Source organism: Neopsephotus bourkii, unplaced genomic scaffold (assembly GCF_033783945.1).
Source record: "Neopsephotus bourkii isolate Nb327-2 ecotype Australia unplaced genomic scaffold, CSIRO-AGI_Nbou_v1 NB_463, whole genome shotgun sequence".
Lineage (NCBI taxonomy): Eukaryota > Metazoa > Chordata > Aves > Psittaciformes > Psittacidae > Neopsephotus > Neopsephotus bourkii.
This window is the reverse complement of record NW_026900965.1, coordinates 1,845,788-2,098,048: the sequence shown is the minus strand read 5'-3', so window position 1 is coordinate 2,098,048 and position 252,261 is coordinate 1,845,788. Positions and strand designations below refer to the sequence as shown.

The following is a 252,261-nucleotide window of genomic DNA, read 5'->3' as shown; positions in this document are numbered from 1 at the left end:
TCTGTGGGGCTGCTTGGGTCAGCTCCATCCTGGTAACCCCTTATTCAATGAGGGTTTAATCAAACTTGCTGGAAGCTGGTTTGGGGAGAGGAATGGAGCTTTGCTGGTGGAGGAAGGGAGCACGACTTGAGGGATTTTCCTAGGCCACAGGCAGGAATTCCAGTCCCTGCCCCAAGGACTGTTTACACATAGTTCTATGTAAGAAGCCTTGGCTGACATGGATAAACAGTCCTTGGGGCAGGGGCTGGAATTCCTGCCCGCTTCCCCCCCCACACTCCAGAAAGGAGATTTCTGACATGCCTCAGTCGTGTTTGCTTTGCTTATTCCTTCTCCTGTGGAATGTGGGCTCTTTGCCTAGCACAGGAGCTGTAATGGCCAAGATGTTCGTACCTCAACCCCAAGACCTGGGTTTAGGCTTTAGGCATCAGTGGGAACTGGCCCAGCTGAGCAGCTGGAGCTGTGGGGTTTGCTGCTGGAGCAAATCCAGGTGGCTGGATTCAGGGAAAACTGAGCCCTGTGAGGAGCTGGGGCTGGCTCACAGCACGGCTGCTCCTTGAGCTCGTTTGCAAGGGCAGGAATCATAGAATCAGGACTTGTGCCACCTCTTCGCCTGCTCATGGGGAGGTTGGGCAGCTCTTTTGGTCACGGATCACAGAGGAAAGTGGTATCCTGTGCAAGCTGGTGTCTTCGGGTCTCATCCAGCACCCTTGGAGCCCCTCAGCTGGATGCTCTTTGCTGGATGTCACTTTGTACTGGGATCTCTTTGGTACAAGATGGATGTGAGCCTTTGGGTCACCTAAACCGTGTCCCATCCCTTCCCTGGGTGTTGGCTTGGTTGCTCACAGTTCTAAAAGCAAATTAGCCCTCCCTTAACATGACAAAAGTAGTTCTGGGCTGGATCAGGGAGCTGCAGGGATTTGGAGCGGGGATTAGCCATGGCCTCATCCCTCATCCTGTGTTGGGATGTCTTGCAGTGAGATAGGAGCTTTTAGAGGCAAGTCTTCACCATCCTCTGAGAGCTGTGAGAGCAGAAGGGAGAGGAGGAGAACAGAGCATGGACACAGGGGTAGAAGTGATCCAAGTCCAACACTGGCTGTATCAGGCTGGCACTTCCTCACCCAACCTGAACCTTGCAGTCCATGTTGAACAGAATCATAGGATCAGCTAGGTTGGAAAAGACCTTTAAGATCAAGTCCAACCATTACCCCCAGACTGACAAGTTCACCTCTAAACCCTGTCACTGAGGACATCACCATGTCCTTTGAACACTTCCAGAGTCTGTGATTCCACCTCTTCCCTGGGAAGCCTGTTCCAAGGCCTGAGCATCCTTACAGTGAAGAAGTTGTTCCTGAAACTCAAAAGTTATGAAAAAGCATCTTAAGGAGCACAAAGTCAATAAATGGCTCCTCCAAAACCTTACACTTGGTTACATGCAACACAGCAAACACATGCAATAAAAAGCTTAGTAAGATGTAAATGAGAAGGTGCCATATTAAACCAAAAACCAGTAACTGGCATTTAGGAAATACAGCTACTAAAATGGATTTACTCATCAGCAACTGTTTGGATTATTATCCTAAATTAAAGTAATGAGAAGATGATTTTAACAGAATTAGGAGGCTTTCTTAAATAGAAATCTACTGTTTCCATCACAGGATAGTTATCAGTGTTTCATAGTAAAATTCATTTGGAGACAAAAAGGATAGGAACAACTTTTAATCTTCATGTAACTGATTCCTTATTGCTCAGCATCTTCCTGCCCATCCCAATCACTCAAATTACCACAGCTGCCTCCAGGAAAGAAGACAAATATCAGCCAAATCTGGTCTACAAGGAACTTTGGGATGTGGAAATGCTTTCTGCCTTCCTGGGCAGCGTCACTGGCTCCGGTAATGCTCTACAGCAGCACTGACCTCAAGTTTTGACTTAAAACTTTGTTATGAGCAAAACTGAGCTCTTTTAATGTCTCCTTTATACAACTGGGGGAAAGCACTGGGGTTTCTGCTTGCCCAGTGCCCTGGGACCCTGTGGTCTCCATCAAAGACCTGAGCTCATGCTCTTTCCCAGCGGTGCCGGACCATGGCCAGTGTCATCTTGTGCTTGGAATACAGGGCAGCTGCTCCTTGCTAATCAGGGGGCAGAAATCCCCTTCTTCATACATAAACACCTCCTCTGCCCTGGGTCTGGGCATGTTTCTGCACCTGGGCATCACCTTTGCTAATGTGAGAGCTATAGCCACAAGGTGACCCATCAGAGGGATTTATTCTCCTGCTGGGATCAAATCCTGGTACCCAAAGGCTCACAGCCTAAGCTGGCCCCTGAGCTGTGGCTCTCTGGGATGCAATGGAGTGAGGCCAGGCATCTCGCATGGTCCTTGCAATCAAGGACCCAGCTGAGGAGCGATGCTCTCCTGCTGGCTGTGGGGCAGCAGCTTATTTACTGATACAGCATCACCCGCTGCCGTTATCTCTGTGACGCATGGGCTCAGGAATCCCTGGCATTCCTACGCCAGTGCCAAGCTCAAGGTACTTTAAACATGAAGGAGAAGGCCTGGACCACTGACAACAGCAGGGCTGGGGCATTGGCTCCTAAGGGAAAGGCAGAAGGTTTTATACTTGCATATGGGTGGTTTTGGGGACGCTGAGCCAGATGCAAACTCCAAAGCTGGTGGGATTCCTACTAGGAGCAAGCTGGGCCATGTCTGCCCCAAAAGCTTTCCATTTCTTTTCATTTTCTCCAAAATGGCTCAACTCAGACATCCAAATCAGAGGCTTTCCACTGTCACTGAGGCCTGCCAGGGACATCTCAAAGGACAGAGAGGGATTTAGGGTATGAAACAGAGCATCCCTCATAGGGAGCCAATGGGATGCTTGCATTCCCTGGCAGGGAAAAAGAGTTAAAAGACACTCAAAAGAAGGGCCAAAGAACTCAATTACGAGTCTTGAAAACACAGATGGTGCCTTTTTAAGCAGCTTTCCCTGTTCTCCAACCGTGAGGAGCTCGCAGGGGGTGGGATACAGGCTGGGATGCTGTGCATGGGGAAGGGAGCGATGAGAAGAGGGCCTCGCCTCCAGCTTCTGCTGTTCCAAGTTCATTTCCTTGAGGGCAACCAAACAAACACAAGCAAAAGAGCTGGGGAAGGGCAGCAGAGAGAAAAAATGAGAGGTTTTGTCCCTGCAGCCGATGACCTCAGTGCTGAAATGGGGTTTGTTCAGCCCTGGCTGAGAACAGCCGTGCTCATGTCAGTGATGAGGGCTCTCCGTCAGCTGCTCCTGACCGAGCATCGCGGTCCCACAGGGGATGCGGGGGGATGTGTAAAGCCCCAGTTTGCGCTGGAGCTGTGAGCACATCAGCATCCAAGCGGAAAACCGAAGTCCCAGGGGGGCCAATGGCGCCGGGAAGGAACAGTCCCTGCGTAAGGGATGGGAAACACCCGGATCGGGATCACGGACCCTGCTCCTGCTCTGCCAGTTCCCCAGCAGCCTTGAAACCCCCCTTATCACCTTCTAACCTAAACAAGTCCCTTTGTACCAGTCTCCCCGTCTCCAGCCTCTGCTGAGTTTTATAAACAACTGCCCAAAGAGGCTGACAAAGACGTTTTCTCTCGCCTTGGGCAGCCCAGGAACGGGGGGTCCCAGCACCCCGGAAATGACGGGGTCATGCGTCCCCTCTCCCTGCACCCACGAGGGCTGGCCTTTGGGTACCATTGGTCCCCAAGCGGGAGCCCAGGGGCGGACAGCTCATGCTGCTGGGGGGATATAAGGCTGGAGGAGCAGCCTGGGCTCTCTGTGCTGGGGTTTGCTGGAAGAGGGAAGGATGGGACCCAGAAACGCCTTGATCCTCGCTCTTCTGTGCTGGGCAGCGGGCGAGGCGGCTGCCTACACTCCCTGGGACTTCTCCTGGGCTGACCTGGCGAGCCGGGGGGTGCAGGCAGACCCCCATGCATGGCCCTGGCTGGAAGACCCCCATTCCCGATCCATCTCCAGCAGCCAGCCGGTGGTGGTGCAGTGCCAGGAGGCTCAGCTGGTGGTGACGGTGAACAGGGACCTGTTCGGCACCGGCCGCCTGGTCAACGCGGCCGACCTGACGCTGGGGCCAGCAGCGTGCAAGCATTCCTCACTGAACCAGAACTCCGTCGTCTTCACCGCCGGCCTCCACGAGTGCGGCAGCGTTGTGCAGGTAAGACCTTCACCCCCTCCAGCTCCAGGATCCTGCCCCTCCGGGATCCTCCTCCAGGAGCAGCTCCAGGCTATGGGACCAGGTACAGTGATGCTGGGGGATGCTCTGGGTTCGGGATGCAGAGCACCATCAAAGACCATCCCCAGGGGAAGGGTACATGGGTATTTCCCCCAAACCAAAGCATTTTCCCCAGTGCTGGAGATATGCTGATGGTGGAAAGCCTCCCCATCAGACCCACTTTGCTCGTAGTTTTGCCCATTGGGAAGTTCAGCTCACTGAGAAAGGAGCAGCGTTCCTTCTCCATCCCTTTTTCTTCCCTTTCTTTGGCTTTCCCTGGCATTTCCCAGTTGGGGGTTGTTTTCTCTGACATCTTCCCAATGCTTTTCTGCCCAGATCACGCCAGATTCCCTCATCTACCGCACGCTCCTCAACTACGACCCCAGCCCTGCCAGCAACCCCGTCATCATCCGCAGCAACCCCGCCGTCATCCCCATCGAGTGCCACTACCCCAGGTGAGGTCTCCATGCCCCTGGTACCCAAGAGGATCCATGGGGACCAGCATGGGGCTGTACAATGATGCCCATTATCCTTGCCCAGGAGGGAGAACGTGAGCAGCAGCGCCATCCGGCCAACCTGGGCTCCCTTCAGCTCCACGCTGTCGGCGGAGGAGAAGCTGGTGTTCTCCCTGCGCCTCATGAATGGTAGGTGGGAAGCTGGGGAGGGGGGGTTCCACCCTTGTCCCAGTGTGGGGAAGCTCAGGGGTGCAGCACCCCACTGGGGTGAACACCAGCGCTCCTGCTTTTGGGATGGGCCTTGGCTCTGGTCCCACGGGGCCTCCCCTGTCACCCTTTGCCTTGCAGAGGACTGGAGCGCGGAGAGACCCTTCACTGGTTTCCAGCTGGGTGATGTCCTCAACATCCAGGCGGAGGTGGGCACCGAGAGCCATGTGCCGCTGCGGCTGTTCGTGGACAGCTGTGTGGCTGCCCTGAGCCCCGGCACCGACTCCTCACCCCATTACTCCATCATCGACTTCAACGGGTGAGCCCCAGGGACCCAGCCTGCAGCAACGCTGCGGGGGCACCCAGCAGGATGCTGACCCCCACCTCCCATCCCTCCCCAGGTGCCTGGTTGATGGGAGGTCGGATGACACCAGCTCTGCCTTCATCACCCCCCGGCCCCGCGAGGACATGCTGCGCTTCAGGATCGACGTGTTCAGGTTCGCGGGGGACACCAGGAACCTGGTAAGGCCGCGAGTGTCCCCCATGGGCCCCAAGCCGGTGTGCCCCAAGCAGCCGGTCCCCACCTCCCTCCTTTGCCCTCCTGCAGATCTACATCACCTGCCACCTGAAGGTGACCCCAGCGGATCAAGCCCCGGACCCCCTGAACAAAGCCTGCTCCTTCAACAAAGCCAGAAACACGTGAGTAGGCACCACACCGGGATGAGGGCACGAACGGGCAGGTCCCCTCCAGCACCCCACAGCCCCAGCGCAGCATCACGGACCTGGGGGGCAAGAATGCTCCGTGGGTGCTGGTGGGGGCTCTGGTGATGATGCTCACCCCCTGCTCCAGCTGGGCCCCCGTGGAAGGCACCCGGGACATCTGCAGCTGCTGCGAGACCGGGAACTGCGATTCCCCCGCGCAGTCCCGCAGGCTCAACCCCCTGGAGCGATGGCCGGGCCGCCGCTTCCGCCGCCACGATGCCAAGGGTGAGGTCCCTATGGGGACAGAGGGGACACCCCGGGCTGTGGGACAAACCCGCCTCATCGCTGCTTCCTCCGCAGGGAAAGAGGCTGAAGCCGACGTGGTCATCGGCCCCGTTCTCCTCTCGAGGGTCCCGGATGCCGTGGGGGAGCAGCAGGAGGGGGGTCACGGTGAGTGCCCTCTGGCTCCAGCCCCATGGCATGGCCCCAGCCCCATGGCATAGTCCCAGCCCTATGGCATAGCCCCGGTGACAAGACCTAACAGCCCCCTTTGGTTTTGCAGGTGAAGCGACAGCGATGCCCGGCATAGAGATGTGGCTGATAGGCGTGGTGGCCGGCGTGGGGCTGGCCGCCGCTGTGGGGCTGGCCGCTGTGGGGCTGGCCGTCGCTGTGGGGCGCAGGAGGTGCGCCCGTGCCTCGGCGTGAGCGTAGAGCGAGAGCCAAATAAAGCCATGGAACAACGAACGCGTCCGCGCTGCTCCCTCTGCCATCGCACCCCGGGGCCGTGCCAGGACCCCCACATCCCCCCCCCTGGAGGACGTCGCTGGCGGCTGTGAGCGGGGCCGCCCGGTGCGCTCGGCTCTGGGGCTGCAGCTCAAACCCCGCCTCCCTCCCTGGCACGGAGGCGGAGCGAGGAGCAGGCAGCGGCCGCCCCGAGTCAGGGTGAGGGGCGCGGGGACCCCGCGGGGTTGGACCGGAACCCCCGGGACCCTCAGCCGGCCCCAGCGCCACGGCGGGGTCTCGGCCCCTGCCGCCGGCGGTTGTTCTGTACACACCGTACGTGTAATCATGGAACACCGCCGCAGCAGCGGCCTCGTTACCGCCCGCAGCCCCAGCCCGGCCCCGCAGCACCATCGCCTCCCCTGCGGCTCCGGCTCCGGCACCGCTTGGGACCCACCCCCGGGCCCCGCTCGGCCCTGCCCCGCATCCGCGCCCCGCGACACCGCCGCTCCCGGCCCGCGGGGCGGCAGCACCGGCACCGGCAACTCCGCCAATCAGGGCCCGCCCCTTGCGCGCCCTGTACATCGCCGCCCAATCCGGGCTCGTCCTTTCGATCCAGCCCCGCCCCTCCCGGAGGCGCGGATGCTCCGTCCCCGCACTCCATTGCGGCCCCGGCTCTGTGGGGACCTGAATGGGCACCGGGAGCAGCCCCGCTACAGAGCGCCCGCTCGCCCTCCCCGGGGCCCAACACGCGCCCCAAGGGCCTACGGCAGCGGGACCGCTACCCCTGAGGCTCCGCGGAGCGGCGGGATCGGGGCCTATGGGGAATAGGAGCGGCGCGGCTGGACTGGACCGAGCGGAGAAGGGCGGGCTCGGCCGGGCCGGGAACTGGGTTAAGCGCTGACAGAAGGGGCGGGACCGGATTGAAGAGGCAGGGCGCGATTGGGTGCAGTGCAGAAGGCGGGCCTGGGATTGGCTGGGCGCGGTGAGGGCTGTCCCAGACCAGAGTGGCGGCCGCGGGGCCTGGCAGTGGTGGTGGTGCTGCCGCCTCGCGGACCGGGAGCGGGCGCTCTGCAGCGGGGCCGGTCCCGGTGCCCGTTCAAGCCCCCAGGGCCCGGAAGTGCCTCAGGAGGCGGCGACCCCGTGCGGCCGGGGCCCCTCCGGCCCGGAGCTCTCCTGGAGAGGGGCACCCGCGCTTCCAGGAGCGGCGGCGCTGCCACCGGGGCCTGCGCGCCACCGGGGCGGGGCTGGATCGAAAGGACGGGCCCGGATTGGGCGGCGATGTACAGGGCGCGCAAGGGGCGGGCCCTGATTGGCGGAGTTGCCGGTGCCGGTGCTGCCGCCCCGCGGGCCGGGAGCGGCGGTGTCGCGGGGCGCGGATGCGGGGCAGAGCCGAGCGGGGCCCGGGGGTGGGTCCCAAGCGGTGCCGGAGCCGCAGGGGAGGCGATGGTGCTGCGGGGCCGGGCCGGGGCTGCGGCGGTGTTCCATGAGCACACGTACGGTGTGTACAGAGCAACCGCCGGGGCCGAGATCCCGCCGTGGCGCTGGGGCCGTCTGAGGGTCCCGGGGGTTCCGGTCCAACCCCTCGGGCTCCCCGCGCCCCTCACCCTGCCTCGGGGCGGCGGCTGCCGGCTCCTCGCTCCGCCTCCGTGCCAGGGAGGCTGAAATCCCCAGAGCCAGGGTCCGCCAACGAAGTCCTCCAGGCTGGGCCTTCCGGGGTACAGCAGTCACCGGTCTCGCTGCTGCGAATGGGGGCGATGGGGGGAGCAGAAGATGGAGAGACAGGGGTTGGAGGGACAGGAGGAAGGGGGGGGTTAAGGGGGGATGTGTGCAGGATCTTATGTCAAGGCTGTGGCTCCCAAAGCATAACGGATGTCACCAAGAAGGTGACCGTGTCTCCGACCCCAGCCAGGGCAGCGAGGAGCGCTCAGGGTGTCTTGAGCACATCCTTCCCACCCCCCCATCCGATGTGCCCTGTGCTCCCCAGCACCCAGGGTTAAATAAAGGCCCCTGTGAAGAAGGCAACAGCTTTCCCTTGGGAGGGCTCCCCATCCGCTTTGTGTTGGGGACATCCATCAGTGAGCCACTGTGCCCTCAGTTAAACGCCAAGCTCTTAAAAGCAACGTGTTTTAATGAGTTCTGGTTTTAAAGCTCGTGAAAATAATAAAAATATCAATAATAATCATAAAAAGAACACCCCATGGTTTCCAGTCATCTCAAGGACTCCATCCCTGGTTCCAGACAGACTGAGCGAGCCCCCCATTAAGGTAACGCGATTCCCAGCACCTTTGGTCCCAGAAGCAACCAGAGCATCCCTGCCCGGGCAGCACCTCCAAATCCAGGCTTGTCTCCTCCCCTCCCAAGGAGGTGGCATCACCGGAGACACCCCCCCCCCATAAAAAGATGCCAAAGGGGTTAAAGACTACAGAGCTTTCTATTGCTAATATGCGATTTACGTCCTTTATACAGTATTTATGGGCCCCTGCCTTTATTCCAGCATTGGTTTCCCTTAGGAAACGGGATAAAACCCAAAAGATTAAGGAAAAGTTAAGTATAAAAACCTATTTCAAATACTCGTTCTTGCTTCCCCTCCTTTTAACATGAAGGGGGGGGGGGGGGATTTCTCTCTTTCTGGAGGGGTCTCGAGGAGCTGCTGATGGTCTCTGGTGGGACAGAGGAGCCAGCTCAGGCACTGTGTCGAGAGGGGGACAGAGGTGGGGGCAGCTGAGGTCCCTCCGGCCCTGCTCCCATCAAGATCTGGAAGGAGACAGAAGGGAAAGAAGAAAAATAATCCAGGATTTGGGGAATGCATTTAGGAAAAGATTTTAAAATGCTATTTTAAAGGCAGAAGGGGGGGGGGGGGGGAGTCTCTTAAAAGTTATCTTCCTAAAAGTTATCTTCCTTCTTCCCTGGAATAACCAGGAAATGCAATGTATAGGGAGTGAGACACCAACCCCCAGCTCCTCCACTCGCCAAATGCGGTTTCTTTTTGCTGCTGAAGGAGAAAAACTGGATGAAAGGGAGGAAAAAGGGATCTGAGCCCTATACCTGGGGGTGGGTTGAAGGCTAAGAGAGCAGAGAAGGACAGATGGAGAGAGGACAAACGGGCACGGCCTTACTGGGAAATCTTGCAGTTTGTCGTGGAGACGTAGCGCCCGGTGTAGTGGATGTTGCACCTCACCACGTTGTTGGTGAAGTCCGACTCCAGGACGATGTATTTGGGGTTCACTTGAACCTAAAAGCGGGGGAAAGGGAAAGCAAAACACTGTAAAACGTAGTGAGAGTGGGGGTGAGAAGCACCTAAACCCATGTGAAGGGGACGGCACCAAAATAGGTGCGCGGTCCCAAACCTGACTGCAGAATCATAGTCAACCAGGTTGGAAAAGCCCTTTAAGCTCATCCAGGACAACCATTCCCAGCGCAGCCAACCTATGGCACTGAGGGCCTCATCTACATGGACACTTGCAGGGAGGGTATCTCCATCATTGCACTGGGAGCCTGTTCCAATGCCTGAGCAACCCTTGGTTGAGGAGATCCCAAAGTGACCCCAAATGGGTATTGTTTGCCCCTAAAAGTCTCCCCCCCACAACCCCATCCACCTTTAGGACGTAATTCCCCGGCTGCACATCGGTGATATCGATCCACTGGCAGTCGATGTCAGCGTTGTAGGTGTCGTAGCACCCCGGGCTCAAGCCCTGCAGGGACAAAAGGGGGGTTCAGGGTGTGCTGGGGAGGGGGAATGACACCCCAAGGTGCTCCTTGAGCATCCCCGCAATGAACCTGGGTGTGGGCTGTGCAGGCGTAACGCTTCAGGTTGCCGAAGTCACAGGTCGTGTCCTCCAGGCAGAAGCTGGCCTTGTGGCCCTCAGCCACCTTCCTGCCCGTGGTGGCATCCAGCAGGTCGTAGTGGCTGAACTCATCCATGCTGTGGTAGTGCCTGGGGAGGGAGAAGGAGGGACAGACAGAGTGACACCACTCCCCAAATGGCATCATCCCCTCCCTCCCCACATGTGATTTTGAGGGGGTCACCATCAATCCTGGCTCCACACCAGCTTTCAATGGGAACAGCAGTGCCCAGAGAAGCTGTGGCTGCCCCATCCCTGGCAGTGTTCAAGGCCAGGTTGGACACAGGGGCTTGGAGCAAGCTGCTCCAGTGGAAGGGGTTGGATCTGGATCAGCTTTAAGATCCCTTCAACCCACACCATTTGATGATTCCATCATTCTTATTAATTGCAGGACCCCGGCGACTTTAGGGCTAAAGAAGTGAATTAGGTGACACCCCCCTCACCCCAGAGACCTCAAGGCAAAGCCACACAAGGGGCAAAATGCCCTTTGGGCATCCTCCCAACCGGGATGGGCAGAGGGGCCTGGGGACACTCACTGGTGGCAGCTGTGCCATTCCCAGCTGTGCCGGGGCCGGCTGGGCAGGAAGTCGGCCGTGCCCTGGTTCTTCACGCGCTGGGGAAACCTCAGCAGCACCCGCACGTCGTAGTCGGTGGTTTCCGGGGTGTAGGCAGTGCTGGGGACACAGCGGGGTCAGTGCCTCTGTCCCCCCCCTGCCCTGGGGAGCAGGAGAGCCCCAGTGCCCCTGAGCAGGAAAACCCTCCATGGGAAAGGGAATTAGGGATGAAGAAGGAGGGGAGAGAAGGTCCTGGCCCTGCAGCACCCCCCGGACACCTCCCTTTGGCCTCCTTTGCTCTGTGCTTTGCATCAGGCTTCCCTTAGCTCTTCGCTTTCCCCTTCCCTCTTTCCTTCTCTCCTTCATCCTTCGTCCCCTTCCCTTCTCCTTTCTTCTTTCCTCTTCTTTCCCCTTTCCTTCTCCGTCTTCCTCCCCATTCCTCTTCCCTCTCCTTTTCCCTGTTCTTCTCTCCCCTTTCCCACTCCTTCTTTTCTATCCTTCCCTTTCCATTCCCTTTCCGTTTCCCTTCTCTTTCCCTTTCCTTTCCTCTTCTCTTTCCCCTTCCCTCCTTTCTATCCTTCCCTTCCCTTTTCCTTTCCCCTTTCCTCTTCCCTATTTTTTTCCTTTTCTGCTCCATCCTTCCCCTTTCCCCTCCTTCTTCTTCCCTTCCCTCTTCCCTATTTTTTTCCTTCTCTCCTCCATCCTTCCCCTTCCTGCTCCTTCCCCTCCCTTCCCCCTTTCCTGTTCCCCATCCTTCCCTTTCCCCATCCCTTCTCTCCTCCATCCTTTTCCTTCATCCTTCTTCTCTTTCCCCTTCCTTTTCCCTATCTCCCTTCCCCTCTCCTCCATCCTCCATCCTCCTCCCCATCAACACATCCCTCAGGCACCCTCACATCTTTCCTCTTCAGCTCCCCCCTTACCCCAACTCCCTGCTCTGTCCCCCCCTGTCCCGGCTCTGTCCCCCCATGTCCCGTCTCTGTCCCCCCCCATGTCCCTGCTCTGTCCCCCCCTGTCCCGGCTCTGTCCCCCCCTGTCCCCCTGGCCCCATGGCTGCTCCTACCTGGCCAGACACTTCTCCTCGGCAGCGCAGCGCAGTGAGTACAGGTGAGCTCTCTGCACGTAGGTGGATGCTTGCACGTAGTTGGGATCTGGCACCAAGTCGGGGAGACCTGCAGGAAGATGGGAACAGCCCTTGGGGATGCAGCAGCCCCCTCTGGAAGCAGCCGGCCCCGGCCCATGGCCACCCCCATGCTGTTTCAATTCCAAGCTACGGATCCTCCCTTCCCCTCCTCTCCCCCCTGGCTCCCGCTGGCAAATCCCAATCCTCCATTTTCCTGCAGCGGGATTGCTCAACCCAGCCTCCTGGAAGGGATTCCACCCGGCCCTGGCTGCCTGCAAAGGGTTATTGGGGTCCCCCCGAGCCCCCCAGCTCCCACCCTTATGGCAGCAGGGACAGGGGATGACATGATCCCCACCCCTCCCCCCGGAAATGTGGGTCCCTATTTCCTGCCCTGTTTCTTGGGTTTCACCCCAAAATAAGGATGAAAGTGAGGGCTCTGCTAACTCCAGCCACCCCTCTCTTCCCCTCCCACACCATTGTCCTTCCTCTCCTGTAATTCCCAAAGGAACCTCCCCAAATGACCTGCGGACACACAGCCACATCCACAGGGACAGGCCGGGGCTGCCTCACTTTCCAAAAGCATTACAGAGCCCAACAACCCCCTTTCGCACCCCAAAGGCTCCTTCACAGCCTCCAACCTGGAAAGCAGCTGGAATCAGCCCCTCAAGAGGGACCAGGATGGAGGAAAAGGGTGGGGATGCTCCCAGGTGCTCCGAGCCTCAGTTTCTCTCCTCACAGACCTCTGCAAAGCCAAGCCCTGCTCCATAGCAACCTCTGCTTAGCATGAGCATCCCTCCTTCCTGCAAGCCTGACAGCCTGTCCCATCCTCATCCCTGCTCTAATCTCCATTCCCATTCTTGTCCTCATTCTCATCCCTTTCTGCATCACCGTGTTCACCCTAATCCCCATTCTCACCCCTCATCCCCTTCTCCATCCCCACCCTCATCGCTATCCACATCCTCACCGCTCATGCCCTTCTCCATCCCCACCCCATCCTCACCCTCAGCCCTCATCCCCTTCTCTATCCCCATCCTCATCCCCATCCCCATCTTCATCCCTATCATCATGCTCATCCCCATCCTGGCCCTTATCCTCATCCTCTTCTGCATCCCCATCCTCAACCCTTCACCATCCTTATCTCTATCTTCATCCCTATTCCCAACATCATCCTCACTCCTCCAGCCATCCCCATTCTCATCCTCACCCCTGTTCCTCATCACCTTCTGCATCCCCATCTCCATCCTCACCCCTCATCATACTTATCCATGTCCCCATCCCCTTGCAAGGGACTGGGGGGCTCTAGTCACACCAGCTTCTCTGTTTACACCCAGACAACTTCCCTTTTCCCCTTTCTTTCCCCTTTTCCTCCCCTTTTCTCCCTCTTTTTCCACGGGCTAAAAGAACAATGCCTCCTTGTTTCTTGGCCTGCCTTCCCTCGAGGGATCACGTCACTCCATTGGAGCTCGTTTCCTGCCCCGCTTGCTTGGTCATCGCTGCTGATGTAATACTCGGGGGGGGCTGCACACACCAGGGGGAAACCGGGAGAGCTTGGAAAAGCTTCCCCCCCTATCCTTAAAACCATGAATCCTAACAAAAGTGATGGGAAAGAGCCCTGGCCCCGTCCTGCTTGCGGGAGGAACATTTGCCATCGTTTATAAACCAGCTTTTCCTCCCCGCTGGTGTTTAGAATAAGTCCTTGGACGCTCCAGAGAGAAACCCGACTCCTTTCCCAATGGGAAGCTGGAGTTTCCCCCGCCGTGGAGCTCGCCCTGCACGGCCCCGTTGTTATTGTAGGGTCTCAGGCCTGGTTTTCGCCTCAGAGAAGGGTCAAACCACTTAGGCAGGACCCGGCCTCAACTCCCTGCAAACGTCCCCTTGTCACAACACGGGCACCAAAGCGTCCCCATCCTGAGGCTTTTTGCTGAGCCAGCACTTTGGCATCTCCTGCCCGCCGTGGTTGCCTCCGCAATGGGACAACCACAGCAAGGAGGTGTTTGGTTTTCCTCCTCCGGCCCTCAGCTGCCCCCGGGAGCTGCCAGAGGAGATTTCCTTCCCATTCCCCACGGAAAGTGCAATAATAAAGCGAGGCAGGCCCGCTCCCCGATGCTGTTTGTGCAGGTGTGCCCGGCTCAGCCCGGAAATCCCAGCTCCAGCAGTTTTCCGAGAGGGAGGCTGCTTCCCTCCCTGTGCCTGGCAGGGCTGGCTCCCTGCCCTGGGAATGGAGGGAACACCAAAGGGAGAGCTGTGAGCAGTAGGGATGGGGATGTGGGGACACACCGAGTGACTGAGGTGCACCCCTTCATCCCATCCCCACAGCATCCCTCCTCCAGCACTTCCTGACACCCTCTTCATTCCATCTCATCCCATCCCATCCCACCCCATCACATCCCATCCCATTCCATCCCATCACCATAGCATCCCTCCTCCAGCACTTCCTGACACCCCTCTTCATTCCATCTCATCCCATCCCATCCCACCCCATCACATCCCATCCCATTCCATCCCATCACCATAGCATCCCTCCTCCAGCACTTCCTGACACCCCTCTTCATTCCATCTCATCCCATCCCATCCCACCCCATCCCATCCCATCCCATCCCATTCCATCCCATCCCCACAGCATCCCTCCTCCAGCACTTCCTAACACTCCTCTTCATCCCATCCCACCCCATCCCATCACATCCCATCCCATTCCATCCCATCACCATAGCATCCCTCCTCCAGCACTTCCTGACACCTCTCTTCATTCCATCTCATTTCATCGCATCCCATCCCATCCCATTCTATCCCATCCCATCTCATCCCATCCCTACAGCATCCCTCTTTCAGCACCTCCTGACACTGCTCTTCATTCGATCCCATCCCATCCCCACTGAATCTTCTCAGGATCCACAGTGGTTGCTAAATGCCTGAAGACAGCAAGAAACCCCAACCCAAACCCATTCCCAAGCTCACAAAAGGGAGACTTTCCCAGCCAGATTGCCACCTCCTGGCCCAGGTGCCTCATCCATGGGCGGCAGCATCTTCAGGCGCCACCACGACTCAAGCTTAGTGGGTACCAAAATCCCCCTCACCCCATGGGGTTTCCCAAAACCTTCCCATTCAAGAACCAACCCCAGGTGACCTATTTGCATGAGGGCAAGGTGGGAAACCTGCTGGAGACAGAGGAAAGCAGAGGACAGGGGTCCAGGGTGGGGTGAGGAAGCCCCTGGAGATGCCTCCTGGGGGTCGGTTGAGAATGGGGAGCACCAGTGGGAACCAGCACCGTGGCTGAACAACACAAGGAGGGGTGGGCTACCTGCCCCCATGGCTTAGATGCCACGTGGACTTCGCCTTCACCACCCAAGGCCTCCTTTGTATGAGATGATTCTGCCCCTGAGCAAGACCTGGGTGACCTTGGGGTTCCTCTGCAGCGGCCATGAGCAGGACACGTGAAGACTTTTGGTGTCCCCATCTCCTTGCAAAAGCCTGGTCTGATGCATTTATCCCCCTCCGTTGATGGAGCCATGGGAGATGCTCCTCTCCCACCTCCACCATGACCTGGCCATCTATAGGTTTAGGGTTGGAAGTTATATCCTTCATCCTTCTCCATCCTTTTTCCCTTCCCCCTTCCCTTTTCCCTATACTTCCTCCCCTTTCCTTCCCTCTCCTCTTCCAAGAAGTCTTCATGGGCTGGGTTGGATGGAGGGACCCACCATGCTCCCACCAGCCCAAATAAAAGCCTCATAAAAGCCGGTGGGATCTAATTGCTTAATTAACCCCCCAGGTGCCCCAGCGAGAGGCCAGGAATGCCGCACATTCCTGGCGGAGCCGGCTGGGATTAGGAGGCTCTTAAACATCTTAAGGCGCATAATTACCATCTGATTCGGCTTTATAAAGTGTTTAGCCCAATTAAGGAGCCTGCCTGCAGGGTGGCCCTGCGGCGGAGGGGTTCTGATGGCCCCCAAGGAGGTGACAGTGTTTGGCTGCACAGAGCAGCAGGTGACCCCGAGGAGAGGCCAGGCAGTGGGGTGGTCCCAGGGACTCGTCTCCCTGGGTTGCTTGGATGCTCTGTATTCCCTTCTTTATTCCTTTAGGAAGAAGGAGGTGGGGGGGTCCTGCACTGAGAGGTCAGTGTCCCATTGATGGCCAACAATGAGGGTTGTCCACCCTGAAACCCTGGGCAGAGCCCCAGCACCATCACCTCCTCTCCCAGCTTCCAAGGATCCTTGAAGGACACAGCCTTTGCCAAGAGGAAGATGCTAAGCTTGGCAGGCATCTTCCCATTTCCCTCTGTCGCCTCGGGTCATCTGCAGGGCAGCCATCCCTAGAGACATGGGACTGCCAGCATCCCTCATCCCTGCGTCCATTGCCCCTGCATCCATCATCCTCCCATCCCTCACCCCCATGTTCCTCACCCTGCAGGAGCAGCTGCTCCCAGCGGTGCAGGCAGAGATTCAGAGATCCAGAGGAAGATCCCCTCCTCACAAACCCTGATCCCAAGCTCTTTTCCCACACGGCTGCGGCGGGGCCGGCCGGACCTCGCACTGACCCGGCTGCTCTCACTGTGTTTGCTCACTCGCATGCAACGGGGCAGGGCTGGGACAAACGCTTCCCCTCGGGAATGGGGTTTTCTCAGAAAGCAGGGATGGGGCTGGCTGGGTCATGGGGTCAGACGGGTCAGAGGCTCCAGCTGAGATGGGTTTCCCAAGGGACAGCCAGGAACAGATTCCCCAGGCTGCTGCTCCTCATCCCCTCCAGCTTTGCTTCCAGTTCCACCATGGAGCAAAAACCGCTCTGGGCAAGGCTCAGCCAAAAGCCACAGGATTTCATCAGGGTCAGTAGGACATGAAATGATGGTGTCCCTGCTGTGACCCTGGTCCCTTGCTGCAGCCCGATGCATCCATAGGGACAATCGGCTCCAGGCAAGGCAGCACAGACTCACCTGGGAAGTGAGCATGCACAGCATGACCCAGGACACACTGTCCTACTCCAGGAACATGGGGTTCCTCCAATACATGTCACCCAGCCACCCCACAGATACAGGATGACCCGGGACATGGCATATAGCCCCCCAGGAGGCAGGATGGCCTGGGACACAGGGCGGCCCGGACACAGCACAAACCCACACCACAACCAGTGTCTCCCCCATCCCACAGCACAGACCCACCCCATGAAGATGGGACGACCTGGAACATGGCATAGACCCACCCCAAGCCCCACCAGGACTTGCTCCTTCGCACCCCTTCCCCTTCCTCCCTGGTTTTTGACCACCTCAAACGTCATTCCCAAAATATGTAGAATCCCCAACAGTCCCACGGTGGGCCCTGGGCCACATTTGCCCCCATAGAGAGCATCCTTGTGGAGCAGCTGGCACCAGCTGTAGATGCAGAAGGCTCTGCCCTCAGGGATACCTTCTCCCTTAGGTGCCCCAGAGCATCATCCCACCCCGGGGAGCTGCCACCCACCCCAGGGCCCCCCTAAACTCACCCCGTCCACCATGGCTGGGCCTGTAGACGCTTCCCACGCTGACCCGGGCTTGGCTGTCGGGGACGGCTTGTGGAATCTCGGGGTTCCTGGCAGGCAGGTAGGGCTCGGGCCGAGGAACCCCATAAGGCTCCAGCGCCCGGAACGGTGGCTGCGGCTCATAGGGTGGGTACTGCACCCCGTACCCGGCCCCGGGGGGGGGCTGGAGGTTATCCACCGACGCGATGCCGTGCCCACCGGGTTGCTGGTTGCCGTACGAGTCCGGGCTGCCCTGCTCCGGCGAGCCGCCCGCATCGTGGTACAGGCTATGGGAATAGCGGCGGTCCAGCCCATCGACCGGCTGCGGGGCGGCGGGCACGTAGGGGCGTTCGGCCGCCGGGTAGTACCCCTGGGCTCTATAGGGGCTCTGCTCCTCCCCGTAGTCCTCGTAGCGTTGCCGGGGTTGGAAGGGGTACACCACGCTGGCGCCGGCCGCCGCCGAAGCCACGGCCGCCCCGCCGGTGCCGGTGCTGCGGTAATAGGTGTACGCCTCGTCGTACACCCGGGGGGCCTCGTAGGGCTCGTACTGAGGGGCGAAGGGGAACTGGGGGTACGCGGGCTGCCCGGCGGAGGCGAAGGCGAAGGATGAGGATGAGGATGAGGAGGAAGGCTGGCGGGAGCGGCCAGCAGGCCGGGCCCGCTGCGAAGCGGTGCTGTCGCCCACCGGTCCCTCACGCCAATTGTCGGGCACCTGCCCGAAGCCGAACGGGTGCCGCGTCTGCCCCCGAACCGTCTCGGAGCCCGGGCGCGGCGGTGCGGCCGGTGCCTGCCTCCGGACGCTGCCCGCTCCGCCGGTCACCGCTCCCGCCAGCAGCAACCGGTTCCCCCCGGGTCTCTCCTGCCCCGCCGGTACGTACTCGGCGCCGCTGTTCAGCAGGCTGTAAACGCGGCCGTTGTTCTCCCACTGGATCAGCTGCCTCCACGGCTGCCCGCCGCCCGCCTGCTGCTGCCCGGCCGCCAGCAGGCACAGCCCGCAGCCCAGCGCTGCCCACAGCCCCCACGCTCCCCGCCGGGCCATCCCGGGAGCGCCGCCGCCAGCCCCGGCCCAGCGGCTCCGGGCCCGGCGCAGCGGCCGCGCTACCGGCGGGGACCGGGGACGGGGAAAGCGGCGCTGCCGGCTCCTAGGAACCGCCTCCGGCACCGATCCTGCCCCTCGGGAGCCGGGAGGAAGCGCTGCAGGGTGCCGGCACCCGAGGTACGAGGCTTCCGCTCCGGATCAAACCCCGGAATTTGGGGTTGTTTTACAGGGTTTTTTTTAAAACCCTGGAATGATACACGCCTTCAAACATTTGGGGGGAAAACGGCGGGTTTTGGTGCTAGGAACCGCCTCCGGCACGGATCCTGCCCTCCAGGGGCCGGGAGGAAGGGCGGCGAGGTGCTGGCTGCACGCAAAACGCATCCATTCGGGACAAACCCCCGACTTGTTCGGCTTTTTCACTTCGTTTCAGCCTGGCACGGCGCACACCTTCAGGATTTGGGTCGAATTCGGCTGGTTTCGGTCTTATACAACGGGCTCGAAATAGGGGTCGGGCTTGTGGAAAGCCCTGATGGGGCAACGCGACGCAATCCTCACCGCTCGCAAGGACCCCATTTCCCCCTAAAGGGACCCAATTCGCGCTGGTGACTGTCCCACACAAAGGCCTGATACCAGGGTGAGGGCCTGGGTGAGCACCTTCACTCCCTCACAAAAGCTTTCAATAGGTTTCAAAGGGGAAACTGCCCCCCCCCCCAAAAAAAAAGGAGTTTCCCCCCAGAACTTGTCTCTTTGTGACAATTTGTTGTTTGGGTTTGTTTCCCCTTGGTATTGTCTCCTAAATGAGGCCGGATCCTGCACAAGAGGGTTTTAACAAGGAATACAACCAGAGACTGGTTGGCAGCTCAGGGCTGGGAATCCTAAACAGAAAGGGGGGATGTGAGGATTGAATCCGGGGGGTCCCCAAGCCTGCTGCCAGCTGGATGCATGCAAACCATCAGCACACTGGGGCCATCGCTCCTCAGCATCACGGAATGAAGGGCCTGTGCAAACACAACAGCGGGGCTACGACACCTCACCCCCCCGGGGCCCCCTGCATCCCCCCACACCTTTCTACAGCCCCACACCGCAGAGGGACACCTCCACAGAGGGGTATTTCAGGGCAGAAATGAAGCTGGGACAAAGCATCCCTCCATCCTTCCCTCCACCTTCCGCCACGGCAGCCCTCAGAAGCTGGAGCGGACACCCCAACCCAGGCACCCCCCTGCCGCTGGAGCTGCCCTTGTTCTACCCTGCACTTCCCTGTTGCTTTAAATCCTGGCCGTAGGGACGTGTGTTTTCCACGTGTAGATTTTTCCTTTTCCCCTTTCCCCCCCCTTCTGCCGCTTCCATTCCCAGCCCCGAACCTGGGGATGGAGCCAGGGGCCAATGCCAGCTTGGGAGCGGGGGATCCCAGCACCAATCCTTACCAGAGGGCCTGAGATTCCCCCCCCCCCCTCCCCGGGGGACCCCCCAGTTCCCTGCATCCCCCAATACTTTGCTTTCCCGTGCTCCCGCCCGCGCTCCTCCCTTCTCCCCGCAGGGACTGGAAATACCAGAGTTGATGTAATAGCAGCACAGAGCGCTGGCCAGGAAGGAAAGCCTGGCCTAACCTCCTCCTCCCACACCCCCACAGCCCCACGGCCGCCCATCCTCAATGGGGACAGGGACATGGGGGGGCTGGCAGCGGGTCGCTCCCCTCTGCATCACCCCAGCCCTTTATGCAGACAGGATCTGGGGATGGAGAGGGTTTGGTGTGATGTAAAGGGGGGACATGGTGCAGAGATGGGGTTACCCCACACTGACGGGGGGCAAGGAGGGGTGATGGGGGGGCCCTATAGGTTTGGGTATAGGGTGAGGGGCCCGTGTGGCTCCGCACCCCACCCTGTTCCCCATGCGGCCACAAGATGCCACAGGGATGCTGTGGCCGGGGGGACAGGCTGCCAGCCCCATAACCCTTAATGGGGAGGTTCGAGGACACGCAGGGTCCCACAGGGGGTTCAGCATCCCCAAAGGGGATGCAGGAAGGGGGCGGCCAAAAGCGGGACCCTTGGGCCACCAAAACGTGACACGAGTGTACGGGGGGGGGTCCGGGTCCCACTCCCACTAGATGGTGCCAGCAGCCCACGCTGCGGTGCCACCGCTCCCGAGGTGACAGCGGCGGGGACAGCAGTAGCGTCTCCATCGCAGCCCCACAGAAACCCCTTCAGAGGTGGGGTGCGAGAAGGGGGCACGGGGCTGCACCCCCTGAACCATTCCCACCCCGTCTTCTGTTTACATGGGGGGGGGGAATGCGGATGCCCGCTCCCAAAAAGGAGCCCCAGTACTGGGAGAACGGGGATAGGCAGCCCCATCCATCCCTTCCTGCGCTTCAAGCTGACCCCTCAGCCTGCCCATTCTGCTCTCCCTTTGCAGTACTTCCCCTCGCGTTGAATTCACTTCATTCCTAAGTAAATTAATTACTCGGTAACTTAATTACCTGCAGAGTAATGTTCTAGTACTGTTCTTTGGGATAACCACTCATGGGAGTAACCGGGTGTCACCTCACTGAATTAATGGGGACCCATCGTCACTGTGGGGCACAGTGGCACAAAAGCTCCTCTGCCTCCATCCATGTCCGACGCACCCAAAAAGCTCATTGCCAGCATTTTCCTGCCTCCTTTTAAACGTGGATTTGCCAGGAATCTGGATTTTGGAATTTTGCCAGGAATTTGGATTTTGGAATTTGCCAGGAATTTGGAGTTTGGGATTTGCCAGGAATTTGGATTTAATATGGATTTGCCAGGATTTGACTTCATTTTCCAAGACACCCAGGTAAGGAGAAAAAGGGGAATTTAACCTGACTTAAATCTCTGCTTTCTTGCCCTAAAACGGCTTGGTTTGGGGAATGTTAGGCTTCCCACAAGCAATTTTTAACAGTTTAGGGCAGAAATCCCCCTCTTTTCTCCAGTTCTCAGCATCCTAAAGACAGCCAAGCCCCAGGAGCAAACCAGCATCCCCCATCTCTTTGACCCTGGTGCTATGGGGACAGGCAGATGGGATCAAGCTGGTGACAGAGGACAAGGAGAGCCACATCTCCCAGCCAGAGCCAGTCTCCTGCTATTCCTTTCCCCCCCCGAATCAGCCAAACTTAGAGATGCAACAGCCTCACAGGAGCAATTCCATGGGGAAGCCTCTGGGATGGAGCAGGGAGGTCCCATCCTTGACTGGAAACCATCTTACAGCACTGGTGCAGAGGAATCACCTCCTTTCACCAGGATCCAATGGCTCTGCTCTCCCCAGACCCCAAAACAAAGGAAAAAGGGGGAAAACACGAAGGCTCATCAAGATTGAAAGGAAATCATCAAAACGGCTCTTTGCCACATCCCTCTGTGTAAGCTACGTCATGCTCTGAGTGTGCCAGGTCCTTTGGGATGGACTGCGGTGGAGCTGGGATGTCTCCTGCTCCATCCCTTCACTCTGGGTGGGAAACGGAGGTACGGGGGATGCTCATGCTGGGACCTGAGCAAATCCCACCTAGGAGTTAGGCCTCTGCAGAGGAGGAGGAGGAGGCAGGCATGGGAGCATCCTCCTCCTCCACACAACTCATCCCAGCCAGACCCAGTAAGCGCTTTCAGCAGGGAATGTGTTTGAAACCCCATTTATCCACCAGCCTCAATGGAAGGTTCTTCATTACTTCCCTCTCTGCATCTCCATCAAACACTCAGCAGCCGGGAGGACACAAGCCCTGAACTCTGCCAACAGCTACAGGGGTCAGCCCCTATGAGTGATGCCTTCAAAACCCCCTGGTCAAGCATCCGCTGCTTGATGTTAAGCATGGGGTGATTCCCAAGCCAGGAAAGGGGCATTTGTCTTCCCAGCCAGCAAACCTGCCACAAAGTCCCCCCAAGCTTTGTATTCCCAGTATCCCAATAGGAGAAGGAAGAGCATGAAGTGATGTTATATATACAGCAGTGTGTAGCAAAGGGATTTTTGGGATCATTTCTTCCCTAAAAAGTCTTTTTTCCCCCAGGAATTTGCCTGGTACCCTATGGGAAGGGGTATAAAAATATTATCTGGGGTAATAAAACTTAACCTCAAGCTTGGAGTGAGATGGTTCCTCTCCTCCTTCCTCCCCAAACTGGGCAACACCACAAATAGCACAGAATTCCAGAGCACTTCCATGGAAAACCCTCTGGGATGGAGCAAGGAGGTTCCTACCCCACATTTGACCCATAGATGACTGGGGAGGGTCTGCGGGGGATGCTGGTCCTTCAAACATGATGCTCCCCATCTTGCTTTATGGTGGTGCTCCTCCAATATGGTGCTCCCCTAACTTGTTTTAAGGCTTCCTGGTTCACTTCTGAACCCTCACAGTGCTCCTTGCTCTCCATGCTGACATTCCTTTACCACATTGAGCAATCAAAGGTGATTTTCTTCTCCCTCCATGTTCTTGATTGGGGCTTATAATGAACCTGCTTCCGATCGGCATCCCCGTCTGCATCTCCCTCATCAGAGATGGCAGCAGAGTTCTTCAGGAAGCTCACCTCTGTGGTTGGCTTTTAGAGCCAAGCACAGCCTGGGATGCCAATCCAAGGGGTTTCTTCTCCCCAAGGATGTCCCCAGCGGATGCTGTCCCTCAGCATCCACAGGCAAGATGAAGCTTCCCCCACATTCCAGCCTCCTGGTCCCAATCCATGCTGAGCATCCCATCCGGATTGGCAGGGCTGTATCCAAAGGACAAATGCAGCTTCTTAGGTCAGTTTTGGTGGTTGAAATTAGCCTTCAGGGTAGGACCAGGCATCGGGGAGGACACTGAAGGTGACATGGGGAAGCATCCCTTCAATCCGCGTGGCTGCCCGCTCCCAGCACACGTGCGGAAGCAGCAGTGGTTTCTCTTAGCTCTTGTCAATGGAATGAAGTTGTCATCACGCTAATCTCAGCTGTTGTGCATGAGGAATGTTCCCTCCCTTATCTCCCCAAAACTCCTGCCTCCGGTTTCCAGCCCCTTTGAATTGCTTTAGTGCTTTGCAGCCCAACCTGCCTCTCTGCTAAGATGGGAAAATCCATCACATCCCTCAGGGGGAGAGCAAGGTCCATGGAGCTTTTCACCTTCCCAAAGAGCATCATCCTCTGCTCTCCTGAGCCTGGTCACTGTGACGGTCCCCAGGGGCAAGGCAGCCCTTGCTGGGGGACAAGACTCACCCCAGACAGGGAAGATGGGGTGGACATCACCAGGGACATCGCTGGGCTCCTTCCCTTCCAGCCCTTGGAGGAAGGTAGATACAGGGCAGGGGAGATCTTCACCCATCAGCCCCAGGGAGAGATGTGCTCCTCACAGGGTGTGAAGAGGCTCAGCAGCATTCACCTGCTTCCTTCAGGAAGCCAGGGGAGATGCTTTCCATCATCTTCCCACCTGGAGGCATCCAAGCACCCATGGGTGCTGCACCACTGGGTCTGGCAGCTCTGCCATGCAGGAGGAGCACTCCAGTTACCAGCCAGCAGAGCCCATGGGGAGGTTTCCTGCCTTTACAACATCACTTACTGGTGAAACCAAACAGTTCCCATCAATCCCCATTCCCTACCACCAAAGCTTCCAACGTGGCAGCACCCAGGGACCAAACAACCCCAGCATCATCCAGCTGAGGGCCAGGCAACACCCTAAAATAACACAAACCCACTATTCCTATGGGAAAGTTAATGTTTACTGGGTATTATTAGGTCTTAATGTAAGCATCAAGGGTTTCCCTGCGCAGAGAGGGTGACCCAAGGTGGCTCTGTTGTCCCAGCATCAGCAGATGGCAGCCTCAGCAGCCTGAAAACCACCCACCGCTGTCTCACCCATCGCTGCAGCATCAGTCAGGGGGCTCAGCATCCCCTTGGGAGGGCTCAGCCCCCTTCCATGGGGTCCCAGCACCCCCCTGGAGGTCCCACCCCAGCACAGATGCCGGGTACCCTGCGGGCTTTGCTCATGGATGGCAGGAGATGGAATTAATTAGGGAGGCAGAGTGGATAATAACATGTTTTTTAAAGCATGTTGTTTGCAGCAGACTTCTCTGGAGTGGGTTATTTATAGGCTGTGTCTATAACCTAAATAAAGCAGCTGAACTGCACCGTGCTGCTCCAGGGGATGATGCTGGCTGGGGCCCCAGGGGCTCCAGATCCCCCAGTGATGCTCCGCAGGCACCCCCCAACCCCTCCATAGGTGCAGCAGCATGTGTCAAAGCAAGTCAAAGCTTGAGGACCCTGAGAACCTCCCTCTCAGCAGTAGCACCACGTAAATGGGTGGTTTGAGGAGCAGACCCTCGCTAGGACCCCTGTACCTCATCCCTCCCAGGGGACCCCGAGGAGGAGGAGGAGGATGCGATGCTCACCATGAGCTGGACCAGCTGCTTCCCCATGGCTTCATCCCAGCGCTGGGCAGCTGCAAACAGGGAGCAGGAGCCAGGGCCACACACACTGAGTGGGGCAGAGATGGGGCAAAGCTGTTTCCAGACCCTGGGAGGGGGGGCTCAGATACCCCAACTCCAGCTCACCCCAATGGGAGCCTCACCGGCAGGGATGCTGCAGTCACCTCCCTACACCACGAGCAATGAACCTTATCTTCTTTGTGGTCTTCATCCTCCTCCTCCTCACCCTTTATCCCCTCTGACTGCTCTCAGGTGTTAATGCCTCCCCTGGGTTTAACCCACTGCTGCCCTCCTGCCCATGTTCTGGGTGGGTTGGGATAGTGGTGGCACTTGTCTCCATCAGAGGGTTATCCCCAAACCTCGCCAAGATGCTGTGTGCTAGCAATGGGATCCCCCCAAACCCTCATGTAATCCCCACTGGTGGGGTCCTGAGCATCCTCCCCCGTGCCTCAGTTTCCCCACTCACCTCCAAGCCACCAGTGGGAAGCTGAGCTGAGGGAAGGGGGGATAAATAACCCCCACCACATCCCCTGTCTTTCCTAGAGCTGCTTTCCAAGGGAAACACCACCCACATCAGTGACAAATGTCTTTGTCTGGCTCACAAGGGGAATCGCTGACACCCAGAGCACAGTGCCTGTTTGCACTCTGGAGTGGTAGGTGTATAAATATGTAGTGAATAAAATGAATAGTTTTGTTTGTTCTGCTCTTATCTAATTTAATAGCTTCTGGGTGAGCAATTACTCCCTTTAACAAGAGCAAATAAGCAGCATTAGTGTAATTGGTAGGGTATTACTCTGCTTTATGCTATATAATGCAGCATTAGCACTTACTCTTAAAAGAAAGGTTTCTGCTCCTCTCGAGGCTGGAGGGATGCTCGGTGTGGGTTAACCCTGGTTTTACCCACAAAACCCCAAGCCCAGCTCCTTTTTGCCATTCCCAGCAAGGAAAAGCTGGTTTTATTCCCCCCTTAATGTTTGCTGCAGGATGAAATCTCTTCTGGATGAAGGGGTCAGAGGCCTCGCTATGGGTCTGGCTGCATCTCACAGTGATGCTCATCCTCTCTCCCAGCCAAACCAAGGCTGAAACCTGCCTGAGCAGCCCCAAAACCTCATCTCTGCACATGGATTTTAAAGAGAAGGGGGGGAAAAAATGACCTGTCAAGAGAGCAAGAGAAATCAGCCCATCATCTCCGGCCAGCCCGGCTGTGTACACAGGTTTAAATAGGCATTAATGCATCCCTTCCTGCTTGACATCGTATCTGGGTTAATGTCTCCGCCTGCACACTCCATGATGGACATCTCCATTAGGAGCAATAGAAAAAGTGAGAAGAACAGGGAAAGGGAAAAGCCAGAGAGAAAGTGGCTTTTGGGATGGGGCGAGGTGGAAATTCCATCTCAATCTCTTCATGTGCTCTGCTGCACAGGAGGAAATGGAAGCGGCAGCTCCAGATCCCTGTGTGCGGAGAAGGAAGTGGGAAATGGGAGATAAAACCCCTCAGTCACAGCAGTCTGGGGGGTCTTCCTGCCCCTTTTCTTCTCCATTAACCCCAAATCCTTCTCCCCACATCCCTTGGGGCTGCTGCATCTTTGCCCTATGGAGGAGGTGTTTCCTCCAGCCGTCCATCCCTGGGAAACAGAAGTAAAGGTCCAGCTCTTCCCGGTGCCTCCTGTTCCCATTTGAAACAGCTCCCAGTCTTTCCAGTTGACCTCACTGGTCCTGGGGAAAGGACCTGGGAAGCTGGAGGCCACTTGGCCCAGCTGTGCCTCAGTTTCCCTCCCTGTGGAGAAGAGAAGGGGGAGGAAAATGGGACATGTGGACAACTTGAGTTGGTTCAGAGGGGAAGGGATGTAGCATTCATCCTGTTCCTTCACCCAAACTTCCTCTCTGGCTGCTGAGCACCTTTAGCCACTCCATCCCATCTCATCCTCCCATTCTATCATCCCATCCCAGGGACCCACTTTGGTGCACAGGGATGGGCTGAGCCCCTGGAAAGAAGGAGACAATCCCTCTATTTGATGTCCCCCATGGCAGCCCTGCCCCTCACTAAGGAGGGAGGCAATTGATGGGGGAACAAAAAGAAGGATGAGGAAGAGCCGGGAAGGGTGGTTTGATCCCATCATAATGTCTGCCTACAGGAAGAATGGCCCATCCCAGCTTCTGTGTCGAGAGGGATGGCTGGTAAGCAGATGGATTGGTCTGCAAAGGGCAGCATGGAGTGAACTGGTGCAAACTCATCCCTGGCAGCACCCACTGCAGCCCTGAAGATGCAGAGATCAAGCAGGAGCAGTGCCTGAACCGGGATGTTTTGTCACTGCAGGGAAGGATACGTCTCAGATGCAAAGCAACACGATGCTGTGGCTCCTGTTACCTGCAGTGGAGACCCAAAGGGAACCATCACACCCCCTCAAAACCAACAGCACCCCATGAAAGGGCCTCTTCCGGTCCAAACCACTTGTCCCCTTTAAACCACTTCCCAGGGTTAGCTCCCAGCTGGTGCAAGGCTGATTATCAACGTGCTCTCATTTATCCTGCAAAGCCACCTCACATCCACCCACGCCAGGGCATCTAAACCCAGCCCAGAATAGCATCAACCCCAATTGACTAACCTGTTAATCCTCCAGAGACAAAGAGAAACCAACCTTGGGGGTCAGGGAGTTTCTGCTACAAGACCAAAGATGCCTTCATTTCAATAAGAGCCATTTATACTCTGCTAAATACACGGAGCATCCGATGGAGCTGGCTGAACGAGGCTTGGAACACCCAGGAAGTGGCTGCTGGGGTTTGGAGGGCAGCATGTTATGGGCCATGCAGGTCCATCATGGAGCACATGGATGCAGAAATCACCTTAGTCAAGTTAAGAAAGGCAAACTTTGCAGAGAAAGGGGGATAGCTGTGAAACAGGTAAAATAGGTGATCCAGAGCAAGGAAATGAGGTTTTAGGGATGGAGCCTGTGTTTCAGCAGCAAACATCTGGCAAAGAGATGGGGTGTGAACGTTTCAGACCTGGGATAATGCTTCTACAAGTGGAGAGCTCCCGCTTTGGTGCTATGGATGCTGACATGCACAATGTGGATGCTGGTGGTGATCACCCCAAAACGTGGCCAACACCTCATTACCCGTGCTGCAGAGCCTGATGGGTCCTAGGGCTTTCCCAGAGCAACCTGTCTGCCCCTTCTCACCCTCCTGGTGGAACCAGAGGCAGCCCATGGAAAAGCAACCTCAGGAGCTGAAGCATCACCCAGGGAAGGGCAATTCCCCAGGGACTCATTCCTCCACGCTCCAGCTCGGGATGACGTTCCCATGATGGGGCTGCTGCCTGTTCCTCCTCACCAGCATCCCAGGGGGAAAATCCCAACCCCAAAACCAAATCCCTCTGCACTCAATGTGCTTTGAGACAGGGAGGGAAGAGGAGGAGGAGGAAGCGAAGCAGCGAGGCTCGGGAGGCACGATCTTGTTAAACAGCTCAGCAGGGACACAGTGTAATCAATCCTAACGAATTCATCATGGAACAACCCCTTGGTTGGTGTGGGATAAATGAGGAGCTGGCACCTAATGGCATCACCATGAGGAGGTAGCAGGTCCCTCCTTATGGCAAGTGGGCTCCTGGGTATCCAAATCCCCCCCAAAGCTAAGACAGGGAGTAGGATGGCGATGCCCAGGAAGGCATGGCCAGCTCTCATGTTCCACAACCTCATCTAGGAAAACAAGGCTGAGATCTTCCCAGACTTCAGCCAGGGGGTGAAATCACTTGAATAAATGAACACGGGTCCATTTGCCCTGAATTCTTGCAGGGATCAGCTTTTGTCCCTCTTCTTGAAGAAGCATCATCACAAACTAAGCCAGCACTGATGTAACTGCATTGCTCAGCCTTCCCCGTCTCCTCTCGCCCTCAGCACAAGCAATGAGTTCCCTCTACCAGACAATTCTTGCCCTAAGGAATGCCCCGTCCATCTGAAATAGGAAGCATTAAAAATCTCTCCTGCTGCAGCTGGAGAACAATGCTTGGCTTAAAATACATGGGGATAAACATGCTTGGATGTCTCGTGAAGATGAAGAGCGATGTCTATGATTCATCATCATGCTCTGCCTTGTCAGATGTCCCAGGCCAACAAAAGAATAACAAAACATCTGCAGCGTTGCCAGCTCTTCCTTGCCGGAGCCTGGGAACCACTGCTTTCAGCATTCCGAACAGCCCTTGACTGGGATACTGGGCTTTGGGTACCTCTGGCATCCCAGTGCATTCGGTGCGGGAAGGCTTTCCTCCCCGGAGGCTTTCCCAGCTTTCCTCTCCTCCTCGTCTTATCTCCTAAAGAAAGCATGTCAGGCAGCATTAGCTCATCCTTCCCCTGATCCCTGCCCAGAGAGCATCCCTTGCAAAACAGACCGCTCCGTGTCAGCACAAGTGTCTGGACTGATAAAAGCCGTTCCGCAGCAACGGCTCTGTATGACCAGCCACTGGATGCTCCCAAACTGATGAGAACCTTGAGCACATCATCAGATGTTCTGCTCCGCCCGCCAGCCTGCCTGAGGATGGAGGAATTCCTCAAGCTCTCTGGAGCCTCCTGCTTCTCCTTCTTTAACCCTTGTGGAGATTTATGGCCCTTCAGTGGCTTTCGTCCTTCTGGGGACCTGACAAAGTGCAACCGTTCTTAGCAGTTTGGGGTCTAGTTATCCATTCCCCACATGCTCGGTGCTGGCCTGACTACATGAAGATAGAAAAAGCAAGAGGATTCTGGATGCTGCTGCCCGGCATCACTTAGGACAGGGTGGGCACAACCAGGGGGGTGAGACATGGAGCATCTCTCCGAGACAAGCAGCTGCCCCTCTGAAGCAGCAATCACAGCTCAGCTCATCACCATGCTCTGCTTCAGGAGCAATTTTCCTCCTTGTGCTTGTTTGTTTTGTCATGAACTCGACTGGTGCAGGGGAAGATCAGCGCATCCTGCTCTTTGCAATGCTTTTTCCCCTCTTTATCTCCCACTGCATTTACCACATCCTGCTCTTTGCAATGTTTTTTTCCCTCTTTATCTCCCACTGCATTTCCTCGCCCCACCTTTTTTTTCCCTATTTTCCCCCTTATTCCCTTTTCCCCTTTTTTCCTTTCCCCACTCCTGCCACTCACCATCAGGATACTGCTCCTGTTCTCCTGCAGAACCTGCTCCCACACCACCACAAGCACTTCGGAACCCTGGCAGGGCTTCCCCTCAGGAAAATCTGGGGGAGCAGATGGAAGGAGGGAATTAACATCAGGGGAAGCCTGCAGGCAGACTCTCCAGATGCAGACAACCAGACCCTCAAATGCAAGGACTTAAACTCCTGATAAGCTACAGAATAAACAAAGCAGCAACTCAGATTCCTTGATCCACTGGGTTATGGGCAAGGGCCTCACAGACATGGGACGAAGCACAACATGGGTACATCTGGGGGGCCCTACAGTGGTTTTTTGGATGTTTTCCTCCAAGAGAAAAGCAATGGCTCAGTGACCTCCTGATCCACACACACCTCTGAAGCAACGATCTCTCATCAGCCAGAGGATAATGAGAACAAACACTTGCCTCACGGGCTTCACTGAGACAGGCGAGAGAAGAGGAAGAGTCTGTGCAAATAATGATTAAGATAATCAAAGCTACCACAGTGTGGGGCTGAGGGGTGAGCTGCACAGAGAGAGCTTCCTGTAGTCCAGAAGCTGCAGATGGATGAGCTTGGCTGGAGAGATGCAGTATGCTCAGGGTGCCTGAGCAGAGGGATGCAGGATGCTTGGGTTGCCTGGGCAGGGGGATGCAGGATGCTCAGGGTGCCTGAGCAGAGGGATGCAGGATGCTCAGGGTGCCTGAGCAGAGGGATACAGGATGCTCAGGGTACCAGGGCAGAGGGATGCAGAATGCTTGGTGTACTTGGGCAGAGGGATGTGGGATGCTCAGGGTGCCTAGGCAGAGGGATGCAGGATGCTCGGTGTGTTTGAGCAGAAGCATGCAGGATGCTCAGGGTGCTTAGCAGAGGGATGCAGGATGCTCGGTGTGTTTGAGCAGAAGCATGCAGGATGCTCAGGGTGCTTAGCAGAGGGATGCAGGATACCTGCACAGATGCAGGGCAGGTAGGGGAGAGCAAGGATGGGATTTTAACACAAACTCCCACAGCCTCCAGACATTGTCAAAAGACTTGAACACTCACTAGAAGGAGAAGCAAAAGCAGGGGACCAGCAAGTGAATAACTTGCTGGTCTTCTTCTGAAAGGTGAGAAAAGCACACCCCAGGGCAAAGACAAAGCTGTATGGCAAGGGCAAACAGGAGCAAGACATTGGGATGGGAGGGGAGCTAAAGGCCAACATGGACAGAGAAAATCAGGCAGTTAAACCTGGAAGAGAGGGAATGTATTCCACCCAAGCAGCATGAGCAGGACACGAGAAGGGCTGGCCTGTGTCAGGACAGCTCAGGAGAGCTCAAGAGCTGCAGCTTCAGCTCCTTCTTCATACAACTCATAGAGTAAAGGAGATAAATTCAGAAGAGTGGGAGCAAAGGGCTAAGGGCTCACCACGGAGGCTTCTCTGGAGAGCTGAGATGTGTAACCCCTGCTCGGTGGCCCTGGCCCGTGTCCTCAGTGTATTTAGAAGGTTCAGGTGACAATCACTGTGCCAGTATTTACCCCCCTTCCCTGGCATCCTCCCTAGATGATGCTGCTGGATCCAGGGGGATGTTTTCTGCCAGATCCATGGAGGTGCCCAGGAAGCTTGGGACTTACCCAAGTGTTGTGCAAAGATGGGATCCATAAACGCAACCGAGGTCCCCAGCATGATGAAGCTCTTCCCCACAGCCATGTCCATCACAGAGCTGCGCCCCTTGGGGACTCAGAAAGCAGGAAGCAAGGGCAGGGAAAGATCCTACGGCCCAGCTTGTCTGTAGCCACAAAGCCCAAAGCCCCAGTAACAGAGGATTCAACCCCTTTACCGCAGGGATCAGCACTGCCTGGTAAGCTGGATGAGGGCTATCCCAAAAGGATGCTCATGGAGAGGTGTGCCTGGTTCTGGATGGAGGGGAGCTGGAGGCTGTAGCTGGCTGTAGGACACCAAGCCAGGAGCAATTATGGACTTTCACCACCTGGACTCTGATCCAAGGAAGAAGCACCCAGTAATTTACTGGTTTCTGGAGCAAGACCAGAAGAGCCAATGGACCTCATGTTCCCTCTTGCCCAGGAGATGGGAGAGTAGGAGCAGCTCACAAAAGCTTTGCTGGTAAGAGAGAGATCATCCAGACATGCTCGCTATAGCAGAGGTGTGATCGGCACTGCTGGATGCCAATGGGAAAGGCTCTTCCATGGGGACCACACAGGACCTGCTGCCTGCTCTCCAGCCTCTGCTTTGCACAGGTAGCTCAGCAGAAGGATCTTCTCCAGCTGCTTCTTGCCCACCGTGCATGGGCCTCATCTCATCTACAGTCTATGAAGGTCCAAGCCTGGAGGGAGAGACATCCACCTGTATTGGACACTTGGTGGCTGCTCACACCGTTGCATCCTGCACACGTAAAGGCCTTTGGGATAAAAGTGAATAGGCAGAACAAGCTTAAGACAGGGCAAAGCTGATTCCCTTACCTGCAGCACTCAAGGGGACTCCAAGGCAGCTCTCCTACCCTGATTTTGACACAGATTTCCTGCTGGCACAAGAGTCCCATCATCCCTGCTGCCACAAGTCATGCCTACATGCTTGCCTATGCCTACGAGAAGTTTCAGCATCTTTCATTTCCAAAGCAGTGATTTTGGAACAGCAAGGCACTTGTGGGGGGAAAAAACCCACCCAAACCTTACCTTCTTGCTTCATCTGGGTTGATTTATGCAGGTTACATTGATTTGTAACATCAGTTTTGCAAGATCATTTAATATTCCTTTTGTTGTACAACTTGGAGAAGCCTAAATGGGAACCTGAATATAATAACACTCTTCACTGAAGAAAGCTCCTTTCATCCACAGCAAAAAGGGCCCAGAGGTTCTTTCCCAGCTCCCAGCTTCTCTCTAATGACATCTCTATCTCCTGGCTTTCTATATATAATCCCCTCTCTCTGGGTCACTTGCCCCATCGCTGTAAAGCTGATGGCTCCAGGCGATGCTGTAGCAGATGCCGGATCAAGCAGTCAAACGCTGCAGCTCACAGGGAGAACAGAGGGAGAAAAATGCCATCAAGTGGAGCTGTTGTGGGGGTTTTAAGGTGTTCAAAACCATGAGGACATGAGCTGGGGCTGGGCCAGCCAAGGGGGTAGCACCAATGGCTGCGATCCCTCACCCTGTCACTGCTATGGGGCAAGGACACCCATCCCAGTATCTCAGCCAGGTAAATCTCCAGCACTAATAGTCCTGGTCCCGCTGCAGCTGATGAAGGAGGGAGGATTTCATCATACCTCTCTCTTCATCCCAGCGCATGGTTTTGGAAGCAGCTGGAGGTGATGCAGGACCTCCACATGGTCTTTGGTGGCATTGACCCCATCCCTCCTTCAAGGACCGGGTTAGGGACCTGATGAGGCTTGCAGCTAGCCCCATGCATAGCTACAGGGTTAATTACCTTTCAAGACAGCTGGACACTGAAACTCAGGTCACTGTAACCCTGCTGGGGACCCCACACTGCCATCAGGGAGCTGCAGGTATAGGAGAAGCCCCTGTGCTGTGGACAGGCTCCAGACAGACCCAGCATCAAGTTCTGTGGGCCACAAGAACCTCACACTGGGAACTACTCCGTGAGATATTTCCATACCTTTGACTGCACAGAGGATGCCAGGCCCTGGGGATGACAATCTGGCACCTCAGGTACCTCATCTGTACCCCCACTGGGGTCTTCACCTGCTCTTGTGGCCCAACAGACCCTTGTGAAAGTGGCAACATCCCAACCCATCCTACTTGGATAAGCAGCTTCAGGGATTCCTGCTAACACAGCCCCTATTTACAAGATCATTGAAATCCAAACAACTCAGCAGAAATGCTTACAGCTTGGATTTGCCCATTCCCAGATGCCCTGCAGATGCCTGGTGTCAGGAGAAGGAAAGAAGGGCCCATGGGATGCTGCAGGGACACAGACAGTGGCTGCACCTCCTTGCACAGGGAGTGATCCTTAGCACTTCTACAGGTCCAACCCCATGCCCTGTCCCCTCTTGGATGACACAACTCCATCTCCAAGGAGACAGGAGCATCCTCTCCCCAGCCTCCCCATACCCTGAGTCCCATACACCAGCTAAGGGCCTAAGAGGTCACCCTGTCAAGAAAGCACTGCCCAAAGCAACCACAAGCCAGCCCTGACCTCCCAGATGCTTTCCGGACACTGCCTTTGAGCCCAGACAGGAAAAGTTCTTGCTACCAGCCCAGCAAGGGGGAAGCAGACTGTTTTCACAGCTCTCTGCAAGCGTGACAAGGTGTCTGGGTTTGTCTCCGAGCTCTCCCGCCTGCTTCCAGGGGGATGAAAAGCTGTTTTTAGAGGCTGAGAAAAGGAGGGAATAATAAACCAACACAAGTGTTTCAGTGTAAGAATCAATTCCCCCTCGCTGGGCAGAGCTGACTAATCCTGCACTGTAAGAAAAGCAGAAAAAGAAGCCAGCGAGTGAGAAATGCCAGCTGAGGATAAGTGCAGAGCATCACCAGGCAAAGGGATGCTGCTTCCTCAAAGGCTCATCCATTCTCCTAGGAAAACAGGGAGCAAAAAGTCAACTCCCTGGGGGTGGTTCCAAGGCCAGCTTGGAGCAAGCTGCTCCAGTGGAAGGTGTCCCTCCCCATGGCATGGGCTTGGAACTGGGTGAGCTTTAAGGTCCTTTCCAACCCAAACCAGGCTGGGTTCTATGTGGTTTCCCCCTCAGATGGCACCCAAGTGGACCTGGTGAGGCTGGGGTCTCCCTGAAGCCATCCTCTCCACCACTGAGCCTGCTCACCCTGTTGATGAGCATCCTCTGAGCTCTCTACAAGCAAAGGCAGAGTGGGTCTGACCGGGCCAGGGTGATGAAGCCTCCCTGGGGTTCCAACCATCCTGAAGCTCATGAGCCACATCAGCAGCCTGCTTGGCTTCTATTGACCACGTACCCTGACTCCTTCAGTGGAAAACATAGCCCCGAGCCCACCTGGCTCTCTTTAATTCCAGTCCAAGCCTGCCTTTAGTGGACGATAGCAGGGAAGTGCAGTATGGGTTAGCATCACTCATTAGAAATGACCAGAGAGGAGGAATTAAGGGGGTGAAAACCAGGAGAGGAAATGGGATTGGAATCTGAAATGTCTGTGTCCATCAGAAGGAACACTTCATAATGTGACTCCTGGGACCCAAAGGCAGGTCCTGGAGGAAAGGTTATGCAAGCACCAGTGCTGCCACCCAGCTCCTGTGGTGTTCCCAGCTCCTCTTTGAAAGAAGGGGGAGCAGGGAAATTCACTTCTTTGAACCCAGCACCAAAGAGAAGGGACACAAGAGTGAATCTGTGCTGGTTTCAAACACCCAGTGTATGTACAGTCGGGCTTTTGTCTCCCAAGGAAATCCACTGGGCTGGAAACAGCATTTGGGGGAGTATTATGGAGAGGTATGGTGCAGTCTTGACCAGTTTTACTCCTTTCCAATTGGAGTAAACACAGGGACCAGGAGCACTGCCCAGACCCAGGGAACCCCATGTACCAGCCAGGAGAAGGAGGGTCTGAGATGAGAGATGATGTGGGATGAGGCACTGGGTTAAAACTTCTGGGTTCAAACTGAAACAGGGGAAGTTTAGATTGGATATAAGGAGGAAATTCTTTCCTGTGAGGGTGGTGAGGCACTGGAATGGGTTGTCCAGGGAGGCTGTGAATGATCCATCCCTGGCAGTGTTCAAGGCCAGGTTGGACGAGGCCTTGGGTGATATGATTTAGAGGGAGGTGTCCCTGCCCATGGCAGGGGGGTTGGAACTTGATGATCTTCAGGTCCCTTCCAACCCTAACTATTCTATGATTCTATTCTATGATTCTATGAGGCACTCGCTGTCTCCCAGCTCTGCAGTGGTGCTGATGCATCACCCACTCACAAGAGCAGAAGAAGTGGGGGGACCGCACGCCTGTGAGGCAGAGATGGGCCAACGGATGCTGAGAGGCAGCAGGGACAGGAGTTCACCAAGATATGAGGTCCCACAGTGTTCCCAGCCCACATCTCCTCTCCAACCCAAACCCCAGCCCTTTGGCAAGGAGCTAAAGGTGCCCAAGTCGTTTAGCATCTCTTTGGGTTTGACGATGACCCATTTACAATGGCTTGGGTAGATCTCAGTCTACATCCCATGTATAATGTGATTACAAGGCTGTGTAATTGCTGCATAATTGTCCTTCTTCCTGAGGCTGGTGCACCCTGGGGTTCCAGGCTCTCAATCTTAATTAAAAAGAATAAATCTTAATCAATCTCAATCATAATTGCAGAGCTGGGGGGGGGAGGGGGGGGGAAGGCACAGAACCAACCTTTGGGGTGTAAGGGGAACATAAATCCACATGGGGAAATCAGCCTAAGGAGTTGCCATACCCCATCATTAGGGGTCTAATTGAGGACTCTCTTACACAGTGCTTTAACTCCTCAGTGGCTGATTGTCTGGCAGAGCAATGCCTCAGGAAGATCCACCTGCTGCACAGCATTTCCAAGCATCCACGCATCCCCTGCATTTTACACAGAGCAGAGCTATTTGCCATCCTCCAGCTGCTGGGAGGCAGGAGCACATCAGCCTTTTCTTGCCCCTGAATCAAAGGGAGTGATGCCACGTGTTGTTTGTCTCAGTAAAGGGGAGCCATGGGAGATTGAGACCCCCAGCTCTCCCTTTATCCATCCACTCACAGCCCTTTTGCTTGCAGAAGTGCACTGACTCATAGCGCCAGGGCAGTGGGATGCGAACCAGCTCCTGCCTGGAAGGCAAGAAGCCAAGTTAATGATGGGGCAGAGCTAATAAAGCCGTGCCAGGATCCAGCTGCCAAGCTGCTGCAACCCAGGGAGCACAAGGATGAGGAGAAGGAGCTTTCCAAGAGAAGGGCTTTCCAAGGCAGAGATCTGGAAAGAATTGCTGAAGGGATGCTAGGAGTGAAGGCAGGGCTGTGAAGGAGGGGAAGCCACCCAAGGGCTGTGCAGATGCCTGCTGAACACGAGATGCCTCATGTGGAGAGCCTGCTCCTGGGCATGAAGCCTGTGCCTTGGCCTCATATGTGCTGAAGTGATGGATCAGACACACATATGATGGAGGGGTGCTCAAATGGAAAAAACAAAGAGAAAACAAAGAGGAACTGTGGTAAAGAGGGGTAAATATAGAAGAAAAACATCCAAAAAGGCAGATAGATGCAGTTATAATCATAGAATCATTGAGTGGTGTGGGCTGGAAATCCAGTCCCAACCCCTGCCACGGGCAGGGACCCCTTCCACTAGAGCAGCTTGCTCCAAGCCCCTGTGTCCAACCTGGCCTTGAGCACTGCCAGGGATGGGGCAGCCACAGCTTCTCTGGGCACCCTGTCCCAGTGCCTCAGCACCCTCACAGGGAAGAGCTTCTGACTTACATCCAACCTGAACTTCCCCTGTTTCAGTTTGAACCCATCACCCCTTGTCCTATCACTACAGCCCCTGATGAAGAGCCCCTCTCCAGCATCCCTGTAGCCCTCTTCAGACACTGGAAGGCTGCTCTGAGTTAGGAAGAGCTTGTGCACAGTGGGAGCTTGCAGATCCTGCCTGGTTTGGCTGCAGGCACCTCTAAGTCCATCCATCTGCCCTCGTTATTCCAAAGGAACCACCAGCCATCTGGGTACACAGCTGCTAACAGCCAGGATGCACGAGAGAGATGCTCAGGTGAGAAACACTCCAGGGGAGGTTTGCCCGCAGTCCCCTCCTGCATCCTTCTATCTACAGCCCCATCAGCCCTGATACATTAGGTGAAAAGCCACCCAGAGAGCAGGGGTTGCACCTGGACAGCTGAAATGGTGTTAGGTGGTGGGGCACGTGAAAGAAGAGAGGTTTAGGTACAACAAAAAGCTCTTTCAGAGTTGTTTTGTTGAGGAGAAACTGGGCCAGATCTCACCTCCTGCATTAACTACTTGGTCTTCACTTCTGTCTGAGACAGGCAAGGATCTGCCCTGCTCAGTGGCCAGGGAAACCTAAGCAAGTTGCAGAAGGGCTAAGAAAGAGTGAAATGAGGAGGAAAAGAGAAAAGAGTGCTCCCAAGAAGCTTTGGAGAGAGCTGACAGAGGAGGAGCACTCGGCTAATTACATCCTCAGAAGCCTCACCACTTCCAAGATGATTTAATGACAAAAATAACACTTTTTCCCATTAATTAACTTAGAAAGGAGAAGCTCTGGAGATTGCCACAGCATCCCCCAGTATTACTGCATCTGGGCATCTCCAGACTACACAGAGAGGTGAACTAGAGCCTTTCCCAGACAGGTCCTGACCTCGGGAGGTGGGACCAGAAGTTAGTTCAGTCTCACATAGACTAAGAAAATGCTCTTTAAAGCAGAGGGAGGGAGATAGGAGCCCACAGGAGTCCGGTGGTGATGACACCCCCGGGAGGAGACTCACTCGAGGCCCCACTCGGTAGAGTTTTGTGTTTAACATAGAATACCTCAGCTCCCCAGGGCTCTGGAAGCTATGAGCAAGCCTTGCATAGCACAGGGCTGTAGGGAGGCAGATGGTGCCACAGACTGAGAGCAGCCAGTGGCCCCAAACACCTCCTCCACCATGCAGCCCCCAGGATGGACTGCATCTCTACACCTACGTCATCTGGCAAGGCGTGGGGATGGGCATTTAGCACCATGGAACACGACTTCTACCTCCCTCCAGCCTGCCCTCGTGGTCTAACCTCCCTCTCCGAACCACTGCTTTACCCAGAGGACAGGGTACCACAGCTGGGGTCTCAGCACTGCAATTCAGCTCCTTTCCAAGCCCTCGGAGCAAGGTCTGCCTGGAGCCAGAGGAGGAGGTAATCCGTCATGAGCCATATGCCATGAAAAGCTTCACTCATCCCTGGAGATAAAGCAAGAAGCGAGTGTAGGTATAAAGTCCAAAAAGGAGAGAAATTCTAAAGCTCCAGCTTCAAGATGAGAGGGAATCAACCCACACTGTTTCCAAGCAGTTGGACCCATCACCACAAGGTCCTGCCTGGGGTGCTGCAGCTCTGTGCAAACTCAACGAAGCCAAATAATGGATTGTGCAAACCCGTATTTGTTTTTGTGCAAAACCAGATCTTTCGTGCAAAACCCCATCTTTGTTTGTGCAAACCCTGTCTTTGTTTTAAAGCTCCTTTCATCTGATGTCTTCTGGTGCTCTCCTTGTGAAGAAGAGCAATTGTTGTCTGCTGCTCAGGTTTCTATAGACCTCTGCCACCAACCCCATCCATCATCCCTTCCCTATGATGAGGAAGGATGGTCTGTTTAAGCTTTTCTTGTACGCGCGCCTTGCACCCCCCTGATCTCCCTCAACCCTCCTCTCTGTTGTTGCCTGGGTAGCTCCAAGCACAGCAGTTAGGCACTACAAGACACACATGAGGAAGGTGCAAGCACCCTGCCATGGCTGTCTGAAACCTCTAAGAGTGGAAATGCAGCTATTTCCACCTTTAACTATCTCAAATCCTTCTGATCTGGAGGCCTGACATCCCACAACTGTGTGTCTGCCATCAGTGGGCAGCTCTTGACTGCTCTGCCTGGCAAGTTCAGCTCAGCTGTTGTGCAATCCCATCTTCTGGTTCACCATGGAAGATTAAGGTGGGGGGAAGGAACATAAATGGGAGTTTCCAAGGAATTCCCAAGGAACTTTTGTCTCCTGCTTGAGAGGGTCAAAGTTGGACCCCAGAAAGGAGCAGCGAAAGGAGGGGAGTTCTTTGACACAGCCAAGACCTCACTCAGCGAGATGGCTTTAAGAGAAATTGAAGGCAGAAAAAGGTGTTGGGATGGAGGAGCCCCTTTGGGCACCAAACCCATCACCATCCAAGTAGCTGTTTAGCTTCTCTGACAGCATCTTCCAGTGACACATTCATCTTTAATGGATTGAGGGCTGCAAACTCTCCCTCCCTGTCCCCAGTTTTGTTCTTAAAAACTGTTCCATCAAAGAGATCTATGGAAGGCTCTGTTCCCAACTGACAAGCCATCTATTTAAAGTTTATATGCCCAGGAACATTCACAAAGACTTATTAATGTGAAACTGCTGAAGGGAGCAAGTCCGTACGCAGCAGCTACACAAACATGTCTCCATTATCATTTAATGCTCTCTTGCTTGGCAAAGCAGCACATTCTTCCTCCTCATCCCATCCTCTCCCTACCTCAGTGCTCAGGACTGACTTATTCCCCAACAGCAAGAGCAGGTAGGTCTGGCAGAGAAGGATAACACAGCACATGGAGGGCCACCTCCCTGAGAGGGTGAAGCTGGATGCACAACCCACTCCAGTGCTCTGGTTGCAACAAGGAGCAGCATCTAGGAGCTGCCCCTCCGGTATGGACCCCGGGTGCTTTAGGCTGCATGGAAGGAGAGCGACTCTCACCACAGTGAGGTGGATATGGGAATGGCAGAGTCACATCTCCTGGGCATCAAGGGAGCAAGCAAGTTTGAGGTGGAGCAAGGTGGAACTATCCCCAGCGCATGCTGACAGCTTGGTCTCTGCACAGACCCCAGAAGACATATGGATGGGCTGGGTAGAACAGGAGGGTTGGGGGCATGCAGAGCCAGAAGTTCCCCCTACACACAGAGGCTGCTGCAAGGCATCCTGCAACTCAAGGACAAGGCTATGGGGTAAGTCCATAGGGTAAGCATGCTGAGCTAGACACAAGGAGCTCCCTTGCTCTGGCAGTTCCACAAACCTGGAGAGGGTCCTTCCACCCTTCCCAAGCACTTGCTACCAGGAAAAAGCCACCTTCTCCAATCTTGGTTTCGTTCAAGCTGGAAAAAACAGAGAAATGAACCAAAAGTGTCTTTCCCAACCCATATCAGCTAAGAAATGTAAGTGATTGCATTCATGTATGCGAGCCCTGGGTGATGTTTTACTCCTGGCATGCTGAGAAGCAAAGCATGACCTTGGCTCCTTGAAATCCAAGATTTATCAGCAAACGCCCACAAAGCTCATCAAACCAGGCAAGGAGCAGAGCCGAGATGAATGGACAATAAATGCATCACTCTTTCCTCTTCCCAATGCACATGTAAATAAGTGCAGTGTTCCCAGCCAGGCAATGACATATCAAATATGGCCCATCCAAGGTAATTGCTTGTGCTTTTTCTGGCTTAAGCTTTACAACCTTGGGGTTTTCCGCCTGGAAGAAAAGCCCTACTCTTCTGATAAATCCCTCTGGCAGTGCAGCTTGTGTTTAGCTTGACAAGAGGACAAAACAATAAAAGTCTTGAAATGGAAGACTACAGACATTAAGCATGAGAGGACTTTCTTTCTGCTGAGGGATGGAAAAACCTGGGGCTCTGAAGTCAGAATGGCTGAGACCATGGAGATAGGTAAAGCAACACACACTGGAGAGGGTCAGCAGGGAGCTGCTGGTGCTTCCAGCTCTGACCATGACCTTATGCTGAGCTCCCTCTGCAGACCAGTGTCCCCAGGGAAACGTCATCCTGACGCCTCAATCAGTGCCACTTGCTGCAGGCTCTGGGTTTCTGCATCATCCATGACCATTTACTACCTGGTCCGAATGCCCCTATGCCCACCTCCGAGTTTTGGAGTGATGAAGCAGCAGGGATCGAGTTCTGCTCTTAGCCTTGCACTGCTGCTGGCACTGAGTATCTCCATCTCCAAGGATGGAGCCACAAACCTCTCCTGCCATCAAGAGAGATGCTCTTATAGGCAGGTGAGAGCTCTGCTGTAGGCAGACAGTGCCCAAGGTGGTGCTCAAATCCATTTCTAAGCCTGCAGAGAGGTTATACACACTGACAGCAACGCCAAGCCTCGTTCTTCCCCTGCAGCCAGGAGGGAAAGGCCATCAGCGCTAGCCAAAGGCATTCCCCAAATACCCACAAATCCATCTCATGTAACAGCCTCAGGTATCGATTACCTGATGTGGCCAAATGAAGCAGCTGCTGGGAATTCCCACCGAGATTTACGGACACCACCTTGCGGCACATGGATTTTTGCGAGCACACAAAGGATGTCATTTTTGGTATCGTTCCATTTGTTCGTAACATTCCTGCCTTTTATAGGGTCAATAAATTTTTTAGAAAGCACTTTTATTGAGCCATTTCCTAATGAACAACCCCTGAGATTGGCTTCTTGAAAGGAGTCAAGGTAATACTGGAACTTTATGTCAATGCAGTAAAAAGCAAACTAATGTTGTTAACTCCTCAAAGTTCACAGGTCCTCACCGACATGGAAACGCTTTGGGATAAAGGCATCATAAACGTGTTAACTTGAATCACTTAACACTGCACCTTCTACAGGGCCTAGGTGTGGGTTTCAGTGGGAAACATCCCTCTATATAAGCTCAGCTCAGTGTTTGCTGTGAGGTTCCCCATCTATTGTGAAAGGTTTCCTTTGGACAGGTTGGATGTTGTGTTGGGGCATCCCAACCTGGAGGTCACTACAGGGAGATGTGACCAATGCTGGATCTCACCTAGAAGAAGCAAGAGGACGTGGAGAAGGAGGGCCAGATTTCACAAGGACCAAAAGAAGGCATGCAAAATACGGTCAGACATAGCAATCACAGACCAAAACCAGCAGGAGGGAATGGAAAAGGGGACTCAGAGATCCAGACAGCCTTCCAATTGCATTGCCTCACCTTGCAGCATCTCGGATAGACAGCCCATCTGGCTCAGTCCCTGGCAGCAGGGATGGGAGAAGATGTTTCAGTCCAGAAGAGCAGCCAGGGACTGGGAATAGACAAGAACAAGCCCTCAGCTTGGTTTATGAGCTCAAAAATAGCCACCCCCCACAATTAAATCATTGGCAGGTTATTCACCGACGTTGTCAGCCCTGCACAAGCTCCTCATTTGGAGGCTTCAGTCATTGGAAATCAGGTTTATTCGGGGTGAGTTGGAAAATTACAGGGGGCAAGGAAACAGATCACACTGAGATCACCTATCCTGTTGTGTGCTCCGAGTGAATTATATTGGTTTAAATTCAGACATGAGGTTATACCCAGGATGTATTTCCTAGATAAATAAGCCACTAGCCTTTTCTGCTTGTAACCAAGCAACATGCAGACATGTGGGTGTAGGACGCCAATGAATGTTTATATTGGGTATTATAACCTTTGTTTACTGTTGGACCAGCCCTATTCCCTCATTCTGAAGAAGAAAGGGAGGGATATTGCCAAGCTGAGTGGATATGGACTCCTGCCTTATAGCCGAGCCCCACATGAATAAAAACCAGAGGCATTAAATCTCCATTCTCCCCAAGCATCGGATCAAGGGACCCTGCAGCAGCTCCGGGTGCGGGGAGCAGCTCTTGAAACATTTAACACGCTAAAATCAGCAGCAAGTGAGATGGAAAACTAAAGAAAACCACCCGGAGCAGCTTGATTTTCAGCCTTTCGGGACACAGAGCCATTAAACTTTCATGTCCACCCTTCACCTCCTCCTTGCCCGGCTCTGATCCGATTTAGCAAACACTCAGTCCCAAGGACCGGAACCTGCTGTAGGCGAGGCAGGGAAGATAAATAAGGCACCAGCACTTTATGGGATGCTAAAACATAAGATCCTAGCAAAAAGGTGGTTTACTTGGGGTTGGTCTTTTCAGAGTGACTGCCTTTCTGTGCCAGATCTCCCTTCCACCAGCCCTACAAGACTGCTAGGGATGAAGGGGACATCAGTGATGCTATTAGAAAGCTAACTACTGTGGGCATATATACATATATATAACATATAAATCCAAATTAAAATATATAGAGAAACAAAAAATTATAAAATTTGTAAATATATATATAACATATTCCTATTTTAAAGAAGTTTTCTCAAAAGGATCTCATGGAAATGATTAAAAATATATTTCTTGGGAAGCTATACTTCAATAATACAAAACACACCAAGGAAAACAAAACAGAAATGCCCAGAATGGTTCAAATTAAAATCCTGTACTTTTTGTCTCCCCCAGCCTTTGCATTCTTCAGAAGCTGCCCCAGATTCTCCATTTCACCCAGGTTTCCAACACAGGGCAGCAGATTTGGGCTTTCCCTTTGGTGGAGGAAAAGCCAAACAGGATGAGCAGATGGGTTTTCTGGAGGTTTCCATCAACCAGCAGTGTGAGCAAATCACCCACATTAAAAAACAACCCCCCCCATCCAAAGCCATGTTTTCTGGCTGTCCTCCCTGCTACACACCCCATTGATGCATGGGAGCCACGGGCAAGGCTGCAGGTGAACCTTAGCAGGTTGAAGGTGTGCATTTCCCTTTGGGCACCATCCTGCGCTTTGCAGGTTTCCTGCCATGGGTGCTGGGTACAGGAGACCCCCCCACACACACCTTGTTAAGGGCTTTAATGACCTTGGTTTTGCTGCACATGCCTCTTTTGGGTTGTCTTTCTCCACCCCAGCAAAAAACATATCCCAAACAAGCAGCTCCACAGCCAAACCATCCACCAGAACGTGTTCCCAGATGCAGTGGTGGCTTTATGGCAAGCAAGGTGCCCTCAGCCTCTGGCAGAGCCTGATCCCCAGGTCCCAGCACCCAGCAGGATGCTCTCCCAATCACTGCAGGGGTAACACCCACATTCTATGGCAGGTATCAGCTCCTCCATCCCCGTACAGCATCGCTGCAAAGCCTATATCCTGGCCCATAAGGAGGTATGCCCGTACACCAAAGTAGATGCCATGGCCAGACAGTGCCACCTCCACTGCTCCTTCTGACTCAGATGAGCCACCAAGGAGCGTTCACCAGCAGCCTCCAGCTGCTGACACCCCACTATTGCATCCATGCAATAAATCCATAGGTAGGGCTCTATACTGAAGCACTACAATGAAGTCCCTGGGCTGCCCAGCTAGCGGGGACCGCAGGTACCAGCTCACTCATTCTTCTCTGTCCTGCTCTATGCCCTGGTGACACCACGCTGGGATGGTCACAGCATTGGGCTCCACACTGCACACTGCTGTCACACATGGCCCTTGGTTGCTCTGTGCAGCGTAGCAAGCCCATAAACAGAGCAAAAAACCAGGAGATGCTGATGGCACCAAAGATCAAAATGGGAGGTTTCAGCATCTCAAGGTTAGATGGGTATGGCTGTGAGATGCCCTCTAACGATGATACCCTTAAACCAGAAGATCCTCATGAGCACCAATAAAGCATCTTTGCCTGTTGATGGGGCAAACTTACAACCCAGCTACCCAGGGGCGACATTTGGAGGATGGATGGGGAGAGACCCATGCTTAGAGTCTCTCCTGCAGCCTGCCTTCAGGCTGGGGTCAGTTAGGGTGCAGATCATGTACCTGATGCATCTGTACCAGCTTTAAAGGGTTTAATTTCATACCACCTTGACTTAAAATTTTACTGCAATTCTTTGCCTGCTGTTTATCCACTTTCACTGCGTTTGGCCTGCTTCTGCAGAGACCTTTCTGGGACACTTTCCAACCTTCTGTCTCTGTTTATCTTGCACCCTTGATAGGGAAAGGGAAAAGAAACCACATCCCAACCTCCAGGCAGGCAATCTGGCCTCTTTGCTGCACGCTGCATCTTCATTCCCATTCCTGCTGACCTGTTCTTGTCTCTATTCCACCACTACCCCCCTTCTCCCTTTGGCTGCTCTAATAAAAACTGGCTTTAGGAGACTGAGGGAAGAGATGGATCTGTTTGGATGGAGCCCTGAAAGGCACTCTACCTCTCTTTGGTCCATATAAGAGAAGGGTTCCATTTCTGCAACCCCCAAACCCAATTAATATCAGGCTAGAAACTGCCTCATGTGCATGTTTGGAAAACAATCAGTCACATTCCTTATAGGATGGCTTTGCTCTCAGCCAAGGATGCAAATCAGGGTGGTGATGCAGGGAGAGAAACTCCTTTCTGTTAGGACCGTTTTCCTCCCCCTCTGTTGTTTCTGACAGTCCAGAGATCAAACTTCTTCCAGTTCTTTCAAATTCCAAGCATTTTTTTGGACGCCAAAATGGGTTTGTTGAAAGAAGTTGATGTTTCCTTTCAAAGTGCTCGAGAAAGAGCAAAGAAAAGCTTTTTTCTTGGTTTTGCTGCAAAAGGAAATACCAAAATAATGGACTTTGATGAGCACAATCTGCTCTGCTCCGCTCCTGCCTGTTTCCATCCCAGGATGCAGATCCCCAGCCTAAGGACTTTTAGGACCACCCAAAACCCTGGGTGGGGAGTGGGGCAGCAGACCCCAACCCACAGTGAGGGTCCCAGGTTGTTTGCCTGCCTTCAAAGGCTGTTTTCCACCCAATACCACTGCAGAGAGTTGCAGAACCAGAGGTCTGAGGCTGGCTGGGAAGGGATGGAGCCCTGGACCAGGCAACAAGGGTCTTGTTGGGGACCTGCTCCTTAAGGGGAGAGCCTGTTTTGGGGCTGGGGGTTATAAACAGACCCTCAAAATAAGAAGAACCAATGGATTTAGTGCTTGAATAGAAGCCTTCAAAAGCACAGCTCACAGGGTGGGTGCCCCCCACCCTGGGGGCTGCAGTAATGCCTAAGGGGTCATATAGTGTAGGGTGCAACTCTCAACACCAGCAGCTCCTAATTGCCCCATACTGGGCATTGGGAGCCCAGTTCCCACCATACACCAGTGCTTTACTGGGCACAGAGCTAAACCCTCGGGCTGGCGTAGCAGAGAGGAGCAGAAGGGAAAGAGCAACTCAAAGAGGACAGAGAGGGATAAATAGCATCAAAGGAGCACAGATAACATCACCCAGGCTGACAGCTATGGGGGACAGGGAGAGTTTCCACCCTCAGTGTGTCCCTTGGGAATACCGGAGGCACAGGGAGAAGGAGCAGCTCCACCTGGAGTAACTCACAGCATCACCCCAGTGAAGCAGCAGCTCATGGTGAAGCCTCCATTGGCCAAGCAAGCTCCCAGCAACCTGCCACCATAGAGACCAGCAGCTCCTCACCACCTGCAGCTTATCACCCCCTCCTGCATAAGCACCTCCCTCGCTCCATCCCTTGTTATCTCGTGTATTAAAGTAATTGAGCTGAGCTTGAAGCAATTGGAGGTGGCAAAACAGGCCCAGAGATAGGAAGTGTCCATGCTCAGAGCTATATTGTAGGGTTCAGAATGAACAATTTGTGGCTGTCACTAAAGAACTCTCTGGAAAAGGGGTGCAGATCCCAGAATCAGGCCTGTCTCTTCCTTTAGGACAGCTGGAAGGGATCTTACATCCTGTAGGAAATTCCTGAAGTGCATTTCATTTTGGTAAGTAACAAGGTTCCGGTGTGCTAACATTTGAGCAGTGTAATGCAACGTCTAATGCGAAGCCTCCCCATAGTGAGACAGCAGGAAAGTCCAGATGAAGTGAAAGCAATAGCATCTCGAGGAAACGTTTTCACTATCAGAATGAAAAGAGATTGAAAAGATCCATTGCAACCATTCTACAATAATGGGATTTTTTTACTATTATTAATACGCTCCAAGGAATTTTTTCCAGTTCAATAAAACTGCACATTCTGCAAGAAAACTCCTGCAGCAGCAACATCACAAAGTTCCCCTTCGGAAGCTTCCCTCAATATCCCAGAGGCTCAGGGATGGTTTTTCCTGCAGGGAGCTCTGGTATGTCCAGCTTGGCACAGCCCTTGCAATGATGAGGGATTCATTGACTTGTCCCCTTCCTAGCTCCAGGGCTCCTCATCCATGCCAGGCACAACACTGGGGAAGGAAAAGCAAGCAAGGGACTGTATGTCCCAAGAGGCCTCCCGAAAATAGAGAGGAAAGGGGCATTTTTGAGAAGGAACCAGCAATTTTCCAGGTGTGAAGGTGGGCAGAGGGGACCCCAGGCTGTGCTGAGGCTCCATGACTCCCTTTTGTCCATCTCTCCATCTTCAGCCTCATCAGGACCATTGTAGCAGTGGGAAGCCCTCCCCAGGGGCAAACAGACAGGAAAGAAGCACATCCATCCAAATGCATCCGGCCATGGGTGACGTGGTACCAGCTCACCAAGATGCCCCCCAGCTGGTGATGCTCCAAGCAGTCCCCATTGCTCCAGCGTGCCACAGGCTCCAAGGGCACAGGGAGAAGGGAGGTGTGGAAGACGAAGAAATCCCTGATGTATGCATTAAAGATCGTTTTGGCCACAGCAGAAAATTGCTGGCAGCTCCAGCTCTAGCATCTGAGCAGCTGCCATGTGGCCTCCAACCCTTCCCTGCTGGAAGCCAGCCTGGAAATGAGCTGGCCCCAGTACCAAAGTCCTACCCGAAGGATGGGGGAGATTTGTTCCTTGAAATCAGAGCCAGTGAGTATCCCACCTGATTTTGCACAGGGAAATCAATGCAAAGAGGATGTCCCCAGAGGGGAGCAGAACCCTGCAGAGCCTGCCTGACCCCCAAGGAGATGAGAGTCCTCTGGCAGGGTGAGGAGATGCTGGAGGAGCAGAGTTAAAAACAGGATGTCTAATGCTGTACGAGCCTGGGAACAGAGGAAGCATCATCTGGTGCACAGCCCCTGCAAATGAGCATGGCAACAAGAGCCAAGGTGGGAGAGGACCATCTCTCCCATCCCCACCATCTGTCCTGTCCGTCCTCCTCCTGTGCACCACCAGAGTGTACAGCCAGAGCCCAAGTGATGCCTGAACACTTCCTGATGCTTGAAGGCGTCGCACTCAAAGCCAAGTGTCCTGGATGGCTGCAGAGATGCTGTGCAAAGGGTAAAGCTGATGTCCCGTTTGCGCCCAGGACAGGGAAGGGTTGGGATACACGTGCCTGGGTCGAGCTTCTGGTCCCATGGGCATCAGGTACAACCACACAGCTGGCAATGTCACCCTCCTGCTCCATCCCCAGCACATGCCAACACCAGCAGCAGCAACGTGGCAAGATGCCATCACCTGGCCAGTGCTGTGTCCCTTTGGCCACCAAGCTCACCCTCTGCTCCCTGGCCAAGTGTGGCCATCAGGAGGGGGCACCTTGTAGACCCATCCTGCACTCCAGCATCCCCAGAGTCCCAGCCAGGCTGGGTCTGAGCTGATGTCCCAGCCATGGGACATGCTGGCCAGTGTGCAATGGGTGCATGTCCTGAGCCCATGGCACCGGCGCTGGCAAGGCAAGTCTCATGCAGATGGGCAGCGAACCATCTCACAGCAGCACCTTCACCTTTCATCTTTCAACTCCTAGGGATGACTTGCAAAGGAGAAGCTAGTCTATGCCAGAGAATTCGAGCTCTGCCTCTCATGGTAAGACATGATCAGTCTCCCTCCCTCCACCCGGCTAAAATCAAGTGTAGAAGGCACAGTCTGCCAGCCTATCCCCAAGGGGGGTGAGGAGCAATTTCCTCTCCTCTGCATGCTTCAAAGGTGCTCATGATCTGAGAGCATCTCCCTCTGGTTCCCTTCCCCTGCAGTTTGTTTCCTCCTCTGGCAGGCTCTGTACTTCCCATTCCTCCTGCTCTCTCCCTTATCCACGTAGCTGGAATTGCTGCATGCAGATGCAGCTCGGCTCAGCTCCCAGAGGTTAGGGACCCTCAAGGACTTTAGTTTCCCTCCCCATTTTTGAGCTTCTTCCCTACCTATTAACTCATTCCAGCTCCACCAAGCTGGATGTGCGCTCAAAGGGGGATCCCTGTCAGGCACCATATAAATGGAGGATCCTTTATAATTTCTCATATGAGCATGTGGGTTCAAGCTACAGTCTCTACCCATCTGTGCTAGGAGACCACATTCCATTCCTCAAGGTCTAGATAAGCCCCAGCACCAAGCAGGTACATCCCACCCCAAGAAGATGCATTGAAGCTGGCGATGAAACTGAATGTCTCACGAGGGCCCTTCCTACCACATCACAGGAGAGCCATTTCAGATCCACCCTGCAGAGAGAATCCAATAAAGAGACAAACTTGGGTGTCCCAAACCCAGAAGAAAATGTGGAACAGATGCTCCCTGGGGGGAAGTTTGGGCTGAGAACAAGCGATAGCTTCTCAAACTGCTCTCATGCCCTGGAGCACATATTTGCTTCAATGTTTGTGCTCCTTTTTGAGTTCAAATCAGATGGAAATGGTAAAAAATGCTAGTATTCAGTCTGACAGAACTAATTCCCCTTCTGCTGGCAGGGGGTAATTGGTACAGGCCAAAGAGGGGACCATCTTGAACCCCAGAATGGGCAGCCCATGGTTTTCTAAGTAGAATGGCCCCCTTGCAGGCTCAGGTTTCTGGTAGAGGGATGAAATAGTTGGTGAAAGATGCATTCCAGCATCAATGGGGCTATTAATAAGCTTGAAGGAAACCAAATCCTTTCCTGGTGGCAGCAGGGAGGCACGTTGGTGTCCTACCACATTGGAGAAGGAAACCATGCAAAGTAGGACCAGAACAAGGTTGATTCCCCAGCTCTTCCCAGGATGTTACAACCAAACAGCTTGTCCCACCATTGTCTTTCATAGGTCCAGACTGTATCAACCCACAGACTAGGTTAAACCTTGTGTGTTTAACTGAAAAGAGCAGGAATTAAAAAGCCAAATAAATCATAGATGCAGATTGATTTGTATGGTTTAAATAAAGCCTTTCAAATGGAGGCATTATCCACTGGAAACTGTTAATGAAAAGCTAGCAATGTTCTTAGAAGCAGAAATATCCTCAGCATGGAGGCAGGACGTCTATTAAAGCCAGTAAAATCAGATGAATGGGGCTCAAAGCTAGTGTTTTTTAATACACCAGTGCAACACTGCAGATTTCAGCTAACACCATTTGGAATTAGTTCTGTTCCCAAGGTGTTTCAAAGAGTCATCTAGCAGATATTTGAGGGACTGGGAGGTGCTGGAGTTACAGCAGATGGTTGCTGTAACAGCTTGGCTTGTGGAACCCCAAGAAACATCATGAAAGGCAGAGGTGGGCTCTGCAAGCGAGAGGCAGAAAGTCCTGTCTGCATATCTGGGAAGTTCAAATGCCATGGGTATAATTGGCCTCATGTTAGCAGCGGTGTTCGCCAGAATAAACACCAACCAGTTGATGAAATGACCTTCAAAACCTATTTGGACACCGAGGCCAAGATGCTTTAAGTCAGCAATCAGCAAGTTGGGCACTGAAGGGTTCTGGAAAGGTGCCCTCTCTTTGCTGCCCAAGTAGGGTTTGGAGATTCAACCGCAGGAAACTCTCTGCCAAGGATGTGTCAGCCTCTCTTCCCAAGATCCCCTCAACCCTGATGGACACATTGAGCTGTGCTGTGGTTGCTGAATCCAAATAGGTGCCTTTAGAAGCATTAGGACTAAGAAATGAGTGAGAAATTGAGACAGTCAATGAGAAGATGCCGGAGAAACCACGTACAATGAGATATGTGTCCATGCTAGGGTCCGCATAGAGTAGCCTTCTAAGCGGAAGGTCACCGGAGGGCTCTCAGCTGCTTTGAAAGGACTCCATGCCATAATAGGTGAGTTTCCCATTTAAGAAGAGCTCTGAAAGCCTAAACTTTAAACACGCCAAGACCCATTAACCCTCTGTGGAGCCACCAGGCCATGTCACTTACCCAAGGGCCCAGGGCTGGAGACAACCACCTCTAACCCACCCAGGCTAGACGGATGGAGAGGGCACCTCAGCCCCTGCAGGAGGACTGAAAAACTCTCCCTGAGCACTGACACTAAAAGCTGCCCTTTTGCTTCTGCCACTTACCAAGAAGAGAAGAGAAAAAAGGGAGAAAAAAGAAGTATTTACCCTGTTTACAATATCACTGTAGATCAACATATTAATTATTGATACAACCAGAGATAATGGTAGTCTCCAAACACCTCCCACTGCATCAAACCCATGTGAGGGGTTTCCATCCATCAAAACCCCTGGAAGGGAACAGCCTAAGAGCAAGTCTCCATGTGGAAGAGAAAGCAAAGGGAGAAGGAAGACCACTACCAGGAGAGAATTCCCACATCCACATCATCTCCAGGAGCAGCAGAGCAAGGAGCTGGTTGGAGGACACAACCCCTGGACATGGCTTTGAGTGAGGGGTGAAATGACCCCCCCATGGGCACATACAAAACAATCTGGTGGGGTGAAGATGGCAATGTGAACTCTTTGCTGCAATGAATCTGCTGTGCAGCGGGTGCTCCAGAATGAGGCAGGGAAAGGCTGGCAATGGATTAATAATTCATGCTAAAAAGCTGAACCAAAGCCCTTGATGTGAGTTTGCAGCCTCCCTCCCTGAGTCAGGTGGGAGGGACAAGCCAGTGACAGTCCTTGAAGAGATGCCTGGGCTGGAAAAGGAGGAAAACCTCCCATGGCAACCGGGAAAACCTCCCCATTTTTCAGCTAGGCAGGCGCTGTGGTGGGGATTTGGGGTTGTCCCACTCCAAGAGCAGCTCGGACAAGGGGTACAAGCAGGAAATAGCAGTCCTGACTGAAACAACAGGGGAGGACCATGGAGACATTGGTCCACAGCAGAATTACCTGCCCTGGAGCTGATATTGGGCCTGGGTCCTGATGTGCAGCTTCATTTTGGTTGAAACATGGCTGTGGAATTCAGCTTGTTCCTCCCTTTGGGGACAAGGAAAGGCCAGTTTGAGCACCTGGAGCAATTCTCATGCTTGAGGACAGCTATGACATGGTGGTCACAGGGGAAGAGCCCACATCACTGGAGCTCCCTGGTCACCACTGTGACATGGGGCTGCCTTTGCACCCTGCTCACACATCCCCAGTGCATCACGTAACAGTGGTGACAAGAGTCAACCCAAATCAGCTTTGCAGTGATGGGAGACCACATCATCCCAGCATGGCTTTGCAAGGGGCACAGGAACGCCTCATCCCTCTGTCAAGCTTAAGGTCACCCCTGCAAGGGACAAGGAAGGCAGAAGATGTGCTGGTTTATCTTGTCTATTTGGAGGCAGCAGTCCAGGTCCTGCTCTGATACCTGGCCAACCTCTGCTCCTGCACAAGCTGCTTCAGTTTCCCTTCATTACCAGTGGCAGGGAGGCAGATGGAGCACACTGCAGTTAGGTGCTGCCCTCCTTCCACACACTCCTGGGGAGCTGGCTCCCAATATTCCACCTCTTATGAAACCTTTACCGCATCCTTGGTGCATCCAGATCTAGATACTCCAACCCCACGAGTCCAAGCCTGCCTTTATTACCTGCAAACAAAACAACTAACACTCAGTTAATGCACACAAAGAAATTATTATAATAGGTAGACACATACAAGGCACCAAATCAATTTTAGTGGTTACTTCCCATGGTTTAAGAGAGGCATTTTCCAGTGCTGGACGTGGCCTTTTCACTTGCCTCCAGATGCAGGACTTTGGCCAAAAACCATCCCAACTTTTCTGATGGACATCGGTGAAGTACTTTTAACCACTGAAGCAAACAAGGGTTTCTTGTGGTCACCCAAGAGACCCCATGAATGTGCTCTCTCCAGAGGGGGATTGGCTCTGCAACTGCATGGGCCTGGCCAGGAGGTTTCACCACTTCCTTGGGGAGGAGGTGGCATCTGCCATCACCATGTGCCAGATTGGTGGGCCCATCAGCCTTGAAGGAATCTGTCATCACCAGACCAACCCAGTGCCAATAGGAGAGGGGGGAACCTAAGGGAATAAAGACAAAGGTGTCTTCCCTATGGTGGGAGCCTTTTCAGTTGACATTTTCATATAGAAACGTCTCCTGCACCCTGAGCACCTCCAAGCAGAGGTCCCATGCAGAGAGGATCTCCATGAGATTGAGAGGAGGCCTCCTCCTGCAAACAACTGCCCTATGTACAAGCAAAGAGCCTCACAGGGAGTTGCTGTATGATGGTAGGGGAAGCTCCTGGGGAAGGACATACCATGAGGAGACACGTGCTGTGAGGGTCCCCTCTCGCTGCAAGCAAAGCTGCAGTCACAACCCTTCACGTCGCAGGAGCAACCAGCTTGGCTGGCTGCTCCCAGGTTGTAGCCTGGATTGTGGGGAGCCTCCTTCTCCTTCCAACCAATTGTGTATTCCGTGAAAGACACAATGAGCCCTCCCCAAGAAACCCCACAAGACCAGGACTCACCCAGACATCCAGGTTTGCCCTGAGACCTCACCTGGTGGCCATGGTCAAAGAGGCATGGGCAGGTTTCAATGGAAGGCACTTGGGTATGGACTGGTTTTACCTGCTGATGTTGAGGGTGGCTCCAGGAAATCTCCAGTGACAGAAAAAGGGTTTAACCAGCCCCATTCCAGGTCCTATGTTAATTCATGGGGGACTCGCTACCTTCAGGGCTGTACAGCCACTGAATCTCTAATAGCTTGTCCTCACACAACCCAACTCCTTTATTTTCTGAGCCTGGAAGCTTCCTCTTCCTGCTCATCAGCAAAACAGATTTCTTAATAGCAAAGTGAAATAACCTGAGAAGTAATGGGAAAGAAAAAAGGGAGGATTCAGTTTTCCCAGGGACCTTGATCCCTTTTATCATCTCATTGTCTTCAGAGGGGTGGTTTTCTTTCAATCTAATTATGGAGTGGATATGTGTTGCCAGCTCTCTTATGCATCCCGGCTTCCATCAAAACAAAAAGGAAGATAAATCCCCTGTTATTGTTTTTTGATGAGAAATTCAGGCTAATAATTTACATCTGGGAAATACTTTCAGAAACTTTACCTTGTTTTCCTGAGAGGTGTCCCACAGGACATCTGCGATGGAAGAAATGGCCATAGGAAGAGGCAGCTGTTGCCAAGAAGAAGAAAGGGATATGCACACCCAATATACTTCTTGAAGGCCTTGACCCAAGCGTTCATAAGCTGTAATCCATGTGAGGCTTTCCATGGCTGGTGGCCACTTCTCAGGAGGGCTTCCAGCAGGCAGGGCCTGGCCAAGCTTCCTCTGCATGAAATGGAGAGGAGACAACTGTAAAATGGAAAAGGGAGGGTTACTGGAGGCATTGAGGGATGAATTAGGGATGAGCTGACTGGCACCATGGAGGGAGTAAGAGTGCAATATGAAGACCAGGATGGAAGGGCTTGGAGCAACCTGCTCTAGTGGAAGGTGTCCCTGCTTGTAGCAGGGGGGTGGAGCTGGATGAGCTCTAAGGTCCCTTCCAACCCAAAGCAGTCTGGGATTCTATGAAGACCCTGCAGCAAGACATGGTGGGAGCAAGGCAGGAGGTGTGTGCCCTTGAGAAAGGAGGTGGAAACAGCAATATAAGAGATGAGGGTGTGCATGAGGAGGGACAGGCAGGCCAAGATAGGCCTAGGAGAGAAGGTGGACTAAGGTGGAAAGCAATGGGAAGGGGCAGCCATGGTGACCAGAACAACAGGCATGTGGCATCCAGTGCTGCCTGGTGATTCAAAGGCAACAGCATCTGGTAATGCATGTAACTACACGGCCAAGGTTCCCTCTCCAGAAACAGCCCAACATCTTACTCTCCTCAAGCCTGACAAGGTCAGGGTCATGCATGCAAACTAAGGGTGCATTTGGTTGTCTGTACGATACACTGAGCTTCTCTCTCAGGCAGAAGCACGCTACTGGCAACATACCCAAGAGGCACTCCATCACTGTATTTGCTACAGGAGAAAGGGGTGTCTGCTCTTCTTGATGGCTAATTGTGGCTAATTTAATACAATAACCAGATATTAGTGTATTAAAGCAAACATATGAGTGCATCTGGACAATACTTGTGTCTTTTTTGCCTCTTGCTGGGGTCACTTGAGCCCTCTTTCCTTGTCATGAGAAAGGAGAACAGGGTTTAGACAGTGTCACCTGCAAAGGTGGAGTGTCTGTGTCAAAGAAAGCATGTGGGGCTTGCAATGGGTCGATTCACCCTTCACAAGAGGAAGGAGCACCAAGCTGGGCTAGCAGAAGAGACAATGTCCTGCTCTGGTCTGACCACGTTAAGGTTAAACATCAGCAGGATGATGGGTACAAGACCTCAGCACAAAATCACTGAGAATAAAATTAATCAGGAGCACCACGGGATGTGGCATGGGAAAATGCAGTTAACTGCCTGCCCCCCCAGCCCTGCAACACAAACAGCACCGAGCTGCTCATCTCTAAATGAGCATTTGACCTGGTTGGTGCTGCTGAGAACTGGTGAGATGCTGTACCTGCCAGGAATGCCAAGACGCCTCTGAGTCACGCTGGTGGGAGCGGGAGGTGGAGCAGGGACATGGTTTGAAAGCAGCCCAACTTGAGGCTTGTGAGCCCTGTGGAAGCTCAGAGAGGAGGGCTTATTCCTTCCCTGAGACATGAAGACTTCACACATCTCCTTGTCACCGATGGTCCTGCATTGTGGTCCATCGCAGGGATGCGCCTCCGCTCCACATCACATCCCCAAATGCGCAGCATACATAACTGATCAGATTCCTCCCTTATGCCACATTTCCTTAAACTAGTCTGTTCCAGAGGAGTGGTGGTCGTGGTTAGGAAATGCTGCAGCATACAAAAGGTAGAATGACAGAGAGAAACAGCCCAAAAGCTGAGACTTCTTATAAGGAGATGAAGAGAAAGGGAGAGATTTGATGGTGATACATAACAGCCAGAGAGATAATGCAGAAAGGAACAGGCATAGATTTATATTAAAAGATATTCCAGATAAACAGGAGAGAGATGAATAGATATAAATGGATTAGATAAATAGACTGTAGGAAGGGAAAGGGGAAAAAATAAAGAATGAATATATGGAGAGAATTTATTTCCCAAATAAATCCTGATCTCCCATTTCAGCCTTTGTTTTGCAGACATAAAACACACCTCCTATGACAGATGGACCAGAGACACAATAAAACTCTTCCTCACCTTTTTGGAGCCTCACAGTGCCAAGGCAGGGCTCAGTCCTGACCCACAGGGAGCTCACAGCACCACTGGAACTCCAATACCTCCCAAAACCACAGTCAAATGCTGCTGCTTTGCCCATGTGTGCGTATGGATGCTCAGCATCCATAATGCCATCAATGGGGGGCTTCCCAGCCACTCCTGCTTTATTTCTAGGCTGTAGGAAAGAGAAGAAATGGAAGGTGCTTTCCTTGTAAAAGGTGAAAACTTACATGAAGATGAACCTCCTATTTGCTGTCATGGTTTACCCCATTTTTCTGCTGGTGCACCCTGTCCATCACGTTCATGGGGACCAGCAGACCTGTGAGATGCCTTCAACCTTTGCTGGCACCAGTTCTGTGCTCTCCAAGAGTGGAAATCCTGGCAAGCTCTCAAACCACTCAAATTGTGGCTCAGGCCTGCCTGAAGCTGAGGGTAACAGCTTGTTGTGTGCAGGGCTGGATGCAGCCCAGCCTCCCCACAGAGCCTGGCAAGAGCCATGGATGATGGGGAGAGTGAGGAAAGGCTGTAACGGCATCAGAGACCTGCTCAGTGCATGGGTAAGAGGCAACATTCACAAAGGAGAAAACACTTCCTTGCTTAAACAGATGGAGAGATACAAACCCCAGAAGAGACGGATGGATAGAGAGCAGGGCTTAGGGACCATGGCCTGGTGGGAGCCATCACCCTTCCACGAGCCAGGTTTGCAGTGTACAAGCATGCATCTTTTGGAATCAGCTCAAGCAAAACCCTCCTCGAGTCATGTTGCATTTGCTAGAGGGTTTGAGCACACACATGTATCTCGAGGGGGGAAAAAAATCCCTTTTCTCCTAGCACAAGCCTTCAGGGATAAAAAGCGAGCCCAGGCTGCCTTGCATGGAGCACAACCAGACACGGCCATGAAACATCACTGAGATCAAGGGGTCTGCAAAGGAGGAGTTATTGAGAGATACCCTGCAATAACATCCGTCGGGAGTGATGGATGGACAGTGTGGGGAGGGTTTGGATGCGTGCTGCAGGGTTTCTGATCTGCACATGAGATGTGAGTTTTGATGGCGGGTCTGGTCCTCAAAAGCACTCACTACCTTGGGGGGTTTGCTGGTGCTGCTGGCGCTAAGAGCAGAGCTTCTAAAGGAGACCCGAAGGCTAAACCATGGCAGCAAAAAAATCAAACCCTGTTTTCCCCCCACAGGAGTCACCTGCAAGGGATTTAGTCTAAATATATCTCCTCCATCACAGCTTGCGTTTCGAGCAGTGCATTAATACGAACAGCGGGATGCTGCTGAAGGCGGGCGGTGAGGGAGACATCGGCTGGAGCACTGCGGGCAGGCACAGGCTGTCCCCAGTGTCCCCATGGGACCCCTCTCTCACCTGGCCCATAGTTTCTCTTTGCCAGGGCATGCAAGGAGCAGTGCAGGGGCTGGAGCATCTGTGGTCCATGCTTCTCAGACAGCCATCCCCATTTATTCCCTCCCACAGAGATGCAAGGTTGCCTCTGCAAAGCCTGGGACCAATGCAGTGCTGTCACTGCTGCCAAGGTACAGCAGCCAGGCTCCAACCCCTGGTGCAGAATAACCTCCTGCACCATCAAAAGCTCATGGACATGCCCAGAGTGGTCTTTGGTGTTCACCTTCCATTCACCTTGGAGAAATATTTTAGAGGGGCTCAGGTGTCCCCATTGAAAGGGAAGGGCACTCAGCATCTGTCCTTATCGTCTGGCCAAAGACAGGCACCTGCACATAGGATCATAGAATGGTTTGGGGTGGGAAGGACCTCAAAGCTCACCCAGTCCCAACCCCTACCATGGGCAGGGACCCCTTCCACTAGAGCAGCTTGCTCCAAGCCCCTGTGTCCAACCTGGCCTTGAGCACTGCCAGGGATGGGGCAGCCACAGCTTCTCTGGGCACCCTGTGCCAGCGCCTCAGCACCCTCACAGTAAAGAACTTCTTCCTTATCTCCAACCTGAACTTCCCCTGTTTCAGTCTGAACCCGTCACCTATCAATCCTATCACTCCGTTCCCTAATGAAGAGTCCCTCTCCAGCATCCCTGCAGCCCCCTTCAGGTGCTGAAGGCTGCTGTGGAAGGCTGCATCACTCCATCTAGGACAGAAGAACTACCTGAGCATTTTTACAGCAGATTTTTGCTATTTGGCATGAAATATTTTCCAGAGCTGCCCAAGAGACTTGGGCACCCCAGAGAGTTGCACATGGGCAAGTGCCAGCCGGGCCTTCCTCCTAATGAATACAAAGCTGGCCACAGAGCCTGCCAAAATCCAGAGTGGAAAAAGACAGAAGGCAGCCAGGAGAACATGCACCAATAAATAAGTTTTATGAAAATCCCCAGCTTTTATACAGTTGCTGAGTTTTGGTGTATCTCAACCGCTACTGAAGGATGCTTGGGGCTGGGTGGGACCAACCCACCTCCTGCATTTCCTCATGGTGTTTCTGGCACAACTTCAAAGAATTAAGGGGTTTGTGTTTTCTTTCATTCCAAAGGGTAGCAGGACACAACCACTGACACAACCACTTCTTTGTCCGGCTTTGTTAGAGTCAAAAATCACCCGGAGCAGGATTTCAGCAGATGTTTCTGCACTCGCATGGTGTTGGTGCTGCAGCATCTTGTGTGGGTGTCGCTCCCAGCTTCAGCTGCCTGGGTATCACAGAATGGTTTGGGTTGGGAAGGACCTTAAGATCATCCAGTTCCAACCCCCTTGCCGTGGGCAGGGACACCTCACAACAGACCATGTCACCCAAGGCTCTGTCACGCAGCACTACTCCATCAGGCTAGGAAGGTCAGCATCTCCTTTGCCCAAACCAATGGCCTCCAAATCAACCCTCTACAGGGAGGATCTCCCCACCACCATCACCAAGCACACAGCTCCTCCAGCCCAGCATTCAGCTAATACCCAAAATGTGTTTTCTGGGGATGCTGTAGCCGCCTTGCAAGGCAAAACCCTCCTGACACTGGAGTCCTTCCATTGCCAGCTCTGACACACGACCAAGCTCCTACCAGGTTAATCTGGAGTTGTTCTCAGGGGGGAGCCCACAAAGAGCACCAGCAGGGGAGGGCTTTCCGCTCCCCAGAATAACAAGCAGTGAGATGCTCCAGGGTGCCAACCCACCCTCCGAGCTCAACCCAGCCTTGGGAAGGAGCTCCACAGCCACCCATGGGAAAACACCTACTTCCAGCCCACTCCTCTTCATGCCTGAGCCCTTTTCCCAAGGTCCTGCGACACTGGAATACATCAGCCACTATAAATGATGCTTGGAGTAGCTCAGAAACCTTCCCCCTGGCTCCACCATCCCTTGGCCAGCCACATTTCCACATCTCGCACCAGAAGCTTTGAGCAGGGTAATAACACTGCATCGTTCAAAAGGAGACTTATAAATGTTTGAAGAGCCTGTGTTGGTGGCAGCAGAGATCAAGGGCTGCGAGCAGCATGGATCCACTGCAGACAAAGCCCACGTTGTCAGCAATTTGCAAGCCTCAGTTTGATGTTGTCGCACTCTCAATGATGCCAAATACTCCCTGATCCCATATTCCCCCTGGTCCTGCCACCCGGCCTGCCCGTGGGAATCGCCTGCAGGGATCCACCTGCATCCTTTATCCATGTAGATTAAGAAGAGAAGGTCCTGTACTGCTGGTGGGTATGCAGGGGTAATGTATTGGCTTGTACTAGCTCATTTTGATCCCAGCCATGCGTACATTGCGGGATGAGGTGCCTGCAGGCATGCACACAGTGGGGTTTCCTTCTGCAAGAAAATGAAAACTCATGGAAAATTTGGATCAAGTTCATGAAAAATGTGGGAAAAGGCATTGGTGTGGTCCCACCACATGTCTGGTGAGGAGGGTACATGGACACAGCCCTGCTTGGAGCAGGGAGATCCAGAGGGTTAATGGGAGCAGCAGCATCTCATGGCTCAGCCTTCTTGTGGTATAAATACTTACATCCCTCCTGGGCTAGAAATGTATATAAACTTATCTATGAAATTATATAACTTTATATAATCTTCATATACATTTATAACCCTCTGGGGAGATGAGTATGTTATTATGAGTATGTTGCTCTTCTTTACATCCAACCTGACCTTCCCCTGTTTCAGTGTGAACCCATCACCCCTTGTCCTGTCACTACAGTCCCTGATGAAGAGTCCCTCTCCAGCATCCTTGCAGTCCCCTTCAGACACTGGAAGCTGCTCTGAGATCTCCACGCAGCTTCTCTTCCCCAGGCTGAACAGCCCCAGTGTTCTCAGCCTGGCTCCATACAGGAGCTGCTCCAGCCTCTGATCATCCTCGTGACTCCATGTCCTTCTTATGTTGAGGACACCAGAACTGCACACACTGCTGCAAATGAGGTCTCACCAGAGCAGAGTAGAGGGGCAGGATCACCTCCTTCGACCTGCTGGTCACGCTCCTTTTGATGCAGCCCAGGATACGGTTGGCTTTCCGGGCTGTGAGCTCACACTGAAGCCGGCTCATGTTGAGGCTGAAGCCACCATGCCCCAGCACCTGCAAGCAAATACATCACATAATCCCACTCCTAACTGGATTAAATTCCTTCTTAAAACCAGATGGCCCCTGGCTGTCCTCAGATTCCCTCCTGAAACTCTCCTGACAGCTGAAAACCTTCCGCTGATTTTCTAAGTGCCTCCCTCCTGATTGTCTGTACCGCTCACTGCTGCAACTGTGCATCTTGTTCCATCTGCAGGAACAGCAAATGCACACCTATTCCAACTCAAAAGCTGTTTTATAGCCCATCGAGGAAGAGATTGCCACTTACATTGCAAACACGCAACACAGAAGCCTCACATTTGGTACTTTTGATGGTGCTTGTGTATTTTAAACCCCACTTCCTCCCCTGTTTTAAATCAGAGTTAAAGTTTGCCTGTGCATATTGGCTACACTTTGGTGTCACTAAAAATACAGCGTTTGGGATTGTACTTACTTCCATAGCCGCTTCAACAAAAAAAGGCTGGAAACGCCATGTGCCTGGCAAGAAATTCAGCTTCAGGTGGCAGGGAAGGATGGATGATGGCAGCACATTGATGAGCATCCTCTTCCCTTCTTCATCTGCCTTTCTATTTCTACGCCTATCAGGGAAGAGTGTAATTATTAATCATTAGGAGAATTCCGAGGGTAATCAGAGTAGGGCAATTGCTGGGTACTGAGTGCCCTGGAGCTGTGGCTACATGCATAGATCAGGGCCCTTACCTAAATGTTCAGTGCTCGCACCCTGTTTCCATGATAACTAAGGAGAAGCAAGCAAAAATTAAGCAGAGTTCAAGAGCTGTGTGGTTTCTGGCTTTTTATGCACATTAAAACATTATGCCTGGGGCCATAGGGCATGAATGGGGACTCCAAACCCATCCCAAGCTCTACAGACACAGGACATGAATGGAGACCCTAAACCCATCCTAAACACAGAGCCACCGGGCATGAATGGGGACTCCAAACCCATCCCAAGCTCCACAGCCACAGGACATGAATGGGGACTCCAAACCCATCCCAAGCTCCACAGCCACAGGACATGGACGGGGACCTTAAACCCATCCCAAACACAGAGCCACCGGACATGGATGGGGACCCTAAACCCATCCCAAACACAGAGCCACAGGGTACAGATGGGGACCCCAAACTCATCCCAAGCTCCACAGCCACAGGACATGGATGGGGACCTCAAACCCATCCCAAACGCAGAGCCATGGGCCATAGCCAGGAGCAACATCAACTGTTGGGGAGTTCCCTCTTCTGACCTGAACCTCCTGTTCTCTGCACCAGGCAGGACAGCCAGCATCGTACTTCTCCTCCTCCTCCTTCTCCCCTCCACTGTTTCAGCTCCACCAGGCTGCTGTGTTCCATGTGCAACACAAAACACCCGTGTAAAGCTCTGGCAGCCTGCAGTCAGGTCAGGCAGCAGCATCCTCCTCAACAAGCCCAGCCAGCAGACATGGATGGAGCGTTTTGGTATGTGTGGTGACCTTATAACCTGCTTCAGTGCCTTGCCAGCTCCTCTCCCCACCCAAGGCAACAGCTCCATGAAGCCTGGAGGACATGCCAGCCCACCATGCAGCCAAGTGCCTCTTGTTTTCAATGAGACACTTGTTATCCTTGCTCTCTGCCCCAGGGAGCAGCTCTGGTCCCACCACATGCACTGAGATCCCCCATGCAGCAAAGCCATGGGAGCCCACTTGAGACCATCAGGGTCTCAGAGCAGTCCGTGGGGTACCTCCACTCCCCACAGCCAGGCCACCTTGTCAACCATGTCATTCCCCCTCAGTTTCTTTTTCCTTTCATGAAATCAGTGTTTTCCAGCAATGAAAGAAGAGAAGCCAAGGCTTTCCTCCTGAGAAGCTTTTTCCCACTCCACAAGTCTCTGGGAGCTGCAGTTTCTCTCCTCCAGCCCCAGGACCCCCTCAAACCATCACCACTATTAAAACACAGGGCCTTCTCTATGAGCCCTCTTCACCCTGTGCAATACCCATCCATCGAGCTGCACTTGCCTCAAAACCAAAGGAAATTCAACTAATTTGATCCCCAAACTCTTGAGGTGTGATTCTGCAACAGCTGGAGACGAGGATTTTTCCCTTGCCAAAATCAAGGTACAACCCCTTGTAGCAGCACTGGCCAGCAGCAAGGGGGTTTTCTGAATGGGAAGGAAATAAAACCAAGCTTAAGTTATTCCTGCAAGGCGGGAGGCTGGGGAAATAATGCCTTTTCCTGCTGTTGGCACGCTGCTTTGATCTTTACTTTGTAGTTACCATAGTGACAAATAAAAAAGGCATAGGTGGAATAAAACGCTGGCAGTTGATGATGTCCTATGCGTGTTTCTCCAGTGCAGGCTGCAAACATCCCCCAGCTGCTGCAGCATGTATGGCTCATGGGGAGGAAGCACACTCTGCTCATGTTAAGTGATATATAAGCATGTGCCAGACACAGAAAGCTCCATCACTTGGTGTGTCATGGTCTGGAGAAAGGAGGAAGAGGGTTTGTCTTGTCTGCAAAAGGAAGTGGTAATATTGCAGCTTGGGAATGGACCATCATCATTCTCATCTAGGACTAGAGGGGGCTTGGGTGCTGAGGATGGGGAAGCAGCATAAAGGATATAAACCGGTCTGCAGGGGATGGTCAAAGCAAGAATATCTCCATCATCCAGAAAACCCTTTCTCCAGCTGCTCTGAGGTCTGCACTCACATAGCACCAGCCTAAAGAATAAAATACAAATGTGCAAAGGCAAAAACTTACACCCCCCATTGCTTTGCTTTCCCCTGGACCATTCACCCCAAGGACTGAGCTTTAGGACAGAAAGTTGCTGCCACTTCCAAAAAAGCCAGGAACTTCAGGGTTTACCATTTCTCCTAGAAACCACCCCAAAATCACTGTCCAAGCCAGCTCCTACTGGTTGGGTAAGATTTAACAGTGCAGACAATCTTCATCCCAGTCACTTGCAGTTTTTAACTGGGGCAGCCTAACCTGGAAGTACCAACCAACCTCCACCAATGCCTTAATACTTCTTTTCATACTAAGGAGCAAAACCCTATCAGCATCAATTCCTCTCCTATGGAGAGGTTCATTGCAGATTTGGATAGACTGCAGCATTCCCAGTGAGAAACTGGGATGCGCTCCTGCAGCACCTCAGACTGACCCATGGAGCTGGCTGCAAGAAGCAATGAGATGATGCTACAGGCTCCAATCATCCTGATTCCCCCATGTACAGGCAATTGGAAATTGCTAATTCCTATGTTCGAATTGATGAAGCAGCCCAAATATTTGCAGGGCTCTGAGCCCAAGTGGCTGCATAAAGGAGCAGAGCAAACAGTGGTGATGCCAGCCCCCCATCACACACACATGGAATTAAATATAATAAACCCAGAGGAGCAGGGCCAGTATCAGCACAGCGGGGGAGCTTTGAGGGCTGAAAAAGAGCCAGGGCAAAAAGGGTTCATCAAATCACAGAATGGTTTGGGTTGGAAAAGACCTTAAGATCATCCAGTTCCAATCCCCTGCCATGGGCAGGGACACCTCACACTAAACCATGTCGCCCAAAACTGTCCATCGTGGCCTTGAAGACTGAAGTTACTTAAGTTACCCCCTGGATGACAAGACAAAGGCACCATGGGTTATTGCACCCATCTGGCAAGCAGGGAGGTGGGGAAAAACCCTCGATACCTCTTTCCAAAGTCCCACAGAAAGAACATAGGAGACACCAATCGCTCCTGAGAGCCCATCAACTCCTTCAAAGAAGCCACAAGGATGGAGCCATGCTCGAGGGATGCAATCAGCCTCAGGTCCTGCCAACCCCTGCCTGGCTTCGCTGCTGTTGACACGCAGCTCTTAAGTCAATCCGTGCACTACTAATACGCTGCATCTGCTGTGTGTTTTGCTCGGCATTTGTTTGCTTTAGTTCTGTTGAATCTCTTCCCGTGCTCCCTGGTAAGCTCTAATGATGTGCGGCGGCTGCTGTTGTTGCACCATTACGCCGCGATAATCTTTGGACAATTATTTGCTGGATTCGCCCTGTTGCTGGATGAAATGGTGCTTTTGCCAGCTGTCAGTTACATATTGCTCTGAGCCCAAGCCAGACCGCGGGGAGCCATCCTGGCACTCAATTAACAGTTGCCAATGCCAGGAGCATCCTAGAGAAGCAGCTCTGGCTTCAGATGCTCCTTAGTGATTAAGCATGAGTTGGGTCCTAGGGCAATAGGTGATGCTTACAGGTGATGCACCCAAAGTAGAGGCAGGGTTCATCCCAGGTGCTTGTACACCTAGAAACATACAATCCCAGCCTGGTTTGGTTTGGAATGGACCTTAAGCTCATCCAGTTCCAACCCCTGCCACAGGCAGGGACCCCTTCCACTGGAGCAGCTTGCTCCAAGCCCCTGTGTCCAACCTGGCCTTGAGCACTGCCAGGGATGGGGCAGCCACAGCTTCTCTGGGCACCCTGTGCCAGCGCCTCAGCACCCTCACAGGGAAGAGCTTCTGCCTAAGAGCTCATCTCTGTCTCCCCTGTTTCAGTTTGAACCCATCACCCCTTGTCCTATCACTGCAGTCCCTGATGAAGAGTCCCTCTCCAGCATCCTTGTAGCCCCCTTCAGACACTGGAAGCTGCTCTGAGGTCTCCAGGCAGCTTCTCTTCTCCAGGCTGAACAGCCCCCATGTTCTCAGCCTGTGTCCATATGGGAGGTGTTCCAGCCCCTGAGCATCCTTGGTCCTTAACAACATCATTTCTTCTTCAAATATTCCAGTTCTTATTTTCCCATAACTCCTAGAAAAGGTAAGGTTTTCCTAAGCCATACTCATGCAAGAAGAGGCAGCAAGAGGTCACAGGTTGATTCTTCACTATGATGTCTGATGTAAACATCCTTGGCCCCCCCAAGCCAAACTTGTGGGACTCCCCAGATGGAGGAGATAACCCATAAATCCCTTGTCACAGCACGGGACAAAACCCATGCATCTGCTGGGTTGGAGCCTATGGGGTGAGTTCGTGGGGGAAAGCATTGCCCAACAAAGCTGCAAGTGGAGCATTGCAGGAGAGGAAGGGATGCTTCTGTCCTGGGGAGGCGGCTCAGACCCTGGCTTTTAAAGCTTTTGGTCTCAAAAACACACACAAAAAAGGAGGCTTTTTCATGGTTATGATTTCAAAACCAACCCTCCGAAGCTGATGTGACTTGGGGGGATCCTCCTGGAACATCTCGCAGGTAACTGAGCTGCACATCCAAACACCTGGTACTTTACATGACGCTCTCATCTTCCCTGCCGCCCCTGCTGTTCCTGTAATTAGAGGGAAAGGCCCTTTGTCTCCAAGTAAACCTCCCCTTTCCCTCTCCCTTCCAGAAGATATCAACTCCATTTGATTTTTGATGGCCAGCTTTTGGGGTATTTTTATGACAAGCTTGCTCCTGCACGCCCCATTAGCCTGGGTTTGAGCCGTTAAAGGCTTTTTGCGGCATCCTCTTCCCTGCATCATTAATGCTGTTGCACATTAGGTCTTAAATACGCTGCTCCAACCCCTCTGCAGGTGTTCTCAGGGCTCAGTGGGTTTCTAACTGGCTGCTCCTGTTTAAGTGATGGCCACCCACCCTGAGAACAAGCACAAGCAGCTTTAGGACCCGAGGGGTTTTTCCTCCCCATCTCCTCTTTTAAACCTTCCACTCCTCATCTCGAGGTCAGAAAGGAGAGAGCGGGCACTTCGCATGCAGCCCTGGAGCTATTTTGCCCTAGGACACGTATTAATGGGTTACAGAGATAACCAGCTGCTTACACCTGTTCTCCCATTACCTCTCCATCAATGATGCATGAACCTGTCTCCATGGGCTCAAATGCAGATAGGGATGAGCAGCCCCACCTGGGCAGACATTACACTGTTTGCTTTCATTAGTGGTGGTTAAATGCATCATTCCAGTCGTTCCAATAACCATCTCCAAATGGGAATTTGAGGGTGTTGAGCATAGGCCATGATGCTTTCAAAGCCTGTCAGCAAGGGCAGCCGGGAGAAAGGAAACCAAGACAGGGCATCATGCAGAAATATCCAATGGGATAATAAAATGGAGGTCCTAAGGGAAAAAGCCAAGCTTGCTTTCAACAGTGGACATTTGCCTTCAGATGGCCGAACTTGATCAGAGCCCCAGGACTCTGCGGTGATAGATGAGGGGTGTACATGGTACCCAAGCTTGGTGCTTGGTGTTTTCCTTGGATGGAGCTCATGGGATTTCCAGACAGATGCTGCCACATCCATTTTGTGTTCCACAGCTGTCAGTGAGCCTTCCTGCCCCTGGTAGCTGCCTTCCCATTGACACTCCTTAGACTGAGAGAGAAAATCAAATAACACAAGGTCTGGGTATCCTATGGCAGCATCAGGACCTGGGGAACAAACCCTGCACACAGCATCCACTCTTTAAATGAAGGTTGAGCTGAAGCATCACCTTTATGAGCCTGAAAATAAGATCCTGCTTGGAACAGTGCTGCCATGACCCCAAACACAGGGATGCTGGGAGCTCCCTTTTCCCCTTCTTGATCCATGATGTGGATCAGACTCCCGAAGTACCCAAAAGCTCAGGAGCTGCTGGAGCATCCTTCGCGTGCCCTGCAAGCACAAGTCTTATTTATACATTAAGAAAGGGTAATAGAAGAATTAGCTGGGAGAAAAGCAACCAGAGAGCAGCAGAAAACACCTGATGTATCAGAACCACTTAGAAGACTCATCACTCTCAGAGGAGTCTGCAACCCCGTTTTGTAACTCACTACCCCAAATCCTGCACTGAGACACTCCTACAATTCTTATGAGCAGGGGAAACAGAGGTAAATGCATCCTCCCCAGTCTGGTATAGCACAGGGGCCATGCACAAGCTGCTTTCTGGGTGTAAACACTACTGTTTCTGTACAATAGACATTTGCTCTTGTCTGGTCTCCAGCAGGATGAGCCAAAGCCTGTAAAAACCAGGGAGCAAAGGACCTTTTGGCCATTGGCACGGCTGCCTTTCAAGGAAAGGAGAAAACACAGAGGGGAGGTTTTGGAGCAGCAAGAGTTAAAGAGTTGTCTTCATCTATTAGCACCACCCAGTCTCACATGGAGTTCAGGAAGAAAAAGAAACGAAGGCAAAATAAGCCTGACAACATCACATTAAACCAGCAGCCATCCTCTTCTCCCATTACTTTAAACCATGAGCATCCTGCTTTCGGGGAGAATTGAAGTGATTTTATTCCCCTGCAAAACAGATGCTTGAGTGCTCAGCACAGTGGTGGGGAAAATGGCCATGGTGCTACCCTGCGGCCAAGGCACCCTCACACAACGTATTGAACGAGCATCACCATCGGCTGCCTCCAACCGTGGTTAAATCAAGCCCAATTATGACAGGTGCAGTTTTATATCACCGTTTGGCTTTTATTGCCATCATAAACGGTCCAGCTGGCATCAGGCTGGCAGCAGTTCATAGCGAGAGAGGCACTGAGATAAATACAAGAAGGAGAAGGGTTTTTTCTTCCATGCTGTGCCTGAAAAGCCATCCCCGCGTCATTCACACCAACCCCAGGTCCAAGGCTGGCGAAGGGAGAAGCCAAAGCATCGTAGCGGAAGATGCTCACCCATGTTTGCTGTTTGACTTCCATCAGCAACATCAGGGAGCTCACAGCATCCCCTGCTGCTGGGGTGGGAGAACAGGGATGAGAGAATTTGCCTACTAAAGCTGATGGGCTTTGCAGTTCACCCATCAGACCAGAGAGGTGAGATGGAAAGTGGTCCAGAACTCCTCAGCAGGAGATGGCTTGTGCCACCCAAGCAGGTATAATGCATGGAAATGAGCATCCTCAAAGGCAATATTTTGGGTAAATACTTCACCACAGATCCCAAAGGATAAATTCTGCCTGGGGTTGAGGCTACTTTAGCATCTCCAGCTCCCCATAGCTTGATCCACAGGCCCCAGAGCTTGAATCCAGGGACCAGATTCTGCTTGTTGCTCATCACCTGGGACAGAGTCAAGAGCCAGTGCCTGAGCCAAGGCTCCCCCATTCCAAGGTTACTAAAGAGCCTTTCAAATATATCAGATTAATTCACCCTGGAGACAGATGGGGATCATGGAATCATTTAGGCTGGAAAAGGCATGGAAAAGATCCCCAAATCCAACCATTAACCCAACACTGTCAAGCCCATGTGCACCAGAGCTACACGTCTCAAACCCCTGCTGGGATGGTGACTCCACCACTTCCCTGGGCAGTCTGCTCCAGTGCTTGAAACCCTTTCAGGGAGCTGGGCACCCAAGGAACAACTGATACTGCTATTAAAGGCTGAGGCACAGAAGGCATTAAGTACCTCAGCCTTCTCTTCATCGTTTCCCATTGTTTCCCCTGCATCCAATAAAGGATGGAGATTCTCCTTAGCATTCCTTTTGTTGCTAACATATTTATAGAAACATTGTCTATTGTTTTTTATGGCAGTAACCAAATGAAGTTCTAGCTGGGTTTTGGCCCTTCTCATTGCATAGGCTCCTAACACCCCTGTAATCCTCCTGAGCTGCCTGTCTCGTCTTCCAAAGGTCATAAACTCTCTTATTCCCCCCCAGAGTTCCAGCCAAAGTTCAGCCAGGACTATCTTCTTCCCCATGTCTTTCTGCACATGGACTCCTTTGCCCTTCAGGACTGCCTCCCAAGTCAACCAGGCTTCCCTAACTCTTAAACAGGCCAAAGTCTGCCCTGTAAGAGTCCAAGGTAGTCGTTCTGCTGACCTCCTCCTTTACCTCTCCAAGAACTGAACACTGTCATTTCATGATCACTATAGCTCCATCCCATCACCCACAAACAACAGGTCCAGAGGGGATCCAGCAAGCCACAAACCCACTTGCCCCACCAGCCTTGAGGAGAACACCTTCAGAACATCAGCCCAGCGTTAAATTAACATGGGAGCTTTGAAGTTAGCAGGGAAAAGCCAGTCTGCCCCTTCCCCAGCTCTTTAGAACCAGCTGATGGAAGAAATGAACAAACAAGAAGCAAACGTAGCAGGGATCTCCCTGTTTACCCAAGCGATTGCACAGCTCCAAGTAAGCTCCCGGAGGAGGATGAGGTGTCTTGGCCACTGCAGTAGAGCATCGCGGCAGCTGCTGTGCAGAAAGGAGGGAGAGATTTACTATCTCTGGTGCTTGTTTCTCCTTCCCCACCCCCTCTTTTTGGTAATAATAACTGTGAAAGAGGGTGAAAAGGGAGGGGGGGAAATCTCCTGCACCTCCCCATGGTGCTGCCTTATTAAAACCACTGACAATTAGTCATTTGACGAAGCAACAAAGAGCCAGCATCGGAGAGGCACGATTGGAATGTCAATGTGCTAGGGGAGGGATGCGGAGCAGAGGCTCTGGGAGGAGAGCTGCCAATCTCCCTGCAAACCCCACGGTCACCCTTTCCCACCCCACCTTCCTCAGCCTTGGGGTCCAAATAGACATCTCCCCCCAGATCCACCCTGAGCTGTACCCCTGCCTCAGCTTGCTGCCAGATTTTGGCACATGCATGGGACACTGGGCAAGGAGGGGCTCAGGTCCCCCGAAAAGCTGCTTTGCTGTTAGCAGTCATGTGCATAAGGGATGGGGGGAACCTGAAAACCCCACCCCAAGGCAGCTGGACTGCAATGAGCCAGACTCAGGGGTCTTGAGCAGCTTTAGGGGTCTTGTGTCCAGGGATGCAGGCTGGGTGGGATGGATGGATGGATGGATGGATGCTGGGTGAGAAGGACGTAGGGATCAGCCCAGGACTCTCCTTCTCCACACCTCTCCATTCTTCCCCGTGTAATCCCTCTGGAAAGACTGGAAGGACAATGAGGTGGAAGGGGGCTGGAGATTTAATATAAGAGCTGCATCGCACCAATGCGTTCACAGTCTCACCCTATTTCACACACCCCCAGAGCCCTTGGCTCAGGAAAAGCCCCAAAACATAACCCATGATCACCCTAAGGACTCAGAACCAACCCTATAATAACAGAAGCCAAACACGTTTCTGACCACAGCAGAATGAGCCCAACGGGGTACAAGGGGCTATAAACCCCCCCACCTTAGCCACAGATAAGCCCCCAGACTCCATCTACCCCAAGGAGGATGGAGGGGGTTCCCAGCTGCCAGCCCTTCCCTTATAGCACTTCGTACCCAGGACACGACTCTGAATTCAGAGGCAGAGAGCTGCCAGACGGAGACAATATAAATGCAGCCCCACAGCCCAACAAATGAACACTATCTTTATTAGCATCTTCCTTTTATTATAGCTTATAAGGTTTTTTTCCTCCCTTCACTGCCTTTCTCCTCCTTCTTCTATTCCCATGAACAGTGACATTTATTATTGGACTAGGCAAGCAGGGTGCCTTTGCCCAGCATCCCCCAGGGGATATAAGGCCACCCTGGGGACGCTGGTCACCCTTTAAGGAGGGCAGCAAAATATGGCAAAGGAATTGCAATGGACAAGAAGTGGCTGGAGCGTTTCCCCCATTACCAGCAAAGAGAAGGGGGAAAGTACAGATTCCCAAGGCTTTGGCTTCCTGAGGAAAGCTGAGGGCCCACCACCCTGACGAGCCAGACATTGCAGATGGAGGGATGACAGGCAGAGCTAGACACTCTCCCCAGCACCACATATAGGAGACCCATCAACTCCTTCCCTTGGAACCAGCTCATTTACACCGCAAATAAAAACTGCCTGAGTTGGAGCATCCCTTCATCCCAGCATTCCCAACCCCGCATCCCCCTGGGGACCTCCCATGTCCTCCAGCATCTTCAGCCACCACAGTGAAGGCTCCTTCCCATCCCCACGGGCTCCTCTTGGTACCCTGCATCCCAGAGGAGACGGAAATGCTCGGTGACATGCTTAAAAGCGAGCTGACCTCTTTAGCCATGCATGGATGCTGCTGAGCAGCCGGTAGGGCCAGGGAAACATCTGTGCTTCCTGATCCTGGGAGATGCAAACAGCCTCCGGGAGAGGCAGGATCAGGCCCAGCGTAACTGCTGGAGGCTCAGCAATGGGGTCACGTTCAAGAAAGGGGTCCCTAAACCAACATGAATCTATCAGGGATGTGCCCATCCCAACAGAGCCGTGGGCATCCCAAAAGCATCTCCGCCTGCTGCCGAGGTCCCCATGTGGTTTGCCAAGGGGAGCAACCCCATGGTTTAATCTCAGTCGCTCCTCATGGAGTAAAGATGGATTGGTGGTGTTATCCTTCTCCCTCTTTTTCTCCCCATCCCATAGGTGAGGCTTTGCATTCAGAGGCAAGAGCAGATTGCAGCTTTTAATTAAAACCTCCAAGCCTTTTCCTGCTTCAAGTTGCACCAGGAGCAATCTCTAAACAAGGCTCAGCAGCGAGGAGACAGCGCTGACTGCTGCTCTGCTTCACACAATAATGAAAACCTAAAGCAGCACAAGCCACAGAACAGGGAGTCCTTCCAACAATCTGTTTGCTGTACCCTGGAAAATAATAGCAACCCATATGGAAAGCCCACACAGCTCTTTTCCAGGTGCTTTGTGCGGCATGAAATCCACGGAATAAATCACCTGTGTGACAGGGAGGGCTGCTGGGGCTCTGTTGATTTGCTGCGGCTCATTCCCTTTGGATGCAAACATGTGGCACGGGGCAGGGTTTTCTCCCTATGTGGGAAATGTCACCCTAAATACCAGCAGCGTGGGGCACTGCTGTGGCAGAGCACTGTTCCCAGCCCAGCTGGGAGCAGGCAGGAAGGGAGGGAGGGGAAGGAAGAGGCTGAGAAATATGTTCCAGGCATTATCTGATCACAGGGTGATGGAATGAGATGGGTTTTCTCCATGTTGCTTACTCGAGGTGTTTATGGGGAGCCTGGATCCCACAGGGGGTACCTTCATGGGGCAGAAAACCTGGCACTGAAAAGGGAAACTGAGGCACCACAAAACAAGGATGATGCTTCAATCAGATACATGAAGGAGAGCAGAGTAGCTAATGAAGCCATGAAAACATTCCTGTTGTGGGGATGCCAGCAGTATTTTAGCTGGTCCATGAATAAAGCCCTAGAGCCACTTGCAGGCACATAGCATCCACCTGCACAGCCAGCCAGCTCTCTGTTTGATGAAGGGATGAAGGATGTGGGGACACACGCTCATAGAGGATGCTCTTCTTGGTTGGCCAGTACCCAAACACCTTGGAAAGCTGTTTTCACTCAGAAAGCACCAAAAGACACTTGGCAATTCTGTTCTCATTCAGTCTCAGTGCTTAAACCTGGGGGGTTTATTTGCTTTGATTCTTTGCCTGGACAAAACGTCCATTTGGGTACATGCTCAGGCTGCCTCAGCCTCCCCTTCAAGCACATACAGGAGCTGCAGCAGGTCCTCGCATGGGGTCACCACCTTCTTGCAGCATCAAGCAACCTCTCATACCCTAAAATCCTCCCTTGGAGCTCCCTAAAGTGGCTCTGAAAGTTATCCCTTTTCCCTTTCATTTTTAACCCAGGGAAGCAGCTCCCCATGGACAGGTTCTGCTCCAGGCCCTGGGATGGTTTCATCTCCTGGATATCGCACACGGATGGCCAGGACAGAACCAGGCTCCCACATACTGAAAACGTATTGGGGGTGCCCCTGCAGAGCCTGCTCAGGTGGAATGCAAAATGTGTTTAATTAAACTGGGAATTAGAGGCTTTTCAACCTGATGGGGACTAAACCAAGCCTTGCTTTCTGGAGAGCTGGTGCCAGCACCTCTCAGGTGAAGATGGATGAGCTGCTTTGATTTCCTCCCTCTCCCCACTAGGCAGAGCATCCAAGAGATGCTCAGCAAAGACCAGCACAAGCGTTCAAGCTCCCACTCCTCCTCCTGAACCAGCCTGATGTGATTTTCCCACCTTCCCATCCTTAGGCCACTTACTTACAGAGAGCTACATGCAAATCCAGCCAGAAAATTAAGTGTTGTAAACCAAAGAAGACTAATTAAGGCTCCAGTCATTCCACACCACAAGATCAGGTCTTTCCAGCTGGTAAATCAGAGGGGAACGGTGGCTGGGATGCTTGGCCACTTGGCTGAGCTCTTCCAGCCATTTAGCTAGCATTGCAAACAGATTATGTGATTAGGAGAGAGCAATTAAGAAGCTTGATCATAAACTTTTGTAATTGATGGATTCCTTCCCTCCTTTTATACCTGCTCCTTCCCCAAAGGCAGCACTGAGCATGATGAGGAGCATCCCTCCAGGGCTAGCATGTGACAGCATCACCCAAGGATCCACCCTGATCCTCTCAACCCAGCAGATATCTGTTTCATAAAGACCCCTATTCCATAGATCCAGAATCCCACATTCCACCACGGAGCAGCGGGAGCCAACCCCCATGCCTGGCAGAAGCCATGTTTCGGGTATGCTCTGGACCAGCTTGCTCCCCAGGGAGGATTTAACAGCACTAAAGGGCTCTTGAAAGCCTTCAGACCCACCCCAAACAGTGAGAAAAGCCCCATGCAAACCACACTCACCTCTTGATGTCCCAAATTTAGGGGACTGGTGATGGCATGGGTGACCCCCCTACAAGGACACACACTCTTAGAGTCCCCATAGCACTACAGCAGCCCCCAGCCCACCCCAGTGCCCTAATAAAGCCACAGCAGCATCCTCCAGGTGCCGGTGGTTGGGGTCCTGCCCCAAGCCCAGCTCAGCTGCTATAGCAGCAGCAATTAGAACACCCCCCCCCCATTAAACAGCTTTATTTCAGCAGGTTAAATGGACTGACGTGGATGTGGTAATAGTGGGACAAGTCTGGGGCTTCATCCAGAGAGACACAGTTGAGGGATGCTGAAAGCCCATGCACAGGGCAGGGACCAGAGCAGAGGATGGACAAACACCAAGAAGTTTTTTCTCCACTCAAATGACTTTTTCTGTCCCTGATGAATCAAAAACGTGTGCTCAGTGATGTCTTCCACACAGGCAAGAGCCATAATCTGTGTTCCCCAGCGCTGAATCAATGTGGCTGGTAGAAAAGGCTCATGAGCATCATTTTGAGCACGTCCAGCTCCTTCCTTTGGAGCCATCCTGCTGTGAATAAGCAGCACCCAAGACCCGTTTCCCCCTGAGATACCAACCTCTCTCCTAACGTTTACTAAGATTGGGCAGTGAATAACCTGGTGGAAGAGAAGATGGGACAGACAGAAGTGTGCAGGGCTCCCTGCTCCCCCCAGGCAGCCCCCGCTCCCATCACCTCACTGGGGAGGGACCAGCACTTACCTCCATGGTTAATATTACAGGTTTTTGGTGCTGGCTCCCCAAAATGCATGGTTTGAGCCCAGAGGGACCATCCGCTGGATGCCTCTCAACCTCAGCACTGGATTTACAGAATAGAACCAGCATAGGGCGTGAAGAATTTAATAATACAAGGTGTTGCATTACAAAGCCTGGAGAGTAATATCCATATTATGGCTATTATTAAATCAGAGCAGCCTCCTATGTTTTGTCCTGCCTGTAATTTAAACGGATCCTTGGCTATATTTGGGTGCTTTCAGAGGGAAAAAGCCATGAGTTATAGCTGAGTACCCGTTAAAAGGGCCTCATGAGCAACTTTTCTCTTTCTAAATCCAAATCTAAATAGGAAATATATGCATTTTAAATATTTTATAGGGTTTTGCAATCTCCTAACGCTGGCAAAGACTCTGCCATGGCCTCAATGGGTGTCTTTATCCCAACAATGCAGACATGTCCCTATGCAATGGGACATCTCACATGGAGAGGGAACAGTTTCACCAGGGGACATTTCAATCCTCATCTAAGGGGATTTTGGAGATCAGTGGAGTTCCAGCCTCTCCCATCAACCTTCCCTCTTGGGAAGCAGTCAGCCCATGGTATGGAGATGGTGGGTGATGAAAGGGGACTGTGCATGCCCCATGGGGAGGGATTTGGGTCAGCATTATGCAATAGAGACCAATGAATGCAGGGTTGGGATTTACAAGGGATTTGTGGGTGGCTGGGTTTAAATGCACCTATTTCACCTTTTCTAGCAGCAAGGATGCTGCTCCTCGCGGAGGATGATGCTACAGGAAACCAGTCCAGCACCTGGCTTTCCCTGAGTGGAAAAGCACTTCACAATGTGATGCTTCATGCAAACTCTGTGCAGGAAGACTGCAGGGAAAAGGGGAATTCTCTTTCTGAATGATTGGAAACATGTTGCTCACCAGGCCTGATGAGGAGGTGATGGCCACTTGGCTGCAAGTAGAATGAGCCTTGCAAATTCCTTAGGTGGGAAGCTAAAGCCTGGGCTTTCCAAATCTAAGGATTGCCATCATTTGCTCAGGCATGTGAGCTGACATGCTGACTTAGCAAAGCCAGGCTCAGGGGCATGACTGCAGCTCATCACCCGAGCTGGTGACAGCACTGTGACTCCTGTTTATAGTGAGGATGAAGGTGGCTCTTCCATGGGGAATAGTGCAGAGGTGAAATAACTTCTCGCCTTCAGTACCAAGTTTCTGATGGGGAGCACCAGTCAGCAATGCCACAGCCCAGTCAGAAGCAGGGCTGCTGGTCCAGTGCAGGAGAAAGCTGCTGCAGGGGCCCACAAGTGAAATGAGTTGTGTTGGGTCAGTGGGATTCCCAGCCTCGCTGGACCCTGGGGGTTTCATTCCCCTTTAGGGAAGCAGATCCCTAGGGATGGATCTCTCCAGGCATCAGGGCTTGGTTGCAGCTTCTTGGAGCAAGGGCATCCTGTGTGATGCTGTGACCAAGGTGCTCCTGGCCTCATGGCTTAGTTTCCACTTCTGCTGCATGCGTGCAAGCAATGGAGGGAGTTGTTGATACAGGAGCTCAGCTGAGCGAGGACCATGTCTGTCCCTGCATGCCCACAAATAGATCCTAAAGCCTAAGAAAGGACCTGGATAACATGAAGCAGGGATGCCATGTGTTGAAACCCCCAGTGAGGGCCTGCAGGCAGCCTGAGAGCCGGAGCTAGTGGAGCCCTTGGCTCCAGGGCTCTCCAAATGGACAGGAAGAAAGCGAACAAAGCCCCTGAATCCCTAAAGAGCACTTGGCAGGATCATCCCATCCTGCAGAGCTGGGCTGGGCTGGGCTCCCTGTGGAACACTCGGGCTCTCTCAGCCATCCACACTTAGAACAGAATAGGAAAGAAAAGATGTTTCGCAGTGGGTGAAAATGAGTTTGCTTCTGGGAGGCAGGAATCACCTTTTCCTGGTAATTATGAACAAAGAGCATCGTTTAGTGAATGCCTGCGAGGTGGTTAATTAGCAGAGAAGGGAGCATCTAGCAATTAAGAGGTGTTTTTCCAACAATTCAGGATAGCAGGGTCAGGAAACAAGAGGAGGATCAGAGGGAGCACTTGGCTCATGCATCCACTGCTGTGCAGGGACACAAGGGCAGCCCTGCATCCGCACTCCCTAGGAAAGAAAGAGCACAGATGTGACATGACTTTGGATTGGAAAACTAAATCCCATGTAGTCCTTCCACATCCCAGGTATTCCTTATGCGGTGGGACTGCCCCATGACTCAGCTTCCCCAGCAACACCACTAATAGGTGTGGATGCTGTGGGCAGGATACTCTTGATGCTGGTCCCTACTGCAGACCATCTGCTTCAAGATCTCCCCTCCCCTCCCTGTGAGCACCTCCAGCCTGGGTAATGCCCCCACCAAGGCTCTTCCTTGGGGACACAGATGTCACATCCCTTCCTATGTGTCCTCAGCATCCCCAGGTCTGCCTTGGCATTCCAACAGCCGCTGGATTTCAGCAGAGCCCCAGCCCTCCGCACTGCTGGGGCCACCCCTATTTAACGGGTTATTTGCTTCCCCTTCCTGCTCCATCACATTTCAGCATCTGTAAATACGCCCAGCACTATTTTGTATCATTTTTCAGCTCAGTGACAAATAGAGCAAGAAACAACACCAACAATCTCCAAATTAACCAGCTTTTAATCCATTTATCACGGGCTGTGCAGGGCTGTGTGCTGCTGGACTTGTATCAGGCTGGGATGCATGATTAAGTCAAACCTCTCACAGAAGTCGAACTGCATTAGGTCAAGTTATCTTTATCAACTGACCTTGCAATCTCATAAAGAAAATAGGCTCAGGGTTGCTGAGCAAGAGCAGGCTCCAGCATTGCTGCAGGTCGGAGCGGGCAATAACCCCCTGTGGTGCCTGCTCTGGGATGGAGAAACACGTGCCATATCCTTGCCTTGATGTGCTCCTGTCACTTAGCAGCATCGCTTTAGCATGTGGAGAGGATTTACATAACCCTCTGGGGAGATGGAAGCCTTGGAAAGGGCTCTCTTCTGGCCCCATGGACCAGGGATTGCTAAGCCAGGGAGAGGGCAGCAGCATCCTTGGGGTTGCCCAGGAGGGGACCAGATCCCCCCGTCCTCAAAGCTGTACATGTTGAAGACAAAAGTGGGTGGCAGATGGGGACACCTTGGGCACAAGGGGAGGGCTCAGCACTAGCAGGAAGTGCTAGGGACATCCTTCAAACACCATGGGCCAGGATGCAGCACTGCCCATTTGGGGTCTCCAGGGATGAGTAATGTAGTACTGGTGGCACAAGACGGGGGCTGTGACTGCGATAAGAAGGAGCTGGGGGGGGGGGGGGGGTACTGCCTTCCCTCCCTATCCTCCCTACCTCCCTCCCCTCACTGGAATGAAATCAAAGCCATTTCCTAAGGAGGATCCCACAGCATCTGCCTGAGTCACAGGCTGCTGGTCTCAGCAGATGCCAACCTCAAGTGATGCACAAGCACTGGAGAAAGGGATGCCATCCCTGCATCCCTGCTGGGAGCCTCCAGCCATGGCTCCCCAAAGGACCTCATCAGCTATAAACCATCCTGACTGCCAGGACTCTCCTTCACCAGGTTTCCCAAGCACTGAGAACAGCAGAGCAAGGAGAAAGGGAGGGATGAGAGAGAGGACAGGCGACAGAGGAGAGAGCAGACTTGTCCTGTTGGATAAAGTTGGGTACGATGAGTATTGCTCTGTTGGGCTGCGCAGCACAGGGGTAGATTTGAGCACCTCTGTGTTGGATGGTCTGGGCTATTCTGAGCCCCATTTTCTAGCTGAGAAATGGGAACAGCATCAATTTTTACCCTGTTAGGGGAAAAAGGTGGCTAGACTGGTGTTTCCAAAGTGCTTGCATGGCTCGGTGCCTACGCAAGCTAAAGGATGCTCAATCATTATACCATGCAAGCAGTGCTTTGAAGACTATCAACATCCAGCCAGCATCGACCTGTGGACCAGCTTTTGGCTCTTTCTTCCCTCACTGGGCATATTGGGCTGATCTCAAGAGCCCACCATGAAGCAGAGAAGGTCTCACACTGGTCCAGCATCAACAGAGAAATCTGATTGCAAGTCCTGGCCGCAAATGGGCTGCTCCTTCAACCCCAGAGACCATGGCTGAGATTCAGGGTCTATTTCCCCTATCCTGGTCCTTACAAGCACATAGCACAGGATTCCGCACAGACTCACCTCAGCTTGGAAAAGCCTCCCAGGTGCTCCTATGGGTTGTGGTGGCTCTGGTGCACACGATGGGTGGGTAAGGAGCTTAAACAACAGGGTTTAAACACGCAGCATGGTGGGATACGGAGGTTCACCCAACTCAGTCCTCTGGTACTGATGTTCTTCAGCTGGGCGAAGAAGGAGAGAAGGTAGCAGTAGAAGGTGTGTGCCTACGTCTACATGGAGCAGGTAACAGCATGGACACTTGATGCAGAGAACAAGCCAAAAACTGGAGAAAAAGGTATTCGTGTTGATGCAAACCAAACTTTTACAGAAAGATTCAGCAAAATAGGAGAAAGAAATGGGTTGAGGACAAGCAGAGGTGTTTTCTTTGCCTCAGGACAGCGTGTGTCTTTCCTCCAGCACGGTGTGTGCTATTTCAGGCTTTCATAGCCTCCATTTAGATCCATTTTCAAATTACAAAAAGAAATCCTGATTTACAAGGCCAAAGTCAAACCCGTTGTTGTTTGAAATGAGCCAGGACGCCTGAAACAAAACGTGTCCCTAGGAAGGAAATGAGATGCAAGATGAAAGATCTCAGAAGCTCCTCCTTCACTTTGCCCAAGAGCAAAGGTTGACCCAATGCTCTGCTCCCCACACTCATGAAACATCAGTGCCCACAAGTTGTGCTCATGGAAAAAGCCACATACCGGGTTTTTGAGCACCCATCCCTAGGATGGGATGTGGATGGTGGGACCACCATGAGGACGAGCACCCAAGCAACTCCCAGACCCTGCTCCTTGGTCTATATGGTTCTTCTAAGTGGTGTCCCTCCATCCAAGCTCAGGTCTGCAGGGTCCTCCTGGTGAGTGAAGTAGAGGCCCCTTTAGGAAGGACTCAGGGCATCATCTCTGCTTGGCTTCAGGGCAAGCATGGAAAGTGCCCTATCCCAGAGCAGGGAACGACCCTCTGTGCTCTAGGTCTGGCAGCAGAGAGGGACCCACATCCTTGAAGTGATGCCATCTGCATCTCTCCATCTCCTTTATTTATCAGGGAGTTTACTGTGGGAAATCTAATCACCATTTTGGAGCTAATCCCTCTATCAAACCCTTGCAAATCCCTTCATCCAGAAGTTTATTAATATTAGCTCTTCTCAAGCAGAAGTGAATTAAGCGCCTTTACCTCTCGTTTGGCTTTTTGTTCCTCTTCTCCTCACCGCTGTTAATGGGAACAATTCAATTAAGGAACAAATGACTTCCCAATAAAAATCCTTCCTTGCTGCCTCCCTCCTCCTCCTGCTCAAGGACTAAGAATGCTTAATAGGGGAAATGAGCTCAGCTGGCGGTGCTGATGGAGGCAAGGACAAGTCCCAGCAAGTGCAGCCCCCACTGGCTCTGGGCATGGGGCAGAGGGGCTCAGCTCCTCACAGGGATGGGAACTGCTTGGCTGGGAACACCCTGGGCTGGGAACAACCTTTTGGGCCTCATGATTTGCCAGGGGAAGGTGTCCCAGCCCCAGCGTGGCTTGTGCCAGGGTCCAGTTGATGCCATCCCTCTTGGGCATAATGGTTCGTGGAGAGGAGAAGGCTGCAAGTACCACTGGGGAAAGGGGATAGAACCAGCAACAAGGCTTGAAAACAGAAACACTATCTACGGGTGTAGCTTGTACCCTGCATTCAAGGGAGCTCAAAGGTGCCCAAGCCCACTTCCAAGAAGTCCAACCCTGCCTTTGCTGAGTTCATCTCCAAGCATCATGCTGCAACAGACACGGTCCCCACCAAGCAGCACTAGAAGAGGAGGCTCAGCAGTGCTGCCTCTCAGCTCAGCTCTATCACAAAGGCCACGGCCTATCCCTGCTGTCAGAAAGGATTTGTTCAGTGCTGCATGCTCCCTCCTCCACCTCCTGCAGCGACAGAGCAGCTCTTCCCTTAAACCTGGGGTTAGCCTGGGAAAGGAGGTTGCAGATCCCTGTCCAGCCCAGAGTTTGGCTTTTATCTCTGCATCGTGGCAGGAGGATGCCATGGACCAGAGATGCTCAGCCATGGCTAAGGTGCCACCTGCAAGGAGAAGACACGTGAGCAGGGGCAGGGAGCAGATCCAGAACACAGAAGATGAATCAACTTAGGAAAGCTGGCTCAGGAGGCACATTAAACACCATTTCCTCACAGCTCCTGCTGAAGTTGCAGGGCAGCCAGACCCAGTGGCTCCCTTCCTTTGACATTCTCCACTTGCACTTCACCCCAGGTTCTGCCGGGGGATGCAGCAATAAGGACCGTCCCCATACTTTCACCCCTATTTTCCAGGGGTTTCCTTCTAATATATCCCACTAATATTTGACATTGCTGCTTCCCTGCCTTGCCCAGGGATGTGTGGAACAGCATCCCTCTGCCCTGCTCACCACCAAGGGAGGGTGAGGGACGGGCACCCAGCCTTGCCAATGGCCACGTTTCAGCGGTGGGAGAAGTGATGAAGGAATGCCTCTGGGAAGGAACGTGCTACTGGAATGTCAGCAGCAGTTACTGCAATGGGAGAGGCGGGTTGGGTGGGCAGAGGACAGTTCATGTCAGGACAGATCCTGCGGCTGTTTGATGAGGGTGTTTCAACCCAAGCAATGCTCCAGCCTCAGTGTCAGGGCTGGGGGCCCCACGTCCTCCCTGGGTGCTAGCAGAGGGACAGAAATGGCCCTGCCAGCAAGGAAAGGGCTGCGGGATGCTCTGACAAGGGTCACATCACCCAAACTGACCTATCTGGAGGCAGGAAGGATGGCAGAGCCGCACAGCTCCATTTCCAGTTCAGTCTCTTTGGCCAGGGACCACTCCTTGCAGCTCCTGGAAAGCCTCCAAGGCAGTGCTGCAGCAAGGGCAGAGCTGCTGTGAAAAGAAGATTTACAGCAAAGCGGGCTGAGCATACCTGCAGTGAAGATGGGGTCATTCCCCATCTGTGGGTCTTTAGCTCCCTCAGGAGACACGTTCATAGTGGTCACATCCCCAGCTTCTAGGTCTCCTCCAGGCCCATGTTCCTTCCAGATCATTAAGTTTGGTCCCTGGAGTTACCTGCACACAGAGGAATCCCGTCTTTATTCATCACAGTTGCCACATGCAGCCTGTGCCCCCAGCAAGTGGTGTCTCACCTTTGCATGGCTGAGGTGATGGAGCACCAAGTGTGCTCATCCAGGCACGTATGCACAGATACCGTCACCTGAAGAACAACAATAGCATAAGACAGCATCCTCGGGGGGACAGGAAAGGGACTTCCAAGGCTGAAAACAGTAAAAAAAGCCCCAAAGATGAAGCTCTCTGCATCATTTGCTTCTCCCATACAAGGGAAAGATGCCAAACTGCTCTACAGGGCATGTAATACAGCCAACAGCACTGCTTTCCCCCTCCTTGGCTCCACTGAAGGGATGGCTGCTCATTAGCGAGTGGCACTAATTAAGAGAAATGAAGCTAATTTGCAAGAGCAGACTGAAGAGCCTCCCCCTGCTTCCCTTTGCACCTCCAAGCAGCTATTCAGGAGGTGAAGCAGGCACCAGAGCACATTGAGGTAGCAAATCCTGGCCACAAGTACGTCCCACCGAGGATGAAGCAGCTCCTCTGGGGCCCACAGGTACTTGCAGACCCAGATCACAGGAGCTTCAGCAGAAACCTGCCTTTGTTTTACTGACACCATCACAGAAGAGCGCAGTTGAAAGCCTTGCCAAGCCTTGACATGCTGCCTTTGATTTCTGCAAAACAAAATGAGGGTTCCACACAGAAATTAATTTCTTTGCAACAAGGAGATGCTTGTCAGGCCCGCTGACATCTGCTGACCCAAAATGGAAACAGAAAGAAAAGAGGGTTTTTTTTCCCCAAAATAAGAGATTCAGTTCACATTGACCCAAATTTGAAGGGTTTTATTGTTAGTTTTGACTCCAGGTGATGAATGGAAGAAGCAGGCACTCTCCCATCACCAGGAAACATCTAACTGGTGTTGTCAAGCATTACGAGCAGCAATAGGACAATGGGTGAAGGGTTCATACTGGAACAGGGGAAGTTCAGGTTGGATCTAAGGCAGAAGCTCTTCCCTGTGAGGGTGCGGAGGCGCTGGCACAGGGTGCCCAGAGAAGCTGTGGCTGCCCCATCCCTGGCAGTGTTCAAGGCCAGGTTGAACATGCTCCAGTGTGAGGTGTCCCTGCCCATGGAAGCAGGTTGGAACTGGATGAACCCAAACTGTTCAGTGATCCTATGAGAACAGGAATGTTATAAGACATCCAGATGGAATCACAATTCCCAGATGTGGAAGCTTGCAAACAGCAGAACAAGACCATGGAGGTGTTCTTCCTGAACATCTGGCATGCCCTGGCACTGGGATGCTGGATGCTGAATCATGACCAGAATGCTTACAATCCCTTCAGAACCTCTTCTCCACAAGCTGGTGAAACCCATTTTGTCCCCCAGAGCATCTTGCAGCAGGAAGTCCACAAGTGAATATCCCATTTCAATGAAACAGCATGAAAGAAATCAGGTGATATGGGATGTTTAATTAAATTCAAAGCTATAAACCGGGTTACACAGGACAAGCTTGGCCTTGGACCTGCCGGGGAGCTTGGCAAGACCCAGCTTGCAGATGCAAATGGGGAAGGAGGAGAGAACTGAACCACCAAGGGTTCCTTGAAGCTCTAGATTTCACCTTTAATGTATTTCAGCGCGTGATTCAAGCACATTATCTGCATGAAATGCTGCATTAGCATCAAAATGAGGGGAGTTCTGTTCGATATATTAAAGTGTCTCTGATGGGTTTGAAGGTAGCTTAGTGCAAGAGAGGCATTAAGGAAGTAAATGCCACATTTGTATTCAAAAGAGCTTTCTTTTTTTCATTTAAAGCCATTGATGTAAGAAGTGGTGCTTAAGATGGGCTTATAAAAGCAAGAGTGCATCTTTGCTATGAGACAAAAAGCTGTGTTGATGGTGAATGGTAAAAGAAAGCAAATAGTCCATTTAGAAGATGTATTTCTTGAGGGTTTTGACATAGGAGCAGGAGGAGGGACAGGGCCTTTGGGTGGCCTCAGCACCAATCACCATATTTTACCCTGAATATGTCCCCACGATGCCTTTGTTTGGTTCATGCCTGGAATTAGATGCAGTTTTTCCAGGCTGGCCACCCCCACCATCGTTTTTCCTGGAAAATAAATAGGATTTATTGACCCAAGTGCCTGGCAAACACCCAGCTTTCCCTTTTCTGTGAAATTTCAAGGGAAAAAAAAATAGAAAAGGTCTATTTAGGCTTTTCTTAATGTATTTTTTTAATGAGGATGGCCTTCTGCTTGACAAAGCAGCTTCAGATGGCTCATTTCAACATCAGAAGTTCAAGTCCTGTCAAAGGAAATGGGACCAATGGATCTGCTGGGACAGTTTCAATGGACTTGTTCACCAAAGCATGTAAGAAATAGCAATACTGCTTCATAATATTCTTTAGAACTTTATGCCACTCAACCAAAAAAAGTCTATTTTGGAGCTGGCTCTGAGAAAAGCAGCGTTTGACCCCAAAACTCAGACCCCACTCCAGTCCTGTTTAGCCATGATGGTTTTTACTTGCTGTGTTAATGCCAGACAAGGAGCGTTTCAGCTCAAACCACCCGGGTTTCTGCTGACTTTGAGGGACCAGAGTGGTTCAGTTTCCTGCTTTGAATCTAAGACAAACTGCACTGAAAGCTCAGGGCGAGGATTAAACCGGCTTCATCCATCTTTGCCACCTCCGAGGGCAATTAATAATCCCTTGTCTTTCCAAATTGAGAAAGTGAGGGGTTATATTAATTGCTTCTGACCACTTAATGAGTCAGGGAGAGACCCTGGGAAGCTCCTCTTCCTGCCTGAAAACCAGCCAGAGGGAAAAATCCACTGTTCTTGGCCGAGGTGCATCACTTAGGGAGCTACTTATGCCTTGGAGCTGGCGCGGGTGTTATCGCTCCCCAGCCATGGGGCTGCTGGAGGTCATCGCCCTGGAAATCCAACCTGGGCTTTGGGGTGAATTAGATCAATCACAACGGTTGTTCCCAAGGGAAAGCTGCTTTCTCACGGGCACTGGGAGGTTTTAGGGGTGTCCAGCCCTGAGTGCAAGAGGCTGGATACACAGCAGGGCCTCCAGTGACCACACTATCAACCTGTCACTGATGTCATCCCGCGCTGGAGAGCTGTGCCAAGAGGAAAACACACCAAGAAAGAGTTGGACAGCTTGCAAGTCTTAATAAATTAACAGCCCCTTCCTGCCAATGGCACTAAATCACAGCCTGGAGGAGGGTCGGCTCTAATCACTCAGTCTCCAGCTTTCCTCCCTGCATGGCACCCTTCCTCCATCACTCAGACAAGAGCCACGAGGATGATCAGGGGACTGGAGCACCTCCTGTATGGAGACAAGCTGAGAAAGTTGGGGCTGTTCAGCCTGGAGAAGAGAAGGCTGCATGGAGACCTCATAGCAGCCTTCCAGTATCTGAAGGGGGCCTGTAGGGATGCTGGGGAGGGACTCTTCATTAGGGACTGTAGTGATAGAACAAGGGGTAATGGGTTAAAACTTAAACAGGGGAAGTTTAGGTTGGATATAAGGAGGAAATTCTTTCCTGTGAGGGTGGTGAGGAACTGGAATAGGTTGCCCAAGGAAGCTGTGAATACTCTATCCCTGGCAGTGTTAAAGGCCAGGTTGGACAGAGCCTTGGGTGATATGGTTTAGTGTGAGGTGTCCCTGCCCATGGCAGGGAGGTTGGAACTGGATGATCTTAAGGTCCTTTCCAACCCAAACCATTCAATGATTCTATGACTTGGATACCCCAACACTCCCCACCTTTCCACCCAGCTGTCCCAGGGACACCCAGCCCATGGAGCTGCCCCCACACACACATGAGGATGGGGCTGCTGCTTGGAAAAACATCCCCATGTTTGTGCGGGCAAACCCTGCTCTGCCCCAAGGATCTCCCACTCCCAGCTTCCTTTCCCATTCCAGCCCGTTTTCCCCCCTCCTCCCTGCAGCAGGTTGTCCTGTCACAGAAGACGGGAAGGAAACAATGCGGAGGAAATTGATAAGCATGGCTTGAAACCCAGAGAAAGGGAACATTTGCCTGGGAGAAGCTGTGATTAGATCCGTGTGTGTGTGTGTGTGTGTGTCCTTTGCCAGCGCTCCTAAATATAGAGCTTGGCTGCACAGACTGTCACACGCATGCAGACATGCTCTCGCTAAGGCTATATTTACCAGTCTCAGACAGCCACATTCCCATATGTGAGCCTGCATCCCCCCCAGACTGGCACTCAGGGTTCACAGGCCAGGAAGGGACCACACTGGTGGTGAGGGATGTCCTTGAGCATCCCTGGGGGAATTGAGGCACAGGAAGAAACAGGATGGGGGTTGCACAGGAGTGGGGAAATTCATTTCTGGAAGGTCTTAGAAACCACGTGGAATAGCAAAGGTCTCCACTTGGAGACAAGGACATGGGGCAAACTTCAGAGGCCACCCAGATGGCCAGAGGGCTCCTGGTTCTACCCCAAAGAAGCAATCCCAAAAAGAAGTACTTATTCCCCAGCCCTTCCTCCCTTATCAGCCCCAAAGCCAGCAGTTGTGGCCAGGTTATGAAATCCTGGACTGGTTTGGGTTGAAGGGACCTTAAAGCTCATCCAACTCCAATCCCCTGCCATAGGCAGGGACACCTTCCACTAGAGCAGCTTGCTCCAAGCCCCATCCAGCCTGGCCTTGAGCACTGCCAGGAATGACATCTCAATCTCCCCATTCAAGTTAAAGCTACATTCCCTTGGCCTGTCCCTACATGCCCTTGTCAAAAGCCCCTCTCCAGGTTTCTTATAGCCCCTTTGTGGGTCCTCCAAGCCTGATATCTGCACAGCACAGATATCCACAAGCCATGAGCTGAGGGAGGCTCACAGCGAGCTCCAGCACTTCTCCAATTCATGAGCCCGCTGCTCTTGATGCTGAATTCATGGATGTGGGCATGAATAGGTTTGGAAGGAGGAAGGTCCCACAGCTGCCTCTTGGAGAAAGCAGAACTGGAGCATGACCTACATCGCCTGCTGGTTAGCCTCGTGATGAAAGGGACAGCGTTGAGACAATATTAGTCACATTCATGCCGTCTCTGAAGAGGACAGTTGAAGACTGAGGTATTATTATCTACATGTGCCTTTGCAGAGGTTGCGTGCAATTAGCATTATTCAGAGGTATGCAATTAGCATCACCCAGAGATATGTGTTTCGGGTGGGAAAATCGCTGTTTTTCTTCCCAGAGAAGTTGTTCTGTGCAGAGTTTTCTCAGCTCCGAGCGTTTTGGGCCCACTGGGAATTGGAATTGTGCCATTTGCCCCAGCTTGCCCCTGGAAATGGAGCAGCCAGGAGCAAAGGATGGTTCAGCGACTGCAGCTTTTGTTTAACTGAGGGGTTTTGGACAAGTTCAGAGCGCCTGCATATCCAACAGGCACCTACACACCAACATGGCCCAGTGCCACCTGCAGCATCATTCTCTGGTGACCACATCCCCAGCAGCTCTGCTGCCATCCTGTCCAGTGCAGAGCATCTGCCCCCATCCAGCACTGCCTGCAGGAGAATGAGTCTCATCTTCACATCAAGGACCTGAGCCATGGCTTTGGTTGCAGATCTCCCCCTCTGACGCCTCGGGGTGATGCTTGGGTGGACCCATGCTGCAGATGGGTGCCCATGGATGGAGCAGGGGATGGCAGCTCCAAGGGTGGGTTCAAAACCAAGATGTTCTTCCCTCACAGAGAGCAGCAGAGACCTTCTGGGACTCATCTTCATTTTGCCACATAGAGATCCTCTGCTTAATCAGCTGGTTGTTGTATCACCCTGTGAAACATCATTACCAGAGGGTGAGAGGAGAGCTCTGTGCTATCATATGAAGAAGCAGGGGGTGCTTGCTCTGAGTGGGCAGGTTTGGGTGCCTGGGCACACAGAGAGCACTTGTACTCACCAACCTCAGAGCACAGCACTGGAGGTGGCAGCAGAAGATGCTCTCCAGTGGGGAAAGATCTATGAGGTTCACTGTGCTAAGAGCCACTGGGTTTGATAGCAAGCTGCAGTACCCTCAATCATGCCAATAAGCACTAAAATCCCCAGCTTTGATTTAGCTTGGTGAAGATCTGAGCTGTATATAAAGAGCATTCGGTAAATTAGGAATATGAGGGTTGTTTAGTGATGACCAGTCCATAAATCCAGCCCTTTCCCCACTCCCAGCTTTAAGTTTAGAGCCCTAAGCAAGGTCTAGACCTACTCAGACTCTCTCAGCATAACTTTACCACCAGGAGTTGTCCTTCACATGAGGACTCCAGACAATCATTCACTCACAACCACGCTGCAAACACCACGTCGTGCTGCAGGTAGGTGCTTTCTCCATCACCGACAATTTGGTCCCCACACCCTTAGGGTCTTTGGACTGAGTATAACTGGTCTCTGGAGACATTAGTCCCCTCAGGAGCAGACTAAGGCCAGCAAGTGATGTTTCACAGGGCTCTTTAGGCAGGATCAAGGGTGTTGGGTGCCTGACTTAGAACTGCTTGAAGGTACCAGGTGCTTGGACATTGTGAGGTACCTTGATGTACCAGTTGACTTGCGATGGGACTGTAGAGCACAGCCCAGGAGACATCCCCATGCTCATAGCGATGCTGTGGGATCAGTCATTCCCAAGCCCTTCCCCTGCCCTCCTGGCAGACAAGCTAACCTACAACTACCACCACAGAGAAACCACTCCACACAGGCAGACATGGGCGGATGGTCCAGCCAAGAGCAGCAGCCCCTGATGCCCTGACCCCACCTCGTCCTCCAAGAGCAGCCAGGGATCATTGAGCATCCAGCTCAGCTTGCAGGGACCACAGGGGCCACCACACAGTCCTGCTCTTCCCTTCAGCAGGAGCCAAGCTCTGCAGAAACCCATCCTGCCACAGCAGCACTTGCTCCAGGGCATCCCATGCCAGGTGGCTGCTTACCTTACCAGTGCCCATGTCACTCCCTGCTCTCCCTTGCTGCAGCCAAGGGCCTTTAACAAATGAATCCCATTCCAGTCCAATGTGTTTGACCAAGCTGGGCTCCTCGATGCCACTGGGGATGGTGGCAAATGAGAAAGGGCTGCATGGAAAAAAAAGAGCCCATTGCCCAGAAATGCTTGTAAAAAGCAAGCAGGCTGCCTGGGTGCACTGAGAATATCTGGAAGGAGCAAGTGTGACATTGCATCCATCAGTGGTGCAACCAGCACCAGCTGCCAAAACATCATAGCAACTTCAAGAAAGGTGCCAAGGAGCCCAGTACCTAACATTAAGGTCATGAAGACTTTCCAAGGGCTGGAGGCTGAGGGTAAAGTGTGGTTGCAGCAGATGGAGGCCAGAGGAAAGCACCAGGATGAGCTCACCCCTGCAGCAAGAGATGCTGTTCACACGCAGGCAGCTCCAAGCTGGGCAGGCACTCACTTGGTTGCATGCAGATGGCTCCACAGCCGTCCTCAGGGCTGGTAAACCCCTTCATTTCCCCACCAAGAGCATCACTTAAGCACAAGCCACGAGCAAAGCCACAAGTGGGCTCTGGAGCTAATGCACAAATTATATTTGAGCAGCACTTCTCCCCAGCGCCGCTCTGCAATACAGGGAAATTGCTGTAATAAAACCAGCCTCTCCATGTGCAAAAGGCAGCAGGAGAGGCAGGAGGGAGCAGGGGCTTCATGGCCAGGCCAGCAGCAGGGCAGCCCTTTGGGAGAGGATTGCACAGCATCATTCACCTCCAAGTACAAGGTGATGCTCTCCCAGGCAGATGGCCAGGACAGGGCTTTCCCACCACCACTGCTGGGACATGAAGAGGCAAAACACCCTGAACAGGAGGAAGCCAATAGTGAGGAACTCATGCTATGAGCAGCCATGGGGTTCTGGTCCTGTTCCTCTACCACAGGCCTCCAGGATGGGCTCCCCCCGGACACAGTGACCACAGTTTCCTCCTTAGGCTCTTCCTATTGTGAGCTTTATAAACCTGAAGGTAAGTATCCAATGATGCAGGTCATCCTTAAAGCTCTATAGTCACAGATGGAGCATCTGCAACCAGTGGCAAACCAGCACCAAGCCCAGACTCACTGAGTCTAAGAGGAGAAACCCTCCACTGGGCCCTTCCTGAGGAACCCGGGCACTCCAAAGCAGGGTTGTCTCAGTAAGTCATTTAGAAGTGTTTAATAGAAAAGGGGCAAATTATTCAAAGGACAGTTCCCAAGAGCAGAGCACACCGCTGGTAACACTCAACATCCACTTCCTCAGGTGCAAAACATGCTTGAAACAAGCTGTTCCAGCCAGGATCCTGAGATGAGAAGGTGCAGAAGACACCTCAACTACTTGCCCTTGGATGGCCATGGAGCCCCATTGCTGACCACTGTCCCCAGCCACAGAAGACACAAACCACCGTGATTCCTCTATACCCACATCCCAGTGTGGAGCATCATTATCCCAGCTACCATCAGTATCTGGGTAGAAATAAGAAAGCAACCCCTGGAAGAGCAGCAGGTCTGTGGTTGCCAGCCAGCCACAACCATCTGCACCCCCAGGGCTGGGAAAAAGGTACAGAAGCTCCAAAACCAGCCCCAAAAGCCCTATATTTGTCTATTTTTTCTGCTTTATATATGAGCAGCACAGCTGCGAGGCCCAAAATCAGCTGCCTGCCCTGGTTGCTGCTGCTTCCAGCAATATTTGAACTGAAGGAAGCAAAGGGGAGGATCAAACGGCATCATGTTAACCAGGAAGCCCCAGCTCCTCTCCACCCTGCTCTCAGCTCCTGTTGCTGTGCAACCCCTCTGGTTTGGGAAGTGCTCTGCAATCACAGCTGAGAGTCAGAGATGCTGGGAGGATGCAGAGGGCGGCTGCAGCAGCTTTCCCACTCCCAGTAACTTCCCAATAGCCCAGCAAAGGAGCACCAAGCCCTTCTCCATGCCCAATAATAACCCATCCTTACAGCATGCTGGGATACTCACCTCTGGATCCAAAACACGGCTGGAAAACACAGCATGGAGAGGCTCTCAGGATACAAAAAGCCCAACATTCTGGCAACCTACAAAGACTCGAGCAGTGGGGGAGACAAATACAGCCAGGGCTTGGCAGAGCAGAGCTGCAAGAGCAACCAAAGGCAAACCCATCCTCTGCTCAGCCCCATGGGGTACAGGATGAGGTCAGGCCTTTGCCCCATGGGTTAAGGCAAGACCAGAGAAATCCTGCAGGAGTTGACACATGGAGAATCTCCTGGGGAAGTGAGACACCTGAAAGCCCAGGCACAAATAGAATCCCAGCCTGGTTTGTGTTGGAAAGGACCTTAAAGCTCATCCAGTTCCAACCATTGCCACAGGCAGGGACCCCTTCCACTGGAGCAGCTTGCTCCAAGCCCCTGTGTCCAACCTGGCCTTGAGCACTGCCAGGGATGGGGCAGCCACAGCTTCTCTGGGCACCCTGTGCCAGCGCCTCAGCACCCCCACAGGGAAGAGCTTCTGCCTTAGATTCACCTTATACCCACCAGGTCCTGCAAGAGGTATCGGGGAACTGGGTTCTCTACCTCTGATACAAGCCCAGGGCATAAAAAGAAGAGGCAGTTTTCATAGCAGAGGGACCATTCGAAGCTGTGTTGCTTTCGTGGTGGATCCTCCGCCCCGCTCCTGCTTCCAAACTCATGAGCCGCCATCGGAATCTTCCCTGCCAGCAGGATTGCTAATTCTGCACATCCCAAAATAAGATTTGCCAAGCAGCATCCTCGCTGTGATTAAAACAATATCGGGCACTAAAAATACACAGCTCCTGGGGGAATCCTGCCTGCCCGAGACAACAAACTTGTTAAGACACAGCAAGGAGGAGCTTCTTTCCGATTAAAGGCAAAGCAAGCACATTCTCCACAACAGGGAGGCCAAGAGGGATGAAAGGCAGTGAGGGGAAATCTGAGGATGAAGGAAGGACAAAAAGAGAGTGGAAGAGGTTTACTCAAGCATGAAATACCTGTGGTGGGAGAGCCAGGGCTGGACAATGGATAGTGAACATCTAGTGATGTCCCAAGTACCATCTCGGTACCCTCCTGCCTGCTAGAGCTCCTTTTGATGGTCAAATCATCTTCCCACATCAGTTACACTGCTAACAGCTCCTGCCAGCTAACAGACTACATATCTGTGTGTAAGTGGATCAAGGCATCAAGGCAAGTATTTGCATTTTTATCCCATCAACTAGCAAATGAATTATCAGGCAATACCTTCTCCTAGCCCTCAGCTGCCAGGAAACACCCCAGAGAGCATCTCCCACCATGGTGGCTTGACCTATTTGCCAATCCATCCATCCATCCATCCACACATTTTCTCCTCGTTTCCAACATAAATATATTCCCCATGGGGTTTTACCCATTTGTTCTTGTGCCAATATTGTCTTGCAGCTTAACCTCTCCCCTGTCCCTTGGTCCTTATCCTCTCCAAGGCATTGCCCAATGCTTGTGGGCTGTACAACCCAACACTGTGTTTCTGGGCCAGTGCAACCCAAGAGCTGCAAAGCCCTGGGCCCTTCCCCAGCTAAACACTAAATAATCGCTTCTGTGATCCTATGATTAGCATGGCTGGCAGCCAGCATCACACCACCGAGCCCTTCCAATGGAGATCAGCCTCTGATGGATGCCCCATCACCTTCAACAGCCCGGACCACAGCAAGAACCTCCCTGGTAGATGCTGGGGCAGGTCCCTGCAGAGCAGCCCCCACAGCGAGCTCTAGTTTTGAACTCAGCCTGCTCGCTGCTCCCTTTGATCTCCCTTCATTAGTGTTTCTCCTTTGCTTTCAAACGTAATTAATACTTCCCTGATCAAAAGCCCCAGCACAAGGAGAGCTTTAACAACTCCTATTTCACGGTGTGTTCCTATTAGAGCAGGGCTGAGGCAGAGAGCAGGAATGAGACCTCATTTGGAGCCTCAAAACCGCAACAGTTTCCCCTCCCTCTGCCCCATCCCCAGGCTCTCACCACCAGGGCCAGCACTGGAGCCAGAACATGCCATGTCCCACTTCCTCCCTGCACCCAGCCACACCAGCACAGGGTCCCCAGGGGACACAGGACCTACGTGGTGGCTGCTTGGGGTCTGGCCAAATGCTCACCTAACCCAGCAGCAGCACCAGAGAAGAGGACCAAGGGCTTCCCCCAGCACCCAGATGCTCTCACCTCACCCCGAGCTGGTGGAGGACTGTGGTGTGTACACCCTTCAGTGGATATCCAGCCCTGACCTGCCCCAGTTCTTACCACTCAGCATCAAGCTTTGAGCATCCCTGAAGCCTTATAAACTTAACATCGTTGTTGCTGGGTCACTTGACCCCAAATCAGATTATCCAAGAGCTACATGGTCAAAGCCCTCCTGGTTTAACCTCTTCCACTACCACAGACCCCCAGCAGATATCCCATAAGGTCTTAACTGGCTCTTGGGGCTGTGGAAAGCAGCCACAGCTGCTGAGACTGGGGTAGTAGCACAGGGCAGGAGGAAGTTTCTGAGATGATTAAGAGCATCAGGCACCCACAGAGCCCGTCTTGGTCCCTCCATCCCAGAGCAGACCCTCAATGGACCATTAGATGCTGCTTGCAAGGGGCACAAAGCATCACAAGATGTCTCTTCTGCCAGCCACATGCCCCTCACTGACCAGGACCACCCAGGATCAGCCAGAGCCAAGCTGCAGCCCAAGGCAACAGGAGAAAGGTGTAGATGCAACCCCAGGCTTTACTGTGCACCAGGGGCCTCCAGAGCTGGAGCAGGAGATGCTGATCTGACTTTTCCAGTCAATGGGCAGTTTAAGTTTGCTGAGAGGAAGAGAAAACAAAGCCACCACCCATGGTGAGCCCTGACCAGGTACATCCAGATGCTGCTAGAAGTCCATTGCCCGCACACAGCATCCCCACAGCATCCTTCTCCCCTCCTGCTTCCCCTGCAACCAAAGACAAAAGGAAAAAGACATTTCCTACATCAAGGGCTGGCTTTTTGGGGCTCACCAGACCTTTGCTAACCCGCTCATGTCCTTTTGCATCAGCCAGGACAGCAGCCCGTCCCCATGCAGGGACCCGCCGGCACCGGCGCCAAGGTCACTGCACCCAGGTGACATTACCCAGCAGGCACATCCAAGGGGTTGGCTTTGCTCCCTGGCACCGGCAGCTTGGCCAGCCCTTGCAGAGTCACAGAAGGTGACATTTTCCACAGAATTTAACATGCCCTGATAAAAAGCCAGCTAAAAACCCCTCCTGTCTGCACGCATCCCTGCTGGGAACCAGCGCTCTGGGGGAGCAGGCTGTTTGTACCGGCGTTTACTACGGAGAAGGAAAGGGAACAAGCTTCTTCCCAAGGTAGGAACCACACGAGAAGACTTTTCCTCCTTTGAAAAGGCATTTGGTTGGGCTCTTTCTGTTATTGTGTGCTGTGGCAAGCACAGTGATGCACATCTATTCAAAGGCAAAAGAAGAACACGATGCTCTGATCCACTCGGACAACCCCAACTGCCCCCCTCCATTACCACAGTTCAGCTTGCCTCCTGCTGAAAACACTGGCTTTTATTCCCCTTACAAACAAGAAGGAAACTGAGCAGCCAAACACACGATGATGTCAAGTCCTGGCAGCCCTCACGCGTTTGGGGAATGAGCCTCTGCCCCCGAAAAGCATGGATTTTTCCTCCTTTTCATCATTAAAGCAAGCAGGAGGATGCATGCTTTAGGGTAAAAACCAGGGAATAGCATGAAGCTTCCTCTGTCAGGAAAGCCACAAAACAAAGCCTGATTTCAAGCTGTTTTCACAACCTTCCCCTTGCTTAAAGCTGCTGCCACAGACACACATCACAGTCCCCCACTTGGGCAGGCCTGGGAGTGAAAAACAGTGCTTTGGAGCAAAGGTTTTCTTTGCTTTGCCTTAGTCTTGTGTTGATAACATAAGAGGGTGGGAAGGGAGTAATCTTCCACCTTTGGGAATAGCCTGGGGAGCTGGCTGCCCGGCTCCTGGGGCTGGAGAAGGGGCTCAGCAGGGCTGGTCCTTCCATACACAACAGGGAAGGAGCAAATCAAATGAGCTAAAGGAGATGCAGTGCAAAATAGCCCCAAAGCATGGAAACAAACAGAGCCCAGAGCAGAGAGGACATCGGGTCCTGCTCCCACCACTGCTTCCTCCTCCTGCAACGCAAGGATCCATGCGCAGGGAACACCAGTACAGCCCAGCATCACAACGTGCACTCAGCCTTTCTGCAAGCACAGGATTAGAGACATGGAGCTATCCCTTTGGCTGGTTGGCTGTTGATGCATCCCTTATGATGCCGCACCATAGCTCAGATCCTAGCCCATCCCAAGCTCCAGCTGCTCCCCCTCAGCTAAGTTCCATTTCCTTCCATCAGCAAATGTCTTTTACTACTTAAAAGCCATTCTAACATCACTTTAAAATAACTCAGAGTTAGTCTCAATGTCTTTACCAGCAATGAAATGCCCCCTCTCAAAGCCCTGGGTAGCTGTCCCCATGCAGAGAAGCCTGTTCAGCATCTGTCCCAGGCAAATCCAAGCCTGCAGCAGGCTGGAAGAATTCATCCAGCCCTGAACACCATCAGGAAGCATTAAAAGGGAAAAAGTCAGGAAAAACCTGACACAAACCAGGGTTGTGCTCCCAGCAGCAGAAACTGGGGAATATTCAAGCAAAACTGAGCACAGGACATTAGGAAATGCTTGTTTTATTTCAGTTCTTTCCCATGTATTTCTTGCTCTCCCACTGTGGCTTCCCAGAATATGGAATGTGTAAGCTCATGATAAACCTTCTCTAACAGATGCACAGAGACAGGGATACAGGGAATTATCATCAGTGGAGTCAGCACTTCAGGCACTAAGTTATGGAGGTTGTGGAGTCTGGGGCACTTTTTTCCCCTTCTCCATTGTATTCCAGTGGGATGACATAACCTTCTCCAAGCTATTTTTAAGCCCTTGTGACTCGTTTCATCTCAGGACAGATGCTGATCCCGGGAGCCAGGGGTAATTCCTGCACAGTAGCATTACTCCGGGCGAGATGGCACAGCTTTGGCTGGTCACCTTCTATACAGGCTGAAACAGCTGCTAAAAATACCCAATTTGGGGTGTTTTTGTAACAGAACTGAGGGAGCTGGAAAGAAAAAGGGAAAAATGTCCCAGTTTGTCTTTCCTGATGCATTTCCTCACCCCTGCGCTCACCAGAGGACAAACAGCCCCGTTTGTCCTTCTCAGACACTCTCAGGCTGGAATCCATCACCAGAGCCAAGGGGTTTAACCCATTTTGGATAGCAGAGACCTCCAGGACTGCCCCGGTCTTGGGGACCTCTTCTCAGGACACCCCTTTGAGCCCAGAGGTAGCTCTGGATGTGGTACCCTGCATGTCCCTATGGTATCCATAGGGGCAAGGTGCAGGAGACATCCCAGGCTTTGGTCTCCGGGGTTGCTATACCAGAAGGAAGGGCAGCATGTCCTCCAAGGTCCTCCTCTGCCTCTGAGCTCCCATCTCTCCCCATTGCTCTCCCACCTCTCTCATGCGAAGTGGTTTTAGAGGTCCCAGCCTCAAAACGCAGATAGCTGGGGCTAGGGAGGGTCTGTGGGACACTTCTAAGCCGTTGGATTTGCAGAGGAGCTGCACATGTATTCTGAGTGCACCAGGGAGCATGTAAAGATGGATGGATCAGCATTGGGGTTTGAGAAGAAGCTGTGGTGCTTCTGCTCCTACAGCCTCAGCATCCCTGGGGCTTCCCACTGGGAATGAAAACCAGCCCTCCTGTCTGGTCCCAGCACCTCCTCTCCCTTTCTACAACTGGACAGGGAAGGCTCAAGGTGGGAGAGAAAGGGGAGAAGACCCTTGGTGAGATGCAGTCAAAGCCAGCCCTAAGTACCCTCAGTCTCCACACAGCACCACAGGAGGACGGCTGCCCCCTTGCATGTCCAGTTTGTCCCCCTCCAGCAGATGCAATGCTCTGAGGAGGGGATACCATACCAAGATGCAGGTCCCACCCATAGCCCATATGGGCTTATGGGGTGCTGTACCCCCAAACACAACAGAAAGCTTCCCAACCCCATCTTCAAAGCCTCAATACGTGCTGGAGAGCGCATCCCAGAGCCATCACAGGGCACCAGCCAGGAGTTTGACACACAAGGGTTAATTCTGCCCGACTTCCAGCATGGAGAGAGCTGGTGCTTGGCTTTCATTGTGCAGGAGTGGAACAGGGCACTACCACGGTGGGGAAGAGCATCCTCCAGATGCACCAGCAGCACTGACACCTTCCAGTGCACCAGCAGCACATCACCCCCAGGGCTGGAGCTCAACCAGAGCCAGAGCTCGGGGTGATGCGAGCACACACGTGGGTACCACTACACACACCCCACAGGCTCAGACACTCCAGCAATGCGTCCCCACCTCACCCAAACACACACAGCAGCTGCCCTCACTCCTGCCCACGCTCCCACGGCGCTGCTTAAACAAACCATCCCGGTGCTCCCAGGAGCCTTAAGGGAAGCAGTGCATAGATACTGCAGTGGCTTCCACACTGAAGCACTCGGCTCTCACCAAAGGGAAGGAGCAGAGCGATGGGTAATCCAAGCCTTGAAGCCACGTAATGGGAGTGATGCTGTCTGAAGGCTCAGGCATGGCACATACACACACGTACACCTCGTCTCCGAAGCAAAGAAGGGTTGAGGGATATTCCTCCAATCCTTTCCAAGTTGAGGATTTAAATCCTTGGTGTTTCCATCAAGTGTATTCCAGCTCACAAGGACGAACAGATCCCCTCTGAGCACATTGACAAGAGCGGAGTCGAGCATGCTGTGGGTTAGGAGCACTTCTCCAAGGTGTCCTATCCACAGCCCACCCTTACAGGACCTATAAATCAGTCACAAAGGTAGCTATGCCTGTTTTCCCCAAGGCTCAGAAGCATGCGGCTGTGTCCTGTCAGCCTGTCCCAAAAGGCTCCTAAAGAGAGACCACCAAAGCTGGATAATTCCGAAAGCTGTAACAGGGATGCACCTGGGGAGGTCCTCAGGCAGACACAGCCCATGGGGACATCCCATACCCTGCAGAGAGCCCATTTCTTCTCGGAGGGATGGAGAACTCCTCCTTCACACCATTCCTGGGGAGCAAACAGCTCACCCAGCCCCAGGAACACCAGCTTTTGCTTTGGAACCAGCAGAGAAGGGTAATTACAGCCACATGAGGCCCAAGACACGACAGCAGATGGTAGGAAGGACCTGCTGGTGGAAGAGTTGAAACCCCGGGCAAGCAGCAGAGCAAGGGACAAGGGACTGACACCTAAAGCCCATTTTGCTCATTCCCTGTTGAGCTCCTTCCTCCTCTTCATTTCCTAAGTGATCCAAAACTCTGGAAATTCCAAACCTCCATAGGCTACAAAGCCCTTTCCACCAGGCTGACACATGGATGGCTCCTCACCAAACCAAACCCAGCACAGCCCTGCCTGCAGCTCCCTGCATTTGTTCCAATGCGCTGAGATGTTCCTTGCCATAGACCTCAACTGGGAGCATCCCCCAGGGCAGGGGACACCCAAATGAACACCGCTTCATGGAAGGAGGAAAGGAAACATCAACTGGAGGAGGAATTGCAAAAAAGCAGCAAGATGAAGCAGAAAATGTGAAGCCCTTGGCAGTGGGCTCCTCGAGGTTGGAAGGAACACTGCCTTCATTGCATCAGCTGCGAGGACCCATTAGCATCTTGCTAAAGTCCATTTAAATATTCATCTGGAGGACATTTAATGCTAAACTGCTGCCAGACATGAAGAGCCACATGGAGACCCTCCTGTAGCAGTCACCTCCCGCTGGGGTTAGCGGAGGTGACAGCAGGGACAACAGCACAGCACGAGCCAAGAGAAGGGACAAGCAATGCGAGGAGCCCCTTGCCAGTGCGGGAGGGATGGAACCCAGAGCAGAGCCTGGCTGGGTTTCCAGCCTGGCTGCATCCGTGGGTCTGCACAGCACAACATGGGAGCATCAAAATGTGCAGAGAAGGGGTTTTGCAGGCTCACAGCCCAAAGCTAAGAGGGATGCACAAGCCCAGGAGATTTTAGGGGTAATTCTTGACTTCTTCTCCCCCCTCAAAAGCACCAGGGCTGTTTATTTAACAAGCCATGGAGGGGAGTTAGAAGGCGAGTGGCCTCTGATTAACAAAATACATTATTAGCATCCCAACGTGAGCTTTGCCAGTGCCTATAAATACAAGCCAGCAGTGACTCAGCAAAGCTGTAGCTATTTCCCTCCCCAGTTTCCCAGGTAGTTGCATCTTGGGGTGTACGTGTGTGCATGGTCCTGGCTCCCGGGATGCTGTACAGGTCGTCATGGAAACCCAACGCTGCCAAAACCCATCCCTGCTTCAGGAGAATCCTGCACTAAATGTCCCCCTTCAGCAGCAGGGAAGCCCCAAGAAGATACAGGACCAGGTTGTGGCATAAATGGGCAGCACAAGGAGAAGGAAAAGGTGGGTTTGGGCTTTTATTAAGCTATTCCTGGCCTTTAAAACAGCCTGGGCAGCAGGGAAGATTCTCTGTTGTCTCATATGAGGCTGTGTCCATCACCTTGCTTGCATCCAGCACTCAGCCCAGGGGCATAACATCACGCTTTATATTCTTTTTACCTGTTAAGACTACCTGTGCAAGAGAAACCAAGGGAGATGACATGAAAAGGCACATTATCTCATGGGTTTCCCATCATCCTGGTCAGCTCTGCCTGTCACTAATCAATCCTGCCGTGAAACCAAGGAGATTTAATGCATCTGCCCCCCAAAAAGATCAACAGCAGTAACATTTGGTGTTTCTAACAGCCTTTCACACATCACATTAGCAGACTCACCCAGCCCCAAGGCAAAAACCCTCCCTTGTTACCCAGCTTCACAGGTTTTCCTTTGCAGATTCGCAGTGCTAAGCAGGCCCCTGGAGCACAGACAGCCCAAGTTTGCCAGGGAAACAAGAAAATCAGCCCCAAAAAAGCCACAAAATGGCTGGCAACCCCCAAATTTCCATGTCTTGGTCCAAGATCCAGAGGGTTGTTTGTGCCTGGAGGATGCCAGCGCTGTTTTACTGCAGCATTTGAAAAGCCACTGCCACGGGAAAGGAGATTTGCATTTGGAAACTCCCCGTGATTTTGCTTTTCCATTCCTACTGCAAAAACCAGGATTTCGCTTGAAAGCACTTTTGTTTGGAATTTCTGTTTTGGCTTCCTAACAAATCACAACTGGAACAGCACACGATGGCTCAGACCCTCCTGGGCTGGATACCACGGGGATGGGCACTGCTGGGTGAGATGGGAGGAGTAACCAGCTCAATTGATATTCCTATTTCCAAGTAGCAGCTTCCAATCAATCATATCCTGGGCTGCATCCAAAGGAGTGTGAGCAGCAGGTGAAGGAGGGGATCCTGCCCCTCTGCTCTGGTCCTGTGAGACCCCACTTGCAGCACTGTGTGCAGTTCTGGTGTCCTCAACATAAGGACATGGAGCTGTTGGAGCAAGTCCGGAGGAGGCCATGAGGATGCTCAGGGGCTGGAGCACCTGTATGGAGACAGCTGAGAACACTGGGGCTGTTCAGCCTGGAGAAGAGAAGCTGCATGGAGACCTCAGAGCAGCTTCCAGTGTGTCTGAAGAGGGCCTATAAGGATGCTGTAGAGGGACTCTTCATCAGGGACTGTAGCAAGAGGACAGGGAGTGATGGCTTCACACTGGAACAGGGGAAGTTCAGGTTGGATCTAAGGCAGAAGCTCTTCCCTGTGAGGGTGCTGAGGCACTGGCACAGGGTGCCCAGAGAAGCTGTGGCTGCCCCATCCCTGGCAGTGTTCAAGGCCAGGTTGGACACAGGGGCTTGGAGCAAGCTGCTCCAGTGGAAGGGGTCCCTGCCCGTGGCAGGGGTTGGAACTGGATGGACTCAAGGTCCTTCCCAACCCAAACCATTCTGTGATTAAAGAGGAGGTGGTGACCAAAACAAGCAGAGCTTGTCCCCATCCTAAGTCCTGCTCCAGAAGCAGCTGCATCCCCATGCCCGCAGCCACTCGCTGCGCCACTGCCCTTCATGTCCAGAGGTCCCTGATTAATTATTTATCATTGCACACCATAAATCGTGATGAATTTGAAATAGAAGCCTGGCTGTGCAATAGGAGCAGGGTCACCTTTCCCCTGCCAGGGGGAACAGCTCTCATGTTCCAGGTTCAACAGCGAGATAGCAGCCCAGCAGGAAAAGATGCTGTAATTACATCCAGCCCTTTTAATGGTCACTTTCAGCAACTGGAGAGTCGGTTTCCCCATCCCAGCTCCACAATGATCCAAACAAGCATGGACTGAATTGGGTTTGGGGAGACGTTATTAGGGAGCATTAAATCCTTAAACCCAAGTCATCTCCAGGAGCATTGCTGTGGCCAGCACCACTGGTCCTAAGGGATGCTCAACTGGCTCATACAGAACTTTGCCCTGCAAATCTGACTTGGCTCTTGGAGACCCCTAAATAAATTGGGGGTCTTCAAAGCCAGCAAGGCAGCACCTCCCTAAACCTGCTGATTTCATCCTTCGTATTTGTAGTCACCTCCCCAGCCTCGCCGTGCATCTCTGAGCCCTCACCAGCACAGCGCAGTCCCCACAGAGCTACAGAAGACGGATGAGAGCCAGAAACTCAGAGAAGGTCATGGACAAGGCTCTTATAAATGTAAATGAAGCCCAAGGAGATGGCCTAATCCTGCAGGCAGGCGCTCTGCAACAAGCAGAAATGAGATTAGCACAAGGTCCCCTTGGCGTAGGTCTGGCCCATCTGCTTACTATTCTCCCTGAAGAGGGCATTCCCAAGGAGAGCTCCCCGGGACATCTCCTGCCCCAGCACCATCCTACTCAGGTATAACCATCCTGCCAGGTGTCAAATGAAGGTGGCAAAAAGATGTCATTTTGGGCCAAAGCAGTAATTCATTCACAGAACATCACTGCTGATGCTGCATCCCTCGAAGGGAAAATGCAAGGGAAGCTGGAAAACCCTCTTCCAAAGCTTTGGGAGAAGCTTATTTTAGCTTTCAGCATTCATTTGGGTAGGGTTGGGGCTTTTTTCTCTCTGAAAAGCAGCTGGAAAAATCCGCTTTGCTGTCAAGCTCCAGCATTGGCCCACAGCCCACGGTCACTGCTGGGGCCTCTCCATGCCCAGCCGTGCTCCATCCCTGGTACCTCCCCAGCTGGGCAGCCCCAGAGGGACACGAAGCCTGATCCATGCTTCAGTATGGTTATGAGAGGTTTCCACTTCAGTCACAGCACTTCAAACTCCCAATCAGATGCTCATGGACAAGCTGAGGATGGCAGGAAAGATGCTCCAATGCTTGACCCCAGCAGGTGCTTTCCACGGTCTCAAATCTAAGACCAGGTTAAGGGCCTGAATGACTTATTCCCCCAGGTTCCTGGTGCCATTTACCTGCTGCCCACACTCCTTCATACCTTCCCTGCTCTCCTGGAGCACTTTCAGCCCAAACACAGAAACCAGAGGGACACTGGAGCTCAGCAGGAAGCATCACCCAGGGGATTTCAGCCCCATGCTTTCCACTGGAACCTCTTGCCCCCCTCAGCAAACACTTCTATCTCTCTAACAAAGCCACAGACGTGCATTTCTATGGCTCCTTATTTCAAGCACCCCCAGCTCTACTGGACCCCGTGCTCACTCCCCACTCAAGCACCAGCATGGATGCTCAGGGGTCTCCCCTCTAACTCCCAGCTCTGTCTGCACAGATAAGCCATCCCCGAGCAGACTCAGCTCCCCTTGCCAGGGTGATTAATAGTGGGTTTGCTGGTAAAACAAAAGGCCATTAAGAACGCTAATATTTGTTCTCCCTACTCCCTGCCTACTTCATTTCGTCCTTCGATTCAAGCCCTGTACACTTTCCCCAGTGAGAAATTAATAAGGGCATGAAGCCACATTGATTTCCCCTGCTATGGTGGATCAGATACATCTGCCCAACCCCACTGGCTGCAAAAGAGAGGATGGTCCCAGCTCCATGCATCCAAGAAAGGGATGCATCCCAGAATAGGATGGAAATTACATGGGTACCCTGTCTCCATCTGAGACTGAGGGGTTTTAGCACTAAGGAGAAGAGCAGCATTTCCACAGGGCTATTAGGTGACTTGGTGATGGAAAAGATCCCATATCCATCCCCATCCCAGCCCTGCAGCAACAAGGGCCTCATTTAAAAAAGCTTCATTAAAAGCAGCTCCAAGCACTCCAGACCTCACAGCCTCTAAAGGATGAAGAAAGCAGGAGGGGAACCCCAAAGCACCAAACCCTGGGCAGAAAAGCCCCCTTTAGGGTTGCTCACCGTTCACCAATACCAGCTCCTCCACAGCTTGAATGGGGATAACCTCCTCTTGCCAAAACCCTCAGCACCAGAAGAAACCCCCTTGCTCCAAGCCCCTTTAGATGGATGCTGAGGCCCTCAAACCCTTTTATACCGATGCTCCCACCCTCCCCAGGTGGGGTGCATCTGGGCTAAAAGCTCTGGAGAGGCCGATTGAGTGCTTTTGGGTGTACTGGGGTTATGACTTGCTCCAGACAAGTCAGCACCACAGAGGCCAGCACCCCTCCGTGATGGGATACACATTTTCCACCAAGATCCACAAATTCAGTCAAATATGGCATTTCTCTCAGCATAGGAGCCGTTTCCCAATGAAAACACCTTTGGGAAGCAGCTGTGAATGTTCCCAAGTCTCATTCCCTGGTTTCACAGCTCACACCCATGTTGTCACTCCATGTTAATCCACTTTTTTTCTCTCTACCTGCTTAAAACCAACAAGTTGACCTGAACGACCACAACACGTGGCTGATCAAAACCATTGCTGCTCAACACCAGCAGCAGTTTCTGCTCCTCATCCTCAGCACGGCCAGGCTGTGATTTGAAACTCAGGGATGCTCTGCTCACTGGGATGAGCGGACACTGGGAACCTGGGGATTTGGACCCCCTGTGATGTGGCTTTGGGCTGGACTGTAGTGCTGAGCGTGCTGAGCACGGCACCAACACAAGCACAGCAAGCAAATATGGACCCACTGGGCTCTTCTGGTGCAATGAATTGAAGCCCTCCCCAAGGATCCCATCATGGATCATGTCACCAAGGGTGAGGAATTTCATTTCACCCCAGCCCCTGCCCTGGGAGCCAAGACCCCAGGGGGAAGGGGAGCCCCCTTCACCCCCAGATCCTGAGCATCAAGGACCACATTGAGCAGCATCCCAGAGATTAATTCCACATGCCATGTTTCTAATGGCCCAAGGGTAAAGTCCATCCGGGCTGTTTCACCATGAGCATCCCGTGGGATTTCTCCCAGGAGAAAGCACCTGGGAATGCCGCAGGATGGGAGTTGTGGCCTTGCAGGCCAGGGAAGGGCAATGGAGATGGGGAAAGAAACAGATTTGGAAACACCATTTTGAAACAACAGGCTGCTTCAGGGGGCGTTTGCTTCCTCTTTCCCAATTCCCTACCTTACCCTCTGCAGGTTTTCCCTGGGCAGCTGGCACCCTGCTCACACATAGCTCTGTATTCTCCCATCTCTCCAAGGTAATCTTTGGGAAAGGGGAATTGACAAACTGGTGGAAACTGACTGACATTCCAATCAAAACACAAAGGGAACAGAAATAAACGGCTCCGCAAAGAATCGCTATTTAATTAGGAATTAGATCTGTGCCAGTGACTCACGGCAGGAAGCGACACAACAGCGGGCTCAGCAGAGGGCACCTGCAGCAGCATCACAATGGGGACCAGATCCAGCCCGGGGCTGTGATGGGACATTGCTGGGGGGGGACTCCCGCTGCCAGCATCCCCTCGGCTTTGCCAAGCCAAGAGCCACGCTGCAGGAAGCAGCCTGGCGCGACCCCGGGCAATCAGATGCGTGCGAGCCCGAAAGCTTTGCAGAGAAATCCCCTCGCAGCAGTTTTGCTGCTGGAATGGGAAAATCCCAGTAAATCTGATCTAGGGAAAAGCACAAATAAAGATTGTGGAATGAGGGAGGGAGGGAGGGGGATTAGGGAGGGCGGAATAAAGCTGCTCCTCTCTCTCCATCACACTCCAATTGCAACCCTCCTGTGGGGAAACCCCAGCCCTCCATCAATAGGGTACCAAAGCTGGGCAGTGTTTGGGAATCCCTCTCAACTCCTCTGGGAGACATTGAGGAAAGTGAGATGCAATTGGAAAGGATCTGGCAGGGATGGGGACCACAGATCGGTCACAAGGGACATGACATGCTGAGAGCAGGGTGGTCCATGACCCCCCTCAGATCTGGGCTGGGATGCGCAGGTGAGAAGCAGCATCCCTGTGGAAGCTCCTGCTGAAAGCTGTATCCGTCATGGAGTTCTTCACAGGGAGGAATCAGGAGCAAGGCAGAATGGATGAACATCTCTCCTCATAGCTACCTCTTTGTCCCTGGTGCTGGGTGTACTGGGGGCCAAGGGTGCCCCTCTGCATAGATGCAGCTGACAACAGTTATCCAGGGCTTTGGAACAAAGGAAAGCAGGAGCAAAGGGTGAGGGATTCTGCAGGCTTGCTTTCTCAGGTGTCTCATTCTATCCCCTTTCCAAGGGGGAGCTGGCTGCTATCCCTTCATTTCACATCATCATGACACCATCCAGAGAGCTGTAGGAAACACAGCTTGGGCCTCTGAGCTCATGGTGGAAGCTTTGGACATAGAATCATAGAACAGTTTGGGTTGGGAGGGACCTTAAAGCTCATCAGCTCCAATCCCCTGCCACAGCTTCTCTGAACACCCTGTGCCAGCGCCTCAGCACCCTCATAGGGAAGAGCTTCTGCCTAAGAGCTCAGCTCAGTCCCCCTCTGTCAGCTGAAAGCCATTGGGCATCCCTGCAGGGCCATTTCTGCTGCATTGGCTTCACTGCCATGGACAGGACTTTCCAAGCTGGGTTTCTGGGCAGTGCTCACTCAGAATCCCACTCTCCAGTGCTGGCAATGGGTATTTTCGATCATCTTTTCTCAGTCTGGCTTGGAGCAAAACTTCCTGGGCTGCTGGTACCCATCACAAAGGTGCTGAGCAAACACCTATGGAAAAGAGCTGGGCATGGATGGAGCAATGCCCATGTCTCAGCCACTGGTTTTTCCCCCCGCTGTACCTTATTCAGGTCATCTGGCCAAAATCATTTGGTATCTTCCATCTCCTTCACCAGCTGCACCGTGTGTGTCCGGAGGTGAGACCTCGCCTGCTCCCACATCACCCGTCCAAGGCGGATTTCCCAGGAGCAGCACCTCCACCTCTGTTTTACCACCTCCACAAATGACTGTCCTAATGTCCTCGCTGAATTCCAGCTGGATAACAGCAGCGGCAGAGCATGAGCTGGCATTAAGCTGCTATTAGAGGAAATCAGAGCCTGGGAGTGGAGGAGAAAGTGTCGTGGCTGTCAGGGACCCGGGTGGCTGCGTGGACCCCGGCTGAGCTTCGGGTACCAGTTGTTGCATGGAGAAGGTTCCTGCTTAAAGCTTCCCACCAGCCACAGGCTTATGCTGGGAAATATCACTCCAATGGGGCTGTGCACTGAGGGATTGATTGCACCCCAGCCCTCCTGCCAGCGCGGGCATCCACCACTGGATCCCCATCTGAACAGTCCGTGGGAAGCAGAAGAGCCCCCAGAGCATCATCTCACGACGAGCTGCGCGCTGAAGGATGAGTCAGCCCAGGAACACGCCAAAAAGTGTGTTCAGCACTTTTGGACATACCCGGTAGGAGGCAATAAATAACACATCTGCTCAGAGGCGGCCTCGCCTCCTGCAGACCTGGGATTGCCACCTATCGTCGAGGTTCAGCTCTAGGACAAGAATCTATCCTTGCTCCCATTCCTGTTAAACTGGATGGATTTTCCCACTCTGGATCCCCTTGCTTTGAGCCCGTGCCGTCCCCCTCGTTGGGGAGCATCCCACACACACGTGCACGTCCAGGCCCGTGGCTGTTATTTTCCTCCTCCTGGAGGAAGGAGGGCCCCTTGCTGGGATGCTGCTGCTGCATCCTGGGTGCACTGGTGGTTTTTTACAGCTGCTGCAGAAACTGGCCCTAAATATGACCCACAGAGTGTGGGGGGCAGAGTTTGCATCCAGAAGGGACCAGCTTTAACAAGCCTATTACACAGAGGCAGCGAAATGAGTGGGGAAACCGAGGCACAAACCTGCCCCCCAAAGAAAGGGACCCCCCCCCCATCGCTGCCTCAGTTTCCCCGGCGCTGCCCCCCCCCCCCCCTCCCCGCTCCGCACCGCGCAAAGGGGCTCCCTTTCCCTTTAAGCCCCCCCCGCCCGGCGGAGGCTCGGCCCCTTTCTCTGACACAGCAGCCGCCGGGACGAGCCGAACCGGGAGCCGCGGGGAGGCTGCGGCCGGGGCCGGGGGCCGGGCGCCCACCGCCGCTCCGCCCGCCCCCCCCCCCCAATGGCCCTGCCCGGGCCGCCGGGCGCCGCCCGCCCCGCTCCGCCCGCCGGAGTCATCGCTGCTGCTGCCGCCGGTCGGTCCCGGGGGCATCGGGAGCGGGGGGTGCGGGCAGCGGGGATGCGGGGAGCGGGGATGGAGGCTGCGGGTACCGGCATCCTCCTTCCCCGGGGATGCGGGTACCGGTGAGGAAGGATGCGAGCAGCCGGAATGGAGGATGCGGGGAGCTGGGATGGAGATGCGAGCATGCCGGGACACCCCCCCCCCCTCCTCCCTGTGCGCACCCCCGAGCTGGGGTATGCGCTCACCCCACTCCGCCTCCACCCGTGCTTCCCCCTCACCCCCCGCGGCAATGGGGGGGGCATTTGGGGGCAAGATGGGATTTCCCCCCTCCTCGGTGTTGGGGCTTGAAGCCGGGAGGAGGATGGCGGTGGGAGGAAGCTGCCAGACCCCCCCCGCCCAAATCGGAGGGGTCCCCTGGGTCGTGTTCCCCCGCTGCGGGCTGTCACCTCCGGTAACGTCTCACCCCTTCCAACAGCGACCTGAAGGAAAGTGGCCCCCGGACTCCTCTTGTGCCACGGAAAAGCCCTGAGGGAGGAGGAAGAGGAGGAGGACGGGGAGGAAGTAAGAAAAGGAGAAGGCATTAAAAAGAAGGACAAGGAAAGGCTTGGGCTGGAGCCAAGGGGGGTCTGGATAGTGACGGTGAGTTCCTGAGCTGCTTGCCTCTCTGTCTATCTATCCATCCATCTGGCTCAGCAAGACCCTGCTGTGCCCAGTCTCCTGGTCTCAAACTGGGGAAGGGACACAAAACGGGGGGGGTGACAGGGACAGGGTCAGGCTCCATCCTGCCCCCCCCAGTTAGGGGGGACCACTGTGGGGGTACCTGGGAGCTTGTCCTCATCCCGGGGCTGAGATCAAAGGAAGGCAGCAGTGGGCCCCGCAGCTGTCTGGCTCCAGAAGGGATCGCTCCCTCACGCTGTCTGTCTGTCCTTGCAGGAGGGGAGCCTGGGCTCCCCGGGGCACCTGTGGAGACCCCACCGCCACCACCCAGCACTGGAGCTGGCGACCCCGGAAAGAGGGCCCAGCACAGGCAGCAGCATCGCTCCCTGGGGACAGCCAGCCCTGCATCCCCCTTCCCGGCATCGGAGAGCGGGCAAGCAGTGAGCCGCTGGATTTCAGCTTCCTGGGACATCCAAGGGACTCTTCCTCCTCCTCCTCCTCCTCCTGCTCACCTGACCAAGCAGCACTCACCTCTTCCGCTCGCCCCATGGCCACCCTGCATCTCCCCATGGCCACTGGCTGAGCCCGCTTTGCAGCATTCCCGACTCCGCATGCTGCATCCCGACCCTGCTCCCCGCTCCGAACCAGAGCCCCCCGACCTCGCAGGGAGGCGAGCGTGCGGCTGGGACTTCCTTGGAGGCAGGGGAACGTTAAGATGTTGAAAGCTCCCCAGCCGAGAGGGGCTGCACGGACGCCAGGCCACCCGGCTAGGGGGGAGCAGGATGGACAGAGCCGTTGGGGCCGGGAACCAAGGCTGGTAGGGAAGGATGGACTCCCAGACCTGCCAGGACAGGCAGCCCAGTGACCACCCCAGCAGCAGCAGCAGCAATTGTAGCAGCAGCAAGAGCAATTGTGAAAGGGAAAGGATCCGCAGCCGGATGAAAATGGTGATCGGGCAACTGGAAGGCATCTTACAGGAGCTCAAGGAGGTGGCCAAGGAGCTCCGGGAGGTAGGAAAGCCCTGGGGTGCCATCGCATCCCTGCGCGGGTCATGGGAGCCCAAAACGTGGGTGCTCTGTCCCTGTCTCCCTGCCTCCAGGGCTAGGCAGGGGTACCAGAGCCAGCTCAGCATCCACCAGCCCCAGCAGGGACTTGGGGGGCAGAACCAGGCCGTATAGGGGTATATGTTTGAATACAGCATTCAAAAAGGGGGGGGATAAACAGACCTGGTTGTAAAATTGCTCTTGACCTTGACACCAGGGTCTGCTCGGGGTCTGGGCCCGGCCAAGGCACCAGCCCTGCAGGTGCTGGTAGTAGGAGAAGCACCACGGGGGTGACACAGTGGGGCTGGGGCAGCCAGGGCTGTTGGCACCGTGTCACAGCCAGCTCTGCTCTGCCTTGTTCCAGGCCCCTTTCAAACAGGGAAGCGGATGGAGAGGGGATGATGGGTCCCTCTGGCATTGCAGAGAGCACAGAAAACATGGCATCAGCCCTGGGTGCGATAAGAGGAGGGATCATGGGGCCAAAGCAGCTGCCTGTCCCATAGCCTGGCTGTCAGGGTCCATTGCCCTTGCAAAACCCATTCTATGATTCATATACATACATATGTAAAGTGTGGCTGGACTTCCAGTGTGGAGGAATTTCATATTTAAGGTTTGATAGTGAATTCTGTAGCTCAGCGTTTGGGCCACACGTGTCCAAGGTGGAGGGGAAGGGGATGCGGATGGGACAGGTAATTTAGGACCACTTGCAGGTGATGGGGATGTGGTAGATGGAAAGCGTGTGGTACTCTTCACACAGCTCAAGGCTTGGTTTTGGAATAGGGCAGGCTGGTGTTTGAATGCTCTCCATGGCCTGAGCCAAGCACGGGGTTATACCCAGCACTGTGCCAAACCTTCTGTCCCCCCAGGAAGGGCAGGAGTTGGTGGAGGTTTTGCCATGGGCCCACCATGGAGCAGCCCCACACGGGTTGGGGACCTTTGGGTACCACCAAGAGAGTGCTGTTACAGGCGGACCAGCATCATCCTCGGCACAGACACAGCCATGGTCAGGGAGGTGACATCTTCTAGCCTGAAGCAATCCCTGGGATGCAGTGACCTCCTCTGGGGGCGGTTCTGCTTGGTCCAGGAGATTTTAGGGAGGCTGTTCCACTGGGAAAGCCCATGGTGGGAATGCCAAATCCCACTGCACCAGTCCCTGGAGCCCTGTGAGGGCTCGACCTGGCTGTGCCATCTGTAGAGGTTCTCCTTTCTCTCACGGCTTTGCTGGTCCTTCCTGCAGCAGAAAGCAAACCCGGCCACCCATAGCACCTCCCCAGTCCCCACACCACCAATGGGGGAGCCCACAACCCCTTCAACAAACCTCTGATGGATTAAAAACAGTCATAATAGTAATAGTGGGGAGACAGAGTTATTTGCTGTTTAGCCCAAGCTCACTTCATGCTCCTTTAGGGTCTTAAAGAGGCCTTTAAAGTGAGGATGATGACAATTGGCCCCTGCTATTGTGCCCATGGGTATAAGACCAGGTGGGACCATATGAGCATCCCTCCAGCCAAGGATGCACAGGGGTAAGAAGGACCTGGATGAGACCCTGAAGCGCTTGGTGCTTCCTACCAAGCTGCAGCTGGCTCTGCAAGGTCCCTGTACAGCTCTTGGAGGCAGACAGACCATGAGCATCCCTGCAGCATCCACGGTAGGGTGCACCAGTGTCTCAGAGCAGAGAAGAGGTGGCCAGGAGACACCCATCCTATGCCCCTCAGCCCAGGGAGACCCTTGCTCCCATACCAGGGAGGGAAGCCATGCCCCATGGAGGGCTTCTCCCCTCTCTCCAGAGGGCACTGGGAGGCTCTGAGGACTGGGGATGACTTTTCCATGGGGCTGGCACACCCCTAAGCACTGGTGACCTCCCAGGCTGCATCCCATGGCTGCCCCGCACACCATGGGACAACAGCGTAGAGCCAGCCTCAAAGTCCCCACCCCGAGGTGCATCCTGACCTTAAACCCTTCTCAACAGCTCCTACAAATACCCACATGGCAGCAAATACTTGAATTCATGCAGAACAGCACAAAACTCAGCACAAGAGCAGGCTCTGGAGCTAAACCACACCGGTCCGACCGGGCTAAACCAGGCTCCAGTGACTGCAAGGGAGCAGAGGTCTGGTTCTCCCCAAGCCAAGCAGATGTTGGGTATGAGAGGCGTTGGGAATGCACCTCATTGTCCTCAGGTCCCTCAGAGCAAGCTGGATGGGAGCACCCCATGGGCAGCAATCAGAGCCACCCGGAAGAGTCTGTAGTAGAGACCAGGCTGGCAAAATGTAAGCTCCAGGGCATCAGAGGGGGAGAAGTAGAACACAAGGCTCTGTGGTTGTCTGCCTTGCACATAGCAATGCTCTTCCTCAGCTGGAGGGGAGGGCCAGCACATGGGGCAAGGACTGATGGCCTCGAGGACAAGTGGGATCAGGGATGAGGGTCCCACGTGGGGCTGCTCAGGGCCACCAAAGCCCTTCAGTGACCACAGGGCCCTGGCACTTGTGATATCAGTGTCTTCACCATGAGGGCTTTGGAAATGTCCATCCCTGCATCCATCCCCTCTGCACCGGTGGGTTGGGGCACAGGGCTGGATGCGCTCAGTGAGGGCACTGGTGGGCCCAATCCTGCTGTGCCAGGATCACCCATGGGGCTGGAAAACCTTCACTGGGTGATGCTGGACCTGCTCCTTCCACCTCCAATACAAGGGGAGCTGGGTACCAGGGCTTTACAAGTCTGGGAGAAGCAGCCAGGTTAAAACCACCCTGACAAACACAACCCCCAGCGCCACCAACCCCCCTGTGTGGGCACAAGGGCTTTCACCCAGTGCTCCAAAAGCACTCCCCAGCCCCAGCCAGGATTGCGGGATGCTCCGGAGGGATGCTTCAGTGGGGGACCCCGCTCTGCTGGCCCATCCCTGGGGATGCAAGGTGGGACCATACCCTAGTTCAGGCTCCATCTCTGGCTCCCACCTGAAGGCTGTCATTCCAGATGTCCAGATGTTAGCTCCAGGATGCTGTTTTACCAGCTTCCCACTCTCCCTGCCTCCCTCCTTCCCTTTTGTGTATATAATTACTCCCAGCACTCCACGGCAGGGCTGGTTTATGTGCGGGGAAAATGATTATTAAAACCTTTGATTGCAACTGCACACTGGAAGTAGAAGTGAGGCAGGAGGCAGGCGGGGAAGGTGCTTCCGCCGAGCGCTCGCCACGCTGCCTGCCTTCCCACATGCCTCCTGCCAGCCCCAGCCTATTCCCGCCGGGATCAGGGTGATGCCACAGGGAAGATGATGCCCCAGGAGATCCCAGCCACCGCCGCTGCAAGGCTCCGCTCCTTCCCAACCCTGGGGGTTAGTGCTGGAGGTCAGGAGCCATCCATGGGATATAGGCAGAAGTGGGAGGTAAAACAAGTATGGGGGCATGTCTCCCTATGTGCAACCCCCCTAGAATCCCATGGGAATGGGGCCTATCAACCCTGCATCCCCTACTACAGGAGCAGCAGGGTCCTATCACTGTGGGAAGCATCAGCGAAGGGTCCCTCAAAGCCTTTGGCAGGAGGAAAACCCTCCCTGCATGCCCTCATGATAATAAATACCTTAATGATGGTGTAATCAATAGGTTTGATTCGGGGCGAACTTCCCTGAGCTGGGAATGCTTGGGAAAGTTCACAGTGAGAAGGCGGCTTATTATTCTAATAATAACACATTCCAGAGATCTGCACCGTGCTTTTGAGCTGTTTAGCAGCTGATGATCTAGCAAACGATCCCGAGATCTGCAGCGTGCTCCTTTGTGAGCAGCAGCTCCGGCAGGAGAGGCCCCTGGAACCCAGAGAGCTCCAATTAATCTTTTATTCCTTATTAAATATTTACTCACCTTTGCCTGCGCTGGGAAGTGGTTTGGGAGATGCGGGATGGGCCCTGCTCCAGGAGTGCTTGGCTGTGGGGTCATGGGGCTTTGGGGTGGCTCTTTCCCCCCCTGGGGAGAGGACCTGGAGTCTAAGGTGATGCCTTTGGAGTGATGCGATGCTCTGGGAGGAGGGCTGGGGATTTGCTGCGTGGTCCCATTGCACATCCCCCCAGTGCATCAGCTGGCAGCAAAGCACAGTGCAGGGCCAGGCGGGTCGGATACAGCCAGGGAAAGCAGCTGTGGAGCATGGGAAAACGCTTTGGGCCCCAAACTGTGCTGCTGCAGGTGTGCAGCGGGTGCTGGGGATGGATTCAGAGGCTGCGGGAGCTTGGGGAGATGCTCACAGATCCCTGCTCCTCTCCCAGCACCAGATGCTTGGCTCTGGGTTGGGAGAGCAGTTGCATGTGCAGGAGGGCAGCAGAGGGGACGCACGCACCGGTCCCCTCCTCACTGAAGCAAAGACATCCCAGGCAGCACCACTCCATCCCCTGCTTTGATCTCCCCACCCCGGACCCCCCCCTTCACCCGGTGGTACCCGCCCCGAGCACCCATCTGCTTTGCCCACCCTCTTCAAAGGCTGTGCTGGGAGGAAGGGGCCGTCAGATCGCACCACTTTGATCCCAGCAGCTCCCAGCGCCTTCCCCAGCCTCGGGAATACGCGTTACCAATTACCAACCATGAAGCCTTTGAAGTCCCCTCTCATCCTCCCCCCTCGTCCCTCACCTTTCCAGCATCTTCTCCAGCTTCCAGGGGGTTTAGCTCCTTGGGGAGAAACAGCATGGCCAAAACATGGAAGCTGGAGCCACCAAGCCCAGCTCTGGGCTTGATTTGGAGCCACTGACCAAAAATCGCATTTAAAACCATCAGTGCTCCAGATGTTCAACATCTGCCTTAGCTGGGGAGGTGAATACCCATCTGGAAGGTTCCTGGGTGCCAGCAATATCCATGGGTGTAGGGATGGTCTGAGTGACGAAGGAAGCACCCAGCATTCCCAGTTGGGCTGAATGCTGGGAGCTGGTTTTTGGGGTGGGGATGAACTGGTTGTAGCGCATCCTTGCTCCATGCTCATCCCTATGGGTTACCACAGGGACATGGGCACATCCCTCTGCCTCACTCCACTTCATCCTCCGGCTGCTCAAAGCTCTTTGGGCAAGAGCTGAGCACCCTTGGCCTCCCAGCACCTGCTTTCAGGGCACCTGGGCACAGCAGGATGAGGCCCTTCGGTGACGAGAGGTGAAGGGGACTTATTTTTGCTCCCTCTTTTCCCGCTGCAAGACACTCCTGGTTTGAGCAGGGACCCTCTGCTCTCACCAAAGAGGCAGCACCTTGCAGCAAGGTGAAACCTAAAAGCAAGTGAGGATGGGGTCACAAGGCACCTCCAGCACATGCTGAGGACACCCCAACCATCTCCACCTGCTTGTAGGGGGACAGAGTGACCCCAGTTCACTGGGGGAAAGAGCATCACCCCAGTATCCATCCCAGGTGTGCTCTATCCATCCCTTCCTCCCTCCCCATCCCTCTCATCCTGGCTCCCTCTGACAGCAGCAATGGCCTCAGCCAGGAAAGCTTTGACAACCTGCCTCAAGGAAGAGAAAAGCCCAAATCCTACTTTACATTTAAATCCTCAGTGGGTACCAAGTGTCACATAGGTATTTAACACCCCCCTTCCATCCCGCACCACCATCACCCATCTAAAATAGACATCGCTCCTAAAAATAGCCCCGAGTGAGCACTGCTGGTGTGACACTAATCCCCACACGCCACCGCAAGGACCAGGATGGGGACGTGCCCCCCCCCAGCACCGACTGGGCCCCAGTGACAGCAGGTCCCTTTAATGAGGGTGAGGAAGGACCTGGATGACAGGAACCCAAATGGAAGCCTATGAAGATGCTCACCCTGAACCCAACACTGCAACCACAAAGCTGCTGTGACAGCAGAGGTGATCTCATTTTAGCTGAGGGGTTTCAGCACATCATTTGCTGCCTTATTAAAACCTAATAATAGCTGGGTGTTTCCCAAAGCCAGCTTTTTTCCTCCCCTTTTTCCTAAGGCTTTCTTGCCACCAAGAAAGAACGGGTCACTTGTCTTCTTCCCTTGAGTTTTGCCCTTTCTCCCCCAAAGAAAAGAGGAAGAAAAAGGGGAAAAGATAATAAATCTGGAGGTGCACTGGGAGCAGGAGAAATCATCTCATCTCATTTCCAGCCTTTCTCACCGATGCTGATGCGGATGCTCCCAGCTTGCCCTCAGCACCCTTCAAAGCCAAAGCTTGAAGGACAGATGGGTCCCTGCCCAGCCCCCATTGTGTGGGCAAGGAAGCAGGAAAATTAAGTCGAAGATCATGAGTGAAGAGCTTAGGTAAAGCCTGCTGCCTTCTGCTGCCTGGGATGAGAGGCACTCAGGTCATTATCCCCAGCACCACCTTCCTTTGGGCACCCAAAGTCCCCCTCAGGAGACAGGGGGGGTGTAGGTGTAAGCTCCATCCTGCAAGCAGGATCCAGGATGGGCTTCGTGGGGCCCATCCAGGAGGGAAACCACCCATGGGGCTGGGAAACAGCACAGCTTTTGGACCAGGGCTGAGCTTATATGGGCTCCTTGGCCATGGGCAAGGTGAAGTGGCAGGTCCCAGGTTGTTAAGGTGTATTAGTGCCCATCCCTGTGTGCTCAGGTCTGATGATGGGAGTGCTCCCCTTATTGCCAGTCCACCCTTTTTTCCCTGCAAAGATGGGGTTTGGCATCTTTTATAGCAGCAGTCTCCAGTCCTTCCACCTTCAGCTCCTGGGGACCCCCTCTGGTCCCATCTCACAACAGGCCTCCCCATTCCCAAGTCTCCCCAGTCCATATGTCTGCAGCAGGCAGCAAACACACACATCCAGCCCCTTCACCCTCACCCAAACTGCATCAGAGCCCTGTGCCCCTTGGGATGGTGGCCCCATGGAGGTGACACCAGTGCCTTCCAGAGATGTTCATCCAGATTGTTACACAGTCTGGGGGCCACGGGAATGGTCCTGGCACAGCCAGAGCCTGAACGTGTCCCATGCAGCTGATAGAAAAGAGAGGGGGCTGCGTGCACACCCCAGAAGCAACTGGGGGCTTGGTGTGCCCCATCCTTGGTGCCATGGCCTCGGGAGCGCGGCAGAGCAGGAGCTGCATGGGCAGGGCTGTGGAGCCAGGGAAATTTGGAGCTCGGATATGAGAATTCCATGAAAATGAGGTCAGCAGAATGTAAGGAGCCACTTGGCTGCTGCAGCATCCCCCCGGGCTGCTGGCTCCAGATGCCCAGACATGTTCAATTACCCTTAACTCTGTCCACACGTCCTCATCCACCATGAGGGCTTTGTGAGGAGCCTGCCCTGCCAAGCCATGGCTTATAGCATTGGCCCAAACCTCCAGCAAAGGGCTGCAGAGACCAAGGGCAACCTGGGACAGCAGCTATGGGGTGCCCTCCCTCAGCTACCCAACGCGAGGATGGGATTGGGGTGTTTGAGCCCAAGGACTTGGTTTCCCCTAGGAAAACTGCTCAGAAAAACATGGAGTTATGGGATAAGAGATGCATAAAAATCACAGAACCATGGAATTGTTTGGGTTGGAAGGGACTTTAAACTAATCCAGCTCCAACCCCTGCCACAGGCAGGGACCCCTTCCACTGGAGCAGCTTGCTCCAAGCCCCTGTGTCCAACCTGGCCTTGAACACTGCCAGGGATGGGGCAGCCACAGCTTCTCTGGGCACCCTGTGCCAGCGCCTCAGCACCCTCACAGGGAAGAGCTTCTGCCTAAGAGCTCAGCTCAGTCTCCCCTCGGGCAGGTTCAAGCCATTCCCCTTGGCCTGTCCCTACAGGCCCTTGTCCCAAGCCCCTCTCCAGGTTTCCTGCAGCCCCTTTAGGCACTGGAGCTGCTCTAAGGTCTCCCCTTCAGGAGCCTTCTCTTCTCCAGGCTGAACAGCCCCAAAAGGATGGGGATATGTGCCATGATTCATTATTCTTGGTGGATGAGAAGGTCAAACACCCATTGACAGACCCTGGGACTGGTGGAGATGCAGCAGAGCCTTTTGGTGGCATAAGGAGAAGGAAAGGAAACGTGTCTGGCAGTATAATGTCTTTTGTGAAATCTGTGGCTGATTTCCACCAGGAAAGGACATGAGGAAGGGCAGCAGAAGGAAAAAGATGGAGAGGGAAAGGCAGTAATGAAAAATAAGCAGGAAACATACTTGTGCTTGGAGAAACCACCTGGGAAAAGCCAAGCAAAGGGGGTGGTTTGCTCCTAGATGTTCCATGTTCAGGATGGGAAGCTGGGGAGCTGCGGCGGGGGCATGGGACCAGGGTGCCCATGTTGGAAAGGGGGGAGCACATAGAGCATCCACTGGGTCTGAGGAGTGCCCCTGCTCCCCGCTCTTCGTCTGCTGCTGCCCACCTCCAGCTTGGCAGCACTGGGATGGGCCAGGCCCTCTGCCAGCTCCTGCAGCGCCAGGAACACCCCATTCCAGTGCTGCCAAGCTGGATGCACGCATCCTGCTCTGCCTCCTGCACACAACCGAGCTGCACCCCCTCACACACACAGCAACACCCAAGGAACAGCCCTCACGGCAGCGGGGGCTTGGCTGGGACTGGGTTCCCTGGGCAGGATCAGTGCGGTGCTTGGTGCTGGGCAGCGCTTGAGCTGGATGGGACTAAAGGCTTTGAAGGTGGGTGAGGAGCCTCTTGCATCCAAAAGCTTGGCAAGGTCATTGGATCATAGAATCACAGAATGGTTTGGGTTGGAAGGGACAAAGCACATCCAGTCCAACCTCCTGCAATGAGCAGGGACATCTTCAACCGGATCAGGCTGCCCAGAACCACATCCAGCCTGGCCTGGAATGTCCCCAGGGATGGGGCATCCACCACCTCTCTGGGCAACCTGTGTTGGTGTTTTACCATGGCCCATAGAAGGAAGGAGGTCCTTCCTCCTTCCCTGCCCTCCCAGCCCTGCCCATGGCTCACACATCACCTAGGACACAACATCCACTGTTTTTAATGCTTTAAGGATCTGTTTTACTCGGGGGTCCATCCCCTGCAGCACAGCAGTGCCATGAGCCTGTCCCCAGGCCACCACAGCTCTTTATGTACCCCACATTGCAAAAGATAGAGGACTGAGGACCAGCCCCATCAGCATCCCAGCCAGGGCAGGGGGTGACAGTGCTTTCCCTGCAGTCCTGCACCTTCCCATGTATTTGCCCCGTGAGTTTGGGACATTTTCCACCCCTGCCTCAGTTTCCCCACCCACAGAACTGCATTTTCCAGGGGGAGGAGGTGGCAGCTGCTGGTGGCTTCTCATGGTCAAGTGCAAGGGACTGAGGAACACGTGAGTGGGGATTTGGGGTGGCACTGTTATAAGAATTCCATCTTGGCCATGATCTGATTTAATTAATTGTTTATTACAATGGATTAATATCGAGAGGCAATAAGCAAGCAGCGCTGGGTGCGCCGGGGAGTCTCTGCTCCACCCAAGACGCACACTGAGAGTTCTGGGGTACAGTCTCTTATACTCCTCGATCTTGGGTTTCAACCAATCCTGTCATCTCCTTCACCCCAATATCAATGTGGTTCCTTTTCATTGTTCTCCTCCTATTGCTGGGGTCTTATCTTTGGGTGAAGAAACTTCTTAAAAAGTCATTGAATTCCTTGGCAATACATTAACGGGGGATGTCTGTCACAAGCTTAACCACTATCTTAGCCCCCTCAATTCCATTTCTTATATAGTTACTTATTCAATACACAAGTTTCACCTCATCCTGTAACAGAAGGTATGTCTTGATTACCTAACCCCCTCAAGGCATTCAAGCAGTTAAACAAAGTACCCCTTAAAGTAACAAAGTGTTTGATTAGGAAAGATTATTCCTTTGTTTCTTCTTCTCTTTCATCATTGTATTGACAGGAACATCTAACTTAATCTGATCATTCATATACATTCTACACATGATTTTCGATTCCACCCAAAGTACAATGATGGCAAGGACTCCTAAGTTGCTGACACGAATCATTCCTATATAACTCACAGCACTCATGGTCCCAGGGGACAAGGCAGACCCATCCTGCTGCACCAGGTGCCATGGGGTTGATAGGGCTGTGCCGCCAGGTGGGCTTTGGTCCCTGCTGAGGGACTCCCAGAGTGGATCCACCCGGGCTGAGCCTTCCCAGCTCATCACACCGGTGGTGCCAGGGGACACGGCAGAGCTTTCGGGATGTGCTGTTACTGCGGAGCCCAGACAGGAGGCTCCTGTTCAGGGGCTGCTGTCTGCCCGTCCGTCTGTCCGCAGGTGGTGAGCCAGATCGACCGCCTGACGTCCGACTTCGAGTTCGAGCTGGAGCCGGACGACTGGACAACGGCGACGGCCAGCAGCACCTCCAGCAGCGAGAAGGGGGGGGGCGCCTTCGAGCTGGGACCCCTCGATTTCCCCGCCTCCGACATCCTCTCCGACAGCTGGGAATTCTGCTCCTTCCTGGATACTTCCACCCCCTCCGACCCCGGCGACGGCCCCGACCCGCCCCGGCCGCAGCCGCAGCCCCCTCCTGCTCGCCAGCCCGATTACCGGCTGATGAATGGGGGGCTCCCCATCACCAACGGCCCCCGGGGCGGGGGGACCCCGGATTCATCCAGCGAGGAAGCCTTTGGCGCAGCGGCCGTCCAGAAGATCCCGCATCACCGCCCGGCCGGCACACGGGAACGGGTCCGGTTCAGCGACAAGGTGCTTTACCACGCTCTGTGCTGCGATGACGACCGCGACGGTGACAGCACAGCATCCCCAGGGGATGACGGCCCCGAGGAGCCCGGCCGGAAGGCGCTGGTGGGGCCCCCTTCCAAGCATCCTTCCGCTGGTGGTGGTCCCCCGGCGCGGCGGGTGATGAGGAACAGCAGCACGCAGACCGTAGCCGATAAAAGCACCCAGACGGTGCTGCCTTACATCCCGGCCAAGCAGAGGATCAAGAACAAAAACTGATGCCGGCTCTGCCGCATGGATTTGGGGAGGGGGGGGACGGGAAGGGGGGATCCCTGGGGAGGGACACGAAAATCAAGGAAGATATATATATATATATAAATATATATTTAAATAAATCGATACTACTAATAAAACTCAACATGAAAAGGTGGCAAAGAAGACGAATGTCCCAACTACCTACCCGTCATTTTTTAAGGCTCAGGGAATTTTTAACTGCCTTTTTTTTTTTTCCAGATCAATAAACCATCCATCATGGAGAAATAACAACAACAACATATATATATTATATGTATATATGTACCAAAAAGGGAAGCCTCTATGGAGGGAAGAGCCAATGCACTGAGGTTGTGGCTGGGGGATGGATGGGGAGGTGCGGATGCAGGAGGTGGAGCGTGGCTGGACCAGAGAGGACAAATGTCCCTTCCTGGGATGTTTTATCCCTGTTTGGTTTAAGGAGAGCCTGTGTGCTCTGCTTTATCATAGCAAATGTCTGAGTGGAGCGGGTATGTTACCAGGGACATCAGCCCCATAGCCAGGATGTGGCCCAAGAGGGATGGAGAGGGGCTTGTGGAGAGCAAAGCCACATCAGTGATGAGGAATAGAGGCGAGGACACCCGCTCCACACAGTTTCCATCTTTACACCAGGTCCAAGGGAAATATTAGTGACCTCCAAGTCTTGCAACCATCTTAGATGATGGGGGAGATGTCTCCTGCTTTCCTTTAGGTACGCACTTCTGGTTTTGCCTTGATCTGGAAGGGAAAAAAGCTAGATTTGCTATGAAGGAATCTGGACTTCCAAACCCACCCTTGGCATTTTTTCAGTTTCCAGGTTTTGCTGAAGCCTTCGGCATCCAAAGGGATCCATGCAGCACCTGCTCCTGGAGCCAAACCCCTCTTGTCCTCCCTGTCAGCTCTTCTTCCAGCAGGGATGCATTTGTACCACCAGCCCTCGAGCATCCCTGGCACAATGGTGGTTTTCTCCCAGCCTGGCAGCAAAACCCCACCACCTTGAGTCCTGATTTTTAATGCAGGTCAGAGATGCTCCATTTCAAGCCTTTTCTCAGTGTCACCCTAAAACCAGGACCCCCTCTACCACTCAGCATCACTATCAGGAACAAGGGATGCTCATGTAAAATACCCATTAAAGAGGAGGCAGCAGTGACCAAAACATTCTCTATTCAACCCAAATCATAGCAGGACAGAAGCCTTTTACCCAAATGATGTTGAATCACTTTCTTAGGACCCAAGGGATGTGGCATCACTTGGAGGATCAGTGTACATTCCCACCATGTGCAGAGCCTGGAGGGTTTGGTGCCTCTGATCCAGGGAACATCCATCTGGATCCCCACCAGGACACCCCAAAATGGGACAAAGCCAGGGGGAAGAAGAGCCCTACAGAGAGGACTACAAGAGAAAGATGCTGATGCATCAGGTTCCTCTGCATCTCTCCTCATGCCCAGGGCTTGGACCCCAAGGGAAGCATAAGGTACTTCTTTCACACTGAGCCCCATCTCACATCACAAAGCAGGGACAGCCCGGCTCACCTGGCATTAGCATGGGGAGATGTGGGATGGGATAACTTCTCCCCACTCCCTCCATTACTCTGCATGTCAACAGCTGGTTACTTATTTATTTTAAGAGCTTTTTCCAGCCTGGCCCCATTGTAAAAGCATGATTAATAGATGTAGCTTTGTTCTTTAATAACTCCTCCTAAAGGATGCCGGGAGGAGCACGAGGCACAAACCCAGCGCAGCTGAGATGCTCATCAACTGATTTGGGTTGGGGGGAACCCACATCCTCTGCAGGGCAGGAATGAGCCAGAGGGGAAACTGAGGCATGGAGCAGGGAAGCAAAGCTGCTCACCTTGGGGCTGGGGATTTAAAGCCAGTTGCTGCAGCCAGGGCTGTGTGGACAAGGGCAACAGCTCCTTCCCCGCCACGTTTCTATTAGGAGTGGATTTACAGCCGTACAAGCTTTATTTCCTGCTCTCCAATAAATCCAAGTGACTGCAGCCATAAGCGCTGTATTGACCTTCCGGGCCCGGGGATGAGAAACCTCCGTAAACCAGGGGTAAACAGAGATGAGGGCAGTTCCCTTGCTCCCTTTGTTCAGGGTAAGGGGTAATAAAAGCCACCACTGACATACAGAGAACCAGAGGCGATGTCCTTGCTGCTCCCCCGCACACCCAGAGGGGGTTTGCTATTATTATATAGCAGGAAAAGCTGCTGGCTTGGAGCTTTTTAGGGTAAAAATCAAGAAGATGTGAATTCTTATTAACACAAACATGGAGGAACCATTCTAACTAGAAGGCTTTGTTACACCAGTAACAAAGTTATGCATGATGTTATTAGTTGCACCACCAACCTAATCATCTCTAATGATGTTGAATGAATGGACTTCGTATTTGCAGGGACAAGATGCAGTTCATCAGGGTTGGTCCATGGCCACAGAGAGGGTGATGAGGGATGGAATGGAACTCGGCTGGGAAAGCACTTCATCTTCCTCTTTATTATTGTCACTCTATATCAACAAGTATTATCCATTATATATTAACAAACTAATGAGCTTTTCCCACTCAGCATCCCAGCAATATCCCTGTGCTCCAGCCCCAAGCCTTTCCCAGACCCTGAAACCTGTTCAGGAACACTCAAAACAGCAGCCAGAGCTGGCAAAGGAAGGGGGCAAAGGGCTCATGTTTCCTGCAAGAAGCAATAAAGAAACCATCAGCAAATCAAACAAGGACACGGGCTGCTGGTGATCCAGAACTACAGAAACCTCTGCCATGCATCCCACTGGGTTTTGGCCGGGAAGGATGCTCAGCGGCTGCTCCGGACAGAGCCAGGGTTTGATGGGTTTAAAGCAGGATTGCAGCTTCGCATCGGAATCCTCCAGCTCTGACCCTCCCCACGGCTCCTGTTGGCGCTGACCTGGATTGCGAGCGGCTCTGCTGGGGTTGGTGCTTTGAAGAAACTCCTCTGAGCTCACCCAATCCCTCCGGCTCATGAAATCCAGCTGGGAAGTTTCCCCCCTAGAAGAAGCTGTCTCGCTGCATCTTGCTTCAGTGAGGGATGAAAATAGACCCTGGGTGCCTGGAGACTTCACTTCTGAGCTCGCTGACATGAAAGGCAGCCATCAAAGTGGATAACAGGATATTTTCCAGCCTAAGGAAGAGCTCCGGATCAGGGTTAGGCTTCGGCAAGGCAAACTGTGAGGGGGATGGGATGCACTTAGGACCCCAAACAGCACCCATGGGTCGCTATGCTCATCCCAGCCCCCTGGAAAGCCAGAACCAAGCTGTCCCTCTGCACCGGAGCATCTCTTTCGCTCAGATCTATGATGATCCACTCTTAGGTGGAAACCTCTCCCCCTGCAGAGATGGGCTTTTTTTCACATAGCCCTGGCCCAGACCAGGCTCCAACCACCCCCTTGTAGCTCATCAGCTGGTAAAAGCATCCCTGGATTTTAGCTGCAGTGCTTGGGGCTGGTCGCTCGCTGTGGTTGGAAGACAAATGCTTTGTTTTTGAAGGGAGAGGCTATTCCTGTGCCTCTGCTAATGTGCAGCATCGTGTCTTGTTTGTTCCTTGCTGTTCCGCAGCTGAACTGCTGCAAGTGATGAACCAGTGCCTCAGACGATGCTGCTGCTTTGTAGCTGCAAGAGGAGCGCTCCTTCATCCTCTCAGGGAGTTAAATCCATTTTGTGCCTTGCGAGTGGGCCATGAAGGCTCTTCCAACCTCATCTTCACCCCTCCAGCCAGAGAGTTCTGCTCTATGGGGAGAAAGGGAGCATCCCCTCGAGGCTATGGTCCCCAGGGGCAGTGCAGCTCGGTTCTGCTCTGCAGCGCAGTGAGCTGGGGGTCACATCCCCCCCGCTTCTCCTTATCTCCAGCCTCAGAGCCTGATAACTGCCAGGCAGCAGCTATCTGCTCACAAGAAAAGGCTGCATGGGAAGCAGACAAGGAGCCCTGCACCAAGCACAGCAGATCCACACTGCCCACAGCACCCCAGAGCTGTACCCCTGCCGAGCACAAACCCAACCCTCACTCCCTGGGGTGTTATCGCAGCATCCTGCATCCCATCACCTCCCCAGCCCCAGCCCAGAGCATCCCTGTTGGAGGAGAAAGGTGGGTTCAGGAGCCCCTCTGAGCCATGGATCAACCATTCCATGACTCAGCATTGGGTTATGGATTCACCCCCATGCAGTTTGGTACTAACCCACACACACACACACCAGAGCAGCTTCCCTGCTCACACTCCTCTCCAGGCTCCATCAGCTGAGCCTTCCTGGCAGCCATGGGATGGAGATGGCCCATGTCTGGCTGAGCTTGTCCAGACACGAGCCTGACACAGGTGCTCATGGCCATGGCATCCCCATTAATCCCTCTGTGCTCCCTGCACTTGCCAGCCTCTAATTGCACAGTTTGCTGCCAGCTGTGCCGTGGCAGCTTCCCATGCTTGCAGATGGAGCAGTGGGCTCCAACCCTCTTTGGGGCTGATAACCCAAGGATGGAGCAGTGTTGGTAGGGCACTGCTTCCCCCTGTGTAAGAAGCACATGGAGCTGTTGGAGCAAGTGCAGGGGAGGCCATGAGGGGCCTCCCATCAGGGGCTGGAGCAGCTCCTGTATGGAGCCAGGCTGAGAACACTGGGGCTGTGCAGCCTGGAGAAGAGAAGCTGCATGGAGATCTCAGAGCAGCTTCCAGTGTCTGAAGGGGGCCTATAGGGATGCTGGAGAGGGACTCTTCATCAGGGACTGCAGTGATAGGACAAGGGGTGATGGGTTCACACTGAAACAGGGGAGACTGAGCTGAGCTCTTAGGCAGAAGCTCTTCCCTGTGAGGGTGCTGAGGCGCTGGCACAGGGTGCCCAGAGAAGCTGTGGCTGCCCCATCCCTGGCAGTGCTCAAGGCAAGGTTGGACACAGGGGCTTGGAGCAAGCTGCTCCAGTGGAAGGGGTCCCTGCCTGTGGCAGGGGTTGGGACTGGGTGAGCTTTAAGGTCCCTTCAACCCAAACCATTCTGCCTATGACACCTGAAGAAAAGCTCCTGCTGTGCCAGGAAAGGGAACGAGAAGGATGAGGAGCTGGGATGGATACCGAACAGCAGGGCAGGAGCCATCATCCCACCCCAGCAATGAGAATGAGGCAATTCCAAGGCCAGGTGGGAATGAGTCTGCAGCCAATGCACATGGCTGGAGAGCAGCATCCCTGCAGCCCAGCTCAAGCAGGGACCCATAACTCCAGGCTGAGCTTAAATGGGCTGGTGGCAGCCCCAGGTGAGGCTGCCCAAGCCATTTAATGCCTGGGAGGCCAGAGTCAAGGTGAGGGTCTCTGCCTGTCGAGCTGAGCTGGCAGCTCCAGCCCAGCAAAACCCATTGCTCCAGTGGCTCAGCCCTCCCGGACTTGCTGTACTGGGCAATCTCTATGCATCGATTGCGGTACCGTGCGCTATGCGCCGCGGGTGCTCTCCCACCACTGGGTGGCAGTGGGCACACATGCACCCGCATGGGCAAGCACGGACCCGCACCCGTGTGCCCCACGCAGGGGCTGCTCCAGCCTCATGACCCCATCAGAGCCCTATGCCAGGCACCGATGCCGTGGTGGCCCCGTGTCACATCATCACCGACTGATGTCACTGCCCCACGTCCAGTCCCCAGGCAGCTTCAGCCTGGCCACATCCTGCTTCCCCCCCAAAATTCAGCCAGAAAGGAAAAATTTGAGCCCAAAAGCGCTTCTTACCTCCATAGCCCGAAGGCAGCCGCAGTCTGGGCCTTGAGTTGACCCAGTGCTTGGTGGGAGCACCCCTCTAAAAGAGCCCCAGGCCCCTCAGATCCACCAGGTCCAGCTGAGCTTGCTGCAGCCCAGCCCCACCAGAGGAGCCCTGAAGGTACTTGTAAGACAAGGGATGACATGCTTGATGGAGCTCCTTAATTAGAAGTCTCTAAAGCAGAACGCACCAGGGCTCCCCCGGCAGAAACATGTCAGACAAAGCATTCATCACGCTCCAAATAAATAATTGAAACCTCGAGGATCTTGGAATGGGAACAAAATAGAAGAGGAAAACCCAAAGGCATCAGTACCAGCCCATGGGAAGTAGCGTTGGCTCTGTGCTGGGTGATGCCCCGGCCTCAGTTGGGAGCCACACAGTGTCCACAAAACCACCTGAGCCTGGTGGGACCAGACCGGTTCATTGAAAGCTGTGCCCAAAATCCCAGCAGGTGTCAGGATGAGGTTTGGGATTCTAAAACCTCATACCCAGAGCTGTGGGATTACATCTCTGTTGCAGCTTTATGTTAAAACACGTCTTTGCATCGCTATGGGCTCAAATGGTGGATTAAAACCAATCATTTGCCCACTGGCTCATGCAGTGCCCTGGGATATCATCCACAGTCACCTTTGGGATGCTGGATGATTCCCAGATCTTGGCCTCTGGCAAGAAAACCTTAGGAAACACTTTTGGGAGAAAACCACCAAAAAAAAAGGCTTGCAAAAAGCAAGCTCCCCTTCCCCATCCCCTCTCAGCCAGAGCAGAGGTGGGTCCTTCGTGTTAGCAGCACAGAGCTGAAATCATGCCTGATGGAGCCATCTGCACCAGAGAACAGGATTGAGCAGAGCTGGTCCTGGTCTTCCCAGCTCCCTGGCCACACAGAAGGGATGGTGGGAAGGTTCCTTGGGAGCGTGCATCCCCCATTGCAGCATCAGCCTTGGCCCAAGCCTCTGGTGCAAGTTTACAGAGGGAAAAAGGTGAGAAAAGAGGTGCAAAAGGCTGCAGAGTGATGCTTCCCCCTGCATCAAAGCCACTTGGGTACCATGTTCAGGTACAAATGGCATCCATGCTCTGCTTTCTTCTTCTTCTTCACCTTCTCTACAATGAGTTTATAGAAAAGCAAAGCTAGGACTGGCTGCAAAGCTGGGATGGAGCTGCTCACGAGCCAACAGTTGGTGCTGTATTTAACTCAATAACCATAGCTTTAGCTCCTGGTTTTCCTTGCTAGAAGGCTGCAATGCAGCAGGGAAATGGGGTGTTTCATGCCAACCCCATGGCCCTTGGATGTGGCCACCAAGAGATGATGCTGAAATGCCCAGAGAAGCTGTGGCTGCCCCATCCCTGGCAGTGCTCAAGGCCAGCTTGGACACAGGGGCTTGGAGCAAGCTGCTCCAGTGGAAGGGGTCCCTGCCCATGGCAGGGATTGGAGCTGGATGAGCTTTGAGGTCCCTTCAACCCAAACCAGGCTGTGACACCTGAAGAAAAGCTTTTGCTGTGCTGGGAAAGGGAAAGAGAAGGATGAGGAGCTTCTTACCCAGAAGGCACCCATAAAACCTCAGTGGTGGGCAGCATCCCTGACCTTCCTCCTCCTCCTCCTCCCAGCCCCCCCATAGCACATCACCTGGGTACCAGAGCTTGCTGGGAAGGAAGGAATCCACCAACCCCTGCTTTATTGCATTAATATTTGCTGGTAATGAAGGCAGCACTTCAAGTTCCAATCAAATTAGGGAAGCTCTAATGAACAAGTAGTGGTGCATTAGTTCGTTAGCAGGGAATTACGCTGAATTATCCCCACAAATACAGCACAGCTTCCATTTACCAGCGCTGTTTCCAAATGGCTTCTACCGCTCCATCTTCATTTACACCCCAGCATATTTCTTCTGGCAGCAGAAACCCAAGAAGTGAATTAACTCCATTTCCTTGGGGAAATGCTTTTGTCTCTCGGATGGGAATAAACACCCATAAGAGGTACCAAGAGTTTCCCTTTTCAGCTTCTTCTGCACAGGGAAGATGGGTATTACTTACAGCAAAGCGGTGCTCAGGAAACACCATTGGGAAGGTCACTGCCTGTTAGAGCTCCACCAGCAGCATCCCAAGGCTTAGAATAACGTCCTGCTTTGCTGATCATCACAGAAAGGGGAAAAGGAAGGAAAAAGAACATGGCAATTCCCTTGGACACATGCAGGCAGGGCAATAATAACGTATATCCCTAGGAAATGAGCCTTGATGCTCAGCTGCCAGTGTGCACATGCTTAATGCATACACTGGGCAGCAAAGCTTAATGGCCTCTAGTGTCTGTCTGCAGAGGGCTGAGAAAGGACACAACTTGTGTCATGTCCCTTGCTTGACATGGCTCAGGAAATAAACCCCCTTGCATACACACACTTCCCATCTGGGCTAGCACAAGAGCCAGCCCCATGTAACATCAGCAATGCAGTAGCAGAGCATGGCTGAAGCCCCCAGCTGGGGTCTAAGTGCAGCCAAAAGAGCAGGGTGAGATGCAGAAGACACATGGAGAAGAAATAGGATCCTTGGGACTTCAGGGAGCTTATTCTCAGGGGCAAAAAGAGGGGGAAAAGAGCCCCTTGCACCACAGGGCACATGAGCCTCAGCCTCTGCTTTAAACAGCCAGGTCTGCACTGGGATTTAAGGCAAGAGGGCTCTTGGCTTGGGAAAAATAAACGTAGAAGGCAGTAACTGAGGCTGGGAAGGCCTTGGGCTGAGCTGATGAACGTCCCTGTGGCAGCAGGGCTCCAGGAACCAGGTTTGCTTTGTACTGAACTGCGAGGCAGGCAGCTCAGGGACAACATGGGGGGCTCCTTGCCTTCCATACTGGGGAAGAAACCACTCAAGTACGACCCTGGCTGCAGTGGCCTGGAGGTTTCCATCACAGGTGGAAGGTTTGGTTGCCTTTTCTTATTTTAAGGCTACCTTGTGGACCAGGAATCCCTTGTGAAAAGGGCAGGGCCATGAAGGGGGTATTCCCATGGAGAAGATCTTTAAAGCCATCAAGTCCAACCTTGACCACAGTGCCCCAGCCCTGCAAAAGCTTGTGCACCCTTCCCTGGCTGTCCAAGCACCCAGAGCAGTCGCAGGCTGCTGCCATCTCCTTGACATCAACCCCATGGGGATGGGACCAGCTACACCCCAAGGTGCACACAACAGGACCTCCAAACCCACCCAGGCTCCCTGCAGGCTCACAAGAGCAAGTTGCTACAAGCCCCAGCTCACTCAATGGAGTCTTCCATTAGTTATTTTACCCTGTCTTTAATGGTTCTTGCTGTCTAATAACAGATGGGCCATGCCCAGGGCCACCTCTGTGCAGGAAGGAGATGGGCATCGATGCTCACACCACTTCCATAGGATACCACAACGCTGCAAACAGAACACCCAGCAGCTCCCTTTCCCCCTGGAATCCCTGTAAACATCACTTTACTGGTTTTCCTATGGGGTAAGTTACTTCCCTTTTAATTAATTGCCTCGAAGGCCACTTGGAGCCTATCAGCACCATCTCCATGTAACAGGACACAGCAACCTGGAGCCACATGTGAAGAACCACGCTGTATCCTTGTTCACATTATTAATTCCCACAAATTGATTGTTCTTCCAGCATCTTCCAGCTTTCTAATTAAGTCTGTTCTCAGGAGGGTCAGGGAAATGAATGCTAATAAAGCCCAGAAGCAGAGTTATGGGAGAGGGCTTGATTGAACTCAGAGCAGGTGAGTTGGGCATCACCCCCAGCATATGCAATGCACTCCCCCCCTTACCCAGCAAGGAGCTACACAGGGCTGTGTTAACCCAGGCAGGAAGGACCAGCAACATCACCTACTGCAGCTCCAGCAAGAGGGCTCAGTGCTCTGGGGACCTTGCAGGTTCAAGCTTAAACAGGGCAAGTTCAGGTTAGATCTAGGGCAGAAGCTCTTCCCTGTGAGGGTGCTGAGGCGCTGGCACAGGGTGCCCAGAGAAGCTGTGGCTGCCCCATCCCTGGCAGTGTTCAAGGCCAGGTTGGACACAGGGGCTTGGAGCAAGCTGCTCTAGGGGAAGGGGTCCCTGCACATGGCAGGGGTTGGAACTGGGTGAGCTCTAAGGTCCCTTCCAACCCAAACCATTGTGTGATTCTATGACAGTGGAGCAGCACCTGGAACTGCTCAACTCTCAAGAGCATCCAGTGATAAATGCCTGCCTGGTCCCTTAGTTCAATAGTTGCAGCATCATCCTCCATGGGTACTTTTTGCCTCTCTGTCTCCTTAATCCATTTACAGCAACCCCTGCTTTGGGAGCCGTAACTCAAAACAACCCACCCAGATTCTCTCCCCCTTTCCTAGCCTGGATGCTGAAGCACTTAGAGGAGCATGGTTTAGTGTGAGATGTCCCCGCCCACGGCAAAGGGGGTGGAATCTTAAGGTCCTTTCCAACCCAAACCATTCTGATTCAAAGAGGACCGTACATGTGGGGCTGCCTATAGATGACAACCCAGAGGACACAGCAGTGCCTCCATGCCCTTAGGAAGGGCAGCACCATCCCCTGCCAAGCCAAGGGGAAGTTCTCCCTGCAGAGCACCCAGCCAGGGGACATTCCTGCTTCTGCCTCCAGAAACAGGAGAGGTATTCATGTTCCTCAAGCTCCCAAGAGGCAGAACTGGTGTTATCCCACCCCATGAGAGTTGAGACACCCAGAGCTCACACCCAACTTGAATCCCACCAGGTAGAAGGCACCTCAAGCCTTCAGCATCCCAAGCCAAGAGGTCAGGATAAGCCTTGCTGCATAGGAGGGAAAGCCACAGGGCAAGGAGAGCAACCCAGCATAGTTTCCAGGCCCATCCTGTGCCTATTGACTCCATTTAAGTGTGATGAGGGCTCCTGTGCCCTATAGCACAGCAGCAGAGTCCGCAAGGCTGCTGCAAGGAGAGGTGATTATAATCTAGACTAAGGGCTTCCCCCACCCCTTTATATTTACACTCAATTCCTGTTTAGAGTAGACGGACCGAGAGCTTCCCATATTTGCCCTCTTAACCACCAAGTTCCACCTCCCCATCCAGCCATTGCTCCCACTGTCCATGCAGCCGAGGCCACACCAGCTGGAAGCAGCACCCATCTTCTGCCCTTCTCCAACACCAGGTCCCTCCCAGCAGCAGAAGCCACACTCAGCACCCACAAACCCCCCACTTAAAGCTGCTCCTGTGTCCTTCCAGAGGACAGGGCCCCCTCACCCAGGCTGCAAGAAGTCCCACCAACAGAGCTGCTGTTCGCACATCTCCACTGCCACCCCTCAAAAGGGACTTGTAGAGTCAGGAATCCACTCAGCATCTGGGAGCAGCACCAATTCTTCCCTTACTACCTGTAAATAGGAGCCATACCTTGTCTTCAGCCAGTATTTAGGGTTCCTCATTGTCTGCACCAAGGGTAGAACATACAGAGAGCCTCAACAGCAGCACTGGGCATTTGGGAAGGCCTCCTGCAGAGAGGCACCCTCCATCCCCAAACACTTGTTCGAGAGATGCTTTCAGGTGGCAACAGCTCTCCATGTATCTGGTCCCACCACTGGTCCATTGGTGGCTTCCCAAGAGCTGGCAGCCACCCCAAGATGCTCCTTACCTGCAGGAAGTGCATGAGCACAACCCCAACACCCAGCCAAGGCTGACCCGTGTCCCTCCTCCCACTGAGGACACAAGGGGATGACAGAAGCACTTCTCTTTATTGGGGTGGGGAATTACAAGGGCACCCCAGGAGGGCAGCTGCATTTTCTGCACACAAGAAACATTCCCAGGGCAGTTAAGCTGAGCACAGTGGCTGCTGTGAGCACGGCAGCTTGGACCAGCATGGAAAGTCCTTCAGCAGCACCTGGAAGAGACAAGAGATTCTCAGGGACTGCAGCAGCAGGACAATGGGTGATGGGTTCAAACTGAAACTGGGACAGTTCAGGTTAGACCCTAGGCAGAAGCTCTTCCCTGTGAGGGTGCTGAGGCGCTGGCACAGGGTGCCCAGAGAAGCTGTGGCTGCCCCATCCCTGGCAGTGCTCAAGGCCAGGTTGGACACAGGGGCTTGGAGCAAGCTGCTCCAGTGGAAGGGGTCCCTGCCCGTGGCAGGGGTTGGGACTGGATGAGCTTGAAGGTCCCTTCCAACCCAAACCAGTCTGGGATTCTATAACTGACAGTAAATGTCTTTTCACCATCTGTGAGGGGATGAACTCACAGCTTCAGGAAGGAGTCCCCCTGAATGTCTCTTGGTGATGCTACCAGAAAGCCTGTCCATGAAATCACGGTAGATTCATGACTACATCAACCTGGAGCCACCCTCAGTTGAGACCTGAGGACACACACAATCAAACAGAAAACCCATGCACTTACCATGAGCCTTCCCCGCTGGTGCAAGACCTCCTGAGGATCTCCATAATCCCTGAGCTGAATCAAGGATTAACAGCGGTCCAACAGAGACTTCAGCCTCTGCCAAGGACCCACCTAAGAGGAGATGAACATGACTGAGTTCACAGGGAAGGCAGTTTCTGCTTAGCCTGGATTTCAGGGCAAGAGCAGCTTCCTGTGCTGTGAGTGTAAGGACACGCAGCCACAGCTACTTGCCCAAAGGCACTGGGGAAGAGCTGAGCTTGTCCTTAAGGAGAGATGCATTTGCTAAACATCTTCCAGCATCCCAGCTGCCCCATCCTCCATGGTCACCCTGCCCTGGGGTGTGCATTGGCTACACAGAGCCCTACCTTGCTTGGAGGCGAGGTCTCTCCTCAAGCGCCTCCCTGGCCATCTGGCTGCAGGGTTGGGTCTCCGGGAGTATCCTCCATACAATGGGCAGTTGCCGGTCTCACAGCAGCTACAGATGTCTCCAGTACCCTCCACAGGAGCCCACCTGAAACAGAACGAGCTGTAAGCCCTCTTCTCAAGGCTGGTCCCATCCCTCTGTGCACCAGGTACTCACAGGCTGCTGGCTTTGTTGAAGGAACAGGCCTTGTTCCATGGATTTGGGGCTTGGTCAGCTGGGGAGACCTTCAGGTGGCAGGTGATGTAGATCTGGAAGGGAAAGGAAACCAACATCCAAAACTGACCTTGTCCATGCACAGCTTCTGGACACGCTACAGGAGGTGGGGTGGGCACCACATCTCACCAAGTTCCTTTCATCTCCCGCAAACCTGAACGCATCAACCATGAACTGCAGCGTTTCCTGCCTTGGCCTCGGAGAGATGAAGGTTGAGGTGGTGTCATCCAATCTCCCATCCACCAAGCACCTGGGCAAGGGGCAGAAGTCAGGGGCAGCCCAACCAGCCCCAGCAGCAGCATCACTCAGCACTGCACCCCTTACCCACTGAGGTCCACCAAGGCGTATCGGGGTGAGGAGTTCCTGTCTGGGCTCAGAGTAGCAACACAGTCATCCACAAAGAGCCTCAGAGGTATGTGGTTCCCAGCATCCACATCCGCCTGGAGGTGCAGGCTCTCCCCCAGCTGGAAGCCATTGGATTGTCTTTCAGAGCTCCAGTCATCTGGAAGGTAGAGCCAAGAACCTCGCACACCCCTCACCTGAGCACCAAGCCCACAGGTCCCTTCTGCAGGACACCCTTTTAGCCCAGATTCAGCTCTTTGGGCTCTCAGCACATGGCCAAGCCCTGCAGCCAGGTCTGCACCCACCGTTCATGAGGCGCAGGGAGAACATCAGCTTCTCCTCTGCTGACAAGGTGGAGCGGAAGGGAGCCCACGTGGGCCGGATGGCGCTGCTGCTCACGTTGCTCCTCCTAAACCAGGGAGATGAGTGTTAAAGATACCACCATCCCCTTGGGTCCATCAGAGCAGAGACACAGCCCCCGTCTGCTCACCTGGGATAGTGGCACTCAATAGGAACCACAGCAGGATTGGTCCTTACAATGACCAGGTTGCCAGGAGTAGGTTTGTAGGACAAGTTCATTTTGTAGATGAAGGAATCTGGGGTCATCTGCAAGGAGGATTTGGGAGAGGTGAGAAGCCAGTAAAACAAACACATCAACCAGCACCATCATGCCCAGCACTGATCATGCTAGGACACACAGGCCCACCAGCTGGAAAAGCACAGGCTGTCCTTCCCATTCCCAATCCAGTGCATATACAGCACAATGAAGCTCAGTACTGGTACCCCAACAGGTCAGACTTCGGCACCCCAGTGAGCCCCCACATGAAGTGGGTCAGGGCTGTGGGGACAGCAGGTCTGCAGACCTCCTCCCCAGGGTGGGCTGGGGCACAGCAGCTCCAAGCAGCCCTTCCCCTCTCCTGCTGAGGAGCTCAGCAAGCCCCTTTCCCAGTGACACTCACTGCAGTGTAAAGCTATGCTCATTTCTCCCATGTGCTCATCCAGTTACATGGGATGCACACCCCATTACAACTCTGAGCCATAAACCCATTACAAGCCTTGTTGAGTGTGAGCCTCATCTAAGGCTCGAGGATGGTACCCAGGCTCTAAGACACAGGTCTGCAATGGTCACACCACCCCTCACTGGACATCTACTGCCTCCACACCCCAAACCCCACCATCACCAGGTCATTCCTAGGACAGACATGAGTCAGGCAGCACAGCAGCACATTGCCCACAGCCACCCCCATTTACCACCGCAGTGCTGGGGTCCATTCCCCCCACAGCACTACCAGCGATACAGCAGCCCCTCACCGCAGCATCCCGCCTCACCTGCAGGGTGCTGCCGCACTCGTGCAGCGCAGCCACGAAGGTCACGGTGCTCTCAGCATCGCTCTGGGCCCCCGGCCGGCACCCAGCCGAGCCCAGGCTCAGCTCCGCAGCCCGCACCAGGCGCCCCGTGCCAAAGAGGTCCCTGTGCACCGTGACCATCACCTGCGCCTCCTGGCACCGCACAGCCACAGGGTGCAGCGGGGCTGCAGCCTGCAGCTGGGACAAGTCCACCCATGCCCAAGGCTGGGAGAAGGAAGGAACATGGGGCCGGCTCCAAGAGGAATCCCCCCGGATCCGCAGAGCCCCGGAGTCCCTTTGAGGGAAGCCCCAGGGGCTGTAGGACACTGCTTCAGCCAGGGCCCAGCAGAAGAGAACAACCCCCAGGCTGCCTGCAGACCCCATCCTGACCCCAGGATAAACCAGCTCATGGGGAAGGTGCTGCTCAGGAGCCTTTTATACCAGATGGGGGCACCTGGGGGCCGCAGGAAGAGCCCCACCCGGCAAGGAGCAGATAAGGACAATGGGACCCAGCTGGGATCATCCCTCCCTCTTAGAGCATGGAGGGGAATTCCCTTGGACCTGTTCCAGGTCCCTTCGTCTTGCCTGCTTGGGGAGGCATGAACCACTGTCACCTCGGTGGCCAACTGGCCACAAGCCCTCTGCTTTTGTCCCTTGTCCCTCTGCCTGTTTCCTTCTGGTTGTATGAGATAGAGCCAGTTTTGACCACCAACAGCCAGGCTCCTACAAGCGTTTCTCCCCACAGCATCAGCATCAGTGATTCCCCAGTTCCTGGAGCATCATTGAGGTGGCACATTCAGAAATGGAGAGGAGTTGAGCTGCAGGATCCACCTGAGCTCTGGCCCGGGGGTGCTGGTAATCTGTCCATGCTGGATTTCATGCCTATCTGCCCTGGGTAATTGTGTATCAAGTAATGAAGGCATCATAACCAATGTATTTGCATAGAAAGCAGAGGTACAAAAGCCGATAGTCCCATAATAGTAGCTGATAAGTGAATGGCAGGCGTAATCAAGAGATTAATTGGCCCTCGTGTGTTAATTATGCTAATTGGCACAGCTGCTCATGTGTGCAGCACGGTGACTAACGGCTCCACAGCCCCATGTGAGCTGGATGAAGAGCTTGGGGTCACCCCAAGCTGCTTGCTGCAGTGACAGAGCCCGGCGAGGGGGGTCCCTCTGACACGGGGGTGATGCCCGGTGCACAATGCTGTGGCTGGACAAGCCAACAGGGTGCTTTTAGCCTGAGTGGTTGCATTCATGGTGTGTTTGTAAAGGTGCTTTACAAGGGTGCCCATGGAAATGGGGGTTATTGGCTGAAGCATCTTCCCCCGGATCCGTGGGGTGGGATTGGGAAAGGGTGACCTGCACCATTCACTTGTAGGGGAGACTGCAGTGATGAGCTGGGTGAGAAAAGCTCCCACTGAGAGCATGGGGGTGCATCCAAATTCCTGGTGGGATCTCCTTCCTTGCTGGCACGTGCATGAGGCACTGGCTGTTGTCTCCCTGAAGCATGAATAATGCCACACCATCCTTCTCCGGCATGATCTGCGTGTCCTGGCCTTGTCCCTGATATATTTATGAATGATGAATAAATGATACAACAAGAAAAACCTCTCTGGCAGCTCAAGCCCTCTTTATTAATTCAGCAAGCAGCGGGTTTTCTCCAGCCCCAGCTCATCCCTGTGCTAGCTTGATGTCCTTCATGCCTTAAACTGGGTTTGTTCATGGGGGGCTCCTGCAGCCAAAGGCAGCCAGGGGACTGGGAGGTGATGCTGGTGCTGCCCGCAGCCCTGTCACCCAGCCTGGAGGCAGGACGTGGCACTGGGTGTCCAGGGGCTGATTCGCCCAACCTGCTGCAAACCACCCTGATGGGGACCCAGGTCCACACGGATGGGTGCCTGCACCCCTTTGCTCCTGTTCCAAAGGGAGAGGTGCAGCTCCTCCAGACAGCCCAGGAACCACGCTCAGCCCGAGCCCCGTGTCCCACACTAACAAAACCCCAAGTTTCCCTGCTCTGAAGTGGGATTCTCACACCCCACAATAGCTCCAGCCAAGCAGGTCCAAACACCAGGAGTGGGGTGGTGAGAAATCAAGTCAGGAATATGGGATGAAATGGGGATTCACTGGCATTAAAAGCTTGAATCTACTGGGTGAGGAACAGCTTTTATTCTTGTTTGGGTGCAAAAGAAACCAACAAGCAGCAAACACCCCCCCCTCCATTCACCACCTCCTGGCTCCTGCACCACAGTGAGGGCCGCATCCATCACTGTGAGCTGCATTTAACAGCTCTGAAGGAATTGCCCTTCCTGGCTGCCAAGTCCTCTGCAGACTTCCTTCAGGAATGAAGGACATCGGGGACCTTGTCCTTGATGTCCCTCCCTGGGCCACCAGGAGCTCAGGGTCTTCACTGAGCCCCTGTTTGATGGGGAAGGCTCCTTGCGCCCCATCCATGCTCCTTGGAAAGCCTTTGGCTGAGCAGGACGAGCCCCACGGTGGAAGCCTTTGCTGTGCTGTAGGAAGCAATATCGCATCCTCCCTTTGGGACGGCTCTGTTATGAGTTCTCCATTTGTCTACACAATTTCACCTCGTGAGATGAGAAAAGTCATTTCTCTGCCAGGCCTGGAGAGGAACCGCACTGTCAGTGCCTTTCCCCGCATCCAAAGGGTCTATTTACAGGGTGCTTTCCCACTGGAGTGTTAAATACTGTGTTTATAGGGGCACTGAACCCTCGCTGGCTCTGTTTGAACAGCAGCTCCTCCCCTGAGACACCGCACGCCTCTCTAAGGCTCATTAAGCAACACTCCCGATGCCATGGCTGAGCCTGCAGTGCACCAGCTCGGATCCCACTTCCCAGCGCACTGCCAGGGGGATGTGGTCACCCATCAGGAGCAATGACGGTAAAACAGCACTGAAATGCCATCTGATCACAACGGGACATTGAAACATCCCCCCCAGCTCCCTTGTCCCCATGTCAGGCATCCCAAGGAGGAGCGAACCCCACTTGGCTAACACAGGAGAAGGGGAATGGGAGTTTGGGAAGTGCTCATTAATCCTGGCTGGAGACAACTCCTGCACGCCAGGTAGTGCTTTTTCAAGCAGCATCACTGCTTCGCTTCCAACCTCTCTCCAACAACTTCTGAGTCACTGCAATAAATACTGCCTGCGTTTGCTTTCTGCTCCAGAGCCCCTCTAACTGCTGATGGATAAATTGCTGGAGTTACCCGGGATAAATCATGCAGGGCAGACAAATCTGTAATTAAAACGTCTCTCAACCGCTCAGTTAACGCTGCCTTAGAGGGACCGGATGCACTGCAGCTGCCGGGAACAACCTGCGTGGGACTGGGCTCTGAAAGATGGGTCCTGGGAGGTGAAAGTGAGGATTCCACACAGCTCCCTTGGGAATACCGTGGCGCTGCTTCATTCCCCATCAAAAGGGTTGGGGTACCAGGATTGATGGCACAAATAGGGAGTTTCTCAAGACCTTTTATCGGCTGAAATGCAGCTTTTGAGTGCGCCAGTGCTTTGCACTGGTCCATGGAAAGCAAATCATTGGCGTGGAGCTGGGTGGTTTCTCCATCCCAGTTGCTGCACTGGGAGGGAACAGCAAATCCCGGATGTTTAGACCGATCTGTGGGGAGGGAATGCTGCTTCCCAGGAAAAGGTAGAAAGTGATGCTTAAAATCCCTCTGCCCCAGGCTCACAGCCCTGGCCTTGGGGTTTGCTCCTTGCTTTCATTCATCAGCAGAGTGCAGGAAGATGCAGGCCAGGGGCAGCTTCTGGGCTCTGCTTTTCCTGTGAAAGCCACATATTACACTTAGAGCATCCTCAAATCAGAACAGAGCTGAGCCAGGTTGCTCTGAGCTGAAGCTGGGGCTGGCCTGGCAGTTTGGGGGCTATGAATTGGCTGTTTGGGGGCAGTGTAGGAGCTGGATCCTGCTCATCCTAATGAAAGGCACATCACCCCATGGAAATAACCCCGGGTTTTCAGAGCATTCCTATGGGGACACAGGCCCATCTGTGAACTGGGTTAGGACAAGGGGACAACAGGGATAGGGCAGCAACCCTGCCCCAGCATCGCAGGGGCATCCTCCACCCCATCCCATGCCCATGAGGTGCTCAGGGGAAGGCAGGCACCAGGCTCAGCACCTCCATCCTCCCGTCTCTCGGGAAGGAGCAGGAACCAGTTTATTCCTGATGGGGAGAACGGAGCTGCAGTGATGGGCACTGGGGACAGCCTGGCCCAGCGCTGCCTGCAATCAGCTGCCAAATGGGATTGCGTGGCCGGGCTTTTTACACACGGATGTGTGCGATGAACTCGCAGCCTCGCCTGCTCCCGAGAGGGATGAGCGCAAACACGAGCGAGCTGAGCCCCTCAGCTCCCTCTGCATCCCCGTTAAACCCCACTTCCACGCCTGCCAGGTTTGCCATGACCCAGGAGCAGGCGGAGCAGGATGTCGGGGCTGTTGGGAATGGGGAAACGCCTGCACTGTGGCTGACCAGCCTTGTCCCTGCCTGGCTCTCATGCACAGCACCCATAGACCAGTGTGCTGGATTGGGACCTTGACCAAGAGGATGGATAGTTTCCTCCCTCACCCCAACAAAGACCCACCATCCTGACAGCTCCAAAGCAGGATGGCACCTGGGGACAAGGGGATAACTGAGCTCCTCCTGGGTGCTTTACCCCATGCCAAAGCACAGCGCATCCTCCCAGGGGCAGCGGTGAGTGGCTCAGCTCCGGGTAGAAGCTCAGCTTGGGCTGGCCCATCAGCCTGAGCCACCTAAGCAGTACTGCCCCTAAGCTGCCACGGCTTCAGTGGTGATTTTCTCCCTCACCACCCTCAAGATCTCCCTTCCCTGCATGGCCCAGACCCAAAGAAATGCCCCCAAACCTTCCAGCTGGAGGAGACATCCCCAGTGATGCTGGCACCATCTCAGCACCGTTAAAGATGTCCTGGATGTGGGGACAACTCACCCCACCATGCACCAAGGAGCTGGGGATGGTTGATGATTTCATCCCCAGCCCAGTGCCTCGATGCTAATAATATTAATGATGCTTCTGAGCACCGGGTTAAAAACAGCACCAGCTCTGAATCCAGGCTGTAGCTCAACCCCCCTAAATGAACCCACCACCATCCCCTCCCTAAGCAGAGCTTGACACCAGCTCATTTCCCCCCGTCTTGCTTTTAGAAACAGTTCTTCTATAGAACATGATGCGGGCAGGCAGCAATCCAGCACTGGCATGGCTGTCTCCCTGCGCTGAGTGATGGGTGAGGGCAGCACAAGGGCTGTGGTGGCAGTAGGGGACCAAGGGACAGGGCTGAAAGGGGGACATAAGAGTTTGGGTTGGAAGGCACCGTAAAGCTCATCCAGCTCCAACCCCTGCCACAGGCAGGGACCCCTTCCACTGGAGCAGCTTCCTCCAAGCCCCTGTGTCCAACCTGGCCTTGAGCACTGCCAGGGATGGGGCAGCCACAGCTTCTCTGGGCACCCTGTGCCAGCGCCTCAGCACCCTCACAGGGAAGAGCTTCTGCCTAAGAGCTCAGCTCAGTCTCCCCTCGGGCAGGTTCAAGCCATTCCCCTTGCCCTGTCCCTACAGGCCCTTGTCCCAAGCCCTTGTCCCAAGCTGCATCCCAGAGACCACGGTGAGCCTGGGAATCATTGTCCAAACCAACCCCCACCCCCATTTATTTGTCAAGGCACAAAATTCCCCTTCAGATCCTGGATTTTAAATAAAACCAAAACCCAGCACCAGAGTCCTCGAGGGCCTTCACCCCCGGAGCGGTACCAGGGCCGTGCCACCTCGGTCACCATGGCAGCTTGGATGCCCCAGGTACCCAGCAGCAGTGGGAGGACCCCCAGACACGTTCTGGGGCAATGACCCCCAGTCCCATGCTCAGCCCCATGCACCAGCTGGGTTTGTCCTCACCAGTGCTTCAGCCCCCAAAGCAGCAGCTTTGTCACCATGGGGAGGCCAAGGGGGGGCTTCACCCGGCCAGCAGGTACCCCCCCCCCAGCCCTGCCTTCTGTCACCTGGGATAATTCAAGGCAGGAGATAACAGCCCCAAGGGCACTTTGCGTTTAAGGCAGAAATGAAAGTCCAGTGGGAACCACAGTGGTGCAAGGGGACAAAAGAGTCACCCCCACACATCCCCAGAGTGGTACCACCATCGGGGACAAGAGCACCAGCTCTGCACCCCGGTGCCTGGGAGTCCTGCAGCTCCCCATCCATCTTCCCAGAGCCTCCAGGGCTCCATGTGTTGCTCACTGAGCCCATCACCACTCTCAAGGCCTCTGGGCTTAAAAAGGGCAGCAAAGTTTGCCCTGGAAGGCACCTGGAAGGTGGCTGGCTCAGCTGCGGCCACGCAGGACCAGGAACAGAAGGTGATGGTGGGGGGGGGAATGGTCGACCCTGGTTGCTCTCGGCCCCATGTGGGGATGGACAGATGGACAGGGAAGAGCCTCCACCGTGCATCATCCCTGGGAAGGATGCACCGGTCCTGGGGGCTCACTGGGGATAGAGAGATTCAACTGCTCCCCAGCCCCAGGCACCCCAAAGACAAGGCTGGGGACAGAGGAGGGTGTCGGGGCTCAGGATGAGGGGTGGCAGCAGGTCCATGCCCTTGCCAGGGGCCCTGGAGCTCATCCCCACTGCGGCTGGTGCAGGGCACAGGCACTGCTTGGGGGCATCCCAGCTCCCATCAGTCGATTTCTTGCTCATTATCTGGGGAGAAAAAGAGAAGACTGAATGAAAACGTGCAAAGACGTTAACAAAGACTCATTCCCAAGCCCAAACGAATGAGTTCATCCAGCTGACAACAGCTCTGGGCTGTACTGGCTCTGGAAAACTGGGATCCCCACTCCCAGGGCCGATGCCAGCCCCGGTAAATAAGCCGAGGCACATGTAGGTGTGTTTTTATCCCTCCCTCCATCCTCCTGGATAGACACCCCCCCTCCTCCTCCAGCTGGCAAGCCCTGGCAGATGGTAATACCCAAGCTTTATTGCTCCTGTGACAGTGGCTGAGGTGCAAGCAGATGTCTTTGACATGGGGTCAAGGAAACAGGGTCCACTGTGGAGGGAAAGCCAAGAGGCTGGGAAGCTGAGCATGGGCTGGAGAGGCTGGAGAGGGAGGTGAGGGCAGGGAGGAGGAAAAGAAGGAGGAGAAGTGGGGCCGGCTGATGCTTCACTAAAGGTGGGAAGGGGAAGGGAGAAAGGGCTTTTATTAACTTAGTGGTGGGGAGGCAGAAATGGCATGAGAGGAAAACCAGGGCTGTTAATAAAAGAGGAAGGAGGGTTAAATGAGCAGAGAACAGCAGCAGCAGAGGCCAAGCTCTGCCTTTAATAGGAAAGGGAATGAATTAAAAGATTGAGATCTTGGAATGAGGATGAGCTGGGGAGGAGCAGGGCTGACCAAGCACGGAACCCACTGGAGTGCGTCACAGGGCTGGGGTGCATGATAGGCTGTTGGCAGCACCGAGCCAGGACGCTGGGAAAAGGTCCTCAAAGGTAAAACCAGGAGCTGGGGCCCCACTTCCCATGGGTTTCCAGCAGGATTTCAGCATCAGGCTCCTGCTGGAGAATTCTGCATGGGGAGGGATGCAGCTCACGCAAAGTGAGGACCAACTCCATCCCTTCCTCTCCTCTTGGCAACACCCGGAGACAGACCCAGGTTCCTCAGGCTTTTCCTGCCCCCCGCCAGTGTCCAAGAAAAGGAAGGATAAGAGAAGAAACACCATGTCAAAGCCATCAGCTGCATCACTCCATCACTGCTGGGAGACACGGCTGGTGACCAGAGCTAGTGCAGCCCTAACTGGAATGGAAATGGGTGATGGGAAATAACTGATCTAAGAAAATCTGATTGAGAACTGGGGGACAAAATGAAATAAATATGAACAAATTGAGACACCCCACCCCAAAACCCAGTGAAGGATGATGGAGATGCAATAGATGCTTTCCACTCAGATCTGAGCATCATCTCCAGTGCTCTTAGGAGGAAACCTTCATCACGAGCCAGCTCATGGTCCTACACTGTTGCCTGGCAAATGCACTCACCCTCTTTGCTCTCTGTGCTCTTCAGGAGCTGCAAAGCTGCAAAAAGCAGAGCAGCACTTGGTCAGTCAAGGAGGAAACAACCGAGAGCCCTGTTTTGGGCAACCCACCCCAATAATTGCCAATTTCCACTGCAAACCAACCCCTGGTCCCTAAATCGCACCAGCAGGAAGGAGCCAGCATCCCAAGCGGGCTCCTGCACCAGCAGATAAAGGCAATCACTTGGGCACATGATTCACCTGTTTGATGACAGCCGAGCATCACAAGTGCTTTTCTCTTCAGAGATAGGGTGGCTTATCACGGAGAGCCAGCCTGAGGGGGTGCACTGGGGAGTGGGCGAGCAGGGGGGGGTGAGCACAGATGGAGGATGTAAAGCACACCGCAGTGGCACAAGCACATCTATATCATAAGCATCATGCACCCACCTGTCTTGGGTTCTCCCCCCTCCTCATCCTGCTCCTCCGTCCCTGCAAAAGAACAAGCCAGAGCGTGTGAAGCTCCATCCCAGCTCCCTGAACGTGGTGGGTGCCCCTTGTATCGCTGCCATCCCCAGTGCTCAGAGCTACCCCATATCCCAAGGTCTGCTCAGGACCAGGTGCTGCGGAGCCACTGGTGATGCTCAGGGAGGAGGTGAGTGGTACCCACCTGCACCTGGAACCCCATGGTGGGGGTTCCTGCAGCACAAGGCTGGGCTGGGCTGGCCCATCCCCTACAAGCAAAGCAGGAAAAGCCACAGCTCCGGGTGATGCAGCACAGCCACTCACCTCCCTATTTATAGCACAGCCACCATCTGGAGCAGTGCTTGGCAAGGGGCTTAGCAGGGAGACCACGGATCCCCCAACGCCTCCGGGACACCCCATCAGCACTGAGGGATGAGCATCCCCTTCACACCCACCAGCTGCCACCCTGTCTGGGAGCCCAGGAGCTCTGCACCCCATGGGTAAAACCTGCCACCATGCCAGAAAGCACAGCAAAAATCACTGCTCCTGCCTCCCGTGGCTGCCAGGCCCACAGGCAGGGGCCCTGCCTGGATTCTGGCTGGCCAAGAGTGACAGCAAAACGTTATTGCTATGGGCAGGCAGCCATCAGTGCAACACATCACGAGCTGGGAGCTGTGTCTTGATGGTAAAGAGCTGAGGTCAGCTGGCCGGGGGCCACAGCTGAGCATCACTGCACTGCAAATCCCCTGGCCAAGGGGAAAACACTCTGTTAGAGGGGGAAAAAATACATCTATATTATTTTATATATGTATCTCCTGCAGACCATTCCCAGGATAAAACCCTCTTGGTCCCCACTGCTGGGGGCACCCCACAGCCAGGCATCAGGGCGATACGGGCACAAGACAGAGAGAGGAGGAGCGAGACAGGAACCCCCGGGGAGGAAGGCTGCAGGTCCCAGCCCTGCAGCATGGAACTGGCAGGGAAAGGCTCTGGCAGAGCAAACGCCTCGGGAGGCAGCAAGGGGAAACAAATGGGAACACCAGGAAAGCTGCTTCCGCAGCCATTTCAGAGCACGGCAGCTTTTTACAGCAATAAAACCTCCCTCTTTTGTGCAAACACGTTCCCATAATAATAAAAAAACCCAAAAAAGCCCTAAGCCACCAAACAGGAGGATGCAGAAAACCAGAGCGTGGAGCATCTCTCTCATGCCATTTCAGTGTCAAAGCACTTGGTGTTTCCATGGTGGCAAGTGCTAAAAGCACCTTGTCAGAGGAGATGCTCCACGCACACCCAGGTGTGGGTACCAGACAAGCAGAGGATGCTCGGAGTAGGGAGGTGAGAGGGGGAGAAGGAAAAGTAGGGAGCACTTTCACTGGGGAGAGGGAGTGGGGGGAGGAAACCAAGTGTATGTTTGAAAGAGCTGCCTGGAGCAATGCATGCAGCCAGCACAGGTACAGATCTGCTGGTGCCCACCAACCCCAGCAGCTCCGAGCATCTCTAACACCACCAAGGCAAACCCGCACTGGTTACAATTTGCCATGGCTCCCCCCATCCATTGTCCTCTGCAAACCTCATCCCTTTTCCAGGGGGAAACCCACCACATTACCTGCATTTTCCTCCTCTTCCTCACAGCTCTGGCGGATCTTCTTCTGGCACACGTAGGCCAGGACGATGAGCAGCCCCACGACGCAAATGGCAAGTCCCACTGTCACCCAGAGAGCCACGGCAGGGAAGGCGAGGTGCTGGCCTTGCAGGGGGAGGAAAGGGAGATGCCACCACAGTGAGTGGTGCTCCAACAGGGGGGACACGTGCCCAGGGGACATCCCCATGGAAGGAGTTGGTGGCACAAGAGGTGGGTTTGGAAGTAAAACCGTTGGTGCCTCTGATTAAGGCCTCCCCCCACAGGTCTGGATGAGCAGAAACAGCAGGTTGAGGCACTCCTTAAAATACTTCATTAACTTTTAAGTCATTACACTAATGAATTCAAAAGGCAGGCTGAGCTTTCACTTGCTGGGGAGCTCCAAAGAACCATTAGATGATGCAGCGCCTGTTCCCTTTCCCCTCTCATCTTAGCCCAGGAAGGATGGGGACACCTTCCCCAGCATTCGGGACAGCCTGGCAGGGACCACCAGGACTTGGGGCTATCTCCTGGAGCACCAGAACTCCATTTTCCCCTATAATAGTGCTCCTTGCCACAAACCCTGCCCTTCCACAGATGTCACCCCAAGGCTGACCATTTGCTCATGAGGCCATACAAAAGCCACCCCCTCTCCCCAGCCAGCAGCATCCACACAGGTTTCCCTGCAAGAGTTTGCTGCATCCAGCCAAAACACCAATGCTCCACCAAGGACCCACCTTCCCAACCCAGTGCCGTACTGAGGGTTATGAAACAGTAATTAATGCTGAGGAGAACATGAGGTTCTAAAGACCTCCAGGAGGGCAGAACTAGAATGGACCAGGTGCTCAATGAACTTCTCCAGCCTGTAGTTTTGAAGTAGGACTGCTGCAGCTGGGATGGAGAACTCCAAACCCCAGAGCATCCTTAGCATCGCTAAGGAGAAGACAAGCACCATGCCCTGTGCTGGCTTAGACTGGGCAACTAGCAAAGTGAGAGACTAAGAACTAAGGATGCTGGTTCTTGCTGGGATGCTGGTGTGGGGGGACAGGGAGGACAGCACAGCCTCAAGTCACCCTTGCAAGTCCATGGGGAGAGAGGTGGAGCAGAGATATGGGGTAGCAACCCCAGTAGAGATCCCAGTGCCACCACAATCACCTTCTTCAGGCAGTGCCCATCACTTCCCTTCCCCAGTTTGGGCCCCCCAGGCTCACCTGTGATGGTGACAGAAGCTTGGGTCTCCTGCTGCAGCACCGGGTTTCGCACCACACAGGAGTAGGTGCTGCTGGGCTCCACCAGCACCTGGAGCACGCTGTGCACGTCAAAGAGACCTTCTTCGTTGGCCACCTGGGACGTGGTGATGTTCTCTGTGATGTTGCTGCCCTGGCTGTCCTGCCAGAGGACGCTGGCCTCGGGGTAGCCGCGGGAAGCGTGGCAAGTCACCACTGCCAGATCTCCTGGCTTCAAGTGCTTGTTAGGCTCCAGGTTCATATGGGGCTTGGAGTAGGGAGCTGCAAGGAAGAGGGCAGCCAGCATGAGCAAAGGATGCAGATCATAAGGAACCCAATGAGGTTGGGCAATGACAAATTCTTCAAGCTGATAGAACCAACCAGATGAAGCCTCCCCAGCTTTGGTTCATGGCCATGTTTCTATAAGAGCCTCTCCATCACTGCAGGGAAGGGACTGCAGACCCCACCAGCAAGATTCTGGGGAGATCATAGAATCATAGACTGGTTTGGGCTAGAAAGGACCTTAAGATCATCCAGTTCCAGCCTCCTGCCATGGGCAGGGACACCTCACACTGGAGCATGTCCAACCTGGCCTTGAACACTGCCAGGGATGGGGCAGCCACAGCTTCTCTGGGCACCCTGTGCCAGCGCCTCAGCACCCTCACAGGGAAGAGCTTCTGCTTTATATCCAACCTGACCTTCCCCTGTTTCAGTCTGAACACCCCTTGTCCTGTCGCTACAGTCCCCTGATGAAGAGTCCCTCTCCAGCATCAGTGTAGCTGGTTGGTCTCTAACAGAGACCTGACTTCATGGGGAGACCGTGGCAAGGCGGAGACAGAAAGAGACTCCAGAGAGGAACAAAGCATGATGGAGAACCCCTCTTTTTGGGCAGACATGTAGGGACCCCCCAACTCTCCATCCCTCACCTGCCACTTGCAATGTCACAGCAGCACTGTTGTGGTCCTGGACCCGGACAAAGCAGGTGAAGCTGCCCTCATCCGAGATCTCCACACGCCGGAGCAGCAGCGAGACGTTGCCCTGGGCCAGCTGGTCATAGAACAGGGCTGTACGGTTGGCATAGCCCCCACCCTGGTCTTCCAGCTGGTCCCGACCACCAGAGAAGCTGTGGACCAAGCGCTTGGTGTCGGTCAGCTGCCAGATGAGGCTCAGGTCGTTGAGGCTGAAGTTGGCCTCGGGAGAGAAGGAGCAGTGCAGGGTTGTGTCTCGGCCGAAAAGAGCCACCACGGGCTCATCCGGGACCTGGATCTCAATGGCACCTGCAGGAGGGTGGTAAGGGCAAAAGCACGGGGTGGTGAGACCCTGCAGAAGCACCTCCTTAACTCTCCATGTCAGTAACAGGAAAGGAAAACAAGGGATGCCCATGGAAGGGACCCAGGGGTAGGTGGCATCTCAGCTGTGACCATGGGCACCTCAACCTGCACCCCACCAGGACAAGCAGCTTGGTTTTTTCCCATGGGTAGAGGATATATGGGGGTGACAGCGGTGGGGACACAGCCCCGTGTCCCCAGGATGAGCCAGCAGCTCTGGGCAGCACCATGGCCAGGCTGGGAGGCGCTAGATGGCACCAGTGCTCCAGCACAATGCCAACGGCGTGCCACAGCACGATGCCAACCTCATCCCAGTGCCACAGCATGATGCCAATCCTTTCCCACTGCCATGGCATAATGCCAGCCTCATTCCAGTGCCACCTCAGGATGCCAACAACCACGGTGCCAAGCCATGGCAGGACACCAACCCTGCCATTGTATCAGGGAGCAACACCAACCATGCCAGGGCTGCCGGACCCTCCACACCTGGAGCTGGTCCTGGGGTGCCCATTGGCAGCAAGCAGCAACATCCTCCAAAGCAGACCCAGGGCACTTCATTCACCAGAAAAAAGCTCCCCTCAGACCAAGGATTTGCTTTATGTTCCAACCTCAAAACCACTGCAGAACACAACAAAGGTGTTACCTATGGCAAATACCTCTCTGGAGATAACGGCAGCAACGAGCCATTACATTTTAAGCAGGTGGGAAGGAGCCAGGCAGGAGAAGAGTGCTCAGGCAGGGTGCCTGGCTCTAGACTCGAGAGCATCAGGTATCCCTCTGGCTAATAATCAATGCCAGTGGGTTTTAGGACGTACTACCCAGCCTGGCCAGAATCACTGCTGAGTGTTCCGAAGGGATTCAGTCCCAGCATCCCTCCCAGGTCGAGGTGATGCAGCCTGGGAGACCAGGAGATGCAGTGCATGGAGACAGACCCAGGGGAGTCAGAAACCTTCAGGATTTCCTCCTCCCTTGGCTCTGCTGTTCAGCTGTGCCATGCAGGAGGTGGTGTCCCTGCTCTGAGGGTGACCCATGTGCACCAAGAGACATCACTAAGACCCCCAAACCAGGAGAAACACCTCATGGGTGCTGCCACCGGGGACCATGGGTCAAAGGCAGCTTTGTCAGGATGAGCATGGCACGAAGGACACCTCCTTCGGGGTGCTGACACACAGACCCCCCCCAGCCCCACTCACCTGCCAGGCCGAGCACCAGTGCTCTCAGGGCAAGCAGCGGGCAGAGCATCCTTGGCTCGAGCAATGACTGGGGGAGGAAGCAGAAGCGAGCGCAGCCGTGGTGTCCTCACCGGGTTTCCTCTCTCATTACAAGTACCCCGAGCTGAGGAAAAACAGAAGGAAACAATGAGATGGTGCCAGGGACCAGGGACAAAGAGAAGGGAGAAGACCGGCACCATGCAGAGGATCCCATGCCAGCGGCACCCGGAGCACCCACCCCGTTGTGAAAGGCAGGAGGGGGTTTGCCTCCAGCCTGGAACCAGCCAAGTCCCAGGGTTTAGGAAGCCGAGGGACCCGGAGGCAGCTCTGGTGCTGGAGGCGTTGGCCGGTGCCCTGGGGAAGCCACGTGAGCCTCTTCCCCTCCTCGCTGCTTCTCCTCCCCTTTTGTTTCTCCCTTTCCAAGCACAGCGCTGGGCTGTTACATCCCTGTGCTCCAAGAGGAAGCAACGCGCTCCCCATGTCCAAAATCACTAAAAGCTAAACATAAAGAGGTCTGCAGATTCCTGGCGCTGCCAACAGCGAGAAGGCTGCGAGGTTCATCCCCACTCATGAGGCTGCCCTGAGAAAAGGGATACAAAAGCAGAGCATCCCGGAGCTGGATGTGAGGAGAGGTGAGGGCAAGCTGCCCGGCACTGCTGGCTACCGCGGCTCGCTTCCCGAGCATCCCTCCCTGCCGTGCCTGGAGCAAGCCAGGCCCCTCGTGACCGGCATTCCTCCCTCATAGCAGGAGCTGCAGCCAGCATCACCACTGCCGTGTCCCATCCCATCCCATCCCGTCCCATCCCAGACCCCCCTGCTCTGCCTTTAGCACCGACAAGTTTTGACACAACAGCTCCACTTGCAATAAGTCAGTGTCAGGGCACCGGTGTCCCAGGGTGCAGAGGGAACTTCAGCCGCTGGCTCCTTCATCCTTAAAACCCCTTTAAGTGGGGAAACAGCAGCCCTGAAGCTCTGCTCAGCTCAGTCCCACGGGGGAAACCGAAGCATAGGGTGAGACGGAGGCATGGGGGGGAACCCAGGCCCAGGGGGAAACTGAGGCACAGCTCTGCTCCAGCATCCCCTCTCCTTCCCTCCCGAGCACGAGGTTCCTCTGGGGAAAACAAATTCCCCAGCTTTTTTCCCAAGCCATATCGCTGAATCTCACCTTTTCCCAAGGGGATGAGCCCAGAGCCAGCCCCAGGCGGGTGGGAAGAGAGGGACATGCAGTGGGAGAGGGTGACAGGGCAGCGCCCAGCTGCCCATTGAGGGAAACGTGAGTCACCTCCTCCTGCTCACCCTCGAAGCGCTTTCCTCTTCCTGGGGATGCTCAAATCAATTCCATTTTACAGGTTCTGTGACCTATGAGTCCTGCCAGACCATCCCAGAGGAGTCACAGGAAGGGGGCACCCATGTTCCCAACACTCCTTTCAATGGGGCTCCGGCTTTTCCGTGACTCAGTTTCCCCATCCCTGCGGGATGGGCTCTGCCCCAGACCTCAGCTTCTGTCACAAGCTGGGATCTAATGAACCTCACAAATGTGTTCCCATGGACAACCAGGATGGCTGAACCCCTGGGATAATGAAACCCTCTGTTGCAGCAGGACCACACGTCACCCTGTTAAATATTAACTATCATGCTGCCAAAACGCTGCTCTTCTGTAACACCCGAATTACCAGCTGCCGGATTCTCCCCTGTGATGCTGGAAGCGCAAGAAGAGCCTCTGCTGGTGTAGGGAGAAGCCCCAGGCCAACCCAGTTTCTGCGGGAGCCCCCCGGTTTGCTCCTCTCCTCCCCGGGGTTTGTGCCAGCAAAGAGCCCGGCTCTGCCCTAGACTATTTTTAGTCCCAGTGTAACTCGTGGGTGGGAAGGAGAAGGTCCCCGCTTGCACCGCAGGACCCTGTGGGGCTGGGACGGGGGCGGTAGACAAGAGGGGTGTGCGAACCCCGGTCCCAAGGCAGTGATTTGGGGTGCAGCGCGTGGCGGTGGAAAGGAAGGGTTATCCCTCCGGGACACAAAAGGGGAACCATCGCTTCCTCCGGAGCCGGGGTCAGTCTCAAGCGTGGGAGCGGGCTTTACGTTACCGGGGCGTTATTAACCGGATGGGTCTATAGGGATGCCGCCTCCCTGCGCCCCAACGGGCCTCGACGGCGGGACCCTGTGGTGACACCGCCTGCACCCCGAGCCCCCGCAAGGCTCCGCGCAGCCCCGGGGGGGCACGGCTGGGGACCGGGGCAGCTCCATTCATTGCGCCCTCCGGGAACAGCGGCCTCGTTCCCACCCCCGGCCCGAGGGAGGGGAGCGGCAGCAGCGGCCGCTCCTGGGGCCGGGCCCTGCCCCACGGGCCCCGCTCCCGGATGGGATCCACCGGGACCGACTCCTTTCCCCCCCCCCCCCAGCTCCGGTCCCCGCCACGTCCCCAGCGCTGCCCCCCCCCCCGGGGGCACTTACCGGGAAAGCGGCGGGGAAGGGCGGGAGAGCGCGCGCCGCCGCGGGAGGGCCGGTCGCGGGGCGGTGGCTCCGGCTCTGATTGGCTGCGAGCGCTTCCTGCCGCGGTCCAGCCGCGCGAGGAGGAGGGGCCGGGGAGCGGAGGGGGGCGTGGGGGGTAAGGGGCACGGGGGCACGGAGAGGGAATGGGATGCACAGGGATGGGTGCACGGAGATAGGGAATGGGGTGCACAGGGATGGGTGCACGGAGAGGGAATGGGGTGCACAGGGATGGGTGCACGGAGATAGGGAATGGGGTGCACAGGGATGGGTGCACGGAGATGGGGAATGGGGTGCACAGGGATGGGTGCACGGAGATGGGGAATGGGGTGCACAGGGATGGGTGCACAGAGAGATGGTATGGGATGCGCAGGGATGGGTGCACGGAGATGGGGAATGGGGTGCACAGGGATGGGTGCACAGAGATAGGGAATGGGGTGCACAGGGATGGGGAACCAAAGCACATGGAGCCAAGGGTTACACACAGCCAGAGCATTGAGGTGCACAAAGCTCGGGAACTGCGGTGTGAAGCCCTCCCATCAAATCCGGGAGATGCAGACCTGGAGACCCAAGGGACTGGGATACACCCAGCCAAGGGGAATGGGGTGCAGAGAACCTCAAAAGGGGGACTCAGGCCCTCAAATGTGGGCCTAGGGTGCATGGCAAGGCAGGAGAGTGAGCATCTCCTCTGGGATGAACAAAAGGCAGCTGGAGTTTCCATCTGCATAGACCAGACACAGGCCACTTCCCAGGGAAAAACCTGGCTGATGATTCACCTACACAGAGGCAGCTGAACTCCACACCGTGCTCAGGAGAAAGTGCTGCTGGAGGGTAGAGGGGGACCCCAAGTAGGTGGGAGCTGTGGTGCTAGAAGGGGACATCCCTGAGGGGCTTCCACACACAGCATCTCCTTTATACAGCCTTAGGCAGGCACTAGCACCACTCCCAACACACACAGAAGGGATGTGGCCAGAGCAGGGTAGGAAAGGAAGAGGAGGAAGAGCAGGGAGCTGGGCTCTTTGTTAGGGTGATTTTTCAGCAGCACACACACACACACACCAGATGTTTCCCAAAGGAAGCAGCTTCTTGTTTTTAAGCTGATTTTCTTAGGGGGTTCCTCAACGCCAGCAGCTCTTGTTGTGCTCTCAAAGGCTCCAGCAGCTTCAGGCCATACCCCAGAGCCAGGTGCCCATGTGGGAGGTTTGGATCCTGTTGCTCCAGAGCAAAGGAAGCTCCTCACCCTTTTTGATTACAGAGGGAAGCAGGAACAGCCAGACCTGGAGAGCTTAAAATTAAAAGGCAAATAAGAATAACCTGAAACGTGCTATATTTAAAACCATTTGAGTCTTTCCCTCACACTTCCAGACAAGGCAGGATTTTTCAGTGACAAAGCACACCTTGACCCAAGCCCTTTGGCTGATAGCAGCAAGAACGAGAAAGGGTGAAGCCAATGCACTTCAAAAGCCCTGCAACTAAACTGGGAGCCCCGGGCTCCATTTGAGATGTGTCCTGCAGATCAAGTGGCTTTCTCTTTCTGTGCTCAGCCTGGGTGTGTGGACAGCCAATGGAGAAGACCCAGCCATCAGCCCCTCAGTGATGCAGCAGGGAGATGGGTGAGTTGCAAGGACCTTCTGCATGAGATGGTTCCCTCTTCCACAAGCAATAGCTCCCTGGACTTCTCCTGCACCAAAGCTCAGCAACCCAAAAATGCAGGTGGAACCCAAGGATTTTGCAAAGATGTCCCCCCCCAAAAGACATCATCACAGCTCCATCACTTTGTCCCTTCTCCCAACAGTTCACATGATCAAAGCAGCATCACAGCTTTGATACCTTAACTGCAAGCGCAACTCTGCTCCTGTTCGTCTTTGAAGATCCAAAGTGAGCATCGGAGCACCAGGAGCTTTCTCACTGTTAAAGAAGGAGAACCTAAGCAGCTTGGAAACAAAGACAGGTTTTTCAACATCAAAACTAGCTAAAAATTCAAATCCATGCTGTTTGCAAGCCTGCTCATCATTAACAATGAAAGGGCTTCCAGGGAGGGATTTAACCAGTAGATGTTCTCCATCGCAAATGATTGTTTTGGACTTATTTTCCTTCCTCAAACCCTTCAGTACACAAGGTGTGTGCATCAAAATGTGCATAATAATGACACAAAATACAGAGAGGCAAAGGAAAGAACTGCAATTTGCAACTTTAATTTCACACTCAGACAGGATTTGATCAAGGGGAGGAAGAATAACCAGAAAGAATGGATGGAGGTGCTGGAGCAAATCCAGAGCTTCCCAACAAGGTGTCCATAGCGTGTGGGCTCTGTGCATCCCAAGGGAAGCTTGCATGGCTGTTTCTCCTCCCCATCACAAGCATGGAAATACTACACAGCACCAGCACTTTCCAGCTGCCAAGGATGTAGGAATCAAATCTGCAGTGCCCAGGAGGATCTCCTGTGTTTCCTTCCAGCACAGGACATCAGGCACACATCATCTTCATGATCAATTCAGTACAAGGCAGGAGGGTAAATCCCACCTTGGCTACATGCAGATTTCCATCCAACTAAGGGCAACTAAGATGATGAAGGGAGTGGAGCATCTCCCTTATGAGGGAAGACTGAGGGAGCTGGGTCTCTATAGTTTGGAGAAGAGGAGATTGAGGGGTGACCTTATTAGTGTATATAAATATATAAAGGGGGAGTGTCACGAGGATGGAGCCAGGCTCTTCTCAGTGGCAAACAATGAAAGGACAAGGGGAAATGGGTACAAACTGGAACACAAGAGGTTCCACTTAAACTTGAGAAGAAACTTCTTCTCAGGGTGACGGAACACTGGAACAGGCTGCCCAGGGAGGTTGTGGAGTTTCCTTCTCTGGAGACATTCAAAACCCGCCTGGACACGTTCCTGTGTAACCTTATCTAGGTGTTCCTGCTCCGGCAGGGGGAATGGACTAGATGATCTTTTGAGGTCCCTTACAATCTCTAACATACTGTGATACTGTGAAAACTACCAGATCATCCATTTTGGAGCACTTTGGAAGTGAACATCAGTCAGCTCCACGCAGTGGTAACTGGGTTACTCCTGTGGGTGAGTGGCTGGAGCTCCTCCACTGCAGGATCCTTGGACATACGGAAAACAGCTCTGGCTCCTCCTGCTGCAGACTCAAAAACATCACAGTGGCAAAAAGCAAAGGATCAGGAGAAGCAGGAAGGGGGTTTTGAGGTTGCTTTGAACCAAGAGGCAGAGCAGTGAGCCAGTGCCAAGAGAAAACAATCCCAACACTAACCTGGGAGCCTCCCGAGGCGTTTTTGATGAGGCTGCATCCGGATAACCTCAATCCTGCTCACTCAGGAGGAACAGAGCTGGAACACTTTGGATGTGGCCATCCCGAGGCACAGGGTCAGGGCTGGGGATGGTGAATCACTCACCACCACCCGAGCACAGATGGTTTAGGCCTGTGTGTGGAGCAGGAGGCTGCTTTGGAGAGAGTCAGCATTTCTGTGGTACACAAGGATCATTCATAAGCAGAGGGCCGAGCAATGGACTCCAGATGCAGAACCACCCCAGGGGAAGATAGCGAGGGATGGAATGAATCTGATTCTGCACCAGGTACACACAAACCCTTCCTCCTCTCCTTCCCAACACAGACACAAGACCCCACCACCAGGAGACACTCAAAACAGGCTTGGAGCCTTCATCTGCCCTTCATACCAGCTACAATGGTTACCCCTAAATTCAGGGGGGGCTTTATCTGTCCTAGATGACAATAGCAAAAAGTGCTAGAGGTTGCCAGTGCTGGTGCTCCCACAACTGCAGATGAACCACTCTTGCTGACTTGTATTGGGATCAGCACCCCAAATTCACCCTGGGGAGGGGGCACAGATCAGGAAAGCTCCTTGGTGGCACAGGTCAGTCCCCAGAGCAGAGCTGGGGCACATGAAGGGGGTTTTGCCCACATCTGGGCTCGAGGGATGTCCACCTGCCATTGACACCCCCAAAACACCCCCCCGCCCCCAGTTCCCCACTTCACACAGGGCCTCTCAGGAGCAGAAGATGAAGCTGCTCTGTGTGCAGATGGTTTCTGCAGCCTGCTTTGGAGCAGCCGCTGCAGGATGAAAAGGCTCCTCTTTGTTCCAGCTGCATTGCCTCTGAGGCACACGGGGAGGAAGAGCAAGCTGGTAGGCAGAGCTGTGCACCAGGCCCTTGGAGAGCATTTCCCCTCCCCCAGACATGGAAAATGAGCGTTTTTCCTCCCCTTTTGTTTCCACATCCTTCCCAGGCATCCCCCAGTCCTTCCACCCAGCCTTGCTGCCATAAGCAGCTACAGCATGAAGCAGTGAAGCACCTCTGCTGCAGCCACCACTGCTTCCAGCAACCCCACTGTGCTGGGACTCATCAGCACCCAACAACCAGCAAGGGCAGGATGAAGGAAAATGCCTTCCAACATCCCCCCCCCCCCAGTCTAAGAAACATAAGAACTGCTCCCCAAAGTCATAACCCCTCTGTGCTCATCTCCAGGTATTGCCAGAGCCTTCATCTGTCCCTGCAGCATCCTCTGCTGACCCATAGCCACCTTATAGCAGCACAGCCAGGGCCTGCTCTCCCTCATCATCCTCCTCCAGCCAAGCTGTGGTGCTGGCCTGGCCAGGAGCAGGCAGGAGCAATGTACATGAGAGACCTGAGGTGAGAAATGCCCCGAGTCCAGCACTGATGGCTTTGCAAAAGGCACCTCCCTGTCCTGCAGTGACTGGGCACCCCAGCCCTGGTCCTGCCATGGGTCCTCTCTGTAGAGTGAGGCAGAGGTGGGAAGCTGCAGAGTCCACCCTAACATGGGATGAAGATTCCATAACACTGGCAGGAGGAATTCCACAGCTGGGATGTCTCAGAAGATGAATCCATGCAACCTGTCCAGGCAGACACACTTTCTCCCCCTCTTTACCTGATGGATACTCCCATTAAACCACCAGCTTTAATCGCTTCCTGATGATGCAGTTCTCCCAACACTACCATGTGGCCTTCTCCTACCTGCTTGCCAGCATGTGTCCCTGTACTCATCATCACATCTCCTGTGATGTGCATCTCCTGACCACACCAGACAGATCGCCAGCTCACAGAGGAGCAGGCAGGAGCACAGGGCTTTCTGGCTCACTTACAAAGCATGTATTGCATTCTCACCTCCCAGGAAATTCATTCAGTTCAAAGCAGGCTATCTGTAAATATTAGTAAGGTATTTTCTTATCAGGGAAAAGTCACAAAGCTTTTCTTTTCCCCAGGAACACCTCTGCAAGATTGCTTTCACCAGGACATTCGTTCACCAATTCATCATTAAAAAAACTGAAGTTTTATCTCTAAGGCCTTTCCTTTAGGTGTTTTCTTCAAAATCCAGACTGCAACAATAAGCAAACTCCACGTAGAGAGCACAGCAGCAACAGCACAGCCAACCTCAAGTGCACAAGCAAGGGAAATGAAGCAGAATAAATACCTGCACGGTGCCAAAGTGGAAGCACAGCACAGCAGGATGGGGTCACCACGGCCCAGAGAAAGCAGTGACACCGCAACCCAGCCATGCAGATCTTCAGATCTCAGACCAGTGAAGAATGAACTATGCCTGGTCCATTAGGTACTCAACACACACACAAGATAAGGGATACATGCTGTGTCCACAGGAACACCAGGTTTGCCTGCAGGCTGCACAGACTCTTAATGGTTACTCAACACTTCTATTTACCATCATAAGGTATCGTAAGTTGGACTGACCCGACAGCAGAGTGCAACTGCACTAATGCAAAGCTTTATGCTATTCCCCCCAAAATAGAACCTTAATCATCCCTGGGGCTGACTTGATGTAAGCAGCAGGGAGCCAGAGACTGCATTACATCCTAATGCACTTTGGATCTCAGCTCCTGTGTGGGAGATGCCCACCAGAGAGCATGCAGGGCCTGGCAGAGGCAGACAGCAGGTCTCACTTGGCAGCCTCCACCCCCTGGTTGCTGCTCACCATCTGCTGTGAGAGCTCCCAAGGCAGAGCCCGCTGTCAGCTGCAGGCTGACACACAGCCCAGACTCTCCTGCTCAGCATCCCAACCCCTCCACAGCACAGCAGCACCCCTGAAGTAAAGGGACCATGCTGCCATTAGTGTTTCTGCTGTTAGACACTCCAAATATCCCTTTTAATCCCAGTTTCCCAGGGAATCTAAGTGCTGATCACATTGCTTACTGTCCCTCTTCTTCCCTTTAGCAAACTTTAGCTAAGTCTGAAAGGAGGTCAAACCTAAGGGATGCCTGGATTCCTACCAGCTTGGTTAGAGATTAAGCAGGAGTCAGAGGCGCATACACAGCCCAGGGTGGCAGCCAGCTGGCATCACAGCACACGTCCTGGCTCCATCCTAGCCATAATCTGTGCCATAGCTGTCCTGACAGGTCACTGGGGAGAAGGACTTAGTACAGCAGTGGGAAAGGGATGAGCAGAAGGAAAATGAAGGCCTGGGAAGGAATAACCTCCACACTGCTGCTCCCAGGGCAGCTGATTCAGGAAGCTAAGTGCTAGTGCACCACATCTCCAGACTCACCCACACATTTTTGGAGCCCACCCTTGTGCTGCACAGAACAGAGTTTTTCTTCCAAGAAAAGCCCTTCCCAAAGCAGCTCCTCCATCTCACCACCATCATCCTCCTCCTCCTCCTCTTCCTCCAAGGCAGCTGCCTGCAAGGAAAGGAATATGGCAACTGCACAAGTCACCACAAAGCTTGCCTGCAGCTGATGCTTTAGCCTCCTCAACTGCAGCTGTCCCATGGCAACGTGTCAAGTGTATCACTTAAAAGATGCCATGTTCACACCATTATCCCCATCCCAGTCCTCCCCATCACCATCTGTTTGGAGCTGTGCCCCCTCGACAGGTGGCTGGTGGGACAGCAAAAGGAACCAGCAGCTTTTTAGGGGATCTTGCAGCACAGGATACACCGACTGTCTCCCAAATATCCTGCCTCCTGCTTAGGAACAGTCCCACCAAGAGATTCCCACTCATGAAGCCAGGCAGAGACGTTGGCATGACAAGCTGAAGATGAGCTGTTTGTTCCCCCACGTTCTGCAGCAGTTTGATGAGCCTTGGGGGAGGTTTGCAGCACAGACCCCACTGACCTGCTGCAGGATGTGGATGGCCACAGGTCCTACCTGCCCTGGCCGATCCAAGCAATGCCCCACCAGGAATGCAGGTGGCTTCAGGACAGTTATCTGAGCTCCTGCAAACACATTCCTCACACAGCATGTTTAACCCTTTAGCCTGTGGTTTGTTTGCACTGTGCTTAAACCAAGCCTGGAAAAGGGCAGACATCAGCACAAGCCTGAAATAACCACATACCTCTGCACCCTCCTCAGCTGCTTTTAATGGAGACAACTCGGGACCAAGCTTTGTCTGAAGTCTGGAATCCACTCCCAAAGCCCACCAGCACCACAAGGTACAACACTGTGTGTGGAACCTGGAGAGGGGATAGAAGGTGAAGAGATGCTCGTGGTCACAGTTCCACCCCTGCTCCTAGTATCCCAGCCTTGCTGGAGCACAGCCATCCTCCACCACCCACCCAGCCACAGGCTTTGGGAGGCAATCCAGCCAGGACTGCTGGCAAGGGCCTCTGGACATGAGATTCCCAGCCTTCCTGCTGGCCTTCAGGCCTTTCCTCTTACCCCTGGCACACTCCGAGCTGGTTCACTTCCCATCCATCCATCCCCCATGCTCAGCATCCCTCTGTAATGTCCCTTTTAACACATCCTTTGCTCCTCTTCAGCCATTGCCCTGCCTGATTTATCTATTATTTCCTAAACTAGTTCTGCTTTCTAAAAGTACATGAGAAAGAGGTTTCAGACTTTCCACTTAAATAGGCTTTTTCTTCCACCCATGCTTCCCTAAAACTGTAATTCAAACAACTTTAATTGTATGTTATTGTCTTTCTGAGTCGCCCCTATGGATAATTCATCTTCCTTTAGTGTAGCCATAGGGAGCACAATCTTATCTTTCAGCTCCAGCAATGCTGACAGTTTCCTATCTTGTGATACCTTCTGCTCTTTTCCATGCTGGGGCTTTGTTACAGAGTTGATTAAAGCCAAATTGCTTTTTGCTGCAATTTTACCGCAATCTAACCCAGCAATGCCCCAAGAATCAGAGTCATCTTTCACAATGCTCATCCATTCACTGCTATAAAAGTCCTCCCTGCTCAGGGTGGAGGAGCTCTAACTCTGTATCAGCCACAGCGTTTGCCATCAGTTAAGCCTCCCCTGTGAGACAGGGGTGAGACACTGAAGCTGAGCCCCTGGCCACTCACTGCCATCCCCCATTGCTCATTTCCTCTTATTAATCAAAACCACTTCTGCTCAGAAATTGCTTTTCTTTCTGCATCTGCATCCAAAAGCTCTTCTCAAGCCCTTTCCACAGCCGCTTCCTTGTTTCTCAAAGGTGCCAGAGATCTGAAGCCCAAACATTATACCCAACACACACACACAACCTAGATCCTCCATGAGAAACCCCCAGTTCTCCCATCTTTGCTCGTTTCCAGGCCTTACCAGGGCATGGCACTGACCAACAAAGCCCCAGCCCTGAATCCAGCTTCTAATCCAGGGGGTTACGGAAGGGTTTTTAGCTACTCAGGTGACTCAGGACTCCAGCCATCCCCAGTCACCTGGGAGAAGGTTTCTGGATCTGCACAGTGCATCACTCCAGAGTTTCTGAAAGGATTCCACTGCCCCATGCTCCATCCCACCTCTTCCAGCTCCCAAGGAGGGACAGAGCCAAATACATCACAAAATTAGCTCTTTTCATTGCCCTGATGCTGCCTTGAAATCTCACTAGGTGAGCCTGTGTTGCTGGATGAGGAGCCCAAGCTCCCACCTCCAGGGAAAGGAGTAAACCAGACCCCTTGCAGACCAAGGGTCAGACCTTGCACTGCCCAGGGCAGGATGCTAGCAAGACCCTACCTGCTAGGCGTGGACATGCAAGCCCTCCCTTCAGCCAACACATTCCTCAGGTAAAAAGTGAAGCTAAAGGAATAGCTCTTACCTCAGACAAAGGGGTTGAGGCTCCTGGCAGCCCCCCAGGCCCCACACCAGTGGTACCCATACAGAAGGAAAGCTGGCCTGTGAACAACAGACCCATCACCTTCCCCCAGGGCCAGTGAGGAACAGGCATAGGACTGAACCAAGAGATAAAGGCAACCACGGCACAAGTGGGAGCATCATACTGGACCAAGCAACCCCAGGGAAGATGACTGGATTGGATGATGTCCATCTAGAGACAGGAAGACAGAGTTACCTACATAAAATACATAGATCCCACCTCAGAAAGTCCAGCCCAGGAGCCCAGGCTAAGACAGACCCACCTACAGAGCAACTACCTGGCTCCAAGCTTATATGGAGCAATGGGCAGAGGGTCGATGGGGCTCCCAGATGAAGCTGTTCAAGGCCACTAAAGCTTATTAGTGCCTACATGGCTGGGCTCAATCCTTCCTCATGACTGCTGTTTATTTTAGGGAGAAGGGAGCCTCAAGTGTCATCAAATCACTTTTAGTAAACCATTACATCATTAGCTTATATTAATGTGGCCCAGGAGAGCACAGACAGCCCCATCTCAGGAAGCCTGATCAGAGGAAGCCAGTAGATCTTTTGAAGCTAGAATCATAGGACAGAATCATAGAATAGTACAGGTTGGAAGGGACCTTCAAAGGTCATCTAGCCCATCCCCTCTGCAATGAGCAGGGCCATCTTCATCATAGAAAACCCCATAGGTCCAATCTGACCTGCACTACATGGGATTCAGAAAATGGTAATTTAATTGCCACAAGGCGTAAAGGCCAGCTAATACCTTTAGCTTTGATTTAGCTGGTAAAGCATGACCTGCAGGGGATGCTGAAAATAACCCTCATGTATAATAGATCCGATACCCACACATGTGATGCACAGTCCCCGCTGCACTATCACGAGCAATCTGTGCTGCCACAGGCTGTCTGTCAGTCATAATGAACTTCCCCCTGTCCTCCCCACAATGATCCATCCTGATGCTCTTCATTTCATTTTAATCATCAGCGTTTAGTGAAAGGCATCGGCGTTTCTGCCTCGTTGGCTGCGTGCGGCCGGACCCAGGGGGGAGGCAGCAAGAGGCTGCGGTCGATGTGAGCCATGATAGCACAGTTGTCCTTGATGTCTGGGTCACTGGGCTGCCTCCAGCCCCCCCAAACCAGGCTTCAGCCCCTATGTGGGGGCTCCTTTAGGAAGAGATGCATGTCATAGAGGAGCTGGGACCCAGAACCATGAGCTCAGCAGGGAAGAGCAGAGGGCCAGGGTGGCACAGGGAGATACATGGAGTCATAGAATGGTTAGGGTTGGAAAGGACGTTAAGATCATCCAGTTCCAACCCTCAAGATGAGGGCCCATGTGGCTCACTGAGGTGTCCCCTGATGTAATAAACGGTGTGCAGTGCTTTGGGCATGGCACAAGCTCATCTATCTCTTGAGCAACTGATGCCTGCAGGTTGGGTGACAAGTCCTGAGGATGCCAATGAGCCTGAGCAGCCCCACCTGGGACTCACACCCACACCTGCCTGTAGGCTTTGCAGCCTATTTAAGCTTAGCCCAGGGCCCTCTATCCTTGTTTGTGCTCCTGGGGTGCTGGCCTCTAGCTGAGACCTATCAACACCTCTACCTCATGATGGGTCCTATTGATCTGAATCCTGATCCAGACTGATTTCCACCTTAAATCAAGGTCTGTTTTGTCATCTTGAACCTGCCCCAGGACATTGTCCTGGCTGTGTCTGACCTTGGCTGCCCTCACCAGAATTGATCCTGAGCTGTGGGCTGATTTCTTAGCTTGGCCTCAAGCCTACCTTACTGCTGTGGACATGCCTGAAGACTGTGGCTCCTGGCTGCCTCCTGCCCTCCTTAATCAGGTACCTTGGGGCTGCTCCATCCCTGCTAGCCACCATGTCCCCTTGCTTCCCCCTGCCTTAGGGAGCAGTGTCCTTGGTGCTTCCTGGTACAACACCCCTACGTGCTGTGAGCTCCCCTTGGCCAAGGCCAAGTTCACAGGCTAACAGAATCTCAGCCTGGTTTGGGTTGGAAGGGACCTTAAAGCTGATCCAGTTCCAACCCCTACCATAGGCAGGGACCCCTTCCACTGGAGCAGCTTGCTCCAAGCCCCTGTGTCCAACCTAGCCTTGAACACTGCCAGAGATGGGGCAGCCACAGCTTCTCCGGGCACTCTGTGCCAGTGTCTCTGTCCTCAGAGTAACAGATTTATTTCTCATATCTAAATCTCCCCTCTTTCAGTTTAAAACCCTTGTCCTGAATGTCCCTTTTGTCCTGAATGACCTATGGGTGATAGCCCCAGGCCATCCCCCACAGGACACAGATATCCCTGCATGCAATCTACACATCCCTCTTCTGCCTATTCCAGGAAATGAAGCCAAGCCCTAGCTGCAGGCATTGCTCAGCCAGGCTCACGCTCACCCTGAGCAAACCCTGCGCTAATCCATGGGTGCCACCTGCCGTCTACTCCTGACGGCATCAGCCACAGCTTCATCCCCGCATCACTGCCAGCTGCTCCAGATGTTGGTTTCCCCCTGAGCCCTCTCAGAGGTCTCTGGCTGGGACCCACAGCCTGCAAGAACAAGTTGGGGATAACATGGGTGTCCCCCGGTGTGGCTGGATGGAACAGCTCCCAGCGGGAGGAGGATAACGTTATTCTTTTCCTTGAGATAATGAGGTCAGGGAACAGCTCTTGTGTATATGACTGGAAACTAAGTTATTGGAGGCACTTCCCTAAAAAAGTGGGTGGAGAAAATCAGTATTGTATGGATGAAATAATCACAACTGAGAGAAATAACTGTGAAGTTGGGTCAGGAGTGGGGGAAGCCCTTTCCTTTCTTTCTGTCCTTCTTGCTCTTTTTCTGCAGAAAAGAAGGTTAAATAAACTTAAGACTTTTTGTCCTAACAAAGATGAAATCAAATATGCTGATAATTCTCATTGGACTCTTTGTTCACACTAGAAATAATTATGACCAGCACTACCCTTTCTGTCACAATGATTGTTTTGTGTGGAAAAAAAACAGTTCTTTTGGGGAAGAAGGGGGGGGTGTAATCAGTTAAAACACTTTGACCAGTTCTGACAGGAACATTTGAACATAGAGCAGGATGGGGGATTGCTGGAAATAACCAAACTGCCATTACCCAGTGGGGTTGGGATGTGTAAAGGGAGCTTTCTGCAAAATAAGAAAGCACATCTATATTCTTTTATTACTACCCTGGGAGCTTTCCTCCTTTTCTTCCATTTTTCTTCTTCTTTTTTTTTTTCCAGAAAGCCACTTGTCTCCAATTTTAGAAGCTTTTCCTCCAACTTTCGTTCCTCAGAGCATGTTTCTCTATAATTTTATGAGCTTTTTCTTTGTGCTTCATTCCTCTGAGCACTACTTTATGTTCCTGTTCAATCTTTCTCTGGCTCTTTAGGATGAAAGTTTGCAAGCAGTCCCTCATGCAGCACAGCCCTGTCTGTAAGAAGAGCCAGAGAGCCTTTGTGGTGACTCACTGGGATGGGTGTCACCTCTGTCTGATAGCTCCATTCTGTTCCCTGATTAGGTTAATGGTGTTCCCTGCCTGCCATTGTGCCTTTGGAGAGATTAATCTGTATATACCTAACGTACATTAACCCTATGACACAAAGGCCAGGGATACTTTTTTGGATGCTTTAACTCCTCTGCCATGCTGCAAGGCAAGCAAGGAGCACGGAGGGCTGGGGTCTGAGTTTGGCTGGCTCTATATAACATACATGCACAGATGTATTGCACTGTGTTTGCTCATTCATCTCTCCCCCCCTGCACGCACAAAACAAACATGTTATCTTGATCATGCACTCGATAGTGCAGTCTGGTTTGCAAATAGACTCTGTGTGTGTGTCTGGCTCCAAGCTGATTGGAGCCTGTTGGATATGGATCTGGGTTTTCTCTAGCATGTAGTTCTCAAAGCATTACCTGGTGTTTCTCAGCCCTGAGAGCTGCTGCAATAGCAGGGCTGTGCTGCTAGACGTCAGCAAGTGCTTTGTGCTCTACCCTACATTTCCAACTTGCCAATAATAGATGCAAATGAAGGTGAGTGCAAGTGAGCCTCCTAGAGGCAAAGCTTGCTTCAAGTGCCAAAGCATATCAATAAATATATCCGAATAACAGGGATCTCATAAGCCCTTCCTCTCACAAGAAGACAGGCTGAAAGATCATGCAGGAAAACGGTTGATGTTGCTTTGAAACACGAGAATTGAAACTTTAACGAATCTGCTGCTGATTATGTGGGGATTTTGTTCTGAATCCAACATTTGCTTACCACCTTTTGCTGAAGACTTAAGGAATTATCAGAGAAGAACCAAAACTGAGACATCCCAGTGAAAAGATGAGTCTTGCTTGAAGGGAAAATGCAGGGATTTTGAGTTACTGTATTTGGAAACTTTGACACATCAGACTTTCCCCTGCCACTCATGAGCTCTGGAATCACCATATCCACATAAGAAAAGCCTGGGAAGGCTCAACCTGGGGGAATACCAGCTTTTGTAAGAAACCTCTTTCCTCCCTACCAAGCCACTAGGTTGAATTTGTTGCTGGCAAACCCTCATTTTCTCCACTATAAGTGCAACCTGTTGCAAGAGGAGGTACTCAGATGTGGTAGAACAGGTTTTTACCCTATACTAGCCATGGCTGGATGCTGGAGTATGGCAGGAATAGGTCTTGTAATATATATATTTCAGGGAACTGTAGGAACCCTATTTGTTCCCCAAAGGGCTCTTGAAGGCAACAGCAAGCTTCAGATCAGGTCTGTCAGCACAGTCCTCTTCTGGCCATGGCAAAGACCGCTTCAGTTTCCTAGGCAGTATGTTCACAGTATCTCAGGTCTGTGCAATCTTCACTACCTGCTCTGGGTAACCACCTTAGAGCCTTCAAGGGAAACTCCAGCAGAGCAAACACCCAGTGAGCACACACACAGGGTGAAACTGGTGGTAAGCAGGGCAGTGTGTCTGGGGATTGTCTCTAGCACAGAGCCAGAGGAACGTGACGGGTGAGTTATGCAATTGTGGGGAGAAGATCTAACAACACAAGAGTGTGCTGAGCTGGTTATGGAGGGGGAAAGAAGAAAAAGCCTTCTGCTAACTTTGGCCCAGGCCTCTGGCAGCATGAGTCACAGTGAGCTGCCATGGTTACGAAACAAGTATTACTGTGCAGATACAAACCATGCTCAGAGGCAAGTACATTGCTAACTAGTTCCAAACTTGGAAAACAGCTGAGTGTAGGTAAGGCCTAATGCCGAGTGGGTGCCTGCAAAAAGGAGTTGCAGCAGAATCCGCTGGAGCTAACGTTCAGCAGGTGAAACAACATGCAAAGAGCAGGAGGATGGACGCCACTGCCTGAAACCTTGATTTCTGGCTCTTTTTGCCTATCCCTTCTGGTTTGCAAAGGTGACTGTCAGAACTGTTCCACACAAAGGGAAGAAGAGGATGTTTCTGCACCATGGCAAGAAAACAAATAGTAGTGTCACAGATGATTCAGCTGGCATGAATAGTGAGTCATGGAAATGCACCATGGAAATGCTCCAACACGGGCTGCACAGCACAGTGGAATCTCTGATGCACATCAAATCTACCAACACAGCATCCCTGGAGAGTTAGGGGCAGTCAGGGTTATATACAGCACTAGCACATGCCCTAGTGCTTCTCACATGTGACCTCAGCCCTGTGAAGCTGCAGTTGTGAATCTGTGATCATCAGGAGTCTGAAATGCTCAAGAGCAACTTCCCCGGCTTCAAGAGAGCAGCAGGCTTTTCATGGAAAAGGTGTGTCCCATCCTCCTTCCCAGTCTTTGAGTCACACCAACACTAAAAGGACTTGGAGCCTGTTTGCTAACGATCAGCTGAGCATAAGCGGGGCAAGGAAAGGATGAGGGGTACCAAGTGAAGTGGCTGCTTTGAGGGATGATGGGGAGCAAGGCTGCAGTGTGTGCCCTGGTCACACAAGCTCTCACCACGGCAGCAGAGCGGGGTGAGGAATGAGGACAGTTTTGGACATTGCCACCACCAGGCAAGCAGGTGTTGCACCCACTCTATTGTGGGCACACCAGTGCCTGCAGAGATCTCTGGACTGGAAACATAAGTGCAGAAAAATCTGGTTTTGAGGGATTTTCTCCTTCCCCCCCCACTGCTCTGTCCCACCATCTCCTGCAACTCTTGTACCTCCCCACTTTGGGTGTGCATTACAATGATGGGGTCCCATTGAGCTGCAGGCTCCAGCCCTTTGCTTTGACCTGTGAGGGAGAAGAGCTGGAAACCTGTTTCAAATCACTATGTTAGGCTTGCTGTTGGCTGCAGGCTTCAGCACAGCACAGAGCAACCAGTGTACAGCACAGTTCTGACCTGGAATCGGTGTTCTACAAACAGGAAAATGCAGTGAGAGCTGCCCAGAGCTCAGCAGAAGCTGTTTTGCAGGGCATTTGGCATGCATGGCAAGCCAGGAGCGAGCTCCTCTGCTTTTTGTCCCCAGCTCCACCACTAACCTGGGGCAAACGCTGTCGCTTCTTGCAGCCTCGTATTTGTGCACATAAGGACAGGCCCCTTGAAGGAAAACACATTCATTATGGTTTTATGTATGTATAAATGAACAGCTGTGATTGAGAAAACCGTGTTTAAGATAAGTTAGGTCTTTTGTGGCTGAATGCTTTGGTGTAGACTGTGTTCATCTGACACCCTCCGACCCCTGCAGAATGGCACCTAAAACCCTGAATTACCTTTGTGACTATAACCGGCTGCCTCCTTTCCCCCGTATCTGCCGCTGTTATAACCCCCTGAAGAACCGAACGGAGGAGGCGTGGGTGCTCCCCACACCAAACGACGGACTCCGCCATTCCCCACCTCCATCTGCTCTGAGGTGACCACAGCCTCAGACACGGGGCCCACCCCGCAGCACCCGACAGGACCACAGAGCCGGTGCGAGGCCCAGGAGCCCGGCACTCAGGAAGGGAGCCTAAAGGCTGGGTCGGCCGCTAACGGAGCCTGTAACGGGAGACCACCGCCAACATGGCGGCGCGGCTCCGCTGGGGGCGATCCGACCCCGCGTCTCCCCGCTACCCCACTCGGTGCCGCCCCCCCACTCCCCGCCCCTGTCAAATCTCGCGAGAGGTGGCGGCGGCGTCGCGAGAGCTGGCGCTGCGCTGCGGTAGGAGGTCGGCGGAGAAGGACGGAGCCGGAGCCGCTGTGCGCCCGCCGGTGCCCGCCTCACCCCGCCGCCCCCTTCCTCCTCCTCCTGGCTCCCCTCCCCGGCCGCGGACGGAAGGATGCCGCGCTCCGGGCCGCTCCCCGCCGCATTCTCGCTGCTGCTGGCGACGGCCGCGCTCCTGCCGGGACCCGCCGCGGCGCAGAACGGTGAGAGAGGGCGGCGGGCGGGGGTGGGGGGGGCGCTGCTGTGGGGCTTGCTATGGCGGTGGGGCGAGAGTCAAGCTCGACACGATAGCCTGGGGCTTGGCGGCTGCCCCCTTGAGCCCGGCGGGGTCCGACCCCGTTTTGGGGGGGAATCCCCCGTGTTTAAGATCCCTCAGGGGAAGGGGGGGTGAAGGGAAAGGGGGGGCTGAAGGAGAGGGTCGTCCCGTGTCGTCCCCCCGCCCTTCCCTCCGCTTCTCCTGAGGCGTCTCGTGCTGCCGGTAAAATGGAACATCTCCTCCCGCCTACTGAACCTGCATCTGCCGGTTTAATTGCTGCCTTAAATCATTTATAATGCAATAAACCCGTAGTTCCTTAGCAACTAAAGAGGTCTCCTGATAGGAGCGTAAAAGAAGAAGGAGGAAAAAAAAAAAACCAAACCTATAGCAAGCCACCCTTCTCCCTCTCGTCGTAGGATAGCATGAGCTAAATGTAGCGCACCGTGCCTCCTCCCCGATGAGCCTGCAGCCAAGTGCATGACAATTAGTGGCAGAACAAAGTGGGGCCAAGAGGCTGGCCTAGCCGAGCCTCCTGCTCGGAGCGCGCTCCTGCAGGGTCTGTCTGCTCCAGGCTTCGGGAGAACGGGCTTTCTGGAGCGGCTTCTTCTGCAGCATCATGGGGAGGCTAATGGCAGGGATGCTTTGGCCTGTAAATGCTGTGAAGAGCAGGCAGCTTGGCTCATGACAGGCTCTCCGGTCTATGTGTGCTAGGAAAAGATGCCTAAAAGGGAAGGGTGCCTTACTAATATACCAGTTCCACACAGGTTTTCATCGTTTCATCCTTTTCTGCTCTGCAGATATAACTCAGTCCTAGCGTTTTCCTTCAGCTGAGGAGAATTTTGCCTTACAGCATGAGGTCAGCTTTGCTGGCTGTTTGCTGCAGAAGAAACACTGGGGCTTTCAGCATGTTGGACGATAATGGGAGAGATGCAGATGAAAGAAATAATGTCCAAAAGAGCCCAGATCAGAATTATTGCCATTATATGTGCAGGTTTTTCAGTCTGAAGCCAGAGTTGGGCCTTATGTCTCTGTTAACCAAACAGAAGCAGCTGTGGCATCCACACTGCATGAATGGAAGCTGTTGCTTTCTGAGGGCTTTCTGCAATATGAGGACTTTCTGTGGAGCCTAAAAGAGTGTGGGCTAATTCCACTGGAGTTCAACAGGAGTTATGGACCTGGCTTCCAGGAGTTCCCAGGAACGAACTGGCTGGGCTGGGCTGTGGCTAAAGTCTGGTTCTCAGTTGTGGAGATGCTGTGTGGTAACATACTCGTGACAGGGTTAATCTGCCCATGCTGGGTTTCCTCTTGTATTTGGGTGGAGGGAGGAAAGCAATCTTCTGACAAGCAAGTTAAATGGGTCGTGTGCCTGAAGCTGTTCCTGTGCAGAATTAGCAGGCAAGGCGTCAAATGCTGGAAGCTGCTATAACAGTTCCAAATAGCTGGTAGGCAGTGCAAGCATGTGGTGTTTGACAGTAGTTATGTGTCTGGAGGTCAACAATGAAGTGAATTTTTGGGATAAATGGAAAGCCTTTCAGTTGTCTAAATCATGACTTCAGTTCCTGATGGGAAGCTCACCAAGCAGTAGCTGCTCTTGGCATGAGGTAAGACTGCAGAGCCCAGAGGTAGCCTGAAAGCTCATTTATTTTTATTGGGTTAACTAGGGTCATCCAAGCAATTAAATGGGAAGGGAGACTCTGCACTGCTGTAGGGGTTTATTTGGGTGAGTGAAAATCATCTTGGAAAGGAGCAGAGTATTCTGAAGCCAACTGAAAGGTGGAGAGCCTTCTGAATAAGGTTTATTGCTGCTGTTGAATTTTTACCCAATATGAATGCTGTTCTAACATAGTAAAGCCAACTTCAAGGTTGTAGGCCCTGCTGCAGAGGAACTGGTTGGTTTGTTTTATTTCAGCAAGAAATGCTTCATGAGGCTGAACAATTCCTCTTTTGCTTTGGCATGAAGAGCAGGTACAGCCATTTCCTGAGTTGTGTGTACTGATTGTAAGTCATTAGAAAAAAGATGTGGTTTGAACAGATGTGTGCAAGTATGCGAGTGACAGCTCCTTTATAACATGGCTAACACACAGGTGTGTGCTTTGAAGGTATAAGGAAGGATCCCAGGGTGTATATGCAAGAATCCCCTTATCCATTATTGATACAGAGCTGTCAGTGTAGTGAAAGCTGATAGCCCAAGTGCTGTTGAATGTACAGTAACAGCACACAAGTTTAGGATGGTGAAAGAACCATAATGTACTTGTTGAAGCTGCAGGGCAGGTCACCACTCACATGAAACACAAAATGCCCAGTAGGATCCTGAGTGGCTATGGGAAGCTGCCTTTTTTTGTCTGCTTCTGACAGGAGATGGCTGAAGGAAGAATTGCTAGTGAGTTTTCCAGAGTGAATGTAGTGCAGAATACTCTGAATCAGACTCGCCTATAGATTTAAGCTTACTAAAACTGGAAGTAGTTTTTTGACACTTGCATGGATTGTTTTTTAAAGCTTTTGCATAAACACCTAAAGATCCCAGGAAAGTTTGTATGGCAGAAATGTAACTTTTCCTGAATATTCGGAGGGACTTGTTGGGTTCTTTGAGGCTGCATTTCTGATGCACACCAGCTTGTCACTTGTATCCAGAGCATAGTTTGGTGACGGAACAGAAAGAAGTTAGAAGAGGGATGAGGAACAGCTGGAAAAAGCCAGTCTGTCAAGAAGATCTGTGTTAAACCTGTAGTTTGCAATTGGTATTTGTTGGAAAATCACTTTAGAGCTTCAAATGGAAAACGTCTTCCTCATGGAATGGTACTTTGCTTGCTTTTTGGTGATGAATAACATGTCTTTTCCAGTTGCTCATTGTTAACCTTTGCAATATCTTTGTTTCTCCAGCTCCTTGTTTAAAAACAAAGACCTTAGTGTACTAATACTTCACCTTAGAAGGTCTGGATTTAAAGGAGCAATGCTGTATTTTTTACTGTCATCTAAAATAAATGCTTGGACTGCCCCCATGAAATCTGCAGTGCTTCTTCAGCACACCAGTATGAGTTGGATCGCTAGGAGTTTTTCCAGCGCTTCCATTTTCAGAGCTTTGGTCTGGCAAAGTGTACTTCAAACCAGTCTTTGTCATGTATTGTGTAGAGAAGGGAAATCTTACATTTCATCACATTTGTAAAACTGAAAGCTGGCTTAATAAAATGACTCGGGTTGTTCAAAGCTGGACATCAGTGGAAATACAGATTAAGTTAGGTGGTAGTTGCTTAGCTCTGCTCTCCTCCTCCTCTGGGTGAGTGAGGAGGAACTAACTAGCTGGCTAAAAATGGAACCTGGCTTTTCTCTTGGCAGAAGCCAATATAGAAGTGACCATAAAGTCAGGGAAGAGTGGTTGCTTAAGATGAGATCCTTCTTAAAAGAGCAAGTGAAAACCCCTCCTTTTATCCTTGTAATGCTATTTCTGGCTGCTGATTCTCATCCATTTTGCACTGATTGTATTCTGACATGACTTTAATGGTTCCCAGATAAAACTAAGAACCAGCATTTATGGAGCATGAATGTGGGCTGAGCTTCGAGGAGAATGTTCAAAGTTCTGGTCTCTTTCCCACCGTTGCTATTCTCCCTCCTACCACTCCTGCATAGGAAAGTTAAGTACAAGCTGTGGGACTAATGCCTAAACACTGAAATTGCACTGAGTTCTGACAGATCTCAGCTAACAGGTAAAGAGGATATAACTGCTAGAACTGAGAGGTCCAACAATAGTTTTAATTATGTCACACTCAAAGGGAGGAACTACATTTCAATGCTGAAATACTCTGAGTGTTAACTATCCTTACAACATCCTACTGTATTAGGACTACTTCTTGTGAAATTCATGAATGAGGTGCATTATCTTCTTCACAATGAGCTGTTTCTTTTGCTGCAAGTACTACTTCAGAGGAGGCAATTGTAAGAATTTCCATTGTAAAGGACAATGCTAGCCTGTGATTCATCCTTGGGTTGTAAAGCCACAATGTTCAAGCTCTTCTTCACTTCCAAGTGCTGGAGGTGCTGCAGCTCCCACGTTGATTGAAAGTTAGATAAGCTGCTTCTGTTATCTATTGGCTGGAAAGTTCTTCTGTAAATCTAACCCAAACCTGCTCTCCTATCAGTTTAGGCTTTTTATTCTTATTCATGCCTTTCAGAATGGGGAGGAAGAGGTTGTTATCTCTCATCAGCAATTCTGTGCAGGTGAATTGTCATGGTCATTCTTGATAAGCTGCATTTTCCTGGCCCTTCTTGGTGCTTTTCTGCACATTTTCTTCAGTCACGTTTTCTGGAGTGTGATGTGTAAAATTGGATGCTTCCAGCTGGGACCAGACCAAGATTCAGTGGAGTGGAAGGATCACTCGATGTGTCTTGCATATGGCATTCCCCTTTGCATCACAAGACCTTAAGAACAAGGTTTCTTATTGTGAAACATATTTGACTCGTGTCCAGTGGGATCCTTCGTGGTGGTCAGATCTTACATTGCAGGACTGCTACTTTGTGTTTCTTTACTACCTAAGTAGATGTTCTTGGTAAGTGGCATCTCACCTGCTTCTGATGTCTTCCTCCAGCTGTTGAAAGTCTTGGTTTATCTTCTGGAGCATGCACCCCTACTTCAGCTAGCTTTGGTTTTATCTGCTTAAGAGACCCCTGGAGCCCATCATCAGTCTTATTTTATTCTGTTTTCCATCTCCTCACATACTGTATCTCATAAAACCCACACACATGATACACCAAGCTACATTAATGAGATTGTATTTTTGGTTATGAGGCCCTTGTATAGGGCAGTATTAAAAGCTTTACTAAAATTAGGAAAACTGCTTCTGTTCTTTCTCCTCTAGAGTCACCTTTGGTCTTTATTAAATTTATAGCAGGAGGTCAGATAGTCATGGGCTGTATCAAACCATAGGTATGAATACAGCTCGATTCTTCCCTCCCCACAGCCATTCTGTTTTTCTGAGCACTTCCAAGCAGATTTGTTCTTCTGGGAGACTAAAATTGAATTGACTGGTCTGCAATTCCATGATCTTTCCATTTTAATGTTTTAAACATGGGCACTGTCTGCCCTTTTCCATTCACCCAGCTTCCACAAAGGCTGCAGGAGGAGTTGAATTAAACCCAGGAGCTTGACACCCCAAAACTTTCCCCTGTAACCTGGTTTTAGAGCTCTTCCCTGAAACTGTTGATTGCTCTATGGTTATGCTTTGTTTTGAACAGCATATGTGAGGGCAGGATCTCCTTCCTGTCTTCTCCATCCACCTGAACTTTCTGCCCACACCAGAATTGCGCCGGCATTGCTGGCAGAAACCCACCAGTGGTTTAGGTGCTGTTTCTGCTGCCAGAGCTGGGGGCTGAATGTGCACCTTTAGTATCTGATCCTGCACACAGTCTGCTATTAGATGCTTGAGAAGAACCTTTATGTGTTGAGTTAAACCCCTTTAACCAAGCTGCATCTCAGGATTCCATAGTGATTGTAGTGGCTTGGCATTTTCCGCAGTTAAATTTGGAATATAAAACCTGGCTTGTATAAAGTCAGTTTATACCTTTCATAAAGGTCTAAGGTTAGAAGAGGGAGAATGGCTGTGAAAATATAACTCAAGAGTTATGAAAGCTCCATGTCAAATACAACATCCAGTTGTTCAAATCACAGTAATTGTCTGAAATACTATATGCATGCCTTTAAAAATCTTGATATGTTAAATGTATTTTCACTCTAACACTTTTTTTGATGTCTTGTACTGCGTGGCTTTTTGATGTTGAAGGAGATGGGGTCTAAACATAATTCCAGCCTGGATTATATGTCTGTGTCAGAACTTGAAAGTATTTTATCCCCATGTAAGATAACTACTGTAGACTTTAAAAGATTCATGCCCAGTTGATAAGCTTGAAGCTTATTTGGTTCATCCCTGTGGTTTAACTCACCACTTACACTCTGACATAAATGCGGTCAAGAAAAGAAGACTGTAACTTTTGAAGCTGTGAAGGGTTCTTCATCATGCAGTGACAGAAACTGGAGATCTCTGTTAGAATTAAGAAGGGTTTTGAGAGCAAGATGGGTTTCTTCCACACCATTCATCTTCAGGATGCAGTGGAAAATGGCACCATCATACTAGCACAGTGTTTTGGCTGCTTGAAGGTGTGTGTGGGAAAGTGGCTTCTGATACTGGGAAGCTTATGTTGAATAAATATGACCCAAATGGCACACCAAAGAGCACTGGGTCAGGAGAACCTTTATCCTTCTCTTAATGGCTTTGATGTTGAGATGGGGTGGAATAGCTGAGCTGTGCTTTGCAGCTCCTTGTGAAGGAGGGAGGAAGAGTCCTCGTGTCTCTCTTCTCTTTGGGAAGTGTAGCTGTGACTTGGGTATGTAAGGTGGAATCTCAGGGACACAGGGTTTCTATCAACTGTGCCAGCTTCTGATACCAAGTTGGAAACCTTTTGATATAAGTTAAAGAAAAAGCAGGGATGTTCTAGAAGAACAACATTCCAGATGAGGGAAGTGTCCAGGGTAGTAGGTTACCAGCTAAATGGATTTGCATCCTCAGATTATAATGTCCTATTCAGGACTGAATAAAGAAAAGTAGGTCTTGGATTGCTCTAATTCGTACAGGCTTTTTTAACATTACGTGTTTAAAAATGCCACATTACCAAAACTATTGAGTCAAAGTGCTACTCACTGTAGCTAAGTAGTATAGCTATTTACTACTTCCTACATCTTGTGAAATATTGCTAGCTGTGAGTACACGCAGGGATCATGGTTGCTCACCCTATAGCTTATGTGTGTGTTTGGAAACTAACTAAATGCCTTCTCTAACAGACTTACTGAAGACATGAGAATGTAAGAGGAAGGAAAGTACACTTGGAGCACTCTGTGTACTTCTGGTGTCCTTAACATAAGAAGGACATGGAGCTGTTGGAGTAGGTCCAGAGGAGACCACACTGAGGCCACAGGTTGAGAAAGTTGGGGCTGTTGAGCCTGGAGAAGAGAAGCTGTGTGGAGACCTCAGAGCAGCTTCCAGTGTCTGAAGGGGGCTACAAGGATGCTGGAGAGGGACTCTTCATCAGGGACTGTAGCGATAGGACAAGGGGTGATGGGTTCAAACTGGAACAGGGGAGATTGAGACGAGCTCTTAGGCAGAAGTTCTTCCATATGAGAGTGCTGAGGCGCTGGCACAGGGTGCCCAGAGAAGCTGTGGCTGCCCCATCCCTGGCAGTGTTCAAGGCCAGGTTGGACACAGGGGCTTGGAGCAAGCTGCTCCAGTGGAAGGTGTCCCTGCCCGTGGCAGGGGTTGGGACTGGGTGAGCTTTGAGGTCCTTTCCAACCCAGACCATTCTGTGATTCTGTAATGGTCTAGAAAAGGGAAGGTGTGATACAATCGGTGCAAAACCCCAGTTACAGTGGGTGAAAAAAGGATTTAATTCTGGGAAGTTGGTGAAACTTGCACTGTATTTTAAATTAGAGAGAATTGAACTGCAGAGCTTAGAAAAGAGCTCGAGAAGGCTTTTGGCAATGCTGCAGTCTCCCAGCAGACACTATGGCAGACTGAAATAATTCAGTGAAGGCGTACAGCAGGAGTTTGAAAAACCAGATGCTTGAGTGCATTTTTAAACCCCCAGTAGATACCATCTTGACTGAGCACTCTGGGAATGGGGGATTTTTTTTGCCTGGTTTGTTAGAAAAGCTTTGTGGTGCTTACCCAGGGTAATCTACCTCTGTAGGTGCAAATGGAGAAGTGTTTGAATACCCACCATACTCATTGAAAACTAGTGATCAATTAAGTGAGGCTAAACTGGTTTAAATGCAGTTATAAATCAGAGCTCAGCTGCACTGTTGCTGTTAGTCATGTTAAATTCATGCAAGTGGTGTAATGGCTCTTGTCTTTCCGTGATGCTAAACATAGTGTGCGATGGCTGACATAAAGGTTTAAAATATTACATGATGCCTTCTGACTTGAGGAAAATCTGAAATTAATATTACATTCCAGAGCTTAAAAGAGCAGTGAAGACTGTTCCAGAGATCGGTGTGTGAGGTAGGGATGCTTGGCTTGGGAAAGAAAGATCTGAGACTGTGAAAGCCACCAGGAGAATGAGATATGGGTGGGTTTGTTTTCTGTTCAGGGTGCCTTTTGTTAATTCTCCATCCAATAAAGGATAATGAATAGAACTGAGATGAGCTCTTAAGCAGAAGCTCTTCCCTGTGAGGGTGCTGAGGCGCTGGCACAGGGTGCCAGAGAAGCTGTGGCTGCCCCATCCCTGGCAGTGGTCAAGGCCAGGTTGGACACAGGGGCTTGGAGCAAGCTGCTCTAGTGGAAGGGGTCCCTGTCTGGGGCAGGGGTTGGAGCTGGGTGAGCTTTAAGGTCCCTTCCAACCCAAACCAGGCTGGGATTCTATGAACTGTAGTTGAAAACCACAAAAGAAACCCTATGTGGGGATTGCTTTGATCTGTGACAGACAGCTCTCTGTGGCGCTGTGAAAGCTGGGCACAAGGCTGACAAGATCAGCCAGGCAAGGATTATCTTTCCCCTGAATTACTGCTGGGGTGAGAGTACCTAAAAATCCCCAGTGTTACACAAGATGGGCCACTTTTAATTCCCTGTTTGAGCAGGTTGGAGTCATTGTTACCAGGAGGTGATGCAGACTGATGGAGCAAAGAATTACATACAGTTTGCAGTTAATGTTGTTGATCTTCGTTTCTGTGTATCTTCCTGCAAGGGTAGCAGGTTCCTGTTTGGTATCATTTGGTTGCTAATGTCTGCTTGAGGTATTTTAACCTGAATATGCAGATGGCTTAACTAAAGTGGGAAGTTGAATAGCTTTTTGTCCTCTGCTTTAAGCCTCCAAGCAGCTGACTCCCACTCTCACATTTTATAATGTTACCTATTTGTGTGATTTTTATAGATGTGTGATGACATTAATTCATATTTTGGGGGTCTAGTTTGAAATAGGAAAAACTTGCATCACGGGATGTAACCTGAAATGGTTTTTAGTTCTGCCCTGATTCTTCCTCTGTGCAGTCCTGTGGAATCTTTATTTAGAAAGGGGAGGGTAGAGCAGAAAAAGATAGAAAAGTATTCCAGTGAGGTTTGAGGAGAGAGTTAAGAGGCTGAGATCAAACAAAGCCAGGAATAAATGGCATGGAGGAAAGAAATGTGTGTGTATATATAAAGCAAGACTACTGGGTTTAGTATAGTAAGAAATGTGGTAACAGGATGTACAAATTACAGCTTTAAGCCAGATAGTCACCAAATAAGCCAGGTTTTATTCTGAGCTTGAGACATTATCCTGTTTCTCAAGTTTGTAGCTGAAGACTTGCAGTGTGGGATCCATCAGGCAGCTTAGTTTAGACTTGTGATGGATTACCTTAATGACTCTAGGAAATAAATAGGAAGCTCATTTTTTGGAGAGATCCTTTTATTCAGGGTTTGCATATGGCAAGACAAGTTCTGCAGCTGCCTTCTTCCTCTTGTTCTGCCTGCCAGGCTCCATAAAGAGCCAGTTCAGCAGTTGGCTGCTGTTGAGGTTTAGCACTTGTCTAGAAGAGAGCTGCCCTGGGGCAGTGCTTTCAGAGTCCGGAAGCTGCTGTACATCTTGGGTTTGTGACTCAGAGCACCTGGTCTTTGGAAGGCTCCTGTGGATGGGTTCTTCCCTGTGGATGTAAATTGGGCAGCTAGGGCTCCCATCCCACACTAGGTTTTCACCCAGGGGGGATTGGGTTAGGGGGCAGAGCTGTTGCTGTCTGCTGCACTGTATATGGCCCATCCATTAGAAACAAGGAACTTTATTTAACCTTATGGTAAAATCTGAGTATGTCTTGGATATACTGGAAGACTTGGCGCAGATGCTTCTAAATTGCAGGTGAAAGGGTCATCTTTGGCAATTACTTGAATAAATAAGACACTTCAGTGATATATGGGGAGCTTTCTGTAATTGCTCTAAATTTGCACTAAGGGAAAGATACATTCAGGGTGCCATTCCTTTCGTGCTTCATTCCACTTTAGGAAGTGGTATATCTGGTGCCTATTTGGCCCCTCATAATCTAGAAACTAGAACTGCCAGTTATTTCTGTTTCTTGTTTCATTCAGGGACTTGCCTTTTTGCTCTTAAAAGCTTCACTCTTTCGTGCAGGCCTGATGGTGACCATCGGTCTCTGGTCTGACACCAGTGTTTTCAAAAATGCCCTCAAAGCTGCATTCCTCAAAAAGCTAGGAGACCAGTGGTGGGTGCTGTTCCTCAGGGATGGATGCTGGGACTAGTGTTTATAACATCTTTGTTGCAACATGGACAGTGGGATCGAGCACCCTCAGCAGGTGTGCTGATGAGACTGAGCTGTGTGGTGTGGTTGAAACCCTGGAGGGAAGGGATGGGACCCAGAGGGACCTGGACAGACCAAAGAGGTGGGGCTGTGTGAACCTCATGGAGTTCATCAAGGCCAAGTGAAGGTCGTGCCGATTGGTGAGGGCAATCCCAGGTGAGTGCAGAGGAGGCCATGGAGATGCTGCGAGGGCTGGAGCCACTTTGCTCTGGAGCCAGGCTGAGAGAGCTGGGCTGGGGCAGCCTGGAGAAGTGAAGGCTCCTGAAGGGGAGACCTTAGAGCAGCTCCAGTGCCTAAAGGGGCTGCAGGAAACCTGGAGAGGGGCTTGGGACAAGGGCCTGTAGGGACAGGCCAAGGGGAATGTCTTGAACCTGCCCGAGGGGAGACTGAGCTGAGCTCTTAGGCAGAAGCTCTTCCCTGTGAGGGTGCTGAGGCGCTGGCACAGGGTGCCCAGAGAAGCTGTGGCTGCCCCAGCCCTGGCAGTGTTCAAGGCCAGGTTGGACACAGGGGCTTGGAGCAAACTGCTCCAGTGGAAGGGGTCCCTGCTCGTGGCAGGGGTTGGGACTGGGTGAGCTTTGAGGTCCTTTCTAACCTAAAACATTCTGTGGTTCTATGATTCTGTGAAATACCAAGACCATTCTGGTACTGTGAGAGCTCTTCTGCTTGTTGTCAAAGATGAGGGTAATAGGTAATATATATATAATTTCCTTCTATTGTGTTATTTGTTTAGATTGGTTATGGTACAACTCTTTCTTTTCTTCCCCTGTAACTCTGGTAGAGGGGATAGCACATGTTAATGCAGCCTTCCCTTCCTGCCTTTTTGCTTCTAGAAACAAACTACTTGATCTAGATGGGACAGTTTGCAGCTCTCCCTGTTTTTGAGGGTAGTGAACCTAATATGAGACTCAGATATACAGTATCAATGGTTTACTTTCAGACTGAATTTGATAGATTGTAACTGACAGATTTTCTGACACTTTGCTGCGAGTTCTGTAGCGCTCAGTAGCAACTTCTGGTCTCAGTTAAGTGTAGAAGATAGTTTTAAGCAAAGCTGCATGTTTTGGGTCTCAGACTCCTGAAGCTCCTATATATAGCAATACCAGGATCGATTTAGTGACCTCAATCTTGAGCCATATGGAGTAAGGGGAAAAAAAAAGTCAGTTTTGGTTTCTAGGAAGGGAATTAGTTGGGAGAATGGAAGAAAAATGACAGGACAGAGAGAAATAGCTTTTAAGGAGCTATAAGTAACAGGCAAGTCAAGAACTGTAATAGGGCATGGATGAATAGAGTCCTGTTTGGAGTATTCTGTTTACCTCCACCTTCATCTCCTCAAATCTTCCTTTAAGTAGAGGTGTGTGGCTTTTCAGTACACAGCAAGCAGCTGGGAGTCATAGTTGTTTGTCAGTGGCCTACATTCATGTCTTTCAGCAGGGCATTATCCCATTCTTTTTTTTGTTGTCCCTTTATTTATGCCTCTTCTAGGCAGCATATTAACTGCAGAGGTGATTGATGCTTTAAACAGCACCTACCAAATACTAACCTGGCACTGGCTGCCCAGTCAGTACCAGTATGAGCATGCCGTGTCCTGCCTTGCTGCTCCCCTCTTTGGGGCCTCAGTGTGACAAAGTGAAATGGCTTTATAATTCCCAAAGGGTTTTCCGTATATTACACTGTTGTCCTCGTTTTGCAGACTGAAACAGGGCTCTTGCCTCTCAGAGATGGAAAATGACTAAATAAAGCTTTTTGCTTTCTTTGCTTTAAGTTGGCAATGAAAATGTCCCTTTTAAAATGCTCAGCAGCAAACTATTGAAGGCCATTGAAAGATCACTGTATGTTTGTCCTGTTCTTACATTCTTGCCACGACCACCCCTGTTAAAGGCTTGATAGACATTGTAAAATAGCTGCACAATTGACTGTGGTCTTTGGTTCAAGAGCACATGAAAAACTTCTTGGTGTTGGCATTGTGTTGTTAAGTATTGGCAGCTCTTTAACACTGCTGTGATACAAAACCTTTTCTACTTGACTTTGGGGAGATGATTCAAATGAGATTTTAACCAGTTTGTTCAGGTCACCATTTATATTCTTCTCCAACACCAACAAATCTTTAAAATGCAGTTAAACACTCTTAAATGTCTCTCAGCTGTGCTTCTGGATTCCCTGGTGTGTTGAGTAGGCTGGACTGGAGTTCTAATGGTTCAGGCATGCCAGATCTTCCACTGACTAGTGTAGTACTGCAGGAGGGTGATTTCTGCATGTGGCTTAGGATGCACGGTGTGGGTTAGGCTTGCATTCATCCTGAACCTGAATTTCATGTCACAAACAGTGATGTTTGGTGTCTTCAGAAGCTTATTTCTATACTAATAATCTAAGTGGTGTCAGTAGGGCAAGTGAGATCCAACTTCTGCTCCAAGGAAGGATATGGTTTATGGTGGTGCAGCTGCGTGTACTGGCACAAAGCAGTGGGGAGGGCAGGGCTTCTTCTATTGTCGTGTCCTTATATACATATGGTAAGTGTTGGTAGACAGCTTGATCACAGAACCATAGAATGGCAGGGATGTGTCACCTTATACCAACCTGGCCTTGAACACAGCCAGGGATGGAGCATTTAACACTTCTTTGGGCAACCTGTTCCAGGGCCTCGCCATGCTCATAGGAATGAACTTCTTCCTTCTATCCAACCTGAACTTCCCTGGCTTAAGATTGAACTTGTTACCCCTTGTCCTATCACTACAGTTAGTGATGTGGGGGTCTGAGTTAGGAAGGGCTTCTTGTGGTCAAAGGCATGTTTTCAGAGTAATAGATGTGTCAAACCAGGGAGAAGCCAAACTCCACTGTAGAAATGGGTTAGGCAAAAATAGGACTCAAAAATGCAATGTGGAAGAAGCAGCTCTCCATTGCATAAGGAACACACTAGTTGTGGCATCTCTGCTAGTCTTTAATCTATTTCCGTCCTGTTTTCCTCTTCCCTGTAACTGGAATACTCTTAACAGTGTTCTGGAGAGTAGCTTGTCTTTGGGCTGCCTGCTGCTGCTTGTCTGCCCAGGGAGAGCAGGACCTGGGCTGCTAGAGATACTTAACCCTGAAGTTAGTGATTCTCTCCAGCTTTGGAAAGCATAAACTTCAGAAGTACAGCAAGCATCCCTCTTTAAGCCCGTCTCCCACAGTGAGGCCAGTTTTCACATGTTGTTGTCAGGCAGATCCCGCTCTGTTCAGACCTGAACTCTGATTTACATTTAAACACGTTTTGTACCTAAAATGCATTTTACCTTCTGCTGATAGCGTTTCTTGTGCATGCAGAGGAATGATTTTTTTCCTGGATGCCTGATTCTCAGCCCTGCCTGGGATTGTATGACCTCTTTACATAATCCAACCATTCTGCAAAGGGCATGTCTTTTCAAAGGTCGCTGTATTAAAATGCCCTGCTGCTTCCGCACAGACGAGACGGAGCAGCTCCGACTGCTGCAGAATGCATAAACGGGGCAAAAAAGAGGTTTTGCCATTCAGTGTGCGTTTCCTTCATGCTAAAGAGAAGTGTAATCAGTCTCCTTTCAAACACACCTTTGTTGGAGCAGGAAAGGTCAAAGCAAAATTGAGGAGTACTTGAAACCTTTAGCGCTATAATGACGTAGTCTGAGCATTTTAAATAACTAATCTGAACACAAGGTGGTTTTGTTATCCTCACCACTGGTTTATAACATCTTTAAGGTGCAAATCCAGTGGCCTTTAAAATGTTAGCTCTGTGGCATGCAGGCTTCAGTTGTGGTGTTACGTAGGAACACCAGCCAAATTGAAATTGCTGTCTACTCTGCTGAATTCCTTCCTCCTCATTTCCAGGGAGTGTGTTCCTGGTTGTTAACCATTCTTTTTTGGCATTATACAGAAGTCTTTCTGATTTAGAGAGATTCTTGCATATTCCTTAGCTGCGACAATAGTATTTCTGTAGTGACTGAAAGAATTAAACTCCTAAGTGCTGGCGTATCTGATTTCCTTTCTTCCGCCTGCATGGATGATTGTGAAGTTTTTCTGTCCCCAGGATGTGCCAGGAAAAAGCATAAATGGAAAGAACAGAAGGATAATGCCTGCCTTTTCTGAGGATGCAAGTTTAATCTTTGGAAAAACCTTTGAGAAACGAATCTCCAGATTCTCCATGGAATGAAATCTCTTGTGTTAAATGCTGCTTGATGCATTCAAACCAGCTTCGTGACAGTGTGTGCCCTTTAGAGCAACCAGGCATGGAAAAGCAGCATTTGCTACACAGTTAGATGGTTTAGAAAGGCTTGGTGTAGCATCCTGAGCTATGCCAGCATCAGGCAAGCAACACCCCCAGCTCCTTCAGGTGATGAGTGTGGGTGCCTGATGCCAACAGCCAGTTAGTCTTTGTTCTGTGTCTGTGGATCAGGGGATTTTTTTGCCTTCAGATTAGAATACTTCACAGTTCTACTAGAAGGATGAGCAAGGATCCTTCATAAACCTGGTTACCATGTAGGTATCTGCTTTGAATGCCTGATCACTTGACTAGAGAATAAAAACTACTCAAGTCACTTGACTCTTGCATCAATCCTCCAACGCAGAGCCCTTCATTTTGTAGTCAGCCCTGAGTAGCGTTTTCTAGCCATGCTTTGTAGTCCTCAGGAACGTGATGCTGACGACAAGCCTCTTTGGGGGTTTAAGCCATTTTAATGTGAAGTCTGGCTTGTGTTCCACTTGTGTTTGGGGCCTTGGCCCGGGCTGTGACGTGCATCCTTTGTGAGGACCAACTTGCCAGTTTTCCTGGAATCAATGGCTTCAATGGCTTTGTCATTCCCGTTTGTTTAACTGGTGTTATGGAAGTTGGAACACAGGAACAGCCCAGTGAAGCTCCCCAGACTATCCGTTTTTTAACACATGCGACTGAAATGCCACAAAGATAATGTAACTGTTCAGGATGTTGTCTTCTGGACTGCTTGGGGTGTGTATGAGCTGCTTCCAAGAAGGCTAGGAGTAGCTCTTGACTGATGTCTTTAACCTGTAAAATATGAAGGAATGTGCTTTTTAAGGTACTGAACAAATGCATGGGCTTGCTGTTGTCCCAGGTACCATTAGGTGTTTCACAGGCACGTCAACATGTGCTTCAGATTGATCCGAGCTGGCTGCGTAGAATCATAGAATTAGCAAGGTTTGGAAAACCCTTTAAGCTCATCCAGTCCAACCATTCCCCAGCCCTGCCAAGGCCACCACTAACCCATGGCACTGAGGCCTTGTCTCCACACTGTGTGAACATTTGCAGGGACAGTGACTGCAGCCCTGCCCTGGGCAGCCTGTTCCAATGCCTGAGCACCTCTGGGGCAGGAATTGTTCCTCAGCTCCATCTAAACCTGCCCTGGTGCAGCTTGAGGCCGGTTCCTCTTGTCCCATCCCTTGTTCCTTGGGAGCAGAGCCCAGCCCCTCCTGGCTCCATCCTCCTGTCAGGCAGTTGTAGGGAGCGATCAGGACCCCCCTGAGCCTTCTCCAGACTGAACCCCCCAGGTCCTTCAGGTGTTCCCCATCACACTTGTGCTCCAGGCCCTGCACCAGCTCCATTGCCCTTCTCTGGACCTGCTTCATAATGTCTCTGTCCATCTCCTGTTTATTTGCAGAGCATCAGTCCAAGTGTTAGAAGTAAAGGAGACATTTTTCTATATACTTCCTATAGAAGTGAATGCTTTAATGTCATATCTGCAGTGGTATTTAAAAATAGCTCTACAACCAGGATGTCCAAGCAGAGCGAATCACTTCGGTACATAAGCTCACAGCACAGGGAGGATGGGCTTGAAACAAAAAGCAGACTTTAATAAGGAAAATGTTATGCATTGACGATTGAGCTTGTACTGATAGAAAATGAGCTGGAATAGGGACTGCAAGATGCATTGTAGGGGCAAACTGGTGGAAACCCAACATCTTGTTACCCCAGGTTTGTTCCCCATGTGTCATCCAAGTAGTTTGTACATGTAAACTGCTGCTTTAATTATCAGGTCTTCTGAATCCTTTGTGGAAAAACATAGGAATTGGCAAGTTAGAGATCCTTAACAAAGAGAGCAATTAAATGTTGTCATGAAGCTTTGCTTACTCATTTAAAGTGGAATGTATTTCAGTTTTGTTCCATTCTTGTCTCCGTAACTGAGCAAAATAGCAAGCTTCCCAATTGTTTGTAACAAAGACCTAATTCAGTGTTCCAGTTACTTCAGACTGTGCTCTTATACTGCCAGAGAAGTAGAACTTTGTTCTGGCCAGCTAAAGAACTAGGGAAAAAAGATCTGTAAAGCAGCAGGCTGACATCAGTATGGAGCCAAAATGAGGTACTCGTTTCTTGTCCTGATCATTCTCTTGCCAGGCGTTCCAGACTTGAATCTATTATCACATCTTCTACCTTATGGAATCAAATATGCAGGTATGGGGTTGTTGTAACCACTGTCCAGAACTCATGAAATTGTGTGTGAATGAGGAAGATGCTGGAGAAGTTTTGAACCAACAGCTCTATATAATAAGGATGTATTGGGGTGAAAGTAATTTCCTGCAAGTGGAGGTGTGTGGCTGTAATTGCTATGACACACCAGTGTCTCTTCTACCCAGTAGCATTCCTATGAGTTGTGCTTTGATGTGGGGTGTTTTCAGTGAATTATGGTTACGGAGAGCAGCTTATGCACAATAAAAATGACCATAAAATAATAGTTGCACTTAACTTCACACCACAATGACTTTTAAGTGTTGGGCTTTTGTATTCTAATGAAGCTCTTGAATAGAAGCATCCAGGGTGTGAACCTTGAGCTTCAGGGCCTCAACCTGATCCATGGGTTTTGTGTCTGGGGGAGGTAGTTGGACCAGAGGCCCCTTAGAAATCCTTTCCAGTCTGAATTCTCTGGTTTATAACCTAGAAGCTCATTGCTGTTTCCTTTCTCTGTCCATATGTGCAGAGAGGTGTCTCTTGGCTATGTGGGACATACATCCAGGATGGTCACAGAGCAGCAGAGGCTCTGAACCCATTTACTTAAGGACTCTCTGAATTTTACTTCAGCAAACAAATGGGATTAGTTTGTGCATGAATATTTTTGGATGCCGAATGAATAATGACTTCCTAATGAACAGAGACAGGAGGAAAGGTGGTCTGAACTCAGAAAACGGTAATCATTATGTTCGTGGACCTGGAGAAAGAAATCCTCAGGTTTCCCCCTCTGAAATGATTCCAGTGCTCCATCATGGGCTCATGCATTTTAGATGATGCTCTGTGGGTAAGGTTTTCCTCTAGCAAGTCAGAATCTACCTTCAGCTGTTTAAAGCTGCAAGATGATGTTGCAGGAATTAATTCCATGTGTTGCTGCAGTTCTCAGTGTGCTTATAGATGGTATAGGCTCATCTGGCTATCTGATACACGTCAAAGGGCTGGGCTTTAAACCTGCTTCTGCAGTTGGCTAAAGAATAGGGAAAAATAGACAAAAAGTGGCAATTTCTTTTTAGTTTATGGAACTTGGGTGCTGTGTTTTGGGGGCTTTAGCCCCAAATTGTCTGATGGGCACATGATGGTTACTCCTCAGTCAAAGAGGACTGGGAGGGCACTCTAAAACTTAAACACTTCTCTTATCAGTGAAGTGATTGTGACCAAACCCATTTCTAATCAGTGGTATGATTAAAACCTGTGCCCTCCCGGCGATGTGAGACCATCAAACCTGCTAGATAGGGTGGGTGAAAAGAGGCAAGGTGCTTTGGTGCTTTCCATTGAGTTGAGGTATCTTCAACTCCTCCATCTGGAGTACTGGCTCTCACTTTTATTTCAGATATCTCAGTGAAGGTGAGCCCTGAAAGAAACTAGCCATGAATTAGGTTGCTTTTTTTCAATCCTAAACGAGGAAAATGTAATCCTTTGAGAAAGTGATGGTGGTTTTTTCTACCCTCAAAACATTTATCACTTCATTAACACCCTTCAGTGAAGGAGAAGGTGTTAATAAGACAGGTACCAGTTGAAGTAGTAGCCACCTGGAGCTTGGCTTTTCAAAGCCTGGATTGCAGTAGGAGAAAGCTGAGGGGGAAGAGCAGCTTCTTACTGCAGTTTTCTTTGGTCCTCTGATGCAAGTTCTAAATGAGACTGCTGCCATGAAATCAAGGTGAAAACAAAGCTATAGTTAGGACAGAGCAAAGCCAGCTGAGGAGGACTGCCCAAGATCATCTGGGCTTTCATGTTTTAATGAAATCTTTACAGCTAGCACTTAGGTTTCATCCCCTTTCCTGAAACTGCAATTTGTCTGGTTCAGCCTTGAGCTTGGATCCTTAATTCCACCTCAGAAGATCCAGAGGTTTATCGAGTCAGATGTGCCAGTGGTGGTAAGGCTTTGCTTTCTTTGCCTGGGCAGAGCCTAAGGGTACTTAAAATGTCATTCCAGCTTTTCCTGTTCTTTCTAAAGAATTAAAAAGTCAGCGTGCATAATTCAGAACACCAGTTAGGAAAAAGGTGTGCAAACAGTTTAATGAAAGCTTTTACCCTAGTGCCTATTTTTGGTGGGAGAACATCAATACCAAAGGTCTAGCATTTGCTAGAGTAACATATCTGGAGCATTTTGGGTCTATAGGGTGTATACATAAATACAGATATATAAATTAATATAGGATATATAAAACTCCACTTTGGCAAAGATATTTGGCTTGGTTTTGCTATTCCCTTTAGGAAAGACATTCCTGAATAGGGCAACATTGGCCTCTTGCTGTTTACACAATGGGTTTCATTGTAATTATGGACAGTGTGTAAAGTACTGTCCTCAAGTAGTCCATGTTTTATCTGTGTATTGTGAAAATGGGGTTCATTTTTGCACCAGCTTTGCAAGCTCTCTTTTTGAGCTCTGAACTTTGTTTTCTTTCTTCATGTAAGTGGAATCCACCACAAGGCAAAGACGGGATTGGAGCATTACTTTGCTCGTTGGAGACACGCACTGCTTCAGCCCCAACTATAAACTTGCTTTGTTGCCTCTATATTCCTTGTGGTTGAAAATATCCTTGGAAGCACATTGTGTTTCCTTCTTTTGGGTCACCTCTGTGTGTTCTCGTACATGTGTCCTGCTTTGAACCTCTCTGAACAGCCCCTTCTGCTCTTGGCCTTCAGAGCTTCTTGTTCCACAACCTTTGCAGACTGTTTTTGAGAAGTCTCTCCTTGCCATTTGACAGTCTTGTGCTTGTCTTCAGCTTCGATATTCATGCTTGATACGCATAAGCCCAAGAGAAATAAGTTTGCTCTGCATTACGGTGGCTTTTTGCACTACCTGCATTTCATTTTCACCTGGCTGTCTCTCTTTGCTGGACTGGGTTAACATTTCCTTTCCTCAGCTAGCAACTTACCTGCATTTTCTTAAGGCAAAATATAGCTTTGGGGTTTTTTTAAACCCCTTTCTTTAGACCAGACTTAAACTTGGGGAGATTGACATTCTCCCTGCTTTACTTCTCCAGTGCTATTGCAATCAATTCTGTTGTCACCTAGTGCATCTTATGTTAAGTGTCAGTAACAAAAGGATATTTAGATCAATAACTCAATCACTTCTGCAGCCCAGGGATGATTCTGTCAGGCACTGCTTTCTGTATGTTCTTAGGCTGGTAGCTGCTGCTAGCATATTGGTGTTACAATAGTTCTTGATTTCTCTGTCAAGATCCACATTTGTGTGCCCATCCTAGGAGGTGAGGAAGTTGGGGAAGCCCATTGCATGACTGGTTTTAAGCTATTCAAGGGGGCTCCAGCTAAAGTAGGACGTGACCTGCTCTACAGGCTTCTGGAGTTTGTCGAAATTACAGTTAGATATTTCCACATGCTTGTAATGTGCATAAATTTAATCCTCCAGTTCCATCATCACGTCAACAAGAGGATAAGTCTTGTTCCTTCCCCCACCTACACCTCTTCTAGAGGAACTCTGTTACTGCCTCTTCTCTGGCTTGTGTCAGTGAAGGCAATAGGTGCAGTTGGAAGGGCAATGCTGGTATGTGAAGCTGAGAATGTAGCTTGGCTTGACCTTGCCTGCGTTTGGGCACGAGGTAGCTCATAACTATTGGCAGAAGAAAAGTGACTCTAAAAGGTGTCTTCCATTAGTAAAGCCTCCTCAGTGAAATCAAGTTGCTCAGGAGTGGTAAAGCTGTGCTTTTGTGCTCCTTTAAACTGCCCATCTTCAGGCTCCCTGTCCACTCTCCTCTTCTGAACTCAGCATTTGGCCAACATGGAGCTTTTCCAGCTTTCTGGCTCTCAAAGTCTGCTGTACATATTTCTCCTACTGCATATGGGATTTTTTGGCTGCCCTTTTGGCTGGCTCTGAGCTTCTCCCCCACTCCCAGTTCAAGTGCACCTGGCTTTCAAAATGCACTTTTTCTCAAATTAGATTTAGTGGTTCTTCACCAAAATACACATTTTACTATGGGGGGATTGCAAATGTGAGGAGCCCTGCTGGGAACTGGATTTCATTAGCCTTTGGCAGAACTGTATGTGGAGACTAACTTGGTTCTCTGCTGTTAGAGCATTAGTCAATTGCTTTCCTTACCTTTATCCTCATAGTGGTGGCTGAGATCAACATCTGCAATGATTTAATGCTGTTGCCACTTACTCTTTCTGTTCTGCATGCAGATAACCTTTAAGGAATTAGGACAAAGTTATGATTAGTTGGAAAGATAATGGTGTACTTGAGTAGCTGCACCTTGGACCAGTGTGTGATGCTTCTTGAATTGTGGTGTATCGTGATGACCTGTCAAGCTCCTGGGAGAGATGTTTAACAACAGGTTTTCCCTTGTTCTTTGTGCATGATAGCAGTTGGCTTCAAAGATATCCCAAACCTGAACCCTCCCCTTCAAACACCTTTGAATGAGAACTTGCTACGTAACAGAGTAACTCGTTCATGACTATAATGCAGTAAATACAGCTGCTGATAGAATGAACATTTACAATAGTTTTCTTGTAAGCACTCGAAGGTGCTTATTCCTAATGTATTTGACATTAAGGATTCACTGCAGATTTGGGCTATTCTGCTTCTTCCTTCTACATGATCTTAAGGTATGATTTGTGGGTTATTGCCTCCTTCCTCCCCTTCCCAACAGCCCTGACCTTTGTGAGCTTTCCAGTGTTGGCTGCAGTTTTGCTCTGCTCTTGTGTAAAGGGCTGACACTCATACACCGACAGTGATTCTTCCTACACTTTGCACTTTGGGAATCAGACAGCTGTAACTCACAAATCAGGGCAGGTTTTCAGTTTGAAATGCCTACAGTATAATCACTTTAACAAAGCCATGACCTCTTGGCTTGATCTGTTTCTATTTTGCTATGCATTTGTTCCCTTGGTGCTCCTGTCTCTAGACCAGAACACGATAATAACAAGGCAGCAGTACTGTGCTTGGAGAAGACCAAGTAAGGAAACTATTGGGCTCTGAAAGCCTCTTATGTAAGCAATGAAATCTGGAGAGTGTCATTTTCTGTCTGGTTTTGAGCAATAATGGAAATCACTGGCAATTGCCAAAAAAGCAGGAGCACTTTACTTCCCAGGCTCCTGTGGTGTTCCACGGAGCATTCCCTGTAACATGTAGCCTTTTTTCCCTGTTATTCCTCCCTTCCTCAGAAACATGTCTACTTGGAACTGGCAGGTTTCAGCTCTTTTGCAGCTCCTAGCTGGAGATCTTACTGGGAAATGGCCCTCTGGCAGATGTACAGTAGCTGCAAGCATCGCCTCCGCTTACTGATGCTGTTTGATGTCTTGCCTTTGCTGTTCTGAATGACTGAAATACAGAACATTAACCCCAGCCCTTTGTAATGCAGAGTGTTTATTAACTTGTATATGGAGGCTTTTCTACTGCCTTCATTCCCATCTGTCCACCCAGGATTTTACTGTAGCCTGGAATACCTTTCTTGAAGAGCACTTTTACCTCTTGCTGGGGTGGGGAGTCCCACCAAGTGAGCACCATGGTCTAGTGTGAGGTGCCTCTGCCTATGGCAGGGGGTTGGAACTGGATGAGCTTAAGGTCCTTTCCAACCCAAACAACTCTGGTTGTATGAAATCACATTTGTGTGTTCTTTGCCATCTTTATGTGTGCTGATAACAGGGTTGCTCAGATGAACATGAAGCGTTGCACTGAAATATATCACCATCTGAGATGTTGTTTTTCAAGAGGATTTGAAACTGATGGAAATGTAGGTTTAAAACTTCAACCTGGGGAATATTTCCTAAAGGGAGCTATTGCTGCAGTGGTCCAGTTTAATCTTTTCAGATTATTTTTAGGCTTTATGCAGAAGTTACAGTACTTTTAACAGCTTAGTGAATTCAGAACCAGATTCAACCCTGAAAGCTTTTGACAGCTTGTTTTAGTCAAATTACTGAGACTGCTTTTAATAAGAGGATTTACAGGACTTCCATCACTCTCTCATGCCACATATGTCTATTGTGTAGCCCCAGCAGGAGTGCAGCTCATATTATGTTAAAATATGCAGTTACAGCCTTTTATCCCTGCTGCAAAGGCCAGGCAAGGAGGTGTTCTTGAGGAAGTGATTTCTTAGTAGCCAGAACAGCTGGAGAAATAGGATTGAATTAGGATTTGGGATCACTTGGCCTTTGACTTCAGGGATGCATTTCATGATGCATCTTTGTGATGGTGAACCTATAGAAGGCGGATCCCTTCTTGAGCATCTTCCCTGAAGTGCTGTCATCTCTTGGGGTCATCCCAGTATTATGGTGGAAGGTAGGAGAAAAATGCTTTGGTATAGGAGGGAAAAGCACTAAGATTTGGAAAGAAGATAGTCTGTGTCCTATGCCACTGCTTCAGCCTGTTGTGTCTAGTAAACCATGTTGAGGTAGATGTCAGCCTCTCTGTTTGATTCCTGCCTCTGTGGGAATACAGTTTTCCTCTTTCAGCATCCCTTGAAACGGGGACAGTCCAGCAGAGCAAGATCATAACCCAGGCTCCTGTGTTACCTCAAACAGCAGTGTGAAAACAGTGTGATCCTTGTTAACCTCAAGAAGCCACAACAGTGGTCTTAGAGCAGTTTACTACCACGAGCAATTAGAGGCGCTTGTAGTTCCATAGCTTTTCCTCTCTCTCCCTGCAGCACTGGATCATTTGCTGTAATATTTGATCACAGAGCTCACCTCCTCTAGTGCTGGAGCATCCTTGTCAAATGAGGTTGTAATTGAAACCATTTCTGAGGTTAATACTTGCTATTTTTTGAGTGTTCTTGTAGCTGTTCTTCGGAGCTATGGCACAGTTGCTCTTCAGACAGGACTGTGCTGGCAAGGAACAGGCTGTGTGTGTACTCTAGGGACTCTTGGCCTGGTTTTCTTGCCCAGATTATTCTTTAGAGGTCCATCTATGGTGCAGACTTCCCATGTAGCTGTCAGTGTGCAGACGTTTCATGAGTGTGGCCACGCAGCGGGAAGGGGAATGCTGTTTAATGAGTGCACATCAGAAATCTTACCAAGGCTTTAACCTTTCTGTGTTCTCATATCCATTGAACTGTCTTTCAGCCCTCTCCCTGGAAATAAGCCATGAATTTAAGGAGAGGGATGACACAATCTGAGGTTTATCAGCTGTGTGGCACTCTAACCCTGCTTGCTGAAGGGAGCACAGCAATATATGACAGGTTTGGTGCATAATCTGTCTGGCCAGCTGTATTCTAATCCTGGAGTTTCAGGGGGGGCTGTTGGGGGAAGAGTCTAGCTTTAAGGCAACACTGTTTTCAATGGATACCTTGGAAAATAGGATTAGAAAACAATTTAAGATGTCTGTGCTCTTAACACAGCTCCAAAGCTGGTAAGTATGGAAGGATTCCATGCAATAATAAAGATATTTTGGCCTGATCAAGAATGTCAGCTCAGCATCTTGTTTCAGAAGGCAAAAATCACGTGCTCTGTCAAAATACCTTTGGTGCTGTTGATTTCCCAGCTGTCAAAAGGGTATTTTGGCCTGTGTGTGTATATAGCACTTTACCGTAGCAGGTTGTGAGGCTTCCCGAGCTGTGGTGGTCCAGCTACTTCAGGAAGTAGGTCACTTGGATGTTGGGGAATTCCCTCCCTTGGAAGTCCAAAATAGATGGCAGGAATGGTCAGAGCAGGGTTCAGAGTCATGAGCTGTGCAGGGCAGAAGGTGAAAGCTTTAGCCTTTCCCCCCTGTGTAGACGGGTCATAGGAAGCCAGAAATCCCTGCAGAGAAAAGCCATCTGGCCGTGAGCACTCAACACTTGCCAATTGCAAAGTTCACACAATTGAAAGGGGCTTGAAAACCCATCAGTCTGCTTGGAGGTACCTCCGAGCTGGTGTGTGCTGCAAGCACAACTGCCACAGATGGATCCCGCAGAGTGGCTGGAGAAGCACATCCTGCCATGAAGCCATGCTCCAAATGGGAGTGTGCTGCTCCCAGTGGGAGTGGGCTGTTCCAGACTATCTCCATCCACCAGTGCCCAGTGTTGCGTTTTTCCTATGCAAATTGTGTTACTGTAGATGCTAATGTCTCCTCTAACTCTTTGTTTTCTGTACCCCATTGCTTTGTTCTTTATAAGCTCTTTTGTTTTCTGCCGCTCTGTCACTGCGTTTCTGCTGCCCCTCCCTCTAGCTGGGTTTGTCAAGTCGCCCATGTCAGAAACTAAACTCACGGGGGACGCCTTTGAACTGTACTGTGATGTGGTTGGGAACCCCACTCCAGAGATCCAGTGGTGGTATGCTGAAGTCAACCGGGCTGAGTCTTTCAAACAGCTGTGGGATGGCGCTCGGAAGCGCCGTGTCACCATTAACACTGCCTACGGGGCGAATGGGGTGAGTGTGCTGAGGATAACCCGCCTTACCTTGGAAGACTCTGGGACTTACGAGTGCAGGGCCAGCAACGATCCCAGGAGGAATGACTTGAGGCAAAATCCCTCCATAACGTGGATTCGAGCCCAGGCTACTATAAGCGTCCTTCAGAGTGAGTCCGGCACCCTACAGTAGTGGCACTGTAGTCTCTAGAGGCAGTCTAGTGACCCTCACCCTCCTGTCACCCCCATCCAACCCTCTGCTCCCTTGTGCTGTTGTTCTGAACCCACGACTGCTCCTCCACCTGTAGTGCGGCCGTTGTCTGCCCTCTGTGTCTCTTCTCCTTAGGATCAAAGGACTTGGGAAAAATCTGCGGATTAGTTTCAGAGCTTCTGTGTGAAAACAAGCCCAGTGTTGAATCTGTGTTTCATCCCTCCCCCCTTTAGTGTCATAGTAGGTTTCTAGTCACCCTAACACTGGCTTCTCCATGAGTGCCTTCATATTTGATTTGTGTTCTTCCCAGGTCTAGCCATTTCATTTTTCTTCTGTTCTCTTGGAGTTCTCTCTGAATGCCTTCTCACATGGTTTCGGTTGCATATATGCTGCTGTACAACTCCTTCCCTTTCAGTTACATGTGGCCTTTAATGGTGAGATTTTTCCATGAAGTCGTGGTGTTTCTTTTCCTTTCTGAACTGCAGCATGTTCCTGGTGGCTTCTCTGATGCAGCAGCGCTGAACTGAACTGATGCAGCAGCACTGAACTGAACTGATGCAGCAGCACTGAACCTGATGCAGATATTTTTAACCCAGCCTATGAAGAAAGGGGGGCGGGGAGGGGGGATATCTTCCTCCCCAGTGTTGAACTAATAACATTTAGCTAATGATTTTCATCTGAGAAGGCAACTTTGGACAGCAGGAAAAGCTTTCAGAAGCAGAGAATATAGTTGACCCAGAATGGCTTTTTTTGTTCTTTATTGTTAGAAGACTCTCCTGTATTAAGCTTGCTTTTAAAGCAGTCCCAGATGAGCTTGGACACTTATGTTGTAGAGGTAGTAAGGAAGAACCCTGTTTCATTTTGTGTAAGGTGTAAAACTCTTACCTTCACTAACAAGAGGAAGCAAGTGTCTAATGAGTTACAGGTAGAGTGAACTACATGTGCAACATGAGCATGGGGGTACAGGAGAACTTGCTTTCTCTGTGCTTTCTCAGTGTCCTAACATGGCAAAGAGTGGAGTGTAGGCTTTATGTTGTTCTTGCACTCTGTGCCTAAATAAACCTTTTTTTTGTGAGTACCACGTTTGGGATTTGTCTGGGCACAAAGATGCCAAACTCTGTAATTATGTCTCAGGTTTTGGAACACCTTTAAATATCAACCCCAAACTCTTTCTAAAATGTGCTGCTGCCATCAGTGCTGCCTGGATCAGAGACCTTCCCTCTGGGAAATGGAAACAACATGGATATATGCGGAAAAATTGAGAGGAAACCCAATGATGTGGACTGACTTGTGGATTTAAGTGGCATTGGGTCATTCAGCTCAAACCCACTCAGCTTTCAGTCCTACTGCTTGGCTCCTCCTTTGCCCTTTGAGGTCCCAAAGGACTTGGATGTGTAGATTACTTGCATGACCTACAACAGCAAGGGCTATGTAATTGTAGGAAATGATACAACCTTAAGACAAAGCTGAAAGATTTGTCTTCTAGGAAGTATTGTCTCCTGGACATCCCCTCTGCCCCTGTAAGACCTCTAGTTCTTCTGGAGCATGACAAGCCTGGTGTCCTCTTTGTGACCAGTCAGTGTTAGTAACCTACTGAGGGTTCATATGAAAAGTCACCATTTGGGATTGAATTACTGTGAAGATGTCTCCATATGGAAAGTGGGTTTTTCCTCTCTCAGGCCTTTGATACTAACCTGCTCCAGGGATTGAAGTTTAACCTTCATTTACTCCCCAGTTAATATCATCTTGTTGCGTCTGATGCTAATTCTGAAGTGTGTGTTGTGACTTCATTGCCAAGTGCCTTATGCCCAGGGTAATTCTGCTGCTTTGTGGTTTACTCTTGTATTTGAACCAATTACTTTAATGCTTTAATTCTGTAACACTGTGTATGAGACCAGCTTCTGCTTGGGAAACAGACCACTTGGACATCAAACTCCTGCAACACCATGCTGGAAATGGCGATAATGGGAGGGAAAACAGGTTTCCGAGCTGACCCTGGAAGGTGGAGACCATCTGACCATCTGAAGCTGCCCAAAATGTCTCAGCTGTGCTATCGTGTGTGTGAACACGATTTGCCATCAAAATGGGAATTTCTGATTAAACACGTTGGTGTTTCTAGCTAACGATGGCCAGTTTGCTGCTGACTTCACATGGCATCACTGAAACAGAACGTCAGATGTATCAAAAGAGTGCTGTCCTTTCAATCACAGCTTGTCTCAAATACCAGCATTTGAATGCAGAGAGGCCAAGTGCAATTTGGTTTTGAAAATCAAGTTTTAGCCCCAGGAGCAAGCATCTGGCTTCTATCTCATTCCTCATTTAGACGAAGAATTTCACTTACTGATGGTTGGTTTGGTTTGGGCTTTTTAACTTGAAAACTTGATCTCATAAAATGGGCAGTTTGAGTGATCTGTGAAAGAGACTCTTCAGCGTTTTGCTTTTTCAAGTGGATGTTCTTTGGATGTCACTGTCCCAGTAGTATTCCATTTGCAGTTTGTCTCCTAGAATTAAATGGGAGTACAACTGCCCAATTGCTTGTTTATTGAGATCAATCAGAATACCATAAATTCAGGTAAAAGGTGTAAAGGAGATTGCAGTTGCCTTGCGTTTTCTTCACCTAAAAGTTAAAAAGCTGCAAGTCCAGCACAGCAGGCTTGAGAGCGCTAAGTGTTGTCTGGACATTGCAGCTTAGCAGAGATGGATGTAAGAGCTGCAGATCCAGGCAGGGATTTTTTTTCTATGTTCTTTGTTGTTTTGTATGGTTTTCGTAGGGTTTTTTTGTATGTGCATAAAGCCTGTAGGGACAGGCCAAGGGGAATGGCTTGAACCTGCCTGAGGGGAGACTGAGATGAGCTCTTAGGCAGAAGCTCTTCCCTGTGAGGGTGCTGAGGCACTGGCACAGGGTGCCCAGAGAAGCTGTGGCTGCCCCATCCCTGGCAGTGTTCAAGGCCAGGTTGGACACAGGGGCTTGGAGCAAGCTGCTCCAGTGGAAGGGGTCCCTGCCCGTGGCAGGGGTTGGAGCTGGATGAGCTTGAAGGTCCCTTCCAACACAAACCAGGCTGGGATTCTGCTTCACCAGTGTTGATGCCAAAGAGTCCATTGTCAGTAGAACATGAAAGCAGATTCCCACTGTCAAACCCCTTCTGGATTAAGTCTTTAACTTTCCAGTTTATGTAGGGGCTAGGTCCATGTTTTCTTGGTGCCTTTTTCCTGGTGCTGGCATTTGTGCAGTGCTCTCTGATGGCAGCATGTGTGCTTCCTGTTTCCAGCATCACTGCAGGCTGATCGCTGCTTCAGATTGTGTCTCAGCCCAGCACAGACAGCATCAGCATCTGTTCCAACAGCACTTGTTGGATGTGGTGCTGTCCTGCCAGGGACTTCCTCCTAAAAGGAGACCATAGCACATACTTTGCAGGCTACAGGCTTGGAGACCCTGCCTTGAACATCCAAGAAAAAGCATTCATTTTGTACCCCATAGGACCCAAGTATGGGAAAATGAAGCAGAAACACAGTTGAAAGTACGTGGTAACAGCAAAATGTCAAAACCCCTCCGTTGCTCCAGTACCTGACAGTTTTTCTGCACTAAAATGATAGTCCTAATTTTAAATAGATGTGAAAAGAAGCTGTGTAGCTGAAGAAAGGGGGAAAAGAGGCACAGAACTGGAATGCCTTTGTTAGGTTATTAGTAGGTGAATATTTTATTCCCTGCCTCCCCGGGCTATAGTCTAGTACTGGACTATTGGCTAGATGAATGTTTAATGTTGAAAAATGCCATAGTGGTATTTTCCACTTCCCCTCATTCTGTTTCGTAACTGGTGTTCCAAGCACTTTGCAGATGAATATCCAAAAGGCTGCATGGCTGTGTCTAAATTTATATCCCAGATATGTTACCAGGAGGCATAACTAAATGTACAGCATTAAAAAGCCCTTTGCTGACTTGCAGAAGTGACAAAGAGGTTCATCCCTGACCGACTTCCTCACCCGACCAGCACCATGGGAGCGTGGTGGGTGAAATGAGCAGCAGGTAACAGCTACCTCTTTGGAATTCATTTCAACCTTGGAAGTAATGAGATGCATCAAAGGAGAGGACACACAGCAGCACTGCCATGGTAGATGCTGCTATAGCAGTGGCCTATAGCTCAAGCTGAACTATAGCTGCTACTAAATCTAGATGGTTTTGGAAGGCTGATAGCAATACTGCGTTTCCTTTGAGCTCTGTCATCCTGGGATAGGTTTCTGGGATTTACAGAAAGCTTGACATGAGGCCTTCAATAAAAAGGTCTTTTTTTTTTTCCCAAGTTTGGAAAGAAACTTGACTCTCCTAAAATCTCATCAACCTTATTTGTTAGAGGGTAATAGCCATCTACACGATCTTAAGAGAATGTGGTTATCAAGTAAATGTAAGGACAGTGCCCTCATGCCAGTATTATCACTTCTGAAAGACTGTCCCCTAAAAAAGGTGAGTTTGATGTTCCCAGCTAAGGCTGTAATGTGACACAGCCTGGCTTCAGTGCCTGTTGCAGCTGTCACCATGTATAATGCCTGTGGTCTGCTTGTGCAATGAGGCTCGCATTTGCTTTATGCTCTTCATAAATGTTTAAGGTTACTTTAGACATCAGATGGTTCCAGACTCTGATTTTAACGTGGTGCATATTCTTACTTCTTATTTTTAAGGGCTGCTTTCAGCCATTTGTCATCAGACTCGTGCCTTATTCGCACTCAGATTTCAGACATCAGCAGAGTTGGGCCATTTGCAGTATCTTGTGTTCACAGGGTATTTTCCATATGTAGACATGAGCCTTTTTGCAGGAGGAAGTCCAGAAATATTATTCAGAAGAATTCTCTCTTAAACTTCTCTATAGGAAATGGGTTTATTTTTAAACATCAAAGTAGAGGAACCAACTTACAACCAGAAAGAAGTTGCTTCCAAAGGCCTGGCTGTATGGTCACAGGACATGTGTTTTTCCATGTCACAGTCAGTAGTGTTGAAATTAGCCTTTGCTTAACAGTGTTACACAGGAATCTGTAGTGATGTTGAATATTAAACAATCTAAATAATAATTCTCTCTTTCCCATATAGGAGTGCTGATCCATAAGGTGTTGCCTTCACCAAGTTCTATCGTGACTTTCTTGCTGTCTCCCAGATTAGTGCACTTGCATTCCTTGTGTAGTCTTTTTCCCTTCCCAACTCCCCCTTTTGGATTTTAGACTAGTGTGGCACGGTTGCCAGGGAGGATTTGTGGCTATTTAACATGTCCTTTGTTTCAGAGCCCAGGATCAATGCCAGCGAGGATGTAGTCATTCACCTGTACGGTCCGGCTGTCACATTGCAGTGTAACCTCACCACAAGTCCCAGTCCCCTTTCTGCCAGTTACTGGGTGAAGAATGGAGAAGAGATCCCTGGCACTAGAAAACCTTCAAACACTACAGAGTACAAGTAAGTCCTTTCGGAATCATCTTCATGGGAGAATGATAAACCTGGTAAAGCTATGGCTTTGGAACACACACTGGGATTCCAGGCTTCCTGGTTCAGCTTCATAGTGGTCACATGAATGGAGCTGATCTGCTCTAGAGGTTCCACAGAGTATGAATAGTGTTGAAAGAAAGATTCTGGGAAGTTTGTTGACTTCAGTGTACATCTAACATGAAGATAGATCTGCAGCTGTGCATCTTCACCACAGAGGGAATCCCAGCACACAAATCACTGCTGAATTCAGCTGGTTTAGTCATTTTCTGGCCTTGGGAGATAAGCTCTGTGTTCTGTGAGTTGTTGGTGATGAGTTGTCAGGTCACTACTATGAAATGATACTAAATCTTGATTAAGCCATTGCAGCTGTATCGCTCATGCTTCTTATTTGTTAGTACCCCACATTTTCGGCTTTAATCTGTTCCACATGCACATGTTCTGGCTTTGTCTCTACCTTCTGGTGTGAAGAACAGAACATTTTCAACCATCTCTCCTGTTTCACTGTAGAATCATAGTATCAAAGGCTGGTTTGGGTTGAAAGGGACCTTAAGGCTCATCCAGTTCCAGTCCCTGCCACAGGCAGGGACACCTTCCACTAGAGCACCTTGCTCCAAGCCCCATGCAACCTGGCCTTGGACACTGCCAGGGATGGGGCAGAAATCCTTGGAGGGTTTCTGTATTCCTGCAGTGGTGCTATCTTGCCATGGAGTTGATGAGAGCATGTGAAGCTCGCTCTCATCTTGAAGTGGTGCCATCAGAGATCTGTTTTGTGCGTGCGATTTTCTTGCTTTCTTATTTTGTCCTTCCGTTCCCTTCACTCCAGGCCAGCAGGGATAGCAAATCCAGCTTTGTGGTCACTGTCAAGCAAAGATGAAGAGCACTTAAGGAATGTTTTAACCATTGGTGGTAACTCATTCTTTGGAGGCATTAGAGCCCTTCTGACCCTCCTACTCAGCTTTTAACGCCAGGACAAGGTGCTTATGTCTGGTCAGGGCCCACTACGTTATATATAGTGCTTGTTGTTTAATGTTCCTTGGCTGTACAGTGAAGCAAGGAAACATGCCTACGCACTCAGTGGGCTTTTTTCCATCTCTAGCAGGCTACTGTGGGCTCTTTACCACGCTGGTGTTGCTTCTTGGTACAGGATGAAGAGACATTCCAGGTTTTCCTTGCCTTAGCAAAGCATCCTTTCATCCACAGGATTATGGAAGTGAGGTTTGATTCTGATAAAGCTGTGTTCAAGTTTTCACCTTTTGCTCCCACTTTAGCTCACCTTGCATTATCTGTTCAGTTTTGCAGTTAAAAAAAGTCTCAGTTCCAGAATTCCGTCTTGTTACTTCCTGCATCCAGTGTTTAACACTGGGGCTGAGTTTTGAAGACTCTGCTTTCTTATCTAGCAATTAACTTGATGAGTAGCTTTGCCTAAAAACACCAGTTTGAGTGGTACAAGAGGCGTTTTGCATCACGGGTACTGAAAATTGCATGTTATTATTCAGGGAACTAAGTGTCAGTCTGACTTCTTTACAGCCTGTTCCAAGCCAGGGTGGATTTTTCCTTCCAAATTCCTTAGTAAAGGAAGAACTAGACTCGTTTTCAGTTTTCACTTCCTGGAGAAGAAAGCAGTGAGATGGGCAAACCATAAAGTCCCTTTGTTCCTGGTGAGTGAAGGGGTTGCTGGGCCACACTGCAGTCACAGGGACAGCTTGAGGAACGAGTAGATCTGCACTTGCAAAGTAAAGCTTGAATTCCTGATTGTTTTTAAGCTGCTTTGCTGCATTTTGTGGGTTCAGGCTTTCTGTGGCATTTTGTTGGTGCAGATGATCACACAGTTTGGTCTGTTTAACTTCTAGTTTGAGTTAGTTACTCTTTAAATCTAGCAGCACCAGATCCTGCCTGTGAGGATCCAAGCAAGCAATGGCAGCATAGATGTGGTTAAAAAGAGGAGATTTAACACCAGCATTGGTTAATCTTCTGTATACTCTTAATTTTCCTTTAAAAAGTTTCAGGTTCTTGGCTTTTCAGTCATTAACATGCATTGGCTGGGTGTAAAATGTTGTTAGTACTTGAAGGTCAGTGTTGTCTGCCATCAGAAAGCCTCAGAATTTATAGGTTCAACTACTTACTTTAAACCCCTTGCTTCAGACAGCATTAAAGATGGAATACAGTGTTCTTAATTCTTCATTTGACCTTGATGGAGCTGTTCTTGCTGGAAAGCAGCTAAAATCAGGATGCTCACAGTTAAATCTAGGGGTTTAGTTCACCATTTTAATGACAAAGGGGCAAGAATTATTTGCAGTGTATTATTGTACAGGCAGAAGGTGCCTAGAAGTGGTTCTGGCCATCCTGTGCGTTCATTGTGGACTCTTGTCTGCACCCATAGGTTAGAGGACAAAAGTAGCGAGTTCTTTGCAAACTTCTCACCAGTTAATTCAGACTTACTGAGCTAAACCAATCCAGCCCTTGGGGTTTATTTGTAGTTCTTGTTTCACATCTGCTGAAAAGGCTCCATCTGCAAAAAGCTGGGCTCTTCCTGAACCCACAGGCCTGAAGGAAGCTGTTGCTAAGGAGGCTTGTTTCAGGTGATTGTCTGTCTTTAAAGCTTGGCAGCTGGATCAGTTTACATTTGCTTTAATGATTCATGGTAATAACACTCGAGTACTGGCTCTTGTAGTTTCACACACAAGAAAAGCAGTCTGTGGGGAACCGAAAGAATACAGCATCTTCCCCCCCAGCTTTTAAGTATTGACTATACTGGATAAGAAAAAGCAGCGGTCAGAGTATGATAACTGAATTGTTAAGGTCCTAAATGCTATTATAGAAAGCCAAGTATTTTCTGCCTACCACACTATTGCAGATCCTTAAAATAGATGATCTGAAACACAATAGCAGCCTTCCAGTATCTGAAGGGGGCTACAAGGATGCTGGAGAGGGACTCTTCATCAGGGACTGTAGCAATAGGACAAGGGGTGATGGGTTCAAACTGAAACAGGGGAAGTTCAGGTTAGATCTAAGGCAGAAGCTCTTCCCTGTGAGGGTGCTGAGGTGCTGGCACAGGGTGCCCAAAGAAGTGGTAAATGCTCCATCCATGGCAGTGTTCAAGGCCAGGTTGGATGGACTCTTGGGCAACATGGCCTAGGTTGAGGCATCCCTGCCCATGGCAGGGGATTGGAGCTGGGTGGTCTTAAGGTCCTTTCCAACCCAAACCATTATATGATTCTATGTATTAACTTCATAACCAACTTCAGGCTTTCACCAGCAGTTCTGGAAAGTAAGTGCTCTAACCAGTGAAGACTGAGTCCAAAGGCTGTGTTTATCTGAGCAGCTTTTTCCATGTGTCTAAGCAGTCTCCATGTATAAGGAAGCAGTTGAATTATTTCCTTACAGTGCTCTCTGCAGGGCTGCTCCTCATCTGCATGTGATTTACTTCATGTGTTTTAAAACTGATAATAATAAAACAAAGTCAAGAAGCCTTTCAGCAGAGGGAGGGATGAGGAGAACCCTGTGGAGATGTAAATTCTGCATCACATCCTTATATGCTTCCCTAGTCTAAGATGCCTTTTGTAGGTCAGTATCTGAAGAACGTATGCATAGAGCTTTTAAGTATCCAGAAGCTTTCTGAAAGACAACAAAAGCTGGTGAACTTGAAGGTAGCACCATCTCGAGTGTAACTTCATCTTCATTTCTTGGGTGCTTGACGTTTGTCATAGCTCAGCTTTAACTCTGGCTGGTTTGCCCTCAGCTGGTTGTTACTGCATCGGTCTTGCCTAATTCTCAGTGGGAGCAGATTCCTGTGTGCTGTCTTCCTTCAGGAGCTGACCAGCTTTTGTGGTTTTTCCACATCCAGTTTGAATCAGAGAAAACTATTAATGGAGCAGCCTCATACGTGCTCTGGAGAAAGGAAAACAGCTTTGAAGAGGAGTGTCAGCCTTGACTGTATTTTAGTCTGTTGCTTCCAATTGGCCATGCTATACTACTGATGTACAGTAGTATACATCTCCGTACTCAGTGGAGGTAGTACCTTCACATCCTGTTTCTCACTCAGTGGGAGGCAGTACCTGCCTAGTAGGCTACTGACTTGAAGATGACTTGCTTGCATCAAACTAACTGTAGTGTGTAGTTAATTGATGTTGGGCTCCTTCTTTGCTTTTGAACTAAATGCAGCTTTTCCAGCTAAATTGCTACTGACTTTCCAGACTAGAGCTCACCCTTTTTTTTTTGGCCAGCACCAGCCTCTATTTCAAGTAGGTACATCTGTACAACACCCCTTGAACCAACAGGCAATAGCTGTGAAATTCAGTGCAAAGATTAACATGTGTGGGGAAGAAATAAGCTCCTGGCCTGCTTGGGTTTGGTTGCTAACACACAGTATTTAACACGGCTCCTGTGTTCTCTCCCTGTCTGCAGGATTTTGAAGCCCAGAGCAGAAGAGTCAGGGGAGTACTTGTGCGTGTTTGTGTTTTCAAACTCTCCCATAGCCAACGCCACTATAGAAGTGAGAGGTACTCTTTTGTTTGCTTCTTTTTTTGTGTGCTTTTTGTTTCGTCTGCCTGCAAGTGAAATGCTTTTACTGCCTCTGCCGTTTGCTGTGTGTCTGTAATTCAAGGCCTCTCTTAATGATACAGAGCCTGTGTCCAATCCTTGCTTAGGATTTTAAGGGAAAGTCATAGGGGAAAGATCTCGTGGATATGGGAGTGTGGCCACTGCATTTGTGGCCCACACAGGGGATGCTAAAACATCTCCTAGCACATGCCCCTGTGCTGCTTCGGTAAATCCGGCTATCAGAGGAGAGCAAGCCTGGCCAGCAGGATAAAGATTGCTGTAGAATATGTGTTTGCTCCTGCAAGCAAAGGCTGTTGCTTCCTCCCTGTCTCACAGTAACTCAGGCCATTTGAATGCATTCAGTGTACTTTGAATTTGTCCTGAAAAGAGGGGAAAAGAGAACCATCATCTCCTGTGTGGCAGCTTGGAACTGGTTTTGTCTGCAGGAGCTATTTCAGTTCCTGGGAAGGCCTGGGTTCTGGTTAGGACAGATGCCCTGTACCAGATGGGGGGTTTCTACTTTCATGCACCTTTTTTTGTCACTGTCTTGTGCATGTTGGTAGCTTCCTGACATCTTTAGGAACCTAAAATCATGGATAGAAGCTGCAGAATGTGAAAGGTTTGCACTGAGCTTTGCTGTAATTGTCGAACAAAAGAGCAGGGTTTCTGTTAGATGTAGAACATAGGGGTAATAGGATAATGTGAATATATAGGATATATGAAAGTGATGGAGTTTTATACAGTGTTAAACTCCTGCCACAATGCAGTTGAATAACTGAAAATCACTGCAGGAGCCTTGGTTTTCCCCTTGTGTGCTGCAGTAGGTTGGAATTAGGGCAGCTTTGTTAACCAAAGGTAGGTGAGTTAACCCAAAACCATGTTTAAAGTCCCACAGCCAGCCTATATGTGCCCAGGACTATGCTGATGCTTGCTTTATGGAGGTGTACTTACTGTAAACTCATCTGAAAGCAGCCCAGCATTCTTTACCATCCTCCTTGGAGCCCTAGTTCAATGTGAGCTTCCCCTGCTGCTGTTTGAACATAGCAAGGGGAAAGGAGGCTGCTTCACACTGTGTCTCAGCACCCTTGCACAGTGATGCAGCTTAGCCTGATGTGTATTGTGATCCTTGCTGTTTAAATCAGGGCCGCAGATCTGTAGCAAAAGCTGACCTCTTTCCTGGGCATTTCTGGTGCATGGTCAGGCTCCCGGATCCAAAGGGAGGAAGTGGGAGTAATTCAGCAGGCTGTGGGAAATGACAAATGGGCAGTGTTATTCTGAATGCCATCTTTCCTCTCCAGAGAGCAGCGGTTTTGAACCATGCAGACATAAATATTGCCAGAGCAATGAGCATTCTGACTGATGCTGTACCAAGAAAAGCTTGCTGATTTGCTGGGTTGGCTTTCAGAGTTGCTCTTCCAATGATCTTGCATAAAACAACCTGTCAAAATGTAGTGTGGAAGCAAATGTGATGCAGAAGCTGCTTCTGCAAGGACAAAGGAGGTGTAAGTCCATGCTCATGCTCATTGTCATGCAGCACAAGTTTGTGCTGGCCCAGCTGAGAGGTGTGTGACACGTGGACACATGAGAAATGGATCAGTAGTGATGAGCTATCTGACTGCCCCATTGAAAGCATTGAAAGCTTGCTGACAGCAAGCTGAATTCAAACTTGCATTGTACTTCTGGTGAGCTCGTCTGCTGGGTGCTCAGGGTGCATGAGTGCAGGTTGGGTTTTCTTTCCTCTTTGGGATATTTGCTTGTGTTCTGCTCCTACACCCTCCTGGCTAAATCTTCTCATGTTATCTTAATGAGGATCTTAAGCCCTTTCTGCTTTCTGAAGGCTGCTTTGGGCAGCAAACCTCTTCTAGAGACTGAACTTTGGTACTAGACTGGGTAAGACCTTTTTACAGCTCTGTATGAGTTCTCAAAAGAGCTTTTGGAAACATTTGGCTTGGGGCTTCTCTGCTGCCAGAGGCAGGGACACAGAACTTGGCAGAGAGCTTTACAGGGACACAGGATTTCATGGTGGAAAAAACAAAGCCCATAGATCTGACTGGAGTAGTGGCACAAGGGGCTGAGAGAGAAGAGTAACTAATCCTAACAGCTTCTCACAGGTTCCTTATACATAAATACAGATAAGTAACCATCAGGTAAAGGGTGATGATTCCAGCACTGCCCTGGGGAAGCTTTGCACCTGCATTTTGCTCAGCAGTCACAACTCCAGGACTTGTTCTCCAGCTCCTCCTCACAGCATCCCAGAGTGGCTGATGGGCCTCAAACTCCTCCTTGGCAGAGAGAAGTACCAGGGCTTGTCTCGGGTGGGAAGTACCTTGCCCAGTCTTTTGCAAAGCAAATTGGAACAAGTGTATACTTCTGAACTGAACAGCCACTTTCCTACCCAACTCCTGTTATTTGGAAACATATGTAGTAATAAGTTGGGATGAATTCAAAGCACAAGTTGGAGAATGTTGCAGTCTAATTGCAGTCCTAGTGCTGTACGTAACTTCATTAGATCAGAGAGTATTCCTCTGCTAGTGCTCCTACAAGAGCTGTACAGCTCGACTTCAATGGCATCACACCCATTTTCTTGGCTGTAAAGGTCTCTGAATAATATCCATGCTATTGCAAAGAATACCCAGGCCCTTTGTTTCATTTTCCTTTGCAGAGGAAGGCAGTTTGGGGTAAATATTGTACACATTCTGTCAAAGCAGTTCTAGTTCTCAAAGCAAACAGCTTTATTTTGATGCTTCATGTTACCTACTTGTTCATTGTGATCTATTAGTGATGCATGAATCTTGCTTGGCCATGCAGATGCTGTAATTTCATGCTTACCTGCGTGTGTGGCCTGTCACAGTATGCTTGTGGTTAAGCAATTAGACACAAATGTCATTGCTTAATAGCTAATTAAGACGATACTGCAATTTTGAACTGCTGATGTACATAGAAAAGATGGTTCTGACTTGTGGCCCAAAATAGGGCCTTCCTGACAACTTGTGAACAACTCGAACAAATGCCTCGCAGCAGATGTAGTCCAGGATACACCAGCACCAGTTGCCTTTTATGTAATGCTGCCCCTTTTATTCCTGAATCCCTACATGTGCTCTGCAGGAAGCTAAAAATGCAGGAAGATGAGCGTGGCTGTGGGAATTGCTGGATTGCAGATTTCAAGCAGGTTTTCTTGGTAACAAACTTCCTAAGGCAGCAGTGGAAAACAGTGGGGTTTAATGTCAATCTCCTGGAATTCCCAGTTGGCTTTTGGCTGAAGTGCCTGCTGAAGACCCAGAGTATCTCTCCTGTTCCTCTGAGCTGTTAGGGGCATTGTGTGAGTACAGCTCTAAGCCTGAAACGACAGCCTGAGCAAATGGTGATATTAGGAAGCTTCTGCCTTAAAACAGGGATTCTTGTCCCCACCTCTGCTCCTGCAGCGGAGCGGGCTGGCTGGGAGCACTGGAGGTAGCCAGACTCTGGTGTGTGATGGGGCTATTTCCAGCAGAAGCAGTGATGATGCTCCTGTCAGGCACTGTGCTGCCTGCTCCCCATCTGGAGGTAGGCTTTTGGAATTGCCGTTGCCACACAGTGGAAATACCTGCAGTGCTGTTGCTGTGCGGTGCCAGAGCTCTGGAAATGTGAAGATTAAAAGAAAGGAAAATAACCAGTGAGCTACAGCCGTGAGGAATTCTGCCTCTGCAGTCTTTCTGCTCTTATACAGATCCTGGGGAAGGAGGAGGAAATGGGTTTTTGTTTTCGGATGCTCCAGACCATCATCTGGTGCACAGCAGCAGCAGTGAGAACCGGATGGGGAAGAACATGCCCTTTAAGTAGCAGGAACATCAAGGAAGATGCTGATGTGTGTAGTATGAGTGACGGAGGGCAGTTGTCCTCTCCACCCTGCCTTCTTCCCATGCACCTGGAGAGGCAGAACTTCTTAGTGCCTCTTCGTACAACGCCTTTGTGCCATTATCTCATCAAGGGAATCTTCTGACCTCCCTCCTCATCCCTCACTCATTTTTGTAGAATCCCAGACTGGTTTGGGTTGGAAGGGACCTCAAAGCTCATCCAGCTCCAACCCCTGCCACAGGCAGGGACCCCTTCCACTGGAGCAGCTTGCTCCAAGCCCCTGTGTCCAACCTGGCCTTGAACACTGCCAGGGATGGGGCAGCCACAGCTTCTCTGGGCACCCTGTGCCAGCGCCTCAGCACCCCCACAGGGAAGAGCTTCTGCCTAAGAGCTCAGCTCAGTCTCCCCTCGGGCAGGTTCAAGCCATTCCCCTTGGCCTGTCCCTACAGGCCCTTGTCCCAAGCCCCTCTCCAGGTTTCCTGCAGCCCCTTTAGGCACTGGAGCTGCTCTAAGGTCTCCCCTTCAGGAGCCTTCACTTCTCCAGGCTGCCCCAGCCCAGCTCTCAGCCTGGCTCCAGAGCAGAGCTGCTCCAGCCCTTGCAGCATCTTCATGGCCTCCTCTGGACTCACTTCACCTTTACCTGTATCCTCCCCAGTTGGTGTTTGTTACCCAGTGACAGCAAGTGCTCAGCCCTGTCCCAGTCACTGCTTTGGAGAGATATAAACCAGCTTTTTAACCCCCCCCCAGGCCCAGCTGAGCTGGGCTCTTGTTGCACACGTGATACCTGCACTTGGAATGTTACTTACCCACTCTCATTCTGGCTCCAGCCCAAGCAGTGTGCTGGGAAACGAGTGGCTATTTCAGTTGGTGTTTCTTGGAAGATCCTGGTTTCCTGGCTCTTGGCTGTCTTCACAGACCTCTGCTGCAGCTTCACAGCACTGGCCCAGAAGCTCATTAATAAATCAGATGCTCTCATAGCACAGCTGCATCTCAGAGTGGTCCAAGGCATTGCACAGAAAATGCACATCACTTTCTCCCTGCAGAACCTGTGGTGCCTCAGCTCTCTGCCCAGGCTATCAAGTTAGTCAGGGATAGGAACTACAACACAGGAAAAGAAACCTTCCAGAGCCCTTTTACTGGGGCACCCATAAACCAGCATATTTTTAGGTGCTTCTGCCCTTGCTTTAATTTTGTCTGTTAATGGGAAAACTTGCAGAGGTTCTGTTAACTGGGCCATGGTTTGGAGGTGTTACACCTATTAATAATGCTGGTACCATATCCTGCAACTACCTGCAAATTAAGGGCTGAATGTCTCCTAGATATGAAGAAATGACATTGTAGTAAGACAAACCAACCTCTGGCACAAACCCGTTTTCTGCTGGGATTCACTTTAGAGCTATCCAAAGCATTGATGCTTATCAGAAGTTCACTCGTGTCAGAATAGCTAAATCTGTATTTATTTGGGGGGTTTTGAGAGCAGTTAATTGAAACTGCCCCTCTTTTTGCTCTTCCATGTGCCCTGGCAAACAAACTTCCAATGTTCTCTGTTTCACAACGTAAGAATAAAAACCTTGCTGCCTTTTATTGGGGCCATTACTTGGTTTCATTGCTGCCGGAGCTGACATAGCGTGTTGTGCCCACGTCTCGGTAGCCAGCTGGATATGAACAGAGATGTGGATTCTGCTGCTTAAAAGCTGAAAGGAAATCTAAATCCTTCCTGAACAAACCCTGCTTCATTCCATGCTTTATCTGTTACTGGCACCGGAGCAGGAAGGTGTCAGAAGGAGCTTGACTTGATAAGCTTCCCAGGCAAACATCACTGCTGCTAAATCTGACTGGGGTCAGTTGCCAGTGATATGTGAATTGTAGTCTGTACAGCAGAGCCCAGCCAGCTGGGTAGAATAAGCACTGCATTAATGTCTCAGGCAGACCTAGAAGCTGGCTAGCATCGTGCCCTGGATATATGAATACTCCCTGGGGTGCTCCCCTCAGACCGAGTACAGAGCTGGATCCGGCTGCACCAGAACTGCACCCAGGAGGAGAGAGCAGGATGTGTTCCTGTTGCTTGTGCTCTCCTTGGGGTGACTGGGTGAAGATGGCCTCTTCTTAATGGAGCATCGTTATGTGCAGGCTGCCAGGGAGCATGGGGTGAGGCTGCGGTGCGAGTTCACATGTCCTAGAAAGCTTTCCCTCATTACCTGTCAGCAGCCTTAGCAAAGAAGTGGGCCAGTGCAGCGTGCTCACTGCGCCCTATTCCCCTGCCAGGTTCTGCTGTGACTCTGCTGTCTGCTGGGAGGTGGCAGTGACAAATGACAGATGGAGACTGTGTGGGGCTTCAGCTCTAAGCTGATGAATCCTATTTCTTCTTCTCCTAATGGGGGTAATTTGTGATGGCTTCTGACAGCCCGCCAGTGCCTCTCTGGGGCTGTCGCTGTGCCACCTTCCGTCTGTCTCCTGTGCTCTGCCGCTTCCGGCCTTGCATTTTCGTTAGGCTGGGTGAGCTCTCTGAGTATCAGCCCCAAGTAAGCAACCACCATGGGGAGGTCCCCAGGCTGGCTCCATGCCTAAGGGAGCTTTCCAAGCCTGGCAAGGAAGAGATGAAGCCTCTCAGTCAATGACGAGAAGAAATTCACTTCTTGTTGAACCATCATCTCATGGAATGAATGCTCTGGAGGCTGCTGGCAGTGGTTTGAAAGGACATTGCAGGTGCATATTGGAACTCGGTATCCAGGATGTGTAATGCAGTGCACTCAACCCCAAGGCTGATTTATTTTCAGCTTGAAAACTTAATTTCCTCCTGGTATTATTGCCTCTTGTAAGTACAGGGTAATATGGGATCATTTAACAAGTATGGAGTGTGCTGTCCAGCTTGCTTCAGTTTCTCTGCCTGGCAGTTTCTTTTTGCACAAGAGCAGAGAATTATTATGATCTGGTGTCTTCAGGCCATGTTTTATGTGTCTCAGAGTATTTTTGTCTGCTGTGTACATGAATACATCGTTGGGTACCAGTAAAGATGGATAAAACATTGTGCCTTGTTCTTACGTATCATGGTGATGGCCAGCATCATCTTGGAATTAGTCAGCATTTGTCTGGCTTCATCCCTTGCTCTGCCTAGATGATCATGTATATTGTATGTTATTAGCAAAGCTGCTGTTTGCTTGGAGAGACTTGGATCAAGTTCTTCCTTCACTTTCTTCCTTATGGGCAGATACAATCATAGGGTTTGCTTAGGTAATGAGCCCTTTTTCACCTCACTGCTGGAAAGGTGTTCACTTAAATTCAACTGGAGAGTTGATAATGCTCTAAGCAGCAAGTGTGTCATGGGCTTCTTTACATGCTCAATAGTCACAGCTTCTGCAAAGCTCCCTGTGTGCTGGAAATCCTGTTTTGAGAGAAGCCTGGCTCCATCAGCCTCCCCTGATGGTGGCTCTCAAGGTGAATACACACACACTAAGGAATGCTGCAGCTGAAGTGTTCTTACAACCAGGATTCTTCCGTTGCTTAGAAGCTTAACTCTGCCTCTGAGTTATCAGTCAGCTGCATTTCAGTCCAGAAGAACTCTTGCAGGAGCAAGGCATGGGGTGCTTTCTGCATTGGAAAGCCCTTGAAAGATGAAAACTCCTTTAGCATTTAAACTTGCCAAACATCTTTTCTGAAGGGTTGTGATGCAGCTCGGGGGAGGAGCACGTTCAGCTGATGCTGGCTCGTTGCACAAGATGGGTTGCTCAGTTTTCATTGCTGCAACTGTGAAATGCAACTGCTTGAATCCTGTTAGCGTGCAGCTGCAGATAAGCTGCCACTAACCTGTGCTCCCTCCCTGTGCGTAGGGGTTGCTGGGCATGAAGGCAGCTCTGCTCAAACAGACCCATGTAATACATCCCGGAGCCTGGGGGTCTTTTCCTGGAGCACTGGGATTGGGCTTTGACTGGATTAACAGATCAGTGCCCTGCAATCACACAGCAGGCCACGTGTGACACCATTAGCCAGCTAGAAAGCGACCGGGCTTTAAAGGTGGTCACTACAGCACTGGAGCCATCTGCTTTGGCCAAGGTTCAGCTCGGGCAGCCTATTGATCCAGCATAATCTCTCGTGAGGCTGCCCCAGGCTGCTGTGGCAGACGTGGTGGAACAGCAGCGATGTTATCACTAAATGACTTCAGAAGACCCTCTGCTGATGTTCAGGGCTGTGTTTTGCGATTGTGTTTGCAATTGCCCAGCTTCACCTGCAACTCGCCTTAGAATATCTGGATTTGTGTATAGGCTAAATGAAAGGATGCTGTGCTGGAGGGATTTTGACTTGTGCTGCATCACAGGTATGCAGGAGTAGTGTTGCTGTAAGGCGTAACAGGCATAAAAAGTCACTGTGTCTGTGGAGCAAAGCCAAAATCCTGCTGCAAGGGGAGAACCACTTGACTCAGCTTTCAGAGGTTCATGTTCAGACAGTATCAGTGCAAAGTCCTGATGCAATGGGCAAGTGGTAACCAGAATCTCTATCAGCGCTTTCAAAGCTGAAGGCACTGCAGGGACCTCCTGTGCGCTGGGGAGGGAGATGGAGGTGTTTCTCAGCTTCCTGCACTGGGGAGCGGCTGGACTGTCTTACTTTTGTAGGCTTTTGGTAGGGAACTCGAATCTGATGTTGAGATTTTTTCCCCTGCCCGTCAATTTGCCTGGCACACCAAGCCTGGAGCACACAGCTCTTCAGCTGAGGGGCTGCTTGGAGTCGCATGGGACTTGCAGTTTTTCTTCTGCAGCATAGGCTCAGTGTGGGAAAGGAACAGCACGCAGGGAACTTGTCACTTACTTTCTGTTCAGCTTCTCCGGGCTTAAAATAACTCTGTCTTTAATGAGCAGCTTGTAAACACGGAGCTTTTCCTCCCCTTTTGCAGCTATTCCTGACATCACTGGCCACAAGCGGAGCGAAAACAAGAACGAGGGGCAGGAGGCACTGATGTACTGCAAGTCCGTGGGCTTCCCGCACCCCGAGTGGGTCTGGCGCAAGAAGGTCAATGGCGTGTTTGAGGTAAGAGAACTGAGGTGTCAGACAAAGCCTGCCAGAGCCCCTTGGGCTAGGGCTGTGTTACTTCAGGTGCCTGCTCCAAACACAGTTCCTCAAAAGTCTGCTGCGTTGGTGAGTGAAGGTGGAATCTCCCAGCAGCAGCACGTGCAGAAGGGGTATTTATACTGGTGGGGTGTGAATGGAGTTGCACGTTGCATTGCTGCTGGGTAAAGCCATGCACTGTGCAGAAAGAGACGATATTCAGGGTGTCTGCTACAAATGGCAAGATTTGAGTTAGGAAATGGGACTTAAATGCATTTGGATAGAAATTTCTCAAACTGTTTTACTGGAAAAGATTGGATTTGATTTAATTTAATTAAGATTTAATCCGAGGACGTGGCAGTGATACCTGTTAGTGTTAAAGTCATTGTATTTTTCCATGTAGCAACTGATCTAGTGAGCAAGAGAGTTGGACGAGCAGTTGGAATAGCAGAAGAGAAGCTGGAAGTTGCTAAATCCTTCAGCCCACCTATTTTTATGTCACTGTATGATCTGCCAGAGAGGTAGCAATTTGATTGATAGATGAAGAAAGATGTGAAGTAAGTAAGAGTAGGGGTTGATCGTTCAATGTTAAGAGTGAGTTTACATTTGGATGGGGCAACGCTATATGGGTGATGTGGTGAGCACTGCCAGTCCTCTGTGGTGGGGTGCAGGTTCTCCTTCCTGCTCTGGCTGGTGAAGCTATTTGATGAAGTGATCCAAGGTGAAGCTTTGGGAAGATCACACATCCATACTTGGTCCAAGTTTTGTCCCTCTTTTTAATTCTTTACGTGTAAGCAACTCTGGAATTCTCTTTTCAAATGTAGAAGGAATATGGGGCCTTGAATTCCAGCTTCCCTAAACATTCCTGAGGTCCCTGGCCACAGATCTGTGAGAATGCCTGTTTCTTTTAAAAACAGCAAATGCAAAATGCTACTAGGGCCATCGTACCTGAACTGGTTAGCAAACCCTGCCTGATGTGATGTAGAATAATCTGACCTGGTGCTGGTGGCTTTCCTCTTTGTCCTGGGTGCATTTCTTTGTTGTTGCTTTGCAGCACAGCTCACTTTAGTGAGAGACCCAGGACAAACACTAGTGGTGGGCTTTCCTCTTGCATTACGGACCAGCCTCTTTGCAAGAACACCTCAAACCTCTTCTAGTTTCCATGACAGGAACGAAAAGGCACCAGAACTTGCTAAAGCTCTTGCTCTTTTCCACCTTTCCCCTTCCATCAGGACATCAACAACTCCTCGGGCAGATTCTTTATTTTAAACAAAGACAACTACACTGAGCTCAGCATCACAAACCTACAGATAAACGAGGATCCCGGCGAGTACCAGTGCAACGCAACCAACCAGGTCGGCTCTGTCTCGGTCACAACCATCCTGCGTGTCCGCAGCCACTTGGCTCCTCTCTGGCCCTTTCTGGGCATCCTGGCAGAGATTGTTATCCTCGTTGTCATCATAGTTATCTATGAGAAAAGGAAGCGGCCGGATGAAGTCCCAGACGGTAAGTGTGCTCAAAGCCGCTTGTGAGGAGGAGACCAAAACCCCAACCAAAGGCACAGTGAACTTGTGGAAGCAGGATGGAGTGGGGCTTTGTGGCAGGAAGGATCAGCAGCCCAGTTGGGTCAGCTCTGAGCTCTTTGCTTTCTCACCTCTTCCCTCTCCAGACATTAGATTAAGCCCAGCACGTGCAGGGGATGCAAGTGAAGTCTGTGAAGTCCTAACACTGAATATCCTGCACATCACAGACTGGGGGTGGGGTGGGGTGGGCATTTCCATGTCTTTAAAGCTTTTGTTGCATGAGGGGTCTTCTGCTTCTACCTTTTCCCTGCTGTAGCAGCCCTGAGAAGCCCTAAATAAACACCAGTCCTAAGGAGTGTAGGGCAGCACAGGGAGAGAGCCAGGAACACGTTAATCCTTGATGGCCCTCCCTTCTTCCATGTGGCATCTGCATTGGACACTGGACAGGTTCTGTAAGGAAACAGATTTAAAGGGATTGGGACTGCAGAGCTGCTTTAGAAATAAACCATGTTTTTAATGTTAGAAGAGTGGGGGCTCTTATTTTGGTGTGTAACTGAATTTGTATTTCAGTAATGCTCTGGAAACTATATCTAATTGTAACGGCTACTGAGTTACATTTCTAAAGCTTAGGTTTTTATTATATCAGCTTTAACAGTAGCACTGATGAGTTAAACTGTGTTTAGTACAGAAATACAAGTAGAAACTGTTTCATTTTCGAGCTGTTTCTGCATAACATCCCCTTTAAAAGAAGGGAGAAGGGGCAGTTTGAGGCTCAAATGAGTACTTGGAAGAAGCACATTGAGAAACAGGCGTTCATGTGACACCAAGCTGCTCATTTTTGTGAAGAAAACTTATTTTTATCAAGAAACCCTCCCCAGTGATCCCTGTGGGAAGCTCTGGTACACCATCGCACTGTTGGAGCCAGTAACGGAGCAGGCGCTTCAGAGTACACAGAGGGCATCGTGCTGGATCCACATGGGAAGCACTGAGTCATTAGTGGCTTACTGGCTTGGAGGAGCCCTCCAGGATGGTAGAGGACTCCCAGAAGCAGCTGTGTTGTAGCTTGTGCAGCAGTGACTAGTTGTTGTGGAGCTGCACAAGGTGTGTGTGAGAACACAGCATGACATTTGCCTTGCGGGAGGTGCTGAACCCAGCATCTGCCTCTGAAGTTTGAACAAAACCAACTTCAGGGTTCCTGAGCTACGTTTCAGAGAATGAAAAAAACCCCAAAATCTCCTCAAACCGATGGTAAATGTTAATATTTCAAGAATGGCTGAGGCTTGGATGACTTCTGTAGCAGATCAAAACACTGTCTTTCAGTAGTGCATACCTAGAGGAAACTGGCTTTTGATAGTAACCACTTGAGAAGCATTTACTAACTGCTTACGGAGCATGCATTGACTCTGGGCTAGGTGTGTATCCAACAAAAGCTGCATAGTGCATGTTCCTCTGCATAACTAACAGCTTCACAGGCGCTGAGGGGTTTACTGCAGCACTTGGGCCTCAGAGTGGCTCTCAACCAGCCCAGAGAACTTCCAGGACAGTTTGAATCTTCTCTTGCACATCTCCCATGTTGCTGTGCTACGTTGGCCTGACTTGGATGGCCAAAGAGGATCTCACCTCTCTGTTGGTGGTTGTTCTTAGCTCCCTGCATTCCCAAATTTCATCTGCTGCGGTGTCCCCAGCGCCAAACCAAAGATACCAGGTTGGAATGTGAGCATTGCAGGCAGACTCAAATGGCCTTACGCCAACAGAAATTGTCTTTGCCTTGATCGGATTGCAGTGCAACCGCCATGGTGGCATGGTTAAGCACATGTTGGAGGTGAAGAGGTCCGTACCTGTTTGTTTCAAAGGCTGAAGTTTTCCTGGCTGGTTTGGCTGCTCTTCGGGTGCCTGAGGGGTCCGGGTTCACCATCTCTGACAGAGGAGTCCAAGATGATGAGCCAAGTAACTGAGGTTCCTGTATTTGCTTGCTTGGTCTGCTGGTAGTTTACAGGCAGCTAAGCTTGAGTCTTGGAGAGTGATGCACCTCTGTGATGGGCATGTGTTTTCTGTGCTCACTTTCTTGGAGGACAAAATCCAGTCCTAAATATCCCAGTCAATACCTGTGTATTAAGTTTGCCTGGATGAAGAGACACAATTGGCATAACATCTTCTCAGCTGGAGGCTGACTTGAGTCCTACCTTCCCTTGGATACTCCAGCATTTTCCTTAAGGCATTTGAAGCTTTCTGTGATACTGTGGTGGGCAACACCCTACAAGCAGGGGCATTTGACAAATGCATCTGTGAGAAGCTCTGGATTATCTGCTGATCTCCACCCTTGGATGTTTTACGTGGGCTGTTCTTCATTTTCTTATTCTCAGTACCTCGTTATGAAATGCCAAAGTTAACATTTGAATGCAGTGGTGTGCGTATCATGTGGAATTGAAACTCCCTGCTTCCAAAATCATCCAGCCACCTCCGCATGCTGCAGTGAGCAGTAGCAGGAAACATCAGTGAGCCTGTAGCTGAGGCAGCAACTCGAGCAGGTATTAGGCTCTATATTGTATTAGTTGATGCAGCAATTATCAGGCAACAGACGTGTTCTCTCAGCTATGAGCTGGTTTTCCGAATTCTCTCTTTTAGCATTGGGTTTGATGTGTTTAAGCTTTAAGGATGAGGACTGTGGTTGTGCCACAGTCTCCATACGAAGCTGCTGCTGCAGCAGTGATGATCGAGCTGTTAGTGCCTCCTTGCTGCACAGGGAAAACTGGGCAGCCTCAGCAGCAGTTCCTCACTGAAGGCCCCTCTTCCTGGGATGTGTATTTCATCCTTGGACCACCCCAGATGTTTTCCTTAGACACTGAGATTCCTTCACATTCACCACCACCCCTTTCCCTCTCCTCCTGTGGTGGAATAACTCCTGACATCCTTTAGCCCCCCGGTTTCTCCACTATTCTTCCTTTGCTCTGGAATAGAGGTAGAAGGAGTCAGAAAACCCCTGGCTGTGTTTGCAGATGGATCCTTTGGACTGCTGCCTGGTTGATCATTGTCACTCGGCTTGGCACATCCTCCTGCTGCAGGCTCTGCATTCCTGCCATTCAGTGTCTGCTACCAGTAACCAGCCTCAGTGCTGGGGTGGAAGCTTTGTGCCTGTAGTCTTGCACCTCTGCAGTGCTCTGGGGTGCCATAGATGCTACCTTAGGGAAAGTTGCCTCCCATGTTCACGTTCCCCTTGAGGATCCTCTGGCTGATGGCTGTCGTGTTGAGGCTCTGTGGAGGGATGGGTTTCTGCACAGACTTAGTGCAAAGGTGACTGATTCAGGGCACTTTAAGGACTTCTTAAAAAGCTTTGGGAAGAAACCCAGTGATGCTAAATGTACCTTCCCTGTATACAGAAAGCTCAGAGCTTTCCTGTAGCTGAGAGTGTGAATTCATCAGTGTAGAACCGTACCTGCAGCCCGTGCAGAGCCTGGCTGCTGATGGTGTGGGATGAAATGCTGTTGAGCTGCATTTATCTCACTGGGAGATGCTGGTGCCCACGCTGAGCGCTCACCTCATGCAGAACCCAGGTGATGTCGTTTCTAGGTCAGGCTTAGCTAAGCCTACACAAGTTACAGGCAGTCCTTTGGGGTGTGCTGGGCTCAGCTCCTTGGACAAAACCAGGCCAAGCCAAATGCTGGAGCAGGATTGCTCCAGACATTGGTAATAACAACAGCCAGAGTCCTTTGGGGTCCTTTCTACCTTTCTCAGCTGTGCCACAGCAGAAATTGCTCATCTTGCCTCTCAAGCTGGGCTTGAGAGCTCTACCTTCTTGGTGAGCCTAAACAAAGTGCCAAAAAGGGCTTTGGATAACTGACGCCAAACAGAAGCACCCAGGTACTGGTAGGGGATGCAACAGCTTGGAGAGAAACATTACCTCTCTCCTGGAAGGCGCCTGGGATGCTTTCCAGAGCCCTTGGGAACTCCACCTCGCCAGCCAAAACCAAGGCAATTGAATAGATTCCCTTTCCCCCTCTGTCACCTCCATGTTCTACAGGCTAAAACTTACCTGTCCTAGTGTGCCCGCTACCCCAGCTCTGGTGGAGGGGGGGAGTGATGGGTAACCTGGTTCTGTTGGAGCAGCTCTTCTCAGCTTTCTGTGTCCCCACAGAGGGAGGCTGCTCAGGTGGCAGGGGCTGGGGGGATAAATGGCTGCCTTGTGTTCCAAGACCCTTTCCCAAGGGATCTGCTGCCCTTGCAGAAGGTGTTGCCTTCATCTACCTTCCAGCAATGCCATGCTGGAAGAGCAAGGCTGCTCCTTTAACTTTGGCATTTCCTGACTGTAGGGTGGGGGCTTTTTTGTTGCATGGACCTTGCTTTCTGTGTGGAGTGGATTTGCTTTTTGTGCCATGGAACAGGGCTGCTCAGTAGCTCCTTTGCTAATGTTTCCTCCTTCACATAATTTAGATTTGTGACTTTGAACCCATGAAATCTGTGTTTCTGACTAGAAATTGCGGCACTGGGGATGCCTGGTGCAGGTTGTTGCTGTTGTACCTGTGGATGAGGGGCATTCTCATCCTCCTGGGAGGAGAGGTGACTGCAGCGAGCCCCCTTGCATCCAAATTATGTGCTCGAAGGAGGAAGGGAGGGCAGATGGCGCTTGAATTTGTGCATCCTCTGCTTTACACATGGTAAAGCAATAGACAGATCCCATCCCTGTTTTCCAGAGGGATTCCAGAGGTTTTGTGTAAAACCGGGGTGGGTGGATAACGTGCAGCTTCCCATGGCTTTGGGTGATGAAAGCTGCATGACCGTGGCATGTGGAGGCCAGAGGCACCAGCACGTCGCTGCATGCCCGACGGGAAGTGGTTTCAGCAGGAGACTGCTGATGCATTTTGCTCAATGCGAGTTGCTTGGGCTTCCCTTGACAACAAAAGGAAGCAAATAGCTTTTGATTCCTCTGTGGTATAGCTTAAGCTGCTTATTTCTGATAGACGTAGCGATCAACCATCGTGACCCAGATGTAGTACATGAAATATTCCTAAAGAAAGTGGGTTTCTTTCTGTTGTTGGATCAAACAGCCCAATATTAGCAAAGATGCTGTTGTAAAGGGTGCGCTCCGGGGTAAGTAGAAAGTAAAAACTCCTTCCCGCATTCCCTGCAGGAATGTGAACAGTTTTTACTTGAAAATCCATATTCTCTCTGACCTTTAGTTCAAAGCCATGAGGTGACTGGGGTTATAACGTGTCCTTTTTCATTCTTCCCTTCTCATTTCTCAGCTTAATACAAAGACTTGCCATTAGTATGTTTCTGCTCTGGCTCTGCAGAAGCTCCATCCATATCCCCACATTCTAATGTTGATTTTTTTTCCCTCTTGACTTTCCCTGCTCCTGCTATTACTGTAAGTAATTCCAAGAACAAAATGTTTTCACTGAAACAGTTTTGCCTTGTAACAGGTGAAATTTGGGGGTTATTTTTTCCTTGACCTGCACCTTTCTCTCCCATGCCTAAAGTTCAAGGGGAGAAAATCGTCAGATAGGCACGTTGCTGTCAAGGGCCAGCATCATTGTATCACAGTGCTAATCAAACAGCCTGGCTCCTCTGGGCCTTTGTGCACTAGGTTTGTTAGAGGAGCAGGGTTCCAGTGTAAGTATCTTGGCCAGAGAGCCTCCAATACGCTTCTGCCTTCATTCCCTTTTGGAGCTCAAGAGCCTCTGTTCACTGCCTCTTCCCCCTCCCTCCAAAACATTCCTGTTAACGAAGGCAAAGGGAAGACCATTGCTCCGAAGCCAACATGGATTGTGGTGGTAGATGCTGCCTTTGAGCACAGCCAACCTTAAATGGGTTAATGTTGGCTTTTCCTTTTGCTTATGTGACCCCAAATTGTCATTTTAATACCGCTCCAGTTGGCTGTTGACCTGTAAGGGCAGGTCTGAGGGTGCCGTGTGCCAGTGGGAGAGCCGCTGCTGGAGCTGCTGCTCTCAACTCCTCTCTGGAAGTTTCTTTACAAGTTTCAAATCGCCAATCACAGAGCCCCTTTGGATGCAAAAATGTGGGGTTTAGTGCTGGAAGGACCCAATAATGTTTCATTTTGGACTTGCACCAGGCTACATGAGGTGAATTTGGTGATAAAACTAAACCCTGGAGCTTTCCAAAGGGGGTAAAAGAAACTGCGCAGCAGGTAAAATGCCTCCTAAATTAAGGCTGAAGGAAAGGGGGTGGCAACACAAACCACCCCCTTCTCCGACTGCCCAAGCACGAGTTACAGTCCCAGACAGTTCTTACGAGTGGAGGAGCTAAAGCAAACCTTATTTGTCATCACCTGGCGATTTTAATGCGCAGATGGTTTCTGCCTGGAAGGGTTGATTGCATGTGGTAGATGATGTGTTAAATCCACAGCAAATTCTAACCCTACTCCTCCAAAATGGGCCGTTTCAGGCAGCGCTGTACCCACGAGGAAGGCTTGGGTGGTTGGGGTGTGTAACTCTTGCATCGTATCAGCAGTGGGGTTTTTGGAGTCTGCAGATCCCTTCCCAATCCCAAAGGCAATGCCAGCAAAAGGAGGGGTTATGCCTGGTCACCTGGCAGCGTTGTGGGAGCCCCAGGTCCTGGAATGCAGCAGCGTACTGGGAGGAAGTGCTCTATGGCCATAGGGTGTCCGTCGTGCGAGCAGCTCGCCTGCCTTAGAGGGGTTGAGTGACGTTGATGCTTGTCGGTTACTATGACTTCTTTTTGTTTTTGTTTTTGTTTTTGTTTCCCCCCCTTCAATTGCATCATACCCTTAAAAACGTGGTGGTAAGTGAGAGCTCTGCATGCTTTGGAGTTTGTTTAATCTCCGCTTCAGTCTATACAACGCACAAGCCATAACGTTAACACGTGGTTTTGTTATTTTTTTTTTCCTCAAAACTTCTTCATTCACGTTCACAACTAATTTGGGTTTTTCAGTTTGCTGTTCTCTTAAACCTTTCTTTAGTCTGATTTTGTATTGGTTTTTCTGTTGGTCTGTTGCCCCCTGGTTTCGCTACGGTTTCGGTCTCTGTCTGTACTGTACTGGGGATGCTTTGCCAGCAGTTCAGTGCCTGACCTGGAGAGGAGCGCACGGAGAAACTTCCCTCAGGCTTCTTTTATCTCCGTGTAGGTTATAGATTGAGAGGGATGAGCTGTGGTGATCCACCCTGTAGTCTTAAGTATTCCAATAAGCATTTTTGTTGGCTCTTTGTTAGGAAAACACCCAATGGCAGCCTTTATAAACGTGACGGAGTTGTTTTTTAAGCACGCAAAACGACTTAGCTGCAACAGGCATGCAAGTATTTTAACAGAGAAGGAGAACTGGTTATTTGCTAGTGAGAGGGAGCTTGTGTCTTCCTGGTGCAGTTTGGTATTCCTGAAGTGTGGCCAAACAAACTCTCAAAGATGTCTGATGCTTGTCAGAGCCGAGGTCCCGAGTGCTAGTGCAGAGCGGCATCGGCAGCATCCGGACCAGGGGAGGGAGGGAGGGTGGGTGCTGTCGGGCTGAGGTGCTTCCCAGCCGGAGTGCAACCGGCTTGAAGATCTTTTGTGAAGCAAAAGATGTTCGTAGAAGGAAGTTCTAGATTTACTCTACTGTGCTTTGTGTTTCAGTACCTGATGTGTCTCTGTATATCTCCACTGTATATACAACAGCACATTGATGTCTGGTTGTCCTTACTAGTCCTAGTTCTCTCTGTATCTTGTCCAGTAGTGTACTGTTGCTGGTACTGGACTTCTGTGGACACTGGTGTGTCGCTAGTGTGTTATTTTGGCTGTAAAGCTCTTGGTTTGTGGTTAGTTCTTTCTTTTCTTTGAAGTATTTTTTTTTCTGTTCCGGTCACTGTCTGTGCTAGCAGTGGCTTTGCCTCTCCGTTGCCTTGAAGGTACAGGTGGAGTAATGTCTCCTTTGACCGACATTACTCCTAGCGTGTGCTCATGCGGATGCCCACACTGTTGAAACTGTAATTTCCATACCTGCTTCATGTGCACTAAGCACCCTTGTGGAATCCTGCTGAGAGTTTCTTAAAGGCTTCAGTGACACATCCCTCCAGCCCGAGGTGGGAACGGCAACTGCTGAGTGCCAGAACCAGCAGGTCCTGAATTGGTCCTCCCAAAATACCTCTACAGGAGCGTTAACCTTTTGGATTGATTTTTGTACTGCTGTTTAAATGCACTTCTGCCTTCCATCCTGCAGCTTGGGAGCAAAACAAGGGGGTTTCTAATACAAACAAAAATACAAAGTTCAATTGGTCACGAATGTCAAACATTGCTCATTGGCAGAGTTCTTCCCAATTCTTTAAAGAGAACAGTTTTGCCGCGAGACACGAGCAAAACAAGGCTGTGTCTTGCGTAGCTGGTGTGTCTGGAGGTGTTACAACACCCCTGACCCTGCCTCTTCCCAGCGTGTTGAGCCCTGTCGGACGCACGCATGATACCTGCTGCTGACCATGGACTGCGTTTGGATACTTGAACCAAGTATTGCACCTTCAACCTCCTCCTAACCAAGTCCGGTCTAATCAGACCTTGAGGAAAGGGGAATATGTAGAGGTTGGATCAGCCAGGGGAAGACGAGCACGTGGTGTCTATGCCCTGTGAGGTATATACCAGTAATTACCCCTCAGCAGTTGAATGGCTTATAAAAAATACTATTTATATTAAAGCAATATCAATGCAAGCAAACAACCAGCAGGATTTTACAACTGAATTGTTGGTTTGTCTTCTCATCTATTTTTTTATGAGATTGAACCACTGGAACGTGGGGACAAGATGAGTCTTGACCATATTGCAACAATCTGTCCGCTACAGTTGCAGTTCTTCATGACCAGCATCCCAAGTGTTAACTAAACCCATTGAGGCAACATACCTGCCATTAAACCCTGAATCCAGACAAGCAGCTCCATGAATCTTTGCACTCCCAAGTGGAATGGCCTTTAATGCTGTAGATAGATCGGTTTGCTGTTCGCGGCTTGGCCAGTGCAAAGTGCAAAGACTGACTCTCTTTTTGTTTTCTCCCTTTCCTTTCCTTGTCTTTCCCTGGATCACACCGGAATTCTTGTTGCAGATGATGAACCAGCTGGGCCAATGTAAGTGTGTTTTCAGAAAAAAAAGTACTGCTTGGCTTAATCTGAGTTTAGGGGAGTTCACATGATATGGGGTTGACATTAGGTGTGATGTTATTACAGGTCATAGAATCCCAGCCTGGTTCGGGTTGGAAGGGACCTTAAAGCTCACCCAGTTCCACTAGAGCAGCTTGCTCCAAGCCCCTGTGTCCAACCTGGCCTTGAACACTGCCAGGGATGGGGCAGCCACAGCTTCTCTGGGCACCCTGTGCCAGCGCCTCAGCACCCTCACAGGGAAGAGCTTCTGCCTAAGAGCTCAGCTCAGTCTCCCCTCGGGCAGGTTCAAGCCATTCCCCTTGGCCTCTCCCTACAGGCCCTTGTCCCAAGCCCCTCTCCAGGTTTCCTGCAGCCCCTTTAGGCACTGGAGCTGCTCTAAGGTCTCTCCTTCAGGAGCCTTCTCTTCTCCAGGCTGAACCAGCCCAGCTCTCTCAGCCTGTTGGAGACCCCTTAGGTTGTAGTGTTGCAGTAAAGGGAGAACTATTGGCAGTGCCCTTGTGAAGTGAATTGCATTGGGTGAGATGGTGGCAAGACACAAAGCCTAAACATACTGTCTTTAGCCACTTAGGAGGAAAGGTGACATGTTGTTTGACTGAAGTACAAAGACATTATTTCTTATGCTTCTGCTTGATTTTGGTGTTTTTATGTTGTTATTTCTGCAGGAAAACCAATTCTACAAACAATCATAAAGATAAAAACTTACGCCAGAGAAACACAAATTAAAAATGCTTATCATGTAAGTATGACCCGCGGGCACCTCTGCAATGGGCAGGCTAAACCCTCCTCTTCCTGTAGTGCTTGGGGTGCGTAACAGGACCTCCTCCCTGCATTAAAACACTGCGGGCTGCTCGGGCAACGGTGCTGGCCTTTTGCGCCCCGCTGTCCAAAGGTACCCCAAACCACACAGGTAGCTTCAGACCCCACAAGCTGTCAGGCTCTACATCATCCCTACTATTGCTCATGAAACAAACCCCAGCCCCTGCGTCACTCAGTGTTAAAACCCAGAAGCGATCCAGTCGGGAAGCCTCTATTTGCCCTTCATTGAGCGCTCTGTTTGCACGCTGTTTGAACCGTTCCCACTGCTGCCGGGCATTGACTAGCACCTTTTCTCATTTCTTTTTTAGAGCTTTAAGTTTCTGAGAGACTGATGGCAATATGACCTGCTAAATTTAAGGGTTGGAACTCTTGGTTCTAGAACTCCAGTTCTGTCTGATTTTGTTTTCATTTATTTTCCTCCTTTTCAAGTGAGCAACGATATGACTGTCTAAAGCATGCCTTATTTAGCCTCTCTGCAAGGATCACCTAGCCAGATACATTTTAATAACGCTTCAGTGTAGAAGGTGTAAACTATTTTGGGCTTTGATGTGCTGTGAATGTTGCTTTTCTTCTTTTTCTTTTTCCCCTCTTTTTTCTTTCTTTCCCCTCCTGGATCTATTTAACCGGTAGAGGTAGTTGGGCGAGTCCCGCATGCGCTATTTTTTACTTCCTGTAGCTGTTCAACCGGGCTCTGAACCGCACCGCTGCCATCTAGTGAGACTTTTTGTAAAGTACAGCAAAACGGAAAAGATATATACAGTATATATTTATATTTTGGGGGAGGAGGGGGTAAAACCAAAATCCAGTAATCGTGTTTCATTTTTAAGCTGCTGATATTTCATTCCTTACTGTATGTCTGAAAGATGAGAGAATTCGAGTGTGCTGGTACTTGGAGAAGTAATATATCTTAAGGGCTTAACCTCTAGAGAGAGACTCGGGTGTCCTATGATCAGACTTCCAAAGGCAGAAGGGTTGGACGTGGTGGTGGAATGCAGTGGAAAACAAAAACCTTCAGTTTATAAATATATATATATGATTGCTTTTTAAGTGATGATTTTTTTTTTTGTTAACTCATGTAAATTCTCAACTCCTTTTGCACTGATGTGTTCAACATATTCTTGTACATTCAATTCAGGCAAACTTTTGTAATTTTCTTTTTTTCTTTTTTTTTGCGTTTTGTTTAAATGATGAAATGTTACAGCATGGTGATATTCTATGCAACTAGTTATACTCTTTAGTTTGACACTGTAAGTTCTCATGATTTAAAGATTGTAGGAATAGACCTAACAGGGTTCTCATGATGTGCGTAACTGTAGATGCATGAACTTGTGTTCTGTGTATTTGTTGAAGTGCAATGATGTATAAAAAGTGGATTCACCTGTTTTTAAAAATAAAACACTGACCAAAAAAAAACAACACCCCCAAAAACTGTGTGTGAGACTTACTGAAATGTTTAATCCCACGTAATCTGTGTATCCCTGTGCCGGGCATCCCGGAGCCTCCATCCCAGCAGCCACAAGCTGGTGCTTCTCAATCTTCTGTGAGCTTTTGCAGTTCCTTCTCCACGGCTTGCACAAAAGCTGGGAAATGCTGATCCAGGAGGCAGAAGCGGATGAAGGGCCCCAGCTCCTGGGTGCCCCACACCGGCTGCCAGGGCGCAGGGGGCAGCTCAAGGTTCTTGTTCAGCACAGACTGGGGAAGTAAAAACCAAAGGGTTGTGCTAATGCAGGACAGAAAAGGTGCAGTAACGTTTACGTAGTTAAAGGTAAGTGAAAGGTAGGCAGTTAAGTTAAATGTAGGTAAAGGTAAATGCAGCTACACCAAGGGGTTTTTTTTGTATTTAATAAAGATGCATCTGCCATGTTATTTATGCTGTTTGGATCCGTTCAATCAGGTCAGATTTCTACAAGTAATTTTATCTCTATAGGGTTTTTTTCTGTGTCTTATTTTCTTCCCTAGTTCCCTGGGCTTCCTCTCAAAGATCCACTCCGTGTAAGAGTATAGGATCTGGTACAAAGCACATGTGCTGCCACTTGAATTGTGTGAGGGTAACCAAGTGTGCAGTGCAAAGCTTTGTTTAGTGAGAATCCCAGACTGGGTTGGGTTGGGAGGGACCTTAAACCTGATCTAGTTACCAACCCCCTGCCACGGGCAGGGGCACCTTCCACTAGGAGCAGGTTGCTCCCAGCCCTGTCCAACCTGCCTTTGGTGGCTTTTAGAAGTAAATTAGGGGGCTTTTAAGAATTAAAACATCCTTTCCATGCAAATTTAACCACCTCCTCCTGTTTTTCCCTTGGTGGTGGGCAAAGTACATCCCCACTCAGCCTCTGGCTTTCTCTACCCATCCGCACTGAAGCCATTAAGTTACAAATGCTTTTTGGACACTTGGGAGAGCAGAAACAAAGACAATGGTGGATGTGTTGCTTTCCCCATGAGGTAAGTGTGATGTGCAGAGGGAGTTAGTGATCAAGGTGAATAGTTCTGATATCAGGGGAAATGCCCAATGCTGCTTAATCTGTGCCGGGCTTTAAATAACATCACATGCTGAGTTTGGCCTCTTTTTTTGATGTGCTGAGTCAAGCTTCTTCTGCCTGAACCCAAAACAGCACAAGACAACTGGCAGATGGACCAGGCCCACTGGTGCCTGGAGCACAATGGGGACGAAAACAAAACTGTAGCAAAAATATGATCTTAAACTGTTGGTTCACATCCCAGGATTGTTCTTCTGGTGGAGAAAAAGATCTCTCAAGATTGTTGAGATATGTTTCTAAATAAAAGAGAATGTTTAAAGCCAGTGCTCCTGCCAGCTTCCTGAAATGGTGGGAATGGAGATCCTGAACTCCAGCACATCCCAGAGCACCAGCTGAAAGCCATTTGTTGTGAAGAAGTTCAGCCCTTCGCAAAGCTTGTGTGGGTCAGGGCCCCCACAAAAAAAAAGCTGACTTCAGTAGAGGGACAACTAGAGGAGGATGTAGTAAAGCTACTACACCAGAGTCATCTTGTACTGGGGAATAAAGTGAGAGAGAGATGAATATATGTAGTAAATACAGGCCTCGGGCAGAAGGCCTTGTTTGAAGTGGGTATCGGCTCTTGTCTTACACAAGGACCACAGAAAAGCAGTTTCTATGAGCTTGAGTTGTTTGTAATGGTGGTGGTTCACAAGCTCTAGAATTGCCTCATAAAGCAGAGACTGGTCATGAAAAAGACAGCTGCTAAAGCCCAACTGCCTTGTTTGATCCCTCTGGCTCAGTGCTGCACTCTTGCTGCATTGTGTAAGGACAGTACCAAAGCTGTTGGGAATCGAACAGCAGGGCATGTAATACAGCTCTCACTGCTGAGAGGAGGGCACAGCAAGCTGCCTTCTCAAAATAGAGGTGTTTATAAAAGGCTTTTTTGGGTTTAAAAGATGACAGATTTGTAATAAGAGCACAGGAATTGTCCCTTAATACTACTAATGGGAAGATATGTTGAGCTGATTGTGCTCTGAATGTGGAAGAAAGGTAAAAAAGATCCATTGAAGCAGCTGCACAAAACCAGGTGAAAAAGAGTTGAGCTTTCTCAGTCATCTGATTCTGTTCTGTCCCAAATCCACAGAAAAGAAACGAGTTAATTCCACTTATTCCTGAATAGAGTTTAACCATGGATTTGTCCCTGAGGCTATCAATAGCACTGGGGTATCTGGCATCAAAAAAGGCTCTGGGGAGCCTTATTGCAGCTCCAGTGCCTAAAGGGGCTCCAGGAAACCTGGAGAGGGGCTTTGAACAAGGGCCTGTAGGGACAGGCCAAGGGGAATGGCTTGAACCTGCCCGAGGGGAGACTGAGCTGAGCTCTTAGGCAGAAGCTCTTCCCTGTGAGGGTGCTGAGGCGCTGGCACAGGGTGCCCAGAGAAGCTGTGGCTGCCCCATCCCTGGCAGTGTTCAAGGCCAGGTTGGACACAGGGGCTTGGAGCAAGCTGCTCTAGTGGAAGGAGTCCCTGCCCATGGCAGGGGTTGCAGCTGGAAGAGCTTTAAGGTCCCTTCCAACCCAAACCAGGCTTTGATTCTATGGCTGATGTTTTCAGATTCAAGCTAAGACTGCTGATGTAATTTCTGCAGTCAAGAGAGTGACAAAGCCACTTATTTGGATGTGACATCTTGGGTGTTTGCTCTCAGTGTGTGGTTTGTTCTTATGCAAATGGCATAATGACACCATGAAATACTTGGGTTTGCAGCTTATTTCCTAGCTCTAGATCATTACAGGAGGTCCCGTGGGTTTTGTTGGTATAGGTGATGGCATCCTGATGTTCAGTGAAGGCTGATGTTGACAGAATGTGAGATACCTCGAGCTCTTTCAGTGCCCAAGAGATTCAGGTACAGGAGGCAAATGCTAGATGTATAGTTTTTGCTTACCTGGGCAAGCTGTGGTACAGATTTTCTTTCTCCAAGGCCTGCAGAGGAATCTGGTAGAGGCTCATCTGGCTAGAAAATGTCAAATGCAAATAAGGGCTTATTACCAAGCAGAGTGTGGGTATGTGCAAGAAGGGAAGTAGTTCCATTTTTAGAGATAACAGGGAGAGAACATGCTCAGCTACCTTCTGCAGTAAAAGGCAGCTTGTTCTCGAACCTGAATGCACATCTGCTCAAGTCTTTACAAATGAAAGACGTGAAGTAATGGGTATGCTGTTAACCTGTCATGTCTAAGCTAAGATCGATTTGAAACTGCTTTCTGGAAGTCAGTTTCAAGCAGCTGTGCAGGAACACTCACCAGGAGTGTGCTTTTTTCCTTCCCATGGGTCACATCACTGAAAAGATGCTTGAAGCTGTCAGTTTTATTTTCTGAGTGAAGTTTTCAGTCTAACCTCTGGAGCAAGAGTTACTCATCCCAACAGTATGACTGCTGGGCTTCTGCTACAAATGCTTTCTTTACCTTCCATTCTTTGCTTTAGCTTATCAGGAAATGAGCAAAGCCCAAAGTATAGGTAATCTGCTTGAAGAACAAACAGTATATCATCACTATCAGCTGTTGAAGGGCTCCTTTGTGCCTTCCTGGAAATGGTGGGAGCCAAACTGACACTTTGTCTACTAAATATGATTTTACTGCCTGGTAGAGTAGGATCTTCCTAGATTACACCATGAAAATGATGCAGCTGAAAGCTTTGACATTCCTTTTTCCAGGCTCAGTCTCAGTCCTGGTATTTTTATCCTGTATCCAAGAGCTTTCCTGGCTAAGTTAGTGCAGGGATGTTTTTAGAGCTGGTAAATGTGATCCTCTGGATACTCAGGAGAGCATATATTTAAGAGGCAGTCATCCTCAGAAACGCTCTCTGTCTTTTGCCTTTCCCGTTTACCTGAAGACTTTGTCTTGGAAAATGGAAACATTAACTTTGTACCCAAAATTGCTTTAAAATGTGTCAGGTTAAGATCAAATTGCTCCAATTGTATATTTACAGTAACAAACACTGTAAAACAGGAGTAGGCAAACACAAAAAGGAGAACACAGTTCATGGTTACTTAATGGCTCTGATCCTGTACCCTGTATAATGCATCTGAAAGTGCCAGGTTCCCAGTAGCCTTTGCTGCAATCTACACTGATGGAATTGTAGATGTGGGGGTTTTGGTAACTATTCAGCTCTCCTCTGCTGCTCCCTATTTTTTAACCTCAGCAGAAACCACCTTGATCTTTCACCAAACCTGAGTGGGAATTGGTAATTTTCTGTATTGGTATTCCCAAATAACTACTACGTGGCTGGAGCATTTGCAGCCGTTTCTTTTAATGGTTACTAACTTCCTCAGTTTGCCTGAGCCCTGCATAACTCATTCTCTTAGTTTCCCTAACGAAATGTGAGCTCAAACCCCAGAGCAAAGGTTTTACCCCACATATAAATCTCATCCCATCTGCGTGCTGATATTCTTCCTGTGATCACAGGAACTGTGTATATTGATTTTGGTTCTTGGTGACCTCTTGGAGGCCAAAATGAGATAATTAATAATGCTCTGAGAGAACTTACAATAGGCTTGAAGAGCTCGAGCCACTTTTGAGCATTGTTAACTTCTTTGAGGTAGGCTAAGAAATGGGAAGATGGTGGCTGGCTTCAGCAGCTCACCTCCTGAATAACTCTCTCTCTCTAGCTTTCCCTGCAGGATATTTGGGTTTCCCAACTCATTTCATAGAGATGGTCTCATAGTTGCAAAAAAACTTTGCTTAGAAGTCAGATTTGCCACAGATCTAACACTACGGGTTGATTATTTTTCTGTCTGTATGTTCTTGGTTAGTTACTACCTCTAGTAGCGATGCATTTAGTTCAGCGTTCCTCACCTGGCTGTCACTGTGGGCCAGCTGACTGAAGCTGGGATAGAGCTGCTGGCTTTGCTCCTCGGTTCCTTGCACTGACACATACTCTCTGAGTTTCTGAACACAACTCCAGCAGTTTTCCAGCCTCTCTTCCTTTGAATCCCCACCAAATTGAACACGAAACATGCGGCCTTCATTCTGAAACCCAAGAGAAAAGAAAGGAATTGTGAATCCCCTCAAAATGATTTAATTCAATTCCTATTTGGTAAAGTTAGGAAGAAGGTGTGATACATGTTTTGATCTCTGCACCAACTTTAAAGCATGTAAACAAGTTTTCCCTGCTCTATCTCCATTATTCCCAGCAGCTAAACCAGACTATGATTCCTAGTTTGAAAATCAATTAAAACCAACCCGAACTGGTAAGACCGTTTACCAACTAGCCAAGTGAGAAAACCTTGCCATGACATGAGTTTTTACATGTATAGCAGGGAAATGAAGTTCTTCCTGCTGCTGTAAGTAGTGTCCTATAAGGATATGCCAGCTCCTGAAGAGTTATTTGTGACAACAAATGAAATGACATTAAAGTAAGTGGAAGCTAAACTGAAAGTTCTGGGAACAGTGCGTTCCAGTTTGGATTTATGTTACTGTCTGTGCCAAAGCCTTACCAGCCTACCTGGGCTGCCTCTGTGTAGCCAAACAGGTAAATTCAGTTTAGCACTCTACCTGAATGCTGCTGTTCCTTGAAGAAACGCTAACCCAGCAGACTGGGAGCACAAGACACTCCAATGCATTACTTCAAATAGTTAAATAATACTGGAAAATAAGAGGTAGCTCTGACCCCCAACCCCCTGTTATAGCTTGTGATGCTGTACCATAAATTTTAGGTACATGAGGTTCAGGAAATGGCACTGAAAATGGAGGACTGAAGAGTATGTCATGCATGATAAGCCTGTCCTACGCACATTCAGCTGATCAAAGACAGATACGTATTGAATGCTTTGGTTAAGGAGTGAGTTAATGGGACTTTTGGTTTGATTTTGAGGTTTCAATTGTAAACCACAGGAAAAGTGCTAGAAAAGAAGCATGTTTTCCTTGGAATGAGCCAGCTTATTCAAGTCTTCATCCTTCTGTGGTGTAAACATGACAACCTTTTTATAATGCCTACACATGCTGCTGGATGACATGAGTACAAGCATATCTTTCATGTTACAGGCTTCATCTCACAGGTAAGCCAGCTCTTGATGACAGCCTTTATGTTTCCACGCATGTTATTTTAAGATGCTTGTATTGCATAAAGTGATTTTGGGGCACTGTATGCATAAAAGCTTGTCTCAGTGCCTTTCAAAGGGAGAAAGGTCAAGCTAACTGGAACTGGAGCACTCATTTTACCAGTGCGTGGTTACATTACCTCTGACTGAGATGTCAGCTGGGTCAGACTAACATAGCCAAGACCTGTGTGTGGGAGTGTCAAGTGGTGAATTCTCATTGAAATGACAGGGAACTTGCATCTTCATTTGAATTCCTCCTGGAGACTTTCAGAGAACATTTGCTTTGGTTACCCCTGCAAGCCCCAAATCACTTTTCAGTCTGAGGTGTTCGTGTTGCCCTCTGCTATTCCACAAAGACTACTGAATACTTAAGATTGCAGTTTATAAACACAAGTAGACTTTGTAAATTTAACACTTTTCCTTTATGCAAAGAGAGGGAATGCTCAAATTCAGCTACGATGATGCCAAGTTTTAGCATAAACAGAGTACTGGGCGGTAACACCTGAACCATACAAGGGCCGAAGTATTAAAGAACCTGGAGGTCACTTAGATGAGGTAAGAGGTCACTAGAGATGGAGCTGCACAAAGGGCAGTGGCAGCCACACAAGGCAAGTGTAAGACACAAGGTGCATCTGTGTTTGGCTTTGGAATTACACACTTGTGTGCTCTGCTGAATAAAGCTTCCACTAGCACTGCTGATCTGCAACACAAACCTTCTCTACAGATCTTGTTCCTTCAAGTGGATCAACACTAAGCTTCTCCAAAGAGAGTTCATAAACTGCTAGCTAAGAGTCCACAGTGCCCTATTAAAACCACATTTCTTAAGTAATCAGGAAGCTTCACTACCAGTGTAATGTAATGACTTGTAATGACTTGTAAAAGCAAGGGGTGCAAGGTAAATCAGGAATGAGAGAGTCATATTTAGTTGCCCATGCTCCTTATTTGCTCTGTGCACTCAGATACGGCAACTGGTTTTTGGAAACCTTGTGCTTCTCTGCTTGAATCGGCTTTGATTCTTCCCTTACTTAGGTTTAGCAGGGATAGGATGTAGCCCCTTACACGGTGTGGCTGCTTCCTGAAACATGGTGTTAGATGCACAGATGTCACTTAAGAAATCACTTCAGCTACAATTTAGGATACAAAGCAGAGGAGCTGTATGATAGGACCAGTGCAGTGCCACTAAATGCAGTCTGTCATGTGAATTTATGGTAAGTAAACATTAAGATGCACAAAAATAAGACTCTTGATATCCCTCCTTTTTCGCACTGTCCCTCAGAGCTTTGTTTCAGCCTCACACTGATTGTGCTGTTCATTTCTCTTGATTTCTTGTGAGATGCAGCAGAATCCCTTAATGCTGTGCTGGGGAACTGGTTCTTGGCACTGGAGAGGCAACTGATGATGCACTGACTGAGCAGAACTAATGACTGCAACTGCTCAATAGTCAACTTCAGTGATATCCACCTTTTATAAGCATCTGACAAAAATCAGAGGGCCAAGGTGGTTTGGGCTCAGGCAAGTACAACCCATGGATTTCAAATGGTTTCAGGTATTTATGAACTTCCTACAAGCACCATCAGATGAGGCTGATTCTGAAATGAGACCCTCCTTACATTTGAACAATGTATGTTATGCCTCACATTGGATTTTTTCTTGCAGTTCTCAAGGCATTCCCCCATCTGCAGACTGTACTTTTTGGTTTGTAACATCCTCTAAAGAAATCTCTGTGCATCTTTAAAACAGAAATCGGGTAAAAGATCAAAATGCAACTCAAAAGAATTGTTACAGTTTTCAGCTATTCTGGGTATTGCTGTTCTCTGTCATTACAATAACGCAGCCTGTACCTGAGCTCCTGTCAGGGGAATGCTGGAACATCTCTGATAATTGAGCTCTTTTTATGCCCTAATAGCTCTGGGAATGTGGGGAAGAGTTAAAACCGGTCTTAGCAACTACTGAACAAGGGGCTCAACATCTTGTTCCAGAATTCCTCTTTCTGGCTTAGAGATGAATTCTCTTGTCAAGAGAGAATTAAGCTGGAGGCAGCTGTCTGCTGAAACAACAAAGCCTGTTAGAAACTATCATGGAAGAAAGAAGAACTCTTCTCATTTGAAATTGCTTCAGTGCTTAGTATAGACGAAATGGAACTTCTCAAAGTTCATCTAAGACCCAAGAAAACTGGGATTTATAAGCAGGTGGTAACAAGCAAGTGCCAATTAATTACTTAAAGGCTTTTCTTGAGATCTGAGGGGAAGACCAGAAACCCAGGTTCCTTCATGGCCCTGAAGCACCGGCCTGCCAGTACTGTGCCACCATCAGGGGCCACAGAATGGCTGAACAACTGTTCAGATGCTTTATTTGCCAAAGTGAAGTGTGACTCAGAACTGTGTTAGCTAAGAGGGACCCTTCATCAGGGACTGTAGTGACACGACAAGGGGTGATGGGTTCAAACTGAAACAGGGGAGTTCAGGTTAGATACAAGGAAGAAGTTCTTTACTGTGAGGGTGCTGAGGCGCTGGCACAGGGTGCCCAGAGAAGCTGTGGCTGCCTCAGTGTTCAAGGCCAGGTTGGATGGGGCTTGGAGCAAGCTGCTCTAGTGGAACGTGTCCCTGCCCGTGGCATGGGTTGGAACTGGATGATTTTAAGGTCCTTTCCAACCCAAACCAGGCTGGGATTCTATTAGAAATACTAAACCCAACTGTGCTTACCTTGGCCTGTGCATGAAGGAGCAGGCAGTCTGCTTTCCTGACTATCTTTAGCCACTTGTGGGAGTCAATCAGTGAGAAACCTTCCTGCAATAAAGCAGAACACAAACGGCTCACAGAGCAAACATGCACCACTCAGAAGTCCACACTTGTTACATGAGGGAATTTAACCCCTAATGAAGAAGAGTCACCTGCATCTGTGCAGCTTCTGTATCTGTCAAACAATTACCATTATGTCATTTTTCAGCAAACAGGGGATCAAATCTGCAGCTCCAGTTCCAACGCTGTCAATCATGTTCTAATTTTCATATATACTTTACATTTAAATTGGTGCATGTAATGGAAGTCTCCATGAAATGCATAATAAAACAGCCACAACAGAGCTTGAAATCCTTCCTCATCCTGTGAAGTTGCCCGAGAGGGCAGCAGAGGGCAGGCAAACCTGGAGAATGGGCTCGAAGTCGGTTTAGTTGCTGCCCAGAGGCATTTCTTCCAGATGGCATTCAGGTAAACAAGATGCAGCTTTGATCACTTGATGAAGATGTCTTTATACTCTGGTTGCAGTAACTGTCAGGCTCTCCCAACAAGATGGACTGCTCAGCACTCTGAAAATACCTTGGGAAGCTGAAAACATCAGATAAAAATGGCAAGGCAATGGACTGTGTCTCCCACGGTACCTTCCACAGACTGCCACATAGACATTAGTTAGAAAAGTCGGGGGGGGGGGGGGGGGCAAAACCCAAACTTAAGGGCAGGGAAGAAATCATCTATTTGTTTTATCTGAACTTCTAATGCCTTCAATGACCATGGCTTACTGCATAGGCTGCTTTTCCTACATGTGGTCAGAAACCACAAGCCATATCCACCCTGGACCTCCTGCAGTATATTTTTGCAAGTTACTATATATCTGCTACAGGTCCAGGCAGGGAAACCATCTGCTTTTCTATTTTGGTACAAGAAGTCACCTCAGGCACTGCTGGCACTGGCTTTATAGTCTCATGGAGCAATCATGTGTAGATTTATAACTGAAATTCTACAGAGAATGTCTAGAAAGCATTGAAGATTAATGTTTTGCTGGAGAAGCATAGCGGATCACAGACATGAGGCTGCTCAGACACCAGCTACAACAAGACTCCGGAGTGGTAATGGAGCAAGTTCTGAGGTTCATAGGTCAATGAATTCAGAGCAACAAGAAAGAAGAACACAAAAAACCTGTCCCTTGTTGCGTTGTGTGAAGCTGAGAGGATCTCTGCCAACACTCAGGAGCAAAGTGTGGCATAGATCCTGACAAATGCATGGCAATACATTGAGATTACGGTCCATTTCTGCCTTTCCAGAGGTGATGAACTGGCTCTAAATCTGCTCTGGATGTATGCACTGGCAAAGGAAATAGTAGTATCCCTCCAGACTGCTGCTCCACCAGGCTGACAGAAATACAGAGAACACAGCTGCTGTGGCACTGTTCTTGGGCAGGCAGCATCCAGAGCTGCTTTACATTGCGAGTTGGGCTTTGCTCAGCAGCATTGCCATGAGCAAAGACAGATGGCAGTGTAAGACTGATCAGGAATACAGACCAAAAGGCAGCCTAGAAGTGGGCAGAACAGAAGCCATCAAATGTTTCCAATATGAAGGGAGAAATGGCAGGGCTTTTCTAAGTGTGATCCATCATTAATGTTCACTGATGTAGATACTCATTCTCCAGGATCATACTTATAAGAACCCTGTATTAAAACAGTTTCCTACATCTCTTATAAAAACCTAAGTTACTCAGAGGAAGGACCCTAAGAGGAATTAAGCTGAAGCAGGAAACAAAAACAAGACCTTTCCCAAATCTTTCGGAAGCAGGCAAGATGCAATCCCAACCATATATGAGGTAGGGAAGGCAATGCTGCTGCTCTAGCCTGCCAAACCAGCTAGTCCAGCATTAACTGGGAGATACTTTTGTTCTGATTACACATTTCAGTATTCCAAGAGCTGCTGGGTGCTGAGACCTGTGGTTTTGGAAGATGCTGTGTGTTATTTATGAATAGTTATTACTGTATCATTCAGAAACCCTGTGGTGCTGAATGACACAGGAACCTAGGAGCAGTCTCAATTTCCTGCTAGAGTGTAAGGCCTTTAGTCAAAGCCTACCTTAAGTAAGAATGAATATATATATATATATATATATAAAATGTTAGTTGTGTACCAGCTCAGCTCTGCTGCCTTGCATCAATCAGTTTGGATTCACTCATTTATGAGACTGTTTCCAAATGAAACTGAACTATGTGTAAGCAATAGCCTAGGAAGAACTTCCTTTCTGGCACAAATGTTACAGACTGTGCCCTTAAATTACAACCAGTATTAAAAAAGACATACCCCAGGTGCCACACACAGAGAGACACATTCACCAGCTTGGCTGCTACTTAATGGGCTCATGCAATGCAAATAGAATTTGTTGTCAAGAGTTCCCAGTTCACCATAAATGTAATACATACAGTGTATAATCTCCTGGATTAAGGAGTCACCTGGGTATCCCACACACTGGGAATATGCATGTGGAAGAAATGATGAGTTCAGCATGAGATCAAAGGAATTTTATTGTATGTATTAATAAATATCCCAGCATAGCTGACAGAATGATCCTGTCTGCTAAGAGAAGCAAGACTGCTGAAGACTGCTTGCACCTTTCTGGTTCAGTCTTGGCAGCACCATGGCACACAATTCCCAGAAAATAAAGTGATCCCCTACTTCCAAAGACCAAGCTCCATTTCCAGAGAGGCACCTGTGACACCTCCTTAATCCATTCATTTCCCAAGGTAAACTCCCAAAACACAACTTTGGGAGCAAAACTAGCTTAGTAGCCCCCACAGTGCCTCTGCAGGGCAAAAGAAGGGGTTTGGGGAAAGCACTTTGCTGGGGAAGGGCGGGGTCCTCTGAGCACTCACCTGCAACACTGCACAAAACAATAGGGATGGCTGAAATGACCTGCTGCTTTCCCCAGATGGAGATAGGTCCCACTGTCCCATCCAGAGCTCTGCACCATGGGCCTGCTCACCACACTGAGGTACAGTGAGAAATGCTTACAGAAACACTATTCACTGTCTAAAGTGCGATTTGTTAAGTTACAAATATCAATGTTTTGGATCTCTAATAGTCTAGGTATTATTATTATTTAACATTTATACTGAATAATACCTTAATTGTTCTTAGAAGTGACTAATTTGGCAGCAAATGAACAGAAATATTATTTCCAGGTATCTACACAGTGTGGTTAATACATCTGATAAGACATCTGCAGTGGAACAGAAACACTGTAGTTGAGAAGACTGTCAAGAGACAATAAAAATAAGGATGTGAGAGCAGACAGTGTGAGAAAGCTTATAAATTATCTTCAACTATTACATGGAACACTAAAGAGAAGGCAAAACTAAGATGCTTTGAGAAAAGCAAAATTGGAAAGCATGGTTAGAAATTAAGTACTTTGATGGTGACCTCTTTGATAGGGATTTAGTTATTAGTAAGTTGTTATAATAAGAGCAACTGTGCATGGTTGATACTTGGCACATAGGTTATAATTCAAATTCTTGTATATATCTGAAAAACACTAATTTTTAACTCGTTGCCTTCCCAACAGAGAATGAGAGTTGCCACTTTGCACTTTTAAAATGAAAAACTGCTTACTCTGTAAAAAAATTGAAAATTCTTCCTTTCATTAAGGGTTGTAGAATAAAAATATAATTGCAGCTTAAAGTTAGAATTTAATTCCTGATATGAAATATCTATTTCCTTAGATCAATATCATACTTAAAACTCTAGGGTCATTAATGGCTGTCACTACTCTTTAGAAAATATTCTAATAGTTGGGTTCAGAAGAACTGGGGCAAGAGAAAATTAAAGATCAGGACCCTTTAAAACTCTTTACTGCTGCCAGTCACCAGTGCACAGCATCCCAGAATGGTTTGGGTTGAAGGGACCAGTTCCAACTCCTGACATGGGCAGGGACACCTTCCACTGGAGCAGCTTGCTCCAAGCCCCTGTGTCCAACCTGGCCTTGAACACTGCCAGGGATGGGGCAGCCACAGCTTCCCTGGGCACCTCATAGGGAAGCACTTCCTTATATCTAGTCTAAATCTACAATAGGAATGCATCATTATATCAAACACAGATGGGGAAGTTAAGGCAGAAAGAATCATAGAATCATAGAATGGTTAGGGTTGGAAAGGACCTTAAGATCATCCAGTTTCTACCCCACTGCCATAGGCAGGGACATCTCACACTAAACCATGTCACCTAAGGCCTCGTCCAGCCTGGCCTTGAACACTGCCAGGGATGGAGCATTCACAACCTCCCAGCGCAACCCATTCCAGTGCCTCACCACCCTAACAGGAAAGAATTTCCTCCTTATATCCAATCTAAACTTCCCCTGTTTAAGTTTTAACCCATTACCCCTTGTCCTATCACTACAGTCCCTAATGAAGAGTCCCTCCCCAGCATCCCTATAGGCCCCCTTCAGATACTGGAAGGCTGCTATGAGGTCTCCATGCAGCCTTCTCTTCTCCAGGCTGAACAGCCCCAACTTTCTCAGCCTGTCTTCATATGGGAGGTGCTCCAGTCCCCTGATCATTCTCGTGGCCTCCTCTGGACTTGTTCCAACAGTTCCATGTCCTTTTTATGTTGAGGACACCAGAACTGCACACAATACTCCAAGTGAGGTCTCACAAGAGCAGAGTAGAGGGGCAGGATCACCTCCTTTGACCTGCTGGTCATGCTCCTTTTGATGCAGCCCAGGATACAGTTGGTTTCTGGGCTCAAGCGCACACTGAAGCTGGCTCATGTTCATTTTCTCATCGACCAACACCCCCAAGTCCTTCTCCTTGGGCTGCTCTGAATCTCTTCTCTGCCCAGCCTGTAGCTGTGCCTGGGATTGCTCCGACCCAGGTGTAGGACCTTGCACTTGTCGTGGTTAAACTTCATGAGGTTGGCATCAGCCCACCTCACAAGCGTGTCCAGGTCCCTCTGGATGGCATTCCTTCCCTCCAGCGGATCAACCGAACCACACAGCTTGGTGTCATCGGCAAACTTGCTGAGGGCACACTCAATCCCACTGTCCGTGTCAGCGACAAAGATGTTAAACAAGACCAGTCCCAACACCGATCCCTGAGGGACACCACTCGTTACTGGTCTCCAGCCGAACATTGAGCCATTGAGCCAGAACTCTTTGCATGCAGCCATCCAGCCAGTTCACTACCTACCGAATAGTCCACCTATCAAATTGATGCCTCTCCAATTTAGAGACAAGGATGTCATGTGGGACAGTGTCAAATGCTTTGCACAAGTCCAGGTAGGTGACATCAACTGCTCTACCCCTGTCCATCAGTTCTGTAGCCCCATCATAGAAGGCCACCAAATTGGTCAGGCAGGATTTCCCCTTAGTGAAGCCATGCTGGCTATCACCAACCACCTTGTTGATTTCCATGTGCCTTAGCATGCCTTCCAGGAGAATCTGCTCCAAGATTTTGCCAGGCACAGAGGTGAGACTGACTGGTCTGTAATTCCCTGGGGCATCCATTTTCCCCTTCTTGAAAATGGGGGTTATATTTCCCTTTTTCAGTCGTCAAGAACTTCCCCTGACTGCCATGATTTTTCAAATATGATGGCCAGTGGCTTAGCAACTTCATTCACCAGCTCCTTCCCAAGCCATAGATGGATTTCATCAGGACCCATGGACTTGTGTACATTCAGGTTTTTAAGATAGTCTCGAACCAGATCCTCTCCTACAGTGGGCCCAAGGTCTTCATTCTCAGGGTCCCTGCGTCTGCCTTGCAAGACTTGGGTGGTGTGGTCAGAGCCTTTGCCAATGAAGACCAAGGCAAAGAAGCCATTCAGAACCTCAGCCTTCTCCAAATCCAGGGTAGCTAATTCTCCCTATAGATTCTCAGCTTGTACAAAATAATCATGTCCACAGCACATACTGAAATAAAGACACTAAGATTGAAATTTTTGAACTACAACTGTGGTACTGAATAAATCAAACTAAGATTCCTTCTCCTCTTTCACAGAGCAACCATAGGACCTTTAATAAAAAAACCCAACCTTTCTCTTGCTTTGCAGTGTACAACCACTGAGCAGCATTAGCAATCTGCTCACTTCCCTGGTCTTCTGTCATATGTCCTCTTTTATTCCACAGGGACCTTCCTCTACCCAAGGCACTGTTGTGAATATCAGCTCAGGAATTTGGTGCATGAGGTTTCAGGTACTGCAAAGAGAGCTCTGAAACATCACAATGTCTGCTGCATGCTTGCCTAATTAATGAGTTAGAATCTACTGTATCCAGAGCACTGTTAGCTTATTAGAAGTCATGAGGGGAACAGGAGGGCATGAAGGACATTTAGTGTACACTTTAAAAGATCAGGTCACAAACCAATTACTCTGGATTAATTTGATCCTATTAAATAAGTCCTCTTCACAATTGTAATTTGTAGGGTATGAAGAATTCCAGCACCAGGATTAATGGCATCAAATAAACCACCAAAACAGAATTCTCATGATGCACTGATTTGAAGGAGGGAAAGGAAAGAAGAGTTGTGGTAAACAGAACATGATGTATCTTGAGAGTATTGCCACAAATCTACAGACATGCTGTGGAGATATTCCTGTAAAATTCCATTAGCAACAGTATGCAAGAGTAAGATTTTTATACCAGAAAATAGGCAGTGTGTCAGGTAACACTGCAGCAAAAAAAAAAAAAAATCCCTAATAATATGTTACAGAGTTTACTCCAAATGAAGAGCTTTGTTTAAAAAACACCCCAACAAACAAATCACAACACCCTCTGATTTGCGTTACACATCAGGGATTTTTGTTCCCTTTGCTCTCCATTTCATGCAGTTGAGCACACAAGCAGACTGTATTTTTAAAGGAAAACAGTTGTTTCCTCATTAGGACAGTTTCAAGTATGTCTCTGGCAGCATCATGAAAGAACATCTGAAGTGATCTTGAAGGTGTTCCCATTCCCCAGAAGATTGCCCATTAAACTTAATAATGTGTTTTCTTTGAGCAGCTGATGGAAACACCATGTCCACAGTTATTTGTTCTAGGAGCATGGAAGTACTTCAATGACCAGTTCTGGAGCATTCTCCAAACCTATGACACCTAACCATGTACCAGTGTACCCAGCACAAGGTATTTTTACTAACCTACGTGGTTTAGAAGTGCTGAGACTCAGTGCATACATTGTAGCATTCTTTCGGGCAAGAAAAGAGTTATTTCAGCTTCCATTAGTATAAAGACTGCTAAAAGGGAATTCAGTAAATGTTCTATTATTTTATTGCTCTGAAAATAATTCTGTAGTCTTCTGTATGTGCTAAAAAGAAAAATCAGTTCTTAGGACACGTAGCTATTTCTATTTTATAACATATTTACAGGATCATAGAAGAGTCATACTCTTACTTGACTCTAAAGAGCCATCACTCCTTAAGGGAAAGGTTTCTTAACATTCTTGCTGTAAGAAAATAAAAAGGACTAAGAATACCTAAATACATCTATAACAGAGAAAATATTCTGATACCAAGTCAGGAGCACCGGAATATTTTTCCTAAAATGGGTCATGTTAATCCAACCAACAGTAAAACAAAGTTTTCCATTTCCCCACGACTCTTTCACCTCAGTTTTGTACACATGGAGTTGTAGTTAATGTTGCACATAAATGAAAGGCAGACATCAAAGAGGATGATCTACTAAGTAATTAACTTGCACAAAAAGTATCTCCTCTTGTTATCACACTGACAGGAGAGTATGTTATGGGACATAGTTTATGTATTTTAGTATTTCATAAATCATCACTTGACATGATAAAGGTTTGATGAAAAAAACACTCAAAAATGCAATAAAAGATGCCTTCTTTGCCAAAACAAAAAAGTAGTTGTTGGAGCCATGCTCACTAGGAGAGCAAACCTTGGGAGCTACACTAGCATGTTAACTATGAAGCTGCTCAGCACCAGCCCAGGCAACTGCTCACTGCAGAAGAATGAGCAAAGAAAAGTTCTAAGTGAAACACAAAACTGCTGAAGTCTGGAAGTTCACAATTTCAGTAAGTGACTGATTGGACTTTTTCTGGACTTCTTAAAAAGCATCCACCCATGATGCTATCAGCATAATGCAGAGCTTCCTGGTAGCTGAAAAGGTTCATCTTGGCTTGTGTAAGATGCACATATCACTGAGAAAAAAAATGCACTCTGGCTTTTATCTGCCTAAAGAAAACAGAAGGTACCAACCAAGATAGTTTGCATTTACTGATGCACTGATTTTACTACATTCCTTGCCAATTTTAAACCAGAAGAGATAAAAATCCATGTCATACTACAGTATTTACCCAGTCTAAAATTATCCAACTAATAAGCTTTCTTTGTTGGATGCTGGATAAAATCTTTCTTTTAAGAACTTTTACTTAGGATGGTTCATGTAGGAATTGTTGGGGTAGGGTGAGGGTTCCAGCTCTACCATTCCTGGTGCAGTAAAAAACCTAACAAAATGGGAACATTCACCACAGAATGAATTCTTGAATTTAGTCAGCAGTCCAGTTCATTCTGAGTTACTGTTAGAGGGGAAAAATATCCCTTTATTACTGATCCATGGAAATTTGACAAAAATACAATGCAGTTGTTCAAGTTGAGAAGGAAGTGGTGTCCCTGTGACACAGGTCTTGTGCCTTACTGCGTTCCTATGCAGAGGTACAAGGTACAAAGTTAATTGTTATCCAGTTCCCTCAAAACTAGGAGCCTGTAGTACATCAAAAGGTTTGAAAAGTGGGAATTAGGAGATAGATCAAAAGACCAGACATCAACAACTTAAAGGATGCAATTACTACATAGCAAGAAACAGTTCTGAAGGAATTTTGATGGGCGGCAGCACATACATGGTGGGGAACACCTTGGCAATAAATAGCAGTCTAGGCCCGCAAGTAGAAATTAGGATACACAGTAAACCCACAAGCTGAATCATTCCAACAACTGCAGCATTCTGTCAAACTTGATATATTCCCTCTGGAGCAGAAACTTGTGCATTATCCTCAGTGACAAAATGTCCATTAGAACAGACCCCCAGTGAGAGGATTTGGTCTGTGACAGATTCCAAAGAACTATATGTACTTAGTCGTGCAAAGCCTGTTTAAATATTGTGACAGGTTTCTGACAACTGACAGATGGAGGCTAGAGGGAGATAAAAAACAGTGGATTAACCACTTCTACACTCTGATTATGCTTACAGCAATGACCAGACAGCTCAATATTGCAACTTTTTTGTTATACAACATCTCAATGAGGAGTTTGTAACACTTCACCAGTGGCCTGCACAGTTCTACCTGCTTTGAGTCAACTGGGAGCTGCTCTCAGCTGCTGGCCAACAACATCATGGCTGGTGCTGGCTTTTCCCTGGGCATCACTGTTATGAAATGCCTGGTTTAGGGTTGCTCAAAGAATAACCATCAAAGGTATTAGCCAAGAGCAGTTTTAATATGATTTATAATGGCATGACTTAATTCAACAGCAACGTTCATGCTATTAGTTATTACATGGATGAAGTATGCAAAGGAAAAAATCAAGGTAAAATCAAACTAAAAACAATCTATACAGGGACCAAGGAAGCAAAGGGTAAGGGAGACCCTCCACTAAATCACAAGGCTCATAGGAGACCTCCTCGCTTTCTAAACTCCTGACTGAGCATAGGTGCTGCTGGATCGATCTAGTCTTAGTGTCAGATTTGGTCAATGGCTTACATCTGAAGGGTTACAGATGTACCAGTTCACCAGGGAGGGAAGTTTTACATGTTTTTTATTTAGCAGCAGTTTGAAGGTTTAAGGATCTTATAAAGTGAGTCACTAGAATATATCACAGTTGCTGTAAGAATCTATACACATATACAAACACATACCTAAATACATACGAAAGTACCTGTAAATAATTTAGTGGGGGGGGACTTCAGTCCAAGGAAGGAGTGCTCCAAGGCTGTCAGGGATAACCGATTGTCCCCTTCTCACTTCCCACCTTAGTCAGGGAACAGGAGTCCCTGACACAATCAGTATCTCTTTCCTTAGCTGTGCAAGAGTGCCCAGCATGGTCAAGGAATGCTTCCCCACCAAACTCATTACACAAAGGCCAAGGCCTGATGGAAATTCCTGAGATTGTAAAGCAGCCCAGAGAATGGAGAGATGCACCACCACAATCATCTTTCTGTTTGATGATACTAGCTGCTTTACCAAAGAGATTCCACAGACCGTTCTTTAAAGATAACTGTAGATAGGGATTATCCCAGGAAGAAGAATTTTATCACTGCCTATCAGACTTGAGTAGTGTTGGGAAAAGGGACACATTTCTAGAACGGTATATGCTGAAGGAACAAGCTAAGCAGATGTGCTGGACCAAATCCCTCAGAAACAGGAAACCTGACATATTTCTGAAGATGCCTGCTCAGGTTCAGAACTATCAAAGTGGGTATTTGCTAGGTTTTTCAGTGAGTCAGGGATGCTTAAGAGGAACAGTGGGAGGACTGGAACTGCTTCAATCTCTGAGAAATACACAGGCATGGGGCAAATTACACCAGTGCATTTCACACCAGTTTAGTTTTGTACTCACAGAACACACGTTCAGCATGCTCCCAATTGCATGGACTTGAAGAAGTGCAACCAAAGGAGTTGTCAGTCAGGTTTTAAGATGCTTATGACAGCAGTTATGTGTAACTTTGATCATACACTTGTAGTGTTGTTGGTGTCAGCCTTAAGGTTAGTATAGAAGCATTGTTAAAATAAATGCTTTTTTAAAAAACCAAGCCAGCAAAGTAAAGAAACAACTTTCTTTTTTGTTTTTTTTTTTAAACTCAGTATTCTATTTCAGTCACATTTACCAAGTACATCTGTTCCACCTCTGTTCTGCTCTATTCTTAGCCTGTGATGGTTACTGCAATATATTAGCGTCTCTTAGAAGCTGAAACAGACCTGATAGATCTCAGAAATTCCTCATCTGGCATTTCAAGCAAGACAGCTGCCAGAAAGACTCACCAGCCACTAAACCTAAGAGCTGCAAGAAGTGCTTTTCTCAGCCAAGTCTTTATAAAGGTTTTCTTGTACTTCCTGCACTCATCCCTTACGACAGTATGCTTTTATCTGCCCCCTGTCACTTGCCAGATTCAGCCCTTGCCAGGCAGTCTTTGAAGGGCTAAAGCTTTTGTTGGTGCCTTTTTTTGCTCTTTAGTTATTAAAACTTACTTTCAGTTAGCTTGTTTGTGGTTATTTCAAGGACAAGTAATGTAAGTCTCCTAGTTACTAAACAGTTACAGCTGTGTGATGGGGATAATGCACCTCTCCTGGACCAGCTCCAGGAGAGGTGCATTGTGCACCAATTGGTTCCAAGCAGTATTTGGTAAGAAACGGCACCAAGTCTCATTTGAGTTGCATTTCTTTGAAATATCTGGATTTTCAATGACCCCCTTAACAGAACTGCTAAAATACTTTCCACCTTCCATGTTTATCCTCATCAAAGAACATTCCAGAAACTTGCTCTCACTAAATATGTGAGCCAAATACCATGCCTTATTTGAGGGGCACGCAAACTAACAAATTGGCTCATTTGTTATCTACTCAGCTTTCTTAACACATAGGCCAAAACCAATTAAGTGTATCCTTGGTTCTCCTCTACACTTACAAGATATTTCTGTAAGTCTGAGACCTTTTAAAAGGCACAATAAAAATTAATTTATAAGCTAATACATATTTAAAGCTACAATACACTTTCTTATACATTCTGTATTGAAAAACAAGTCTTTGTTGTCCTAACAGTGCCTTCCACCAGTTTAGACCAGCTTTCTAATATATTTATTAGCCAATTTTTACTTGTTACCATCACTCAGTATTGGTGATACACACTTAATTCCACTTTTCAGCACAGGTTTTCTCTGTCATGAAGATCAAACCAACTCCTTCTAGATGGAGTGTTTCTTTTAAGCTCTTCAGTGTCACTGTGAAACCTTTACAGTTTAGTCATGCTTAAGTAAGTACAGAAAAACCTGTTTACACAGCTCTGGAGTTGTTATTTTGTCTTCATGGATGCCAATTCTATGTTAGATCACATTGCCCAACATAGAAAAAAAACATACCCTTCGATAAACCAAATTATCAATCTAAAAATACTAAACCAAACCCGTTGACAAGAAATCATCTGGGTCCTACAGCAAATCTTATAGGCAATTTTTGTTACCTTTTAAATCTGTTTCATAAGTGCATTTTCTCTGTTTTCTTCGGCAGAATTATGAAAAACCCCACATCTTTCAACATCAGCAGCACTTAGCATTACATCTTAATGTAGATCTCTTACAGCCCCAGAAGAAACCCTGTTCCTCAGTATGAACATGATAAACATGGAGAGAAAGCAGCCAAGCAGCCCAGGAGAATTACCATGAGCAAAATGAAACTGGCACTTTCTTTTCAGTGGGAGAGAACATGAGGCTGAGAAGGGAAATTAAGTTAATGCTGATGCTACCATGAAAGGAGAAATGTTTTTTATACGTGAGAAACTTACCAGTACAGTTCGCCCTTGGGAAATAAAGAAATGGCCAGATATAACCACGGTAAGGATAAGATGGCCTGATTCTTCATTTGATTCAAAAACCTTTAAAAAAGAAAGACAAATGAGAACTCCAGCCTGGTAAGCACAGAATCTCCTTTTTCCATTTCTAGTGCAAAATGAGAGGTTTCAAAGGTTATAATTTACCTCTCACCCTTGCACCTTGTGCCACAGATTAGAGGCACATTTACTAACTCCGTATACAGATTTAACTATTTTAAGCAACCACCTGGGCTCTTCCAACTTGATCTCTAGTTTTTAATACCACAGATCCCTGCCGAAAGAAGGGATGAACACCAGTGAAGCACTATCATATCACTGATGTGTTCACATGAATAATTTATGAGGTAAAATATCTCCGACGTCTGAATTAGCTCTGGACTTGCAAAACTATACCTCACTTATTGCCGCTCGTCATGCAGCGGCCTGTTAGACCCCACCGAGCCAGCCACTGCCACACCGGGCAGCCAGCCTCCCCCGCGCCGCCCATCACCTTCCAAGAGGCGGCGTTTTGCCCTTCCTCATCGCGATCCGCCGGGGGCAGGAAGCGGCCGTAGCGCTTCAAGGGCCACGTTGTGGCGCTGCCGAGGAGGGAGGTGTCACCCGGCGCAGAGCCCTGCCCCGGCTCGGAGCCGCGGTCCCCGCCCGCCGCCATCCCAGCCCTGAGGGGAGGCGGCTCTCCACAGCGGGCGGCACAGCGCTAGCCGCCAGCGAAGCGGGTTTGAGCGGGAAGTAGCAGCCAATAGGAGGGGAGAAAGAGCGCGTCGGGGGGGGCTCGTTCACCAATCAGCGGGCAGGAGAGAAACAAGAGCCAATGAGGTAGCGCGCTCGGACTCACCCCGCCCCTTCTCTCAGTGATCGGTGGATGCGAGCTGAGGTAATGTCGCTCCGTTTTCCCCGGTGGTGCTCTGTGCTGTGCCGGATAGTGCCGTCTCCTGCTGTTCCTTTCCTTTCGAAGGTATTAATTCTTCAGGGAGAGGGAGGATACTACCTCCGCCTTCTCGCAGCAGCCTCCAGGTGTACCTGTATGGCGGGGCTGAGGAAGAGAGAAGTGTGGAGCCCGTGGCGCATGCGGCCGCCATTTTGTGTGTTGTGAGAACCCGCCTGTGGAAGCGGGTCCAGATGGTAGCGTGCGTCCTTCCTCAGCTGAAACGTGTTCAAGCCAAACCCCAAACTGCCTTTTCACATCTTCAAGATTGGACTTTATGATCTTAATGATTTTTTGCAACCTAGCTGGTTCTATGATTATCGGTGCAAGGCGCTGTTCTTGCTTCATAGAACTTCCAGTAGTGTTTTGTGGTACCTGGAGCGGGATCTGGCAAAAAGGAGCTTTCTTCGATGTGTATTGTATGTTGTTAGCCCAGGTTTGTACAGCTGGATTAATAAATCACAGTTGCGCTTCTCTCCCTAGTTTGCTTTCTTTCTGCTACTAGGTTGTGCCTAGAATTAGTTGTACTGCACTTTCTATAGGAAAAAAGGATAGTGAAATGACATGGCAAGACTGCACTTACTTATTCCATTTATAGTACATGTCTTGACCCATTAACAATAAAAAAAACCGTGCATTAGCGAGTCAAGGTCATTGAGGGGGCAGGGAAGAAACAGTTCCCGCTCAGGGAGAGATGCATGGGAGCTGACTGACCTGGACAGATTTAGGGATGCAAGGCACCTCTAGCTGCCTTTAAACCGTCTGTATGCTTGAGGGTATATGCTAGTAGCTTTGATCCTGGTTCTGAGCATTGATTACTGCCAGCAGCTCATACCTGAGCACAGTGAAGTCTGGCTAAGTATTCACGCTTCATAAATGAAACAGAACAAAGGAGTTCATGCTATTTTTTAACTTTGTTACCTTTATGGTTTGTATTACCCATGCTGGCTTGGCTGATAGAAAAAAGGTTAAAGTGGAATGAAACAACTACTGTCTCATCTGAAAGAAAACCTTCAAGTACAAGGTTAACCTGTTCCTTAAACTGTGACGGTTTCACCTGTTAGAAAATACTTGATGTTTATGTTATGTGGCCGTTATGTTTTTCATCTGATGTTACACCCTCAGAGCCAGGTTACCATCTGGGGAGCTCTTTCCGTGTTGAACTGCTGAACTGTTACACTGTTACATTGTTGATCTGAATGCTTTGCAGATAAGGAAATGCAGGCAGAAAGACATTAGGCGATTTGACAAGGTCATCCAGAAGGATCAGTAGAAAACAGGGAATACAGCATGGGCCTCCCAGCTGCCAGTTGCCTTCTCTAATCACTGCTTCCCCTGGAGGATTCCTCAGGCTGTGCTTGTCAAACATTCAAAATTGGCCTGTATATGTGGGACTTTGTTGGAAATTACTGAAGAAGGTAAATATTATTGTTAGATAGTATGAGTATATATATACTGAATATGTATAATACATTATATATAAGTACATAGGCTGAGTCTGTTACCCACTAATTCAGCTAAAGTTCTGTGGAAAATTGTTTGCAGCATCTTCAAATGTTTAGCTTCCAAGAGTGATTTCTCACAAATGTGCTAAAGAGTTCAGCAGGAGGAAAGCAAAAGCTTGATCTTTTACCAAAGCAGAAATTTCCAGCTGTGGTTTTGAAAGAGGCAGAAGTAAACCAAGAGCATCAGATACTCCCATAAAGTCGTTTAGTAATAATATATTACTGCATTGACATGTGAAAAGGAGTTGACAGGGGACACAAAAGCAGGCAGTGTGTAAAAGGCTGTACAAATTCTTTTCTTCACAGCTTTGTTGGGGCATCTCATTAGTGTATGCTCAGTTTATTAGGCCTGAAGGTCAGCCAGTGCAACTGCACCATGACAGGGCAGTATCTCATGCTGCTGTCATCTAGATGTACCAATCACAGCCATGTTTACTTTGGATGCTGAACCTTAAACATGATTCTAGCACCCTGTAATTTTCTGATCATAGTTTTTTGCTTAGCTAGGGTCTGCTAGTTTGCTTTTAGGTTTTGGACAGTTACATTTTTACATGTGTGTAAGTAAGGTTTGAAGTGGGAGAAACGAGAATTGAGTTAAGATGGATACACAAGGTCTTGCAGATTGTGATTTCTTTGAGGAATTGCAAGATAAGCCTGTGTTCAGAGAGATGTGTAGGAAGATGGTTAAAATTGTTTTTGTAAAAGGCCACAGGGGTTGCCAATTTTGTAAAATTACAGATTAGAATGTAGGAGGGGGAGACAGGTGAGCCTGCCATGTGAAATTACATTTCATCAGAGACAAGATAGCAAACCCCATGTACGTGCTGAGGGTTCATCATTGTGGTCTACTTCAGATTTGCTTGAGACTTCACAGGCTGCAGTAGTAAAAACTACTTCTCTCACTGCAAAAGTACCTAACCCTGTCAATAACTTAGAGAAACTGCTAGAAGCAGAGGTCTGTGCAGGGAGAGAAATCCATTCTTTTCCTGTGCGATATGGATTTGATGCTGTGGTAATAATTGTTACATATATAATAGTTGATTATGGACTAGACATTTTGCTGAGCCACCTAAATTAATGATTTTTAATAACAGAAGTGGTGAGAACAGCAACAATAAAATCACATTACCAGAACTTTATTGTGAAGTGCGAGTGTAAATTTGCAGCAAGTGCAAAGGATGGACTGGAGTAATTAGTACAAAGGTGACAAATAATGTATTAAAAAAATAGAGGCTACCAATTGCATGAAATGGATAAAACGAACAACAAAAAGTACATTTCAGAAATTTTGGAGGTTTCCCTCTGGTACTGGCAATTTATCATCTGCTTCTACCCAGCTCTGTTAAAGAGAGAAATAGGATTACTCACAGTGGCAGGAATAACAGGCTAGTGAAATTGTTCTATTCAGAATACTTGATTTATTGCTTTTTTTTATAATAAATGGAGTTACCTTATGCTTTAGTTGCTTTATTAGTAGTTGTGAGGCTTCCTCCGTAACTGACAGGTTCATTCCATTAATCAACATCTCAGTTAGTTATACCTCCTTTCAGCTGAATGGAATCTGGCAGTCAGCAGTCTCACTGCCCAGATCTCTCAGTACTGATGAAATTACAGCATCTCAGTATTTGATTATGGCATAGCAGTTCTGTACCCATCACTAAAATATCTTCATCCAGTTCTGTCAGCACATGAGGGAGATGAGTTTTCTTATGCAGTAATTTGAAGCCAAGGACCATGTGTTCTGGGTTGAGATGAAGGCCTGTGCTGTCCTGAGGAGTGTCAGGCATTACACATCTATGAGACCTCCCTACCCAGCTGTTGTGAACTTCAATCACTGAATTTAATTATCAGTTTTATCCTGTTTCACTTTTTTCTTTGCAAAAATCTACCCCTTGCAATGAGCTTTCCATTTTCAAGTGACTACCAGAAAACAAATCAGTGAATTTCTGACTGAATGCACTTCAAGTATCATTGTAAGGTACAAGTGAAGTCTGATGTCTTGTTTCAGGCATCAGGCTCAAATTGTAATTTGCAGTTATACTTCATAGTCTCTCTTTTCAGTGCCTGTATCAAGATTAAGGTTGGATAGAGCACCTTAAGCACCACAGGAATCCAAGGGTTCTTCCAGCTCTGTTTAGAGACTGTGTTCCATAAAAGGCTTTAGCCTTAAACTTTTCTAGGGAAGGTCATATTTATTCAAAGCATAATTTACTTGCATTCCCTTTATCTCCTTTTAAGTTTTCTAACTTTAGCACTTATGGCACAGATAAAGGAGCTTCTGCTTCACAGATTTTCCATTTACATAAAAAAACCCCACCAGCAAACACCCTTCGCTGTCAGTGCACCCATTCTGCTGAGTGCTTTTCATTTGCCATGGCCTTGAAAACATAAGGGCATTTATTAATTAATTCAAATTTACAGCTGGGTGGAGGGGAGGACCACAGATTGGAGCTAAGCAATTTGTGGTATGCCCCTTATTTGATGAGGATCATAGAAGGAGAAATAGTCTTTGCCATTGCCAATATTTCCCATTCCAATCAAGTGTGGTTTTCATTTAACCACTGGCTAAATATTGACCTTAGCAGGATGAGAAGAGCCTGGACCTGGAGTAATTACTGTAAGCTGAACTCCTGACAGTCCTGGATATGGACAGGAGCTGTAATTATCTCTTCTTTTTTAAAGTCTTGCAGTGATTACCTCTGGATCTTTCCTAACATAAGCCTGTATATTCTGCTATAAACACAGCAATAATGGAAGGGACTTTGGACTTGGATACAACTCTACAGAAGTTTGTTTCTGCCCAGACATATACCAGAACATTTAAGAGATATTGTAAAGAAAGAAATATGGTTGGGTTTTTTTTGATGTTTGGTTTTGTTTGAGCTTCCCTCGCCCTCATTTAACTGGTTTTAGCAGTACTTGCAGTGAGCTTGTAGGGGAAAATAAGTTTTTGATTCTTCCTTTAAGTCTCAGCTCTAAAGCTTATGTCAGGGGGAGCTACGTGTACATAGAGAAAGGAGAAAATACGTCTTGAACTTTTGTGTGTTCCAGAAAAGGATATTCTCACCACCCACCTTAATTCTGAATTCTTTTTCTGGTCGTCTGGATTATCATGTAGGACTCAGTGAAGCAGGTAAAGAGAGGAGTCTAAATAATGTAATGTATCTGTGCCTCTTTTTCCGTGCCTGAGTGGAGAATATTTCAGTTGGAACAACCCACATTACAACCACTTAGAGCTGAATGATAGATAGGTTCAAGTCTCAGAGCATCCTGTTCCAAATACACAGCCATTTAAAGTAGAGGGAAGTCTTTTCTAGCTGTTAACGTCATGAGATTTTGACATTCAACTGAATACTTGCTATGCTCTCCAATAAAAATTATGTAGTACTCTTCAACCCACCCTGCCATGTTCAGGTGTCCCTCTGACATTTAACCTAGAGTATGCGCCACACAAGAAGCCTCTAGTTCTCTGAATCCCACGCTGTTTAAGAAGCAAGCAGCAGAATGATAATTTAATTTACTTGCTTAATCCCCTTATGTTTTATATTAATATGAATCGCATTATAGGAGCAGGAATGTGCTTATATAACACAATATTCACCTTCAGCTAAAGATTAATGTAGTTACTCATATTTACCATATATAAAATGGAGGTCTTCCTGTCTTGCAGCAGAATGCAAGTAAATTCTAGGAGAGGTAGTTAAAAATTCTATGCTAGGAGTCTCTGAGCCAGGGAATGGGTTATCAAGCATTTGCAGTGTAATATTTGGTACTGGAGGCATTCCCATCTTGGCAAAGATGACAGAATCAGGATGTGTTGAAGAATATTAAT

General features: G+C 50.6%; 7 protein-coding genes across 9 annotated transcripts; 3 read left to right on the top strand and 4 right to left on the bottom strand.

Moving 5' to 3' along the window:
* The first annotated feature begins 2,036 nt into the window (after nucleotides 1-2,036).
* On the top strand, nucleotides 2,037-6,344 carry LOC133210507 (zona pellucida sperm-binding protein 3-like). The gene is made up of 9 exons (XM_061349965.1): nucleotides 2,037-4,179; nucleotides 4,573-4,691; nucleotides 4,777-4,880; nucleotides 5,040-5,217; nucleotides 5,300-5,420; nucleotides 5,506-5,597; nucleotides 5,749-5,885; nucleotides 5,961-6,050; nucleotides 6,163-6,344. The coding sequence occupies exons 1-9, from the start codon at nucleotides 3,817-3,819 to the stop codon at nucleotides 6,303-6,305; spliced, it is 1,347 nt and encodes a 448-aa protein (XP_061205949.1). The 5' UTR covers nucleotides 2,037-3,816; the 3' UTR covers nucleotides 6,306-6,344.
* Nucleotides 6,345-8,735: 2,391 nt separating this feature from the next.
* Nucleotides 8,736-18,557, bottom strand: LOXL1 (lysyl oxidase like 1). Its single transcript, XM_061349964.1, has 7 exons — nucleotides 17,309-18,557; nucleotides 11,780-11,888; nucleotides 10,702-10,839; nucleotides 10,101-10,257; nucleotides 9,920-10,015; nucleotides 9,440-9,555; nucleotides 8,736-9,077 (listed from the first exon to the last, which is right to left on the bottom strand). Exons 1-7 carry the CDS (start codon nucleotides 18,360-18,362, stop codon nucleotides 9,071-9,073), a joined length of 1,677 nt encoding a protein of 558 aa, XP_061205948.1. The 5' UTR covers nucleotides 18,363-18,557; the 3' UTR covers nucleotides 8,736-9,070.
* An 89,117-nt stretch (nucleotides 18,558-107,674) lies between these two features.
* INSYN1 (inhibitory synaptic factor 1) lies at nucleotides 107,675-120,363 on the top strand. The gene is made up of 4 exons (XM_061349956.1): nucleotides 107,675-107,799; nucleotides 108,262-108,425; nucleotides 108,720-109,453; nucleotides 119,663-120,363. Exons 3-4 carry the CDS (start codon nucleotides 109,271-109,273, stop codon nucleotides 120,341-120,343), a joined length of 864 nt encoding a protein of 287 aa, XP_061205940.1. The 5' UTR covers nucleotides 107,675-107,799; nucleotides 108,262-108,425; nucleotides 108,720-109,270; the 3' UTR covers nucleotides 120,344-120,363.
* An 11,414-nt stretch (nucleotides 120,364-131,777) lies between these two features.
* On the bottom strand, nucleotides 131,778-135,280 carry LOC133210497 (zona pellucida sperm-binding protein 3-like). The gene is made up of 9 exons (XM_061349950.1): nucleotides 134,757-135,280; nucleotides 133,918-134,033; nucleotides 133,733-133,836; nucleotides 133,410-133,587; nucleotides 133,215-133,335; nucleotides 133,029-133,120; nucleotides 132,814-132,959; nucleotides 132,449-132,559; nucleotides 131,778-131,942 (listed from the first exon to the last, which is right to left on the bottom strand). Exons 1-9 carry the CDS (start codon nucleotides 135,156-135,158, stop codon nucleotides 131,812-131,814), a joined length of 1,401 nt encoding a protein of 466 aa, XP_061205934.1. The 5' UTR covers nucleotides 135,159-135,280; the 3' UTR covers nucleotides 131,778-131,811.
* Nucleotides 135,281-140,429: 5,149 nt separating this feature from the next.
* CD276 (CD276 molecule) lies at nucleotides 140,430-160,612 on the bottom strand. 2 transcript variants are annotated; one of them, XM_061349953.1, is made up of 11 exons: nucleotides 160,494-160,612; nucleotides 154,401-154,612; nucleotides 152,958-153,035; nucleotides 152,187-152,412; nucleotides 148,627-148,768; nucleotides 147,032-147,382; nucleotides 146,091-146,387; nucleotides 144,868-145,008; nucleotides 143,247-143,288; nucleotides 142,825-142,860; nucleotides 140,430-141,495 (listed from the first exon to the last, which is right to left on the bottom strand). In XM_061349953.1, the coding sequence occupies exons 5-11, from the start codon at nucleotides 148,673-148,675 to the stop codon at nucleotides 141,473-141,475; spliced, it is 939 nt and encodes a 312-aa protein (XP_061205937.1). In that variant the 5' UTR covers nucleotides 148,676-148,768; nucleotides 152,187-152,412; nucleotides 152,958-153,035; nucleotides 154,401-154,612; nucleotides 160,494-160,612; the 3' UTR covers nucleotides 140,430-141,472. The 2 variants fall into 2 exon arrangements, with proteins under 2 accessions (XP_061205937.1, XP_061205939.1); XM_061349955.1 differs by lacking the exons at nucleotides 152,187-152,412; nucleotides 152,958-153,035; nucleotides 154,401-154,612; nucleotides 160,494-160,612 and adding an exon at nucleotides 151,092-151,202.
* A 6,698-nt stretch (nucleotides 160,613-167,310) lies between these two features.
* On the top strand, nucleotides 167,311-224,579 carry NPTN (neuroplastin). Of its 2 annotated transcripts, none has more exons than XM_061349952.1 (9): nucleotides 167,311-167,540; nucleotides 192,476-192,823; nucleotides 198,133-198,301; nucleotides 202,736-202,830; nucleotides 211,590-211,723; nucleotides 212,974-213,247; nucleotides 222,308-222,317; nucleotides 223,013-223,086; nucleotides 223,475-224,579. In XM_061349952.1, exons 1-8 carry the CDS (start codon nucleotides 167,453-167,455, stop codon nucleotides 223,071-223,073), a joined length of 1,179 nt encoding a protein of 392 aa, XP_061205936.1. In that variant the 5' UTR covers nucleotides 167,311-167,452; the 3' UTR covers nucleotides 223,074-223,086; nucleotides 223,475-224,579. The 2 variants fall into 2 exon arrangements, with proteins under 2 accessions (XP_061205936.1, XP_061205935.1); XM_061349951.1 differs by having other exon boundaries at nucleotides 222,296-222,317.
* A 22-nt stretch (nucleotides 224,580-224,601) lies between these two features.
* Nucleotides 224,602-247,067, bottom strand: REC114 (REC114 meiotic recombination protein). Its single transcript, XM_061350014.1, has 7 exons — nucleotides 247,020-247,067; nucleotides 246,490-246,696; nucleotides 245,952-246,041; nucleotides 233,407-233,490; nucleotides 229,425-229,634; nucleotides 227,555-227,623; nucleotides 224,602-224,858 (listed from the first exon to the last, which is right to left on the bottom strand). Exons 1-7 carry the CDS (start codon nucleotides 247,065-247,067, stop codon nucleotides 224,697-224,699), a joined length of 870 nt encoding a protein of 289 aa, XP_061205998.1. The 3' UTR covers nucleotides 224,602-224,696.
* Nucleotides 247,068-252,261: the final 5,194 nt, after the last annotated feature.

Excerpts from the sequence above, each read along its gene's own strand:
- LOXL1 (XM_061349964.1), bottom strand. The coding sequence starts at position 18,362 with ATGGCCCGGCGGGGAGCGTGGGGGCTGTGGGCAGCGCTGGGCTGCGGG. Across the intron at positions 11,889-17,308 it reads GCCCAGCCATGGTGGACGGG|GTCTCCCCGACTTGGTGCCA; the intron begins GTGAGTTTAGGG and ends ATCTTCCTGCAG. Across the intron at positions 10,258-10,701 it reads GAATGGCACAGCTGCCACCA|GCACTACCACAGCATGGATG; the intron begins GTGAGTGTCCCC and ends CTCCCTCCCCAG.
- LOC133210497 (XM_061349950.1), bottom strand. The coding sequence starts at position 135,158 with ATGGGGTCTGCAGGCAGCCTGGGGGTTGTTCTCTTCTGCTGGGCCCTG. Across the intron at positions 133,837-133,917 it reads ATTGAGTGCCACTATCCCAG|GAGGAGCAACGTGAGCAGCA; the intron begins GTGAGCAGACGG and ends TCCCTGGTTTAG. Across the intron at positions 133,336-133,409 it reads GCCTTGGTGGACCTCAGTGG|GTGCTTGGTGGATGGGAGAT; the intron begins GTAAGGGGTGCA and ends CCCCTTGCCCAG.
- NPTN (XM_061349951.1), top strand. The coding sequence starts at position 167,453 with ATGCCGCGCTCCGGGCCGCTCCCCGCCGCATTCTCGCTGCTGCTGGCG. Across the intron at positions 202,831-211,589 it reads CGCCACTATAGAAGTGAGAG|CTATTCCTGACATCACTGGC; the intron begins GTACTCTTTTGT and ends CCCCTTTTGCAG. Across the intron at positions 211,724-212,973 it reads AGGTCAATGGCGTGTTTGAG|GACATCAACAACTCCTCGGG; the intron begins GTAAGAGAACTG and ends CCCTTCCATCAG.
- INSYN1 (XM_061349956.1), top strand. The coding sequence starts at position 109,271 with ATGGACTCCCAGACCTGCCAGGACAGGCAGCCCAGTGACCACCCCAGC. Across the intron at positions 109,454-119,662 it reads TGGCCAAGGAGCTCCGGGAG|GTGGTGAGCCAGATCGACCG; the intron begins GTAGGAAAGCCC and ends GTCTGTCCGCAG.
- CD276 (XM_061349953.1), bottom strand. The coding sequence starts at position 148,675 with ATGCTCTGCCCGCTGCTTGCCCTGAGAGCACTGGTGCTCGGCCTGGCA. Across the intron at positions 143,289-144,867 it reads GGAAGAGGAGGAAAATGCAG|GGACGGAGGAGCAGGATGAG; the intron begins GTAATGTGGTGG and ends GTTCTTTTGCAG. Across the intron at positions 142,861-143,246 it reads GGGGGGAGAACCCAAGACAG|CTTTGCAGCTCCTGAAGAGC; the intron begins GTGGGTGCATGA and ends TGCTTTTTGCAG.
- LOC133210507 (XM_061349965.1), top strand. The coding sequence starts at position 3,817 with ATGGGACCCAGAAACGCCTTGATCCTCGCTCTTCTGTGCTGGGCAGCG. Across the intron at positions 4,692-4,776 it reads ATCGAGTGCCACTACCCCAG|GAGGGAGAACGTGAGCAGCA; the intron begins GTGAGGTCTCCA and ends ATCCTTGCCCAG. Across the intron at positions 5,598-5,748 it reads TTCAACAAAGCCAGAAACAC|CTGGGCCCCCGTGGAAGGCA; the intron begins GTGAGTAGGCAC and ends CCCCTGCTCCAG.
- REC114 (XM_061350014.1), bottom strand. The coding sequence starts at position 247,067 with ATGCGCCACGGGCTCCACACTTCTCTCTTCCTCAGCCCCGCCATACAG. Across the intron at positions 246,697-247,019 it reads TCCTCAGCCCCGCCATACAG|CGCTGTGCCGCCCGCTGTGG; the intron begins GTACACCTGGAG and ends GCTGGCGGCTAG. Across the intron at positions 227,624-229,424 it reads TAAATGCATCGCTACTAGAG|CCAGATGAGCCTCTACCAGA; the intron begins GTAGTAACTAAC and ends GACATTTTCTAG.